This window comes from Hippocampus guttulatus, chromosome 19, assembly GCF_054856545.1.
Source record: "Hippocampus guttulatus isolate MCC_2025c chromosome 19, RoL_Hgut_1.0, whole genome shotgun sequence".
NCBI lineage: Eukaryota > Metazoa > Chordata > Actinopteri > Syngnathiformes > Syngnathidae > Hippocampus > Hippocampus guttulatus.
The window spans coordinates 4,466,591-4,744,563 of NC_141279.1; the positions used below are offsets into that span (position 1 = coordinate 4,466,591).

The 277,973-nt window shown below is 45.0% G+C and overlaps 5 protein-coding genes and 12 long non-coding RNA genes across 53 annotated transcripts; 9 read left to right on the top strand and 8 right to left on the bottom strand.

The window, feature by feature from the left end:
* Window positions 1-2,610: 2,610 nt before the first annotated feature.
* sdk2b (sidekick cell adhesion molecule 2b) lies at window positions 2,611-149,848 on the top strand. 6 transcript variants are annotated; one of them, XM_086138873.1, is made up of 46 exons: window positions 2,611-3,239; window positions 105,743-105,902; window positions 112,292-112,398; window positions 113,533-113,680; window positions 122,331-122,464; window positions 123,137-123,248; window positions 123,333-123,523; window positions 124,377-124,460; window positions 124,778-124,972; window positions 126,159-126,275; window positions 126,767-126,934; window positions 127,011-127,113; window positions 128,033-128,209; window positions 128,321-128,457; window positions 129,345-129,492; window positions 130,071-130,211; window positions 131,091-131,272; window positions 131,396-131,511; window positions 131,766-131,961; window positions 132,032-132,130; window positions 132,428-132,619; window positions 132,982-133,103; window positions 133,338-133,447; window positions 133,705-133,855; window positions 135,335-135,572; window positions 135,993-136,108; window positions 136,188-136,377; window positions 136,517-136,615; window positions 136,683-136,877; window positions 137,096-137,297; window positions 137,419-137,522; window positions 137,605-137,675; window positions 137,763-137,895; window positions 138,341-138,397; window positions 138,475-138,576; window positions 138,768-138,883; window positions 139,399-139,585; window positions 139,709-139,846; window positions 140,132-140,344; window positions 140,420-140,545; window positions 141,746-141,910; window positions 142,020-142,160; window positions 143,375-143,537; window positions 144,334-144,463; window positions 146,709-146,765; window positions 147,691-149,848. In XM_086138873.1, the coding sequence occupies exons 1-46, from the start codon at window positions 3,152-3,154 to the stop codon at window positions 148,138-148,140; spliced, it is 6,771 nt and encodes a 2,256-aa protein (XP_085994999.1). In that variant the 5' UTR covers window positions 2,611-3,151; the 3' UTR covers window positions 148,141-149,848. The 6 variants fall into 6 exon arrangements, with proteins under 6 accessions (XP_085994999.1, XP_085995000.1, XP_085995001.1 ...); XM_086138874.1 differs by having other exon boundaries at window positions 143,399-143,537; XM_086138875.1 differs by having other exon boundaries at window positions 140,183-140,344.
* A 1,431-nt stretch (window positions 149,849-151,279) lies between these two features.
* Window positions 151,280-161,225, top strand: cdc42ep4b (CDC42 effector protein (Rho GTPase binding) 4b). 3 transcript variants are annotated; one of them, XM_086099205.1, is made up of 3 exons: window positions 155,466-156,442; window positions 157,672-157,775; window positions 158,242-161,225. In XM_086099205.1, the coding sequence occupies exon 3, from the start codon at window positions 158,406-158,408 to the stop codon at window positions 159,375-159,377; it is 972 nt and encodes a 323-aa protein (XP_085955331.1). In that variant the 5' UTR covers window positions 155,466-156,442; window positions 157,672-157,775; window positions 158,242-158,405; the 3' UTR covers window positions 159,378-161,225. The 3 variants fall into 3 exon arrangements, with proteins under 3 accessions (XP_085955328.1, XP_085955331.1, XP_085955330.1); XM_086099202.1 differs by lacking the exons at window positions 155,466-156,442; window positions 157,672-157,775 and adding an exon at window positions 151,280-151,444; XM_086099204.1 differs by lacking the exon at window positions 155,466-156,442 and having other exon boundaries at window positions 157,338-157,775.
* A 1,945-nt stretch (window positions 161,226-163,170) lies between these two features.
* On the top strand, window positions 163,171-165,636 carry LOC147189650 (uncharacterized). Of its 9 annotated transcripts, XR_015103997.1 has the most exons (8): window positions 163,172-163,389; window positions 163,578-163,603; window positions 163,682-163,721; window positions 163,798-163,843; window positions 163,981-164,043; window positions 164,130-164,171; window positions 164,513-165,123; window positions 165,496-165,636. It is a non-coding gene; the product is annotated as an uncharacterized LOC147189650 (long non-coding RNA). The 9 variants fall into 9 exon arrangements; XR_015103995.1 differs by adding an exon at window positions 165,172-165,285 and having other exon boundaries at window positions 163,171-163,389; window positions 163,981-165,035; XR_015103998.1 differs by having other exon boundaries at window positions 163,171-163,389; window positions 163,981-164,981; window positions 165,077-165,123.
* Window positions 163,714-174,607, bottom strand: LOC147189651 (uncharacterized). 3 transcript variants are annotated; one of them, XR_015104015.1, is made up of 5 exons: window positions 174,404-174,607; window positions 173,614-173,696; window positions 165,506-165,606; window positions 165,059-165,117; window positions 163,714-164,965 (listed from the first exon to the last, which is right to left on the bottom strand). It is a non-coding gene; the product is annotated as an uncharacterized LOC147189651 (long non-coding RNA). The 3 variants fall into 3 exon arrangements; XR_015104014.1 differs by lacking the exons at window positions 173,614-173,696; window positions 174,404-174,607 and adding an exon at window positions 166,863-167,175 and having other exon boundaries at window positions 163,714-164,648; window positions 164,728-164,965; XR_015104013.1 differs by lacking the exons at window positions 173,614-173,696; window positions 174,404-174,607 and adding an exon at window positions 166,863-167,175.
* LOC147189652 (uncharacterized) lies at window positions 169,785-172,260 on the top strand. Its single transcript, XR_015104027.1, has 9 exons — window positions 169,785-169,821; window positions 170,151-170,284; window positions 170,466-170,487; window positions 170,572-170,611; window positions 170,688-170,729; window positions 170,798-171,645; window positions 171,853-171,901; window positions 171,997-172,056; window positions 172,135-172,260. It is a non-coding gene; the product is annotated as an uncharacterized LOC147189652 (long non-coding RNA).
* A 110-nt stretch (window positions 174,608-174,717) lies between the features above and the next one.
* LOC147189653 (uncharacterized) lies at window positions 174,718-175,651 on the top strand. The gene is made up of 2 exons (XR_015104018.1): window positions 174,718-175,385; window positions 175,520-175,651. It is a non-coding gene; the product is annotated as an uncharacterized LOC147189653 (long non-coding RNA).
* A 6-nt stretch (window positions 175,652-175,657) lies between these two features.
* On the bottom strand, window positions 175,658-181,812 carry LOC147189654 (uncharacterized). Of its 4 annotated transcripts, none has more exons than XR_015104010.1 (6): window positions 181,690-181,774; window positions 180,609-180,688; window positions 180,428-180,510; window positions 178,939-179,039; window positions 178,642-178,817; window positions 175,658-178,342 (listed from the first exon to the last, which is right to left on the bottom strand). It is a non-coding gene; the product is annotated as an uncharacterized LOC147189654 (long non-coding RNA). The 4 variants fall into 4 exon arrangements; XR_015104009.1 differs by having other exon boundaries at window positions 175,658-178,345; XR_015104012.1 differs by having other exon boundaries at window positions 175,658-178,345; window positions 178,642-178,700; window positions 181,690-181,771.
* LOC147189655 (uncharacterized) lies at window positions 177,015-179,073 on the top strand. 2 transcript variants are annotated; one of them, XR_015104001.1, is made up of 6 exons: window positions 177,015-177,125; window positions 177,307-177,328; window positions 177,413-178,597; window positions 178,660-178,706; window positions 178,794-178,853; window positions 178,929-179,073. It is a non-coding gene; the product is annotated as an uncharacterized LOC147189655 (long non-coding RNA). The 2 variants fall into 2 exon arrangements; XR_015104000.1 differs by having other exon boundaries at window positions 177,017-177,125; window positions 177,307-178,597.
* A 22-nt stretch (window positions 181,813-181,834) lies between the features above and the next one.
* Window positions 181,835-188,492, top strand: LOC147189656 (uncharacterized). 7 transcript variants are annotated; one of them, XR_015104003.1, is made up of 7 exons: window positions 181,835-181,903; window positions 182,364-182,486; window positions 183,468-183,547; window positions 183,646-183,728; window positions 185,088-185,188; window positions 185,310-185,484; window positions 185,781-188,492. It is a non-coding gene; the product is annotated as an uncharacterized LOC147189656 (long non-coding RNA). The 7 variants fall into 7 exon arrangements; XR_015104007.1 differs by having other exon boundaries at window positions 181,857-182,027; window positions 185,088-185,213; XR_015104002.1 differs by having other exon boundaries at window positions 181,857-182,027.
* LOC147189657 (uncharacterized) lies at window positions 185,054-187,251 on the bottom strand. Of its 8 annotated transcripts, XM_086138269.1 has the most exons (10): window positions 187,045-187,251; window positions 186,841-186,862; window positions 186,717-186,756; window positions 186,615-186,656; window positions 186,478-186,546; window positions 185,745-186,408; window positions 185,529-185,660; window positions 185,420-185,466; window positions 185,274-185,333; window positions 185,054-185,198 (listed from the first exon to the last, which is right to left on the bottom strand). In XM_086138269.1, the coding sequence occupies exons 1-5, from the start codon at window positions 187,249-187,251 to the stop codon at window positions 186,528-186,530; spliced, it is 330 nt and encodes a 109-aa protein (XP_085994395.1). In that variant the 3' UTR covers window positions 185,054-185,198; window positions 185,274-185,333; window positions 185,420-185,466; window positions 185,529-185,660; window positions 185,745-186,408; window positions 186,478-186,527. The 8 variants fall into 8 exon arrangements, 2 of the variants coding, with proteins under 2 accessions (XP_085994395.1, XP_085994394.1); XR_015103989.1 differs by lacking the exon at window positions 186,717-186,756 and having other exon boundaries at window positions 187,045-187,153; XR_015103987.1 differs by having other exon boundaries at window positions 185,745-186,033; window positions 186,343-186,408; window positions 186,615-186,862; window positions 187,045-187,135.
* A 6-nt stretch (window positions 188,493-188,498) lies between the features above and the next one.
* Window positions 188,499-189,634, bottom strand: LOC147189658 (uncharacterized). Its single transcript, XR_015104020.1, has 2 exons — window positions 189,537-189,634; window positions 188,499-188,630 (listed from the first exon to the last, which is right to left on the bottom strand). It is a non-coding gene; the product is annotated as an uncharacterized LOC147189658 (long non-coding RNA).
* Window positions 189,635-191,890: 2,256 nt separating this feature from the next.
* On the bottom strand, window positions 191,891-194,581 carry LOC147189659 (uncharacterized). The gene is made up of 9 exons (XR_015097451.1): window positions 194,570-194,581; window positions 193,882-194,007; window positions 193,679-193,700; window positions 193,555-193,594; window positions 193,437-193,478; window positions 192,508-193,368; window positions 192,252-192,300; window positions 192,095-192,154; window positions 191,891-192,016 (listed from the first exon to the last, which is right to left on the bottom strand). It is a non-coding gene; the product is annotated as an uncharacterized LOC147189659 (long non-coding RNA).
* A 504-nt stretch (window positions 194,582-195,085) lies between these two features.
* LOC147189660 (uncharacterized) lies at window positions 195,086-197,059 on the bottom strand. Its single transcript, XR_015104019.1, has 2 exons — window positions 196,764-197,059; window positions 195,086-195,340 (listed from the first exon to the last, which is right to left on the bottom strand). It is a non-coding gene; the product is annotated as an uncharacterized LOC147189660 (long non-coding RNA).
* A 1,472-nt stretch (window positions 197,060-198,531) lies between these two features.
* LOC147189661 (uncharacterized) lies at window positions 198,532-200,860 on the bottom strand. The gene is made up of 6 exons (XR_015103999.1): window positions 200,777-200,860; window positions 200,564-200,589; window positions 200,446-200,485; window positions 200,324-200,369; window positions 199,045-200,186; window positions 198,532-198,672 (listed from the first exon to the last, which is right to left on the bottom strand). It is a non-coding gene; the product is annotated as an uncharacterized LOC147189661 (long non-coding RNA).
* Window positions 200,861-201,880: 1,020 nt separating this feature from the next.
* Window positions 201,881-202,567, bottom strand: LOC147189662 (uncharacterized). 2 transcript variants are annotated; one of them, XR_015104017.1, is made up of 2 exons: window positions 202,263-202,567; window positions 201,881-202,098 (listed from the first exon to the last, which is right to left on the bottom strand). It is a non-coding gene; the product is annotated as an uncharacterized LOC147189662 (long non-coding RNA). The 2 variants fall into 2 exon arrangements; XR_015104016.1 differs by having other exon boundaries at window positions 202,258-202,567.
* Window positions 202,568-211,755: 9,188 nt separating this feature from the next.
* Window positions 211,756-215,496, top strand: tekt3 (tektin 3). 2 transcript variants are annotated; one of them, XM_086138865.1, is made up of 8 exons: window positions 211,756-211,985; window positions 212,044-212,582; window positions 213,430-213,513; window positions 213,576-213,646; window positions 213,738-213,881; window positions 213,955-214,177; window positions 214,893-215,047; window positions 215,124-215,496. In XM_086138865.1, the coding sequence occupies exons 2-8, from the start codon at window positions 212,046-212,048 to the stop codon at window positions 215,338-215,340; spliced, it is 1,431 nt and encodes a 476-aa protein (XP_085994991.1). In that variant the 5' UTR covers window positions 211,756-211,985; window positions 212,044-212,045; the 3' UTR covers window positions 215,341-215,496. The 2 variants fall into 2 exon arrangements, with proteins under 2 accessions (XP_085994991.1, XP_085994990.1); XM_086138864.1 differs by having other exon boundaries at window positions 211,756-212,582.
* A 5,344-nt stretch (window positions 215,497-220,840) lies between these two features.
* On the top strand, window positions 220,841-227,890 carry pmp22b (peripheral myelin protein 22b). The gene is made up of 5 exons (XM_086099284.1): window positions 220,841-220,973; window positions 221,350-221,444; window positions 221,609-221,702; window positions 225,371-225,511; window positions 226,644-227,890. The coding sequence occupies exons 2-5, from the start codon at window positions 221,367-221,369 to the stop codon at window positions 226,802-226,804; spliced, it is 474 nt and encodes a 157-aa protein (XP_085955410.1). The 5' UTR covers window positions 220,841-220,973; window positions 221,350-221,366; the 3' UTR covers window positions 226,805-227,890.
* The last annotated feature ends 50,083 nt before the right edge of the window (window positions 227,891-277,973 follow it).

A 277,973-nucleotide genomic window follows, 5' to 3' on the forward strand; every position in this document is an offset into this window, starting at 1 on the left:
GCATTGGCCCGAATATAAGACGGTGTTTTTTGCATTGAAATAAGACTGAAAAAATGGGGGTCGTCTTATATTCGGGGTCTAGACATTATACCCACTCACGACGCTAGATGGGGCCAGATATCATTGAAGCGAATGCTGAACTTGACTCCCCAGACCAAAGTGAACCTCTGTCTTGAAGAATAAAAATAAAAATAGCCATAGCACGAAGAAGAAAATTAAAAATAGCAGTAAGAAAGAGAAGAGAAGGAAATAATAGAAGAGATAACAGAAAATGGAGAAACGTAGCGACAATCTGGAGAAAAGTGGGTCGAAGATCGGCCAGGTTAACTGGCAGCTGAGGAGAAGTTATGATGTAATTTACATTTCAAAAACCAGAAGTCATTCATTTACGAATGTGATTGCACTTTAGTTTACATATTTAGATGTTCAGATATTAAGATTTGAATGAGGCAAAATAACATGCTTTTTCTCTCAAATATATTGTTATAATCATCTGTTTCAGATGTAGTGTAATTATTTTCTGTATAAAAAATGATTTGGTCTTCAAAAAGTCTTTTCTCAAACTTGAGTTTTGAAAAATAGGGGGTCGACTTATAATCAGGGCCGTCTTATATTCGGGCCAATCCGGTAATTTGGCTTTCAGGCTGGCCAACGTTCCAGCGCGGAAGAAGCGGAACAACATTAGCTTTTGAAATGCAGCACTTACAGTACATGGCTTGATGGCTTTTGTGAGGTTGTGTGTGGGGGGGTTGTGTTTATCGATGAGTCCATGCGGCATGAAAATGCTTTCCTTGTCTTGGGTGCTTGTTGTCATTTTAATGAAGCAAAGTTCGCTAGTAGCCCACCAGGATTTGAGGTTGACGGCAGCCGCTGTTTTTGTCATTTGTGCAACTTCTCTCTCCGGTGTTCAGGCAAGAGTTGCATTTGACATTCGAGGTAATTCCTCATCAAAGAGGATTTTCATGACATGCCAACCATCTTGTCACTCACTCGACTCACCCCGAAACAGAAGCGGCGGAATACGTTTGCTCAACTTTGAGAGAGAATTTATACAGGATTGACGATATGAGGACGAGTTGAGTCAGTCACCACAAGCGAATGAGTTATTTAGAATGGTTTTAAATATCAGTCAAAGCAAGAAACCGAGTGATTCCAAATCATATCGAACGCAGTTCGGAGCAAGAAATCTAGCGATTATGAATGGCATTCAATCCCAGTCGTGGCAAGGGCTCGACTGATCAGCCAAGTGCAGTAGGGTGGGGGTGTGAATGCAAGAAAAAGAGGATTTGTCATTTCAGCCTGATACAAGTACAGTAGTGCAATGAGTTCTACTGGATATTATATTTCTGGAAGATGTTTCAAACTCGTTCCATGCGTAACAATTTTTGGAATCTGTGAGATTGTTTGTAAAACCTCACTCCTCCGAACTTACAGAGGGGGCTCCGTCCCCCTCCAAAATTCACTGCAACGCCCCTGCTCCTGATTATGAAAAATGTACAGTTAGCATTTGCTCCTTGTCAGCACTTGTGATAAAAATAACGTGGATTTTTCCACATCCCTTCAAGTCTTTTATAAAGGGGCTTGACAGCTCCACTCTGCATATTTATTCAGCTTTTTTCCATTTATTTATTTCTTCTATTTGGCTATTGCGGCCATCTGTCTCTCGCGTGCTGTTTCCTCTCGCTGCTTTTGAATCCACCAGTTTTTAACGGCACACCGCCATCTGCCAAAAGTCATGTTTTGAAAAGTGACTGCATACAATGTACAGTATCGTTTGACTAGAGCAGTCATACATATAGATTTATGGAGATTATTGCCCGGGATGGGCAACGAATTGATGTTATCAATTCATTCAAGTTCATTTGTTATTTTCATCTTAAATTGTTCACAGCACATCCCCGCTGACGTGTAATGCTTACACGAACAGCATGGCTGCTGACCTCTTGACCAAATACATTTCAAAAAGGCCATTTTAATTCCTGCTAAGAAATAAACGACATGAGCGCAATCATTATCAAGAAATAAGCTCTGGGGAAAGGCAATCATGGGATCAATTGCGCTGAACGTTTGCAGTGACATGGTGCTTATTTGTATCTTGAAAAGCAGGGATTTATCAATTTGTCACAAACTTGTGCTTCCCAGATGCAAATAGTTTGCGGTTTAGAAGCGTGCACCGTCATTTCCTGTACAACTGCCATGTGAGAAAAGATCAGGAGATAGTTGAAGGGCGATTTTACGTTTATGCAAAAGGTTTCAGGTTTATTGTGGAACTTCGAAATGATTGGTAGAGAAATATGATAGGGTTGGTGAATGATAATTTGCTCCATTATAGCATGGACGTATGTGAGAGAAATGCTCCATATTTACCTGCGCGTTTCATTTCACCCATATTGGAATTGGCAGAAACTCCAGAGAGCAATTTCTAGACAAACATTGAAAAATCCCTTTTTGCATCATATCTCCGCATCGGGGATTCCAGTCGAATGCGTTTCCACTCTCGGCCTCTAAGTGTCAGCATGCCCCGCATTGCTGCACTCTCTGTGTGTCGTGTGTGCGCTCATAAAGAAGCGAAGCTCGCACTCAGTGGACGCACACGAGCGGCGCCGTGCAGCCACACAGCCAGCCGGGCTCTCCTCCTTCTCCTCCTCCTTCTCTCCTGGCACGCTCCGAGAGAACTCTTGTGACCTACTCCTCCTCCTCCCTCTTCTCCCTCCTCTTCTCCCTCCGAACTTAACTCTCCGCTTGCATCAAAGATCTGTTGCCGAGTGTGACAACGCGCCGTGGGTGAGCTTTGAAGTTTTTAGTCCGGGGATGCGCGTGGCATTCTAGCCGACTCCCGAGGCTTTGTCTGCGGGCTACTGCTCCCGGTAGTAACCCCTTGGAGGACGGTCCAAGTTAGGAGCGGCGCGCACAGGTGTTCCTCGATTGAAATGGACCTCACGCGGACTCAAACCGGAATCGTCTATTAATTAGAAATCTCTTTTGGGAGCCGCACGCGCCGAAATAACCCAGTTCACAGACATTGTCGGACCGCTCAGCGAGCGCTCATCAACAGCGCGGTTTCCAGCGCATCCGGCACCATCAGCATCCAGCGGGGACTCCGCACACGCTCCCTCGACACCTGTACTCTGCGTGGCTATCTTTTGGGACCATGTTGCCTGGCTCCTGGAGCTCTTCTATGTGGCACGCCACGTGGATTTTATCTCTCCTCGTCGTCACCCACTCGGCGCTTGGGCAAGGTAAGCAGCAAGAGGGCAAACGTACGTTATCGAAGCACGGAAAGCTTTGGAGCGTATCTCTATGAATCTATGTCTATGAATTGGCCCTAATATAAGATAAGAAAAGATAAGAAAACCTTTATTAGTCTCGCAATGGAGAAATTCCCAATTCACAGCAGCAAAGTTATGAAAGGAAGAAGTAGAACAACAAAATACAGGAGCTGCTGGAAAGGCAGCCACTCGCGGCGCCATTTTGAAGTCAAAATAACACAACACAACACATAGGACACAGACAGTCGTGCAATCTTCACCAATTTTCTGCATACACTTTGTTGTCTGAAGCAGTTATAGATGAAAGAGGAGAGGATCAAAGTGTCCTTTCTCCAGTGGATCAGAGACGTCATGCTGAAAATGTGCGCACGTCTGCTACAAGCTAAGTTTTGAAAGCAAACACGAAGCTGTAGCGTCCATTGACGAAAAGAGATTAGTTCACTTCTCCTGTCCCACGTAATCCGCTTCAAACTCCAAGCCGCGACTCCCAGCTCCAAATCCGCATCGGCGCTCCGCGCTAGCGCTCCTTTCTTCTCATCGTCGGCTCCTCAAGACTTACATCCATCCAGCCGCAGACCGTTCAACAGCACCGATCTCTCCGCTGAACAAAGCGGGGCTGTGAAAAACGCTGCCCATTACAGGCGCAAGACACAAGCGCCCCGGGACTGTCCAGCAACGACAGTCATATGGCGCCGACATTCCTCCAGTCAAAAACAGTGCTGGTATACCCATGCTGCCGAGAAGGCGCAACCACCAAGCACAGAGTCTCCTCCTTGATGAATGTCGCGGCCAAAAAATGCTGAAAAAAGTCCAGATCAGGTCCACACGACGTAACAACAAACACGCTGTAAAATCGACACGCTCTATGTAGTTTCTATCAAGGACACAAACCTCTGCCGTTACACAATGGTAGTTGTCAACCATCATCTGATTGACAGGTGCACTTCACATAGTTTGACCTTGAAATGTGAAAACATCTCTGCTCTTTATATTTGCTCTGAATATCATATTTGTTTTATGATCTCTTGTTTGTTTGTGGGAGCGCCAAAAACTTTAGAACCGATTTCTTTAGAAAGGATTAGTCCAGGGTGCGTTGTTGGGTGCCGTTTTGACGGCGATCCACCTCTGTCACTGTTGCAAAAAATAAAAATAAAACATCTGTTTTTCGACTCTTTGATTGGAGTTGGCACCGGCGTGAGGTTTGATGATGTTCAATTTGGTGTTAGAACCGAATGGTGCTTGTTGGCAGTTTTCAATTTGATGCTGATCCGAAGTTGGTGGTCGGAGTCCTCTCAGATCCAAGTACAAAACGGATGAAAATGAAAATGATAAAAATAATAACTCCCTGAAACAACCCATAGATGATGCATCTCTAGTAGTCCTGAGAACAATTCTGCATGTCATGACGTTTCCATCAGTTTCTCAGTTCCTTGCCAAATACCTGGTCTGATCATTCTGCGTTCTTCAGACCAGGATCCTCCATCCACAATTTCAGAAAAGGGCCTTGACTCATCCTCGGACATTCCGTTTGGGATTCAAAGCCGCATACAATGGAGTATTACCTCTCGAAATAGACTCCGAGCCCTCAGTGGCGCTCACTCAATAGCAGTATGTTGAAATGATGGTCCAAACAAACAAGGCGATATCCATCATTCATGAGGGCACATCCGAGTGGCTGACTTTTACAGGAACCCTGGTAATTGCGTCTGCTTATAAGTCATGACATTGCCTTGATTCCTTACCTTCCCGCTCTGTCGCTCTTTTAACCAAGCCCCCAGGAGCTGTTTTATTTTGGCGCAGATCTGCCTAGTAGTTGAATGTGACCCTGTGTGGGAGAGAATGCTCGGCCCAATTTTTTTCTTCTTCAAACATGTAAATACGACAATAACCTGACATTTGTTCAACTTCTGAACTTGCGACATTTATTTAGTTAGCTTTTTATTTATGATCGCCCAACTTTACCACCATGCTATGCCCTCACACATTTTTCGCAATTCAGCATCCAGCCATCATTCCATTTTTTTTTTTTGGTAATGTTCTCATGACAGACAGCCCTACCAAATTTCCTGTTGCTATGTGAAACCAGCTTCAGAAGGCTGACTTTTTAAAGAAATCAAGGGGGAGTTAGAGTCTCCATGACTTCAGTTGAATTCAGATTTTTTTCCTCTGACTTGGTCTGAAACATTTGAAGCAGTCAGGTCTCTTTGGCTATCTTTCAGTTTGTCACCATTGGTGCGGTGGTCCCTGTCAGGTTTATTTCGGGACTTTTAATCTTGTTTGACATACATACCTATGCATCAGTGCCAGTAGATAAGTCCTCCAGGCTCCAGGCCACTTTGGGAAAAGTACTCAGGCCTTGATTGAAACCCTTACTTGGACTTTAAACCCTAGCTCTGATTTGAAACATAAAACCCTAATCCACTCTTCAAATCCCAACCTTAAAACCTAGACCCTAACTTCAAATCCCCAACCTATCACATCTTCATCATAATCGAAAAAAGACATTTTTTTGTGACGCAAATAACTGTGACCTGAGGATGATGGCGCAATTGAAGTTAGTCTTCACGAGCTTTTAAAATTAACGTCACTGAGTTCTTCATCATTTTTGAGCGTGATATAAATGTCTTCTATTTGTCCGATAATAAAAGTGACGAGCGGAAAAAGCATGAAAAGAAAGGCACCTCAAGACTGGCGTGCAACTGATCAGACGTTGCCGGCAGATGAGACGTCTTCAATTTGTTATTCCTTGTAATTGACAGCAGGATGATGTCTGCTTTGTCGAAGCACCTGTGTCCTGTTTGGTGTGGGGGGGGGGGGGGGGGGGGGATCTTGCTGCCAGCACTTTTCACGCTTCAGGTGGGAGTCCAGTGGTGGATTCCTCTTGAGAATGAGTTTTCTCTCAAATCTCAGGGAGGGGCCAAAACAAAACCTCCCACTCAAAGTTCATTACAATCCGGCGGAGAAGTGCTTGTGGAAAAGCTTGCTTTTGTTTTTTTTTTCCCTTTGGATAGCAGCAAAGTTGTAAAATCAAAGTACGATCATGTGACGGGGGAATTCTGACAAATGGATTTTGCTCCATCAAATGTATAATGCGGAGATCATTTTTGTCAGACGTCCAGAACGCAAATGAGAGCCGACGTGTGATTAACGACATTTAATAGGTGAGTCGCAGTGTAATTAACAGATGTTTGTTTTGAGAAAAAAAACAAAAAACCGTTGCCAACAATGAGGAGAGGGGTGTGCAAAAACCAAGAAATGTGAATGTAAATTAAATGTATAGTCAATACACTACGCCCAATTTGATACTATATGTAATGTTCAAACTGATAAACGTTATTGTTTTTAGCAAGTAAAAGACTGAGAAAGTTGAGGAATGGTCACCAAACACGTGCTTGGTACGTCCCACAGGCGAAGTGGGGACAGGACGTCCCATGATTGTGTATAAAAGGAGCTTTGCTGAATCGCTCAGTCATTCACAAGCAAAGACGGGGCGAGGTTCACATCTTTGTGACAACAGTGTGAGAAAATAGTTGAACGGTTTCAAGCACAATGTTCTTCAGTGTACATTTGCGAGGAATTTAGGGATTTCAACATCAAAAGCTTCAGGAAGCTGGAGAAATAACTGCGTGTAAGCGGCAAAGCCAAAACCCAACATTGAGTGCCCCGTGACCTTCAACCCCTCAAGCGGCACTGCACTGCAAAAGCCCTAAAAGTTTTAATAAATACTACGACTTCTCGTATTTTAGCAGACCATGTTAACTTACTTGTACCCTCAGGTAAGAGCGCACGTATAAGTTTGACATTCAACCATTGCTAGCTCAGCCATTTTTTTTTTTGTCCGTTGGAACTGATTCAAAATCAATAGTTCTCCACTGCTTTTGCCTGTGTTTAAAAAAAAATGCTAATCCTTGGAGGGATGCTCTGTGGAGAATTGAGAGTGACAAACTTATATGATCGAAATCAGGCCAGAGGCGAAGAATACTGGAAGTTGTTTTTGGAATGAGCAACGAGATTATGTATGTAGAGTACATGTTGTCCTGTATTGTATGTATTGCCCCATGTATGTTTTGTATTGTATACTGTATGTATTGTCCAATGTAAGGTGTTCGAGTAGTGAGCACGTCGACCTCACAGTGCAGAGGTCATGGGTTTGATCCCGTGCGGAGTTTGCATGTTCTCCTCATGCCTGCGCGGGTTTTCTCCGGGTACTCCGGTTTCCTCCCACATTCCAAAAACATGCATGGTGGAACATTTCTAGTAAATGTCTTCAAAATATTGGGAACGACTCCTAATATTCCTCCGTTGGAATAATGCTCCTTGAGTCAGTTATCAGTGATAACCACCGCCTTGCGCACCCATAAATGAACAGAACGACTAGGTGTGGTATCCAGAACTGAGACCCCCCAAACTCGTTTTCATAATTGAACACAACAGGTGCAGATAAGGTCAGACAAAAAGTGGCACCCCTGGCGGCAACATCTTGCTCATCGGAGGGTTCACCGAAGTGACAGTGGCGCAGAATAATCAATGTCATTTCCACCCAAACGATACACCCAGCGTCTTACTAATTTCCTCATTGCATGGCGAGCCGCTTCTCATTTGTCGGGCTGACATGCGGAGAAGCTTCCTTCCCGCTCGTCGTCTCTGTAACTCGCAGGAAATGACCAGCCGATTGGATTGAACGATTTAGAAACTTTTCAATTTTCTCTTGTCAACTTATCTGAAAATTCACCAAACTTTGTTTCAATGATTTTTTCCCAACGCAACTACAGTTTTGATTTGGTAGGGTTGGAAAAAAAAATCCTGTATGCTCAAAAGTAGACTTTGTCGAATTGTTGTTAGTTCAATAGCAGGAACCCAATTGGTTTCATATATTTGTGAGGTCCAAAACTAAAATTGAATTCTTCACGACTGCTCCTTTTGACGCTTATTATTGCTAAAAAACACCTTGCTCAGTAGAAATAAACACACAGGCTCAAAATATTTAATAGAGGGGGGGAAAAAAAGTTCATAGTACTTGGGTGCGCATGTGTCATAAAATTAATGCTATCAATTCTCTTGCCGGTTTTGATCGTTAACACCTTGCACAGTGGAAATATAAACATAATGACAAAACATCGTAAACGCGCACATGGCATGCTGTGTCGCACACGGGCGCAACGTAGTCATAAACTGTCATTGATGGCTCACTGCCTCATTGTGCAATAGAAATAAATAAAAGTTAAAAAAATAGTAATAATAATAATAAAAAACCGTCCACGTAAATACATGTCCATGGACATTTCATGATTAATACAATCTGTCCTTTCGGATTTTCACGATACTTGACAATTGACCAAAGTCTGTGATAGTTGCTTGGCGTTAGCGCGCCGCTAGGACACGCGAGCTCTTCATGTTTTGCACGTCCTCCAGAGTTGTGTTTTTATTTACTGGCCGCGACCTTTGAAGGATCCGACAAATGTGCAATTGTGGCTCGCGTTTCATGCTATACAGTAGATTCTGGAGGTGGCGGAGGTTGAAAGCGCCTTTTGTAGTGAAACCTTGTGTATTTCCAGCTGCGGGCTTTTTATTTATTCATTTATTTTTAAACGCTTTGATATGCTGAAAATAGACTACTAATAGCTTACATGTGTATCGTGCTCTGCTTTTGAAGCCGCCGATACTTTATTGTGATTTTTTTTTTTGTAGTCCACTAGCGCTAGCAAAGCATTGTTCACAGTCTTGTGAATGGAGATTTTTCAGGAGGGCTCACCACGCTGTTTTAATATCTTAAAGCAATTTGCTTTAAGATGTGACTCAAATCTAACCAAGATGAATATCTCAAGTCAAGGCCAAATACTGTATGCTTGCTTTATGATTATACGATTGTTTTTTTGTTTTCTTTTAGATCATTTCCATGGCTCACACATTTTTACCTTAAAATCTTAAATCGTTTTTCCTGATGACTAAATTACAATGATTTTACCACTGGTTGTATGTAATTTATCTTGACCTAAGAAATACCATAATTCTCTTGCTTTAGGTATGATAAATACACTTATTTGCAGGAATCTCTTCCATTGAAAGATGATTTTGCTGAAATTAAGTAATGCATTCTGTATTTCATTACTTTCCCCTCTCGTTGTTTTCTCGAGTTGTTTTTCTTAAGCCTCAACCCCCGACAAGCTTCCACATTAGCATCTGGAAGCCTTCAGCAGAGACGTAATCACTCGCCTTTCAAGAAAAAAATAAAAAAATAAAATAACAGACCTCTTAAAATAATGCTGGACTTGAACTTTCAGGCTTGGTCTTTATTGCGGGCTGCAACCAGCAGGGTGGTGGACGGCCTCACCCTTGGTTAAATGAACCATAAAGTGACTGAAGCCTCAGGGGTCCTTGACTCCACTCATTCATGCACATCATGCCTGTCTGTAATGTAAATACATTTCAGGGCAATCTTGGGAGGTCACGTCGTGAACCTTGTAATTGCACTTTCCCTCCCCCGGGAGGTGTTTGACGGCAGCATACTGGGATAAAATGTCAACGTGCGTCCAAAGCATTGACGATAGAGATTCACTCGCGACGACATTTCCGCTTTTCTATTAGGGATGGATGTTTTCTTAATCAATCATGTGGAACATTTTTAGGTTCATCGTAATTTGTTATATTTATTTCGTAGTTGCTGTGTTACCCTGTTGGAGGGCCGTCCGTGTTTTATTGAGCGGAGCAAGTATCGCGGTATCGTTCAATGTGTACTATCAAACATAAACCAAGCTTGGATTCGCGCTAGCCGTCTAATGGTAGCGTTAAAACATTGTGCGCAAAGCGTCTGACCAGATTGCGAAGCGCAATTTAATGTTTCCCAACATTTTTGAGAGCTAAGGTACATTGGAAAAACACAGGGAATGAAGCCGTGTTCCAATTTGGTGCGCTTTGATGACGTCCTGCGAGTTACGGAGCTGACGGCGATGTCACTGTCATGCACTTTTCTACTTACGGTGATATCTATGCATCGCTTACAACGCTCTTCAAAGGCGACCGATCACACGGCAGCGCAACACACGAATCTGCTACTTGTTTACACACATTGCATGGGGAATAAACAAGCGCTTTCTCCCGCCCCCCCTATGATGGTTGGATTCATCAGATCTAGCCATATGCTAGCATGTTGCAACGACGCCGCAATCTGACCAGGCAACCAGCTGTCGTCATGTTGCCAAACGACCGCGGACAGTCTTAATTGCCTCTGTTTTGATTCGTACGGTGCTTTGATATGATGAGAGACTGTGTTTTCCCCCACTTTACGCTGTCCTAATGATAACTGTAAAGCCTTCCTTTTATTGCTTCCCGGTGGTTCCAGATTGCGACTGTGCAATGAGGGCAGGATTTCTTTTTGTCACACCTAGGGCTGGACAATATGACTGAAAAGTGTATCACGGTATCAGTATTGCATTATTGGTCAATGTGTGTGTACACACATTTCTAAAACCTGCAACACTGTAAACCTTATTTAACCTCTGTCAAAAGGTTTGTGCCGCCAGGACCAGAACAAGTTTTACTGTCAATGTTCCGACACTTGCCTCTGAAATGAGAGTTGTGCTTTGACTTTTCACAAATGAGTCATTTTCAAGGTTTTCAATAAAGTGCTTGGAAGTGGTTACATTTTTTGTTAATCAAGGACAGAGGACGCAGGTGACACATTCTGACACTTTAGTGTTCTCCTTTTAATGTCTGTGTCGTTTTAAAATAACTCGTCAGTTTGCATACAGTGTATTCATTTGTCGCAACTGTAACAGTGCTTCAGTTGGAAACTTGTCAGAGGTCTGTACTCCTACGGGTGCTTTGAGCTCTTGAAAAGTGCTTGAATTTTACGGTGCTTGAAATTGCAATTATTTATCTTTTAATATCAACTTGCTCAAGGTGACAATGGGACCCGCAATTTTCCCGGCTTAATTGGCAGAACTGCGTTTGTGTCGAGTGGAATAGCAGTAAGTAGGACCCGCGGTGGATTCATTTTCAAAGACTTTTCCCCCCCAAGTCTCGAGATAAGAGTGAAAGGGTCCAACACAGAGTTGGGATGTTGGCGAAGGCAGCCGGCGAATTCCCTGCCCTCACGGGTCGAACAGCGACTGCGTGAGAGGGAATAACAGAAACCGGGGACTGCAGCTTATTCATTTTCAAAGCCGCCGTCTTTCTGAATTTGGCTGGACGGCGTCAAAGGGGCCAATACAAAATGAGGGCGCACAATGACAACCTGCAAATTTCCCTACTGTAGAAGTGGAACAGCGACTGTGTAAAAGGGAATAGCAGTATTCTGACACCAGAGTGTATTCATTTTGAAGGCGGTTAACTCATTCACTCCCAAAGACGTTCTTAAATGTCTTTTCAGACTTGGTCCAGAATTGCCTGGTACTGAATGAGTTAACTACGTCATAAGGCCAGTATGTACCTACTTATATTGAGACAGTGACTTCACTCCACCAGACAAAAATGTCACAAAAAGTTTCAACTGTATGTACTGTAAAAAAAAAAAATACAATCTTGTCACTAGAAAGGGGTTGACATACCGCAGAAGTGGGGTGATGGCAAAAGTGAATTGCAAATTTCCCAGTATAAGGGGCAGGTCGAGGGCTGCATGAAAGTGAAGCGCAAAAAATCCGGACCATTGTTTATTATTTACAAAAGCAAATTTATTTATTTATTTATTTGTTTTTGGAATTTCTTTCGTACAGTTGATTGTGTGAAACATACCGATATTAAATTTTGTCCACTAATTTCTCTGCTTCAATGGCTTAATGACAGCTGCAAGAAAAGGAATAGCAGAAATTAAGAACCAGGGTATATTATGCTCGGTATTATCCCGTGCTAATTTCTTTCGATTCGTCAAATTAGCGTCACACATGACCACTTGGCGCTCTTAGCGGTCCTCACTTAACGGGAGTGACCTCGCGATAATGGGAGGCGTCGACGTGAGAGGCGGTGTGATTAGATGCGTGACTTTACTCGACCTCAGCTTTAGCATGCTAACAGCTAGCTCGGAGGCAGTACCAACAGCGCAGAGGTGTACCTACCAGATGTTGGCAGTCACGCACCCAAAAGATAATCACTCTCTCAGGCCTGAGCGTAGCGGGCAGGAAGTGCTCCATCCATCTTTTCTCCCGTCAATACTTAGAATTTTAATTACACCTGAGTGCTGTCAGCCTGCCAAGCCGCCAGGCAGCAGCTATTGATTCACATGCTGGCTAATTGATTAATTGTGTTCAAGGGGACGATTTTCCCTTTAGCTCCATCCCTTGTTTTGTATCTTTGAATGTTATTCTTAATGTGCAAGGTGCAAAAAAACAACAAAAAAAAACAACTGTTTATTGCAGTGCTGGAAAAAAAGCATCTGAAATGACTTAATTTTTGAGCAAAGAAAATTATCCTGTTTGTCAGATTATTGTGCTCAAACGTACCTCAGATATCGATGTAGATTGAAATGATTATTTGTACTCCTAAATGCAATAATCACTGTAAGTTTGACGATCTGTTCATAACAGTTAGTTACAGTGCAGATAAATATCTACAAATGAATACTTTTTTCTACTGTTTTGTTCATTAAAAAAATATATATGTTTTTCTTTCCCCTCCATCAGTGTTACTCCTGAAAACGGGGAGGGGGGGGGGGAACAATACCCGCAACCACTCACAAAGCAGCCTGCATTAAAACGCTTTGCAAAGACACAAACACGAGTGCTATTTCTTTCCCCTGATTTGGGAATTGATTGTTATGAGCGCGAAATGGTCTACGGCGCTCATGGGGTCGAGGAAGCTGATAGGCAAAAAAAAAAAAAAAGCGTTTGTCAGAAATGTTGGCAAAGTGCTTTGAAGCGCCACTCCTGCGCCCAGAGCCTTTTATTTTAGCTTTATTCCCATCATAGATACTCGGCTCTTTTCTAAAAATATTTTTTATTTCAGCACTTTAGCTGCCGCCGCATTAGATACACATTTGAATGTTTTGGGGGACTTTCAAGGAACACCGTACAGAGAATGAGTATTTAAAAAAAAAAAAAAAAAAAAAGTCAAAATATGAACTCTCATTCCATCACTAGCAAAGCTCGTGAAAAGGCTCGTGGAACTATGTGGCGGTAATAGTGATGGTCGACGGTGATTTGACACCTCTTAAAAACGTTGAGAGTAGCCTTTTGATTGACAGCTGCCATAATACCATGGAGTCTGTTAAGCAGCAACTGGACACACCCTAGTCCAGAAGGGCACGATGAATCCTGAAATGTGGTTTGGAGGCAGAGACGGAGGACGTGGCTTGCTGTCCAAAAAGCCATTCGGCTCCTTTGGCCTTGATGCCGCTCCTCCCACTTGTTTACGCAAGCAATGTTGGCCATTCTTCCTCCCATTCAGCCGCCTTCATCCTCTTTTGGTGCAACTGCCTCTCAAAAGACGAGCTGGTGATCAAAATCCGCCAACATCGTTAAGTCTGTCTCAGTTTTTTTTTTTTTATTACACTATGTCAGTTGTTCTTTACCCCTCCCCTGCTATGATTAACCATTCTGACCACGTTCGCCTACGGCCCGAGGCCCTGTCTTGTGCGGCTTTGATCGCGAAACCAAGATTGCCTCCAGCATAGTGTGAGGAGGTGGTACCCTTGCTTTTGCCTAAAAATGCTGAAGACCTGACATCAATTTTTTCGCATGGGGTGGAAAAAGTGTTCGCTTTCGTTGTCTTGTCTATCTTTGGTCCAACACGTACCTGTATTGTTTTTGGACAAGCGATCTCGATATCCTTTTGAAACTTGCCAAAGAGGTCAGAACCTGAACAAGACAACCTTTACAAGGGACCAATCCGCTTTTTGATGGATTTAAAAACGCCAGGGAACCAATACAAATAGACTTTTTTTGGGGGGGGGGGGGGTGGGGGGACTACATCATGTGTGTGGTTGCGTCTTGAATTTGATTGAAATGAAAAGCCTAAGAAAGTCAAATGTATCCAGTGCTCCAAGTCAAAAAGTCAAATATATCCAATAAAAGCTGTCTTTTGATGCTTTAAAAAGTTTATTCAGGGTCATCAGAGTGGCCTTAAAAGTCTTTTTAAAAAAAGTCTTCAATTTACCTTCTTTCAACATGACGACAGCCTGTTAATAGTGAGTGTGCTACTCTCTTTTCTGTCGATTATTGAGTTGAATACTCAACAATGAAAGCCCGCCCGGCGTCTTTGCCTCACGTTTCAACTGGTGCCGTTTGGAATGCATCGGTACAAAGAAAGAGATTCGAGGCGGTGAAAGATTGAGCGAGACGGGCAACTGAAGGGGAGGAGCGCGCCCAGGGGTCCGTAAAGGATGAAAAGGGGTCTTGGCAGGAGTCTTAAGGGGCTAATAAAGTGAAGTTCTCTCAGATTAGTTAGCTAATAGAGCTGGAACGTCTTGCCGCCAGGCCTGCTGCCGTATGCCGCCTGTGATATGGAACGTGAGGCCCCGATGCATTACGTGCTGTGAAGAAGCCCCCCCCCCTCAGCCCTCCCTCTCATATCCAACATCACTAATTTGCATTTGTGCCTTTCCCATATGATTTCTACAAGTACAGAGACAAGTAAAAGAAGAATAGCAGATCCTGCATTTTTTTTTTTCTGATGACATGACATCATAATCGATCATTGAACTGCGGCTTAGCATGTCCTGAACACCAACACCAACACCACTCAGGTTCAAATCCGGAGGTTGTTGATTCCAGTGACCCCCTTGCAGGCCCAAAGTGCACTTCACACTCGCATCATTGCGCTCCAGGCCACCTTTTTTCCAACTCCCGACTCCCTCATCTTCCTCTGTGATCAGCTTTTATTTTCTCCTGAGAATTTCCTTTCAAAGCGATGCATTTCTTCAACCTTCGTTTTTCTCCATACGTGCATTTTTCGTCAAAGAAGAGCGACAATCTTTTCCTGGTCCAAATAGATCAAAGGATGACTCGACACAAAATCCATCTACAAGGGAGATTAACTTTTTACACTCCACTCTTCATCTGTGAAGTGACTGAATGTTAACTAAATGATCCTTTTATTGCTATTTTTGCACTTTTTGTGAGGAAATAAATGCAAAACGGTGCGCAATATCACTGGGAAAAAAAAACTATTAATCATTCAGCAGCTTGCAAATGCATTAGAAGATACTATAAAATAAGCGATTGGAGCATAATAGCGGAATGAAATGGGGGGGGGGGGGATCAGACTTTTCAGAATCTCAGAAAGGACTTGCACTGCAGTTCCCACAACGACAAGTCCCCCCTCTTCCATCCTCCTGATATCTGTGTCAATGACATCTTTCCCCGCATAATGAATTCACTGTGCAAAAACGCGCCTTTCTTTCCTCCCTATATTTAGCTCATCCTTTATCTGTACGCGCCACCGATAGTCTTATTAGCTGGGATTACGTCTGATCGGGGAGCTCTTAAGCTGTTTTGTGCTTTATCAAAGTGACATTAATTGAGAGAGTTTGTAGACGCCCGGCGGTCTGAAACGGTCGCGCCGCCGGACCCCTCTGCCGAGATTCCCGTCTTTGCGGCGGCGCGGGCCGGCACGGCGGGAGTTGAGCCGCAGCCGCTGATGCCGCAATGATTCATGAAGGAGGCTGCGATTACACCTGATTGTCTCGCACATGACTAATGGCTTCAAATCTCGCTTGAATTTCATTCTACTCGCGTGTGTTTACATGAAGTCCCGCAAAACAAATATTTCCCCGCCCGGCCGACTGGCTTGCACCTTCAGGGATCGCCACTCGCCCTTAATGAGGGTATCGGAGTCTATGTGTAGGACTACTACTTAAACCAAACACATTTCCGCTTCCCTAAGGGCTGTTATTTCCATTAGGACCTCATGAAATGGCTTTTTGTTTACTCATTAATATGTGCTTTCGGTAGCCGTCTCATAATTTGTTAGCTCGAGTGGGAGGGCCGAGGCGAGGGGTGTTGTCGGCGCGGAGCTGCGTGGGAGATTATTTCAGTGGCCTCTGCCCTCCAAAGAAATGTCTGCGGAATTGATTTATAGAGAAGAAAATAATGCACAGGAACTCATCGCGGGGACTTATCTGCGGCGTGATGGCGTACAAGCGGCGATGATGGCGCTTCCTCCCGATCGGCTGATTAATAGAAATAACTCACCCGCAGAGGTTTTTTTTTTTTTTTCAGCACAGTGTGTACCAAAATGGTTGAGTTCCTGTTTCATTTCAGGGCTCGGGTTGAGATTTCTTTTTTTTTTCTTTTTCGCGCCCGATCATGAAAGATGAGCTGACCGAATTGCACATTGATCGGTGCTGCTGGTGGCAGTGGGCAATTTCTTTTTAGAATGGAAACTTGGAGATTGTAAAGAAATGACCACTTTTAAGCAAAAACAATTTTAGGGCACAGGTCTTTGAGACGTTTTCATACATCCTGTTAGTACGCCAAATTCAGGGTTGATTGGAGCTGGCCGGGGTGTGTGTGTTTTTTTTTTTTACAATAATGTAAGGATGGGGGTAAAAAAAAAATCACGATTAAACAAAATGGTTGATTCTTTTCAGGAATCGGTGCCTGAGAATTTTTACTTGCCTCATCTCATCTTAGATGAGCCCAACACATTTCACATTGCTGGATGAAGCTTTAGGCAGGGTGTCATTTTTCGGTATTGCAATTTGAGGATTGGATACAAATTGCTACTCTCAAACCAAATGGCGGACTTCCTGTTCATTTCAGGGGTACAGGTCCTTGAGATCTGCCTCACGCCTCAGAACATGTGGTGGGATCAATCCGACAGCCTGACTGTTGCTAAGGCAAGCATTGACCAGTTAGTCCAAATTTTACATGCGTTGAAAGCCTCGTTTCCATTCTGGCCTCCCATCCAGAAAGAAAGAATATTACCATTTCATTAACTCATTCAGTACCAGCCAATTCTAGACCAAGTCTGAAAAGACGTTTAAAAACGTCTTTGGGAGTGAATGAGTTAACTGCCAATCGCCTGCTCCGAGGCCCGTTGTTGACTTGACATTTTTGGCTTGGCTTGCCACCCTTGTGCTCAATCGCCTGAGCTGTTATTACATCGTCAGGATGCGAGATGGCGTTAAGTTGCAGCTCGCTGAATACACGCGGCGGAGGACGCCTGCAATTGGGTCCTATCTCTGTGTTCCACCCTACACACCCCAATGGCCTTGTATTTTATTGCCCCCCCCCCACACCCCCCGCCTCCCCACCAACCTCTGCTTATTAAGTTCTTCCAAGGACGGCGAAGATAAAGTCGAGGAAGTGTGTGTTTGAAAAGCAACTCAAGAGTTGGCTTATTTTTGTCCAGCGCTCATTAGAGCATCCCTGCCAACTGTCCTCCATGCGCTCAACTGACCCGCCGACCGCCTCCGTGACGCCTCACTCCAAAATATGCTGCTGTCACCCTCTGATGAAATCGCCCTAACGATATCAACCCTAAAATACAACTGGCGCATCTTTTATCATTGCTCCATCTTTTCTTCTCCGCCATCCTCGTATGCAATGTGTGTTTTATTTTCCACATCCCCCAATCCCCCTCTCTCTCATATCTTTGGGTCAGTAATGAGCTGCTCTGATTTCTCCTTCCTGCCACAGGCATATTTTCTTTATACACACGCACTACATCATCATCCTCCATGTTTTCTTTTGGTTTCTCTTCTCGCACTTTTAAGAATGAGCTCCCCTCCATGCGTCCTCATCTGTCTTAGCTGTATAAAATATGGATGAGCGCTAGTACAGTTGCCCTCTGGCAAGACACTGGCGGCAACACCCGTGGCCTCCGAGGCCAGAATGTTAAATTGAGAGGCTTTCCCTTTCCACGAATTGTTGTGAACCAAACGAGAATTATCATCGATTATGCGTCTTAACAGAACGCCCTGCAGTGATCGATTGTGTCACAACACCTGTAAGCTATGAAGTTTTTCAAGACTAGTCTGTGTCAATTGTTGCCCAAACTTAGTTCCCGGTGAGTTTAAGACCCCGCTCGAGTGCTCTCAAAAGTTTCACAAACCTTTGGGGTGCCGTCTGATATACGGGACTGCTTTGGTTTTATTTCAGCAGTCACGTCCAGCCACTTTTATAAGGTAGCATCGTTGGCGTAAAACAGTTGCTGGAAGACAGCTGGGAAAGGCTCTAGCGCGCTCGCGACCAAAGTGTGGATAAGCGGTTCAAAAAAATGGATGGATGGATGGATGGATTTTCCTTACTGACCACCTTCTCTGAGATTAGCTTTTTGTTTTTGCATCCATAGTTCCTCTGCCGAAATATGGTTTTCTTACTTCATGTGTCTACCTTTCTTCCCTGAGACCCAATTTTCTTCCACCAACACCTTTTCATCCTTTCTTCCGACCAACATACACTTTACATAGCTTTCTTTGTCACGTGAACGGCTTTTCGGCCTGCCTTCCTGACCTACTTCCTTTTTATTTTCCCTCATTCATTTCTGGAACTGACTTTTTTTTTGCCTTCTAAAGGAACAAAGGAACATGTCTGCCTTCTTTCCTGACCTCTTTCCCTGCCTTTCTTTCCCCCCTTTCTGCCTTCCTTCTCATGGACCCGTTTTCCCCCCCTTCTTTTCTTCCTTCTTGCATTGCTTCCTTCCATGTTATTGCTTCACCATATTTGCCATTATTCATGGTTCGTGCAAAAATAATTTGCTCCTAATTTTTGGCCCACACCATATGTAAACAGTTTCACCTTTTGCTTCCATCTGCCGCGAATTGAACCATGACGGCTGATGAAAATGACCAAAAAATGAGGAATGAATGAAAGAGGGAGGGATATTTTCCTCACATCGTAGTGTACTCTTGCGGTTTGGATGGCGACCCTTTAATTGAAACAAGAGGCTGCAACGTTGGCTCAACAGCAGCTGTTGTAACTCTTTAGCCCAAGCTCGCGCACTCAAGCATTCTCCACTCGTATCCCCAGCTGCTTTGTTTTGGACCGCCCATGTTCAGAAGGGTTATGGTGATTAAAAACCTTTGGTTTGTAATTTTGTCCGCGCAGCACCACCGTAGGGGTGGACAGGTGTGCTGTCGCGAGGGCATTGTATCGGCTCGCTGAAGGCATCAGGTGAGCTGCGCCGCTGTACCCGTACAAAGCCAGTGCTGATTAACATTGTTATTCATTCATGAGCGCAGAGGCCCGGCGAGGCAGAACCATTTATATGAGACTGCTTTTAACGAATGCACTCGAGCGTCAAAAAAGGATCAAGAATAAATACAGTCGGCATGCGTTCTCAGTTCAAAGTGAGATAGTTGGGAATTCGAATGCCAACAGCTCATCTTCTTTTTAAGGTGGTGCTTTGCAGAGTTGGAAGAATTTTAATTAACCCCGCCGCTTTCTAGCTGTCATGTGTTGCAACATCCTATGGTGCAATGAAAATATCTTAACTCTGTTTGGTTCTTTTGTTTGCTTGCCTTGAATGTTTAATCCAGAATCCCCCCCCTCACGAGGCATAAACTATACATACTATTAAAACAATGGTAGGGAGTAATTAGAATACTACGTGATACTTTTTTGACACGGTGTCCAAACCCGAGCATCAAATACACCGAAACATGATGAAGACAAGCATTGCTGAAGCGTTGACTAGCTAACAGCGTTTCCAGCATTGGGATAGATGGATGCATGATTGACAGACAGAAAGATGGATGCGGTAGTATTAACTATATTCATGCGGTGCGCTTAAATTTTTTTGTTTGTTTGTTTTGTTAATCTATGCGTTCTTCAGGAAGGTGTTTAACTCATTCAGTACCAGCCAATTCTGGACCAAGTCTGAAAAGACGTTTAAAAACGTCTTTGGGAGTGACTGAGTTAATGTGGCAGCTCGGTGATTAAGTACTATTTCCGCAAGTGGAAATAACATCTTTTTGTTCTCTTTGGTGAATTGGGGCAGTGAAGAAAGCACGGTTCATTTGCAGTTTTGATGACCACGGGTGATGTGTGTCCAGGCTGGTTCACAAACAGATACGCCCCAAAGACTCTGTTGCTGGACACATTTATGACATTTTAAATAATCATCCCACATATTCTCAAATGTAAACATGCTCCATCCAAAGCGAGTGACCTTGAAGACATCCTGTTTGGTCTGGCCCCTGTAGTGTTAACTAAACACGCGCCGCTAGACGCCCGCTAGACCGCAAGTGAGGAATGTAACGCGCCTTGTCTTTTTAGCTGCGTTGAATTTGGACAACGCCTCCGTAGCGGCTAATTCGGTCAATGAATGGAGAACACTGGTGTCCGTTGGAGCTTTAGTGTTTGAGAGGTTTTTGGTTTGCTGGAAATTGCCTTAAAAAATAGTCCATTCATTGTCAGAAAAATGATCATGTAATTTCTACATACATATCAGTCATCGTATCATAGTTGAGTATGTTTGTAATCTGCATTTTTAGCTGAAAAGAGATTGTAATGAGCCACCAGCAATGAAAACTAGTATTTTGAAAAAGCTGCAACAGTTCTTCACGATGATGTGACATAGCCCATATCAGATACGCCTTGTGGTCATATTGATTCAATTAAAGGGTGTAAGTTGTGTCAAAGTGGCCTTTTAAAAAAAGTCTTTAATTTGATGATTTAAATGGAATGCCTTAATTATTCTAAAAAAAAAAAAAAAAAAAGATACGGTCATTAAATATGCCCTTTAAAGGTCTTACTAGCAACCTTCTTTTTTGCATAATGTAAATTTTAATAAGTGATACCACCGACAATCATACTAAAAATCCCCTTGCTACATTTCTCAAAAATAAAACAATGTTGTGAAAAATATTCCATGTCACTCTCTTTGCGGCTGTTATAGTTGTGTTTGGTGAATACGAATGTCTTAAATGTCATTAAAGTGTGAAAATGTCCTGTAATGCAGGTGCGTCTTAGAATCGGACACACCAAGTGAGGAATGCGTTTGGGTGCGAACGGTAGCCTCAAAATACCATCCTAAGGCATATTTGACCCCCGTGGTTCATTTGTACTTGGCACCTCTGCTGTCTGGTGTGTTTTGACGGAGTCTTTTGCTCACCGACTGCTAACGGGGTTTGAGGATGAGCAACGCCAGATGAAATGCCCTGCGGGATTGCGGCAAGTCCGGGATGGGCCGGTACCATGTGGTGTCGCGCCCGCACTGCCCCTTCGGCCGTCCTAGCGTGGTGGTGGTGGTCATCCAGGCGTACGTTGGCCTGCCAATTAAAGACATGCCTTTGGTTCAGCCAGAAGCTTCCTCCCCGCCCACATCTTGTTCTCGTCGTCGTCTTCTTCTTCACAAGACAAGCCATCTTTCTTTGTAAATTTTCATCTCATTTTCACCCTATCCCATATTTGTGTTTTTCAGCCAACAGTTCTGAAATTTTCATGTAATATATTGACAATGCTCCTTTCTTCTCCCAATACCTTTTCAAATATTTAATTTCCAGTTATATGTTTTCCCTATTGCGTGTCCCCTTAGCAAATCCTTGACACATCTCTTTTGGCAGTGTTTGCGATCGTACCAATACGCGTGATCATTTTGCTCTCACAATCGTGACGTTAAAATGTTCTTCACATTTCGCCTCCCGTGCGGATAATCTGATGAGAAATTCCAATGTCACCAGCCAATATGATTTTCATGAGAGTGTTATGACCTGATAAACTTTTATCTCAAGGCCAATTTAATGGATAGAGTCATTCTTTTCAAATTGAAGGCAAAAGGAGCTCTGATCAAATCCCAATGCAATTTTCTGAAATAATAGCTCGTTTCACAAAGTGACATTCATTAGCAAAGGAACCTTGGATCATCCTCATCCTCCCTGAGCCTCCTTTCGGGTTATTTGCAGCGAGAGACATTTTGAATGCACGCCGCTCCGTACCCCCCCTCCCTGCTTTGCCGATGTGTTATACATTAAAGAACCCGCGTTCGTTTTCCAATTACGCTCACTTTCATGCCATCAAACGTCAGAGGCAGCCTTGAAACGAAATCGCATGCTGTGTAGATCTGGTGACAAATCTTACGTCCTCAGAAGGCACGTTTAATCACGAACTACCTTGATGTTCCCACAACACAAAATGGGAGCTTGCTCAACCCTGCAATTTCATATACACCATGCTTGAATTTATCTCCTCCAAATGACCCTGGATCCTCACCTTTGTGCCGAACCGGCCCACCTGAGACCAAGCGGCATCTCTCCCCATTTATTGATTTATTATTTATATTAACCGTCTCCACACTCCAGATTGCAGCAGTAGTCCATTTCAGACCAAAATGAACACAATTGTTGCGGATTCATGCATTGAGACAGTTCAATGTATGGATGATGTCACTGTCTGACACACAGAAAAGCTAGCCAGGTAAAACTGGTCTTCAGTAGCCTGCAAGTACTGAACATCCCTGTCTTTGTCAGCCTGCTGTAATATTTTGCAACAGAGAGCGGCATCAAATTAAGCGCTAAAGGCTTGCTTTTCAAGCTCCTTTGGGTGCGACGCGTGGGAGCATCAGACACTTTTTTTATTTTTAAGAGAGCGCCATGTTTTTTTGAAGATGACGCATCTTGTGATGTGATCCGTTCCCATTGTGCCTCTTCACTCCCGCAAGTTCCCCGCCCCGCCTTCCCTAAGGCAAAACTCCTAAAGTGGAGCACATATTTGTTTATGGATGAGGGACAACGTCATGCAGTCGCCTCCCTCCGCTCCTCCTGCTCCGCTCGTCAGTCACACAATCATCATGGTGTTCTAAGAGCGGGAAAAGCCGCTTGATTGATGGACACATTAAACGCGGCAGGACATCTGCTGTGATGACAATTCATCACATCAAAGCATGAAAAACGGACATTAATGGGCTCGTCACTGATGTTTCCTTCATGCGGCAATGAATTGATTGACATCATTCTACTTTAAAATCGAACCGTTCTTGAATCGTATTGCACACCGTGTTTTGCGATGCATATTGAATTGTCTTTTATCTGTGATATGCACCTCCCTAACAAATGCTTACATTTAGTGAGTGAGAGCTCACATTTGCTGTCCTTAATCTTGCAGGTACCCTGAGAAAATTTGGGCAAGGAAATGGTTACATTCCTCACAATTCTCTGATTATTGTTAACTCATTCACTCCCAAAGACGTTTTTAAACGTCTTTTCAGACTTGGTCTAGAATTGGCTGGTACTGAATGAGTTTTAAGGTGAATCCATCCACGCGATCATCAGCAGCACGTCATAATCTTTTCCACACTGCTCTTTCTGAAGGTTGCAGTACGTGAGCTACTTCTCTAAATAAGTGATTTAAAGAGCATTCGTACCATGTGCAGTATCAAAACATTTCCCATAATGCACATAACACATTTGTTTTATGTATGGGTGAATGAATACCTGTAGACCTAAGGGGAAAAAAATACCCTGGAGAATGAATACGGGTCATATAAATATTTATAGCCTCTGTTTTGATCCACCTCACTGCAGCATTGAGCACAAAGGCGGATCGATAGTTAAGTTGTCGGAGCGCCGCGGTGGGTTGCGCCCTGGTGTATTACAGAGCTGTCCTGATGGGCAGGTGAGATTTGTGCACTCACGAAAGGAAGACTGCAGGCGTGGGTGCAGGTCAGCCCACAGCCGGCCTGGAATTTTAATGGTCAGCACTTTACTTTTTGACTTTCATCTCTCTGGGTTTTTAATGAAAATCCATTGAGAAATATCTGGCTGGTTGATAAACATTTTAGAAACTATTAGCCCAAGGTTTGGGGTTAGGCTTAGGCTACAGTTTCAGACTTTGACGCAACTCTAATCCAGATTTATTGTCAATTCTCGCCCACGTTTTGGTAAAACACAGAAAATGCTCAAGCACAACAAAGCACCGATGTGCTTCATGCGGAGTAATGAGCTGTCGCAGGAAGTCATGCTCCGCTTCCTTCGATGACCCATTGCGAGATATTTCCGGCTCTTGAGTGCCAAACGGTGCGCTAGCGTTCAATTAGCGCCTCCGATGCTGAGGTGACGGCATGGGGTGTGGGGGGGGCTTTACGCCACAACGGAATCAGTGAAGCGCTGAGCTGTAATAGCAACTAGCAGACCTTGTAACTTGTGAAACAATGTCAACTGGGCTGTTTGATCGTTCTTCAACACGGTTATTTGCAGCCGAAGGAGACAAATTATGAAAACCGGACAGTTAGATTTTTTTTTCCCCCCATAAAAAGTTGGGTCTTTAGAGTGCCTGCCCATCATCAGGTGTGACATGACACAACCACGTAACCAAGTTGTCATCTGCCTATTTCTGAAAACGTGCGATGCCACACTTTCGACAAGTTAAGCAGAGCTGCAACGTTCACACAAATTTGCACTTGTCAGCTGTGTCACGTGTTTACATCTGATAATTGGATGTTGGGCTACGTTTTTGACGTGATGGGTCACATATTTGTGTTTGGCACGCACCGCAGGCACTGCTTGACACCTTCATTCACAATTTGGAATTAATTGATTGTGTCAATACAATTCGGATCTCTTTTTATCCTTTGCATGTTTTTGACAGAATGTCAGACTGTTTTCATTTAGACACCTGCATTTTTTTGTTGTTTTTAAATATGTGGGGAAAAAGTATTGCATCGTATGTCTCCTTGAAGAGTTAGAAGCTTAACTCATTCAGTACCAGGTAATTCTAGACCAAGTCTGAAAAGACTTTTAAAGACGTCTTTGGGAGTGAATGAGTTACTGGGTCCAGGTTGTGGTGTAATCATAGCTTCTCGCCACTGTTGACTTTTTACAGACGCAGCGAGCAGGGACATTTGGCTTTTTGTGCCCGAATCGCTTTTGGTTTCGGTGGCAAGTTAAAAGGGATTTAGCCCGTCGGCTCGCTCGGGTCTTCGGCTCCGCCGTGGACCGCATCCCACAGAGCCATCCCTATGCCCAAGAGGCCATTATTCAAATTGGACGCTCTGAAAGAGCCGCCGCACAGTGTCCAACGGCTTTCATGAACACGTGACAAATGAATCCTCGTGTGGTGGCTTCTCAGACCGAAGACCACAAACGTGGTAACAAAAAAAAAAAAAAATGCTCTTTTCAACACATTCTTTTCTGCTTTTGCCAGACCACCTCTGGATTTCCTCAGGGGCTACAGGTGGGCTGTTGGCTCCACGAGGTCCAAACAGGGGCTGGAACATATTGAGTTACGTGCTGCTTGCCTGTAGCCTTTTGGCCACATCACTCTTCCTCTCTTTCCCAGCAGCATCCGGGGGTGGGGTGGGGGGTGGGGGGGGGTAATAATATTCTAGCATTTTGACGGCAACCGTGAGTTTCAGAAAGCAACGGGCGGCTGGAGCGCCAATTGAGGCCTGTTCATCACCCTAAACCGATTTGAAGTGATTTTATGCATATGCTGATGCATCTTGCAGCTCAGTAACACTTAGCTATCAATGCTTTAGCATTTTATAGTTTGACTTTTTTTTTTCATAATACTCAGGATCTTTTGTTAGATATCCCACAAACACACAGACATGTTCCTTTTTATCTTGTTGAGTATTTCTGGGCTAAGACTGAATCTATTGTGAGATATTTCAAAGACCACAAAGAATTTCACTTCCTCACCAAAAGATGTATTCCTGGTACCTTGAGGGGTTTTTTTAAAAGGGATTTTTTTGTCAGATTTCTCAAGACAAAGAACAATGTTGGCTCCTCGCCAACATACGTCTTCCTGAACCCGTGTGTGTGTGTGTGTTTTGTTAGATATTCCTAAAACGAAGCGGAATTTTAGCTCCTCACCGACGGATTTGCTTTTGTTACCTTTTTCTTTTTTGTGCGTGTGTGTGTGATAAATCCTGGGATCTTATGTCAAGACAAAGCACAATTTAAGCTTCTCCCAAAAGACGTGTACTTCGTTTCCTGAAGAGGGCCCCCCCCCCCCGCCAGGATAAAACTAGGGATCCTTTGTTTGATTTCCCAACGATGATGAATTTCAACCTCTTGCCATCAGACACGTTATTTGGGGATCTATTTTTTTTTATAGATATCCTGAGACAAAGCGGAATTTTAAGCTACTTGCCAACCACCGAGTTCCTGTTATTTTTCTGAATGTTTTTGGGGATAGCGCTCATCAACTTATATGGGCTATTCCAAAGACAAAGCAGAATTTCAACTCCTTGTCTTTTTTCAGCATTCTTACATTGTTCTGCACTGCAATCAACTCCACACTGAGGTTTTGTCTTTGCTGTTTTAAGGTTTTGCTTGGTTTTGAGGTCTCCGTCTCCGAAGCTCTTACAAGGGGGAGGTGTAGGCCAACCCTGCTATTTCAACTCCATATATAGTCACATAGCTTCACCGCAACGATCGGGCCAGACTGGCTGTCTGGCGCTGGACCGGGGTGTGGCTCACTCACGAGCGGGAGGAAGACAGGATGGGTCAATTCCCCCTCGCTCTCTCCTCCCGCCGAGCGTGATCTTAACGTGGAAAGACGAGCCGTTTAAAAGTCGCTCCCACCGCAGCGTTGCAACTATATCAGGCGCAGGATGTTGTGGCGTTAAACGTCAGCCTGCTGAATATCAAGCAGGCTTGAGTCACCAACCTCCCTGCTCCTGCTTTGGACCGTAGCAAGGAGTCTCGTTTGTCTTCACTTTTGTGCAAAGTGTACAAAAATCAAAAGACTGAAAAAGTTATAAGTGAAATTTTGAGCCATTATGGGGAAATGATGTCATGATTACAATCATTGCTCGAATTAATTAGTTGCTCATGTAGAATAAAAAAACAATTAAAAAGTGTTGATTGTAACCTGTAACTAATTAAAATGACCTTCCACTGATACAAAAGTTATAGTTAATTTAAAATGCTTTTGCTTATTTAATTAGCTTATGCTAATGTCAAGTCTTTAAATTTGCACTGGCCACGCACGATATGCTATTTTTTTGGACAGTTCCCCTTTCAAGGTCCATATTGTCCAAGAGACTATTTTTAATTGTTAGCAAATGTGAACTTCATATTCAAGATCACAGGTGTCAAACTGAAGGCCTAAGGGCCAAGTTTGGCCCGACACCTCATTTTATATGGCTCGCAAAAGCAAATTATCTACATCGACTCCATGTTTCCTGTTAAAATTCAGAAAAATTCCAATTGCTTAATTTTCCGTCATCCGTTACAGGGACTCATCCCGAGTTTACTGTCGGGAAGGTTTTATCGAATCTTTTCAAACATGTTCAGCTACGGATGAGGAGCAACAATCCTCTTTGGCACAGGTAGATCGGGAGTGACAAGCGGAGAGCCTCCCCGAAGACGGGAGGCTCTCCGACATTTAGACACGGATGAGCTCATGCCAACATGTAAACCTTCGCCCTTGTCCCTTGCCGATATCTTGCTTACATACTGCATCTGCTCACGTGCGAGCCACTCGCGAGCTGTACCAGCTGTTTAGCCAGGCGTGGACATTCGGGTAGGAACAAGAGGGAGGAAAATAGTGACGGCAGATATGAAATTGACAGTGAAAAGAATGAAAATAAAGCAAACCAAGACGCGAAAAGAGAATTAGGTAGGCTTCCTAGATGCGGATTAATCCAAGTTTGGTACCCATCAAATTTGGTACCCATCGGTCCAGATCTCTTCAAATTGGTTTTAGGCCAGTAATTAGCCTAAAACGGCTGCAACAGACCGAAATGACTTTTTTATGGCTCTACTTATGGCGCGTACTTCCAGCAAAATAGGCTGGATTTCAAATGAATTCTCTTGCTAACCCCTAAGCCAAATTCGGAGCTCTTGCCCACAAAGCCCAATATGTACACTGTCCCCAAGATGAACACGCCTTGAGTTGAGCTGAGTTTTTGAATATGGGGAAGCCTTCGCACTGCACTCTCAGTCCCTTATAATAAATTGAATGCGCATAATTTACGGCATTTCTTTAAAGCGAAGAGTAAGATGAGTACGATAGCAGAGACTATTCTCACTGATCCTGAAATTCTTGATGTGTACAGCGGCCCGTGCGTATGATATTACGAATTCATAGCGTCTGGGGAACCAAACGAGCGCCCGTCACCTGGAATTTGCACTGCTTCTAGATGTAATATTTTTATCAAGAGATGCCTCGTCACCTGCAACAATTCCTCAGTAGCGACAGTCACGATTGCTCTCGACGGTTTATTCGAAAAAAAATTTCATTTTGACTTTTTTTATCCAGGAGCTGCCGCCCTAAGTAGGTCGCCTGACGCCGTGTAAACCCTTCACTGTTTACATGGTACAATCCAGCACGATTGTCTGTTATAAACAATCTCAGAGGGGGTCTCGCTGGCTACTTGACAACATCAGGCCTCCTGTGGCATCAAGTGCCAACTGGGTATTAAGACATGATGCGCCGTTGGGGGCGGGCACAGTTGACTTAGTACGTCCACTTTTGGGCGCAGAGCAGCTCGTGTTGATCAGTCACATCACAACAGCTGTGGCCTTTTTGTGGTTCTTACACGTCTGGAGCCCCCCACCCCCCCCTCTGCAGTTCCTCTAACATATGCTGCCACAATCGCCGTCACAAAGGCCTTCTCCGTTTACATTGCGTGCGTGACTTTATTTTATGAACCAGGCATTCCAAAAACTCTTTAGTGTTGCAAGTCCTGCTCGCAACGTCCTGCCAAATCGTTTGTTTCACCCCACGGACGACAGGCATCCAACCCAAATCCCATCATTCTTGGGGTCACCTGGTGTTTGCATGAAAGAGGTCTAGTCATAATACTCAGCCCAGGCAGACCACCCGGGAGGGGGTTGCCACAGATCAACCTCTGACACGGGCGTTTTCTCCAAGTACATTTTGGATTCTGTCTTGAAAATGTAGCAGGGAATAACACACACCCGTTGAGGAACCTCTCCTGCAACTTGAAGACAAGACTCATGTTCCCAAATTTAGTCCTCTACTTTAATCCTGCCTTGAAGATGATTTCATGTGGAAGTCGTTTATTTATTTATTTTTTTCTCTCAAAAAAATTCAGTCATGGCCTAAATGTTTTACAAACCTCCTGGAAATATCTGTAATGAAATTAAACGTGCTTCAGTCGACCTCATTTCAACCGGCATAAAAAGTATAGTTACATTTGTATTTGTTGACTTTCTATAGCTTTTTTTATTTTTTTTTTTTGATAGAGGGAAGTTACCAACCAGTAGCAAAGTACTTTTTGTGAGCATTTTACGGTGTCATGTTACGGTTTCTACGTCCTCTTCTTGTTCCCTCTTGTCACCATCAACTCGGAAAAAATGCCTTGAATTTGCATCGAAGAACGAAGCGGACACTGTTAGCTTCCAGCGCGTGCTTGTACCTGGTGAGCCACCTCATGTGATTGAATTGTTTTACCGTTTTACGTGAATGGTGGTTTCAACTCTTATGGGTTCAATTTGACACAAACACGAGGTCAATAAATCACTGACCACAGTGCCGTGCTTGTACAAACACCCTCATGAAATATTGCAACACGCGCGCCGTTGTTGTGATTAACGGAAACACTGGAAAGCTGCTACTAATTACTCATGAGCGCGCATGAAACGTTACATCCAGAAATAAACATATTTATTTCTACGGCATCTGATTTAATTACTCGCCGCTTAAAATGTATTGTTAGCTGGTTTGTTTTTGTACCTCGTGCCTCTACTTTTAATTATAATTCTCACCAGCATTTCATTAAGGCTTTAAAAAAAAAAAATCAGCTTTACACGGGTTACAGGACGTTCATAAATGGCGCACTTAAGACCGAATGATGAATCTATTAATATCTAAATGATTTCATGTATTCATCTGCTAATGAGCAGGGTTCAATTCAAGCATTTTATCACAGGCAAAAATGAGGACGACTCAGTTGAGTTGCACTGCAACCGCTTGATCATCTTTGTAAACACAGTTTTCAAAGAAGGAAGACATTTAAAAAAAAAAAAAAGAATTCTGCTGTTTAATCATTTAAAAGCTGCGACAGGAATGAAATGAAATATCTAGGACGGATAAAAAAAAATCTATCAAAAAACTGTCGTGGGTGGGCAAGAGGGGCGGCGGGCGGCAGGCGTCGGTAGCGGTTTGGAGGCTTTGTTATTCACTTCCAAACGCCCGCTCTGATCCTCCATAACACAAATCTGACTAATATGAAGTCGAGAAAGTTTTTAAGCTTCCAAATACAAACTGTCCCTTCGCTCTGTGATGAGCTGGAACAAAGCCGACACAGCCTAATAAAATGCGAAATATCAATGTACCTACTTCGCACCCACAAAAAAAAAAAAAAAAATTGAGCAGTCACAGTAGTTTTTGTTTTCAAGGTTTTGTCAATATTTTATATATTGAAACAAAATATTGCTTCATCCTGCAGCAACATTTTAGTTAACGACAATATTTATGATATGGCATATTCCACATGGCATATGCCATATCATAAATATACTCCCATAACAGAAGTCCTAATTTTACAGCTGTCCCGCCATACATGATTTTGAGGTTGGTTGTTTTATATTGAAGTGTTTTTCATCCAAATAACTACTCTTATTATGACTTGACTGCCGTGTAAGCATGTGCAACAGAATGGAATCTTAGCATACAATGGAAGCACGCAAGGTAGAAATTGCTGCCTAGGAATATCAAGCAGTGATTTGCAACCCGTGTGAATTGGTGCCTTGAATCACTTTGAGCGAGAGGTGGAGTACACCAAAGAGTAGTTGCAAATCCATCCTGTTTGCCGTCCATCAAAGCTACCTCTGAAAAACCCGCTTCAGAAGCCATAGCTACAAAGTACAAATGTCCGTCTGCAAATAATGCACTTAATCCCACAATTTTGTTTGCAACCTGCTATGTATATGATCGGTTTTAGTCAGTATTAACACAATATTGCTTGCCAAAAAAAAAATTACACCCGCCAGCGGCATAGTAGAGAGTGTTAGCAATCTAGCTAGCCCCTTTGATGGGACCCCTGAAAATATTTACAAATTAAGATACGTGGATTGTTTTGCGTCGGGTTAAAATGGGGGGGGGGGGGCATTAATTCCCCAGAAAAGATGCAAGGGGGGCACTTTTTGAAGCAAAGCAGAACTTTTCACTGGTGATTACTACACTTCAATCATGGCCTTAAACAACACCATTGCAGTGTTAATGATGAAGATGGCACACATTTTATTTTATTTTTTCCTGGCATGATTTTTCTGATTTGCATCACTCGCCAGTCTGCCTGGCAAGGCATGAAAGCGCCGCGGCGGGTGTAAAGAACAGGGGAAGCTTGATTGGAGAACAGAATTTGCCGCCAATGCCTAATCATCTCCCCAGGTAGCCGCTAAACTTTCGACTAGCTGATTGAATTACCGGGTCGGGTAGAAAGGTTGTCCGGCAGCGGGGACCAATCGGCCTCCCGCATGGCTTTAATGTGTCATCGTCAGACTGATGCAAATGTCATCATTAGTAGCCATTGTCCGTGTTTCCACAAACCAACTGTTAAAGAAGAGTTGTTTTTTGGGCAGACCATAAAAAAGATGAGGTAACAAAATAAGCCAAAGAACTCATGTCGCTAAGCCGCGAGAGCAACAAATGTGCTCTAAATTAGGCTGACGCAAGGAATGCGGCCTGCCAGAGAGATCGGTAGCTGCCGACCTTTGTCCTTGCAATTCAATCCCAATACACACCACACAAATCAGCCCACAATTGGTGTATCGGGGCGAAGTCTCAATGCATTCATCCATTTCTAAAAATCAAATAACGTATGTCTTCCCACGAAGCATATCAGATATTAGTCTAACTTCTTTGAGGGTTTTTCCAATAAATCATTTCCAGTTCTCGATTAAATCATCTGATAACTCCACAAAAAGGATAAGTCTCATTTTCATTGTTCATTTACTGGAAGTCAAGCGGCCCATTCCTTGAACATACAGTACGTTCAGAAATTACTGAAAAAAACTAAATGAGAGGGAATATGTGCCCATAGAAATTGGATGATATGGATTCTAGAATGCATGTAAACGTGGTAGTTATCCGCTTAAACCACTCAGAAATGTTCTTGCAGAGAATCAAGCTACCTTAGCCTTTTATGCCAACTTTGTTCCTGTTGTCACATCTCAGACATATAATCATCACCGCTAGAATTACACCCTGACTTCTCGAGTGAGGTTGGGAGCATTTATTTTTCTAACGCCCTCAACCACCTTTTCTTCTCTTTCTTCAGTTTGCCCTCCCGTAATTATGTTGATACCTCTGCTTTGCCGGCATTCTTTCTCGGATCTCATTCTCGGTCGGTCACACTCCGGCAGCTGGCCTTCCATCTTTGCCCGGTGCACCTGTTCGCCGTCTCGTGGGTGCCGCTAGCTGGCCGCTGTGATCTCATCTCACGACAGCTCGGCTGCTTCGGCTCATTTTTTTTCTTTTAGTTTAATCAGCTACTACCGAAGCCGCCGGTGACGTATGTGTTGTTGCGTAGCATTAGCATAATGCTCATTTACCTTGCGCTGAATCATTCCAGGTAATTCAATCTATATGTAAAACACCCGTGCTACTCGGTGACAGCCTGGCTCAGCCATTTCGCCCCAGATAGCTCTTAGGTGCCATAATTAGAATCCGCAATTGGGACAAAACTGTGCCAGCTCAGCAAGGGCATGCACTTCCCCAAGTCACCAATAGGCGCTGAACGTTTTTTGTAGATGGCACGGCTGCGCTCGAGCGTAATATGGTATGAAGCGTATAATGACAAAAAAATTGTTGAAACCTTATGACTACTGGAATGACATCAAAATTTTGAATTAATGTGATGGGGTCGGGGGGGGGGGGCACAGGCAGACAGATTATCAGCTCCATGGACATGTGTGGGCGTTGCCATTGTAATGAATTCATTGAATTGACAACGGCATGCGTTTAACCCATTGATTGAACACATTATTATTCACACTCTCATCGCTATTATTTACATATCGGTAATATCATTCCATTGGCTCCGACACCACTATCGAGGGCGGATGGGCGTGGGCGGAGCAGGGCATCACACACGGACTCGGGTTCGGAAGGTGATCCCACTTCACAACACCGTGATGTCCCTCGCACACTTTCCATCATTGCCCGCGTAGGTCGACTTGCGGTTCCAAGTTCCTTGTTCGCCTCAAGCTGAAAATCGAACAAATCTGTTTCTTCTTCTGCCCAAGGACTCTGACTGTGTACCTCTTACTCTGCATTTAAAGGGAATGAGAGGAGCCACTTCGGTTGGCGCCAAATCAAGTCGGTTGCGTTCAAGCTCACAATGGTGCAAAACACCTTTTTTTTTTTTTTTTTTTTTACATCCGCCACACAGCTTTAGAACGCACTTCACGCTGCACTGAATAGAGCAAAATAGAGCCCATTTGATCATTTCCTTCACAATTTATCTGCAATTCCCAACTCGAACTGACAGATATACACACCTCGTACAGTTGACGGACTGCATTAAAAAAATACAGCCGAAAAGACAGGACCGAGCAACAAAAACCTTTCAATAGGAAATGTACAAAAAAATAATATTAATAATTAGAATTTGCAGATGGCCGATCCATCTCTGGATGCATCACCAGCGGTTTGTCCACGTGGAAATGACGGCTAGTGACGGCTTTGAATGGGACCGATTATTTTTGAAGACCGGCTAGCGACTGCCAGCTTATTTATACCCCCTTGCTATTCCATGTAAAGTCCATTGTTTATTTTCAACTTCTGCCCCCCCCCCCCCCCCGATGAATAATTGACAGCGTTCATCCATAATTTAAAGAAGCAGGCGGAGATTTACACGGCTATTTGTGTCGCTGACTTTTGTTTGGTGACATATTCAATAATTGTTTCATATATCAAATTGACTGCAAGTGGCGAGCGACGCGCCGCTTGATGCAACTTCTGCTTTTCCGACTCGTCGAGGCCTCACTGCGCCTGCCAGGGGAGCCTCCTCTTGCTTCTCATCATGCGCTTCCTCTTCTTTTTCCTCCTCCTTCAACACCGCACCAGTCAGTTTGTTGACATTGCGCGCGGGTCTGGCGCTCGAGCTGCTTCACATTAGCGCCACTGTGTATCTTTTATTTTCCCCCCAGACTTCCTCGTGTGCGAGAGCATTCAAAGATTGCCAACATTAATAATTCCACAGAAGACTCAGCATGTTATTTAAGAGGTATGTTCCCAATAAAATATGGGCTTCTGTCATGCCGAAGGAATCTATCAAATGTGATTTAAAAAAAAAAGAAAAACTATTTTACCCGTGCCTCCATTTGGCTAGATGTATTATTAACTGGTGTGTGACTTTGGGAGAAACTTTACACGTATTTTGACAGGATGATGATAATTCTCACAGCCGCTACATTGCGAGGCTGTTCAGGGAATTGCGCTAACCAAACGACCGTAGTTATTGATGTTCTGACAGTATCTTTGGACATTTTGTTCCTAGCCTGAATGTCATTGCTCATTTTTACACCGCAGTCAAGTTTTTATTTATTTATTTCATTTATCTTGTTATTGTTTTTCTCAATACACCACCATTTTTTCTTCAACAACCCCTCTGGATTTTAGGTTCGCATCTGGGTTTGCATATATGCTGTAGAACACGGTTAATTTTGCCATACGCTAGACTTTTCAGTGTAGAAGAATTACTCTTCCATATTTCTGTACTTTTTGCACAACTCGGTGTTGTCTGGTGTATGTCACACAACGTCATCAGCATGTTACAACAATCGAAGATTAATGGCCAGTTCCCTCTGAGCCCATCCGACTCAATGCCTCGCAATGGCGAGGTACTTTTGATCAGTTATCTTGGTCTAATGGTGTCATGAAATGTACAGGTTGTTTCATCGATCAAACAGTGGTGAATTTTGCCATTCGGCTCCTTTTTGAAGGACAGCGAGTTGTGCAAAAAGTTCTGAAACACAGTTGGACATGTCGTGCATTCTAAAGTCTATGGAAGGTGAAATTAAGGACACTTGTGGAGATTATAATACATTTTCGGTTCATCATGACATTTCACCGCAAACCAGGAGTGTGTGTCTGATGTGTGGCCCCTCTCTAAATCCAAGCAGGCCTGGGCTCTTTGCTTTGGTTTTTCCCCTTAGCTTGAAGGGCAACCATGTGGAAGAAAGACAAAAAAAAAAAAAACATACTAAAATTGAATAGAACCAGACTTTGAGAGGGTCTGGGGAAGCATATGTCTCCAATGTGAGCCCCATTTTGGGTGGGCGATAATCTCAGGATGCCTAAACGGGACTCACCCCTTCGTGTTTTCATGTAAGGCATTTAGCTGGTTGTTTTCACAATCAGGTGTGGAAAGTTATTTCCCTCTCAAAGTCAGAACTTGGCTGGAGGTGGGTCTGTCTGGTCAAGTTTGATAACAAATCGAATTGATCATTGTACATTGGGTGTCAAATTGCGGGACGGATCCACTTGGCCACATACTCAACATACACAAATGCTTTAAGTGCCTCATCCTCAAATATGATTTACACCGATGCTCCTCGAGTGGCAAATTTATGAGCCGGCGCCCATTTAAACGTCTGCTTTGTCAGCAGTGAGTCACCGTCATGTTTTGTGAGTCAGAGGAAATAAGCTCGTAATGCCTTCCAGCTATTCATCTTTGGCTGTCTTCAAATCTGAACTGAGGAAAGAAGATTCTTTTTTTTCCTTTGTTCATGTCAAATGTTTGAGTTGACGGGCAGACCTGATTTGCTTCAGGCAATTTTGTCAACTCCGCCTGCGAAGAAGAAGAACAACAACAACAACAAAAAAAACGCAGCTCGTGTCCTACCTCTGACAGTGGTATGCGTTGACTCTCGTGCTTTACGTTTGAGGACTGTTTGACAGCCTTGAAATTGATTTGACTTGTTGTTCAAACAGGAAATGTCACTTCCTGACGACATGGCGTGCGTGACATGTTGCGATAACGAGGAGATAAATGGATGGGTTACGGTATCTCAACCAAACCAATACCTTGCAAATTGTCCCTCAGTTTTAGTTGTGGGCAGAATAGGGAAAACGTCAGACCAGTTTGATTGGATGTTTTTCCAATTTGATGTCATGCCACCAGTCCGTTTCTATCTCGGAACTCCCAAATTAATATGCAGGTTTTGTCGGGAGCTATTGCGACAAAGAAAAAAAAAATGATGCCGGTTGCTTATGAATCTCTTTCATCGCACACAAGACAAGTGTGACCTTGCGGAGTTGAATTATTCGAGTGTTGTGTTTTATAGCGAGTCATCAAACTTGCAATGACGCGCACATTCGAATTCCATTTGGTAACAATCAAACTCATCTTTGAAGACAAGTTCGTCTTTCAAGAACCCTTGGAACAAAATGTCCAAAATGACCCAGAGTGGCAGCTTTGAACAAATATACAAGACTTTCGGACTATTTTGTGAATCTACTCATGATTGCATGTCTACCATATGTCGTGTTGCAAGTGAAACTGGCTTCGGGCTGAATGAAAAAAAATGGTTTCGTAGTTCTTGGAGTTTTGGTGTTTCAGGAAAGTCAGAGTTTTCCATTTTCAATACCGCTTGTCCTTATTAGCTCATTCACTCCCAAAGACGTTTTTAAACGTCTTTTCAGACTTGGTCCAGAATTAGCTGGTACTGAATGAGTAAGGGTCACAGCTGATCTGGAGCTTATCCCAGCTGACTTTGAACGAGAGGCGGGTTACGCAATAGACTGGTCGTCAGCCAAAAGGATGCATGATGAACATGTCTTCTCAATATCACGTTGCCAAGGGAAGCAACACATCCCGTTTCCACAAGAATGAACAAGACTTTTCATGGCAATTTCATGGGAATTCTTTGCCGCGATGGCTCAAAAGTAATGACTGGTGATGCGAAGCCAGATTCTGCGTCATCTGTCACTTGCGTGCTGCCAAATACTGTTATGTTAATGTTATCTCATCTGGCCGTCTTCCCTGTCGGTGTCGCTGGACGCCTGCCGCAACCCCCGCTTCTTGGTCGGAAACTGCTGCAGTGGTGCAAAGTGCGGGGCTGTGAGACAGTGTGGGATATATATATATTTTTTTTTCATAAACACGAGGTGTGAAGACAGGTGGAAGGATTAGGACGCAGATGTGTCAACATATCAGGAACAGAAAGCACCTCTTCAGACAGTGTTGCACGATAACATTGTAGTCTGGCGATTTAGAGCAGAGGCACTTTTTTTTGTAATGGTGCAGGGCGTTGAAGCTTACCTGGAGGTTTCTTCTACAACCAGCTATGTCAAGATAAATGAGAGAGACTTTGAAAAGTGAAGGAGGCAAGCAGGGAGATAGGTCCGTGAGGGGGATCAAAGGAGCGTGGAAGAATTGTCGGAAAAGAGCCTTGGAGGGTGAGGAGTGATGAGTCGAAGACAGCTGCTGCATCATTAGTGTATTAGGATCCATCCTTGGAGGAACGGGTCCACTTCCCACGGACACGGTCAGGCAGCTGCCTGTGCGCCTCATACTTGGAGTCATTTCGCATTCATCACCTCTGGAGGTTTTTCTCACCACTTTTTGTCTGAACTGTGCTCGCATGTACATCCTCAGCCAGAGGCCTCCCATGAATAATGTGTCAGCACAATTTCCCCCCCTCCCCCCTCCTGCCACTGCAGAGGCAAAGAATTCTAGGTTATCTTTTTGAAAAAAAAAATGTATTGACACTTTCCTGCCACTCAAACGAGTTGGGCGTACCGCATATTGACTGCAAGTACAGTGGAAACGCCAAAGATGGTCAAGGATGCTTGATTTCGAGACTGAGAAATGGCTGTGTAACTTTTTTTCCAGGCTGAAAGATTTCAAGAGCTTTTTTTCCAATGTTTTTCTTGAATTTCTTCGGATCGTGGCATGAGATCTTGAGATCTCGTAGCCTGTTTCACTTAGTCTGATAGATTCTATTGATGTGATCTCATGGTTCAAAAAATATCGTGTGATTGACAGGTAGCTTTGGATTACTATTATTTTTTTGTACCTTAATAAATTCAATTGTTATTTAGAAACTGCATTTTGTATTTCCTTGGATAGTCTCTGTGTGATGTTAAAATTGGTTTGATGAACTGAAATATGTGAGAAATATGCAAAGAACGCGGGATTTTTTTTACATCACAAAAACATGTGCACTTTATGTGCTCATAGGATTTTATTTATTTTTTTTTTACATCACAAAAACATGTACACTTTATGTGCTCTTAGCACAATACTGCCAAAGGTGGCTGCTGCAGGAAGCCAAGGCATTTATCACAAGTGTGTTTGTGTGCGTGCGTGAGTGCGTAAGTGGAGAGACGGCTAATTCCCATTCCAGCGGAGCTGAATTGTTGTAATGTTTAATAGGTGCCTCGCAAAATCTTTCTTTGCTCCTTCCGTCGCCTGTCATCCATCTCTAATTGCCGCCGACCTCGCGCATCATTTGCATGTCGGTCGTAACAAAAAAATAATAATAAATAAATACAGAAAAACAGCTGTGGAATTTAACACAAGGGAGCCATAACCGTTTTCCGGCCTATATGCGTTTTTTTTTTTGTTTTTATTACAGCCGTGTTTGGAAGCTTCATAAATACACGGCAAAGCATTAGGGAGTGCAGAACGGCTGCCAAATCACCAGCACGACACCTGCTTACTTCTGCTCCGTAGATCATTGTGTGGCGAGCACAGGAAGGCAGTAAGATGCTTTCATCCACTGCTGCTGCGTCACTCTTTCATTATCCGATATTTATATTTACACAGGCGAGGGGTTCAAGACTGTCGGTAGGGTTTAAAACGGCCGCTGTTATGGTTCTATATTCGGGTTTCAGGAGCTGGTTCGTGTTTCAAAGCCAGAGTTATGGATGCATGATTTTCAACAAGGGTCAGAGTTTGAAATGAAGTTTTTCAGATGGTTTTGTATTGACGTTTCGAGTTGAAAGGAAGGTTCCAATCTTGCGTTAAGGTCTCAAGCAAGGCTTTGGGTTTCAGTTTCACCTGCGATTGGCTGCCAATCGGTGTCAGGGTGTCCCCACGCCTACTGCCTGAAGACAGCTGGGATAGGCACCAGCACGCCCCGCGACCCTTGTGAGGATAAGGCGGTTTAGAAAATGGATGGATGGTTAATGTTTCAAGCCTCCGTTTGGATTTCAAGCCAAGGTTACAATATCAAATCAGGGTTCCAAGGCAGAGGGCAGGTTTCCAACTGCGTCTCAAGCCTGGATGAAGATTTCTGAATCGGTGTAGGGTTTGAAAGTAGAGTGCCAAGATTCAAACATGTTTTCAAAGTGTTGTTTTGAGAAAAGAGAGCTCACTCCCAGTGGTTTGAAAGCACAAAGTGCATCCCCATCGACTACATAATGGGAAATAACAAAGCACCCCACCGAAAAAATTGTGTTGCACTTTGAACTCGCACACGTTTACACCCCCCCTCCCCCCCGTCCACTCAATTTGCCCTGCCGAAACACGTCATTGTTTTGCATAGCGCACACAATTGTTTAGCAAGTACATTATGTTATGCGCGCACCGCAAGGTCAAACGCTTCCCCTCCCTTCGAGAGGCCGCACAGCAAAGACGGAGGCAGATTCCCAAAGTCTCTGCAGCCCTTTTTTTCTTTTGCAAATAATAACAAAGTGGGTGTTTAGCCACAATGTTCTCCGACCTCATGAACAAGTTAACCCATAAAAGATGCATGCCACACAAAGTGTTGGCGTGCACTTAACTGCCAACACGATTGCGTTCGAATTGACCAAATTGTCTTGAATTATCCGGCATCTTTTTTTTTTCTTCTTTTTTATCTGTAGTTACCACTTTTTCAGTACGGGAACGTTCTAAGTGACAAGAGCTGAGAACAAGACAATTGGGGGAGGAAAAATACTGAGATTGTTCGACCGTGTCGGCGAGTTCAAAGTTCCAGGCCCAATCAGGCGGCGATGGCGTCAGATGATGGTCGACCTTCCCGCTGGCGCTGGCTTTCAGCTGATTATGAGTATCTCTCCCGCTTGCAGCTCACCGGGATGTCTTCACTTATCCCCGCGTGGCCGGACAGCGCGCTGAATATTAAGCGCTGGATATATTCGGGTGGCTTTTATCCTGATTAGCGTAAACACAGGTGTTAAACTCCAGGCCTGAGGGCCAGATCCGGGCCAGAATTTGGGTTTCAAATTCTGGTTTTATGGTTTTGGACAAGGGTTAGGCTAAGTAGAGTTTAAAACCTAAATTAGGGTTTCAAACGAGGATTACGGTGTCAAAGTAGTTTGGTTTCATGCCATAGTTCGGGTTTCAAAATATTGTTTTGAGTCACGGTTGGTTTTCAAACTAGGTTTGTACGGTGTCAAGTCAACAGCTTCATTCCAAAGTCCAAATTCAAGCCAGGTTAAGAAAGGTTTCAAGTTATTGTTTCATATTATCATTCGTGTTTAAGATTAGTTAATGTTTCAAGTTAATGCTTAAGAAATCAGGATTTTTAATCTGCGTTTCAAAGTTAATTTTCAAGCATGGTTATGGGTTTGCAAATAGTGTTTCAAGACAAGGTAAGAGATTCAAATGAGGGCTTCAAACCAGGGATTGAGTTCCAAAATAGAATTACAAGATATTGTTAGGGGAAATTAGGTTAAAAAAAGTTTCTTTTTTTTCGGGAAGGTAGTCCAAAATAGTTAACCTGAGGTTCTTCATGAATAATTCAAGTTGAAGAAATCTAACAGAACAAATGTTTTTCCTTGGAAGCCTAAAATCCAATGTACGCCTTCAGGTGCCAATCCATGAATAGAATACAATCGTTGACCTGCTATTGCTTTTTACTCCATCCTTTGGGCCAAATCCTTTAAAAGAAGCAACTGTTGTTTTTTTGTTGTTGTTTTTTTTTAATGGTAACATTTAGACATTCTAGAGGAATTCGCCAAAGAGTTAAAGGCACCCGTTTTTGTAACAAAATTATCCTGCAATGCTCCCAGAAGTGTCCCTCAGTCACCTGGCATTATCAAAAGTCTAATCTTCCACAAATAGAGATAAGAATCATAATAAAGTAAGAGAATATCTTCCTGTTTTTACAAGCAGGCGGTAGGTAGGAGGCTGCGGGAACACTGCGGCAGTCTCATTACTCCAGCAGGGCCTCAGAGAAGACAGTGACATCGTGCCTGCGCGTGTGATTCATAGAGCATGTTCCGCACCTCGCTTTTTATCCAGTCCTCGAGATTATAGGCCAGACTAATGCTTTGTCACTCCCACTTGCACTGCCGCCATTGTCCCGCGGGCACAATGTGATTGAACATCCGACGCTCCCTTGTCCCTCCTAGGTGCGCTCTTGCATTACCTTTCAGCTCCACTTCTTATTTTCACAGTCTCACAGGACGTGAATAATGGGACGTGTCATCTTCTTCTGGTCACTGGATGGATGGATGGATGGATGGGTGAATAGATTGGTGGATGGAGGGATGGAGGAATGAATGCCTTCCTTAGCAGAAGGCCCGAGTAAGAGGTGACATGGTGTCGTGATCTGATAGATGGGTACTTCTTTCAAAGGACGACATCAAGACGGGATTGGATTTTCAAATTGCAATTTTAAACCAGGGTACTAGTACTGCACATAAGATAAGACAAGATAAGATAAGAAACCCGTTTATGAGTCTCGCAATGGAGAAATTCCCAATTCGCAGCAGCAAAGTTATGAAAGGAAAAAGTGGGTGGCGCTTTCTTCCTTTTGGTATTTTGCTAAACAATGTGTAACGGTGTGTTTGTGCCATTGTGGGATGGAAAGCAGTCTTTTCCCAACCAGTCCTTGTGGCCTCCCTCATTTGCATAAAAGCGAAACTCCGTGGTTTCTGATTCGGGGTTAAAAAGCCTGATTTTACATTTCGAATAATGATAGGGGTTTAAAATCAGGGGCTCTAGCTAGTGTCTGGGTTTCAAACAAGGGTTAGAGTTTCAAAATGTGGTATGAAACCTGGTTTTGGGGTTTCGTATGAGGTTTTGTGTTTCAATTTGAGTTCAAACAAAATTATATTTCGGATTTCAAATTAGTTTTAAGGCAGGGTTAAGGTTTGAAACAAAGCTTAGCATCTCATATGAGGGGTTTCCAATCATGGTTTGAGATGAAAATAACGGTGGGGTTTCAAATCTAGTAATAATGTTGGGGGCTTCACAGATAGGTTTGAAAGCAGTAGTCACTGATTTTTTTTATTTATTTTTTAAATTAACGTCAGCTCTCATCATGAATTGCATTCCAGTAATTGCATGCCCCGACTGTGTTGATTCATTCTTCCAAGTGCAACCGAACTTGAATAAGCATTCACGCATTCGCACTCGCATTTCTTTCCATTAGCCTTGTAGCATCGGAGGGTAAAACAGTTCGATTGCCATGAAGAGTTTGTCTCAAAGATTTGATGTCTTCAGCTTGTTCCCATGGTGTCGTCCTTCCTTCACATCCAAACCCCCCGAGGTTACGTTTGATGTGCCGCTATCTCATTTGGCACTTCCTCATAAACTCTTCGCTCGGAGGCCGAAAACACATTTTACCGCGTATCCGTTTTGTCTCTTCCCCTCGCGGGGCCGCAGTTGCGGCGGATGCCCGTCCGTCACCGCGCCGGAGCGGACGACAGAGGACACTCAGTTTCACGCCCCCACCCCCCGCCCAGCCAAATGCCGCTTGTCACTGTCGTAATCATGCCATTTTTATCATTCCTCCGACGTTTCTCCTCTGTCGCAGTCGTTTGATGTATGACGCTTGTTATAATTTGTGGCGATGTGACCAGATATCTTCCGTTTGCCATATTCGAACCACGGAGATAATAGACCGCTGGCCCAACTCCATTCCTGTATGATCGCAATCTGTCAATCTTAACAGGTTGTCGCGCAAAAACAGGATGATACATGGACTTTGAAAACAAAAGAGACGCTGTAAGTGGTCCTCAGCTGTCTGGACGGTCTTAAAGGGTGCCGAACAAAGCAGTTTGCGCTGCCGTGTAATATAGTCAACATTTCGCAACTGAAGAGAAGGCAGAGCCAGATAAAATTGGACGTAGTGACATTCGTGCATGCTCATGATACTCTAGACTGCGACATGTTTACACTCATGCGAATTTGGGGTCGGTTTACGATGCCGCTTTAAAAAAAAAAAAATCCTAATGTTAGTCGCCATGCGCCCGTCTCACATCGATTCCAAGACGCTTTGATTGACAACCATCAATAACGATCTCAATATGAAGCTCTTCTGTATGTGTTGCACAGCGACATCCCAGTCCCACTTGTCAATAGTCCATCAGTCTCTTTATTCGAGTATTCCGCAGTTTGGGAATAAATGAATGCAATCACTTGACGTGGGTGATCAGTCAAGCAGCCGGCACGAAACTGATAAAACGGCCCGAGTCGCCGTTTTAAAATGGTGTCGCGCTGTGAGATGAATGGCGTGCAGGCGAGGCATTGTTTTTTTTTCTCCTAAAAACAGGCACAATGGAGTTGTTTCCTACAGACAAGAAAAGTCATGAAGTCATAAATAAAGCAGACGTTTTATGCAAATGGTCATTAGAATGTGACAGTAATTAATTTCCATACCGCATGGAAATAATCACAAGTTGATTCGTCTTCTTGAAAGAATTGATGGATGCACAGGTGACGTCATCGACGTGATGAATTTTTGACAGAGGAAGACAGATTTTGAGATGCACGGATGGATAAGACGGAGAGATCGTTGAAAAGGACGGAAGCACGGATGAACGTCGGTGCACGCGGATGGATGAACGCGGATGAAGGAGTGATGAATGCCTGATAGGGGAAGACCGACGGAAACTGGGGGTAAAAGCGTGGCTGAGACGGAAGGCGGGGAGATGAATCGAGGACGACAAGGCAGATGGACTCGATGGGTGATGATGAAATACGCTATGGAAGGACTTTTAGGAATGTTAAGGAATGGAAGGAATGGAAGAATGTCAAGATGAATGTATGGCGAGGAAGGTCACGTGACTCTGGATAAAGCGAGGGTCACAAGGAAAGGGAAGTGCCGGTAATTGACGGACAAGATGGGCGATGTAGGGTATGGAAGGACAGATGGAAAAGGGGACAGAGGGAGGGCCACAACTAATGGATGATTGATGGAATGCGATGGGTGGGCTTATAGGTCTCTGGATGAAGGACTGGACATGATGGATGGATGAATATGATGTGTCAAATAAGCAACAGTCATTGGATAATTGGGCCAATGGATGTTGGTATAAATGACAGATAAGCTGGATGAAGGAGGGATGACTGAAGGACCGATGGATGCTAGGCAAAAGGGAAAAACCGCATGATCACTAATGGATGAATGAAGGAACGTTAGAGGCACAGAGGCCTGCGTGGGTTTTCTCCGGGTAGTCCGGTTTCCTCCCACATTCCAAGTATGTGATGAATAAAATTTTATAAAAAAAACAAGAAAATACCGATAAAGACTTAAGTTGAGGCACACAAACGCGTTTGTTTGATCGGTAGCCGGAGGGGAGAGCGCTACTTTGTTTTTCGTTTTCTTCATCCTCGTCGGTCATCCCAGTCAGAATTTTGACTCGTTCAAAGCCGCGTTGGACTTGCACGTTGAACTTTTCAGCTTCATCTCCCGGGGTGTTTTATTTATTTATTTATTTTTTTCAGAAACTTAACTCCGTTTCGTACTCTTCATCTTTGCAGTTGTTAGTACTTTTCACCTCGGTCAAACTGCGACAGAGGCAGGATTCACTCTGGGAAAGGGAAGCGCACCCCGCATTTCATCTTCTTGTTTGTCGCCGGCAAATGGAGGAAGATGATGAAACGGGTTGCGTCGTATGGATGGTGTACTTTGTTGTGCGAACACAAGATACATGAAAGAGCCGCTCTGACCCGCACCGCCGCAAGTGTTTGTTTTCCATGCATTGATCGCGCCGCACGCGGCTGCTCCCGGCGCTTTCATCCCAGTGATAGGCTGCAGGGGTGGAACAAACAGACGATCGGCTCGGCAAACAAGCCTCCGCAGAAGTACGCGGCCCCGCTACGAGGTGTTCTCCTTAATGGCGGAAGGCTCTCGCGCAGGAAGTTCTTTTGAAGAAACTTTTTGTAGGCAAACAGAAGCGTTGACCTCATTGCGATGCATGACGGCCGCTCTCGTGCCATGTGTTCCTTTTCTCCGCGACAACGCCGCCGCACGTGGGGAGAGGGTCGATAAAATGGGGGAATGGTCATGAAATAAAATGACTCAAACGCCAATTGAGATTGTATCAGAATGCTCTTACAACCTGCAATCATCTTTTTTTTTTTGTAGCCTTTTTTTTTTTTTGGTCATTTTTATAGCGCTTTACTCGAACAGCTTTCCTCATTCACCTACTGCTCATTCACAAGGAGCAACTCGGCGTTCAGTATCTGGCTCGAGGACACTTAGACATGTTGCAATGGCCAGGGAATCGAACCACCAAACTCCAGGCTGGGAAACTACCATTCCACCACCAAGCCGTGCCGCCCCATTTGTGTGTCATTGTTCTGAATAAACATTGTGTGGTGGTGCAAATTAAATTTGAAATTCATCTTTTTTTTCTTCTGATGTTAGCATCGGGAAATAAATTCAAGTCACAACTATTTTACAATACGGCTGGCTTTTTTCTTTTTTTCTTTTTTTTTTTTAACCCAATGCCATTGCGAAAATGTAAACAAGACCTCCAATTAACGTTCATACAAAGCCTATCTGCTTTTTTTTTTTTTTAACGCTTTTTGAGCCTTCAACGATTCATAATCTTTGGTCTTGACACGCAGAGATTGACACCACATGCCGGCTCTTCTGGGATTCGTCAGTTTCTCCACCGCGATGCGACTAGCGGGGATGCGCAAATAATACCGCCGTAAATACCGTAAATCGGCTATTTATGAGCAATTGTGAGACTTCGGTGGCTGAAAGCTACAAGGCGGGAAGAAAAAAAAAAAAAAAGACCGAAAGGAAGGAGAGGCGAGGCAGCAACATTAATTAAACATCAACTCCAACCACGAGCAGTTTCGGTCTTGTTTGTAATTGTGAATATTTAATGAGGCCAAAGAAGAATTCGCTTAGCACGCGGCCGTATGCTAATGGCAGCGGACTGCTTCACAGAGAACTCCTGCAACAAAATGAAACGCACAAAGAAAAACAAAAGGTACGAGAGTGAATGTTTGATGAATGGATTCCATTCGGTTGCATTCAACTTTAATCTTGTTTGCATTTTGCACCACATTAGGGGTGAACGTTTGACGATGCGGAAAAAAGACAACGATCGATTCATCGTACGTTTTAAAGGGACGGGAACAATTTTTGAAAGCTCGTCTTTGCCTGCTGTCGTTTCCGTGACGTCCTTTTTCTGACAGCAAACTACTGTAACTGCTACTCAATTTCTCCTTTTTCTTGCATTACGACAATTCCAGAAGATGTTTTAATAATCCCATTTCAATTTCTTGAACGTTTGAGGATTTTTTTTTTTTAAATTCTTCTCCCTCGCCGCCTTTTCCTGCTAATTACTTTGGGATTGAACGACAGAAAAAGGAGATTCTCCACCCCTCCGCCACAGCAGTGACATTGTCTGACATTAAGCCTCCCTTCTCATCCTCCTCGACCGCCCATGAGTTGTCACTTCATTGAAGCGGAGTTGGCTGAGGAAGCTCGTGGCCTCCCGCCGCTGCTCCCGTTTGACTCCCTCAAAAGCGTCGCAACTGGGTGACATTGTGTTTTTTTTTTTTTTTGCTATTCTTCCTGATGATGATTGTTTTTGCTCCTCGCTCGCCTCGGGAGCTTTGTTTTCTTAGGCCCATGCATGAATATTGCATGCGTGCGTCTCCCGCCACATTGGATCACAACACCGAAGAAGAAGAAGAAGAAGAGGATATGGCAACGGGAGGGGAGTCGAGCGCAAGTCGACTGGGTGGGAATTGCATTATGAAAAAAAAACCAACCGTTGTAAATGGGGGAACCCCTCAAACAATTGTGTTTTTGTCGTAATATGTAAACAGTTAAAAAAACTGTTTTGCGCCTTCACAGTTACTTTGTGGATCAGAAAAAACATCACACAGACACCTAATAGGGGTACAACATCGACAGATGATAGCCATTATTTTGTTGAGGAAAAGTTGACCCTGGCGCCCCGGTAGTCCAGTGGTTAGCACGTCGACCTCACAGTGCAGAGGTGCCGGGTTCAATTCCAGCTCCGGCCTCCCTGTGTGGAGTTTGGATGTTCTCCCCCGGGCCTGCGTGGGTTTTCTCCGGGTACTCCGGTTTCCTCCCACATTCCAAAAACATGCATGGCAGGATAATTGAACACTCCAAATTGTCCTTCGATGTGAGTGTGAGCGCGGATGGTTGTTCGTCTCTATGTGCCCTGCGATTGGCTGGCGACCGGTTCAGGGTGTCCCCCGCCTACTGCCCGAAGACGGCTGGGATAGGCTCCAGCACCCCCCCCCCCCCCCCCGCGGCCCTTGTGAGGATAAAGCGGATCGGAAAATGAATGGATGAAAAGTTAAGCCGCGTCGTCTATGTCAACCTGTGTATTTCCTGGCTTCGCACGTAGTTTTCGAAGCGTCACAGGCGCTGGAACAAAAGCAATTTTTTCACACATCTTTTCCGTGTCGCTGGAAATGTGCTTGGTTGAAGTCGAAGCTCAAATTTCAGCTTTGGCAGTAGTACAAGAGGGAGATGCTGGGGGACAAAAAAACTGTCCCCTTTCCGTATTACTGTTCTGTCTGAATAAATGGCACCAAACTAGAATGGCGATCCAAAACGGACCCAAGCGGAAGCCCCTTTTTTGCTGCTTGCTCAAGCTGGAACTTTTCCAGTTTTCGTTGTTGTTTTATTCAGTCCAGTGGCATTAATTGCAATTAAACATTTGGAACCCTCCCTTTTACACTGCCTACAAAACCTGCTTTTTATCTGTGCTAGTGTTCTGAAGATCCAACACTGACATGGAATTGGGGGGGCGGGGCGCACAAGACGGGAATGAAGCTGCGTGAAAGACTCGGCTTAGCATGGATGCCGGGTGAATGTTGATCAGGCGATTTTGCCGGGCCGTCGGTAGCCACGTGTGGAGCCACGCCGCAGCCGCACTGAGAGCGCCTTGTTTGCGGAGGGCGAGACGACTGACTTCACTTGTAATTTCTGCCAGCGTTTGTAGCTTTGGTGTCGGTGAGTTGGTCATCCTATCAGGTTCAAACTTTGATTGCCGCTATAGTGTAATCGCCAAGCATTAGACATGTCCTCGTTCTTTTACACGTAACGGTAAACAACAACACTTCCATTTACTCGGTCGTGCCGCTCGGGCCGCCCGCGTTCAGAATGTTAATTAAAAAAAAAAAAAAAAAAACTCAGAGCCGTTAACTTATCGGGATCGTTGCATATTCCCACCCACTCAAATCGAGCCGTCGCCGTGCCGTTAGTGTGAAATCTAATTAAAAGCGCTTCATTTGTGCGAGCTGCGTATCACCTCGCAAACGCATGCAAATGTAATACTGTGCAAATTGTCATGATAGGCATACTTTTCACTATTCTTTTTCTTTTTTATTGTTTTTTTTTTTTCATTAATTGGCAGTTAATTTAACTTTCTTGCAGGAAAGAAGCGCATCATTGTCGGTCTATTTTACGTTCAGTCAAAACATAGCCATGCATGGCGGATGTAGCAAAAGCCCCGTTTTAAGCTGCCGTCCTTGAAAGGTAGCATCGCATGTTAAGCAGCAGCCCCCTTCCCTCTTTTTTTTTTTCTTCATGCGGTTGCTGTCAATATGTGGCATCAAAATGTCGCATTTGACCCACAAATTTGCTAGCTTCCCAGGAGGTATCAAAGGTGGAACAGAACTAGGGGAAAAAAATGCCCCTTTTATGAAGTTACGAATTTCTGATGTACTCAAAATGTGCATTTATGCTTTATCGGGTGCTGTTTACTTAAATCTACCCGCCATTTGAGGTATTTTCACTCTTGCAAGAGAATGTGATGTATGTTGATACATCAGATAAAGACATTTTAAAAAGGGGCGAGGGGCATCCCCTTTAGCTGACTCCAGGCAAAAAACTTTTTTGTCCATCCTCTTAATAAACTTTGCCAAGATAGAATGGAGGTAGAAAGTGGACCGAGAAATGTTACCACCTTTGAAAGGTATGATAGGAATGCCCTTTTATACTGTCTGTGAAAACTTTTTTTTTTTCTCCAAGAATTTTTTTTCCCCATGACTATGTTCTTAAAAAAAATGGCACCGACAGCATATGGGGGTCAAAGACGACTCGCGAATTTCCTGGCTTTGGAAGTAGAATCAAAGGTGTAATGGGAATTTTTTTTCTTCTTTTTTTAAATTTTTTTAAATCTGTCCCTTTTCTGACTAAACGGAAACTGAAGGAGACGTCGCTGCCAGACGAGGGTTCACTCTGGGTTTTCATGCTTTGCTGCTCGTGCAAAGCTTGCTGGGAGAGTTGGAGTGGTTTGGGATGATAGCTGGCTTAGACGCTACTTTTTTTTTTTCAGGAATTGGATTGATTTTCTTTCAAGCGCTTGCCTTTTTCACATTTTGTTGAGGGTAAAATGCTATATTGGAGATATACTTGTGTTTGTGGTTAAAAGTTAACTCATGTTTTTTTTCATAGGATTTGGTGGTGATGTTATTCAAAATAGTTTTTTTTCTTTTTTAACTCATTCAGTACCAGCCAATTCTGGACCAAGTCTGAAAAGACGTATAAAAACGTCTTTGGGAGTGAATGAGTTAAAGAGTGACTAGATTTTACACACTTCATACAGTATATGGAACACTAACCGTGTATCGATCACAATCAATGATATGCTAACTTATGCTTGTGACAAGCTCAAGAACAATAGACCTCCAAATGTGGCGTAAAGCTCCACGTGTATCATCGTCAAGGAAGAGCATCCAATATGACTGGTCGATAACAATCTCCTCACAAATGTCAGCTGGTTTATGTAACAATCCATAAAGTTTTTTTTTTTCCCATCGAAAAAAAATCCGTGGCGGACACCTCCAGATCAGTCACGTCAGGAGCTCAGATGAATCCTCTTACATCTTTTATGGGACATTAGACCGAGCGGGGAGTTGACCCAATTTGAATGCATATGTCTCTCACACACACGAGGCTAATCTCAGTGCCCATAAAGGAGCTGCCAGCTGTAGCTACGTATCTATGGCTAAATCTTGTGTTTTCACATGAATAAGCTGCAGCTTGATTACAGCACACTTCTATTAGCGAGGCTCTTTCACTCTTGATGAAATCTGCCTTCGTATCGCCGCTCACGCTCCGTCCCGGCAGATGTAATTGTTTTAATTTGCTCGCCGTCGATGTGCTCTCTCAATTAGGACACATATGCCGAATCGAGAAAGGAGAGGCCAACCGACCGCGGTGAGACGTGTCGAATTGAGACACTTTTTTTTTTTTTTTCCTGCTTATCCTACATTCAAGGCACTGTTCTTGCCCTCCTCGGCGTGGCTCCTCTGCGGACGCTGCCTTTTAATTAGCGCTTCGCCAACGGCCATTGGCAGATGACCGCCTGTTAATGGGCCTCACGTGTTTGCGCTTGTTTGCGTGTGGACCTCTACCATGCACAAACATATCTTTACTATGATGGTCTCATGCACAAAATTCCGATTTTATGAAGGAAATAAGTGTTAAAATAAGCAGTATTGACTGCCTATGATGACTTAAAATGTTTGCATGGAGCCAAATAGAGGAAAAATATGAATGACATTAACTCATTCAGTACCAGCCAATTCTGGACCAAGTCTGAAAAGACGTTTAAAGACGTCTTTGGGAGTGCATGAGTTAAGAATCAAAGGCAGAATGTTTTATATTAACCCCAATCAAAAACAAATATGGAAATCCTGCCACTGTCTTAGAGGCAGTTTGTTAGAATTGTTTTGTTAGCATTTTACAAAATGCTATTATTTCGATTATGCATTCTTATTCAAAGCAATTGAGTATTTTGTATGCAAAAGTTTTTTTTTTGCAACTTTCCTTATTTTTTTCCTTTAAGGCATTTGTCAGAATTTAACAAAAAAAAGTCAAAAGTCACAATGTTTTTTCAACCTCAAATGTTGGCGTTTTCCTTAAAAAAAAAAAGTTTTTTAATAATTTTTGTTCGGCTTGTTTTGTCCAGATTATTTGGAAGAATTTTGCGAGCGGTTGACAAAATACTCTTAATGTTGTTTTCAAAACAAGTTCATGTCAAAATTTACCAGTGTCATTCTAATGTCTGCTCAATTCCCATTTGTTTGATTTGCTTATTATTTTTGAATGGTTTGTGGTTTTGGAAATAAAAAACACTAACGGTCAGCATTTTCCTCATAATTCTGTGTCATTTCATCATGTTTGAGTTTTTGAAGCTTTTTTTTTGCAATTGACACGGCACTCTAAGTCGCCTTAAACCATTTTTTTTTCAACCTCAAAGGTTAGCTTTTGACTTTGACAATTTAATCGAAATAATTTGCGAGCATTTTTTTTTTGTGTAATTGTTAATATTTAATGAGGCCTTTTAAGTTGCTAAATCACACCCGAGTCTCGTTCGTGTCAGACGCTGCGAGCCGTGAATCTCGCGGCCACGAGAGGTGTTAACGTGAAATTCAAGTAACGCCGTTAGGGCGCATCGGAGTACGCGCAGTGTTTGCCCTTGGACAAGTGCATTCTAATTGTAAATGAGTTAGTTGCTCAACAACACATGGCGACGGCAACACCAATACGCGGCCAGCATCCGCTTCTCGCACACGGCGCGCGTCGACAGATGTTCTCTCGCATAATTGTCTTTGTACACACTCGTCAGAATACAGGAGACGTTAAACATGAATAATCGATGACGTGCTTTTTGGATGCCGACGACCTGAACTTCATGCGGCTGTTGATGTTTGTTTTGGAGTGTGTGTGTGTGTGGGGGGGGGGGGGGGGGGGGGGGGGTCAGATTCAATTAAGTCAGATGATGTGCTTTTCTTCTCGTTAAGTTCTTAAATGAAAGCAAAATGCTACCACGACACCGACAATTAAATGTGTTAGGCAAGCCAGACAAAGAAAGAAAATGGCGAAAAACGCAGTACGCCAGGATCTTCTGGCTAATATGGCAGCTGCTGTCAGGATATAATGATCTGATCACTTGTAGGAGCCTGCTGGCGCACAAGCTGGCTCGTGTTCAAAAAAACGGACAATTGTTGCAGTGTGAAGAAAAAAAATAAATAACCTTGGGGAATGAGCCACCTGCCAGAAGGCTCACGTCTCAAAGACGAATACTTTAATATTTGTACATCATCAACAATTGTACTCATGAGGCCGCTCAACGCTGAGGTGCAAAATCACCCTCTGACTGTAAATGCTCACTTCAGCTCCTCCGTTTGAATTCTCAACGCCAACCAAAATTCAGGTCAAACCACTTTTTCCTTTTTAGTTTGCGCGTCGAAAAGTACATAATGATGTTTTCCGTGCGAGGAGAGGAGGTGTGCGCTGCTGCGTGTTGTGTTCACCCCCCCCCCCGACCCCCGTTCCAAACTTAGCATCTTTGCCCTCAAGCGGATCTCTTTTAATTTGACGCACGTCTGCTGTTTTAGGTAAAAGCTACCGAGACGTACTTCACTTTCTGAGCTCCACTTAAAAGTACAGCGCCTCTCATTTATCGCTGCAACTCAGCATGGGGGGGTAGCCTTTTACTCCACGGGTTATTTCCAGTGTGTCTGCTTTTCCTTATATGCAAGATGGCTGCTATCATAACAAACTGGCAAGACGAGCATCATCGAATGACTGGCGGTGTGCAATGTGAGCATATGTGATCGAGCCTGACGTGACCTTTGTTTCGAATTGTCTTGTTTATTTTCATTGTAGAGGGTGCTTGTTATCATAAATAACTGGCAAGAGGAGCCATCACGTTAACTCATTCAGTACCAGCCAATTCTGGACCAAGTCTGAAAAGACGTTTAAAAACGTCTTTGGGAGTGAATGAGTTAAAGAGCGTGCCTTTTGCTAGGTGATGCCAGATTGTGCCTTTTAATATAGAAATTGTTTGTGAGAGCAACATGAAATGAGAAGCGAATTGATTTATCGCAGTGCCAATTCTAATCTTTTTCTTTTTTTTCTTTTTTCCTTTCCCCTCCGGTGCTGCTCGCTTTGCCTGCAAAATAAAGGTAAGAAGCCTTTTTTTTTTTTTTTTTTTTTATGGGGCTGATTATTCCTCCCCATGCCTTTTGTGTATTGTGATTCCAGAGAAGAAAATTCCACATAGCTTTAGGGCAGTCTTTACAAGATCCTTTGGATAATTGCTTTAAGAAAGCAATTAGCCCAAATAGGAAAAGAAGCAAACAAGCTTGTGGCGTATGTGAGAAAAGGCAAAATATTGCTTGACTAGTGTTGGGAAAATAAGACATTTAAGAGCCTTTTCGCGTCTCGCCCGCTGCGTTTTGTCACGTTCTTGATATTTCACATCTTGTTGGAAAAACCTGCAGCGCACATTTATTTATTTATTTGTTTGTTCCGTGAACTGCCGTACAACCTTGGCCTTTCGCCATTTGCACAGTACAACACAAGAGGAGAAAAGTAGCTTATCTGTCCAGAAACCAGGTCGGGTTGCACAGCTGCTGACCCCACCGCCCTCCTTTACCCGTTAACATTTGGTAGAGAATCTCATCCTGTGTTCTGTAAATCTTTTAACTTCGGGGAAATATTTCGTTTCCAATCATGAAAGAAATGCTAGCCGAGCGCGCCGGCGCAGCGGAATGCAAACGTGAGGTGTACCGGAGCAATTCCGGAAGGTGTGCGTGGCCTTCAAATCGCCGTCATCTTCATCAACCTTTCCAAAGGTCTCTCAAGGGTTACCTGCCGGAGTGGCCGATTTGTGGTAAATAATGAGTGAGAGCCTCGGAGTCTGATTTGTGAATGTTGCTTTGCTCGCAATCACAAAACACTCTCCTCGAGGTTGCAGGACATAGCTGACATTTGGCTTTGAAGCACTTGTCAAGAAAAATCACAAGCATTGAGCGCAACTTCAACGTAAGGGTCTGCCGTTTTCCCTCCAGTGCGTTTCGACCCAAAGTGCTGCTACCATCTGAGCGTCTTACAAGTCTCGCCCCCCCCCCCCCTCCACCCCTCACTTGGTCTGCTCATTAAACGGCCTAATTGATTGCTGGGCTAGACCGCAGCCAGTGTATTAATTATTAAATCGCATGAATAGATTAATCTGGAAGATTGTGTACAGCGTTTAACTTGTGGAAGCAATTAGGGAGCTTCTGTCTGACCGATCGGTGAAGCTGCACTACAGGCTGACCAATTCCCCGCCACTATTTTCCCACCCAAAACGACGACCTCCCTCTCACCCTCCTTGTAAATGGAAGTTCGGATTTTGTCTGCCTTTCAGGGTTTCGCTGTGTTGAGAAAAAAAAAAAAAAAGGAAAAACATTCAATGAATGCGACTGAATTCAAATGCTAACCTCACAGGAGCTAGTTGATGAGTCGCATGTATTTTGAGTGCGCCAATGAATTCATTTTATGTCGCGCTTGTCCTCATTTGGGTCACAGGTGAGCCAGAACCGATCCAAATTGACCTTTGGTGAGAGAAGCGCACCGGTTACATTCTGGACTTGTTGCCAATCACACTGCACATTCAAAAAAAGTCTGCATCACATTCACAACAAAGGACAATTTAGAGTCTTGAACTAAACCGGCACATGCAAGGAGAGCGCACGAACGCCACAAAAGGCCGTATTCAAACCCACGACCTCGCAAGCGTGAGGCAGATAGCCACTGTTCTACCATGCTGCCGCCAAATCCATAACACCTCCGCGACTTCAAGAAAGACAACCGCGTGGCATAATTGTGTCGGTATGAACATTAGTGATTAAAAACCCGTCCTGGTGTGATACAGAATCCTAATGAGGACCTTTTTGACAAACCACATGTCACTCGGATGCGCCTATTGATCGGTTGGTCCCAGGCTTACGATTGATGTCTGCTACTCCTCTTGCATTCCAACAACAGGCATGTGCTGGGAAATAACGAGAATTCCACCGGAGTTCTGAACGTGATTGGTGGGCCGGCATGCAGGCTCTTGGGCTACCTGGCCGACGGTGACAGTTGACGCGATGCTAACGAGGCCACCCGGCGTCCGCCTCCTATCGAACGTCTGTCAGAGACGCTTAACCGCCGCGTATAAATCACAGACGCTTCCTTCCCATTCGCGTAATCGGTACGCTTGCGGTTGGAAAGTCAGTAAATACGCTTTTCTGCCGCTCTCTTCTGTCTAATTTGTTTGGGCTAATGTCCGGAGGATCGGCCGAGTTTGGCACACGCTGGCTTTTATAAAGTGTCTGGCAGAAGCCGTGAGCGATGCCGGTGTTGTAAAGCCCGCACAAAGTATTGTGCGGCTCGCGGGGCGTCGCTAAGAAATTGAGACGAGATGAAAAGAGAACATATCTGGTTTGGCCTAATAGTGCAGGGCAAAGGAGTGGGAGGAGGGGGGGGGGGGGCATAAAGACTAATCAAGAATATGGAAATAAAATATAAAATTGGCCGTTTGGCATGCCAGCCCAGGCTTCTTCTATCATACACGGAGCAGAAGTAAAGTACAATGTGTCCCATATTTGGTTCAGGGCTTAAGGAAACAGACGAGGCTTTGAACTTCACACTTTTTAATCCACACTCGCTGAACTCGGTTGAGGTCAGTGGGAAGGTACCCGATTGTATAGTTGCCTCAACTGCGAACGGACATTCCAAATGTGTTTATAAGATTCAACGAAAATGATTCCGGGGCCTTTGTCACTGAAAAACTGATAAACGCATTTTTTTTGGTTGTTTTTTTTTTTTCCCCCTCAGTCTTAAACGGCTAGCTTTATTAGTAAGATTTATGCCGCAAACATGATATAACGATGCAACGATTAATCGATCAATCCAAAACCAATCTAAAATAATGAACAGGTAAATCAGTTATTGAAATAATCATGATTTGCAGCCCTGTACGACTGGATATGTCTATTATTTTCGGTGCGTTTATCGTCTTTTGGATTGGTTATCCTTGGCGGTGATCTCCACATGTCACAAGAACGTCATTAAATTGCGGCTCTCAAGATGAGTTACGGTTATTATACTCGTCGCCACAGTGTGTTTGCAGCCTGAGCGCAATATTAAAAAAAAAAAAAAAATTATGGACTGGCATGAGCGTCTTCACCGTGTTGTCTTTTTTTTTTTTTATAGTTTATGTTGCCACTTGATGCCGCTTTTCACTTAAAGTGCTCCGAGATGAGCACGTAGCCGCTCTGCTAATTGCCTTCGCTGTTGCGCCGGCCATGACTAAAGCCTCGCTATCGCTCGCTGCATCTTCATCTACACACACACACACACACACACACACCAATCAGGCTTGTCCACTTCACACGCTAAGCCAATTAGCAGGACTGCAATGTTGCCTTCACCTCCTTGTCATTAGTTTCAGTCAAAGTCGAGGCAAAGACACTTGATCTGTGTGTTCGCGTGTGTGTGTGTGTGTGTGTGTGGCACAAATAATTCCGGCCATTGATTAAAAAAGCCTCCCGCCCTCTCTCCCTCCCTCTGGGGGGACTTGTTGAGCTTTCACCACCGCAGGAAGAAAAGAAACAAGGCCGTACTCGAAAGCGGAACACACACACACCTTCATTACGGAAGCTCGCTCTTAATGAGAAGAATCCAATCATAAGAGTCAAAACTAGGTTGCCTCTTTCCATTTTCTCCCACTTTTTCCTCTCATCTTTTCCGCCCCCTTTTAACTGCTGTAATTTATGTAAAAAAAAAAAGAAATGATAAATAGCGTGTCAATGCCAGCGCAGTCCTCCGGGCCGGGCATGCGACGCCACCCCCGGCTGTGGGAGGGGGTAAGTAGGTCACACTAGTGTGTGTTTGTGGAGATTTAAGTGTGCTCGGGGGTCAAATGCAAAGCGGGCTAGGACAGAAGGGAAGGTAGCGAGTCGCTTTAATCACAAGCCAAGCACTTCCCTTCAATAAGCTTCCAGTTCTGCGGAAAAGTGGCGCTGCTATCTTGAGTTCCCCCCCCCCCCCAAAAAAAACTTTTTGGATGTGCTCCTTCCCCCCCCCCCCCCCTTTTTCATCCCGCGGTTGTTTCTGCAACTCTTCAAAGCGTTCTTCTGATTGAGACAGTTAGCTTTGAGCATTGTTGCCTTCTGCGCGACCTCAAGAAAAGCGGGGCTGGCGTATCGAGGAAAGCGGACCATCCGCCGCCAATTAGCGCTTCGATTAACTTCCTCCCCGGCTTTTTTTTTGTTATTGCTAATGACTGCGCGCAGCCTCGATGCGACCTGTGGTTAACGTCTGCCGAGGCGAACGATACGAGCCCATTCCACACAATGCTCACCGTGGACACGACAACATTCCGTCTGAAAAGTAGAGGACAATTATTACCAGGCCTACTGTTGGGGCGCCAATGGGTCAAATTGCCAGAAAAGCCCGTATGAAAGGGGCAATTGTCTTCCCTACTTTAGCTTTGGCCTGAATTTAATACCCGCATGAATATTAATGGCCATACAGCTGTTGTTTACTAGAACTCACCGCCGCCGCTGCTGTTGGCGTGTAATTAATCGTGTAGAACACTGAGAACGACTTAACATGAGATGCGTCAGTGAAAGTGTGGCAGAAGGGTTAAGGGGCCCAGTGTGGGGGGGGGGGCATACAAATAAGTGTACTGTAATAAGAATAAGAAAACTTTTATTCGTTTTACAAAGCATCCTTGGAAATGACCACAAAACTGACACTTCAAAGCTAAACGGTAGCCTGAAGGTGATTTGGGCGTGGCTTATTTTTTGTGGGTGTCCTTCTGATCAACGTTTCGCCCAAATTTCATACAGGTATGAGAAACTGACTCTTCTTAGGAGTCTACTTGTGATAGACATGCCTCCCAAATTTCATGCGCAGTAGCGATGTGGCACTGACTGTGGGAGCTGAAGTTTCAAAACAATCAAAAGACCTTTGGCAATAACTGAACTAAGAATGACCACTTCAATGCAAAATGACAGTCTGCCAGCTTTGTTTTGGACATGGCCTTTTGAGACTTTTTTTGCGGGTCAAATTATGAGAATTTTTTTGATGGACAACGGCGTCAACACCATGCTGTGCATTCCTACAATAAACCGCATGAAGTTCAGTCGAATTATAAATGTGTGATTTGCTCCACTGAATTCCAATAAATCCTGTGGCTGAATCCTTTCTTCCCAAAGTGCTTTTTAGTGGTGCGCTGAAGATGCCGCCTCCTCCAAAAATGAACAAAATGACCAGTTGCTAAGAATACATGCGGATTCTTGGTTTTTTTTTTTTTTGTCTTTGTTTTCACGGCTGGCGCATACAGTGTGAAGGCACTCTTGAAATTACTTCTGAGGTCAAATGAAAACTCATCACATATTTTATTTTGTTCATCCTGGGTTAAATGTACACATCACCTTAGAATTTGTGGTTGTTTTTTTTAAACTCAGTCCCCGAGAGCCAGTTCATGCAGGAACATATTAGCCATCTCCATGATAAGTAGATGCATAGAAAAGTCTGCCATTTTGTTTTGAAGTGGCCAGTTTAGAGTTTGGGTCTACCAACTTCTCATTGAGATTTTGATTGTTACTACACCTGAATCCTGTATACTAGGTCGACAGCCAAAACTAGATTGCAAATTTTCTGAGTTTTCGTCTTGGTAAAGCCTAGTGGTTAAATTTGATTACACCGTCGCACTTCCTGAAAGATTTTTGAAAATGGAAAACGTTACCCTTGCAGCCATTACTTTTTAGACAGAGGCCTATCTATCACAGGTAGATCCACAAAAAAAGTGGCAATAAATAGACCCGAGAGATTTACGAAATCTGCCATTTTCACGCTTTTTTTGGTTCTTTTTCTTATAAAGGCATACTTTTTTCCACAGATTTTAAAACCAAATTTGAATCACATACTGTATATCAGACAGATAGGTAATAGTGAAATAATATTTTTTTTTTCTTGTTGGATATGAGCAAAGCATGACAGCTACATTTAAAAACTGTACTGCTCTCTGGAATCTTTTTAAAGTTCAGCTCCCAAAATCCAATTTTACTTCTGAATATGAACTTTAGTAGACATGTCTTTTCATAAGTTTGTTTGTTTGTTTATTGAACATAAAACATATATACAGTAATAATTTGACAGAAAATAAGGTAGATAAAAAAAGAAAGAAATCAATCTTCATACAACACAGTTATTATGTTCAAGGGAGTAGGAAGAAGTAAAAAACTTATCTAGTCCTACCCCGTATCTAGTCCTACCCCTTTTTAAGTAGCAACCTAAAAAAGAAATCTGTATTCCATATATGAAATAATGCAGTAAATCTGTCAATTTGGATTAAAATAGGCTTTCTACCAATTTTAAAGCACGTACAAGTTTTAGATTTGAAACGTCTAAATTGGAAGTGAGTTGGGTTTCTGCCTTTGTGTGTGGGCTGAGCATGGTGGTGCAATTTGATGACTTGCCATTTCAGGGTCAATTTGGCCACTGACAGATTATGAGGGCAATGAGATAATAAGGTGCTGAATGACGGCCATTAAGTATGACTGTAATATCATAACGCAGATATCATTGCTGCCTTGGCTAATCCCCCTGCAACCCCCTTGCCGGGATTAAGAGGAGAAAACGCAGCGGCAGGCTGTGGGAATGCGGCGGCTCATTTAGACTGGAAAGTGCATTGTTATCCAGGAATCTCAGAGCTGTCTTTTTTTTGTGCAGTGATTTAGACATATGAGACTGACAAACTGGATCATACCTTTGGGACTTGTTTTTTTTTGGAGTTGTGACATCTGCCCGCTTTTGGTGAAATACCTCCTCAGGGGAGGGGGGGGGGGGGACAAACAAAAAAAACGTTTCACATTTTCATTGAAGTGAATACAAACTGGGGTTTTCGTGACATCATGCCCCTCTTAATTAATTCCACTTTGCCACTGCCGAGACAGCAATATGAACTGCAGACAGAGAGATGCACTCCATCACTTTAGCTAGCGCGCGGTTAAAACAGCAGATCATATTTTTCCCCCATATACTTTGTTAGCTCGGCATATTCATTATTTATGATCTATTCCAAATTACATTATCTTTCACCGGGCTTCAATTACGCCGCGCCCGGCGGCAGCGAGGAGTGTGACTCGCCATTCTAAGAGCAGGAGAAAGAAAGATCAGGCCGAACGGCGAAGTGGAATCTCATTTTCATCTCCCCCTTTCTATCTTTCGTCCATTTTTAGACGTCCAAACCTGAACAAGTTAATTGATCGAACGTATGGAATCAAATATTCATGCGAGCGTGCAAAAATATATTCTGCAAATTGTATGCTGTGATTGATAATAGCTCAGGCGCGCGCAAGACTAACACGCGCTAATCAAGCGCGCTGGCTCAGTGTTCAGCGTTCATTTGATTAAATATTGAGATGAAGTTTGCCCCAACTTAATTATTTTGAGGTTTTCTCATTGATACATGCCCAAAAATTTAATAAATAAATCAAAGGGCTTCCTTCAGTGAGCGTCAAGTGAAGTCTGAACTCTCCTTAAAAAATTACCATAATCTTCTTCGGCCGCAGTGACAAATTGGACTTAGCCATCCATGGTGCTGTCAAAACTTGTCCCTTTAACGGTGCAAAAAGGGACTCGCGGGGTATAGTCTACGCAAACTGATTGGCGGAGTCTGCCGTGTCCTTAAAGTGGCATTTCCCAAAAGACTGGAAAATGCTACGAGCATGTAAAACTGGGCGATATAGATAAACTCTTCTATCACTAATATAAAACGTTTTATATCACGCTAAATGTATAAAACAATCTATTTTGAGTCATTTTATGAAAATGGAGATTGCTTACCTTTTCAGGTTTTGGAGTAACTCCACTAATGTAATTTTTGAGAAGATTTATTATGCATATATCAAAAGTCAGGACTTTATTGTGAAAAAAAAAAAACACATCACATGAGTGAGATATGTCTTCAATTTATGTGGAACAAGCATTGACCCAGTCTATCGAAAGTGGCTTTTGACCCCACTTCTCTCTCTGTTCAAGGCACTGATGCAGAACTCGGGGGGGGGGGGGGGGGGGGTTGTAGTCAAGCGAATATCCAGACTCCTGAGATCGTATCTCCACAAGCCCCTTCCACACTGCCTTTCTCCCAATTTAAATGTCATCAGACAGGCATGCCTTTTGTCTCAGGCTTGGTGTTTGTTGGTTTTTTTCTGCACTCGGTGCTTGAGTAACTGTAAACAACTGACCGTGTGTTATCACGTGTCAAATGTTTTTGCCCTCATTTTAAGTTCGAGCTTTATTCCAAGATTACATTTTTTCCCCTCCAAATTCTATACACAACACCCCCGTATGCGTCAATGTGAAAAGTGAAATTTTGTTTTAGCTGTTTGCAAATTTATTGAAAAAAACAAACCCCAAACTGTCTTCCCGGTGCACTCGCTCCTCTTCCTTGCAAGTTATAAACGAGAAGGACAACTCTCGATGTTTCCTGGAGTTTATTACAGTAATATAGAAAATGTTTGCCGCAACAATATGACTGACACCCATGGTTTCTGCTCCCCGCGCTTATAAATATTTGACATCCATTTCATCTTTTTTTTTCTTCTTCTTTCTTTCCGAGTAATAAGTGACGAGCGGTAAGCTGGCGCAGGAGCCGTGCGTCTGTAGAATTCCACAAAAGGGAATCATTAATACACGGCTGACAACGTTATAGATGTGCAGGCTGATGTCTCCTCATATAGTCGTGCATTATTTAATGCACCCTCTTTAAGTTTTTATGAAGTTGAACGCGCATGGCATATTGTCCGTTGTCGTCAACTTTTTTTTTTATAAGTCTTTTCTCGTTTTTCTTTCTGAAATCGCCCAAGGCAATTCTCTTTTTTTTTTTTTTTCCTCTTGTCCCAGACATATTTTTAGTTCCTTCCCCACAGGCCTTCGTTCCGTCTGTCAGGTGAGACGGGAGAAAAGGTGTTAAAGCGTCTTGACCTTTTGCTCTGTTTTTCCACCCACCTTTCGGAACCCCCTTAAGAGCGGACGGCAAATATCACAGCCTATCCGAGGTGTGATCCTTTCCGCTTTGCAGTTTGTCCCTCTCTTGTTTATTTTTTGAGAGGAAAAAGTTCCAAACGACATGGAAGGATTCTTCTTATTGTCCTTGTCAAATGAACTTTATTTCCCCGCATTTATTTGGACTTAGCCATTTCCCCGCTGGTGGGAATCAAGGATGATTTCTGCTGAATTTTGCACCTCTCTGGCAGCATGGCGACTATGTGATATGTTGCACCTGAAACCGGCCTGCCATGACCATTAACATAATTTCCAAAGGCCTTATAGACAGTGGAAAGGGCATTTATTTCGCATTTTCTCTTGACTTACAATGTTCTGCGATGATGTTGGCAGGGTAGCAAGACGAGCTTTAGCCCAGAAAAAAAAAGCAACCGGGCCTTGTTCTATATTTTACATCGCAACATAGACGTGTCATATAATTATGGATATACCATCAGTCCTTGCCAATTATTTATGCTCATAAACAGACGGTTCCTCCCGTCCATTTACGACAACATAGAAAGCAAGAATCAGAAAAAAAGATCCCAAAGTTGCAGTCATGCAGGGTGCGTTGCATAATGAGCGAGCCTGATTGCTCCCTCTGAGTGAGTCTTAAGGAGGACTAAATGAAACATTCTTGTCATCATCTGTCCATGAAAGGAAAAACGCTGCGTCTTCACTTTTTTATTTTCAGGCTTTACATCAACAGGCTTTTTTTTTTCTCCCACCTCCCTCTTCCACCAATAATTACTCTCCGCGTCCCTCGAACTGGCGTGTCTCTCTTATCGTGTGAAAGTGAGCCAGTCGCTCCCGTCTGTGAGAAAATGCATAATGTGTGCTTTTCTTCCCTGCTCACAAGGCCCCTTTATGCTAATTATACACGTCTATTTGTTGGCTGGCTTCAGGGGGAGCCGTTACATACCCCCCCCCCCCCCCACTCCCCCTCTAATCCCACCGTTCACTCTTTAATACCGTGCACACTCAAAATTACACCTTTTGGTTCCTCTTGGTGTAAAAGCCATTTCATGTTACCAAGGTGGCAGAGTGAAAATGAAATGCGACACTGGAAGCACGCTCTAAATTGACGCTACGCGTGCCAGTGGGATCAGATCAATCGGGATGTCCCGATCACCGCTCACGTGATTTTCATCGCATCCGGTACGGGATGAAAAAGATGACGCATGCACTAACGTCGCGCAGCTGTCGCCCAAGGCAGAGACAAACAGAGCGGTGCGTTTGTCTTCATAGCTTGTTTGGAGGGAGAAGCAAGCCGAAAGATGCTCCTCAATAAAGTCTGCCTTGCCCGATATCAAGTAGCCTCCTCGCTAAACGGCGTCGTCAAAGACTTGAGAAAGCCGAGAGTGCGACAGACAGGTTAGCGATTGTGAAGGAAGTTTAACGAGTGTAAATTTCTTTTGGTGACAAGCAAGCTTGTTCCCCAACGGTTGCGTTTAACGAGATCATAAATCCAAAGTCGTGTCGTTTCTCGATGAGAGAAGTCACGCACGTGCTCAACGACTATGTAGTTGCGTGGACTTGTCAATTTTAGCCCGCGCTAGCTTATAAATGATGATGTAAATGTACCGTTTACCATTCGATAAAATCTTGCCATAAAGACTAATAATTACCTCGGCTCCTGGACATCCATTCATGGGGGGAAAAAAAAAAAAAGGATTTCACTGCCAATTGTGCTTTCACATTCCCGGCCGCCCAGTAACTAAAAGAAATTGCATGAAAGCGCCTCTTTAATTGGAGTCTAATTAAAAGCAGTGTGCTCCCGAGAGTGTGCGGCCTAAGACTATTTTTGAAGGGAGGGGGGGGGGGGTATAAAAAAAAAAGAAAGAAAGAAAATTACAGTCAGCTAACACCTACAAGACAAGCTAGAAGATTGTTAATTATGAATCCAGCTTCTCTCGTCTTTTAATCAAGTCGGTAAAGGCTAATCACGAACTGGAGACAAAAGAGGGCTGAGAGGTGGGCCAGTGGAGTAGAAATGAAAACCGACCCTTGCGGTTGGTCTTTTACAAGGTGGTTTGGGAATTAAAAAGGGGTGCTGTGGGGTTGGTGGCGGGAGTATTCGTTCTACGTCGTTTTGAATCATGTCATTAACATTGTTGACTTTTATATTAGCAGAGAGGAAAAAACATGATGCAAGCGGAAATCGGATTTTTGTGGGGGGGAAAGCAAGTCAGATAAAAAGCCATCGTTTCATTGTCAGCTTATGTTTTGAAGTTTTAGCTGCGTTTCACAGTCTGATTTTTTTATTTTTTATTTTTTGGATGACAAGTGAACTAATTAGCTAACCTTTCTTTTCGTTGTATTTGTAAACGTTGGTCTTTGTCTTCAAATGAAAATATTTTTGACACGATGGCCACTTCAAACCAACATGTCTGACAATTTTGTGGTATTTTGGCTTTTCGGACCTCAGGGTGGACTCATCAATGACATGCCTTCCAAACTTCAGGTTGCCAAGTGAAACTTTGGGGCTGAATTTCTTTTCTTCCGCACAGCACTGTCACCTACTTCCTGAATGTCCAATTTCCTGTTGATTTTATTTTATTTTTTTCTTCTTGTCACCACCTTCTTTCTAATTTCCTGTGTACCTGTACCCGCTCGGATCACTTCCTGCCTGTGATTGATTTACACTCATAATGCCATGTGATAATAGGATGAGGCAACTTATCAAAGGTGGCGTTATTGCAGAGAGAGAGGCACGTACGTAATGGCTTCCTATCAGGTCAGCGTTGGCCTGACGAGACGGGTAGTTGTGCTCTAATTGGCTTCATTAGTCTTGCTTTCATGAAAAAAATCCTCAAAGTGCTGAAAACCATGTTTCACCCCCGTGAGATGCCCAACGTTCTTCCTGGTTTTTGGAGTGGGGAAACTTGTCCCAGCGGTCTTATACGCATTACGTCATCACCCCCCCCCCCCCCCCCATCTCCTCCCGTCCTGCCACCAGGACTCCATGTGACCTCTCGACATAGCTTGCTGCCATCCATCCCGTCTTCCCAGCTCCTTATCCTGACGTGCTGACATAGCTCAATCTGTCTGGGCTGATGGATGGCCCCCTGCTCAAGTGGGACTTGCAGGAAGGGGTCCGGTCTACTTCCCAGAACCTCGAACAGCAGACGAAGAGATGCCTGTGGAAAATAGTGAGGACATTACAAAAAAAATGGTCCCTTGTCCTGTTATTTATATAATTTTTTCTGGCAGTGACATCTTCTCCAACCCAGGATTTCACAAATTTTTGAGTCAAAGGACCACTTCGAGGGGTAACTTTTCCTTGGCCAAATTCATACCCCTAAAAATTTAACTACCATGTGCATGGTGCATCCCTAATTCCCATAGAAATCATTCTTCTTTTTCTTCCTGTTATTAATTTCACCCGAATCATTCATTATGTTTCATAGAAAGCAAGCCGCCTCAAATAGATTGAATATTTCTCCATCCTAGCCAGCTGTCATGCACAGTTGACACAAATAGCACGGCTTGAATTTCATATGTGCAGTCGGTGAGCACTTTTTAAAACCGATACAATGCAATTCATTAAAATTATTTTGCGGACCTCCAAGTTAAAGCTCGTGGACCACTATGGGCCTTGGGAACCCCAGTTTGAACACCACTGAAGTCGAGCTATATTGACATTGGATTCAGGTGTGTGTTTTTTTTTTCTGGTGTGCTGTTGTTGAATATGTACAAGTATCACCTCCTCTACTTCCTCCCCCTGCGCTGAGAGCTCCCTCCTCACCTCCACTGCTCTCCTTCCTATTTATCTCTTAATCCCTGTCATCGCTTTCTCTCGTCACTTGCTTGTGACGTCAAGGCCTCGCTTGTGCCTCAGAATTATCACTACGTTATCGGTAATTCCCAGGCTGCTTCTGATGGGAGGAGGTGTTGCACCTGGCCCAAGAAAAAGAAAATAGAAAGTCCTTGGAGAGAGAGAAACATTGTCACTTCCCATGAAATAGGTTCACACAGGAAGGACGATAGGAGAAGGTACACAACAAAATGAATACATTATTTAACCCCTTCGTGAAGTGACTGAAACAAGTCACAGTAGCAAACATGACCTCGTAAAACTCACGTACTTGCGACCCGGTAAAGAAATTAAGTCGGTGCATACATCAATTGCACTAGAATTCGTCGTACTTGTCCATCACTAGTTGTTTTGTCCCTTCATGGGCAACATGTTTGCAACCGCCCCGATTTTGTTCCTTAAAGAATGTCCGTGCTGTTGAACTAAATGTTAGATTAAAAAAAAAAAAAAAAAAGAAGAAATGATTACAAATCCCGTGTTTTTTTTTGTTTGTTTTTTCTGGCCTGATTGCCTCCGTCATTCAAAAGCTTCTGAAACATGACGAGGCGAGGTCATCGTCATGGCTAAAGCGATCGCGGTAGAACGGTCACGTGAATTTTGCGGCGCGACACAAAGCTCACCGCGGAGGCGTCTGCTGCTAACGGCATCCAGATGACGGGGGGGGGGGGGGGGGTGTTGGTAGCACATTTCCGCGCAAAATGGTTTCAAGATGGATGCGGCATAACGCTAGCAGACACATGAAAGGATTTCGAAGAGGAGCTAAGCCGACCCACGTTTACACATTCAACCCCCCCCCCCAAAAAAAAACAAACCTATCCCCACTGCTTAAAATAGCAAATGTATACGTACTGTTTGCACGGCGGTCGTTGACAGACGAGGCGATGGAGGAGGCCATGTGTTGAGCAGACACTGCGTCAGAGGCTATTTGAGTCTGTGACTGTTGACCGCAAGAATGTCTCTCAGCATAGACAAAAGTAAATCGACGCATTCCGACAAACAGGAAGTGGAGGGATTGTGGTGCGGTTCGAGCCTTTGCCACTGATTTTCTACCATCTCGACTTTTGATCCTCCGAAAGGCTTGCTCTTTTTACACCAAACTCATCCAAGCGCACCTTTTCACAAAGGTCTGCCACCCACTCCACAGAACTTGTTTAAGATGCTAACAGGAATTAACTGTGAACAGCTGGACGCTTAGCATAGCTGTTGCTGCAGATACAGTAATGCATATTTATAAACTCAAATGAAAATAAACCAACTCTGCCTTTGGGAGTTACTGTAAGAGCGGGGTTTCAAGCAACACAAAACGCCGCGTGTGATAAAAGACTGGTGAAGCAGCATGTGGCTCAAGGCTTTTTATTTTTTGGACCCGAGTAATTTTTTTTGTAATTGCATCCATGTCGTTTCAAAGCGCATAACAGGAATTGATACGTTTTTACAAACTTCTTCACTTTGAAGAGTGTAACTGTAACTATAAGATAAGATACGAAAACCTTTATTCGTCTCACAATGGAGAAATTCCCAATTCACAGCAGCAAAGTTAAGAAAGGAAGATGTAGAAGAACAAAATATAGGAGCTGCTGTAAAGGCAGCCACTCTCAGGCAATGTTTTATGTACCAGTTGAAAAAAAGTCTTACCGTGAAAACAATTGTATTGGGAATTTTCCAGAGCAGCCTGTTATGTATATTACCTTTGGACTTGGCGCTGATTGCCGAAGGTATTTCAATGGCCTTGCTTGGAATGATTAGCTTTGGAAACTAAAATTAAGTAAAAGTACTTGACCTCGAATGAGTCACAGCGCATCAATGCAGATAGATAATCATGTCTTTATTCTCAATATTATTCTCAAATGACTTGTTCCTGAGTAGCTGTGATCAATTGTAGCCTATACATCTTTGGTCTGTAGCCTCCACATCTTTCCCTGCATTGTGTCCAAACTAAAAGCAACTCTTGGTGTTTTCCACGCCCTTTTAAGTCCATTTTGGAGCATGATAAAGTCTTTGAAATGTCTATTGACTGTATTTTGTCCTGAGTGACATTTTTAACCATCACACCATGTCATTAGCTGTCCACTGTCGTAATCGCTCGCCCCTGAGAGAGTTCAAATACCTCGGAGGCGAGATTCTGGGTCACCGTAGAGGAACAATGGGCTTGTGTTGTTTGAACAAGAGACCGGATGGCATTCTGAACCTTGTGTGTGTGTCCGAGGAGGGACGGACGGCTCTTTATATATGGACACGGCGGACTTTTTGTACATGAGTGTAGCGAGTTTGCTTTCAATAAGCCCAAACATGGCCATGAAGGATGCTTGTCCCAGATAACATGCATACATTACGGGAAGGAATGTGAACACACACACACACATAGAGGTGCCCGCCCGTGATGTGATCTTGAAACTCTTGAGTCCATGTCATTGGAAAATCAATATGCCGCTTGCTTTTTCATCCAATTAATTACAGACTGCTGGACTGGCTGTTTGTGTGCTTGTGTGTGAATGTGTATGTGCGTATGCCACCTTATCAATCTGTTTATCCGCCGTGTATCCGTCTGCCTATTTCATTAAAATTCATTTTTGCCTTTGACTCATGCGCACGTTTAATCCCGCCAGGGAAAAATAAACAATTGTAATCCGGTTGAACACTGGGCGGTTTACTATGATGTCACACCCCCCAAAAAAAGGCTCACACTTAAAGAAGTGAACAATGGGTGCTGTTGTGTAACCAGATTATCCCAAAAGCGTGTCACGTCCCATGGGTCCACGCTGCTGGCGCATCTTCTGAGGGACTGGCGTAAATCCATCAGGTCCCGCTTTACACCTGCACAATGCAGCCATGCAGAAACGTGGTCACGCCGCTCCTGAAAGCATAATAATACCCCAGCAGGGGTCACGGTGCCAACGTGTGGCGTGAGAATCATAAACTTGAGAAGCTGTCCGAAAATCTTCTCTTTGTTAGGGCAAATATTTTCAACATTAACTTTACTGTCAAACTAAAATAAACCAAAGCCAATTACGCCTTGGGAATTTAAAACAACCCCATAACTTGCCTTAAAGTCCACAAGCATAATGCATAGTGAAAAAAACGCCAAGAACAGGCTAATGAATCACAACAGTGTTGCCAGGTTATATGCCTCAACAAAGGATATTTGAACAGAAATAGTGGTGCAACACATGTAGACAGGAACTACTATACTCGCATGTGCGAATGACTAATCCATACAGTACATATCTGTTTGTCTATATGATACTGCCCCCAGGTGGCTAAAGTACACACAACGGACGGAGCAGCACAATGTCCACTCAGCTGATGCAAAAATGTGGCAACATCGTTTTTCTTAGTGTGCTTGTGGAACTGACTGTTGCATGACCTGATCTGCAAAGAGTTCATCGGTCACATGTAAATTGGAAATCAATGCAAAGTCCTCGATCATGGCATCATTAATTACTTGCTAGCATCCCGTGGTTGGAATGTCAGCGGAGAGACTGAGGGAGCGGATGGCTAGGGAAGGTCATCGATAAGACAGTGCCAGCGATAAAGTGAAAGACAGCGGCGGTCACGGGATACACGGTCATTGCTCTAACATGGGTAGTTCCGTTGTTGCTGCCACAACTATGCAAAAAAATTCACAAACAAACACTTGTTTAGTTCTTTGCAGCTGGGAGTACCAAAACAACCTTCATTCAAGCCGCCGATCTTAAAATAAAATCTTCCAAAGCAGGATGTGCAGGATGCGCATGCACTTAGAGAACAAAACAAATGTTTTAAAAAGGCAGATTTACCGGTTTACTAAAGATCAAGCAGCTTTGCAGTTGTAGGAACTGGGGGGGGGGCTCAAAATAACCTCGCACAATGAGCCATATGCTGCATCACCATGTGTAAAGACAAATATATTACTAGCCGGTGTCATGCAGTATGCTCCTCTGATCTTTTGCAGTCAAGGTCAGGGGAACCAATCAGTTCCACTACAAACTGCGACGAGACGAAAACCATTCCTATCAGTCTCACACATTAGATCTAAGCATGCAGAACGCCACCTAAATATGTTTCCTCCATAAGCTGTGATGGCTAAAATAAAAAATAAAAAATGTTCACGGGGATGTAATCACCAGAAGCATTTCAAGCGAGGAATTAATTGTGTTGCGTTTTTGGTACTTCCAGGCATAGTTTCTTTATCCTGTTGGGGGGGGGGGGGGGGGGGGACTCCAGTTTTAGTTTTTGTGAAAGTCTGTGTTCGCAATGAATTAATCATCGCGCTAGAATTATTCACTGCATTCGTATTTATATTGGGACTGCGTTTTATGAAGTAAATATAGAGTGCTATTTTGCTTATTAAAAAAACATGGAGGGGTTGCAGGGAGCTGATTAATGGCCTTTTCTGTTCATTGAATTTCAACACATATATGTTTTAGTACACTGGCCTGAGCACAAACACGAACAAAAGTTGAGTTTTTCAGCTAATGAGGCGAGGTCCCAAAATAATATCGACAAATCGGAAGATACCACGTAGAATAACTGCACTGTTTGCGTTTGCATCCACTTGCGCACGAGAACCCATCAAACGCTCAAGAGGGATCCATTGTGGTCGTCGTCGATTGCGATGCAAAGTCAAAGCGTTTCCTTTGTCGCGGTTCTCAGATGATCTCCTTTTGAAGTTTCCTGTCTAACAGCTTCCAGTCGCTCTTCAGTCGTTGCGACAATCGCCGCCAATCGGCCTCTAATATTTCAAGCGTGTTTGACGGTCGGGCTTTATTTGGCTTTTACGCTTCCATTGTTCGCGCTCTTTCATCTTGTCAGGATTCCCACTGGGATTCAAACGTTGGCATTTTCGTCCCAGCCGTTCGTCAACGATCATCTCCCTACTTCCCTCGAGTTCCCGCGGCGGGGAAAAGCGCTCGGATTCAGGCAGATGTTCGCCCGTTTCCCCAGAGAGTGACAGAATGGGAATGGATATTCCCATCTGAGACGAATGTCGATTTCGTCTGCGCTCATGTTTCTTAGCGAGCGCGAGGGATGACGACGTCTCTCCAGTCGTCCTGTCCAAATGTTCTGATTTTAAGTCTTCTAATTTTCCAGCAGCTTTTTGGAGCGATCTTTTGTCAGTCTGGCAGAAAGCCTTTCCTTCTGAGTCCCGCCGTTACACTTGGGAATATCGTATGCTGATGGACGGCTCTCCTGGGATTTGCCGTTTCGTTGCTTCATACATACTGCCTGTTTTTTTTGTTTTGTTTTTTCAAAGTCTGAATGTGGGGCAGGTCACCCTCTATCACTTTCCCCATATTAGTGCTTTTCTCATCAGGGAACTGCTTTGTCCAAAATGGTATCTTGTACTTATTTGCAATGGAACGTTTGGTCATGTGGTTCAGAATGAATATTGTTTGTGCTCCTTTTTTTTCTCGAAAATGTGCCATTATATACGTTTTAGTGTACGTTTTGTCGTCAAATTTATGACTAAACCATTCTTTTTTTTTTTCTTTCTTCAAAACATGCAACTTTTACCTTCACATCAACTGTGCTATGTTTACGCTGGGATATGTCGACCCATAGCCTCCTGAAGCCTCCGTTTAGGTTGTGGGTCAGATTGACACATTTTAAAATGAAAGAACCCCCCCCCCCCCCAAAAAAAAGGATCCCCCCCACCACCTTCCCGAAAAATGAAAATAGTCTTTCGACATGCATCCGAACGTCCCTTCCACTAACGGTGACACGTTGGAATACAATTTGTGCATGAAACTGCTCTAATTGGGTTCAATGTTTCATTGCTTTCTCCAAGGTTCCTCGTTTATTCTCCTCCCCAGCGAAGGATGTGGGCCAGGCCATCCCACGATCCTCCCCCCCCCCCCCCTCTTTTAAGTGCTTCAGGGAGCCACTTTGCCCGCGGGGTAGACATGATCAGACCGTGACCAATAGCTGCAATAGTCAGGACACTTTCCCACTGAGTCCCAGCCCATAAAAGTGTAGTTGATTGCAAATACATAATTCTTTATAGGCATAAGTCACTTAGTGACGGAAATATCGCCGTATTTCTTCATGAAAGCTAACGTTTGCCTCCATTACGGCTGCCCGAAGGGGGAAGGCTCTCCAGGAGAGAAATACTCGGTGAAGCCTTGTCGCTGAGATATGCTGCGACAGGCCACAACGTTAAGACCTCGGCTCTTTCCTCGAGGCCTTCAATTGTCGCCCTGGGTGATGGTTTTTTTTTCTTTTCTCTCAATGTTATTCTAGTCAAAGGAATGTTGTTGAAAAGGAAGGAACACTAAGAGGTTGGGAATTCTATCCTGATTACCTTCTGTCGAGACATCAGTGAAAAAAATCTGCTTACCAGCTGCGTCAGGGTGGCGAATATAGTGGAGCAAACTATTTCAAGACGCTTACAGTCCCCAATGCCGCCTCCCACTAGACTGGAACAATAACATGCAATACAATTATCTTTATTCTTCCATTTTTATCCTTTTATGAATTGCTTAAATATCCATTCCATTTTCAACACCGCCGATCCCGAAGAGGGTTGCGTTTGTTTGAATATTTTAAGTCACGGGTGTCAAACTCAAGGCCCGGGGGCCAGATCTGGCCCACCAGACCATTTTATGTGGCCCGCGAAAGCAAATCATGCGTGTCGACTTGCTAAAATCTGTGTCAAATTGTCATGTGTAATAAATAACGTTGCGATTTTGCGAGTTTACACTCGCTTGAACAATAATTGAACAAACTGTTATGATTGACTTGACTGATTTCAAAACTAGTCATCTATTCATTTGTTGTGCGCAAGTAATCATTTTGTGGTTTCGCCGTCATAATAATCCCTGGCTTGTTAAGGAAAGATTTTGTTGGGGAAAACCACATTCTTGATATAATTCCCAGACGCTCCACTTGGAGTTAGTGTTGATTATACCGTGGTAGCCTCCTGTGGCTTTGTCTCAGGTAGAGCGTGTTAATTGAAACTCCCCCGTCTTCACCAGAGAGAACAATTAACCTCAACCGGCAACCTGTAATGGCTCAATTATACCACCTTTACTCCAGTCAGGTGATCCTTGATGCCGTTTTCAAATGTTAGTCCACGCCGCTTGTTTCCGAGCCAGCAAATATGAGGGCAGTCGACTCCGGCGGGACTTGTGCTGCTTCCGCGACACATTGTAACGCTGATCGTCTCTGTCATCCTGACATTGAGCACCAGTCGATTTCAATTTCTCGAGCGGCAACACTTGCCCGACCGCTCCTCCTTCACTCCAATCCCTCCCGATGCACCTGCTAATGCCATCGTTTCATTTGCTTCCAGCCAGCCTATTGAACGAGAGTCCTTCAAAAAAAAAAAAAAAGAGGAACAAGGAAGGTTATCAAGAGAGGCTGAAAGAAGATTGTCGAGAGGCGGGCTAATCAGACAAGAGCCACGTGACCGCTTGTTTTCCTTGAGGGTGTTTTGTTTCTTTTTCTGACACCTCTCGCTGAAGCATTCGCCAGGAGTTGGTCTGGGAATGCTGGGGTTGCAGGTGATTCTGGTAAAGGCTGTCCACACGATCGACCCGCTTCATCCGGCTTGAAACGTTTTCACCTAACCACAAAAATCCAAAGCATAGTTTATGGTTCGAAAACAAGAGTCAGGATTTCAAATGCGCGGGGCTCCATACCAGGGTTTGGATTTCAAGCCCCGGGGTTAGAGTTTGAAGTGAAGGTTTTAGGCTTAAATAAGCTTTTCGAGATATGGTTGATTCTCCCAAGCGTGGGTATGATTTCCAAATAAGGTTTCAAAGGCAGGGATAGGGCTTCAAACAAGCGCTTTAAATTTTATTTGGGTGTTATTCATGGAGGTTCATGAAACGGCACCGATGCTGCTTTACATATACAAAGTTTATGGCACTGTTAGAGCAGCGTGGATGTCAACACCATTGTACTTTCCACTGCATTGTTGTTGTTTTTTTAACTGGAGAAAAGCTCAGTCAAAATTGTATTTAATTTCATGTAATTTTAAGGAAAATTGGCATAGGTCTTGTTCTCTACGCATAACATTTTGTCCACGTTGCACATGATGTAAACAAATGGTAGAAAATCTGCTTTCCTGCGCTGGACCATCCCTTTCATCCATCATTAAGATGTCCTCCAGATAACCGGCCCCCGCATGCACGGGTGAACCAGCAAATAACTCTTACTGATAGCTTCCTTTCTATATACCGCCAAGATAATTTCAGATTGGAGTCCTCGTAAGATGGCGGCAGGCGACGCCACACCGGAAATATCATCTAAACGTGCAAAGATAAAACATCTTAACATACTAAGATGTAACATTTTAACGTGCAAAGATGGACCATCGTAACGGATAAAGATGACATATCTAACTATGAAGATGGCATATTTGAATTTACCACGATGACGTCATCTTAAATTATGAAGGTTTTAATGTGCAAAGATTAGATCTTTATGAAGTGAAATTGAAAGCAACACAGACTCTCAAATGAAATATTAGACATTCTTTTTTAATCACAAAACGTTTGTTGATGCCTTCCATTTTTTTTTAGCAATCAGTAGTAGAACGTGGCTTGGTTTCACTCAAATCACCAAATTTTGACCCTCAAATGCAGGAAACAAGCTTGTTGTGTATGTACATATTATTATAATACTTTTAATAACCAGTCAGAACATGACTATTTTGCCGAAAGGTTTGGATCTAGTGATGCTTCAAACATCTGAATAGTCCTTTTATTCTGTGAAATACCTACAACAATGAAAATGTGCTTTTGATGGCAAAATAATGTCATTGCAAGTCATCACTAGTCACAATTTTACATTTGGCAAACTTTACAAACTATTTGCATGCTATTTCCTATCAGAAGTAGTAGTATTTAGTCGCGTGTGCGCATGCGTACGTGCCATCCGTGTGTGCGTGTATGCTGTATATTATTAATCATCGCCTCTTCTAAATGTAAATCTCTGCCAATATTTTCTCTTTTGTGACACTCTTTGTTTTAGATTTAACGTGACAATCCCGAGCAGTTTGTAACATTTGAATTTCCATTGATACTCACTTATCACTCTCTACGTGGTAGAAGGGTGATTGTGCCATACCTTGTCTGACTCCAAAAAAAAGAACAAATGTGAAAAGGCACGAGATAAATAAGATCTCGTGAACGGCTTTAACACCTTGGCCTTGGACCTCAGAAGCGTCTGGGGAAATGACCCACACGTGCCGTCACTGAGTGGAACGACGCCCGCTTTCGGCAACTCATTGTGCGAAAAGTAGCAAGCGCCTCAAGGCCGCCGAGCCTGCCTAAAAGCATCCTCATCAACTCATCGTTTATAATAGATGCCGACGTATTTCTCCGCGGCGAGCGCCCCACGCTTTATTGCCGTGCTTTATTGTCCGCGCCCGTTTAGCGCATCCCCGCCGGTTGCCGTCCACGAATGTGCTCTGGCTTTACACACTGTACGCCGTTAATCGTCTTTCCAAATAAAAGAATGCCGCCTAACGGAATATCGCGTTGGGTTTTATTCCCTGTACTAGAACACAAGCACTCTGTTGTCTGCTTTACAGTCGGTACACGCTGTAAAGCACAGCAACTCTATTGATTCGGTCCCCTGGGGTTTCAATTCAAATTAAAGATTCATCTACCGGGTTTCAAGCCTTCGCTAGTGTTTCAGTTCAGAATTCAAAGCTGAGTTTATTGTGCTGTTTCAAAGAAGGTTGGCAACAAAAGATGAGGCGTTCATGTTGTAATTCCAAGGGTAGGGTTTCAAGCCGAGGTTTTGTTTTGAAATCAGCCGTTGATCGGATTTCAAAGCCAAGTTACAGTTTCAGGCCAAAGTTAGGCGTCTAAACCAAAAGATGAATGTTTTAAGCATTGCTCAGTGTCCCAAATAAGGTTTTAAAGTTTTGGTTATTTTTCAAATTAAGGTTGAAGAAAAGGTTTGGGTTTGAAATGAGAGTTTCAAGAAAGTTAGGGTTTTAAGACGGGTTCAGATTTTCAAATTAGGGTTTAAAGATCAGACTGATGTTTAATTTTAAGGGTCAGTTTCACATGACTTTGCAGCCAGAATTGGGGTTTCAATTTAGGATTTGGAACCCAACCCCCCCCCCAAAAAAGAAGCCTAATTTAGGGTTTCAAAATCGGGCGTTGAGAATGGGTTAGGGTTTCAAATTAGGATTTTCAAATGAGGATTTTTAGGGTTCATAGCATGGGTTATTATTTCAAATTTGGCTCTTTATGGCTCAGGTTTGAAATGATGGTTTCAAGCCAAAGTTGGGTGAGAGAATATTTTTTTGGTGGAATTAGGGATTTTCAACAGTGTTCTGGTTTTGAGACAGGGTTAGACTTGTTGTGTAATGAGGTCTTAAATGCAAGGTTAAAGGTTCCACATTAGGATTTCAAGCCACGTTGAGGATGTCAAACTGGCATTTCAAGCAAAGATTATGGTCTATCTTTGAATAAATCTCACAAATATTCTAATTGTCCTTTTTCTGTCTTTTCTCTCCCGCTGTCTCCTCTGGCGTATGCGACTCCAAACAGGTGAAGTGCAATTTTTTTATTTTTTATTTTTTTGCATGATGTCCTGTAGCCCCTGTCCTGCTCTCCCTCTTCTGTACGAACGCTACCGTGAATTTCCCGCCGTCCTTCCGTTTCCCCGAGTGCGTCTTATCGAGTCTGTCAAATTGTCATTAGCGCACGAATGAACTTTACTTGGTGTCCTCTGGCTCCCGGCCCTTGTTTGCGCTCGCCCGCCAAAGAGTATACTCCGAAACTGTACATGTACCCTCCACGTCCTCTGTTGGTCAAATATTAGTACGAGCGAGAACGCGGCTTGACGGCTTCAATGGAAACGACGGGTGGAAGAAAAATAAATCAGGATTGGAACTCGAGCGCTGAGTCAACGCACAAATGGACATGTTGAACCAATGGTTATTAGTCATCACAATGGTCTGACTCATAGAGGGCTCATAACGAGGGGTAGGGTTTCAAATTAGTGTCGTGACCAGGATAAGATTTTAAAATTTGCTTTTCAAATGAGGCCGAAGGTCAAAGTTTTGGTTTTGAAATGAGGGTTTTAACAATTTCTCTTTTCAAGCAAATCTTGTGGGTTAAATTTAGTGTTTCAAGCAAAGGTTATGCTTTCAAAATAAGGTTTCAAGCCCTTCATGGGTTTTTAATGGGGGCTTCACTGATTGAGGTTTGGAATTATTGCTTTAAATTGGTATTCAAAGCAAGGGTAAGAGCTTCTAATTGGGGTTTCAAGCATGGATTTGGCTTTCAAACTAAGGTTAGGGTTTTAAATTTGGGTTAGGGTTTCAAATGAGGGATTTAAGCATGTGTCTGTCTTGTTGAATGAAGGTTAGGGTTTCAAGTCTAGTAAGAGTTTAAAAATGAGGGTTTCAAACCAGGGTTCATGCTCCAAGCAGCTTCACCTTTGAAATTAGGGTTTCAAGCACGGGTAACGATTTTGAAATTGATTGAAAGCACGAGATAGGGTTTCAAAGTAAGGTTAGACTTTCAAATTAGGGTTTCAGACAAGGTAAGTTTCGAGAAAAAAAAAAACAAAAAACAATTTGAGGTTCTAAAGTAGGATTACAAGCAAGGGTTAGGCTTTCAAATTGAGGTTTAAAGTGTGGGTCTGCATTTTATTCTCAGGTCAGCCTTTCAAATTAGGAGTTCAAACAGGGGTGAGGTTTTCAAATTAGGGTTTGAAGCCATGTTGAAGCCTTCAAAACAAGTATTGACCATCCCAAATGGAAAGAGTCATTATTCAAATGGGGGGATTATTAGTCCAAAAAAACAACCTGCTGCCCCCCACCCTGCCTTTTGTCATGCTCTTGTTTTTGCCGTCATGAACACCCGCCCTCTCCCTACTCGTCCGAGCGCCCGCCCATCAATTGGATTACGATAAGGCTTGATGAGAAGACATATGGCTCCTCCCGCCGAGACTTAATAAAAGTGAAAGTAGACTAATCTGGCAACCCTGCCGGGATTTAAAGCCCCCCCCCCCCTCCCCTCCTTCCCGCTTTCATCAGCCCAATGGATTCGGAGCTGACAGACATGTCCACCAACTGGGAGGAGCACAACCCCAATTTATCGCTTTTAACGCTCCCCGTGTACCTGCTTCAAATTTCGCTACAGTAATTGTAAATAGGGCTTCAACATTGCTCTCTGTTGTAGAGTCTGACATGATGTGACCAGTCGTCCCAATCAAAGTAGAAGTGCGTACATTTTTTGTAGGCCTTCCCATGAAAGCGTGCGTAAATCACACCGCCGCCATATTTGCTCATCTTTAACTCATTCAGTACCAGCCAATTCTGGACCAAGTCTGAAAAGACGTTTAAAAACGTCTTTGGGAGTGAATGAGTTAAATATCCGACTCCTGTCTTCCCCGTTTGAACGCGCCGCGTCATCATCCTCATCTGCAGTCTTACCGATGCAACCCCTGCGTCGCCACGACGACGGCCAGCCTACAATAAACATTTCCGCTGACAAGGACGGTCGTCTGTTTACTGAGCAAGCACAACCCTCGCTGGCAGGCCTGCCGCAGGAATGCGGTCGCGTTGTCACCCGGTGGTTCCTCCCCCACCGGTTCCTCCCCCACCTCCCTTTTGCTCCCCCCCGTTTAATGGTCACGTCAACCTTGGACTCCACGCCGTGCCTCTGTTCGTCAAAGTGGAGCGAAAAAAGCCATTTTGTGTCCCTTTTAGTGCAACCGTAATTCGGAAAATGACACTGATGCTTCAAAGAGGACTTTTTAGAAAAGAGCAGACCTCGGATAAGATGTCAGCGTGTGACTGAAAACTTTATGACTGTAGTTTCATATGAGTGAGACTCTTACAGTTAAGCAGCAAGTCCAAACCTGAATGGAAGTATAGTCTGTAGTTCTAGTTTGGAGTTCCGCCTCCAATTACACACCCTTATTGATATCATTTGTCATCCTTGGACTTTTGAAAGGTCATTTGAAACCCCAACGACTCCCTGTGGCGACCCTTCGCGCCCCCCCCCCCCCCCCGCCCCGGACCTCTGTGGCGCGTAAGCGAGACCCCCAAGGGACCAATCAGTCACCGATGGCTTGATGTAATATACAAGTTGAACAATAAAGTTAGCGGCCCTTTTTTTTTTTTTTTATCTCGGAGCTATGCAGCACGCGGGGTTGTACAAAATCATTTCTGCAGCGTTCGCTGAGTTCAAATGAAATTGGGTTATCCGTGCATTAAATTGCGGCTTTAAAAACTTCAAAAAGGCTCCGTCACGCCTGCGGTGGAACGCCATGAAATTACCTGCTCAGTTACCCCGCTCTGCCTTCCCCCCTCCCCCAATCCGGCACCCTTTACTTTGATTGAATGCAGAGGAGAAAAAGATGCCGAGGATTCAGAATTGTCCATTTTTACAATTTTTTTTTCTCTTTGTAAAACATTTGCTGTTTTTGTGATCATGAGGAGGCTCATTATTTGCTAGAAAGGGACCGCAACTGCCGTTCCTACTCCAGCACCTGTACACAACTGTGTTATGGTGTTTGGAATAGTCAGAAGACCTGTCTGCACTTTCTCCTCTTAATTTATCAGAGTCTTGATATTTTCTGCATAATTTGGGGGGTCGGGTGGGGGGGGGGGGGTGTGGATCACACTTGTATACGCCAGGCAGCCATTTGTGACACTTTTAATTTGGGAATGCCTGTACTACACAACTGTGTGATTGATTGCGTGCGTGTGTCTGTGTGTGTTTGTGAGTAAGTCAAACATTTGGAAAAGAACCTCCAGGCCATGCCAACTAATGTGCCATTTTACGAGTTCTCACCAGATGGATTCGTGGGCATATCGTAAGCGCACAACATAACGGTGCCGGCTGCCCCAGCAAACCTTGCTCGTAAAAAAAAAAACCTCTTGTGAGCCATCCAACATGGACGCCAGGGTGACGTGAGCAGCTGTTGGGGCTTGTGATGACGCCCGTCACCTGACGTGCATGTCAGAGTTCGGACATACGGCCGACAGCGGCGACCCTCGGGGGTTGTACAATAGATGGAATCGAGTGCTAATCTGGCAAGCGAGGCAGGAGCTAAATCCACCCTTCGACCCTGCGCACAAACTCACGCATACACCGCTTTCAAAGGTCGCCCGCAGCAGCGACACGTTGACCCCCGGTGCGGCCGCTCTGCCACTATTGATGGATGACGGCGTAGCACGGTATGAGTCATGCTACACAAAGTGCGTGTGCGCGCGGGTGTATTTGCTGCACTTGAGTCGCTGCACATGTTCCCTTGCTACAAGCACAAGAACAATATACTACCCTCCCAAAAAAAAAAAAAAGTGCATTTGTCAACATCAGACTGCTGCTGATTTGTAATAAGTCTCAAACAAAACACACCTTGTTTTTTTTGTTTTGTTTTTTAAATCAGAGCAGCTCGCTCCATCTGATTGCATCGTAACGCCTTGGTGAAGCAGCATGCGGGCCGTTAGCCAAGGTTAGATTTGCATGGCCTGGTCGGAGTAATAATTATGTGCTTGTGAGTGCCAAATCACTTCTGATTTCTTGTCTCCAACCCCTAAAAATATTTTTTTTTTTACCAGAGCATTTTGCTACTTGGCCCATGTGACAATTCATTGCACTCTGGTGAAATCCTTGTATGGGATGGATGGCTTGATGTTGAGTGTGGCAGCAGCTGCCGTCGTGTTCGTTAGAAGATTGGTGGTTTGCAGTTTCATTACGGTAGGATAGAAATTATTGCATCACAGAAGCTACTTTGATTTTTTTTGTGATTACTGTAGTAATTTTTTTTTGTGACATATACCATATTTTTCGAATGACAAATAATTAGTTTAGAATTTTGGGGGAACCCCTCACTCAAGATCTCACGAATTGTCCCCGTCTGAAGTAAGAAAAGGAAAAAAAAAAACTCCAAAACGTACGACAAACGAACTGTCTTTTATGCTCCCCTTTTGATGGTTTCCGTTTTTAGATTTTTGCAAGGTGGTGCAGGTGCTTTAATGTTTTGTTCCCCCTTCTCTTACCCCTTTTTCTTTCATTCTTTTATTTTTTGCCGCCTCTGTTTGATCCCAACGGTGCTTTTAATCGCCAGAATGTTATGTCAGCTCCGCTATTCTCTTTCTTGAATCATAAAAAAAAAAAAAAGACGGTGTCTAATGATGGGTTTTTTTCTGAATACACGATGAGGAAGAAAAAAAAAAAAGAGCCTTGCAAAAACGCATCGTCTTGAGCTTTTTTGGGGGGTGGTTAGTATGCGTGCCTCACTGTGTTCAAATCTGCGTTCTTGGTGACTTTGTAAAAAGGATGCCACGCGGTCAGATAAACAGTCTTATGGCTTGATGTAGCAGCATGTGGCTCATCGCCCAATGCTATTTTGTGTGCACAATTTTCCAACCGACTGTAATTAATGACATTGGGCAGGATGTGGCTCATATCATCCGGTGTTATTCCTGTACGCCATGTATGTTTGAAGTAACCATACACACGTTCTGTGTGAGCATCATGGCATCTGTTATGTCAGTCAGGAGACCTTGCGCTCGGTGTTCTTCTGCTCTGTTCGTCTCCTTTTTTCCTCGCAAGGTTTATTTTGACACGAAAGCTGCCCTTTTGCCTCGGGAATTCGCCCGTCCGTAACTACATTGCGGCGCGTCAACACACACATTCGTCTGTGTGTATTGTAAGAGGTGGGAGTTGCATTGGAGATGTTGTTTGTGGTTTTTTTTGTTTTTTTTTAAAGCCAAAGCACAGTATACCGTTGGCTCCCTGCTGAGGGAAGTGGTTCAGAGTCCATTCTCTAGAATTAAGAATAGACCAAGTCTATCATTTCACTTTATTTACCAGTTGCGTCCTCCGGTTTCTCGAAACAACTTTGCCACGCCCTGCCTGGTTACACTTTTGGGCTTGACCGTGTGTGTGTGTGTGTGTGTGTGTGTGTGTGTGTGTGTGTGTGTGTGTGTGTGTGTGTGTGTGTGTGTGTGTGTGTCTGCCGCCGCTTCATTTGAAGTTATCGCTCAGCCACAGAGCTCAACACGGTGGTCAAATTGCTTTGCGTCGCTTGTTGGGAAGCAAGAGGAAAAGAAAGGAATGGGGATATTGAAAGCTTCTGAGTAAATTATTTTATGTTTCGCAATTAATCAGTATAACCGTTCAAAGGAACTTTTGTTTTAGTCTAAAGAGCTTGTATACTGCATTTTGTGATTTCGCAATGCAACTTGTTTTTTGGTTTTTTTAGCGAGAAATATCCTAGCTAGAAAGCTCTTGGTAACGGCACCAACATACAGTCGATGAACATCGTGATGTTGTGTTATACACTCTCGTTCAAGTCTTATTTTAGAGTCGCACGCTGCTTTCCCACTGGGACTTGGTGAATAATTATTATTCTATTTCCTCCCGCCTCACTTGCCGTCAATTTTCACCCTCGTCCCTCGGACGCTCCCGGCGATGGTTAGATTGATCCAGACTTTCTCGTCTCTGCCCACTGCTGAGTTATCGATCATCGGGCTGGTGAGGCATGATGGGTAGAGGGGAAGGAGGATGAAGATGGGGGGGGGGGGGGGGGGGGGGGGCTTTGACTTGGTAGCTTGAGGCTCACACAACGTTGCGAGTGCTGTATGAGGCAGAACGAGTTCGTCAAGTAAAACATGACGGGAAGCAAAGCAACATGCTTGAAATCTTTCGGCTTGGTGAAGCATGATTTGGCTCAAGGTTATTCTTTCCCGGAGTATATTTGAGCAACTGAAAGCTTGTAATCATGCTGTCCAAACGATCAGTGCCGGTGATAATACTAAGAATAAATACAAGCGGTATATTATTGAAGTCACGTGCAGTTAGCTCCAGCTCACTATAGATTTCATGGGGGTACCTTCCTAGCCACAACAGCTAAAAACAGCGACAACAATGTGCAGGTCATGTCCTCTGCGTAGATGTCTCCATGTGAGATGTTCGTGCACCACGTTTAAAGGGAATGAGAAGAGCCACTTTAATTGGCGGTGAATGATGTGCTCGTACCCACAGTGGTGCAAACCCTCCCGTTCCATATTTCAGCAATACTCCACCGCCGACGAGGGTCTCAAAGTGAAGACAGTGATAGGTCGATGTGGAATAAATTAGTCGAGGTATCGGCGGAAACGGCAAAGCAACGCACGGTGAATAATGAGCTCCTCTGGAGTTTTAAACGACGCGGTGATAGCAAAATGATCGTTGCCCTTAAAAAGAGTGAAGGGAAATGTTTAGCTTAGATTGCTTTCAGCAAGCTCACTATTTGTTCGACGATTCTAAGCTTTGATGGGAGCAGGAGATATCCGTCGGGGTGGGTTATCAAATTCTCTTTTGGGCTTGGTTGTTTGCTCATTGTTGAAACTCCTAAAGGTCGCAAACGCACAATTGTTTCCAATTATCTGGAACATGGAGTAAAAAAAAAAACAAATGCTGCTTCATCAAGGCTTCAGATGAATTCATTCTGACCTGATCTGAATACAAGAAATCACAAAGACCATTGTTTTGGGTTACTTGCAGCAGAGCCTTTAATCCTGCAAAAGTCCTCCACCCTTGGTCTCCGATTTATGCCTAACATACCGGATTGCAGCTCAGCACAGTTGTTTTTTCTGTGTGGGTTTTTTTTTTTTGGTGTGAAATTTTATATTTATTTAATTTCGGGAGGCTGGCAGCGCCCGTCGACAAGCCGCTGATCGATTCACTCGGCTGTGCTAAGTGTTAAGCTGAACGGCGGTGCCACCAAGAACAATCGCCTCATTCGAAACACCCCCACCCCAAAACACCCAACGTGATCTAATACCCACATAAAAATATAGGTAAACTCGAGAAAAAAAAAAACTCCCTCGGTAGTGCATTTGTTATATTTTACCTGCTGCTACTGATCTTCTCCCTCAACTCCCACTCACTTTGCTCTGCCTTTGGTATTAGCCTTTCTGTCGACGTTATGACTAAAAGCATCGGGAGAACACAATCCACTTCAGAAAGATGATAAAAGCGATAGCGAGTGAATCACACTCCCCTCTCCGAGCGCCGTCTCCGGAGACCGACGGCCCGCAGCGCGCAGGCAAGACGCGATACGCCACCGTGCGTGCATTAAAACAAATATTAATCAAAAAGCACATGAAAGTATCCTCTCATAACCCCCCCGCCCCCCCCCCCTTCCCCGTTCACTTGCCGAGCCACTCTTTTTCCTGACAGCAAAGGACACATCTGCCTTTGAGATGAGCCTGAAAGCCGAGACGGGGACCAACTATGAAAGACGGCGACGCAGGTGCGCTTGATTTTACGTTCGGCGTAAAACTTGACTTTGGGAAATGAAAGCGCTCGAGAGGCTAAGAAAGACAAGCTCTGGTTTCATGCTTTGGACCTGAGGGCGTTGGCCGCTAAACAATTGCACAGATTTGCTGAACACTACTCGAAACAGTAGAAATTGTATCAAGCGTTGCCGGAGAATGCTCTATGCTAGGTGTTGAACCAGTTAGCCAATGAGTCGATTTTACAATTCCGCATCAACGTTTAACACTTGAAATCACATTTTTGGCTTTTCATTTTCCAATCAGCCATTTTCTACCCGCTGTTGCCAAACGATACCGCACTGTGGAGCAGCATAATGTCCGGCTGACAAGTCAACCCAGTCTGCACAGATAGTGTGTCTAAAAAATATCAACGATGTCAAGGATTAATTGACCAAGAATATTTTGATCCTAAACTCTTAAGTATGGCCCGCTGCTTTCTCACTTGTGATCAACGTCAAGTTGTTTCATGACAACAAAAACAACACACTACATTTCCAGGGTGCGCTACTTGGGCCACATCCATTTTTTATATCAACTTCAAATTGATGGCGGCCATTTCGGCTCCCTCTTTTTGGGAACGCTCGTATTAGCTGTGTCGCGCTACTCCCGGTTAATGGCGTCCTAGCATTGGCGGCTCTCAGTGTTCCTCTCGAATACCGCCTCAGGTGTGCTAAAATGATGTCAAGAGCCCTCCAGTCTCGCACAAAATAAGCCTTCACGAGGAATATATATTCGCGTATTGATTTTACAGGGCTCAGCGCTCCTCGCTGTATGTTCGCCGTATGTCAGCAGGAATTCTGAAGTCCGCCCGGGGTTGTCCGGTCCACCTATCCCAACAAACTAGCTCGGTCAAGGGACCAATGTCTCGTTAGATGAATCGGGGCGAGAAGATCGGGGGGCTTTTAGGGGCCTCTCGACCTGCCGCTAGCAGGATAATGGCCCTCTCCCCGGAGTTCACCATCGGCAAGCATTAGGCCGTCACACAACTCCCCACCCCCCTTCCCCTCCCTCTGCCTCCGTCACTCTAGCTGCGGATGTCACCATGGAGCCATTAGCTTTTTGCCGCGCCTTCAGAGGCGAGGCTTCATTGTCAGCTTCTCGCTGTCGCCATTAATAACTCACCCCGTACCATCTCTGGCTTCTTAACTCGGCTTTTTCTCCCTTTCCACTCGCTTCCAGCTGGTAGGAAAGAGAGAAGCTGAGTCAAGGGCGTGGAATGATGCCCACATTGATACAAAATGAGACGGCTAAAAACAAAAAAAATCTTTCCCAACCAATATCCTAAAAAAAGAAATACCAATAACCCCTCCGCCCCCCAAAATGTCAAACAATCCTAAAACAAGATGGGTATCCCCCCCCCCCCCAAAAAAAACTATTTGAAAAAAAAGATTCAATCCCAAAAAGAAAAGACTTTGAATCACTACAGTTCGAGGTTTTTCAAGGACCAAACCCGAACCTCATATTGGGAAAAGAGCCCTTTTATTCTTGGAATTATTTCCATCCCTTTGTACTCATTGTGGAAACTGGCGGCGTCCCCAGCGGGAAACGTCTTGGCATTCAACCGACCACTTCCGAGAGCCACTAACCCTAACCTAAGTGGTGCTGCGGACTCACTGGGGAGGCTCCGCACACCGCAAAATACGAATGTGGAGAAAACAAAGCACTATGAGGCAACAAAGGCCACGTCGAGTGATCCACTGCGGAGCGGCGAGAGAGGAGAGAAGTGGGACGGAAATTGAAACCATTAGAGAGCCCTTATTACTTTTTTATCAGAAACTCGTGCGATGTTGTGTGGGAAGGGGGGGGGGGGGGGGAGAACAAGCGAAGAGAAGGGAGTTGTTACAAGATATTCGCGAGGAATGGACGGAGTAGTGGCTGCAAAGGAGGAAATAACACAGAGGGACAATTTAAGAAATCTGCCAATTAAATACAACAGCTCTATCAGAAGAAGTGACTGGCTGGGTAACCGTTAGCGACACACAGCACTGTAATTGTAAGGATTGTGGGTGTGAATGATGCCCCTGTTATTATTTTTCCCTCTCAAATAGGTGTGTGGTGTTGAGAGCAAATATTGATGAATGAAGGTACCGGCGGATGACTCGTGGGGAGAAGCGGGTCAATAGCAGTCAGCCGTGTGTTTGTTTGTGCACTCTTTATAAAGCGGAGTTTGGTGGAAGAAATGTGCTCATTACACCATGAAAGTAAATCACACTGATGAAGCTTTCTTCAACATCTTTGATTTGAAATGTGCCTTGATGTGGGCTTTTTCCAATTACATTTTGTTGGCGTCGGTGTTGCTGTTGCTGCTAGGCTGGATGCTGAATTGATTGTATTCGTTAATTTGAGTTTTTTTGCATGTGGGAGGAAACCAGAGTACCCGCGGAAAACCCACGCAGGCACAGGGAGAACAGGCAAACTCCACACAGGAAGGCCGGCGCAGGGATCGAACCCGCGACCTCTGCACTGTGAGGCCGACGCGCTAACCACTGACCCACCAAGCCGCCATATATAATATATATATATACTGTATATATACAGTATATATATGTTCAATGGACGTTCTTCCGTTGAATGCTCGGAAATTACAGTTGCTGAAATCAGAAAGCTTTGTTTTGCATTCGGATTGCCTGTGCCACTTGTTAGCTTTGTTTTTAGCACTAGCGTTCCTCGTACCGTTTCACGATGTCTCACTGAACTTTGCAGTGAATACTTGTGAAGAGGAGGTGGATGTAGCTGGCGCCGCCATTCGTACTTCTCGGCTCGCTTGACCTCCTCCTCACTCCGACTCCAGCGTAAGAGCTGGAGGGGATGCGTCATCGTCAAGCAAGACGAGAAGCCTATTGGAATACTAATTTTTATACCAATCATTGAAATACGCCTGTAGAGAGGGCCGGCAAATATGGACTTCAACATTCTTTTTTTTTTTCCCCACAAACACTCTTTGAGTTCTTTTCTTTCCCAGCATTATCTTGCATCATCCTCCGAAGAAATTGTTTGCTTTCTCTGTCATGTCAAACTACGTGCTTCCTCCTGCGGAAAAAAATAAGCGACTTTGTCAAAACGTATGCAAACATTCTACTTATTCAGAAACTAGCATGTTAAATGCTAAACAAAACAACGTCAAATGAGCCATCAAACCGCACGGTTCGGCTGGGAAAGAGTTATGCTACACTCCCTAAACTTCGCTTCACTCCCTAAAGTTATGCTACACTCCCCAAACTTCGTTCCTAAACGTCTTTTCTAATTTTCTGATGTACAGGTCAAATATGGCAACTTCTGAAAAAATGTTTTGTTTCATAGCATATACAAATGCATCGGTGTTGAAATTATTCCGCTCACGGTGTCCGTATCCTCGTGTGTTGTAGTTGCTCGTCGATTTAAAAAATAAAAATAAAATTGCCATCAGAGGCCTCGGATAAGTCGCTTATTTGAGATGAATTCCTCACTGTGCTCGGCAGACAAACTTTACCGATGCCTGCGCTGCTACGACAGTTGGACAACCGTCCTCATTCATCAAGTTTCTCTCCATTTATGTCTGTCTAGTTCAGAACTGTGAGGGGAAACGTGCTACCCACTGACCTGACAAAATCAACCTCACTATAGTTCGGGGGGAAAAAAGGAAAAGCCTGCACTGTGTACTAATGCACCTCACCGTCACGTTAGGACGTCTAATAGAAGCATTTTAGATAAGGCTACAGTCCAAACCATTATTTCCCCCAAACCCCCCGAAAAATCCTTTTTTATTTTATTTTTTTTAAATGTGTGTGTGTGTGAGAGAGGCAGCGAAGAGCAAGCTCGCCTTGTAGAGCCGCGGGCGGGATTAAAGCCACACGGCGGCGGCGGCGGCGGCTCCTTGAAATGTAAAATAGCCACCTTGATGAGGCTATTTGCGTCCATCAGGCGACGGCACGTGTGATAAAAGGGCGGGAGCCGGGGGGGCGCACACACCTCACAGTTGTGATATATCCCCCCGCACCCCCACGTTTGCAACAGATATATTTTCACAGTTAATCCATTAGAAATATTGCAGGACTCTTGAACGCTATATACTGCATTTAAACGTATTGTTTTGCGTATCAAAGCGAGCGACGGTTTAGCTGCCGTGCGAGTCTGGCAACCGCGTCTACATTTTGTGCTTCTTGGTGCAATTTCTTCTCTCCCGTTGCAAGGAATACACACATAGTTTATACGCACGCAGTTTCGAGGCACTCTCTTCCAAAGAACTGTTTGTTTGTCGTTATTAGCGGCCCCGCGAATAGCAATGTGTGCGTAAGCACCCGCCGTGCATGGCGGGCAACCTTGCGGACTGCATTCCTTGCAACTTCAATTTGATTTCTTGTCTTTCTTTTAAAGTACAAACACACGCATCCGAGCGGTTGTTTTTGAACACTCCTCTGTGTGCTCGCTAAGTCAACAAAATGTTGTGTTTGCCATCACGAGGTCGCACTTGTTCAATATAATTATGTGGCAGTTAGTTACCGTGCTAGTCTGATGTCCTTTTCATATCGCGCTTTGTCCATCTGGTCAATACAATTTTACAGTCTGGTTTATTATTCACAAGTTCATGCCGGGTGACTATTTCCTGCATCTTGTGTCTGTTTGCAAATTCTTTTTTCCTTGCAAGAACTATGACATATATTCTCAGAACTTCTGTTCAGGATAACTAAACAATTTTGTTTCTCATCACGAGGCTTGAGTGTGTGGGTGACAGCTGCCGATGACCTCGTAAGAAAGAGCATTTTGACCGCGAGATGTGCTTCTTCCCTTCATGCGGTTTTATGCTCTGTGGTCTACAACATCCGCACACAAGTTTGCTGTGTTTTTATGAAAGAAAAATCTTGCCAAGGCAGCTAATAGCTTTTTTTTTTTTTTTTTTTTTTTTTTTTTTTTTTAAGGCAGTGCAAAGCTCTCCCTCTGCCTTCCTTGTGTTCTCATTTAACCTCGTGCTATTATGAATGTGACACCCGGGGGTGAAGGGGGGGGGGGGGGGGGGCGGTGCTCCTCTGGCTCCGGGAGAAGAGATCAGCTGGCATATTAGCGTCAAAGATGACTGCCGTGTAGATGCAAGATGCACGCTTGAGATCAGTTGCAGTTGTTGCGGCAACGTGGGCTGGAGCGACCCCTCGGCCGACGTTTTTTATTAAATATTCCCAAATGGCACCGGAACGTCTGACAACCAAAGGGCAAAGGAGCGTCGGGGTATGTGGTTTTTTTTTTTTGTTTGTTTTTTGACGCCGCTCCCCTCCACCAGGTTGTTGGCCTCCTTTATATCACTCAAGTGCAAAACAGCTCCAGCACACGGTTTTTTTTTTTTGCTTGCCAAAATATTTCTCAAATTGCCAGTAGGAAAGATTTCTGTGTTGTGCTGCCAATCGATGAAGAAGAAGAGTCTGGAGCTTTTGCTACACCAGCCTAGACTGCATTCTGTGCATCTGCTCTGTATAATTACTCCCCTCTGCACTCACCTGCAAAGTATTAACGATCTTTCTCTTCCAAGTGGTTCTCATCAATTGCAATTTTGTGATCATGAGGCATTCTTTTTGTCACCGCCGTGCTAGTCGGAAGAACCCTGTACGCTGCATTCTGTGCGTCTGCTCTGTACCATTGGTCTTTCTTGCACGAATGAAATGATAATATCCCAGCTAGTTTTAGTAGCCGTCAACAGCATTTCCAAAAAAAAAAAAAGGGCGCTTTGCGCCGTTGTGGTTGTGAAAACAGCCAACTTGATTCGCAGCCAATTAAAACGGCTGTTCGTCATGGGATGGCGGGGAATAAACAAATTTGTTTGTGTTCCGCAGCCGGTTGTGGCTTTGCGGTTTTGATATTTATATTATTCTTACGAGCAACTATAAACATTTGTAAATTTTAGACCACGGTGCGGCGGCTGGTTACCATAAACTCACTTGTTTATCAGAACATCTTGTGTACTGTTCTTTGAGAGAAAAACACCCCTCCGCTTGCCAAAGTAGTCCTCAAATTCGGACTCGTCCAATCATCCCAAATTCCACGCCCAACTCTCAACATTCCCACTTCCAATTGGCAAAACCACCTGAAGAAGATCTCTGACCAAAGCCAGAAATGACATTTTGGATTTATTTCTTTTTCTCGAAGCCGCTGTAGGTTCGTTGTTATCTCCTGCAGCAGGTGCAGCCGTGAAGAGGGGGCAGGGGGGTGGGTGGGGGTGGGGGGGGGGGAGGCGAAGCTCATTCATCACAATTGGCTTTATTGTCAAAAAGCCGCCGCGACAAATGGGGGTTATATATCGCAAGAGTGGTATAGGGTTTTACAGCCAATAGTCTTTTTTTTTTTAACCCTCTGCTCCAAGGAACTGTAAACAATTCTGCGTTTGTGCTCACAAGGCAGTTTAGTGTAAATGTTCAAACGAGCATTTGCATAGTGCACACTGACAAGAAATGCAAACGCAAGTGGCACGAGTCAAAACATGAGGTCCACTTGATAAGTTGATCAAGAGCCAAATCGATAATGCTCAAAAAAAAACATTTCAAATATTCCAATAAAATCCAGAATAATTAGAATAATTGGAGGGGGGGGGGGATACTGAGCGTATTAGACAGAAAAAGTCACATTTATATGAAGGATAAAGAGTGTTGGGATAAATTTGTTAGTAAAATGATTTATGAGAGTGGGAGGCGCGGGGGGGGATACAAAACCTGGGGGGAAAACCCCCCAAAACATTCGAAAAAAAAAAATGTAACTGCATGTGTCTACTGCATTCCATGCATTTACGCACATCTTTGCTGCCTCTATGTCCACAGAGAGAGTTGTCGCTTTGTTTATCGTGCCGCGTAAAAGCAGAATTAGCTCGGCCACGGAGGTTAATGAATTAACGGTCCGAGTGAGGATGAGGCTAGCGAGCGCGCTCATAAAGTAGATGCGGATCGAGCACATCTGGATCAATGAAAGGGGTTCGATGTTCTCCTCAAGGTCGCTTGCGACGCGTACGGATGATCACCGCGCATGTCAACAGCCACCTGGCAAGAAACGGGAGAACCAGTGCGACGGCACCCGACTCCTCTAAGACGTGATGGAGTCGGAAATCTATCCGTCACACCCCCCCCGTGATCTATAGAAAGAGTAGAATCACAGTGCAGCTTTAGCTTGTGTTATGTGTTCAGGTTTGTCACCCAACATAAATGGGGCAGCAGCACAGGGAGATGCACATTAAAAAAAAGTGTTTATGTGTGTGTGTGTTGGAGGGGTGCAAGGGAGGGGGGGTGGTGCATTTTGGCCTGCCCGCACGCATCTGTTTGAGTGTTTTGTGTGACTGTGGTAATATTTAGACAACCTCCACATCCCCTGGTCCAACTCCAAACGGAGCGTTTCCAGATGGGGAGGCAACTCGTAAACCGCCTCCCCGTCCGTCTCATTCGGCCCCACATGCACGCGCACGCGCGCACTAACACACACACGCTCGAACGCGCAGTTTGTCACACGAGTGACGTGCAGATGGTCAATGGTTGGATGGTGGAGCGCTGTTCTTTGCTCTTAAAATAGAAGCAGAATAATACGTGGAGATAAGAGCCAGGAAAAGTGAGCGGTTTGAGGCTTTTCAACGAGACAAAGCACGATTGTAACCAAGAAGTTCAGAAGGTTGGTGTCAAAGTCACGCAACTTTCCAGAAGTGATTCATATTCTTCTCCATGCGTCGTGCGGCAAAAATGAGGGCGGATCCAAGCCACATTAACGCAAGTTTGCCTGTTGAACATTACGTTCATCATTAGTGAATGCTTCCCCCCCCCCCTTTCTTCTTCTTCATCTCGATTAAACATCAGCACATTTTTTTCCTATCGCATCTTGAAGACCAGCAATGTGAATGAAATGAATTAGCTTGTAAAAATGGCTTTCATGTTTGTTGTGATTTTACAAGTTGTGGCGTTGCTAAGCAGTGACCTCAGCTCTATTTGTACTTTTGCATTAAGGGCAGTGTGCACTGCTAACAAAAGTGTCCTGCAGCATTTGAAGACATCTCTCTCTCTCTCTCTCCCTCTATATAGATTTTTTTTTTTAGGTTTTTAGATTTAGGTTTCATCACGCTATGTGTTTAAAAGTATTGAAAAAAAACAAATGAGACCCCGAAAGTACGTTGAGCTTCAAAAATCCACTTTTCCCTCAATATGGAATCAGGACCACTGCCATCCAATTGTCTCCCATAAAAGCTTCTTATTGGGATAGAAAGAAGATGAATTACTTGCGACCATCTGCCAACCATTGCCTTTAAAGTCCATTGCACTCAACGAGGCTCGTCCCTGTCTGCGCTGTTCACACTTGTTTACAATACCCCATTCGCTAACTAGCTAATATGTGGATATTTAAAAAAATAAATGTGTTATGTGTTCAGGAACAGAATTGGACAATAAAGTAGATATTGAATGTTTTGATTATTTTTGTTTTGAATATGTCTAATATACATAAAATAAAATACTTGGGCAAAAAGAAAAAAATTGTTTGGAAAGGCCGCCTGCTTGCAGTTATCGACATGTGGTAAGCAGCGCTTAGTCATAAGAATGTGGCGGGGGGTAAAAAGAAAATGGGGAAGCATGCAATTAGGTTCTGGTCTGTTTTCCGCTCCGGAATTGGTTTTATAACCCCCCCCCCCCCCCCATTTTCTTATGAAACAATTGATTTAGGTATTATGACGTCAACCACAGCCACTGAAATGAAACAAACACGGCATCCGGCATCCTTGCGGACCGAACGCGGCGCCCCGTTGGATTAATGCGACATCTGTTGCGGCTGTAAAGTCTGGCGGAATTAAAGTGTCACAAACACACGGGCACATGATGTAATCTCATCAAGTGATTACAATCTGTGTAACGCAAATATTGTGAGAGGCTGGAAAAAAACGGTTGTGGAGAGGGAATAATCTTGGGATTATTTTTCTGGTGGATTTGAGGAGCGGACGTTTATTTGTCGTCATACTCCGTTCTTCCACAAGGGGCATGGTTGCGAAAAAGGAATCCCGGTCACTTGTTGAAGAAAGAGAAAACACAAGCTCTCATTTTGATATCATCATAAATTCATCAGCCCATCATTTCTGACACTCTCAACCTTTTGAAAAGCGGCATTTGGAATTTGTAAATTGCAACATTACGCAGGGCAAGAGTTAAAACACGAATTAACTGACGAGAATAAAATACACGAGAGAGTGAACCAGCAGGAAAAAAACAAATAAATATGAGTGTCGGGCTGTCTTCCAATAAAACGAGAGCGGTAAAGGTCCTGAAAAATGTGCTAAATCAATTCATGAAAAACACGGCAATTAAATAGTCAGAGAAAAGTAGTAGTGGCGCACAGCGTTGACTAATATGAACATTTGACATGGCCGCTTGTTTACCTGCACCCCACTGCATCACTTACTTTCTTCAGTGCACTGGGTCGCCAGGCCGGAGATCTCATCCCACACGTTCGTGTTTTTATCCAATCATTCAGTCGGGCCACTGCTAACCCCCCCCCCCCCCCCCAAAAAAAAAATCCCCAGTTTTTACCATACAGCAAATTACAAAAATAAATAAAATTCTTACTGTTCCATTATTTTTTTTGTGTTTTTTACCAACTCTGAGCTGGTTAAAAAAAAAAAAAGGGGGGGGGGGGGCCTGTCAGCCATTTTCACACTGAGACAGATGCAATCATCAACAAGCTTTATCACCCCTCCCCTAACCCTAAACCCCATACCCTTACTCAAACCCCGCCAACCCAAAAATAACACCTCTGCCTCACCTTCCAACATGTTTTCGACACACGCAAATATGTTTCATAAATACCCGCTGCTAATTACCTGCTAATTATTCACGCCAGTGTAAACAATGTCGGCAGATGGCAAAAAAATGTCCCATTAGTGCTAATGACCTTGAACAGCATGAGCCTCCCTCATGATGCCACAATGGTGTTAAATCGCACACGCTCGCTAACATAAGTGCGGTCCATTTCGTATTTACGCGTACATGTATGGGGTGGATGATTAGCATTGTGCTTCTGATGTTTGAGAATGTTGCACTCGCCTTACCCGGTGAGGTTAAAACACAGTCAAAGGGGATGAGGAAAATAGTTCTAATTGGTCGGTGAAACGAGTCAAGGAGTCTGCCCACTCTCTGGACACAGCTCGACTCCGGGCAGTGTTGGAGTGCAGCGCCAACACGCCGCCCACTCCCGGGCAACCACTTGTTCACCTCGCTGGCCATGTTTACCCACGCACGAACTAAATGTCCTTCCTTTTTGCTCCCGGAGCTCTGGCTGCGAGCGACTCCTTTTTTCTTTGACTTTTTCCTTAGTTCTTGACTTACCCTGTTTTTCACACTGCGCCCCCCCCCCTCCCGCCCCCAATTCCAAAATGTTGCTGTAGTGTATGTAGCTCTCTGATGAGCATGAGTGAAATTTCAAGTTTAATGGCAATTCTGGCGTAATCTTTTTTTTTTTTTGGTCAACATAGGGTTTAAACTTCGGGTTCCTCGTTTGAAACGAGGGTGTTGTTGGCATTAAACTTGTTTTTTGCTTTTGCTCGGGTGATTAAGAGACCAGCTGCCCGGTCCCCTTTTGCTAATACTAATTGCTACACATTCCCTGCACTAATTAGTCCGCTCTTTATTGTTTATTCGCCTTATTAGAACATAATGTTAGCATGTTTTTCTAATCGCGCTCGGCACAGCAAGTTCCCTCTCGCCGGGTGTAAAACTAAAGAATGCGCCGGAATTGAAACGCTGGTGCACAGTAATTGGGTCTTTCTTTTTTTTTTCTCTCTCTCTCTCTCTCTGTCTGAGGTTCCCCGGAGACCAATGAACACATTCCAAATTTCCTCAACAAGTGCTTTTCCTCTTGGGTGTATCAGAGGAAGTATGTTCAGCCCAGCGGCAAGTCATCGCGGCTACGCTCTTCTCGCTAAGAAATTGATTCAAAGAACACACACACACACGTATAGTATATAAGCAGATTCGACCAGTCCAGGCAGGCTGTAGCCCTCCTACTGCCCAAAGACAGCTGGGATAGGCCCCAGTACGCCCGCGACTCTCTTGAGGATAAGTGCATTCGAAAATGGATGAATGTATATCTGACGTTAACTAGAGAGGCACCTGAGGAAGAGCCATCAAAAGGCAAGGGAAGTACGTCGAGCGCACAAAGGAGACGGAAGCGCTTTGTTCGAGCTCACATGTGAAAACTTGAATGGCAAAGGCCAAGCAGCTCGTGGGTTCTTTTCTTTTGAAGGAACTTAGCCCTTCATCTCATGCCCACCTTGCCCGGTAAAGGCCATTGTGCCCTTTCTCGTACAATGGCCGCGCTCGTTTAGCCGAGATATTGTATCCTGGGCCACATGATGAAAATGGAACCGTATGACGGTTTCATTGAACGAAATGCAAGAGAATTCAAATCATTCTTAAAATTGAGATTTCAACATTTCTTCTGAGGTCGCGGCTCTTGTTTCCACGGGTAGGCCATTCCAGAGCCCTGGAGCCAAAATACCAAACACCTCAAGAACACAGGTGTCAAAGTCAAGGCCCGGGGGCCAGATTTGGCCCGCCGCATCATTTTATGTGGCCCGCGAAAGCAAATGAAGCATGTCAAGTTCCATGATGCTCGCTAAAGTCTGAACCAAAATTTCAAATTGTCACATGTAATCCACAATAACAGTCATTATTCTTGACTTCTGATTTTAAAAGTAACTATCCATCCATTTGTTGTGCGCTGTGTATGTAATATGTGGAGGTGATTAAACATTTATAATGGTTTCCCAAAATTCAGAACGGCCCTCCAAGTCAAACCGTAACGACAATGTGTCACGCGACAAAAATGAGTTTGACACCCCTGCTCTAGAACCTGCAGACTTCTTTTAAGATTAAGATATCCGGAAGAGCAAAACCTGACGAGCGCTTTCCTATTTTCACAAATGACTGAATTTGCTAAGGTTTCACTGCATGTCACTTAACAGTAGGGTTTTTTTTCCCTCGGATACCTCGCAGATTCACACTAAGGTCAAATAGAGGTCACGTTTGAAGGACAGCATTCGAAATGTTCCATTGCATGCTTGCCTCGTGACGTAAATATCACATGGCCGTGTCATTGAAAACGTGGGGAGAATTCACATTGGCAATCATTCTTACCCACAAAAAGAAATGGTGCGTCTTTGGCCTTCAATCTGAAAAAGTCCACCGGACCAAATGTTCATGAATAGTCAGCAAGCAAGTCAGTCAGTTTCTGAATATTTTAGTGGACTCTGCTTGTGATGTGAAGACTTAGTTGGGTACTTTTAGGTCACTGGCTGGCTCTGAGCAGATCGTCCAGTATGACGGAAGGCACACTGTGGATATTAAAAAAAAAAAAAATTCAATGTTTTAAAAATATCACAAAAGCAAACGTAAAATGATAACAATGTTTTGATATTACTCGTTCTAGTCAAATGAGCTACCAGCGTTCCGAAACAAGCTTTTGTGACATGATGTAAGCGGTACAAAAACAGTCCCAGCGTCACTGTCAAATCCGTTGTGGGAATAGACGGGCCCGCGATGTAAACAGCGGCGACCATTCAGGGCACGTGTTTTCGCACACAAAGACGACCCGATTGGCCTGTCAATCACCCGCGGATCACCTGTCGCCACCGGTGACGCGGCGACGGCAAATGCTGACCTTCAGCAATGACGATAAAGAACGCTCAAACTCGGGGGGCCACTGGATTGATACTGCAGGTGTGGGGGGACGAATTCCAAACAAAATGTCATTTTTGTTCAACATCATGTTTACTAAACTGCATATGCACATATGCCGCAAGTGATTTTTTTTGCTCATGTCTCACTTTGGAGTGCAGACTAGACGGGCAGCAAAAACAACGCGGGAATCGTTTTCTTCCCATCCAGACCCGCGAGACAAAAACAGTATGGCGTCTTGTTTTTTTTTCCTTCTTCGTCTTCTCCTGCTTGCTGTCCTCTCGGCGGGCTCATTAGAATAAGTCACATGTATGACTGCCATGCGGCAATTTCATTGAAGTCGTGGCAGCTGATTGGCAAGCCTCCTTCAGGGCTCCTGCGACGATAGACGCGGCGTGATGGAATACGTAGTGCCTTATCGAAATCCAAATAAAAAGGAAAAAATATATATTCAGTAAAATGATGGAAGGGAGTAGTTGGCGGTCATGGCTAAGGGGGAGTCGGGAGTGTCCAGTTTTAGTTGGACTGGTGTGTGTGTGTGTGTGTGTGTGTGTGTGTGTGTGTAGTGGCCGCCTCGCAGGTGGTGGTTAGGAGGGGGCTGTCATTGCCATTGCAGCTGTCAGTCAAGGAGGCGGCAAACAATGGATGGAGATTCTGTGCCAAGGTAAATGAGCTGACACCCATCTTGATGGCTGCCACGTATTTTTGCAGGACGCTTCTTTGGGAACACCTGCCACCCATGTTTTGAAGAAGTCGTCCACCAGCCCCCCCCCCCCAAAAAAAAAAGAATCGTTATTCAGTACCAGCCAATTCTGGACCAAGTCTGAAAAGACGTTAAAAAACGTCTTTGGGAGTGACTGAGTTAACGGGGAGTTTGTACAGAGCAGATGCGCTGAACAGCCAGCCTCATGACGACAAACGAACCATTGTTGACTCGGAGCAGAGTACACACGCAATATTGTTTTGGTTGCTTAGCGTAAAAGCTCAAAGGCAAGATTTGCGCATCCGCTTACAAAATCAACAAATGAGAAATGTCGAGTTACTTTGTGATCACAAACACTCAGCCTTGTGATGACAAATATTCAATTTTTTGAGGAAGGAGGACAAAAATCAAGCCTTGTTTTTTTGCCACGTCGTTCAAAACTTGAAAGGCAAGATTGCAGTCATATGAACAAAAACATCCTCGGTTTAAGATGCTTATCTTAAACTTCAGATTTTTTTTTTTCTTCTCAAAATATATTGCTGTGTAGACGCTGTGTGATATTATTGGCATTGTTTGGCAAGTGCTGCGATGCTGTATCACGACTTACAGCGCCATTCTGATATTAAACAAGTCAAAAACCAAACCGGAGCTTGCAGAGGCAAATTTGAAAGATCCCCAAAACGGCCAAAAATGACCCTCAAATTATCGCCTGAAAGCACACGTCACTTCCTGTGTGTTGGGGCTTGGGTTTTCGAGACATTTTTGTGAGTCAGCTCATGATTGACATGCCTGCCAACATTGTATGAAGGAAAATTGGTTTCCAACACATTGTGCCTATGCAATGTGAAAACATGATGCTCATGTTAAATGAAATATATTTGTCACTTTTTTTTTTGTGGGAGAAGGTAAGAGCTAACTAATTCGCTTGCAGAGCGGCAAGCACACTCCCATCCGTCGTTTTTTTAAAAGACGTGTCCTTCCTTAATTGGGCTACGGGGGGGGTTGATGCAGCCAAGATTCATTCACAATGGGGGGGGGGGGGGCGGCCTGCTGATTGTAGCCTTGAGATTCTTGCTGCCTTGGTAAAGATTGCATGCTGCGTGTACGGCGACTACGTAACCGCCGGGAACCAACTGAACGCACAACTGATTGAAGTGAGACACTTACGCGTTTATGAAAATAAGACTTCCCCCCCCGTGATGGGGTCCAATTGGAACACAGCCCAAGTGAAAACGCGTCATCAATGCCGGGGAAAGTGTTTTTATTGAGTCGCCCGCTTTAAAGTTGATTCCAACTTGACTCGGCCTTCGATTGGGTTCTGCTTCTTTGCCTCGCTCCGTCGGACCGATCGTTTCAGTCGGTTTTGTAACTCTTAAAAAGTCGGAGGAGGTGAATGAAAATGGCACAAAGTTTCCAAGGAAACGACATCATCCTGTTGTCTGCGTTCGGCCCGAAATGTTCATACAGATGCTAACTTTGTTCTCGTCTACGCTTCGCTTATCGACCCGCGCCAATCATTCCCCGCTAATTTGCACAAGTCCTTTCCAGATTCCTCTTTGGCAGCCAATCATTATCCAACTGACTTGTATTTCACCTCATTTTTAAAACGGCTAAGGGTGCTTATTGAGTTTTTTTTTAATCTTTGCCTTTTCTTTCCTTTTTCAAACTGGAGCCAAGATTGCGAGATGGCACAAGCAGTCTTAATGGAATCCCAATGATGGAATTCGAATGATTGCAGCTTGTTTGCGTTGCATCTGGGCGTGAGGATGAAACAACTCCACCGCTAATTATCTCCATACTTGGACCTAAATGTTTGTTTTTGGGCTTGAAATGAGCTGCGATGGAGGAATAATCAACAGCATTGCTCCGAGGCTGTATTGTATATCAATGCTTGTTAGTTTGGGGGATTTTTTTGCAGGGGGGGGGGGGGGGGGGGGGTCAGGATTGCAACTACCTAGGCTGTTGTTTACCCAACGGAAAAACATACCGTGCTTATCAGAACAGGAATCTGACATGTTTGAAGGTTATCCAGCCCAATATAAAAGAGATTAAAGGTAAGATGTGTGGGTTCTTCTTTGTCAACACTCGACCACACACATTTTTTGTTATTTCAATTTATTTATTTTTGCCCGCCTCAAACTGTTTGATTTCCAAAGAGTCCGAGACAGCAAGACCCTCGTGATTGTGTTCTGACTTTTGACCCCTGTGTGCTGACGGCAACTTGGAAGTCGCGACCTGTCTTTTGAAAAGTCGGTCATAGAGAACATCCTCGTTCGCAGCGAGCGGCTTTTCGGGGTTGGTGTTGCATGTCAGAGGATAGCCCCCCCCCGTGTTGATTTTGGTGGAAGTCGTGCCAACGTGGATAAAAGGCTTGAGACAGGAAGTCGCGACTGGTCTGCCAAAGTCGTACATTTGAAAATTTAATGTCAATCTTGAGTGACATTAAAAAAAGACTCGCTTGAAAAGACAGTCAGTCCGCTGCAGTGCTTTGAGGTGAACTTATTGAAACAAAGTTGTTGTCTTTTTTTGTCCGACTGCTGCCAAATTTGCACCACTTGGAACTAGAAATGGTGACTTTTTCTTAAAGTGCTTTGTTGTTTTGATGTCCTCGTTATCTTACAACTTGGGTGTGCGTTTGTGTAGCATTCCGCACGAGTCATTGTGATGGTTTTAGCGGAAGATTTGTTGTTGATCCCACTCGCGCAGGCTTCATTGTATCCTACAATGCAAGAATTCAGGGGAAGAAAAAAAAAAGCAGCGGCTTATTATGTTCAATATGCTGCGCTCGGCACTCCATCACGAAGGTTTTTTTTACTTTTTTTTTTTTTTTACCCGCCTTTATGGGTCGTTTGGGAAATTAAATGAGCTTGAATACTGAATCACACAAGAAAAAGTGGAAAAAGAAGACAATTATGGCAAAGTGAATGGAGGATGGATTGCCTTACTTTGCTACACAATCACTTTTATTTTCTTTCACTTTTCACTGTCTCTTTTATAGCCTTGGCGGTTGAGCTCAGTGTGTTTACGCGCGCGCGTTTGAGTGCATCGGGAAAAAAAGGCGAGTGTATCGTATCATTGCCAAAGGTTAGCACACAGATTTATGCGTTGACCTTCAGCGTTTTAAAATTGTGTATTTCTTTTTTTTATGTTTGAGTTACAAAGATTGAATGTCACTGATAGCGGTCATTTTGTAGCCCGCAAAGATGGCGGAACGGCGGTCAACTGGTGAGCACGTCGGCCTCGCAGTGCAGGGGTGCAGGGTTCGATTCCGGCTCCCGCTTTTTCTGTGTGGAGTTTGCATGTTCTCCCAGTGCCTGGGTGGCTTTTCTCCGGGTACTTCGCTTTCCTCCCACATTCCAGAAACACGCGTGGCAGCTTAGTGGAACACTTGAAATTGTCCCGAGGTGTGATTGTGAGTGCCCTGCGATTGGCTGGCAACCAGTTCAGGCTGTTAAAACCTCCTTGATTTGCCTTGTGTTAGCATGACAACTGCTTGCATGCTAGCATTGGTTTACTTTCAGCATGCTGATAGTTCATCAATTATTCGAACAAGGAGTTGACTATAGGATATGATGCAAAATGCTCGTCAATCTGCCTGAGTGCTTTTTGGCAACGAGTGCCATATTGCGCATGTTTGTGTCTGCACATTTGAGCATCAAACTTTCACTTTGTGCGTTTGCTGTTGATGCGTTCTGACTGCTGGCCAATCATTTCACATGGCGGCTTGCCACCAGTTTGTCTTTATCTTTTATGCATGACTTCAGATTTTTTTTTTCTCTACTTGTGCCCTCACCTGCACTCAAGATGGCCACTGGATATATTTTCTTTTTTTATATCATAATTTTTTTTTTTAATTGAAAATGTTTTCTTTTAAAGAAGCGTGAACACATTAAATAGTTGGTGAGGCAGACAGGGCAAGGTGTACTCAAAATTTTAAGCATTTATTTGCTTGAGCCTACCATACGTGACAGCCTTTTTAAACATCAAAAAGTGCCTTTCTCGGCTGCGTTATCTTTTTACGCGTCACCACGCGCATAAACGGCAGCTTTTCAGCAGTTCCCCAAAGGCGAACGGTGGCCCTCCCGAGGCCCAGTGCTCCCGGACAATGCATTCATTTTTTAGAAGCAGCCTGGGGGGTGATGTGGGGCGGGGCCGGGCTGTCGGGTTGAAGGGGGCGGGGGGGGCACACACACTTAAACGGGAATTGCTAAAAAACGTTAGCATCCTAACAGCCGGTTAGCAACCTCTGTACCCAGGTTGCTTTATGTTAGCCTAAGTTCTGCTTCCCGAGTTGGGCCACTCTTTTACAGCCAATTTAGAGAGAAAAAAAACTTGTACAAATAGACTCATTATTTTCATAAATTAATTATTGATGAATTAATTCTTGAGGAATTCTCACCAGAGGGCAAACATTTGTACCTGCCGCTGTTCTCGATAATGAGCTTTAATTGACTGAGGCCACACACACACACACACACAGTTGCCCCCAGGAGTGTCCTCTGGCTCGAGCGATGCCCTGTATGCAAATGAGTAGCCTCATTATTCACTAATTCCTTATTGCCACTGTATGGGTAAGCTGGCAAACGGCCTCACGTTGGGCAAAGGCGTGTTGAGTCGTGTCAGCGAGTCCAGGGTCTTTCTTTGGGGGCCGGCACCTCAGTGGGTAACTCGGGCGTCCTCGTGGAACCTTCAAGTACTGTTACTGTGACTGCAGACAAAATGTGCATTAATTATACGCTCACCAGCTTAAACCTGTTAATTAAATGAGATGCGAGGCCGGCGCCACGTTAGTTGCCACAACGCCCCCACCACATATGCTCCATCTGGTGGCATGCCTGCCTGTGGCTCGTCTGTTGCCTCAAGGCCCGCCGCTCTGTCCTCAGGTGCCACATCTGGTTCCCAAATGCCCGTGCGGCAACCACGAGTACATTTGTGGCCACAACATCCGCTGCCACCTCCGGTAATTCTTCATTTGACGCTACAACATGCGAAGTCAAATCCGCCCGCGTCACGTCCGCCGCCATCTTTCCTGGCGGCTCCGTTTTCGTTGCCATGACAAACGCCGTCATGTCTTCCAGCACCGTGTATAAAACCGTCACATCTGCTCCCTAATTCTAAGCATGTAAAAAAATGGTACAGAGACTCGATAGGACGTACATTTTTGCGCTGTTTTGTGGGAATGACGGCAGCTTAGCAGTGGACCTCCTCTGCCTCAACTCGCGATTACGCCCCAAGTACATCCAGTCGAGCCGGCATGTTGTGGTGCAGCGTGTTCTAATTTGGACTTGCTGGTTAGTAAAGACGCATCAAGTAAACGACATAGCAGGGAGATGAAAAATGAACCCTCACCCCAAAAGGGCGGCTGCCTTTTCAGCAGCTCCTATACGTTTTGCTCTTCTGCTTTCTTCCTTTCATAACTTTGCTGCTGTAAATTGGGATTTTTTTTCCATTGTGAGACGAATCAAGGTTTTCTTATTCTTATAAAATACCTTTGGTTACAATACAGTCAAATGTCTGCCCTCGAATCCACATCCACACGCACACATTACAACAACCCGCTGCTCTTATGTAGTATCCCTTCCGGTGTATCACTTGTAATGGACTTCTTAATGAGCGCGCCCAGTGCAGATACTCATCAGTGATCAATGATGTCGTTGGCCTCTTGACTTCCTCGCAGCCTGCCGGGCGTCTGTTGGAGGGTGACGCCTTCGCCTCGCGTCCCCTTTTTTTTTTTTTTCCCGGATCGTTATGAATATGTATCCACTCGCCACAAGTCAGACCTAGAGTGAAGTGCGGGGCCGGTAAATATGTATGCTGGTTATGAATATTTATTGTTGACTTATTGAGATGTGTCATGCACTCTTGAAGGGCAACATATGCCTTCACTTCCAATGTGCCTCGTTGTTTATCTCAAGACAGTTTATTCGTTCTGTATGTATTCTGTATTGTAAACCCGGTGGCAACTTGAGAGTTTCACGGTGACGCGTTCAAACAATGTCAATTTGTAAAAAGAAAGTAATCAGAAACAGGCTCCTGTGTGCATTCAGATATGACTCGATGAAGGAGTTTGTGGTTCTTTATCCGACGTCATCGGCGTTCTGGTTATAGTGACTGGAAACAATTGTACGTTTGTGACCATACAGTGGTTCATGTTTCATGTTAGACGAGAGATCCTTGCATACTGCATTTCGGTCCATTATTCAGTGCCAGTGTTTGTAATGTATAAGGTCTATTATGTGAGCTTGTACTGTTGACTGTATATCATCACAACAATGACATACGGTATAATGCACAGCTTTGCCTCACCACACTCAGCGCGACATTAATAAATACACTTCTTCGCTTTCATTTTAAATTGGAGTAAAAAGACATCAATGATTGCTTTGTCTCGCTTATATTCTCTTGACTGTGATTTCTTTTTTTTTTTTTTTTTTTACCCCAACTCGCTCGCGGCGTGCCGTCTCGGCTTCTATCGGGGCCCTTCTCTTCCCCCCCCCCCCCTCCTCCTCCGAGCTTGTCACACCAAAGTGCCGCAGCAAAATATAAGCACAATAGATCATCCTGACAGTTTAATTTCGCCGCTTGATTATCAGTCAATTTGATAATTATATCATGCAGCCATCCAATTAATGGCTTCTATATTTACAATGATCATCAAGCGAGCTCTCTGCGGCGTTGGCGTCGTTCATCATTGCTGAGATATGAGCATCTCCGGGGAGCTTGACAGCGCGGGCGCCTTCTTGATTGAGATGTGGAGGGGGGGGGGGGGGCATGTGTTAGTTCCGCTCCGATCTTGGACACTGTACGGCATATTTCGTGCCTCATCCCTTTCTCTCCGCTGCAAAGTGGACCCAATGCAAGCAATATGACTTTTCCTGGGGATCAGCTGGATTCAGTCGGGACACTTTCATATCACGCTTCCCATCTGGAGCGTGTTTACATGACGGCCCTCATCACCGGACAGCGGACACGCCATTTAATTCATCCAGTACCAGCCAATTCTAGACCAAGTCTGAAAAGACGTTTGAAAACGTCTTTGGGAGTGAATGAGTTAAAAAAAATAATTGCCTTTGCTCTAACATCGCAAGTCGCACGAGCTGAGATTCCGCACTTGTAGCCTTTACAAAGATAATTATTTCCACCTAATCTTTACTTCACATACTTGACAATTTAACATTATCCAGAGCCAATAAATCCTCAATGAAAAGAAGGTTCGCTTGATCATTTCATGTCGCCCACTCGCAGTGACGGTCATGGAAGGTGTCGTATGGATCCTTATCAGGATGCGACTCTCTTCCCACTGAGCACTTTGGTCAAGATTGGAGCTTGGGAAGCTGTATTATAATAGTTTTGTGTTTCGTGGTGAATTGAAACTTTTGCCATATTCATGGCGATAAAGTCAATTTCTTAGCAGAAGGTCAAGGTCATCTTTATTATCAAATATGCTTTATGTATGACATGCAGCAAAGATGAAATTTCTTCCTCTCAATCCTCAGTGTGCGTTAAACACACACAGCTAAAACAAGATAGCAGCTAATGTAATGTAATGTGAACAGTATAAACAGTATAGACAATATAAACAATATAAACAATGGCACCTGTGGCTATTGTGGGTAAAGTGAGGTAGTGCATTGTGCATTTTAAAAGTTGGTTAAAAAATGGCCTTAATGGCCAAAATATCAAACTATCTGTGCATTTCACAGCGCGAGGTCTCATTCATTTCCGATTGTGTATTCATTGGATGAACTGGTGATGGCAGCCACTCATTTTTTTTCGAACACCCTTGGGGGTGCCCCTCATCTTTCATGGTTTTCTCATCAAACTTTACCGCTAGAATCCGCTCACATCCTGCGATGGAATTCACAATTTTCGCAATTAAGTGTCATCCGTTTGTCGAATAAACCAGTTGCAATTTTGGTGGTGATGGTTTCACCATATCGGTTGTTCATTGACTTCAGGTTGAATACGATGGGTGTTGGGTTTGATTCCCGACGGAGTTTGTTCAGGTACGACCACGGGAAATCTCTGAAAATTGACACTTTGAAACCAGAATATCCCTCTTCCTTTGCATTTCACAGCCTCGGTAATCCTAGGATTTGTGTGCATCCTCTTATGATGGTTGATGATTGGATGATTATTTTCTTCTTGCTTCAGAATGAATCGTCGAACTTTGATGCCAAGCTGCGACTGCACCCTATGATGAAACCTCGCATGCTTTGCATTTAAAAAAAAAATGTGTCCATCTGTCTAGCTATCTTTCTTCTTCATCGCAGACGATGTGCCTCCTTACTTTAAAACGGAGCCGGTGCGGAGTCAGCTGCATTTGGAGCGCAACCGGCTGGTGCTGACCTGCATGGCCGAGGGCAGCTGGCCTCTGGAGTTCAAGTGGATCCACAACAGTACCGAGCTGACCCGCTTCTCTCTGGAGTACAGGTGAGCAATTAAGAGGGTCTTTTAGAAAAGGATGGGGGGTGGGGAGGGGGGTGCCCTAAAGGTCTCACAGATCTGTGAAGGCTAGTTTCACTGGAAGACGCTAAAATGGCATTTTTTGTCATTGCATGTGGGCGGAGCATGGCGGCCATGACTCAAATCTCTAATGCTAGTTTTCCACGATGTCCACAACAGTCACGTTTCAGACCCCTGTGAACAAAAAAATAAAAGCACTGGATATGAGACAAAGCAGGGGGGAAGGTATAGGCAAATGATTACCTCGGGCCAATTATTTAGTGGAATAAAAAAATTGGCAGGGCAATTACGGTGCTTATGAGAAACCTAGTCTTCCGTAGTAAAATAGAATGAACTCAACAAAATGTGACCGTACACGGGAGGCCATGAAAATTCAGCTCCCAGTTTGAATTAGCAAAATAACATTTGGTGGGCATGCCTTTAACTCATTCACTCCCAAAGACGTTTTTAAACGTCTTTTCAGACTTGGTCCAGAATTGGCTGGAACTGAATGAGATAATGAGTAGACCCACAAAAAAATAAGTTTTAACAAGCCATGCTTCCAGGCATTGTAGGTTTGTTTGGTCATGTTAGCGAAATTTTAAAGACTTTAGTGCACTGTGATGCGTTTTTCCACTGATACATATTTCAAGGAAGATGAAGCTTACACATTTATCAATCTCCTCATTAACACTTTGTTCTGGATCGTCTACCCACCACAATAAGAGCCACGGTTGCTTCTTGCTGTTGCCCGTGTTCCCCTTTTCCTTCTCTGCTTTGCCCTTCTGACACTTCTATCATGCTCTCGCGCAGCATGCTAAACGTGTGTGTGTCGTTTCTGTGTGTGTGCGCGTGTGTGAGGTGGTAGGGGTTGGCAGATAAAGCGTCTTTAACGGTAACTGGAAGATTGTTATCATGCAGCCAACACGGCCTTATCTTTCTCAGCTGTGTGTGCGTGTGTGTGTGTTCCTCACAAAAACATACGCACACACACTGCTGATCATACAGTGTATGCGAAGGGAAAAAAAAAAAAAAAGAAGGATGCCATGCTTGGCGAGTTGATGATGTCTCACAGATCTCCAGAGGCCGATAAGAGCAGAGTGACACGCGAGTGTGAGAAGTGGTCAGAGTGTACTCGAGAGGGGAGCGCACAACACGGTCACGGCACTGTCTTGTGAGGATGAGTCACACAGCAGCATGTCCACAAGGAGAAACAGAGAATAATGTAACGGCGAAGCTGCATATGGCACTTTATTTATTTTTTTGTCGTCTCCATCCAACTGTAAGCAATCGTCTGTTTGTGCTGACGAGGACACTCCTTTTATTTTGTCAGTAGGCTGTGTATACTGCTTTCCAAGTGAAGCGTCAGGCGGCTATTTAGCCAAGGTTACCTTTTATGCTCTTTTTCCAAGTAGCAATTGTATGTTTGTATTTTTATTATACGTGTGACAGGGGGTGTCGTGTCGTAAGAAGATCTTGTGTATGCTTGTATGGGAGAAACAGCCTTCGCGGAGGTTACTCTTGTACACTCTGTTCCAAGGCAAAAGTACAGATTTTTATCACTTTTAAGAATTAGATCAGGTGCGGAATGCCAAAAGTTTCAGCCGGTGAGCGCTGGCGTCAGTAGTCAGGTATCGCGACAGGAACTGAGTGTGGTCTGTCGGTAGTGTACTTGTTATGCAGCAGATGAAAGTCAGATGATCGAACTTTTTTCTTTTTTTGTTGTTTTTTTGGGCATTTTTGGGCTGGTTTTTTTTTTGTCACCATCCTTGCTGACAGAGTTTCTTTTGATCCATATTTCAAACTGCTCCTTTCCAAATTCATGCAACGCAGCCTTTTTCAGGCAAGGGGAGAGCAATCGGGGAGGGGGGGGGAGACAGCACTTTTTTTCTTTCTTTTTTTTTGCCTAAAATTTGAGTGCTGCCGTGGAGAGAGCCGCTCTAAATACTGACATCATGTGGACATGACTTTTTGTCTGAGTCAATCAGCTCATCAATAAAACCAGGTGGCAAATATTTGCTATGCAGAAGGTGGCGTGGAATTGTTTCGGTCATAATTTTGCAATGGTTTTTTTTTTCTGTAATAAACACAAACAAACCTTAAAAAAACGCGCGTATTGCCAATGTCCATGGAACCATATTCAAAAATTTCTATTTCCTCATTCATTTATATATTTTTTCATTTATTCTACAGTCTATCGTGGTATCAGTGAAAGGGCTTGGGGTGAAAAACGCACATATTACAAATATACAATCATTACTTGGAACTAAGGAATACAGTAACCCTGAGTGATGAAGCCAATGCAGCTTCACATAGAAAACAGATCACAAGGTCTTCTGACACCAACAGCTGTCACACTTTTCTACCAGATAAGATTTTCCTTGAGATCACAAACATCCAATTGCTACTTGGAACTTAACGTACAAAAATAACCTCGGTGACGCTCCTTCTCGCTGCTACCCGAACACGTGTAGCACAACGAGCAAGTCGGCGAAAGGTGGTTTGATGTCGGCAAATCTATTCATTGCGGCAAAATTAAATTGCGTGACATCAAAGATAGAACGGCTCCTCAGACTTGACTTTTTATCGGAACAATGTCCCTTCCTGCCACTGCTGTCTACTTTTTGAAAAGTGTAAATTAGTTTTGGTTGGCAGTACAATCACAACAATAGGGGGAAACTTTGCTTCCTGCCCCCCCCCCCCCACCCGAGCCAATTGAGTGGGAACAAGCGTGACAATGCGACTGCCACCTTGACCGTGCTCGTAATAGAGCGTCGCAGGCGTCGCTTGCTGTTTGATTGAGGCGCGCCGAATAAATCAAACTGTGCAGCAATAGATTTGTCATCGACATCTCACAACACGTCAATTCACACAAGAAATCAACTGACATCCGTTGCGAATATTTTGACAATGTTGTAATTTCATGGCTGATCTGAGCAAATGAAAGTGAGCACAAATATCTAGCTAGCAGGCTAGCCACACTGGTACCTCTACTTATGAAATTAATTGGTTCCTGAATAAATTTCTTAACTAGAAAATTTTGTAAGTCAAAACGTGTTTTCCATGCAAATGCCCTAATTCGTTCCAAGCCCCCCCCCCAAAAAAAAATTCAGTCATAAATGTTTCCTAAAGCATAAAAATGCATCAAAATATGTAACAAATATATGTTACAATTAGATTATTGCACAATAAAGGAGAGTTGTGCATCATGTAAAAAAAACAAAGAATTGAGTAAAGAATAAAGATGGTCATTTCACTTTTAACTGCGTCAATGTGTATGATCAGACCCCATGAACAAGAGAGCTTTGTGGCAAATGGGTGCTCTTAGTTGCTGGCAATCCATTCAGGTCACCTGGCCAAAGAGATCCTTGCTGGTCCAAAAGCTCCACCCCCTCACGAGACCACCCGCATAACCCCGTATATGTCATGAAGTGATTCAAGTGCACCATCATGTGAGTAGCGGGCAAGTTTTTTTCCGCTCCTAATTGGATGTTGCCGGCCGTTCTTTGCCCTCCTGATAGTGAGGTCAGCGCTCATCTTACTTCACCAGCCACAATAACAACACAATCACTGTCACTTCACTGGGAAAAATAGAAAGAAAGAAGCTGACTTTTTCAAATGAGATACTTTTACGCAGATATTGGTTGGTTTTCTTTCATATTTAGAGAGCACACAAGGAGATAAAATTGTTTTTTTAGTGCAGTGAAGACTTTGTGCAAGTACTTTTGAGTCCCTGAAAATTGAGGCGAACACTGCGTTTTTGTCAAACTGTCAGATTCACAGCTGCCATTTAGCCTCAGAAGATGGGAAATTTGGCAGCTCACCGTTGTGGGTCCCTTTCCCACATACCATTAACCTGGGGGGGGAAACAATGATTGGGGAGTGTCAAAGCGACCAAAGTTCTCAAGTTACACTTTATTTTTTGCAGTTTTCTTTCTGCGAGGTGCTTTTAAAATATTGTCAAGATGATAATGAAAATAATTTTCTTCTTGAATTGACTTCCACAATGATTTAGAGGGATTGTCCCGCAGAGCCACCAAAATAGCAATCCACCACCTGTGCCGCCACTGTTTTTTGCCAGTCTAAAATCTGGTCTCCTTTTGTCAGCAAATTGCCAGATGCGCCGGGGGTTACGGCAGCTTTGCCCGCCGCTGGAACGCCCAGCGAGGGGCGAAATTCACAAACGTGCTCAACTAGACTTGACGCACCCCATTTCACGCTGAGCGCACAGGCGCTTGTCTACGAAAATAAGACCCCATTTTACAAGTCAGGATTCAGTTACAAGTCGCATTCTTCACTGACAGCCATGTGTAAAATTGGTTTCAATGGAATGTACGTTTATGGACATTTGTGATCAAGATGCGGCTGAATGTTTGAGATTCATCAGATTTGTGAATACAAAGGAAAGGAAATTAGAACAAAAAAAATATTATCCACAAGCATACAAGTCAATTCAATGAAATGTAATTGCAGGCTCTCGAGCAGCGTTCGCAAAATTGTCTACCTCCATCCTTCCATCTGTCATCTTTCTACCACTTCCACACCTCTGTCCTCCACACATCCTTCTCAACACAGCTCCGGAGTGGGGACTAATTAGCGAGGATGTGACGGAGTGTGCCGAGCGCCGGAACATCGATCAATCTCTGTCTCACGCCGTCATCTCCCGTTGACTTGGCCACATCACCTCCCCTTCCCCTCCTTTCTCTCTTCCCGCCTCCCGCCATCCCTCCTGCCGATACCGCCACCTGCCGCTGCTCACCAAAGGTTAATTGTATTCATTATGAGGAAAGTGAGTAAGAGCTTCTGAAGTCACCCTGAAGCTCAGCCTCAACGAGGTTAAACTCGAACCTCTTGATGACGTGGCTCGTCATCTAAATTCCGGTCAAAATGGCCGACGACATATGTTTAATTTGTAGCCAAAATGATGCTAACCTAACCAGGCTTCGATGGCCGCGTTTAAAAAAAATAAATAAAAAATAAATGCAGGTTCTTCGAACGTAGCTAAACATGATCCTAAAATCTTACCCTAGAATGGCAGACTTCCCCTACCTTTGTTTCCTGTTATTGTGTCAGTGCTTGTTTATCACTCCATGTTTATGGCATGTGGCCCGGCTGCGACACCAACTTTCTTATCTGTCGGGTAACTTTAAATTGCTGCAAATGCAAAACAATCACTTTTATTTGCCAGCATTTTCCTCGGGCAGACGCCCCGCCACCATCATCATCACCACCACGCTCGAAGGTGGGAAGACGGCGGGCACAGTGCATAGTGGCAACTTTTTCACCTCCCACACCAACTTTTTTTTTTCTCTCTCAACAAAACGCTAGACTAACTCCCAATTAAAACACGTACGAAGGACTCGGTCGCTGATAATTCGGCTGCAGACTGTTTGCGTGATCTCCATACCAGCCTACTTTTATCCAACTCGAGCCACACTCCATTAACAATTTACAAGGTTTTGACGCTTGCCTCCCTCCAATTAAGGGCTTAAATGAGAGAAATTCTGCAACCTCTACGCGGCTCAGCTCCTCTCCGGGCTGCAATGCATTCGGGTACATTAGACTTCATTGATTACCGGCGTTAATGTGCATGAAAGGGTGGAACTTGCACTGTATGCACGGTCAAGGTCAACTACTGTACACTCAGATGCGTGTGTGTTTGCATAAATGACATTTTAAAAAAGGCGAGTGTGTGTGCGTGTGTGTGCGTGTGTGTGTGTGTGTGTGTGTTTAAGAAGGAGGGGGTCTCCCCTCACTGTGGTATCCTCCAGAGAGTCATTATCATTGGAGTAAACAGCAGCAGCTAAGCTCTGCTGTCCTCTGCGCCCTTGCTCATCCATTAGATGGTCTTAACTGTGTGTGTGCACTTGTTTTTTTGTATGCTTACGCGTGTGCATGCAATACATACAATGCACATCCATTTCATTTTACAAAGAGCCTGAAATGACATCAGACTTTGTAAAAGTGTAAAAAAAAAAAGCATTGTCACGCTAACTCAGGTGTGAATGTGCAAAAGAAACAAATTTGCACATCTGGGCTGTAATCACGCTGTCGAATCAATATTTTGTCCGTGCCACACTTTTGAGGTGAATTGTGGACAATAATGAAGAAATAGATGTGAAACATGTCTTTGATTTCAGCTCATGATACATGGGGGGGGGGGGGGCTAATACTGTTGCCGTTATATTTTTGTTCAGTTGAGTTGTTGCATAATCAAGCTAACTAGCATACAACGTGTCAATGTGTCAAGCAATAAACGAGTTTAGTGATTCGCTGCTAACAGTTTGGCTGAATTTAGCATAAAAAAAGGCAAAATATCTGCCGATCCGTGTAAAATGGAGTGTTTCACGTTGTGTATGCTTGTGTGTTGGCGGCAGGTATCTGATCCCATCGTTGGACCGCTCCCATGCCGGCTTCTACCGTTGCATTGTGCGGAATCGCGTGGGAGCGCTGCTGCAGCGTCGCACTGAAGTGCAGGTGGCTTGTAAGTATCACTGTGAGAGAGTTTGTCTCTGTGCCTGCGTGTGTATGCTCACAAAAACACACACGCGCACGCGCACACACACGCGCTGGCTTTGATTGGCAGTGCATTAAGGAGCGACTAGGTGGGCAGATGTTGTCGCTGAAGGATGCTACCTGCTGGACAGCTGCTCCCCTCATTATTATTATGACGATTATGATGATTACGAGACTAATATTGTTGTTTTGTTTTTTTTGTTGTTGTTTGTGTCATTGCGTAAGACCCGCCCCGCAACATCTGTCGTCTCCCCCTGGCGAAAATGGGCCTGTGAATTCAGCTCCCTCGGCTTGTTAGTGAGATGTAACAGAACGCAATGTGTGTTTGCCGTTTTTTTTTTTTTTTGAGTGCACCACCGGAACTTTGTCTTCGTTCTGCTTGTTTACACTCGATCATTGTTAGGACAATTCGACCGAAAATTTCAACACTGGGTTTCAAAGCCAGTTCGCAATTTAGGGGTCCTCGCGAATGTGTAAGGTTTCAAATGAACTCATTCAGTACCGGTCAATTGTGGACCAAGTCTGAAAAGACGTTTAAAAACGTCTTTGGGAGTGAATGAGTTTAGGTTGGGTTTCAAAGTAGGGTTTCAAATAAATATTTAAAAGGAAGGTTTCAAGGCAGGGATTTGGTCTGAAACAAGTGTTGAGAGAATTACGGCAAGTCTGGCGAAACATTTCAAGGTGAAGTTTCAAGTTGTTGCGAATGACGTTAAACCTTTCAAATGAGCAAGTCAGGATCGGGGCTCAACGTAGGTTTTTCCAAACGGAGGTTAGGGTTTCGAGTTTTTTGATTTGGGTTTTTCAAGACGAGGTTTTACAACGGTTGAGAAAGAGGATCGAAATGAGGATTTCATCCTGGCGGTTTTCGGCCACGCTGTGGAATAACGAGCACTGCGGCTTTGACAAATGCGCTCATTTGATGTGCGATGGAGACGGATGATGGTCCGACATGAACGCACCTCAATCCGGCATCGCCGAGGAGCGGTAACCATGGCGACGACACAGTGCGCCGTCCATCAAAGCCGAGCCGTCCGGGCGAGGGTAGTGGAGTCCAATGCTGAATGACCTTTGATTTCTGCACGTGTCTGATTTCTCTCCGCAGTCATGGGCAGCTTCGAGGAAGGTGAGCGCGAGCAGTCCATCTCGCAGGGAGAGGGCGCCGTCATCCCGGCGCCTCGCATCCGCAGCTTCCCGCAGCCGCAGGTCACGTGGTACCGGGACGGACGCAAGATCCCGCCCAGCAGTCGCATGTAAGCTAATCGTCTTCGCCTCTGGTCCTTGACTTGCTCATACCGGAATTAATCGACAATCGTTATGACAAATATGAAAAGAGCTCAGGCAGCAGGACAAGTTTGATTGAAGTTATTGCTGCCAAATGAGGTTTGACTAGTGTGATGTCGGTGTATTCGGTAATCGTAATATGCGGCTTGGAAAGGTCACCAATCTCCAATGTTTGCCTTTTGTTTATTTAACTTTCATATTTTGTGATGAACCATCTGATCCTGTGAAAGTTTGTGGTCTCTCACATCCTGGGATTTCACTTTCTTCTTTTTTTTTTTTGTCTGCATTCGGTTTCCGCCTCAACACAAGCGCAAAAAGCCTCTTTGGCTCCAGGAGAAATGAAATTGCCCGCTTTGTTCCTCATCTTGGGTCTTGAAAGAGAACCTGAGCCAGCTACTTTCATCCCACCTCCTTGTCTGTCTTCATTTTTGCCTCCCAATTTGGAGGATGGTGTTTCTCGGGCGAGGCGGCGTCAGTACTCGCTGGTCAGATCCCAGGGCGCTCTCTGATGGGATTATTTTTCCCTTTCTGCTCCCTTCAAACGGGAAGGGACAACAAGAGCAGAAGCGCCTGATAAAAAAAATAAAAAAAAATCAATTGTACACGTAGTTTGCAACCCACTGCATCATACTGGCGAGTTGCACATATAGTGTAAATTTCCCCAGTGTGGGACTAATAAAGGATATCTTATCTTAGATTTGATATTATCTGTGTTCCTTTTTTAGATGTTTTTAATTTAATCAATATTATGAATATATCATCTGGGTGAGCATTTTCATTTTTAATTAGTGTTATGCCATTTTTCATTTGTGAATTAATTCATAGCAAATTTATGATTTATGAAAATAGTCATTTATGTTGTGACATTAAAGAAATCATTTTTTTTTAATTACGTTTTAAATATACATTAGTATACGCTGTACATTAAAATCTTCTAATCTGTTGAAGTATGCGAGCGTCGGGGTGTTTTACAGACACACCTGTGCAGATGTGTGTTGGTGTGTGTGTGTGTGTGTGTGTGTGTGCGGGTATGTGGGTGGGTGTGTGTGTGTGCGCCATTAAAGGCCGCTCACCCTCCTCGCAATCTCCTCATCGCATCTGCATTTGTCGGGAGTGGGAGATGACCTTGCCCTGGGGTGAAGTGAATCCTCTTTATCGGCTCTTCGTCGTCATCTCATCATCCTCCTCATCCTCATCAGCATCATGAGGAATGATTGGCCGGATAGGAATGACAATGAGGCTCAGAACCTTCTTTTTAAAATAATGCATTGCAATTTAGACAAGAGCTTTTTTGGATTCACTGGTAGTGTATCATCAGACGTAATGTGCTGTCCGATAAATTTGCGTTGATAATTTTTCATATGCGATAAATAAAAATGGTGGTATTGATATTTTGTTCCACTCATAAATTATTAATAAAAGCTTGTCCAAAAAAAACTGTACATGCAAATTTGAATATAATGCTAATTATAAAATGATGAGTAGTAATATTTATCATGCAATATCTGAATGCAATGAATTCTTATTGGCCATATTTAACTAATACTGTATAAAAGAAATGTGGGGAGTAATGATAAATTCTACATACCTGTACATATAATATTCTGTTATCTAAAACTGTGACAAGATTAAAATAAATCTACCATATAATTATTGGTTATAAGAAGAAAAAAAATGTATTTTTTTCCTTTCTCAATGACACTCTCCACCCGGCACCTTCTTTCCCTCCTCAGGTGTCATAACTTTAATTTTCAGACTCCCTGGGGGTCCGCCTGACTGCTCTTCATCACACCTCCATGCGCCACCAAACAAATATTAATTATATAATTCCAGACATGGAAGAAGCCCAGTTTTAAGGGTACAATTCATTTTAGCATCTGAAAAAATGTCACGGCTTGCCTCCAGGCTGTTGTCATGCCATCTTTTTTTTTTCTTCTTTAAACCCAGCGTCCGTCTTGTTTTTCACACAATCACACACGTCTTGTACGCACATGCAAATGTGCTACCGTACGAAGGATAATTTTTGTGTCAACCTAGTTTCTGCGTAAGCATGCCAACCGATGTACTCCCCCATTCATTTTTGCACTCCAATTGATGATACTCAAATTGCAATCATAAACTCTGATCCAACTCACTCCAATTTTGATGTGATACAATTCTCTCCGATTACAATACGCTTCCCTGCAATCATGATGAAATACAATGGAAAACACAGGATGAGAGCGGGGAGAAAAAGCAACTCCGAAACTATGTTCCTACAGTGGGGTCTGGAAAAGAAACACGAAGAACACCATTGAAAATTTTACAACAGATCTCAAATATTTACTCGTGGGGAGGCATGTGAACTCATACCAGGTATCATTTGGGCAAAATGTGCCAGCAGGATCATGCAAGTTGGCAGTCATTTCCCTCACGGTTTGACTCTAACTAGATGCACTCCGCCTGTGACACACGAGGTCTTCTGCCGCGCTCATATTTTCCCTCCGTGGAGGTCCAAGTCATACCTCACCGGCTTGATTGACGGTCGCCATGCTTTACAAAGGAGGTCAAGGAAGGGCTTCGAGCCGGCCTCGCCGTCTTTGTTTTGATGTATGGTGCAACAACACGAAGGAGGGGGGGGGGGGGGGGGACGGACAATAAGGTATTTGCCAGTCATCCCCATCGCTCTTCTCTGAGCCCAGCGACTTTGGCAGGATCCTTTGCGTTCACTCTGCCTGATTTGTTGTGCAATTTGGGAGCGACTTAATGTACTGTATAATAAGAAGCTCCTTCGGCGAGCGCATTTGCTCAGAATTGTTGGGCTTTTGCGGGAAAAGCGAGTACATAACTGACCTATCAACAACCAGGCATGGATTTCACCCCCCACCCCTCTTAGACCACACACACTCATCTCACAAAGATGGACCACCAGGAGCAACTGGGACCTTTGACTAATCTGCTGCAGCATCTATTCAATTAACTCATTCAGTACCAGCCAATTCTGGACCAAGTCTGAAAAGACGTTTAAAAACGTCTTTGGGAGTGAATGAGTTAACGATCCACCTCGGCACCCGTCACATGGCTATAGATCGGCCGTTAGTGAGTAGCCTGGACCGTTCCTCTGAACATAAGTTCATGAGTGGGCAGTCCGTGGGCCCTGCGAGTTACAGCAGACCACCGCGCCATTTGTTGACGCTTGTGACCAGCGCTACTCCATTATTGTTGTTTTTTAGCGCATATCTCAAGCCACTGAAAGCGTGGAAGAGACGTCGCCAAGGCTGAAGAAAGCAAAATGGTCCAAGTTAGGAAAGACATTGTCCACTGCGAGTTGCCACTTTGGAGGACCGGACAACCGGCCAGCATGTTCACAAAGAGATCATTCGGTGCTTTGCGTAAGCCGGGAGGCAAGAGTTGGGGCGGGGTAACGCAAGCCTGCTTCATCATGACGGCACGCCTGCTCACATGGCCTCTGAGCGTTACGCACTTCCTGGCTGAGAAGAACATCACCTCCTTGGTCAACTCGCCTGGCTCCGGTTTTTGTCCTCATTCCGAAGCTCAAGAAAATCATCAAGTGGACCCATCGGATGACATTGAAATGACAATATCATTTAGAAGTACAAATACATTCACTCCAATTCGAGCACAGTAGCACTAAATGTTTGTGCAGAGGAAACGGCGCTTCTGTAGCCTGTTTTCCTTCCAGTGTGCATATTTTGCAGTATTTTTTGGCATTTCCTTTCCTGTCAGCTGCGAGGGTCGTGACCTCATTCCTCCACCCTCATGCCTCCATTACCAGCCGACAAATGGCAGCGGTCAGCCGCCGACCTCCCTGCGGCGGTGAGCGAAGGGGTCGTTCAATCTGCGGGTTCAAGTGACTCACGCGTCCGCATGAAGGCACACCGCAGTCTCAAGAAAGAAAGGAAGCAAAAGTGCAAACTACCCAGCAAACGAGCGATGGGAGAAAAAAAAAAAGCTCAATGACGGTGAAAGGGAAGAGGAGGCAGGGGGGAATGAATGCGGTTTGCGTAAATCCTCAGGGCGAGGGCGCCGAACTTTGATTTGTGCCTCAATGTTCTCTTGTTGTACTCGTACCGAAAGCAATCTTGGTGATGAAGAAGAAGAAGAAGAAAACGAGGCCAAGAATGAACTCACACATTCAGAACAGAAGAAAGCTGTGATGTCATGATACGCAGGCTATTCCGATATTTTTTTCGGGGCCATCATTGCGGCCTTTAAGAGCACGCAACTTGGTCAGCCTGCGAATTGTAATTGGAGTGGTTTAGGATAGTAATTAGAACGTATCGTCCGACATCTTGATTAGGATGAATCATATTAGCGTTGACTTGACTTCATTTGACTGAATCGCGTATTAACTGGAGTGAATTGTATCATAATTGGGTGGAATCTCATCAAATTGTCAATGGAGTGAATTCTATTTGATTGTATCAAGCATAGCATGTCCTTGTATTGAGACTCGGTGAAGCAGCATGTGGCTGATCGCATCAGGTTATTTACAAGAGAGGCTTTTCTTTATTTTCCCCAACCCATTCCGTTTGCGTCATCATTTCTGCCCCGAAGGAGCGGATTCCGCTGGAGAGCCTCTCCTTGGCACTGCTGCTCGCAAAGCAACTTGGCCGACTCAGCTGCTCCCCCCCCCCCCACCACCTCCCCTCCTTTTTTTTTTGGGGGGTGCAAATGCCAGTTGTGCCAGAAGCGAGAAACAAAGCATTAGCGCCGTCACATGTAATCAGCTTCACTAAGTTTTAGTTGGAGTCGTTTCATTTCACTTGTGCTCTCTCCATCGTTGTCAGACGCACACTCAATCGGTTATTTCGTTTCGAACTGGAAAAAGGTGGACATCAGAGCATCATCAAGCGTGCAGAATGCAATCTATATTTCCCGTATATGTAGACATTTGACTCACATAGTTAATGTTGCCACAAATACAGTAAATAAAAGCATCCTCATGTTCACAAATGCCTAATTTTTTTGCGCATTTACTTGGAATAGAGCACAGGTGTCAAAGTCAAGGCCCGGGGGCCAGATCTGGCCCTCCACAGCATTTTAAGTGGCCCGCAAAAGCAAATCAAGCAAGTTACGTGCTGCTTGCTAAAGTCTGAACCAACATTTCAAATTGTCATATGTAATCCATCATAACAGTCATTATGCTTGACTTCTGATTTTCAAACTGGTTATTCATCAATTTGTTGTGCGCTGCGTATGTAAAATGTGGAGGTGATTAAACATGTATACGGCCCTGCAAGGCAAACCGTAACTACAACGTGGCCCGCGACAGAAATGAGTTTGAGGCCCCGGGAATAGAGTCTAGGAAAATAATTTTGGGTGATGAGCCACATTCTTTTTGACATGGAAGTCAGTACACAGTCTTCAGAAAAAAAGCCCGGCAGCCGCTCCCACACATTTACCCGTCTCGTGATCACAAGCGCACTCTTGTTTGCAAATTACTTCAAAAGGGTCATTCCAAAACACGTGGAAGCCAAACTGTACTGGAATCACATCTTGATCGTTTTGCACGAGGTGATCATCTCAGCTGTTTCGATCAATCTTTTCCGAGTCTTGCCCGTTGGCGACCAGTTCAGGGCGTGTCCTCTCTCTCGCCCACAGACAGCCGGAATAGGCCCCGGCACACCCGCGACTATAGCGAGGATAAAACTGGCGAATTCATTTTAGCAGTAGCCACAGTATGTCAAAAGACGTCCCCCTCGGCGGAATTATTGAGTGATCTCTTGCGGGACCTGTCCCATCGCGCCGCTCCGCCTGGACGTGCCGTCCTCCTGTCCTTAACTGTCAGGTAAAGAAGTCAAGTGCCAAATTGAGTCTCTCCGTTTTGCAAAAGGTCCTCGGAGGTCACCCGGGACTCGCTCTTGGACACTTTCTTTCGACTCACATCCCCGAAGAGATCAATAATTCATCGACGTGTTCTGTATGTCGCCGTCGCGCCAGCGAGCCGGCATTAAATATTTACCACGGATCATAAGCGGCCAGTCCCACCTTGGGGAAAGTCCCCAGATAGGCGGTCGGTGATTCTTAACTGGTGGGCTGGTACCCAAAAGTTGGTGGCGGACCCGCTTTTGATGGCTTGTGGACAGTTCGTCATAAAACGTTCTCACATGGAACATATTCCAGTGGTCAAGGACAAGAGTTGAACTACATGATGGTCGAGCTATCGCCGTAAACAAATACTTTGCATCCCAGCCTCTGGCTAGCAGACAACAAGACTAATTATGTTTTATGTTGGATTTTTTTTATTATTTTATTTTTTTATGTGAAGCACTTTGTTTCAGGTATTTTTTTAAGCGTGCTATAAATAAAATTAATTTCGATAAGGGCATAAAAAAAAAAGTAGTGCATTTAAACAGCCTCTAACAAACGCCCTTGAGATTTTTATGACGTAGTTATTTTGACAGTTCAAACTGTTGCATCAAAAGGGAAGACAATCTATTGACCTTTCCTTCAAAATAAAAGAGCCCGGTGTCATAAGTGAAGTTTTGTGTCTGTCGTTTGTGCAATTGCCATAATTTATCTACTGTCATGTGAACTCTGCCTATCTGTCCTTTTTCTTTACTTGGCATTTAAATGTCTTCCATTATGATGTTTTTACATGCTTTTAAATATCGGACTTTTTTCAAAATGATGTGACGCACATTGAGTTACCTTGTGTACGAAATGTGCTCTATAAATAAAGCTGCCTTTCATTGCCGATTTGTAGCGCTCATTCATAATTTACCTTTTCATGGGTTCTTTTTTTTTTTTTCCTGTAGGACCTTTTGAGCGATTCACTGAAACCCTCCTGGCATCAATGCCGTTTGCTGAAGCGATACATATTGAATGTTCGAAGATCATTACATATGTCAAGGAGGAGTTTAAGTTAGGCTGGGTTGTTTGTCGAACTTATGGAGGATCTTCTTTCCAGAGGGTGTAGATTTGATTTCTGTCAGCTAACACTAGACACGGTCTTATAAATGGTTGACAAGTTTCTCGTTTTACGGCATTTAAAGGCTCGGCAGCACCGCTCTAGTCCACATATCGGACTGCCTTAGCTGTAAATGCTCGTAGCAACAAGCGGCTTGTTCGCTTAGCGCGCAGTACTACCCCAATGCGCCCTCCCCATACACTTCTCACATCCTCCCCCCCTTCTCTGTTGACATACTGATGATGAGACGGTGGTCAGGGTGGAGGAACGAGTGGAAATATGAAGATACGGGGGGGGGGGGCTGCTTTTTACACCAGTATGCGACAAGCAGCGATAATTGCGGCACTTGCGAAGAACAAGCTGTCTTGTTTTGTTCCTGGTGATAATGAGTTTTAGCCGCCCAAATAGCTCCCCTGCGTTAAAATAAACAGACTTCATACGGCCCGATGCTCGGTGGCAGCCATTCGAATGCTGTCCAGCCATCTGCAAATGCTGATTGAGGATCGTCGGTGGAGGAATTAATTGTTCGTTGAGTGAAATTTTCGATTGAACTTCAGAGCATTTAATTAACTGATTCAGTACCAGCCAATTCTGGACCAAGTCTGAAAAGACGTTTAAAAACGTCTTTGGGAGTGAATGAGTTAAGAGTGTCAGTGGACCAGAAGATGACAGAAAAAAAAAACCCCTTCAGAACCCGACTGATTTTGAGTGTCGTCTGATCAACAGATGGGAGAAGCACAAGGTTAGCGGATGAAACGCGGTAGTCGCCACGTGCAATGTCAGTATTTCATTTTTTTGTTGTTTGTTGTTGTTTTCGCTCTCGTCGTTTTGAAATTTCCCACTGGGCTTCTTCAGTTTCAGGGATTGTTTTCGAATGTTAAATGAAGAACCCTTTTGATCTTATGTCATCTGACCAGAAGGTGCCATACTCGCGTAGAAACTTGACTGAATAGTTTTCCAGTATTCGTTTCATTTGCAAAGAATTTCATATTTGGAACCAGATTGATTTATTTATGAATCCGTGTTGATCTCGTCACGCGTCCCCCCCCCCTTGTTCTTCTGCCAAAAAGTGGCCATTTACAGGAAGTCCGGAAGACCCACCGATGGCCAATTAACTTGTGTGCCGCACGATCATGTTGCATATCGCTTCTGCGAGGAGGAGGAGAATGTCAATATTTACGCCTTGTTCTGTTCGCAGCGACACATTATTTACACGCTCTTGATCAATAGGGCTAATGCGGCTTGAAGAGTGTAATTATGGCACCTTGAATGCACTCTCTATCCATTGGCCGAAAACATTAAAAAAATGTGATTTAACTCGAATCGCGCAAATCATTGTTGCTCCTTTTTTTGGGCAAAATAAATTAGTTTGGTAGACAAATTTGTCCTTGAGATTTTGTCTGGTTGTTATTAAATTTGATGGGTGAGTCATTCGCTGCATGTGCGTGTGGGCGGTGCATGACGGCAAATTTGATGACTTGCCATTTTGGGGTCATTTTGACCATTTTCAGGGGTTCTTCAAAGACGACCTTATCTTTGAGATTTTCATTTTCATTTTCGTCATTATGTGTGACCATTGCATGACACACCAAGTTTGATAACGAACACAAAATTTCAGATTGTGAATGTAGATTTTTCCCCTGTTGGCTGCAATGTTAGCGATCTGTTTTTTTTTCATGTGTGTTCTATGATTTTTTTTTTTTTAGTGCCATCACACTTGACAACACACTGGTCATCTTGTCCACCGTGGCGCCAGATGCCGGCCGCTACTACGTCCAGGCGGTCAACGATAAGAATGGCGAGAACAAGACCAGCCAGCCCATCACGCTCTCGGTGGAGAGTAAGTGGCAACACGCGTGGAATCGCATGCAAGCACGCACGCAGGCAGGCAGCCCATAATGCCCTAAAAGCGCGACAGCTCGGGTTTCGCTTCTTTACCCGCGAGGCAGTCGGGCGAAGGCCAGTTTGAAACGGCTGCCAAGTCTCAAACTCTCCCGACAGGAATGCCGGCTCCCGGAGCTCAGCTGACAATTTGTCACTTTCCCAGAAGAAAGCTCATGTCAGGAGGTTGCAGGCGGCATGATTGGGCACAATTCCCCATTTTTTTTCCCAACTCTCTCTTTTAATTCCCTCCACATGACGGGACTCCCTAGTTTGTGATACATGAAGGATTCTAGTCCGTTGCTTGAGGAGACTTGAAACTCAAGTCAAGTCAAGTACAACTTTATTGTCAATGTACTCAGCACAGATGAAATTTCCTCCTTCTTAAACAGATAACATACAACAAGAGGAGCCGCTGCAGGTGCTGAAATCATTTCTCCGTCCGTTCCTGAATTTGAACGTAGCTTTTTCCGATTTTTATTTGATTTTAGTTTGATTGATTGAATCTATTATTTTTAGTTTGATTGATTGAATCTATTCATTTAGTATCCCAATTCCGAAAATGGTCGCTTATGCTAAGATCAAATTCGTACAAGAGTTACACATAAAGGCGTGCGTTGTTTGCCTGTAGATGTCGGAGGCCCGGCGGACCCCATCGCACCCACCATCATCATCCCGCCAAGGAACACCAGCGTCGTCACGGGAACGTCGGAAGTCACCATGGAGTGTGTGGCCAACGCCAGGTGAAAACACTCAAAAAAAAATAAAATAAACGAACTCCTGAATGTAGACTGGCAAAAAGACAACATCTGCTCGTCACTCTGTAGGCCTCTCATCAAGCTGAGCATCACCTGGCGGAAGAACGGCGTCGTGATCCGAAGCGGGCTGAGCGACTTCAACCGTCGCCTGACCATCCTGAGCCCCCTGGTGGCCGACGCCGGCTACTACGAGTGCGAGGCCGTGCTTCGCAGTAGCAGTGTGCCATCCGTCAGCGCCAGCGCATACCTGCACGTGCTCGGTGAGCCACACCTTTTTAAATCCTTTTTTTGTCGAGAACCAGACTGTCTTTAAAATGACTTTGAAGAAGATTTTGAAGAATATTTTGGGGTCATGGTCAAATCCGTGGCTTAATTAAATCTCTGTACCGTCAGATTGAAGGTGTTTTGAAATCCAAACGATCAAAGGCAACAGCAACATCCTTGCGTATTTTCAAGGCTCCCTTTGAATTGGTATTTAAGTGGTTGACATCAAAACGATCGAGGTAACTGTAGTTTATGACCAAACTTCTTGCAACGGTTTTGGAGGATTGTCAAAACTCAAATCCCATCCCGTATCGCAGCCCTGTAGTCCAAAAGTTTCACTATTCCACCCCAAATGGATTTATTTTATTTTATTTTTTGCCGCCCATTGCCCTTTCTTCAGCCAACCGTCCTCAGCGTCACGGCCCTGTAGCCAGTCCGTAACACGAACAAAAGGTGTCGCGCGTGAAGCCGCCATTAAGTCGGCTGCCCCTGGCGAAAGCCAAATGAATGCCCGAGTCACTTTCGAATGCTTTGATGGCGTCAAGGTTGCGATGGCATTCAAAGAGCAAGGTGCGCTTAACTTTTTTCCCTTTGAATGCCGTCTACTGACGCCAGCCTCCCCTGCTGCCCGTTTGAAGGTTATGGCCTAAAACTGAGTCGGAATACCAAATGTCTCTCCATCTGACTTCTAGCGTCGTCTTTTTTTTTTTTTATTATTTTGTTTTTGCGAACCCCACTGCCCCTCCAATTAAATCTGTCAGTTCTCGTTTGAAATTTTGCGGATTGCTGCCGCGGGATTTCGGATTACATCACCGTGGCGTTTCTTCCATTCTCCTGTCTTCTTCCCAGAACCGCCGCAGTTTATCAAGGAGCCCGAGAAGCACATCACGGCTGAGATGGAGAAGGTGGTGGACATCCCCTGTCAAGCGCGAGGTGAATACTTATTTTCTCCGTTTGCGCGGCATGAATAGGATTGCAACATTGTGGTCATTTTTTCAATGTTGGAAACGTTCCAGGTGTATTAATTCAATGATTAAAAATGAAATGAACGCTAAACAGGAAGATAGAAAAATGAAGGTTGGCTCTTAACTCATTCACTCCCAAAGACGTTTTTAAACGTCTTTTCAGACTTGGTCTAGAATTGGCTGGTACTGAATTAGTTAATAGGAAATTTAAATATACAGTAGTTGGGTAAAAAAAATAATAAATTACTCGATGACATTTACAGAAATTTTCCACCCCGCCCACAGGTGTGCCCCCACCAGACATCGTGTGGTACAAGGACGCCACGCCCATCGACCCGGTCAAAACGCCGCGGTATCGGGTGTTGACCGGCGGCAGCCTGCAGGTCAACGGCCTCCTGCCCGACGACACCGGCATGTTCCAGTGCTTTGCCAGGAACGCGGCGGGCGAGGTTCAGACCAACACGTATCTCGCCGTCACCAGTGAGTGCTCCGAAGAATGACATCCAAGACTGAATTGTGCGTTTCGGGTCCATCAGTCTTCAGCAGCGGGGCGCTTTAAAATTGTTTGACTTGAATTTATTAAGGACGCTGAAGTCAATCAAGCAAGCAATTGTTGATTTTCTAATTATTTTTGAAAAACGGCTGCACAACAGCTTTGTGTTCAAGGTGATAACACAATTAGTTGAGGATTTTCATGATTTGGGGATGTTTTTTTAAATTATCTTTTTTCACCACATTTCATTTTTTGAAATGAAATTGCATTATTACTGTATTGCATTAAATATTTTGATTAAAATAGATTAAATTAGGCGGCACGTGGTGGACTGCTGAGCACATCTGCCTCGCTGTGCAGAGGTCAGGGCTTCAAATCCAACCAATCCATCCAATTTGCATGTTCTCTGTGTGGGTTTTCTGTGGGTACACATTCCAAAAACATGCACTGGAGCTTGATTGGACGCTTTGAATTTTCCCTAGATGTGGTTGTGAGCGCAATTGGTTGTCTCTATTTGCCCCGCGATTGGCTGGCAATCAGTTCAGGGTGTGCACGGCCTCCTGCCCGGAGACAACTGGGATAGCCCTCAGGACGCAAAATGATGGCGTTTACTGCAGCATCTCCAAGTGCATCGGAAAAAATGCTTGCACCTGTCTCTTGTCACTACTGTATTTTTTTCCTCAATTTGATTAAGTATACCTTTGGTGTAGTTGATCAAAATAAAATGAAAATGGTGCCCTGACTGCCATCATCTCAAAGCATTTCCAGCATCCAATCACATTGCCTGGATGCCATTGCACGATACTTACACCCACTAAGGGGCTCATTGATTTCTTTTTTGGGGATGGAGTTGTTCGATGATTCTCTTTTCCGCTTCTCACTTCAATTCATCTATTTAGTTGGCTCGCTGATAGCGTCTCTGCATTCCCACAGAAGACATGACTTCTAGAAATGCAAGCTTTTTTTTTTTTTTTTTTAAGTTTGTTTGGCATGGCATGAAGGTGAAGGACGTGTCATAGGAATCACGAACGACACTTGAGGGCAGACTCAAAAATTCAAGAGGCTTGGCTTACAGTACACTGAGTGGGATTACTCCCTTGCCTCTTACTTACCTTCTCCTGTTGCAATATTTTACTTATTCCTCGTGTGTGTGTGTGTGCGCGCCCATCACAGGTATCGCTCCCAACATCACAGCCGGACCCTCCGACAGCACCGTGATTGACGGGATGTCCGTCATCCTGCACTGTGAGACTTCCGGTGCTCCGAGACCAGCTATCACCTGGCAAAAAGGTTTGCATTGCGCACACACACACACACACACACACACACACACACACACACACACACACACACACACACACACACACAGAGTCACGTGCGCACCTAGGGATTATAACATATGTTATCTATTACACACGGGGGGATAGTTTGTGGCGGCTTACTGGCTAAAGCCGGCTTGGATCCCAAAGGTTTATCCTGCACCGGGCTTTTCTTCTTTTGCATCACAATGGGAAAAACATTGTCCCGGTTTCTCCTCGTGATCCACTTCGAGCTCCTATTCCGCTCAAGCGTTACATTTAGCCATGGCGGCCCGTTCAGGCAGCCAACTCACCGGGCGTACTGAATATGATACTCCGATTTTTTTACATTTTTTGGGGGATTTTTTTTATTTTTATTTTTTTACACAACATAACATTGCTAATATGTGTAGCGAGATCAACTTGGACACGATGGACAAACTTGACAAATTCTAGACGCCCTCGTTGCCTCATATCCATCAGGCGAGCGTGTCCTGGCGAGCGGTTCGGTGCAGCTGCCCCGCTTCACCCTGCTGGAGTCGGGCAGCCTGCTCATCTCGCCCTCGCACATCTCAGACGCCGGCACGTATACCTGCATGGCCAGCAACTCGCGCGGCATCGACGAGGCGTCAGCCGACCTCATTGTCTGGGGTAAGTAGAAGAGCGTTATCGCTTCTCGTGGTTCCGGAACATTCTGTCATCCCACCCCTCCCCTCCGCCTCCTCAGCTCGAACCCGGATCACGACGCCCCCGCAGGACCAGAGCATCATCAAAGGCACCAAGGCCACGCTGACCTGCGGTGTCACGCACGATCCCAGCGTGAATGTCAGGTAGGCCAACGCATTCAAGCAGCTTGATTCACTGGGCAACCTTCTGGGGCGGATGGTATAAAGCCCTCCGGAATAAAGTAACTCCACAGTTCAGGGCTGAATAAAAGTGAACAAACTTAAGACCCATGGTGCTTGCTGCTGCTGCTTCTTTGCAATGCGCGATGCAAACTAATTATCATTCCGAGCATGTTCTCCCGTAATGTCATAAAATGTAAGAAGAAAGCCAATAAAATAGGATATGTGTTTTTGAAATATTTTCCAAACAGAAATTGCAGTGTACTTTTGACTGTGTAAAGTGTTGAATTATTTCTTCTATATTTAACAAAAATTGTGACATTTTCAAATATCAACATTTTGGCCTGATCAGTAACTGAATCATAATCGATTTATGTTTGTGTGTTGTCTGCACTGTCATTGCGAAATACACACACACACACACACACACACACATGCATGCACGGATGAGCGCTAGCATGCATGGCGTAATTAACTCATTCAGTACCAGCCAATTCTAGACCAAGTCTGAAAAGACGTTTAAAAACGTCTTTGGGAGGGAATGAGTTAAATACAATTTTATGAAATACAGTAATCCCTTGTTTATCGCGGTTAATGGGGACTAAAACCACCCGCGATAAACGAAAATCCGCGAAGTAGCGACCAATCCATTTTTTTTTTAAAGTCCGCAAAAAGTCCGCAAATGATCCGCGAGAAGCTGCAAAACAACAGCGAGTCACATAGAGCAACATATACAGTACAGTACTCCATGCATATGAATTTTTATTTTTATTTATTAATTTTTAAAAAAAATTATGAATATGTTTGAAAAAATCCGCGATACACTGAAGCCGCGATAAACGAACCGCAAAATAGCGAGGGATCACTGTCGTCCTGTCGTGAGCTCTTGGGTGCCCCGCCACAGGCACGTGTGGGAGAAAGAGGGCGTGGTCATCAACGTGCACGCCATCCCGCGCGTGCAGCAGGACGCCGATGGCACCCTACACATCTCGCAGACGTGGTCCGGCGACATTGGCACCTACACCTGCCGGGTCACCTCGGTCGGTGGCAACGATTCCCGCAGCGCCCACCTCCGCGTTAGGTGAATGTACACACACACACACACATTTACAGATGAAGGTGCCATGTTTTGTGTTTTTGCTGTTTAGTTCCCCTTAAAGTCAGTAATTGTTGTCTGTGTTGTTGGCCGCAGGCAGCTGCCTCATGCGCCCGAGAACCCTGCGGCTGTGCTGAGCAGGTCTGAGCGGCGCGCCATTGACCTGACCTGGGCCAAGGCCTTCGACGGCAACAGCCCGCTGATGCGCTACATCCTGGAGGTGTCGGAGAACAGTAGGTTACCCTTGCCCTATTTTGTCGTGTGCGCTCAAGGAAGCGTAACAGGGCAGGCTGAAGCTAAGCCACTTTCATTTCAAACAAGTTGCAGTCGGTGCAAACACCACAACACAGCCGTCTGCAGTTTCGTATGAGCACAGAGTCCATTGTCCAAAGTTAAACTTTTTTTGTTGTTGTTTTGAATTTATATATTTTTTGAACTCCCTGTATGTGGTACTGTGCTCTTTTCGATTTCAAGCCGTCACACTCATGTGTCGTCACTCCTACGGGCCTGTTAGCGCATCATGTGCCCCGCCAGGAAGTTGAAAAAGAATTTAAGATCAGTACCGGTCATTAAGGGTGTCTATCACTTTTCATATTTGGTGGGGGGGAACAAAGTGCCTTGACACAAAAGCGGCGTTGTTGCGTGAGAGCTGTTGAATATTCTCGCTGATGTGCACACAGCAGGCCCATCGGTTAACTTGCTAAGAGGCGTTCGACTTTGCATCAGAAAAATAACTTTATTCTCGAAAGAATGCAACTCTATTCTGAAAAATATGAAAAGATTTGACTTTATTTTGATACAAAAAAAATTTTAACTTGAAAAAGACAACATTATTCTGAAAGTATGACAATCTTTTTGCTTAAGAATTCCAACTTTATTCTGGTAAAGATAAAAATGTGAGGCTTTAAAACTACAACTTTCTTTTCATTGAAAAATACACATTTATCCTGTAACATTTTAACTTTGTTTCTATCGATATATCTATATCAGGGGTCTCCATGCCCAGTCCCCATGAGGCGTAATAAGGTGTCCCCGTTTTGGACTTTGCATGAATGTAAAATGTATAAAATGACAAAAATGCACACGACGAGTGTTGCTGATGTGATGTGGTCATTTGCAGACGCTCCCTGGGCCATCCTGCTGGCCAGCATCGAACCCGAGTCGTCTGCGGTAACTGTCAGTGGCCTGATCCCGGCGCGCTCCTACCAGTTCCGCCTGTGCGCCGTCAACGACGTGGGCAAGGGCCAGTTCAGCAAGGAGACGGAGCGGTGAGCTGCTAGCTCACGCCGCAACCCCGCGATCGGCATTTCTGGTCATAAAGGTTGACAGCCGGTCTTTTGAGTTGAAAAACTTGTCGGTAAATAGGGAAGCCTGTTTCCACGGCAACGGCTTTGAGTGATCCTTTCAGTCAAGAGTCGGCAAGGAGGGATGGGAGCCCGTATAGCCCAACAGAGCGCACGCACGCACAAACAAACAAAACACGTTGTCACTTGTAAACACACTGCGGTGAGCCTGCCATGTCGCCTCGGAGAAAAACGATTTAGTCTGATGTAGTTGTCATCCCATGCGATACATTGGGAACCTGCAATGTATACACTGTGTAGACTTATTTATAGAACTGGCTGTTAAAGTCCCGAAAGAATTTGGGGTGGGATTTTTAAAAACTTGGAGTGTTTTTTTTGTGCCAGGGGAGCTATTGGAAGGCCACAAATGTCGACACCAAATTTGAAGACTCATACCTGGGGCTATTTTATTCCAGGGCCGCCGCTGCCTTCTCAATTACTCATCCATCACTTTCTGAAGAAGCCTGAAATGAACTTGTGTTTGCATTTGCTGTGTGTTTTAGCGTGTCGTTGCCAGAGGAGCCTCCCAGCGGTCCTCCTCAGAACGTCATCGCAAGCGGTCGCACCAACCAGTCCATCATGATCCAGTGGCAGCCGCCGCCCGAGAGCCACCAAAACGGCATCCTGCGGGGCTACACAGTACGGTAAGACCGAGCCGGAAATTGACTCATGAAGCACCGCTTTCATTTGTTTAGCAATTGACTGTTTTGTTGTTGTTGGTGTTGTATAATATCGAACTGGATATTTTTTTTTTTTTTTTTTTTAATAGAAAAGATACAATTGTCCTCCTCTTAAATGGTTGCCATCCACTCGACACAGGAAAATGCTTCTCTTTTTTTGGAGGGTGAATAAAAAACACCCAATGCATTTATATTAAAAATGTCTTTACGAGTTTACAATTATTTTTTTTACTCAACTATTTGACGATCCTATTCGAATTACTACATTTCTCTTAAAAATATGAATATATATTTTTAATGACTTTACTATTGGAAAAATACAACTTTCATCGCAGTAAAATGTGACTTCATTCTAAAATTGGGAACATTTATTTAGAAAAATACACCGTAATTCGTAAACTATTTTATTTTTTCCCCCAAAAACTTATGACGTGACTTTTGTCACTCGAAAATGTTTCTTCATTAATATGATAGGTCGAGAGACAGATAGATGTTTTCCTTTAATACAACAGTAGTTGTTGTTGCTTACATGATTTTTTGGGGGGCAATTTTTATGCAGGATGCCCTTCCTGAAAGAACTCACCCTTGTTTTCTTTGTAATCAAAACCACTAACATACAAGTATGTGATTTGTTTTGTCGGGCCTCTGTCTCCCTCTAGCGGAGAGCCGATTGCTCTGCATAGTTTCACTCATTCATACCGCTGTTTGTCTGCGTGTGTGTGTGTGTGTGTGTGTGTGTGTGTGTGTGTGTGTGTGTGTGTGTGTGTGTGTGTGTGTGTGTGTGTGTGTGTGTGTGTGTGTGTGTGTGTGTGTGTGTGTGTGTGTGTGTGTGTTTTGCGTCAGATACCGTCTGACGGGGCTGCCGGTGGACTACCAGATCAAGAACATCTCCAGCCCGGACGTGACCACGCTACTGCTGGAGGACCTCATCATCTGGACCAACTACGAAATTGAGGTGGCTGCCTACAATGTGGCGGGCCTGGGCACCTTCAGCCACAAGGTCACAGAGTGGACCCTGCAGGGGGGTAATTTATTCATGTTAAATTTATCATTTTCTTTCTGTCTATCTATCTATCATCCATAAATCGATCTGGAGTTGATCTGTTTTTTTTATTTTCCTGTGTCCCTTCACCCCCCCCCCACCCCAGTGCCGACCATCGCCCCAGGCAACGTGCAAGCCGAGGCCGTCAACTCCACGGCGATCCGCTTTACGTGGACCGCGCCCAACCCGCAGTTCATCAACGGCATCAACCAGGGCTACAAGGTGGGCGGGGCGTACGGGCGCCACCAATTACAGCCGCTCGCAGCGTCGTTCAAGCATCGCGTGTTAACACCGTCAAAGGACATGTTTCTCATTCTTGTGGCCAAAATGAGATAAGGCTGGGAGAGAAGCATGCTTAATTTGTGGGATGGAAATTATGTTCTTGGCCAGGACTCCTGGCATGGCTTGAAGAAGCAAGCATTCATACTTAAAAATGTATACAAATGCTGAGAGGGTTGGTCTTAAATCCCGCCCAGCTGCTGGCATGGGAGCCCGGCAAGGAGCGCGAGGCGGCGGCCGTGACGGTGCGGCCCAACTTCCAGGACGCCGTGCATGTGGGCTACGTGACGGGCCTGAAGAAGTTCAGCAACTACTACACCTCGGCACTGTGCTTCACCACGCCGGGCGACGGACCCCGCAGCCCTCCCAAACTTGTCATGACGCACGAGGACAGTAAGTGGGCGGCGAGGAGAAATTAAAGGGGATGATGCCCTTCTTATGCTTTTTTTTTTTTGGCATTTAGCACCGGGTGCCGTTGGCCACCTGAGCTTCACCGAGATTCTCGACACATCGCTCAAAGTCAGCTGGAGCGAACCTAGCGAGAAGAACGGCATCCTCACAGGTGTGCGCACACATACACAGACATCATCCTCTCCTCTTATGTATTGAGTAAGTCATTAACTCATTCACTCCCAAAGACGTTTTTAAACGTCTTTTCAGACTTGGTCTAGAATTGGGTGGTACTGAATGAGTTAATATTCATGATCTCCCTGATGTTATTTATTTTGATTTTTTTTTTGTGTGTGTGTGTGTCGTCTTATTTCATGTACTCTACATAATTATTTTAAACACATTTTTTTCCCCCTACTGATGTCATATTTGTTTCTTGACATGCTATCGTGTCTGTTGCTGTCGTCAGGCTACCGCATCTCGTGGGAGGAGTTCAACCGCACCAACACGCGGGTCACCCACTACCTGCCGAGCGTCACCCTGGAGTACCGCGTCACTGGACTCACCGCGCTCACCACGTATACCATTGAGGTGGCCGCCATGACATCCAAGGGACAAGGCTTGCTGTCATCCTCCACCATCTCGTCGGGTGTCCCGCCAGGTCAGTTCGGGAATGTGGTTTGACTGTAGTACCCGGGGATGACCTCCATCTGTCTTTCATTTTTACAAAAGATTTTTGAAGAGCCAACAAAAGATGACAATGCCTAAGGCTTATCATATCATATTTATAAAAATGTTGTACATGTGTCTAACTTTTGTCCAAAGACGGCAGCAGATTCAAACCATCCAGTGAGCACCTTATTATGCTAAGAATAATTTTTTTTTAATCGATGGATGGACGCCCTTGTTGGGGGTTTTTTTCCACTTAAATTTCATCCTCCCCATCTTTCGATACAAAATATTGTCCACCGTCTATTTCTAATTTCCCGTATGTCATTTTGTCAACCTCCCGTTTCCTTCCAGAGCTTCCTGGCCCGCCCACCAACATCGCCATCTCCAACATCGGCCCGCGCTCCGTCAGCCTGCTCTTCAAGCCGGGTTACGACGGCAAGACTTCCATCTCCCGCTGGCAGGTGGAAGCCCAGGTGAGCTCGGAGGACCTCATCGCACATCGTCTGATTGTACTTGTTATGTTAACCCATTTAATCCCACCGGAATTATTTGTGAAGGACAACAATGTTTTAATTTACAGGGCTATCAAAATTTTTATTACTGATTACTTAAAAGGGCTACCAATGACACCTTACTTTGACTTTTAAATGTCTGGGAAAATTTTGGGATTAACTGGGTTAATACCGATCCCTGATCGGTGGTCTTAGGTGGGTGCTGTGGGAGACAATGAAGACTGGGTGATGGTCCACCAAGTGTCCAATCTACCCGACGCTCGCTCCCTGGAGGTTCCTGGCCTCAATCCGTACACCTTCTACAGGTAGGAAAACATCACGCGGGCAAAGTGGAGTTCACGTTTGAAGCTAATTTTAATGTTTCAAGTTTGGGTTTCATGCTAGGGGTTTGAAGCTAAGGTTTTGAGTTAGTGCTTCGAAGAATAGCGAGGGTTTCAGATCAGGGTTTCTAGCCACGGTGAGGATTTGAAATGATGGTGTCTAAGCAGGTGTAGGGTTTCAAGCACCTAGATGCTGGTGAAAAAGACATCAATGTGGTGGTTCATTGGAATTCAATCTCCAGGTTCCGTATGCGTCAGGTGAACATTGTGGGCAGCAGCCCCCCCAGTCAACCTTCCAGGAAGATCCAAACGCTTCCTGCCCCTCCGGATGTTGCCCCGGCCAACGTCACGCTGCGCACCGCCAGTGAGACGAGCCTGTGGTTAAGATGGATGGTAAGCAGAGCCGGACGGGTGCGACCTTTGACATTTCTGAACGCCTCATTGAGCGACTTCCGGATGCTGCTTTTATCCAAATGAAGCTGCGCAATTCACTTCAAATAGGTTCTCAACTCTTAAGATGCGCGGAAGCAAAGCATTGTTTTTGAGTAAATGAAAACTGGTCAACTCATCTCGACGTTGTTGACGCCAAGATGGCAGCAAAGCACTACTTTTGTCAAAATAAAGCTCCGGAATTTATTGGTTTTTGGCAACAAAATGACACCAAAGTAACACTTTGAATGCTGTGAGTTCCTCAGCAAATAATCTAATCACTTCGCTGTGATAAAGTAGAAAACTTTATATTATCAATCTCAATCTGCGTATGTAATTGGTGGTCAACACGTTTTTACTTTTTTCTTTAATCAGCGTTGCAAGTCCTGTAAACTTTTTGAGATCTTTTTTTTGTTGTATTGATTCCGAATCTGCCCTCATTTTTCTCGAGCACATCAGGTTTTCGTAATGATAATAATAATAATAACAACAACAATAATAATAATAATAGATTTAAAAAGTAATGTAATATGGTAGGGCGGCCCGGTAGTCCAGTGGTTAGCACGTCGGCTTCACAGTGCGGAGGTACCGGGTTCGATTCCAGCTCCAGCCTCCCTGTGTGGAGTTTGCATGTTCTCCCCGGGCCTGCGTGGGTTTTCTCCGGGTGCTCCGGTTTCCTCCCACATTCCAAAAACATGCATGGCAGGCTGATTGGACGCTCTAAATTGTCCCTAGGTGTGAGTGTGGGCGTGAATGGTTGTTCGTCTCTGTGTGCCCTGCGATTGGCTGGCAACTGATTCAGGGTGTCCCCGCCTACTGCCCGAAGACGGCTGGGATAGGCTCCAGCACCCCCCGCGACCCTAGTGAGGATCAAGCGGTTCGGAAAATGGATGGATGGATGGATGTAATATGGTAAACAGCAGAGCTGGAAAAAAATGGCTGGTGGAGATTCTTATTGGCTGTTAACTTCAGAGAGTCACCAGCATAAAAGGCTGGTGAGCAAAAAAGTTCATTTCAAACCCTGCCTACATCGTAATAGAAAAGCTCGCTGAGCAACATTGAAAAATCTGAGTCATTACTTCAGGCCAATTTAATTAAATTGGAAAGATGTCATTGTTTGGAGGCTGCTTTCGCCGCGGGAATTCACAGTATTATTCGCCGCAAAGTCTATTTGCAAAATGATGTTATAATGGCCAAATACAATCAATAGCCATTATGCTGCTTTAATCTCATGAGGTCTGGCTCTGGGTGTTAAACGCCGAGTACATTCGCAATAGTAGATGGATGACGCGGCAGTCGCGCTACATTACCAGATCCAATATGGTGTCAACGTCTCAGTGCGATTCATGGTCGAAGTATGAACAGGATGCATCCAGGCGCGGCCGTCAATCAGATTTCGCACCCTCCACACACTCTCAATTTCGTCTCTCACTCCCTCTGCAGCCTCTGCCTGAGTGGGAGTATAACGGTAATGCCGAACAGGTAGGCTACAGGGTGGAGTACTCCAAGGCGGGTTCATCGGGTCGCCCGCTCACCCAAGCCATCGCCGACCGCTTGGAGAGGGAGTTTACGATCGAGGACCTGGAGGAATGGACCGAGTACGAGGTGAGGGTGCAGGCCCTCAATGGCATCGGACTTGGACCCTGGAGCCAGCCAATCAGAGGCCGGACACGGGAGTCGGGTGAGATTATTTTCTATTTGTTAGCTTTGACCTGCCCGTTAGCCATTAAGGCTCACCGCTACATGCTGAAGTGCTTTTAATTCTTTTCTTTTTTTTTTTTTCAAAATTTAACATCACAATTACTCCGCATAATTTGATAAAGGCTAATAAGTAAATGCTAGAGACAAAAAAAAACCCCATCAGATAATAAAGATGTATAAAGAGGCTAGCAGCGAAATAATAGCATCTCATGTCGTTTTATTGATCCTTAACTCATTCAGTACCAGCCAATTCTGGGCCTAGTCTGAAAAGACGTTTAAAAACGTCTTTGGGAGTGAATGAGTTAATATGTTTTGAACATTGTTTGACATGTAATGCATGCATTAAATACTATTTGCTGACATTTTTGTGAATGAAAAAAAATATACATTTGTTGTTCAGTGCCATCCTGCGGGCCCACCAACGTGTCGGCCTTCGCCACCACCTCCAGCAGCGTCTTGGTGCGCTGGTCCGAAGTACCCGAGCCGGACCGAAATGGACTCATTTTAGGCTACAAGGTCTGGGTGACAACTTTTGACGTGTACTGCATGGCATGTCGCTCTATGCAATTTCTTTTCATTCTCTGCCATTTGGCAGGTGGTGTACAAAGAGAAGGACTCAGACAGCGGCGCTCGGTTCTGGATGGTGGAGGGCAACGTCACGCACAGCGTCCAGCTGACGGGTCTGGGCAAATACGTCCTCTACGAGATCCAGGTGCTGGCGTTCACCCGCGTAGGAGACGGACGGCCCAGTTCCCCGGCCATCTTTCAGAGGACCCTGGACGACGGTAGACATTTTGGATGATTCTCTTAGACGCGTTCACCACGGACGGGGCTTTGCAAGATTAAGTGGGGGTCTGCAAGGATATTGAAAGCGTTGCATGGCTTGAAACATGTTGTCATCATGACATCATCTCCCTCCTGCAGTGCCAGGACCACCGATGGGCATCCTGTTCCCGGAGGTGCGCACCACTTGGGTTCGTCTGATTTGGCAGTCGCCCTCCCAACCCAACGGGCTCATCCTGGGTAAGCAAAGATTTGTCATCTTTCGTCCTCGGCAGCGTACTTGAGTCGCCCTCTTCCCGTGTACCAGCGTACCAGATCACGTACCACCTCAACTCCACCAACGGCAACACCGCCACCGTGGACGTGCTCAACCCCAGCGCCCGCCAGTACACCGTCACCGGCCTCAAATCTGAGTGCGTCTACGTGTTCCGCATCACGGCGCAGACGCGCAAGGGCTGGGGCAAGGCTGCTGAGGCGCTGGTGGTCACCACGGAGAAACGAGGTAACGTGAGGTCAAGTTGAATCGCGTTTTCACGCGCTTTGTTAAGAAAAGAAAAAAAAAAAACACAAAGCACTATTTTATTGTTAAAATATGTTTTTCCATCTACAAATGATCAATCTGTGTCCATTTCAGCAAAAAATAAATATCTTGAATATATTTTTAGGGATGTTGTCTGTTAATATTATGAGGTCTTAACTCTGCTGCCTCTCCCCCGCCAGCTCGCCCGCAGCCCACCAGCCGCCCCGCCGTGCCTCAGAAGGACGTGCGCGCCCGCCGCGTTCTCCTGTCGTGGGAGCCCGGCAGCGACGGCCTCTCGCCTGTGCGCTACTATACCGTGCAAGTCCGCCAGCTCCCCGACAGCAACTGGACCGTGCATTCGGCTTCCGTCAACCATGACGCCACCTCCTACGTTGTCTCCAGGTAGCCGTTTCATCATAGCATTTTTTTTTCTGTTTGCAAAAGGGAAAAATTGGTACTCAGCACATATGTAGTCATAATAATCATGATAATCAGACACTTTGCTGCGCTTTGTGTTGCCAAGGCTGAAGCCCTTCACGTCCTATCAGTTCCGAGTGAAAGCGACCAACGACATCGGGGACAGCGAATACAGCGAGGAGAGCGATGCCATCACCACTCTGCAGGATGGTAGGCAATGCGCCAAATGTAACCCAAGTGAGTCAAATGCAGCTCATTCCACTCGATCCTTTGCCGTGCTTGACCACACCAGCGCCGGACGAAGCACCCGTCATCTTTTCCGTCACACCTCACACCACCACGTCAGTGCTGATTCGCTGGAAGGTAAAAAGAAGACGTGTTACTTTAATTTTTTCTCTTTTTGAAAATAATACGAATGGCGTAAATGATACTTGTGTACTCCACTCTCAGCCGCCCCCCGAGGAGAGGATCAACGGCATCCTGCTGGGCTTCCGCATCCGCTATCGGGAGCTGCTGTACGACCGTCTCCGAGGTTACTCCCTCCACGCCATCAACAGCATGTCTGCGTGGGCTGACCTCACGGGTGAGCCCAAATAAAATTAAATAAAATAAATAGCAGCATTTAAAAAATGAACCACTAGGTGGCGGAAACAATTTCCTTATCATAGTTACTGTAAGCATTTCTGTACTGCACTGTGTGCTTTTGTCAACAGAGCCACCAAAATGTCAATGTAGTATTTTATTTTACTGAATGATACATGAATGATTGGTGAGCACAGCCGCTTCAAAATTCCGAGGTCCTGGGTTCAAATCCGGGCTCCTGCCTGCGATGTGGAGTTTGCATGTTTCTCCCCTGTGCCTGCGTCGGTTTCCCTCCAACATGCCCCAAAAAGAGTTCTCATAATTATTCACTTATTTCATATTGATGGTACGCATTTCATCCTTGAATAATTTGAAAATGATGCATTTTAAATGTAATGTTAACATCTTATTCCGAACATTTCAATGACTTCACCTCCCGTACACAGCACCATACAGCATCCGCAATCTGAGCGACGCCTCTCTGACGCAGTTCGAGCTGGACAGTAAGTTTCACAACAACCACAATGGTAACACAAAGTATGATTTGATTGGTTTAATTTGCTGCGCAACACTGTCACAGAGCTGAGCAAGCACAAGCGGTACGAGATCCGCATGAGCGTGTACAACGCCGTGGGCGAGGGGCCCACCAGCCCGCCCCAGGAAGTGTTTGTCGGGGAAGCAGGTGTGTACATGCTCTTGATAAGCATCGTATAGATAGTAGGCAAACTTTGGTGAAGTTTAGATAAAAGAACAGTTATGTGTGTGTGTATATGTGGCCTGTCAGCCATACTATCTGCAACATATCATTTGCTGCTCTATTAAGCATATAATGTCTCTTATGAGTTCCTAATAATGGGATGTGGTGGTGTTTAGTTCCCACGGCGCCTCCGCAGAACGTAGCCGTTCAGTCCGCCAGTGCCACCCAACTGGACGTCACATGGGACCCGCCGCCAATCAGCGCTCAAAATGGCGACATCCAAGGTTACAAGGTAAAAAACAAAAAGTGGTCCTCAAGAAGAGGAATTCAACTTGATGTTACTAATTCATCCATAGGGTACTAGTTTAACCAAATGTAACGACAAATAAATGTAACTCATAACATCAAATGTATTTAAAACATCCAAACCAAAACTACTATTAAAAACAACTGTTTTGACCAAGTTTATCTCATTTATCTAAATCAAGATGTCAAACATACGGCCCGCGGGCCAGAACCGGCCCCCAAGGAGGTTCGATCCGGCCCGCGGGATCGTTTAAAAGTGAAACAAAAAATGCATTGAAGACACAGAAGGAATATTTTCAATAAAATTCAATTTGTGGATTATCCGCTAGGGGGCACACTGTTTTGATCACAGGAGAAGACAACATTGTTTTGATCGGGGAAGAAAACAGCAGTCTCAGTCTGTCACCGAGATAGACCCAACGCAGCAAATGACATGAAAGCGCCAATCAATGCTTCTTGAGACCAAAACAAATCTTCCAAATGTAACTCCTCCCACCAAAGGTCTACTTTTGGGAGTCCCAACGCAAGAACGAGACGGAGCGTCTGCGGACCCTGTTCATGCCTGAGGGAAGCGTTAAGCTGAAAAACCTGACCGGCTACACCAGCTACATGATCAGCGTGGCCCCCTTCAACGCCGCCGGGGATGGACCACGCAGCCCCGCCATCAGGGCGCGCACTCAACAAGCAGGTAGCTAAGCTCATTTGGGCATATATTGGGGCACACGGTGAGCGTGTGGTGTGCCGAGAGCGACCACAATGTCATTTTTTGTTTTCCGCAACCGTATGCACCATACTGCCCTCTGTGTTTCAGCCCCCAGCGCCCCCAGCTTCATCCACTTCAGCGAGCTCACCACCTCCTCAGTTAACGTGTCGTGGGGCGAGCCCGCCTTGCCTAACGGCATCATCGAGGGCTACCGTCTGGTCTACGAACCCTGCACGCCCATAGACGGTATAACTCTCCTCCTCCCTCTCCGCTCAGTTGCTTGGCTTAGCAAATAATAACAGCTTTAAAAGCGGTTGAGTATGAATTTAAATGTATGTTTGATTAAAGGCGTCGTTGCCCAGCACAGTTTATCCAACCGCTGCAATTTATGGCTAGTTGAGGTATCCTGTTTAATCATGCCAACAAGAGAATACCATTAGGATTTTTTTTAATTTACCGCAACGACCGACTAACTGCATTGCATCGTCTGTCCTGTGTAAGAAGTGCTTTAAATGTGATATGTTTGCGCAGAGTCTTCCGCGACCTGTGCCGACTGTCTCCACTCCCCCTCCTCCCCCCCAGGCGTCAGTCGGACCGTCATGATGGACGTGAAGGGCAGCGGCCCGCTCTGGCTCAAGCTCAAGGACTTGGCTGACGGCGCCACGTACAACTTCCGCATTCGCGCTCGGACCTTTGTGTACGGGCCTGAGGTGGAGGCCAACATCACCACCGGTCCTGGAGAAGGTAGCTGCTGACGCCATGGATTTTTTTTTCTATCCAAACTTGAAATGCTTAAATAGTTCTGGGATTGCTTCGCAGGATCCCCGGGACCTCCCGGAGACCCCTTTATCACTCGCTATGGCTCAGCGCTGACCATCCACTGGACCAGCGGTGACCCGGGACGCGCTCCGATTACACGCTACGTCATCGAAGCCAGGCCTTCTGGTGAGTGTGGCGAGATTTTGGCGGAGTCTTTCAAGGGAGGAAAAGCAGTTTCAAGTGTCACCATCTGCCGCCCGCTCGCCATCCGGGGGCCCTTTTAAGAGCTTATTGATCAATTCGGACAATATTATGACAAGCAAGCTTTGTTATAGAGGGCTCCGTCCTTTTAGCAATTACCCACAATGCACTACAATAACAGCCCTCCAATATGGCCGCCGGTAGTGCATTGTGGGTAACTGCTAAAATGACGGAGCCCTCTATTGAATTGCAGTTTGACTTAATATCTTGCATACGAAATTGCATATCACAAAAACATGGCAGCTGCTCATACAAAATAACGAGACTTCTCTGGATCGCACATATGCAGTTGTTTCCAGCTACAATAAAAATAAAAATAAAAATAATAATGTCTGTGCTCATGTTTGGCGTGGCAGCAGCCGCCATGCTGGTTCGAAGACCTTGACTGCTGCGTTCTGCCCATTCGATACAATGCCTCGTCTCCATGCAGGACAACTTTTTGGATGTTTTCCAGTGTTTATTGCATTGTGACTAATGAGTTGCGTTGTGTTTGTTTTGAGTGCGTGTGTGGCCCATTAAGAGTTAGCGTGGTGTTTACAACCGGCAGTGGAGGCATGTAATTAAAGCTCTTTGGCAGCATTGAAATACTGAAATATTACCCACACTTTTTTTTTTTTTTTTAATGCCTGCCGGAGCTGCGAAACTGATGGATTGCTCACGGTTTATCTTAAAAAGAGGGCACATTCTGGAAAACTGACTTTTTTATGTTTATACAAACAAATACAGCAGTCGGATCACTGGAGTTTCTGCCCACCCATCAAGTGTGAAGTTGAACAAGTAAATCGTTGGTTCTGCCTATTTTTGACGCGCTGTTCCCAAATCATGAGAATAAATTTACATTATAACTACTTACCTGAAGTAGGAGAGAGAGATCATGAGGAGCAGAGGGCAGAAACCCACACCTGGACTTACCCCTCTCACTCTGGTTGAACCCTTGATTTGATACCCTAACTGCAAACCCTCCACCGGACCAGAAACTTTATTTTGAATCCCTACTTTGAATTTACAAGAGGAAACTCTATTTGATAACTGCTGTGGTAGTAAAGAAGTGAAAATATGAAATATCAATCGAACGATACGTTTGGCCCCACGTTAACAAGGACACGGTTTCTATTGGCTTTGCAGACGACGGCCTGTGGGACATCTTGATCAAGGACATCCCCAAGGAAGTGACGTCGCACACGTTCAACATGGATATTCTGAAGCAGGGCGTCAGCTACGACTTCCGAGTGATCGGCGTGAACGACTACGGTTACGGCGCGCCGAGCCTTCCCACTCCTTCCATATCAGGTACTCCTGTCTGCCATAAACGTGCATCTTGACGTCATTTGTTACTCATCAATCCACTGTAGTACAACTTTGACTCCTCCTCTTTTATTTTTTTTAATAACACCACCAGCCCAAAAAGTGTCCCCCTTCTACGAGGAGTGGTGGTTCTTGGTGGTGGTTGCCCTCGTAGGGCTAATCTTCATCCTCCTGCTGGTCTTCATCCTCATCATCCGAGGGCAGAGCAAGAAGTATGCAAAGAAGTCGGAATCAGGTGAGGCCCACCCACACGGTAACCACGTTGCTTTATAACTTTTTTTTTTAACTCCCCCGCCGGAGAAGAATCCAACATTTTGGTCCTCGTAAATCATGTTTTGGTTTAACGAGCAGATAACTCTTCCATAAATCCGTCCCGAAACAGATGTTGGTGAAGCGATGTCGCCGGGCAAGGTCAGAACTTGTCCTTTGACATTGTTTTGCCTCGCTCGGCACTTTTAAGGCGGCTTGGCTATCCGTAGGGGGGCGTGTTGCCCCAACAGGGTCACTTACTGCCCGTCTATCTATTTGACTGACAGTCGAAAAACAAGAGCCCTCCCCGTCTCTCTCCTGACACAAACCTCCGTGGCAAGCTTTGGTGTGGTTTTTTTTTCTTCACTCACATACTTGTGTGTAGCCGCCAGTTGACCTTAAGTCACCCCAGAGCAACCGTGGAGGCCCCGCTCGCAAAGAATGTTTTCAACCTCTAACGCAGGGGTGGGCAAACTTTTGTGCACCGGGGCCACATTTTATTTTTAAGACGGACAGGCTGGCCTGGTCATTCGCTCTTTTTCTTGACTCAAATTGTATGTTGAATTTTGCTTACAGTAAAACAATTAACCGATTGTTTCATTAGATCGCGGATGTAAAAAAAATAAAACAATACATACCGTATTGGCCCGAATATAAGACGGTGTTTTTTGCATTGAAATAAGACTGAAAACGTGGAGGTCGTCTTATATTCGGGGTCTAGACATTATACCCATTGACGACGCTAGATGGCGCCAGATATCAATGAAGTGAATGCTGAACTTGACTCTCCAGGCCAAAGTGAACCCCTGCCACGAAGAATAAAAATAAAAATAGCGGTAATTTACATTTCAAAAACCAGAAGCCATTCATTGACGAATGTGATTGCACTTTAGATTTGAATGAGGCAAAATAACATGCTTTTTCTCTCAAATATATTGTTATAAAAAAAAAAATTCTGACGTACTGTAATTATCTTCTGTATAAAAATTCATTTGTGTTGAAAAAGTATTTTTTCAAACTAGAGTCTTGAAAAAGAGGGGATCGTCTTATAATCAGGGCCGTCTTATATTCGGCCCAATACGGTACATTTTAAATATAGCAACTTTAAGAAGAACAAAAATGTTCCACTAATGCAACATATGAAAGAATGGAGACAAGAATTCTAACGGTCTCGTCCCGCTCGGGCCTGTGGTCACACAGTGTCTCTGTACGTGTGCGCCGCAGGTAACAACGCCAACTGCAACGCGCTGACGCACGGCGACATGGTGAGCCTGGACGAGGGTCGCTTCCCCACCCTGGAGTTGAACAACCGCAGGCTGTCCGTCAAGAACTCCTTCTGCCGGAAGAACGGCGTCTACACCAGGTCTGCCCTATGCAACGGCGCTTCCGAATCCCCGATGATTCTGGATTAATACCGCGTCTTGATCTCGGCTCTCGGAATAGCAAAGAATCCTCGCGCCCGGCCTGCTGCCTCATCCGCCAGATCCCAATTCAAACAAGCTTCTTAATCCTACCGCAGTCCGGCTAATTCCGAGCCGTGTCGGACAGGCGGCGGTGTTTACGGCTGATTTTCTTCCGCTTAGTGCGGGTTCAAGCGCAGAGTTAAATTCACTTTTTTTTTTTTTTTTTTAACTTGGCATCTCATTGCTTTGTCAATGTTTGCCCACAGCTTAGTTTCATAGTCGAGCTTTCTCGGATAAGTACAATACACAAAGATGGACATTACACATGAAGATGGATGGATGAGTTTTTCAAATAAATGGTTTAAGAGCTGGAATGGGAATCTTCAAAGATGGAGGGGGCCACATTTTTTTCATCAGCGCGCCGACGGAGTAGAGACTCAAATCACTGGTCGCAAGGGGCCAGGAAAACAACAATGCGTGAAACCAAAAATGCTTGCAAAGAACACAGAGAATATGCATATGAAATATCGCAAGTCCAATCACGCGAAACCAAAGATCAAGATCGATAAAAAGGAATAATGAATAATTCATGTTGTTTGTTTTTTTAAATGACTTGTTTTCTCATGAAACAATCATATTTTTGAACCCCCCCATCAAGGACCTGCTTTGCGGTATCTAAAATCTGCAAATCCTGTTTATGATGCGTCAAGTATTAAATTGATCACGTACAAATCTGATTTTTTTTTTTTTATGCAGGTCTCCTCCCAGGCCAAGTCCAGGCAGTCTCAACTACTCGGATGAAGACGTGAGCACAAAGTACAACGACTTAATCCCTGTTGAGAGCAGCAGCCTGACCGAGAAACCGTCCGAAATCTCCGACTCGCAGGTACTCGAGCAACACACGATCCATTTTTTTGAAAACTGGATTTATGTTAGTCGGGGGGGGGGGGGGTCTTCATCATGTCCGTGTGCGCACTCCACTCTGCATCGTCGGCTCTGCAGTATTTTTTTGTTGTTTTTGTTGGGGGGGTCCCCCCCCCCCCTATTTATTTCAATTCAAACTGCCCGCCTTCATGTGGACATTGTCTCGGGGTGTCGGCTGTTCTTCCTCAACAGCGGTTGTAGTTTTCCGCCTTTTTCCGTCTGCTGAGCCAGAGTGGCCATCATTTCCAGAGTCAACCTCCCTCTCCTTTCTCTGTCTCCCTCTCTCTCTTGATTCCCATTTCCCACTGCCATGTGCGTCTCTGGTGTTGTTTGGGAACATTTTATTCCCGGATGTCTTCCATGCATATATGTTCTTTATTATGTCAGCCCCGGCTGCCCTCTCTCTTTCTTTTTGGGGCGAATTATCTCACGGTCTGGGCTTTATGCCAGCCGAGCAAGAAAGGGGTCAAGGTGGAAGAATTACTCTTGTTTTAGAAAGCCTTGAATATTGCCTTTCGTGTATTCTGTGTCATTCCCAAAATTGTCAACTAAACATTCCTGTTATGAACCCCCCCCCCCCCCCAAAATCCTCTCTGGTCGCCTTTAAACACCACCTCCTACCCCTCAATAGGCCTCTTACCCCCCCCCCCCCCCCCAATGAATCGGCTCAGAAAGGAACTTTCACCACTTGATAACGTTCCCTCAATGTTTCCTCATTTTCCCACCTGGCCGACATTCCTGCTTTTATTTTATTTATTTTTTTGCGTTCTCTGCATCCCAAATCTCCGGAATGGTCACGGAGAGTTTCTCCAGCTGCGTTCTCTGTGGGAAGGAAGTGTTGTCTTTTAAATCCTGCTTCTCCCTATGTGTTTGGCACCCCCCCCCAACCCCCACCCCCCTTTTTTTTTTAAGACGTGGGTTTTTGCCTTCGCCGCCGAGCAAATAGCGATGATCTCACTTCTGAGTCACACACAGTAGATCATGCAAAGATTCACTTTAATGGGAATTATGTCACGTTTGTGCCGAGATCAAGTAAATGGTTCTGCCCCCCCCCCCGCTCCATTTCAAATAATCAGTCATTATACTCCATCTCAGGGTGAAATGAAAAAAAAAAAATTCACACTGCTTTGGCTTCTGGTGGAACCCCTGCCGTGTTCACTAAGCACGTATGATGACGACCCCCGACTTAGTCTTGTATAATCCATAACTCGGCAAAACAAAGGGATGAGATGGGATGGGGGAGGTGCTGGTTGCCAGACCAGGCTGCCCCGACTGCAATTGTCGATTGCTGAGAAAGTTAGAATCCGTACTCGGGTTTCTAATCTGCCCCATCACCCCCCACAATGGCAAAAAATCAATAAATCTGACACAAGATTTCGAGCACAAGTTTGTTTTTAAAAGACACCCGGATTTCCAAGATTTCACGCAAAGATTTCTTGTGTTTGGTTGGATATCTCGACGTCTCTCCCTTTCATTTAACACTGTCACAATTTAAAACGTGTCGCCACTTGACACTGGCAATGGCAATTGATCCCTCTGAGTTGTTTTCTTGTGCGCCTGCAATTACCCGCTAACAAGCTCAGCGAGGAGGCGTTTCACGGTCAGCGCTACACCGCAGGATGTCGAATCTACATCAGAGACTCCGGTTGCCCCCCTCGCACCCCCCCCCCCCCACACACACACACACATGCTGAGAAGTTGTGCGGAGCCCCACGTTAATTTTCTTCAAGTGGCTTTCGTGCGGTTTGCGCCGTGAGCGTTGAGCTGCTATCGATAATCACATTGGACACGGCTACGACTGGGATAAACATAGTTTGAGGAGTTTCAGAACGATGGCAACAGCGAGTTGCCCCCCGATAATCACAAAAAGAACGGTTTACTAGCAACAGGCCGTGCGAGAATAACCTTGCGTCAGGAGCCACGTGCTGCTTCACCAAGTCCGAAAGCCACCGACAGAAATGGTCTTTGATTAAATACTGCAGATTGACGTTTAAAATAAGGGCTAGTTGTCGGTTAACAAACAAGAGAAGTTAGTCGATATCTGTGTCCCTTCTCTTAACTCATTCACTCCCAAAGACGGTTTTAAACGTCTTTTCAGACTTGGTCCAGAATTGGCTGGTACTGAATGACTTAATATGGTGATGTGCTGTTTTAAAAAAAAAAAAGAGAGAGAGAGGAAAAAAAACCACTGTTCTGTTCACCCGTAGGAGGCGCTGGTGTTTTCATACGGAACAGGTGGTCTACATACACTTCCACTGCATTTGGTGAGGTTCCTATCGGCTGCCTGCTTTTGTTTGTTTTCAACTGTTTGTAGCCAGACCGGTTCCTCTTGCCATCCAATTCCAGACTTCTTCTTTTGTGTACAGGCCTGTTTTGGGTACAAAGATCCCGGACGGCAATTCTGTCGCTTAGCGTGTCGAAAGTCATCCTGTGTTTTGCTTTTTTTGGATCCGTTTGCACGCTTCAGCCATCATAATCAATCATGCTTTGACCATTTCTGATCGTTCCTTGGTGTCCATCGTGATGTGTTTGGAAGGTGCTTTCACGTCTGTGGAAAATGTCCTTGGTTCAGTTCAGGTTTGCGCTGTAAAAATTCCAAGCATGCCAGGGAGGCGTCGAAACGAACCACGTGACATCGCTCTCTTTTTTTCATTCGCCCTAACGATGTCAACAGGGAGACTGTTCGCTGTGCGCATTGGTGCGTGAGAAGCAAATATAGCTGTGGTAAAAAAAAAAAAAAAGTGCACAATTTTTTTTAAGTCCTGCGGGGGCAGGGCGGGGGGGGGGGATCAGATTATTTCTGAGTTGAAATCTGACAATTCGGAACGTTTTCACATGCAGCCTGTCGTATGCTACAGGAAACAAGCATATCAGTAACACATTGCTGTGAGCCGACAAGGCTATCGCTAATTTTGTTGCATCCCAGAATACCAAAAAGTAGTCATTTAGGATGGAAATGTGAACGCACTGACAGGCAGGTTGCACCAAAAACCACGTCCGAGCTGTTCCGTCGCTAGTGTGAAAGCACCCCCTGCGCGTGTGCATGTTTGTCTTATTTTGTTGTGCTTCAAACGAGGGCTAATAATTCATCTTTCGCTATCGTGTCGCTAATCACTCCAACGTGGCGCCATCGCCTCCCGGTGGTGTATAAATCCATAAAAGTCGCCTTTTTTTTTTTCTGTCCGGCAGGGCAGCGACAGTGAGTACGAGGTGGACGCCAACCGCCAGAAGACGCATTCCTTCGTCAACCACTACATCAGTGACCCCACCTACTACAACTCGTGGCGCCGCCAGCAGAAGGGCATCTCCCGGGCGCAGGCCTACAGCTACGCCGAGTCGGAGCCGGGCGAGCCGGACCACTGTGCCTCCCCGCCCCAGCTGCCCTCTCTGCCGCCCTTGCCGCCCCAGCTCAGCTCGCCCAGCCCCCAACCCCAACCCCAATCCCAGCCTCAGCAGCAGCAGGCGCAGGGACAGCCACCCGGCCAGGGCAGCCTGTTCAGGCCCAAGGGCAGCCGGACTCCCACCCCGTGCCAGCAGAGCGCCAACCCCCCCGGCCAGCACGCCGCCCTCTACAGGCCCCCTAGCAGTCTGGCTCCCGGCTCGCGGGCCCCAATCGCGGGCTTCTCATCTTTTGTGTGAGAATTGCAGAAAAAGAACAAAGGAAATTCCTGGAAGTTTCCACGCCGCTTATTTCCTGATGGTATTCCAACACTTTTAGCAACAGCTTCAACTTGAGGCTTTCTAAGTGCAAGACACGTGATGAAGATACACACTTTTGGTCAGCGTTGTGTTTGCATGACTTCTTATTATTTCTTTCTTTGTTTTGTTTCCACACACTCAATTGGTACAGGCCCCGAACCTCGCGGGACCCCGTTACTCTTTTTAAATGAGAATTTCCAGAAATGGACAATGGAGATTTCCGAAAGTGTCCACGTGGATGTTCGTGTGATTTGCACTTGTTTGGGGTTTTTTTTTCATATTTCTGACACGCCTTCAACTTGTGACTTTATGCACCACTTTTTGACACACGGTTGTGATATATCTGCTACACTTCTTGCTAGCGCTTATTAGCCTGAGCATTTTTTTTTAAGATCGCCTTTAACTTGAGACTTTTTTTTGGACCCATGGCCTTTTCCACATTTTGTTGGATTTTTTATTTCACTCGACTTATCAGTTTTTCATCTACCGACACTTTCACAAAAACGCCTTCAATTTGTGACCTTTTGAGACACTTTTTGAAACCGCTAAACCTTTCATTAGCGCTATTTTAGCCACACTTATCTTTTTTTTCTAAATTTACGACACTTCAACGTCAGACTTTTTGCAACAGTTTTTGTTCGTGTTTTGTTTGCATAACATCCTTTTTTTTATTACCAATACTCCTTCAACTTAAGACTTTTTGCCACATGACTATCATACACTACAACTTTGTGTTAGCATTTTATTTGCATGACTTATCAGGTTTTTTTTCTTGTTTGCACACGCTGAAATGGTACTACCTTTCTATGTCGTACAAAGTCACAAGAATCCTTGAATACACATATTGTATACATAGAGACATACTTATGTATATATATAATATGATGCTATATATATTATATATATGTACCTAGAGGACTAGTCGGTGCTCACTCGGTATTTATGGCGACTGGAATAGTTTCGGGGGGCGGGGGGGGAGTGCTGTTCATTGTATAAAAATTGCAAAAAGAATTTTGTGTGTATGTGTGTAAAGAAACAATCACGTAGCACGTCAAAGATCAGCTGGACTCATACTTGTGAGTGATTAATGAGTTTGTACCTTGAGTCCACATTTCAACAGATGCCTTTCATGCACACGGATGACATCTGGCAGGAAACTGCGGACATTTCCTGGATGCTTTTGTGGATATTCCTACTTGAAAGAGCTTTGGAATCACTGGCGGTCACTCTAAACCAAACCAAGGATTTTCTCTTTTTTTGGACCTTCTCGCTTCCCTTCCCAATTGAAGATGTCATCGAACCGCCTCGCCAACAATTAAGCCGCTGTCCTGTCTCCATTGCTTTGTTCATGTGTAAGTGTGTGTGTATGCGTGTGTGTTAATACACGTCCCGAGCTTTACAGATCATTCACTGTGTCTGCGTGTGTGTGAGCGCAACAAACTGTAAACCTGCCGAGACACTTGTAATGCCACAGTGAAAAAAAATCAAAAGGTTAGTTTGTTCGAACAAAGTCATCGAATTGTCATTATCTTTGCTTAGAGTTTTTTCTTGTGGGGTAATTGTTTTCTTATGCGATAAAAGTTTACCATGCAGAAGAATGAATATATGATCACAGTACATTTCAAAAATAAATTATTTTTCAATGTTTGGTTGGTCTGGTTTCAATGTACAAAGTAAAAAAAATAAATAAAATCCTGTTATTTTTGTCAATAATGTTACAGTCTGGAATATACTCGAATGGTGCGAGGAGACCAAATGAATGATGGAGGGGATGATTCCCAATATGCACATTTCATCAAATTATTTTGTGCTTCAAAATAAAAAAAATCAATAAAAATTGTCCAAGCATCAGATGGCATCCAAAGTTAATTGGATGACAGTCAAGTCAAGCCATGGCTAACCTTGTAAAATGCAGTGCAAGCACAGGGAGATTAGGGAAATGGAATGAACTCATCCAGATGACTAATCCTTTTTTCAAACACATGGGATAATTTCTTTCTAATGTAACAGAGTCTGTTTTTCGGTTATTAATGATAAAAGTCAACTTCACTTTTTATGTATTCATATATACCGTACGTGGGGTACATGTACACCACGGGGGACACATGAGCATCCATATTGAACTGCTAGCTTCCCCAAGCCAAGTTGAAGTGCGGGCCGTGTACTGCGGGGGTCCCCGACCTTTTTTGCCCCACGGACCGGTTTATATCAAACAATATTTTCACGGACCGGCATTTAAGATGTGGCGGATAAATACTACAAAATAATATGGTAAGAGCTGCATGAACACTGTGGTGTTTTCGAAAGATAATAATAAACACGAGGAGCGTCTAATCTGGCCGCAACACTCCAATCGCTATGGTATTGTTTAATGCCTTCAAAATACGATACAACGCAAATTCAAAGTGCATGAAAATGTCAACTCACCACAATGCTGAATCAGTGCGAGCTACGAGCTTGATTTTCTGCAACCGGGCGGTCCCATCTCAGGGTAATCTGAGAAAATGACACCTGAAGTGTGTGCTTTATGTCGAGTCTACTTCGTAATTTTGTTTTAGTCGCCGTTGCTGCACAAAACCCCCGCCTCACACAGGTAGCATGTCAGAAATAGCAACAGTGCTATTGTGGCGATCTCAAAAGTTTCAGCCATAACTTGAATCCAAAACACCGGCAGAGTTGTTGTCCCGAACATACTTTTAAGGCCGCCGTCATTTGCGATCTCCAGCAGTTTATTTTACTCATTTAGCAAGCTCCGGCATTTTGTTTTTAGCGTAATCAGTCACGTGACGGAGAAGCGTGGTTTGACGTGCGTCAAGAGTGACACAGACGGATATAACGGATAATCGGGTAATTTTTCAAAATAAAATATCCTTCGTATTCCAAAATATATGCAACGGAATTAATGTAAGTTCTTATTGTGCGGCCTGGTACCAAATGCCCCTCGGCCCGGTACCAGGCCGCGGACCGGTGGTTGGGGACCACTGGTGTACTGTACCTTTAAAAACCGCGGGGGCGGGGCTGGGTGTACTCTGACGGGAGGCCGGCGGGGGGGGGGGGGGGGGACGCCCACACAAGCTAACGCGGACGCTGAGCGACACATTCAAGGTACTCCCACCGAAGAACTGCGCCGATCGAACGGACGCTCCTTCATCTCTTCGGCCTACTTCCCCTCACTCTTCTGCGGTTACAAGTTTTGGACATAGATCGTGGAAGTTTCTCAACCTCCCGGAACACCATCTTGAAGGTAAGAAGTTTGACTTGTTTAATGTGTGTGTGTGCTGGTTCTTTGTCGAACTTTTATAGCGGCAGGCGACCTCGTCGCGTGTGGCAATCGAGTTGTGGGTTTGGTTTTTAGCTAGCTCAACGTCAGATCTATTCGAGCGTCATCCTCGGTAAGTCTCGTCGCTCCCACGGCTGTATGAAGACAACAATGAGCCCGTCCATAAGCCGATAGCCCCCCACCCCACCCCCACTGTGACCCCCTCCTCTTTTATTATTTTTTTCCATGAGTCCCGGCCACGTCTTGTTGCATTGAAACACAACAAAAACAAACTTGCTACACTTCTCCGATGACGTCACAAACAGTGCAGTCGACGAGCGCATTGAGCGAATGAAAAGACCCTCTAAAAGTCTATAATTTAAATGCGGTAATAAATTTTTGTGGCACGAATGAGTGTTCCTGCCATTCATGTTGGATTTATGGCATGATTTATCTCGCAGGTTTCTCCAAAGTAGAGCGCAACTTTCCCTTTAAGAGCAGAATCTAATCGGAGGCAGATGCACTTCAAGGCTCATTTTTCCCCCCAAATTATGTAACATTTAACGCTCTGCAAAACGAATAGATGGCACAGTTTGTGCTGCAAGATCATGTTTCGAAGGAGATGTCGTTTTTTCTTGGGGTAAAACTATTTCGCCCAGGATAATTGATTCAGCAAAAGATGAAATATCAGGTCATTTGGCATAAAGTGAACAATCATCCCAAAAAGAAGCTTTAATTTATTTCTCCTCCCAGTTGAAGTTTACTCTCAACTCTCAACATAACATTAAAAAAAAATTTGACATTGCATCTTTAAAACAACCCCCTAACTTTGCCTGAGGAAAGTCTGCTGGCTTAATGGTAACCCACAAAGCAAAACAGCAAAGATGAGCTGAAGAAAAGCTTTGATGTTGCAATATAACCAAATCTTTGAACACTAAAGCGGCAACAACTCGTACTCTCAGTCTTAGTTTTTGCTTTTTTTTTTCTTCAGCAGAACATTTCTTTTTCTATACTTGAGCTTGTTAAACTGAAAGCTTGTACACTTGTAGGCAGACAGTTTCAACCTTGTCCTCCATCCACCTGCAATTTTTTTGGTAGGCATCATCATCGGTAGAACTGCAAAAGAACATCAACCATTTTGTTTTGTCGTTCAGGTGTCCCGCAAAGACAATTTTATTCCCAAGATTGCAAGCCTTCCACTTTTTCCTGCTCTGACTGTGCCTTTCGTTTACAGATCTGATTATTTTCACAGATCTGATTATTTTGAGGAAACCGGCTCCCGGCCCGTATGAGCTCACCGCTCCAGTTTGAAAAGAGAGCGTACGATCGGATTGGTTTAGAAAGACTGCGCAGCAACCTCTTCAATTATTACAAATTTTTTATTCATTAAAAATATATATTTTTAAAATAAATATAAATATAATCTTAAAATAAATATTAAAAATATAATAAAACAAAAATAAATATTAAAAATCAATTAATAAAAAAATTAATTAATTAAAAAAATTGCATCCTTCTTAAAACTAATTTAATCTGCACAAAAAAATAAAGGAAATGCAAGCGCTATTCATCCTATGCCAAGTTAACAATTACTCGGCGGCATTTCTGCCTGGTTGCATATTTGCGGTGTTCTTCGTGTACACAAATGTCAAAAGATTGGATCATTCGTCGGTGATGAAGTCCCGTCAGTCAAACCAAAACAAATTGATGTTAAGTCTGCGCGAATATCTTAATTTCTACTGAAAACTGTAAAAAAAAAATATATATATTTTTTTTTAGTCATCGGAAAATTGTTGACATTCTATCCTATCAGCTTTTTTTTCGCCAATGTTTATCTCACCTGCTGCGCCCGTTGTCATCGATACCTATTTTCCCCAAAGCTGCCGAACCAGTTTGGATGATTCTTTGCACTATCGTACATTGAGTGGATAGTTGCGTCTGGGCACATGAAAAGTCTGCATTCGACACATCTGCCCAGCGCGCATCCACCGAAATGGTTTGTTTTGCTCGCTTTATGGATGTTCTTGTCAAAACTTCCTCGCTTTGTTTTGTTGATCTAGTTTTGAAGCCGTTGTTGTTTTCCTTCCCTGGCACGAAGCTTTGGCCTGTGAAGTTGTTGTTGACTGTTTTGAGCGTGTTCCGTGACGACGGGCGTGACGGGGCCTTGGCAGTCCGGGCCCATGAGTTGACATTTACGCCTTGGAACTCGCGCGGAGTTAGTTAATTAGGCGCTCTTGGTAACTGGCGTACCTAATAAAGGTGTCAAATTTAATTTGGCGTATTTTTAGACGAGTGCTGGGTTAGTCAACGGGCTTTCTTGATTGATAAGCATCATGTCCCTTTTTTATTTTTATTTTTTTTTTTTTTTTTGCTCTTGTGCTTTTGGGCGTACCCGAAAAGGGCTTTGTTACTGTTAGCCTATTGTACGATTATTGCGTCGCTCGGCTACTCTTTCGTCTTCCCGGTGACCCTTGAGCCCGCTTACTCCTTGTCTCTGACAGACTTTGAACTTCCCGCCGCCTCCGTTTGTCAACTCCTTGCGAATGGGTTGAAATGGTGGGATATATGTTGACAAGGCCTCCTAGTCTGGGATCTTTGTATCAAGTGAAAACCACAGGGGGGGGTTGTTAACTGGTCTTGTCGGTCTGGTGGCTTCGGAAAGCGGTTTTTGCCACTGATTTAAAAACAAAAAACAAAAAAACGCCGGAATCTGTTAAGACACTGATTTATCTTCAAGAACTCTCTAGCTGTTTGACCACCCCCCCGCCCCCTCAAGACCTCCCCTCTAATTTCATTTTAAAGACCAAACAAACCGAAAGGCGACCGCGCTTGGCTCTGTCTTTTTGAAGTCCGACTAACTACACCCGCCAACCCCTCCATCGAAATCCAGTCTGCTTTGTTTTGTCGTTCCAGCCGCTCGGACAGTTAATTCAATGACTTGGCCCCCACGGGGGCCCTCGCATGAACGCGCTCCATTTGTCTGGGAAAAAAAAAAAAGTGTGCCTGCGCGCTCGCTACAATCCCTCCGTGGAAGCCCTAATGAGGGCTCACCACTTGCCCCCCGCCCCCCCTCACTCTGTGCTGTTCTTGATCATTGCTCTTGTCCCTTTTTGTCCATGCCGAGATCCCAAGGGTGGGCCGAATGACAGTTGGGGCCTCGCAAAAATCCAGAAGTAAAAGCAAGAACTTTGACCCTCATTCATTTTTTTTTCATTTGTCATGCGTGACGGCGCTTTGAACTCTGATTTTGTCGATCCATATCACCCCCCACCCTAGCCTAACCTCGACCAAATTTATACTGTAATTTGAATTTTGAAGGGTGTTCCGTGCTGCAGTTACATTTCAGTGTCATGCAAGTGTGAAAAGAAGTTAACCACCGCGAGACCGATCTGAGAGCAAAACACAACCGTCCTGATGTAAAACCTTCAATGTCTTTAATTCGAGGTTTTGTGCAATTTCAGAGGTGTAATTTCACCCTCACAATACTTTAAATATAAATGACTAATTTTGAGCCGACTGAATAGTCCGTTTTGTGTATGCCAATCAGAACTTAAGCGGAAGACTTTTTCCGACCCTGCAAATCGAGGTTTTTCTGATCCCCGAAACGCTGACCGTCCGTGGGTCTCTCCGGGTTTGTTTGGTTTTTTTTGCCTCGGACAACAACATGGCCCCGCCCACCCGGCAGCACGGCCCCGCCGCCAAACACTTTGTCCAGTCATGCAGGAATAAACGCTTGATAAAAGGCCAGCTTGGCTGGAAACACAGAGAGAAATCATTTTCAAGCCTATCGGGTGCTGATTGTGTTCCGCCGAGCGTTCGGGAAACTGGCCAGGACAGCATTTGGGGAGTCGGATGGAGGACAGTGGGACGTTCGGTTTGCAACGGGGGCGGGGCGGCGTGTTGACTTTATTTGCTAACCCCCGTGGCTCAAACACGGCAAATGATGACCTGATGAAATGATCCCCCCCCCCCCCCCCCGCTAATCTTGTTTGAATTTGTCTGACAAAGACACGGCAGTCTTCAAAATTGCGGCGTTTCAAGCCGGCGTTTGAGAAGCGTTTTTTTTTGCATGTCACCGAATCACGAGGCCGCCGCGGTGCTTCCGTGTCTTCTCACGTTAGGCGCGTTCACCTTTCTCAAAAGTCACACCCGTCTGAGCGGTTTCTGCGCCGTCGAATTATTTTTACACTTCCTTTTGTCTGCTCCATTCGCCCACATGCTTTTTGCGTCACCGAGGTTGCCCAACCGAGCTTGCGGACCGGACGTGAAGGCCGACTGGATGAACGGGTTCTCCGCAGTCTCGTAAATCAATCACCCGTGGTGTCGTTTCATCGAGGAGTCACGCGCGCCGTTCAGCAAAAGGACGTCGGTGTAACGAGACAGCAGTTTGCTTTCGTTGATCCGTTCGGCAAAATCCCCCACCCTGAAAAAAAAAACCTCGACATGTTTTGCTTTGCGAATTTTTTTGCATGACGTAAAACAAATTGATTGTCCATCCATTTAAAACATTACGATGGCCGTTGTGTGTTTTGGAGGCCTTAACCCCGCCCCCGTTTTACTCCCGCCCCGACCACTCTTACTCCCACTAATGAGTTTTTCCAACCCAATGTCCCGTCCGTTGTGGGAATGCGATCTGTGCTTGACCTTGGCCCAACCGGAGACAAATAAATTGCTCTTTGTCCGACCGCAGGCCCCCGCCGACGAAGCCGCCATTGTTGTACTTTGGGGCCGCAGAAGTCAATTTGCATGTCAATGTTCCCGACCGAAGCGCCGGAGAATGGGCACGACTGTGGCTTGTTTGTAGGGGGGGGTTAAATAAAGTCTGCGTAGTATCAATAAATGAGTAACTTGTTGGAAAATGTCGACGCCCCCTCAAGTAAACGGCGCTGAACATCCAGTTGGCTGGAAGAAGGGGAAAGCGGTGCCACGAGATTACGCAAGCGTGGCGGATGAGAGTCATGATGTCATCGGGCGCGAGCCGAGGTGACATGACGATGATGCCCTTAATCATTCATGGCCCACCCCCCCCCCCCCCCCCCCACCCCTGTCGCCGCTCGCCTCTGCTCGAGTTGGTGTCATGTGGCGCTACGGGTGCTCGGTTACGTAAAGGCCTTTCTCCCCGCCGGCGACAAAAGAGGGTCTATGAAACCGGTCTGCGATGAAAATGTCATGATCATCGTGACCAAAATGATCGCTTTGGCTACGTACTGTTGAAATTGTCAACAGCAGCAAGCAAAATCAATTTCTTGGAGAATAGTCACAATATTCTACGGCTCACACGGCGTCGGCGTCCTCCGCTTGCGGTTGGAGCGATTTGGATCGGATCATTTCCATTTGTGCCGTCTGTAATTTGATCACGAGTGTCATCGTTGTCGTAACCGTCAAAGAATGAGAGTGACTGTTCGCCGTAGCCCTCCTGATAAAACCTGAAATGAGTGCGCAATTGATGAATATTGCTAAAATGTGATTTTTTTTGTTTTGTTTTGTTTTTTGTCATCGTGTCGTGAGAAGACTATTTTGTCTTGACTTTTTGTGCACCGAATACTTTTGTTGGCTAGCAATGAGACATTGATTTGGACCACACCGGCACATCATTGACATTAGCCTGAAGTTGCTTGGGGGATATGCTAACAGCGTTAGCTTTTATCCAGTCTTTTACCATCTGGTTCTGCCAGCACTCGTGCTAATGTTTTCTTCAGATATTATCACCCCATTGATTCGCAGCGGAGTTAGGCATTCGGGGGGTGGCTGCGCTTTTAAAAACACAAAGCGGTGGGGGGGGGGGGGGGGGGGGGTTTCACATCAGTAACATTAGCGCAATGGTAGCCACACACGAGTGGGCCTTAAAATCTCTCATGAGGGCTTTAAGAGCCAGGAGTCACTGGCCAGCTCATACCGCCGAAGCGCATACATGCTAGCTGATTTAATTTTTCTTTGAAATCTTAAATGGGAAGTCAACGGCAAAAGATGTTGACAGGAATACGTTCCACGGGGCGGCCATTTTGTCCGTTGCCGACAATTGCAAATGACGTCAGAGTTGCTCAGGGATCAGGTAACGCTCCATCGTGGCTCAGCTTCAGAAAACGGGCCCTTGGAGCTGTCTTGAAATCCCAACGCTGGCTTTAAAAGCGCCAGTTTGAATCACAGCTCATCGCCGCCTGCAAAGCTTTCATTCGTAAGCGCTGCCCTGTTGAGTTTTGATGTTTTCACAGCAGAGCGGATACCGAAACGAGTCGAAGCGCTGCAGGCTAAACAGACAGACGGCAGTCAGGAGGAGAATGTAACAAATCTCGACCAAGCGACGCGAGCAAGCTCTGTAAGATGATCCCAAGAAATGCCGCTGCGCTTTTTTTTTTCCTTTTCTCCCCTACCAGCATTCTCGCTTCATGCTTCTTGCCGCTTACGCAACAATCAAGGGGGCCCAAAATGGGAGCTTGCGAGCGCCGGCCACCTGCGAACGTTTTTTTAGAACGAAATAGAGAAATCCAAGAAGGGGCATTTGACAGAAGACGTGGAGTGATTCTCACAAGTGTTACGCAACATCCTGACGGACTCACTAACCAGTGAAAGGTTTTGTTTTGGTCTAACAGATGTTTCCATTTTGGAACAAAAGATGACATTTTGCTCCTTGTAAATACATATGGATGTGATTTATTCTTTTTTTTTTTTTTTTGATAAATTGGCAAACAATTCAAAAACGTATGTGTGTTCTGAGTTGGAATGAAACTAACATAAAATGTGTAAAAGGATGCACATAATAATGTCGTTTTTTTTCCTCACAGGCCGATTTGCCGCAAATGACGTTTTGAGTACGAGAACCAAAATGGCCGCCCACATTCCCGAACACGTGAAGTGTCTTTGACGAAGCCAACGAAAAAGTTGCCGCAGGAGATTCATCGATTCTGCAAAGAAAATCGCCCGCCTTCCTCCCCAAAAGCATCCCATCATGCCGATCCTCAAGCAGCTGGTCCACTCCAATCAGTCAAAGCGGCGATCACGCGCCGACCTGACGGCGGAGATGATCAGCGCTCCTTTGGGAGACTTCCGGCACACCATGCATGTGGGGCGCGGCGGCGACGCCTTCGGGGACACGTCCTTCCTCAGCACGCGTTCGGGCGAGGCCCCCGACGCCACGCGCGACTCTCCGGGCTCCAAGCCGTCGCTGCTGGTTCGCACTTTCCGCAGCAGCAAGCGCTCGCACTCCGTCAACCGCGGGGACCGCTACGAGTACCACCACGCCGCCGCCGCGCCGCCCGCCTCCTCGGCTAACTTTGTGAAGAACGCCATCTCCCTGCCGTACCTCAACGACCACGAGGGTGCCGGCAGAAGCCAGGGGATGGGCGTGTCGTCGGCCAGCAGGCCGGCGGCCATCGCCACTTTCGGCGCCGAGTTTGACGAGCGCAACTTCGGCGACCTCGCCGAGCTGCCGCCGTCGCAGCCCAAGTCCGGCGGCGGGCTTAAGCACGCCGAATCCATGATGTCCTTCCACGTGGACCTCGGACCATCCATGCTGGGCGACATCCTGAGCGTGATGGAGAAGAAAGACTTTGAGGACGACGACCTGGGCTACGAGGAAGGCAAGGGCAGCGAGGGCCACGGCTCGCCCGCGCACATCCCGCTCATCGACGACCCCGCTCCCGTCGAGGAGCGGCAGCCCCCCGCCAGGCCGCCCCGCATGATGATCTACCAGCAGAAGGTCATGGTGGCGCCCTACAGCCCCGAGCTTCACCCCAAGAACAACAACAACCACCACCAGCACCTGGACAGCTGCTCCGTGTCCAGCTCCGGTTCCACCACCGAGGAAAAAACGGCGTACGCACACCACAACGACACGGACAGCGCCAAGTACAGCTCGCCGCGCGGCGACGACGACTTCTCTTACATGGACGATGACGACGACGACGAGATCAGAGTTTAAGATCGGACGCCATTGCCGCCTGATCCTCGGGTCTAAATTCATCCTTCTGCGGCGCAATGGGGCCGCGGTTACGGCATCCGGGACTGCCACTCGTCACCTCACCTTGTCCGTCGATTTTGGGGAAGCCGGTGGCCATCTTTGAATGATCGCAGCAACGCGGTGTTGAAACAGAAAGTGAAAGTTGTGGCCCGGGAATGTGTTAAAAAAAAAAATCTGAAGGCGGGATGCTTGGATCCTGTGTGGACTTTTCCAGTTTCTTCCTCCCACATCCCCAAAACGTGAAGGTTCCCTTCATTGAAGACTCAAAAATTGTCCTTTGGTGTGAAAGTGAACATGAGTGGCTATTTGTTGAAATGTGCTGACGACCAGGGTGCGCGGTGCACCCAACCTTTGCCTAAAGCCGGCCCACCCCCCGACCCCACCGAGGACTGACTCCTAAAACATATCTGCAGGCCATTCCATGTTTTGTTTTCGTCTTAAAATAAAAAAGTCGGGCGTCCAATTGCACTTAAAATGGCGGGTCGCATTGAAAGTACTTTACAGAATGTAAAAAAGTTTGGGTATGCATTTCGGTTTCTGGTCAAGTAGATGTTGTTAGCTAACGCAAGGAGAATTGGCCTAAGTTCCTTCCTCGAATGGATGCGGTCGTGACGGTATTCGGTTCCTGTCAGCACAGGATTATAAGGACGGAGTGAGAAAAGAAAACGTCTCGGGGTAGTTGCCTCGCTGCGATCATTCTGTTACTCGCAGATCATAATTTTAGGTACACCTGCGTCATCGTGACAATAACATGAATAAAAAAAAAATCGAGACATTTTGGTCAAAATATGATCCGTTCTCCTAGTTGTGGTTGTAGTTTGCATTTGACTAAATAAAACAGAAAACACTATGATATCACAAATGTTAAATTAATATTCTAAGTGAAAATATTTTTGGAAACAAAATATATTGCCTAATTTATTGACGTTGTACATTGCACGATCCTAATCTATTTAGTCTTATGCATCCTACGGCCGCTGTCTTATTCTAAACTATGAGTTAGTATTTTTGCATTAATGATGACAGTTTGGCATTTATTAGATTGAAAAAATATATATACATATGGAACATGAAATGTCATAGCTCCTATAAAAAAAATGGAATTCAAAAAAATACAATTGCTATTTTATCCAACATATGAACTACCAGTTCACGAGTTGTATTTTTCTCGATGTAGTTTGCATATTTGAGAATAGAAATAAAATACGGTTATTTGCTAATGTACATGCTATAACCAGTAATTATTTTATTTTTTTAAAAATGCTACGTATTTTTTATTTTTTACAGTTAGAAAGAGCTTTTCTCTGAATCCAGAGTATGGTGCAGGTGTACCTAATGGTGTCCAGTGTGTTGTACGTTAAGCCAAGTATAGTTTAATAATCACTTTGTCGCGAAAATTAGCAAGTTATTTTCCTTGCGTTTATAGAATTGCTGTTTCATATCAGTCTTTTGTATGCATATACTTTTCTGAGGTAAAAGGGCCAAATTTGAAACATGATCATCATCCACCGAGCAGTTGTTGTGCCGTCAACGCTGATGAACAATTTGATGCGTGATCCAGCAGTCTGCTTGTGGAACTGCTGCAAGAAGAAAACAATGATGGAATATTCCACCACATTGCTGTGAAATGCCGTCTGAGCTGCGTGGACTTGATTTTTTTTCCTTTGCAAATAAGCTGGGGTCTGTTAAATAGAAATAGCTGTAAAAGAAAGTTTTATTGCCAAGTTTGTGCCATCTATTTACTTCTTTGCAGCACAATAACACTATTCAACCTTTGTTTTTTCAATAAAAAATACAAAGCTGGTGAAACGGCGTCATCTTTGTCGTTGGACAGAACAATATTAAAGGAGTACATTTATGAGAGGTTATCAAGAAGGCATGACCGAAAACATACATGCTTTAAAAAAAATCGGAACCACTGATTGTCTTGAGTCAAACACAACGGGTGCTAACCATCAAAATGAAGTAACCCCCCCGCAGGCAAGCAAAAGCAGATGGTTCGCGTGGCTGCGACGTCAGGCCTGCCGAGAACAATTGTGCACGAAGGGAGTGATCGATTACCTCTCAGCGACGGTGGGTATGGTTGCTCGCCTTTCCATAACAATTGATTTTAGTCTGACGATACATACGGCATGCCATTTCTTGTCTTGTGATGCAGCATGCCATTTTTTTAGTCTAACGAGACATGTCAGTTTTTAATCTTACTACACATCATGCCATTTTTTGGGGTCTTGCAAAACAAGTTTTTTGTCATTTTTTAGTCCGAGACCACACCCCCCCTTAACTTTCCTCGGATTCTCTCTTCCTCATTTCACAGCCCGATTTTATAATAAGCTGTTTTTGTTTCAGCCAAAAAGGACTACTATGTGTCGTTTTAGCCCCCCCCCAAAAAAACGACCATGTATAGTAAGGCGTTTTTAACCCCCCCCCCCCCAAAAAAAATTACCACGTAATTTACAGCCAAAAAGGAAGACAATGTATATAGTAAGGCATTTTTGTCGAAAAAAACATTCCTTTACATTTTGAGCTCTTACTGATTGATATACATTCCCGAAGACGGTGAATACTTCGAGGGGGAAAAGTTACTGGGGCCCGACAGAAAGTTTTCTGCCCAATAATATTAAATGAAGTTTGTGATTTCACTGAGATCCTTTGGGTACAGGATTGCAGGTTCTTAAACCCCCGGCCCCGTCGGGACCAGCAGAGACCACCCCGCAAGCATCCAGACGAGACTTGCGTCTACTATTCCAACGGAGTTGCCCTGATCAACGAAGCATCTTGAAACAATGAATAAAATTGGCTTGCACGTTTGGAAGTTTGCGTATGGATGTTTTATTTGCACTTTATTTCCGATCGCCAATAAAGCAAAATGACACTATCTCTTTGTGATACTCGTCTTCAATCTAAACCGACGCAGGCTTTGCAAAGTCTCTCTCTTGATCTCAGGATGGCATTCTGAAGGCAGGCAGCGGTCGGAAATACTGGCGTGGTTGAGGGTGATGGGTGAGGTTGGAGTGCCGTCACGTCGCCCAAAGGCGAAGCTCGTCCCATCAGTGACCACTCCACGAGAAACGCCGGCTCACCAATTCGATTCTTTGTTTACCTTCAAAAAGGGACTCGTGTGGTCATCCGCCTGTGACTACATTTTTTGTGCCGGAACTGCCTGACAGGAAAAGACATCGCTGGGGAGGCAGCCGGACCGAGTTCGAACCCTGTCCCATCTGCTTTCCATTTATAAATTTAGCAAGGGTGAAACCCGGGTTTCCCGTCACCTCGTCCGGGGGCGAAATTAGTACCAGAAGCAAACACCCCACGAGTTGCCAAAGCGTCTCACCAAACATGTTCCCTTTTTAACTTCCGAACGCGTGTGGCTGACTGATGCCCGATTAGTACAGGTAAAAATTTCGAAAATTTCCGTGGAGAATGACCTAATGGGAAAACACGTTGAATGGGAGTCAGGCGAACTGAGTTCGAGCCCCACCATGTGCTCCATTTATAAATTTTGCAATAATCAATCCCGGGTTTTACGGGGGCACGCCAGGCCTTAATCCATTCGACTACGCTCGATTATGAGTGAAAAATGTCGGGTGCTCATATTTATTTCTATATTACTCCATCAAATTTTCAACGGTACTCTTTGATGACAAGAAAAATACCTAGTGGTGAGTACAACCAACGTGGAAATATAGTCCAGTGGTATATGACTGTCATTCCCACCTGGTGAACTCAAGTTCGAGACCCGGCGCTGCCGTTTTCATTTCGCTCCGTTTTTTACACACAATATCTTCACATTCACTTCCTGTTTCAAATTAAACGTTTTTTATTTTTTCCGGAAGTGGCGTCATCAACGGATACCTATTTAAGGACGGCCAACAAGCCAATCGTTCTGTCGAACCTTCGACAGCCTGCGCTCGTCCAGGTCTCCACGCTGCTCCTGCTCCGCACGTCTGTCCACACGGAAAACTTCAAAAAGGTGACTTTTTATTCTTTAATAGCCTCTTAAAACACACCGCTTTCGCTCACTTTGAATGGAAAGCGGCACTTTCGACGTGCTCGTCCCTGGCTAACGCGCTCAGCATAAACGTTTGTTCGAGCGTTAGCAATCAATGTCTCCTGCGACCTAACTTTGCAACAAAGCCTTTTTTTCCCCCAACATACTAGGGCGAAAGCGACGTTTCGCCGAATGGGTAAGTAGACAAAACTAATTTTCTAAATTCACAATTAAAGCAAAGTATTGTGCATAATTGTGTCATTTCTGTTCACAGGTACAAATCTTCAAATGGAATCAAACACGGGCCACTCGCTGTGCGTTTTAATGTGGAATGCAAGTCCTGAATTGTTTGGAGCAAGCCCATCTAATTTGTTTCTTTTCTATCCACAGGCTTTGCATCTTCTACGGAATGGCCAACCAAATTGACTGCAACACGGTAGAACTGCCGCATTTTAAGATGCCACCTGACGGACTAAATCCCTAAATGTGTCAATTTAGAACTGCCACATTTTAAAATGCCACCTGACGAGACTAAATCCCTAAATGTGTCAATTCTCCTTTCTGTCTACACAGGCTCACATCGACGGAATGACCCATAAAATGGCTGCCATCCTGGCTTCACGAGGCTTTGGGCAGGTCTTTTACATGTGTACCAAATGTCTGGGTGCTAAGCCACGCGCTTGCAAGGTTGAAACTCAAAAGTTTGTTACCGTGTCTTTCAGGCCACCGCGCTGTCGAAGAGGCGTCCAACTCTGCTCTAACAAGTGAAGCAAACGCTTTCATACATCTGACGACTCGTTATTAAATCGGCATGTGATTGACCAAAGATTGGGTGTTAAATCCAAAAACAAAAAGTTTGGCTTGAACCACAGGTGCTTTTCCTCAACCAACGAAGCTCGTTGACCTGCTGGTTGAGTAGGTGCACCTGTGGCAGGGCTCTTAATTCCTGGCCCCCTCACACTTATCCAAATGGTCAGGATCGTTGTCCGGCTTCCACAGACCTTGCTGATGATCATTTGAATCGGGTGTGTTGCACATGAGAGAAAACGGCAGCTGAGTGGCACCTGCTCAACATGCGCATGTTTGTCCTGCTTCTGTCCACCAGGTGATGCTGAAGGACCTGATACACGTTGTGAAGTCGAGTCGTCCCTCAACGTTTGGACGAGTTGCAAAATTCCATGCCAAGTCCTTGAACTGTTGCTTGTAGGCAGGCCATCAGCAAACATGGCGTCACGATCCACCTGATGTCACACGCGCGCTGACTGGTGACTGAAGCAACAGCCAAAAAGCACTGCACATTTAATTTTCAAGCACACTCGCCTGCTTTTTTTTGACTCGGCGCGCAGCTTGCAGCAAGAGTGCTTCCAGAGATCCTCCAACTGCTGGGCCAAGAGACAAATGCAACAGGCTTGTAGCTGATCTTCAACGTTGCCGTTGAAAGGTTCAAATTCAGAGCTTGATGAGTCCCTCGTTTGCGGTGTTGGCAGGTTTGACCACCTTGGATGAGTTGCTGGACCAGTAGCAGCTTGGACTGTTGGTGCTGATCACGCTAGACCAACTGTTGGTAGCAAAAGGTTCCAGTGTCCAGTTGCTGCGGCAGCGTAGAGTAAAACGGAACTGCGTTTCAGGTTAGTAATTGGTGTCTACTCACCTGTGCCTTGTCATTCAGATGGAGCCTGTGCGATGAGGTGAAACGTGACTCTGAGCCATCTGCTGGTAAGAAGTCTAGTTTCATTTCAACAAGCGTGTGTTCATTTTCCACAGAGTTGAAGGAAGACAGTTTTTGGGTCCTCTGTGCCGCAAGAGGGAGGAGCCTGCTCACTGCCAGAGTCCACAGACGAGCAGGAAACGCTTTTTGCTGTTACTGTTATTTGCAAGGTGCTGAAGCCAAACTGCCTGAAAGGCAGGGAGACATTTCCACTCGTTCAATGCAGCATGCCTACTTTTAACTGTCTCCTTCTCGAAGCGGCAATCAACACGATCAGCTTGCTGCTCACAAAAGACCCAACAACTTGTCTCATGCCGAAAACATCTTTGTCTGCACAAGACATTGACTTGCGTGTAACTCACGGATGTCTTTCCTCTCAGGTCAACGCACCTGTCCGACGTTCTTCTCACGAGCCGACCACTTCGCCACCCAGCGACAAGCAGACTGCCATCCAACTTGCAACTTTTTCCTCTGCTTTGTGATTGTCTGTTCTGCAAAATAAAGCTTGATTACTAAGAACACTTCAACTCTCAACTTCATTCCTAAACACATCACAAAAATATTACTTAAAAAAAATGTTTTAATTCTTTTTCAAAAATTCCATTTTCAAATTTTTTTCTAAAATTTTTTTCTGGATTTTTTTTCCCCCGGGCAGAAATTTTGAGGAAAGTGGGTGTGGCAGAGCTGGAATGGCGGCTCATGATTGGCTGATGGCCGTGGAAGTGGGTGGAGCATGGCAATAACATGCTGTGATTGGTGGAAACGAGGGTGCGGTTATGCAAATGAGGTCCGCCCTGATTGGCTGGGGCTTTATGGGGCGTGGATATGCAAATTTGTAGCAATCTGATTGGTCGGATATTGGAAGGCGAGTGTGGTTATGCAAATCAGAGCACTCTGATTGGCTATGCAAATGTGTGCAAATGAGGGCCACGTCGTGATTGGTGGATGCCAAATTGGGTGTGGTTTGGGCCAGCTTTGCAGAAAACTTTCTAAGTCCCACTTGAGTTTTGAGGTGAGAGCTGCACTTCGGTCACACCAGACAGCCTTTATACTGTTCCCGTCGGTTTCACATGACCCAAAAGCTCAATTCTTGGAGTTTCGAGTCATGTGGAGACTAACGGGACAGCAGTGTTACACTTGTGACTGATGTGCCACTCTCACCTCAAGACCTCAGTCTTTGAAAAGTCTTCCGTTGGAGTGATCATGAGGCATGAAAGGCTTCGAGAGAGTGGAGGATGGATTTAGTCATAAAAGACAAAGACTCAAACTCAAGTTGTTCACACAATTTATTGGACAGAAAAGCCAACATGACATTGTGAAAGCATTTCGCCAGTCAATGTTTGTGTGGGCCTGTTCAAGTTGCACGCACACAAACACTGACGTCAGGCCATGTGCTTGACCAGCTCATGCGTGAGGTCACTGACATCTCATGACACACCAAGGGGGGCATGAGCACGTCCGACTTCTCTCACTCTGACAAAAACTGAGTGCCGTGTCCTCCACAACAACATGATCACACTCGTCTGGTCAAGTTTTTAAATGAGATTGAAGTTGGCCAAGTTAGTCATATGTATGTAGATATTACATTTATGCATACATAGACACATCTTTAAACGAACTTGGTCCACCTCAAGGTTTAAAAACATATTCCACGAGTGCTTGATGATGCTCGGGTTGTCTTTGTGCAGTTGACACTTTTGTGCAGGACACGAAGCAGAAGTTTAAGTTGAGTGAGAGCTTGTTTTACCTTGACACGGAGAACCTTCGCATTGTGCTGCTCCCTCATCATCTTCTACGGCGCCGCAGGAGCGGACCAACGGGAGAAAAGGGACGTCTCCTCGTCGAAGCAAAACAAGCTCGAGGGAAACAAACTCCTCTCGAGTTGTGTTAAATGGTAATAGTAAACAAATTAGAGGAGCAACGTATAGTAAGTGTGCTCCAAAATTGTCGACATAAACACATTCACAGATAAATGTCAAAAAATCAGTTTAAAATGTTAAAATTACTCACAAAGAGCATAGCATGTAGACAGCGGAAATACTTGCTCGTTGAACCGAATGTGTTACCGTTCTTGTGCTTGTTCTTATTCTTCCTCTTGGTAGATTGGATCTCCTTAGTCGATATCGCCCCCTACTGTCCGGGAAACCACAAAGGCGTTTGGTGTTGGCAAGCAATCTGAATCTAATTCACAGGATGAGTCAAGCATGCGAAAACACAAAAGGAATTGACTTTCCCAGTTCCAAGTCGTCCAGAGGATCATTAACGCAACAAAAAAGACCAACATGGTGAGACAGCACTTGATAAAGGTACCCAGCGAGTTGTACTTTTTCGCTGCGACTGTTCTTGAAAAGATGAGAACCACTTCAATCGATGGTGCGTCATTCCTATTGGGCACCAGTAGACGGGGCCCTGACGTTCCGTTCACATCTTTTGTTGTATTGTTTTGTTTGTTTTTAAGCGTCAACACCGTCGACGACGGGCCCGAGCCTGCGGTCGAATTTTGTAATGAATCTTGATGTATCGTTTTGTGCCATTTTGCATTATTGCTCACACCATCCAATAAGAAGGAATAACCTGGCAAAACATCAAAATGTGTTCACAAGACGTTTGCTCGCACATTGTGGAATGAGGACTGCTTCATCAGAAGACCACAGTCGAGACGGAGGCTTCGTTGAAAGCTTTCCTCAAACCACGTATACATTTTTGAGCACTTAATGATTGGCACATATTCCCGAAGACAGTGAATACTTTGAGGGGGGCGGGGTTATTGGGGCCCAATAGAAAGTTTCCTTCCCAATATAAAACGAAGCATGATTTCACCGTTGTATTTTTTCGGTGGGACTGTTCTTGTAAAGTTGAGCGCCACTTCAGTCGAAGGTTTGTCATTCCTATTGGACACCAGTAGACGGCGCGCTTACTTTTCGTTCAGACCTTTTGTTGTGTTGTTGTTTTATTTGTTTTGAACCGTCAACACCGTCGACGACGGACGCGAGCCTCTTGCGAGTTCGTGATCGAATTTTACAATGATTCTTACTGCTGTTAGCTGACATTGTAAAATCGAAATCGGGTTGATTGTTTCCTCTTGCCAATGGCGAGCCCTCTGCTGGAGTTTGAGACTGAAATGTTTGTGAGACTGTCCGGCTGTGACGGGCTGCTGCTGGTGGCGCAGGGGCTGGGAATTGACCGCATTCTGCTGCAGTTCATGCGGGTGTACACGGAGCAAGGAGGCTACGACATGACCAGCTCCGAACAGCTTACCTCCCCTCCAGCAGCTCAACACCACAACGACATTTTGATTATATTCAGAAAAAGATAGCCTGCGGTCATTTTATACAATACATCAGCGCTTTCATAACAGTTGTCATCAAGCGGTTGACAGAATTTTGGCAAATTATCCTGTGCCGGACGGTCAGGACGTCGCCCCCCACCCGCCGACACACAAGCCTCCTGTTAACGCATTGTCGTCGTTGGGTAAAGTTTGTTTTTGAAGTGGTGGTGGTGTATTGATTTTCGTCGTTCGGTCAACTTTGCTTCGGAGGCGGTGGTTGGGGGGGGGGGGGGCGTATTGATTGGCGTATACTGTATTCCCGAAGACAGCGAATACTTGGAGGGGGGTGGGGGTGATTTGGGCCCTGCAGAAAGTTTTCTGCCCAATATGAAATGAAGTTTGATTTCACCGTGATTCCTTTAGTGTTGTAGGTTCTTCAGCCTCCGGACCCGTTTGGACCAGCACAGACCAAAACCACCCCGACGAGACGTGGGTCTCAGCTATTCCAACGGAGTTGCCCTTCTCAACAAAGCATCTTGAAACAAACAAAGCATCTTGAAACAATGAACAAAATTGGCTTCCATGTTTGGAAGTGTGTGTTTACGAATGTTTTATTTGTGACTGAAGCAGACAAGAAACGTGTGTTTTATTCAAGCACTTTATTCACGATCACCAATAAAGCAAAGTAACAAAACGACACTGTCTATCTCTTTGTGATGCTCGTCTTCAATTTCAAAGCAAGTTGGCTTTGCAAACTCCCTCTCCTGATCTCAGGATGGCATTATGAAGGGAGCGGAGGGGAGAAACTGGTGAGGTTGAGGGCTTACGGGTTAGGTTCGAGTGCCGTCACGAAGTTGAGGGCCGAAGTTTGGAACACAAGAGGCCACTCACCAACTCACTCCACGAGAGATGCCAACCATCTCCTAAGCTCACGTGTCGGTTTTGTCCTATGATTAAATATATTTTTTCGGAATTTTCGCGCCAGAATGGCCTAATGGTAAAAGACGACGCATAGTAGCCAGACGACCCGGGTTCGAGCCCTACTGTCTGCTACATTTATAAATAGAGCAAGAATCGAACCCGGGTTACCCGGAGGCCACGTCATGTCTTTGTCCATTCGACCACCCAGATAGCTGTGGTTGCAATTTGGTTGGTCGTATTTAGATGATCTTACACTTAAAACGGTTCAGTATCTGGTAACAATGATTAGAGAGGTAAAATCAACAAATCCCACTGTCAGTCTATAGCCAAGTGGTAAACGACTGTGATTCCCGCCTGATGAGCTCAAGTTCGAATCTGGGTGTTGGCACTAAACACTCCGATTTTTTCTGTACCTTCACATTCACCTTTTCTCTTATAAACTTGTAAAAGCAAAGCTTGCCACTGTCAGTCTATAGCCCAATGGTATACGACCGGGAGTCCCGCCTGATGAACTCAAGTTCGAGCCTAGGTCTTGGCCTTATGTACACTTTTATTTCGCCTTCACATTCTTCTGCTTTCTTGATAGACATATAAAAGCGGTCGATGTAACTGTCACACAATGGCCCAATGATATAAGAATGCGAGTCCCGACGGGTGGACTCAGGTTCGAGACCCGTTATTAGCTTTTTGCAGTTTCTTCACATTCTTCTTTCTTATTATAATTGTAAAAGCCGTTTATGTACCTGTAAGACAATGGCCAAATGATGTACGAATGCGCGTCCCCACTGGTCAGCTCCGGTTCGAGCCCGGGTCTTCGCTAATTATTTTTTTTCATATCCCCGGAAGTGACGTCATCGCCGGAAACCTATTTAAACGGCGACAACGAGGTAATCATTCTTTCTCTCTTTCGACAGGCGTGCGAGCAGGAGCAGCGTGTGGCTGAGCGGAGGCTGTCGAAGATCACGCAGAACCCCAACAAGGTGACTTTTTACTCTTTCATAGCCTCTTAAAACACTCACATTTCCTCACTTTGAATGGAAAGCAGCACGTTCAACGTGCTCGCACCTGGCAAACATGCAAAGCAAAAATGTTTGCTCGAGCATTGCAATGAACGTCTCCTGCCACCTTGCAACAAACGCTTTTCTTTCTCCAACTTCCTAGGAAAGCTACGTTCACAGAGGAGGTAAGTAGACAAAACTCATTTCTTAATTCACAATTAAACCTAATATGCAAGTGTGCATACTAATTGTGCCATTTCTGTTCACAGGCACAAATCTCCAAATCGCGTCTAAAATGGGACACTTGCTGTGCGTTCCAATGTGCAATTTGAATTGTGAACCATTTGGAGCAAGCCCAACTAATTTGTCTCTTTTCTATCCACAGGCTTTGCATCTTCTACAAAATGGACCAATTGACTGCTACAAGGTGAAACTGCCGCATTTAAATATCGGACTAAATCCCAAATGTGTCTATTCTCATTTCTGTCTCCCCAGGCGCACCTCGACAGAATGACCCTTAAAATGGCCGCCATCCTGTGACGTTTGGGTCTTCCAAATATCGGGGTGCCCAGCCACACGCTTGGAAGGTTTGAATATTTAAGAGTCAAGAACTAACGTTACCGTGTCTTTCAGGCCACCGTGCTTTCGAAGAGGCGTCCAGCTCTGCTCTTCACAAGTGAAGCCAACTCTTTTATACATGTGCGAGTACTCGTAATTACTTGAGCACAGGTGTCAAATCCAGAAATTTGAAAAAAAGTTTGGTTTAACCACAGGCCCTCCTACTCGACCAGCTTGAGTAGGCGCACCTGTGGCTAAAATCAAACGGTGGCGGGGCTCTTTTCTGGCTCTCTCGCACACCGACAAAAGATCAGATTCGGTGTCTGGCTTCCGCCGACCTTGCTGATGATCTGATCATTTGAATCGGGTGTTGCACCAGGGGGGGAAACGGGCGGGAGAGTGACCCCAAGACATTTACTCGGCATTGCGTTTGTCCCGCTTTCATCCACCAGGTGGTGCTGAAGAACCAGATAACACGTTGTGAAGTCGAGTCGTCCTCGAGGTTTGGGCCTGTCGCAAAATTCCAATCAAAGTCCTGGAACTGTTGGTTGGAGGCGGCACTGGTGCAGGCCCTCGGGAAACGTGGCGTCACGATCCACCTGATGTCATGCACGCTGTCAGGTGACTGAAGCTACACCCAAAAAGCACGGCACATGCTTTTTCTTTCCTTCTGCATGCAGTGCAGCTTCCAGTCAGACCCTCCGCCTGCTGGGCAAAGAGACAAATGTGACAAGCTTGTAGCAGGTCCTCACTGCTGCCTCCATTTTCAACGTTGCCGTTCAAAGGTACGAAAAAGGAGTTGACGGGTCTCGTTTGTGACATTGGCAGGTTTGACCACCTTGGATGAGTCACTGGACCAAGTGTTGCAGCAAAAGGTTCCAGTGACTCAATTGGTTGAAAAATGAAGAGCTCGTGCGGCAGCAGCTTCGGGTAAAATGGAACTGCATTTTGGTTCGTAATTGGTGTCTACTCACCTGTACTTTGTCATCCAGATGAAGCTGGAGGAGTCTGAGGCGAAATGTGACTCTGAGCCATCTGCTGGTAAGAAGGCTCATTTCACTTCAACAAGCATGTTCTCGGCAGAGTTGAAGACTACTTTTTTTTTTTTTTTTTTTTTTTTTAAATCCCCTCTTCAGGCAGCAGTGAACATGATTGGCTTCCTGCACAAAAGACCCAACAACTTGTCTCTCTCGCTGGTAAGTTTCATGCCGAAAACATCTTTGTCTGCACAAGACATTGACTTGCGTGTAACTCACTGATGTTTTTCCTCTTAGATCAACGCACCTGTCTGACGTTCTTCTCACGAGCCGACAAGCAGACTGCCATCCAACTTGCAACTTTTTCCTCTGCTTTGTGATTGTCTGTTCTGCAAAAGAAATAAAGCTTGATTACAAAGAACACTTCAACTCTCAACTTCATTCCTAAACACATCACAAAAATATAACTTAAAAAAAATGTTTTAATTCTTTTTCAAAAATTCTTTTTTTCAATTTTTTTCTAAAATTTTTTTTCTGGATTTTTTTTTTTCCAGGGATTTTTTTTCCGGGGCAGAAATTTTGAGGAAAGTGGGTGTGGCATAGCTGGAATGGCGGCTCATGATTGGCTGATGGCCGTGGAGCTGGGTGGAGCATGGCAATAACATGCTGTGATTGGTGGAAACGAGGGCGCGGTTATGCAAATGAGACGCGCTCTGATTGGCTGGGGAGTTATGGGGCGTGGATATGCAAATTTGTAGCAATATGATTGGTCGAATATTGGAAAGTGAGCGTGTTTATGCAAATCAGAGCATTCTGATTGGCTATGCAAATTTATGCAAATGAGGGCCGCGTCGTGATTGGTGGATGCCAAAATTGGGTGTGGTTTGGGCCAGCTTTGCAGAAAACTTTCTAAGTCCCACTTGAGTTTTGAGGTGAGAGCTGCACTTCGGTCACACCAGACAGCCTTTACACTGTTCCCGTCGGTTTCACATGACCCAAAAGCTCAATTCTTGGAGTTTCGAGTCATGTGGAGACCAACGTAACAAGTAGTGGTACACTTGTGGCCATACGAGTGACTGATGCGCAACTCTCTCCTCAAGACTTAAGTCTTTGAGAAGTCTTCCGCTGCAGTGACCACTCAGCATGAAAGGCTTTGAGTGAGTTGAGGATGGACTTAGTCATGGAAGGCAAAGACTCGAATTCAAGTTCAACAATTTATTACACAGAAAGGCAAACGGGACAATGTGAAAGCATTTTACCAGTCAATGTTTGCATGGGCCAGTTCAAGTTGCACACACACAAACATTGACGACAGGCCCGAGGTGGGAGCAGCTTAAGTCTTGCATGTGCTTGACCAGCTCATGTGTGATGTCACATCTCATGACACACCAAGGGGGACATGAGCACGTCCGACTTCTCTCACTCAGACAAAAACTAAGTGCCGGGGTCCTGCACAACAACATGATCACACTCTTCTGGTCGAGTTTCTAAATGACATTGAAGTGGGCCAAGTTAGTCATATGTATGTAGATATTATATATATGCATACATAGACACATTTTTAAACTAACTTGGTCCACCTCAAGGTTTAAGAACATATTCCAGAAGTGCTTGATGATGTTCGGGTTGTCAATGTGTAGCTGACACTGTTGTGCAGTACACGAAGCATAAGTTTAAGTTGAATGAGAGACAGGCGGGCGTACTCACCTCCACCTTGTGGTGCGACGTGACATCAGACATCAGCTCTCCAAGCACACAAGAAGGCTCAATACTCACATGTGTTCAAATGCAGGTTGGGCTCACTTCAGCATGTCCTCCGAGTCTGTCGGCTGCACCTTTGGCCCAGTCGACTCTTCGATCTAGTCAGGCAGAAAGAAAAACAAAAGTGGGAAGTCATACTCTTCTGTTCCCCCCCACCCACAAATATTTTTTTTGTCGGTTTTTGTTCTGATTTGTGTAATTCTTCACAGGATAAGTGGCAGACCTTCACTTCTAACACGTCCATTTCCAAATCTGCCCGCTCGCGGCTCTCTCTCCACACCTCATGTACATTGAGCAACCTCCTTTCAATCAAGTGCTCAACTATTGAAAAGACTCAACGTCGTTCAACCGTCCACTAAAGTTCCCGTAAATTGGAGACAGCAACACTGCCTCCTCCTCGCGGACGAAAACGGGATCTCAAATTCATGAGAAATGCTCACACCACATAGAGAAACACGTGAAAATCCTGAATGGATTTGGGGACCCGAAAACACCTGTGAAAATGACGAGTATATTTGTGGACATTATCAACACGTATTTTATGTAATTGAGTATTTATTTTATGAAAACCACAAATCGATATCGAAAAACAATTGCAAAAAAGTCACGGATGCATTTGTGGGAATAGTTTGCAGACAAATCTGCCTTCATTTGTGAACTGGCCACCGTAGTGGTGTTTTTACGATAACTTCCATGACTTACTAACAATCAACAAATTAGAGGAGCGACGTGTGGTCATGATGCTCCGAAATTGTCTGCATCAATACATTTGCATATAGTTCGTTAAAAGGTTAAAACTACTCACTGTGAGTCCGGCTTGTTGTCCGCGGAAAAACTTGATCGCTGAACCGGATGTGGTACGCTTCTTGTTATTGTCCCTGTTCTTATTCTTGGTAGATTGGATCTCCATGGTCCATATCGCCCTCTGCTGTCCAGGAAGCCACAAGGGCATTTGGCAATAAATCAGACTCGGAATCAAATTCACCGTATTGGTCAAGAATGCAAAACCACAAAAGGTATTTACCCCCCACCCCCTTCCAGTTACGACTCGTCCAGAGGAACATAAACAGAACAACAAAGACCGATATATTAACCCCCCCCCCCCGCCCCCCTCCCGACGAGGATACCCAGAGAGTTGTATTTTTGGTGGGACGACACTTGTAAAGTTGAGGGCCACTTCAGTCGCAGGTTTGTCGTTCCTATTGTGCACCAGTGGACGGCGCCCTTACGTTTCGTGAATACTTTTTGTTGTTTGGTTTGTTTTGTAGCGTAAACACTTTCGACGACGGGCGCGAGCCTCCCCGCGAGTTTGCGGTCGAATTTTACAATGATTCTTCCTGCTGTTAGCTGACATTGGGAAATCGGGTTGATTGTTTCCTCTTGCCAGTGGCGAGCCCTCTGCTGGAGTTTGAGACTGAAATGTTTGTGAGACTGTCCGGCTGTGACGGGCTGCTCCTGGTGGTGCAGGGGCTGGGAATTGGCCGCATTGTGCTGCTACATGCGGGTGTACTCGGAGCAAGGAGGCTACGACACGACCAGCGAGGCTACGACATGACCAGCTCCGAACAGCTTACCTCCCCTCCAGCAGCTCAACACCACAACGACATTTTGAGTATATTCAGAAAAAGATAGCCTGCGGTCATTTTATACAATACATCAGCGCTTTCATAACAGCTGTCATCAAGCGGTTGGCAGAATTTTGGCAAATGATCCTGTGCCGGACGGTCAGGACGTCGCCACCCGCCCGCCGACATAGAAGCCTCCTGTTGACTCATTGTCGTCGTTGGGTAAACTGTTTTGAAAGTGGTGGAAGCGTTATTGATTGGAATATATTCCGCAAGACAATGAGAGGTGTATCGGGGCCCTCAGAAAGTCATCTGAAACGAAGTTTGATTTCACCGTGATCCTTTGGGTGTTGCAGGTACTTCAGTCCCGTTGGGACCAGCAGTGACCACCCCGCAACCATCCAGACGAGACTTGCGTCTCGACTGTTCCAGCGGAGTTGCCCTTGTCAACAAAGCTTGAAACAATGAATAAAGTTGTCTTACACGTTTGGAAGTGTGCGGATGGATGTTTTATTTGCACTTTATTCACGATCACCAACAATGCAAAATGATCTCTTTGTGATAATCGTCTTCAATCAAAAACGAAGTTGGCTTTGTAAATCTCAGGATGGCATGATGAAGGCATGCGGTGGTTGAGAATACTGGCGGGGTCCATGGTGAGGTTTGAGTGCCTCACGTTGCCTCAAGGCAAGGCAAAGCCCATCTCATAAGTGACCACTCCACGAGAGACGCCAACGGTCTGGCCAAAAGTTAATTCTTGTGATCAACCCCCTGTGATTACAAATTTTAAAAAAAACGAAATTGCCGTTCCCGAATGGCCTCATGGTCAAAGTCAGTGCGTGGAACTACGTTCTGCTCCGTTTATAAATTTAGCAAGAATCGAACCCGGGTTTCCCGTCACGTCGTCCAAGGGCGAAGTTCGGACCAGAAGCAGATACTCCACGAGATGCATCCGCTCATCGCTCCAAATGAGGTCATGTGCCTATCATTGGATATATATTTTTTTGAAAATTTCGTGGCAGAATGGCCTAATGGTAAAAGAGGACACGTAGTCGTCAGGCGACTCGGGTTCGAGCCCCACTGTCTGCTACATTTATTAATTGAGCAAGAATCGAATCTGGCTTCCCGGGGGCCACGTCAGGTCTTTATCCATTCGACCACGCGGATGGCTTTGGTCAGAATTTGGTTGGTCGTATTTAGATGATCTTACAAATACTTAAACGGTTCAGTAGCTCATGATAATAGTTATATAAGTAAAAGTGAACAGTAGTACTGTCAGTCTATAGCCTAATGGTATACGACAGGGAGTCCCGACAGGTAACCTCAGGTTCAAAACCCGGTGTTCGCCCTAGGTAAATGCGCCCCCCCCCCCCCACATTCACCTTCTTTCTTACTATACATGTAAAAGCGGCTGAGGTAATTGTCCATCAATGGCCCAATGGTATATGAATGGTAGTCCCACCTGGTAAACTCGGGTTCGAGATCCGGTATTGGCGCTATGCACATAGATTTATTTCCCTCCCTTCACACTCTCCTGCTTTTATTAATATATATGGAAAAGCGGGTGGTGTACTCGCAGGACACGGCCTAATGGTATACGAATGCGAGTCCCCACTGGTGAACGCAGGTTCGAGACCCGGTGTTGGCGCTATGCGCATAGTTTTATTTCCCTCCCTTCACGTTCTCCTTCTCTCTTACATGTAAAAGCGGTTGGCGTACCTGCCAGACAATGACCCAATGGTATACGAATGCGAGTCCCGACCGGTGAACGCAAGTTCGAGCCGTGTCTTTTATCACTCTTTTAATTTTTTCTTCTTCCCGGAAGTGACGTCATCACCGGATACCTATTTAAACGGCGACAAGGAGGCAATCATTCTTTCTCGCTTTCGACAGCCTCCGCTCAGCCACACGCTGCTCCTGCTCCGCACGCCTGTCCACAAGATCACGCAGAACCCCAACAAGGTGACTTTTTACTCTTTCATAGCCTCTTAAAACACTCACATTTCCTCACTTTGAATGGAAAGCAGCACGTTCAACGTGCTCGCACCTGGCAAACATGCAAAGCAACAATGTTTGCTCGAGCATTGCAATTAACGTCTCCTGCCACCTTGCAACAAACGTTTTTTTTTCTCCAACTTCCTAGGAAAGCTACGTTCACCGAGGAGGTAAGTAGACAAAACTCATTTCTTAATTCACAATTAAACCTAATATGCATGTGTGCATACTAATTCTGCCATTTCTGTTCACAGGTACAAATCTTCAAATCGCGTCTAAAATGGGACACTTGCTGTGCGTTCCAATGTGCAATTTGAAGCAAGCCCAACTAATTTGTCTCTTTTCTATCCACGGGCTTTGCATCTTCTACAAAATGGACAAATTGACTGCTACAAGGTGAAACTGCCGCATTTAAATATCGGACTAAATCCCAAATGTGTCTATTCTCATTTCTGTCTCCGCAGGCGCACCTCGACAGAATGACCCTTAAAATGGCCGCCATCCTGTGACGTTTGGGTCTTCCAAATATCGGGGTGCCCAGCCACACGCTTGGAAGGTTTGAATATTTAAGAGTCAAGAGCTAACGTTACCGTGTCTTTCAGGCCACCGTGCTTTCGAAGAGGCGTCCAGCTCTGCTCTTCACAAGTGAAGCCAACTCTTTTATACATGTGCGAGTACTCGTAATTACTTGAGCACAGGTGTCAAATCCAGAAATTTGAAAAAAAGTTTGGTTTAACCACAGGCCCTCCTACTCTACCAGCTTGAGTAGGCGCACCTGTGGCTAAAATCAAACGGTGGCGGGGCTCTTTTCTGGCTCTCTCGCACACCGACAAAAGATCAGATTCGGTGTCTGGCTTCCGCCGACCTTGCTGATGATCTGATCATTTGAATCGGGTGTTGCACCAGGGGGGAAACGGGCGGGAGAGTGACCCCAAGACATTTACTCAGCATTGCGTTTGTCCCGCTTTCATCCACCAGGTGGTGCTGAAGAACCAGAGAACACGTTGTGAAGTCGAGTCGTCCTCGAGGTTTGGGCCTGTCGCAAAATTCCAATCAAAGTCCTGGAACTGTTGGTTGGAGGCGGCACGATCCACCTGATGTCAGGTGACTGAAGCTACACCCAAAAAGCACGGCACATTTTCTTTCCTTCTGCATGCAGTGCAGCTTCCAGTCGCACCCTCCGCCTGCTGGGCAAAGAGATGAATGTGACAAGCTTGTAGCAGGTCCTCACTGCTGCCTCCATTTTCAACGTTGCCGTTCAAAGGTACGAAAAAGGAGTTGACGGGTCTCGTTTGTGACATTAGCAGGTTTGACCACCTTGGATGAGTCACTGGACCAGGAGCAGCTTGGCCCGTTGGTGCTGGACCAAGTGTTGCAGCAAAAGGTTCCAGTGAATCAATTGGTTGAAAAATGAAGAGCTCGTGCGGCAGCAGCTTCGGGTAAAATGGAACTGCATTTTGGTTCGTAATTGGTGTCTACTCACCTGTACTTGGTCATCCAGATGAAGCCGGAGGAGTCTGAGGCGAAATGTGACTGAGCCATCTGCTGGTAAGAAGGCTCATTTCACTTCAACAAGCATGTTCTCGGCAGAGTTGAAGACTACTTTTTTTTTTTTTTTTTTAATCCCCTCTTCAGGCAGCAGTGAACATGATTGGCTTCCTGCACAAAAGACCCAACAACTTGTCTCTCTCGCTGGTAAGTTTCATGCCGAAAACATCTTTGTCTGCACAAGACATTGACTTGCGTGTAACTCACTGTTTTTCCTCTTAGATCAACGCACCTGTCCGACGTTCTTCTCACGAGCGGACGACTTCGCCACCCAGCGACAAGCAGACTGCCATCCAACTTGCAACTTTTTCCTCTGCTTTGTGATTGTCTGTTCTGCAAAAGAAATAAAGCTTGATTACAAAGAACACTTCAACTCAACTTCATTCCTAAACACATCACAAAAATATAACTTTAAAAAAAAATGTTTTAATTCTTTTTCAAAAATTCTTTTTTTCAAATTTTTTTCTAAAATTTTTTTTCTGGATTTTTTTTTTTCCAGGGATTTTTTTTCTGGGGCAGAAATTTTGAGGAAAGTGGGTGGCATAGCTGGAATGGCGGCTCATGATTGGCTGATGGCCGTGGAAGTGGGTGGGGCATGGCAATAACATGCTGTGATTGGTGGAAACGAGGGTGCGGTTATGCAAATGAGACGCGCTCTGATTGGCTGGGGAGTTATGGGGCGTGGATATGCAAATTTGTAGCAATCTGATTGGTCGAATATTGGAAAGTGAGTGTGTTTATGCAAATCAGAGCATGCTGATTGGCTATGCAAATTTATGCAAATGAGGGCCACGTCGTGATTGGTGGATGCCAAATTGGGTGTGGTTTGGGCCAGCTTTGCAGAAAACTTTCTAAGTCCCACTTGAGTTTTGAGGTGAGAGCTGCACTTCGGTCACACCAGACAGCCTTTACACTGTTCCCGTCGGTTGGTTTCACATGACCCAAAAGCTCAATTCTTGGAGTTTCGAGTCATGTGGAGACCAACGTAACAAGTAGTGGTACACTTGTGGCCATACGAGTGACTGATGCGCAACCCTCTCCTCAAGACTTAAGTCTTTGAGAAGTCTTCCGCTGCAGTGACCACTCAGCATGAAAGGCTTTGAGTGAGTTGAGGATGGACTTAGTCATGGAAGGCAAAGACTCGAATTCAAGTACAACAATTTATTACACAGAAAGGCAAACGGGACAATGTGAAGGCATTTTACCAGTCAATGTTTGCATGGGCCAGTTCAAGTTGCACACACACAAACATTGACGACAGGCCCGAGGTGGGAGCAGCTTAAGTCTTGCATGTGCTTGACCAGCTCATGTGTGATGTCACATCTCATGACACACCAAGGGGGACATGAGCACGTCCGACTTCTCTCACTCAGACAAAAACTAAGTGCCGGGTCCTCCACAACAACATGATCACACTCTTCTGGTCGAGTTTCTAAATGACATTGAAGTGGGCCAAGTTAGTCATATGTATGTAGATATTATATATATGCATACATAGACACATTTTTAAACTAACTTGGTCCACCTCAAGGTTTAAGAACATATTCCAGAAGTGCTTGATGATGTTCGGGTTGTCAATGTGTAGCTGACAATGTTGTGCAGTACACGAAGCATAAGTTTAAGTTGAATGAGAGACAGGCGGGCGCACTCACCTCCACCTTGTGGTGCAACGTGACATCAGACATCAGCTCTTCAAGCACACCACACAGCTCAGTACTCACACGTGTCCAAACCCAGGTTGGCGTCCCTTCCGCATGTCCTCAGAGTCTGGCGGCTGCGCATTTGGCCCAGGAATCTGACTAATCTGGTCAAGCAGAAAAAAAAAGTGGAAAGTCACGCACTTTAGTCTATTAAAAAGTTGTTTCTTTTTGAGTCATTATTCGTAAAGTGGCAGACTTTTACTTTGAATACGTCCATTTCCAAACGTGCCGCCACTCGCAATGCATCCGTTTGAGCAATCCACTCGTGGCTCACTCCCACACCTAAAGTACAATGAGCAACCTCCCTTCAATCGACTGCTCAACTCTTGAAAAGACTCAATATCGTTCAACCAACCACAAAAGAAAAGCATTTGCGATATGCCTACTTTGTTGCATCGAAGTCGGGAAACACAATTCGGCTGTAGTTTGTTTCCCTCGAGCTTATTTAGCCTTGACACTGAGAACCTTCACATTGTGCTGCTCCCTCATCATCTTCTACGGCGTCGCAGCAGCGGACCAACGGGAGAAAAAGTACATCTTCGTGTCAAAGCAAAACAAGCTCGAGGGAAACAATTTACGGTCGTGTTTTGTTTCCAGAGTTGTGTTAAATCAACAAATTATTAAAAGTTCGTTTTGCTTTAATCAATTTCCAAGTTTGAAACGAAATCGGAGGTCGAGGTCGTTCCCGTGAATTGGAGACAGCAACACTGCTGTCTAGCGGACGAAGATAGGATCTCAAAATCATGAGAAATGAACACGGCACATCGAAAAAAAACCCCACTTGAAAATCGTGAATGGATTTGAGGACCCCAAAACACGTGTGAAAATTACGAGCATATCTGTGGATATTATCAACACACATTCTTTGAAATTTAGGATTTAGTTTTTGAAAATCACAAATGTATTTTGAAAAACAAGTCAACAAAGTCACGGATGCATTTGCGTGAATGGTTTTGGAACAAATCTGTCCCCTGAAACTAAGCCATCACACTTCCACTGTTCGTCAGCAGCTTTGGTCTGGAAAACATACACAATAGAATTCAAGTCAAACGCTCTTATCGATTGCCTTTTGATCGATTGTCAGCTGAGGTCTACTTGTCGGCGGCGTGCTCGCCCGCTGCACCCTTTGCTGACGTTGTTTTTTACGATAACTTCCAGTGACATAGTGAGTCACAACAACTAAATTAGAGGAGCAACGTGTCTTAGTGACGCTCCCAAATTGTCTACAGCTATACACTCAGAGATTAACGGCAAAGTCAGTTTAAAATGTTAAAATTACTCACTGAGAACAAGGCTTGTGGACAGCGGAAAAACTTGCTTGTTGAACCGGATGTGCTACCGTTCTTGTGCTTGTTGTTGTTCTTCTTCTTGGTAAATAGGATCTCCTAGGTCCATATCTCCCCCTACTGTCCGGGAAACCACAAAGGCGTTGCTTTTGCCCAGAACGGTGCTCGTCGACTCGAATGCTTTCATTTCCGGAATACAACTCTGAACACAGTAATGCCACTTTTCTGTGCCGTTATTTTGACATAAAATGATTTGGTATGTTATAAGGATTTTTTGCTCTTTATAAGGATTGTTTTGGTAGTTTATACAGGTTGGCGCTCCGAAAAGTTGACAGGTATGAAAACTACAAAAGAAACTGAACATAAACACATAAACACAACCGCCGAGCTTCCCTTGCAGTATTTGAGCAATCGCCTCTGCCAAAGATTTATATTTTTTCGGTGGGACTGTACTTGTAAAGTTGAGAGCCACTTCAGTTGAACATTTGTCATTCCAATTGGGCACCAGTAGACGGGGCCCTCCACCTTTCGTCCAGACCTTTTTATGGTCCTCTGGACGAGTTGCAACTGGGAAAGTCAATTCCTTTTATGTTTTTGCCGACCTGGCTCCGACTGTGAATTAGATTCAGATTGCTTGCCAATACCAAACGCCTTTGTGGTTTCCCGGACAGTAGGGGGAGATATGGACCTAGGAGATCCTATTTACCAAGAAGAAGAACAACAACAAGCACAAGAACGGTAGCACATCCGGTTCAACAAGCAAGTTTTTCCGCTGTCCACAAGCCTTGTTCTCAGTGAGTAATTTTAACATTTTAAACTGACTTTGCCGTTAATCTCTGAGTGTATAGCTGTAGACAATTTGGGAGCGTCACTAAGACACGTTGTGACTCACTATGTCACTGGAAGTTATCGTAAAAAACAACGTCAGCAAAGGGTGCAGCGGGCGAGCACGCCGCCGACAAGTAGACCTCAGCTGACAATCGATCAAAAGGCAATCGATAAGAGCGTTTGACTTGAATTCTATTGTGTATGTTTTCCAGACCACAGCTGCTGACGAACAGTGGAAGTGTGATGGCTTAGTTTCAGGGGACAGATTTGTTCCAAAACCATTCACGCAAATGCATCCGTGACTTTGTTGATTTGTTTTTCGAAATACATTTGTGATTTTCAAAAACTAAATCCTAAATTTCAAAGAATGTGTGTTGATAATATCCACAGATATGCTTGTAATTTTCACACGTGTTTTGGGGTCCTCAAATCCATTCACGATTTTCAAGAGTTTTTTTTTTTCTATGTGCCGTGTTCATTTCTCATGATTTTGAGATCCTATCTTCGTCCGCTAGACAGCAGTGTTGCTGTCTCCAATTCACGGGAACGACCTCGACCTCCGATTTCGTTTCAAACTTGGAAATTGATTAAAGCAAAACGAACTTTTAATAATTTGTTGATTTAACACAACTCTGGAAACAAAACACGACCGTAAATTGTTTCCCTCGAGCTTGTTTTGCTTTGACACGAAGATGTACTTTTTCTCCCGTTGGTCCGCTGCTGCGACGCCGTAGAAGATGATGAGGGAGCAGCACAATGTGAAGGTTCTCAGTGTCAAGGCTAAATAAGCTCGAGGGAAACAAACTACAGCCGAATTGTGTTTCCCGACTTCGATGCAACAAAGTAGGCATATCGCAAATGCTTTTCTTTTGTGGTTGGTTGAACGATATTGAGTCTTTTCAAGAGTTGAGCAGTCGATTGAAGGGAGGTTGCTCATTGTACTTTAGGTGTGGGAGTGAGCCACGAGTGGATTGCTCAAACGGATGCATTGCGAGTGGCGGCACGTTTGGAAATGGACGTATTCAAAGTAAAAGTCTGCCACTTTACGAATAATGACTCAAAAAGAAACAACTTTTTAATAGACTAAAGTGCGTGACTTTCCACTTTTTTTTTCTGCTTGACCAGATTAGTCAGATTCCTGGGCCAAATGCGCAGCCGCCAGACTCTGAGGACATGCGGAAGGGACGCCAACCTGGGTTTGGACACGTGTGAGTACTGAGCTGTGTGGTGTGCTTGAAGAGCTGATGTCTGATGTCACGTTGCACCACAAGGTGGAGGTGAGTGCGCCCGCCTGTCTCTCATTCAACTTAAACTTATGCTTCGTGTACTGCACAACATTGTCAGCTACACATTGACAACCCGAACATCATCAAGCACTTCTGGAATATGTTTTTAAACCTTGAGGTGGACCAAGTTAGTTTAAAAATGTGTCTATGTATGCATATATATAATATCTACATACATATGACTAACTTGGCCCACTTCAATGTCATTTAGAAACTCGACCAGAAGAGTGTGATCATGTTGTTGTGGAGGACCCGGCACTTAGTTTTTGTCTGAGTGAGAGAAGTCGGACGTGCTCATGTCCCCCTTGGTGTGTCATGAGATGTGACATCACACATGAGCTGGTCAAGCACATGCAAGACTTAAGCTGCTCCCACCTCGGGCCTGTCGTCAATGTTTGTGTGTGTGCAACTTGAACTGGCCCATGCAAACATTGACTGGTAAAATGCCTTCACATTGTCCCGTTTGCCTTTCTGTGTAATAAATTGTTGTACTTGAATTCGAGTCTTTGCCTTCCATGACTAAGTCCATCCTCAACTCACTCAAAGCCTTTCATGCTGAGTGGTCACTGCAGCGGAAGACTTCTCAAAGACTTAAGTCTTGAGGAGAGGGTTGCGCATCAGTCACTCGTATGGCCACAAGTGTACCACTACTTGTTACGTTGGTCTCCACATGACTCGAAACTCCAAGAATTGAGCTTTTGGGTCATGTGAAACCAACCGACGGGAACAGTGTAAAGGCTGTCTGGTGTGACCGAAGTGCAGCTCTCACCTCAAAACTCAAGTGGGACTTAGAAAGTTTTCTGCAAAGCTGGCCCAAACCACACCCAATTTGGCATCCACCAATCACGACGTGGCCCTCATTTGCATAAATTTGCATAGCCAATCAGCATGCTCTGATTTGCATAAACACACTCACTTTCCAATATTCGACCAATCAGATTGCTACAAATTTGCATATCCACGCCCCATAACTCCCCAGCCAATCAGAGCGCGTCTCATTTGCATAACCGCACCCTCGTTTCCACCAATCACAGCATGTTATTGCCATGCCCCACCCACTTCCACGGCCATCAGCCAATCATGAGCCGCCATTCCAGCTATGCCACCCACTTTCCTCAAAATTTCTGCCCCAGAAAAAAAATCCCTGGAAAAAAAAAATTTGAAAAAAAGAATTTTTGAAAAAGAATTAAAACTTTTTTTTAAAGTTATATTTTTGTGATGTGTTTAGGAATGAAGTTGAGTTGAAGTGTTCTTTGTAATCAAGCTTTATTTCTTTTGCAGAACAGACAATCACAAAGCAGAGGAAAAAGTTGCAAGTTGGATGGCAGTCTGCTTGTCGCTGGGTGGCGAAGTGGTCCGCTCGTGAGAAGAACGTCGGACAGGTGCGTTGATCTAAGAGGAAAAACAGTGAGTTACACGCAAGTCAATGTCTTGTGCAGACAAAGATGTTTTCGGCATGAAACTTACCAGCGAGAGAGACAAGTTGTTGGGTCTTTTGTGCAGGAAGCCAATCATGTTCACTGCTGCCTGAAGAGGGGATTAAAAAAAAAAAAAAAAAGTAGTCTTCAACTCTGCCGAGAACATGCTTGTTGAAGTGAAATGAGCCTTCTTACCAGCAGATGGCTCAGTCACATTTCGCCTCAGACTCCTCCGGCTTCATCTGGATGACCAAGTACAGGTGAGTAGACACCAATTACGAACCAAAATGCAGTTCCATTTTACCCGAAGCTGCTGCCGCACGAGCTCTTCATTTTTCAACCAATTGATTCACTGGAACCTTTTGCTGCAACACTTGGTCCAGCACCAACGGGCCAAGCTGCTCCTGGTCCAGTGACTCATCCAAGGTGGTCAAACCTTCTAATGTCACAAACGAGACCCGTCAACTCCTTTTTCGTACCTTTGAACGGCAACGTTGAAAATGGAGGCAGCAGTGAGGACCTGCTACAAGCTTGTCACATTCATCTCTTTGCCCAGCAGGCGGAGGGTGCGACTGGAAGCTGCACTGCATGCAGAAGGAAAGAAAATGTGCCGTGCTTTTTGGGTGTAGCTTCAGTCACCTGACAGCGTGCATGACATCAGGTGGATCGTGACGCCACGTTTCCCCGAGGGCCTGCACCAGTGCCGCCTCCAACCAACAGTTCCAGGACTTTGATTGGAATTTTGCGACAGGCCCAAACCTCGAGGACGACTTGACTTCACAACGTGTTCTCTGGTTCTTCAGCACCACCTGGTGGATGAAAGCGGGACAAACGCAATGCTGAGTAAATGTCTTGGGGTCACTCTCCCGCCCGTTTCCCCCCTGGTGCAACACCCGATTCAAATGATCAGATCATCAGCAAGGTCGGCGGAAGCCAGACACCGAATCTGATCTTTTGTCGGTGTGCGAGAGAGCCAGAAAAGAGCCCCGCCACCGTTTGATTTTAGCCACAGGTGCGCCTACTCAAGCTGGTCGAGTAGGAGGGCCTGTGGTTAAACCAAACCTTTTTCAAATTTCTGGATTTGACACCTGTGCTCAAGTAATTACGAGTACTCGCACATGTATAAAAGAGTTGGCTTCACTTGTGAAGAGCAGAGCTGGACGCCTCTCCGAAAGCACGGTGGCCTGAAAGACACGGTAACGTTAGCTCTTGACTCTTAAATATTCAAACCTTCCAAGCGTGTGGCTGGGCACCCCGATATTTGGAAGACCCAAACGTCACAGGATGGCGGCCATTTTAAGGGTCATTCTGTCGAGGTGCGCCTGCGGAGACAGAAATGAGAATAGACACATTTGGGATTTAGTCCGATATTTAAATGCGGCAGTTTCACCTTGTAGCAGTCAATTTGTCCATTTTGTAGAAGATGCAAAGCCTGTGGATAGAAAAGAGACAAATTAGTTGGGCTTGCTTCAAATTGCACATTGGAACGCACAGCAAGTGTCCCATTTTAGACGCGATTTGAAGATTTGTACCTGTGAACAGAAATGGCAGAATTAGTATGCACACATGCATATTAGGTTTAATTGTGAATTAAGAAATGAGTTTTGTCTACTTACCTCCTCGGTGAACGTAGCTTTCCTAGGAAGTTGGAGGGAAAAAAAACGTTTGTTGCAAGGTCGCAGGAGACGTTAATTGCAATGCTCGAGCAAACATTGTTGCTTTGCATGTTTGCCAGGTGCGAGCACGTTGAACGTGATGCTTTCCATTCAAAGTGAGGAAATGTGAGTGTTTTAAGAGGCTATGAAAGAGTAAAAAGTCACCTTGTTGGGGTTCTGCGTGATCTTGTGGACAGGCGTGCGGCTGAGCGGAGGCTGTCGAAAGCGAGAAAGAATGATTGCCTCGTTGTCGCCGTTTAAATAGGTATCCGGTGATGACGTCACTTCCGGGAAGAAGAAAAAATTAAAAGAGTGATAAAAGACACGGCTCGAACTTGCGTTCACCGGTCGGGACTCGCATTCGTATACCATTGGGTCATTGTCTGGCAGGTACGCCAACCGCTTTTACATGTATAGTAAGAGAGAAGGAGAACGTGGAGGGAAATAAAACTATGCGCATAGCGCCAACACCGGGTCTCGAACCTGCGTTCACCAGTGGGGACCCGCATTCGTATACCATTAGGCCGTGTCCTGCGAGTACACCACCCGCTTTTCCATATATATTAATAAAAGCAGGAGAGTGTGAAGGGAGGGAAATAAATCTATGTGCATAGCGCCAATACCGGATCTCGAACCCGAGTTTACCAGGTGGGACTACCATTCATATACCATTGGGCCATTGATGGACAATTACCTCAGCCGCTTTTACATGTATAGTAAGAAAGAAGGTGAATGGGGGAGGGGGGCGCATTTACCTAGGGCAAACACCGGGTTTTGAACCTGAGGTTACCTGTCGGGACTCCCTGTCGTATACCATTAGGCTATAGACTGACAGTACTATTGTTCACTTTTACTTATATAACTATTATCATGAGCTACTGAACCGTTTAAGTATTTGTAAGATCATCTAAATACGACCAACCAAATTCTGACCAAAGCCATCCGCGTGGTCGAATGGATAAAGACCTGACGTGGCCCCCGGGAAGCCAGATTCGATTCTTGCTCAATTAATAAATGTAGCAGACAGTGGGGCTCGAACCCGAGTCGCCTGACGACTACGTGTCCTCTTTTACCATTAGGCCATTCTGCCACGAAATTTTCAAAAAAATATATATCCAATGATAGGCACATGACCTCATTTGGAGCGATGAGCGGATGCATCTCGTGGAGTATCTGCTTCTGGTCCGAACTTCGCCCTTGGACGACGTGACGGGAAACCCGGGTTCGATTCTTGCTAAATTTATAAACGGAGCAGAACGTAGTTCCACGCACTGACTTTGACCATGAGGCCATTCGGGAACGGCAATTTCGTTTTTTTTAAAATTTGTAATCACAGGGGGTTGATCACAAGAATTAACTTTTGGCCAGACCGTTGGCGTCTCTCGTGGAGTGGTCACTTATGAGATGGGCTTTGCCTTGCCTTGAGGCAACGTGAGGCACTCAAACCTCACCATGGACCCCGCCAGTATTCTCAACCACCGCATGCCTTCATCATGCCATCCTGAGATTTACAAAGCCAACTTCGTTTTTGATTGAAGACGATTATCACAAAGAGATCATTTTGCATTGTTGGTGATCGTGAATAAAGTGCAAATAAAACATCCATCCGCACACTTCCAAACGTGTAAGACAACTTTATTCATTGTTTCAAGCTTTGTTGACAAGGGCAACTCCGCTGGAACAGTCGAGACGCAAGTCTCGTCTGGATGGTTGCGGGGTGGTCACTGCTGGTCCCAACGGGACTGAAGTACCTGCAACACCCAAAGGATCACGGTGAAATCAAACTTCGTTTCAGATGACTTTCTGAGGGCCCCGATACACCTCTCATTGTCTTGCGGAATATATTCCAATCAATAACGCTTCCACCACTTTCAAAACAGTTTACCCAACGACGACAATGAGTCAACAGGAGGCTTCTGTGTCGGCGGGCGGGTGGCGACGTCCTGACCGTCCGGCACAGGATCATTTGCCAAAATTCTGCCAACCGCTTGATGACAGCTGTTATGAAAGCGCTGATGTATTGTATAAAATGACCGCAGGCTATCTTTTTCTGAATATACTCAAAATGTCGTTGTGGTGTTGAGCTGCTGGAGGGGAGGTAAGCTGTTCGGAGCTGGTCATGTCGTAGCCTCGCTGGTCGTGTCGTAGCCTCCTTGCTCCGAGTACACCCGCATGTAGCAGCACAATGCGGCCAATTCCCAGCCCCTGCACCACCAGGAGCAGCCCGTCACAGCCGGACAGTCTCACAAACATTTCAGTCTCAAACTCCAGCAGAGGGCTCGCCACTGGCAAGAGGAAACAATCAACCCGATTTCCCAATGTCAGCTAACAGCAGGAAGAATCATTGTAAAATTCGACCGCAAACTCGCGGGGAGGCTCGCGCCCGTCGTCGAAAGTGTTTACGCTACAAAACAAACCAAACAACAAAAAGTATTCACGAAACGTAAGGGCGCCGTCCACTGGTGCACAATAGGAACGACAAACCTGCGACTGAAGTGGCCCTCAACTTTACAAGTGTCGTCCCACCAAAAATACAACTCTCTGGGTATCTTTGTCGGGAGGGGGGCGGGGGGGGGGGGGTTAATATATCGGTCTTTGTTGTTCTGTTTATGTTCCTCTGGACGAGTCGTAACTGGAAGGGGGTGGGGGGTAAATACCTTTTGTGGTTTTGCATTCTTGACCAATACGGTGAATTTGATTCCGAGTCTGATTTATTGCCAAATGCCCTTGTGGCTTCCTGGACAGCAGAGGGCGATATGGACCATGGAGATCCAATCTACCAAGAATAAGAACAGGGACAATAACAAGAAGCGTACCACATCCGGTTCAGCGATCAAGTTTTTCCGCGGACAACAAGCCGGACTCACAGTGAGTAGTTTTAACCTTTTAACGAACTATATGCAAATGTATTGATGCAGACAATTTCGGAGCATCATGACCACACGTCGCTCCTCTAATTTGTTGATTGTTAGTAAGTCATGGAAGTTATCGTAAAAACACCACTACGGTGGCCAGTTCACAAATGAAGGCAGATTTGTCTGCAAACTATTCCCACAAATGCATCCGTGACTTTTTTGCAATTGTTTTTCGATATCGATTTGTGGTTTTCATAAAATAAATACTCAATTACATAAAATACGTGTTGATAATGTCCACAAATATACTCGTCATTTTCACAGGTGTTTTCGGGTCCCCAAATCCATTCAGGATTTTCACGTGTTTCTCTATGTGGTGTGAGCATTTCTCATGAATTTGAGATCCCGTTTTCGTCCGCGAGGAGGAGGCAGTGTTGCTGTCTCCAATTTACGGGAACTTTAGTGGACGGTTGAACGACGTTGAGTCTTTTCAATAGTTGAGCAGTTGATTGAAAGGAGGTTGCTCAATGTACATGAGGTGTGGAGAGACAGCCGCGAGCGGGCAGATTTGGAAATGGACGTGTTAGAAGTGAAGGTCTGCCACTTATCCTGTGAAGAATTACACAAATCAGAACAAAAACCGACAAAAAAAATATTTGTGGGTGGGGGGGAACAGAAGAGTATGACTTCCCACTTTTGTTTTTCTTTCTGCCTGACTAGATCGAAGAGTCGACTGGGCCAAAGGTGCAGCCGACAGACTCGGAGGACATGCTGAAGTGAGCCCAACCTGCATTTGAACACATGTGAGTATTGAGCCTTCTTGTGTGCTTGGAGAGCTGATGTCTGATGTCACGTCGCACCACAAGGTGGAGGTGAGTACGCCCGCCTGTCTCTCATTCAACTTAAACTTATGCTTCGTGTACTGCACAACAGTGTCAGCTACACATTGACAACCCGAACATCATCAAGCACTTCTGGAATATGTTCTTAAACCTTGAGGTGGACCAAGTTAGTTTAAAAATGTGTCTATGTATGCATATATATAATATCTACATACATATGACTAACTTGGCCCACTTCAATGTCATTTAGAAACTCGACCAGAAGAGTGTGATCATGTTGTTGTGCAGGACCCCGGCACTTAGTTTTTGTCTGAGTGAGAGAAGTCGGACGTGCTCATGTCCCCCTTGGTGTGTCATGAGATGTGACATCACACATGAGCTGGTCAAGCACATGCAAGACTTAAGCTGCTCCCACCTCGGGCCTGTCGTCAATGTTTGTGTGTGTGCAACTTGAACTGGCCCATGCAAACATTGACTGGTAAAATGCTTTCACATTGTCCCGTTTGCCTTTCTGTGTAATAAATTGTTGAACTTGAATTCGAGTCTTTGCCTTCCATGACTAAGTCCATCCTCAACTCACTCAAAGCCTTTCATGCTGAGTGGTCACTGCAGCGGAAGACTTCTCAAAGACTTAAGTCTTGAGGAGAGAGTTGCGCATCAGTCACTCGTATGGCCACAAGTGTACCACTACTTGTTACGTTGGTCTCCACATGACTCGAAACTCCAAGAATTGAGCTTTTGGGTCATGTGAAACCGACGGGAACAGTGTAAAGGCTGTCTGGTGTGACCGAAGTGCAGCTCTCACCTCAAAACTCAAGTGGGACTTAGAAAGTTTTCTGCAAAGCTGGCCCAAACCACACCCAATTTTGGCATCCACCAATCACGACGTGGCCCTCATTTGCATAAATTTGCATAGCCAATCAGAATGCTCTGATTTGCATAAACACGCTCACTTTCCAATATTCGACCAATCATATTGCTACAAATTTGCATATCCACGCCCCATAACTCCCCAGCCAATCAGAGCGCGTCTCATTTGCATAACCGCGCCCTCGTTTCCACCAATCACAGCATGTTATTGCCATGCTCCACCCAGCTCCACGGCCATCAGCCAATCATGAGCCGCCATTCCAGCTATGCCACACCCACTTTCCTCAAAATTTCTGCCCCGGAAAAAAAATCCCTGGAAAAAAAAAAATCCAGAAAAAAAATTTTAGAAAAAAATTGAAAAAAAGAATTTTTGAAAAAGAATTAAAACATTTTTTTTAAGTTATATTTTTGTGATGTGTTTAGGAATGAAGTTGAGAGTTGAAGTGTTCTTTGTAATCAAGCTTTATTTCTTTTGCAGAACAGACAATCACAAAGCAGAGGAAAAAGTTGCAAGTTGGATGGCAGTCTGCTTGTCGGCTCGTGAGAAGAACGTCAGACAGGTGCGTTGATCTAAGAGGAAAAACATCAGTGAGTTACACGCAAGTCAATGTCTTGTGCAGACAAAGATGTTTTCGGCATGAAACTTACCAGCGAGAGAGACAAGTTGTTGGGTCTTTTGTGCAGGAAGCCAATCATGTTCACTGCTGCCTGAAGAGGGGATTTAAAAAAAAAAAAAAAAAAAAAAAAAAAGTAGTCTTCAACTCTGCCGAGAACATGCTTGTTGAAGTGAAATGAGCCTTCTTACCAGCAGATGGCTCAGAGTCACATTTCGCCTCAGACTCCTCCAGCTTCATCTGGATGACAAAGTACAGGTGAGTCGACACCAATTACGAACCAAAATGCAGTTCCATTTTACCCGAAGCTGCTGCCGCACGAGCTCTTCATTTTTCAACCAATTGAGTCACTGGAACCTTTTGCTGCAACACTTGGTCCAGTGACTCATCCAAGGTGGTCAAACCTGCCAATGTCACAAACGAGACCCGTCAACTCCTTTTTCGTACCTTTGAACGGCAACGTTGAAAATGGAGGCAGCAGTGAGGACCTGCTACAAGCTTGTCACATTTGTCTCTTTGCCCAGCAGGCGGAGGGTCTGACTGGAAGCTGCACTGCATGCAGAAGGAAAGAAAAAGCATGTGCCGTGCTTTTTGGGTGTAGCTTCAGTCACCTGACAGCGTGCATGACATCAGGTGGATCGTGACGCCACGTTTCCCGAGGGCCTGCACCAGTGCCGCCTCCAACCAACAGTTCCAGGACTTTGATTGGAATTTTGCGACAGGCCCAAACCTCGAGGACGACTCGACTTCACAACGTGTTATCTGGTTCTTCAGCACCACCTGGTGGATGAAAGCGGGACAAACGCAATGCCGAGTAAATGTCTTGGGGTCACTCTCCCGCCCGTTTCCCCCCCTGGTGCAACACCCGATTCAAATGATCAGATCATCAGCAAGGTCGGCGGAAGCCAGACACCGAATCTGATCTTTTGTCGGTGTGCGAGAGAGCCAGAAAAGAGCCCCGCCACCGTTTGATTTTAGCCACAGGTGCACCTACTCAACCAGCTCACCGGAGCTGGTTGAGTAGGAGGGCCTGTGGTTAAACCAAACTTTTTTTCAAATTTCTGGATTTGACACCTGTGCTCAAGTAATTACGAGTACTCGCACATGTATAAAAGAGTTGGCTTCACTTGTGAAGAGCAGAGCTGGACGCCTCTTCGAAAGCACGGTGGCCTGAAAGACACGGTAACGTTAGTTCTTGACTCTTAAATATTCAAACCTTCCAAGCGTGTGGCTGGGCACCCCGATATTTGGAAGACCCAAACGTCACAGAATGGCGGCCATTTTAAGGGTCATTCTGTCGAGGTGCGCCTGCGGAGACAGAAATGAGAATAGACACATTTGGGATTTAGTCCGATATTTAAATGCGGCAGTTTCACCTTGTAGCAGTCAATTGGTCCATTTTGTAGAAGATGCAAAGCCTGTGGATAGAAAAGAGACAAATTAGTTGGGCTTGCTCCAAATGGTTCACAATTCAAATTGCACATTGGAACGCACAGCAAGTGTCCCATTTTAGACGCGATTTGGAGATTTGTGCCTGTGAACAGAAATGGCACAATTAGTATGCACACTTGCATATTAGGTTTAATTGTGAATTAAGAAATGAGTTTTGTCTACTTACCTCCTCTGTGAACGTAGCTTTCCTAGGAAGTTGGAGAAAGAAAAGCGTTTGTTGCAAGGTGGCAGGAGACGTTAATTGCAATGCTCGAGCAAACATTTTTGCTTTGCATGTTTGCCAGGTGCGAGCACGTTGAACGTGCTGCTTTCCATTCAAAGTGAGGAAATGTGAGTGTTTTAAGAGGCTATGAAAGAGTAAAAAGTCACCTTGTTGGGGTTCTGCGTGATCTTGTGGACAGGCGTGCGGAGCAGGAGCAGCGTGTGGCTGAGCGGAGGCTGTCGAAAGAGAGAAAGAATGATTACCTCGTTGTCGCCGTTTAAATAGGTTTCCGGCTATGACGTCACTTCCGGGATATGAAAAAAATAATTAGCGAAGACCCGGGCTCGAACCGGAGCTGACCAGTGGGGACGCGCATTCGTACATCATTTGGCCATTGTCTTACAGGTACATAAACGGCTTTTACAATTATAATAAGAAAGAAGAATGTGAAGAAACTGCAAAAAGCTAATAACGGGTCTCGAACCTGAGTCCAGTCGTCGGGACTCGCATTCTTATATCATTGGGCCATTGTATGACAGTTACATCGAACGCTTTTATATGTCTATCAAGAAAGCAGAAGAATGTGAAGGGGAAATAAAAGTGTACATAAGGCCAAGACCTAGGCTCGAACTTGAGTTCATCAGGCGGGACTCCCGGTCGTATACCATTGGGCTATAGACTGACAGTGGCAAGCTTTGCTTTTACAAGTTTATAAGAGAAACGGTGAATGTGAAGGTACAGAAAAAATCTGAGTGTTTAGTGCCAACACCCAGATTCGAACTTGAGCTCATCAGGCGGGAATCACAGTCGTTTACCACTTGGCTATAGACTGACAGTGGGATTTGTTGATTTTACCTCTCTAATCATTGTTACCAGATACTGAACCGTTTTAAGTGTAAGATCATCTAAATACGACCAACCAAATTGCAACCACAGCTATCTGGGTGGTCGAATGGACAAAGACATGACATGGCCTCCGGGTAACCCGGGTTCGATTCTTGCTCTATTTATAAATGTAGCAGACAGTAGGGCTCGAACCCGGGTCGTCTGGCTACTATGCGTCGTCTTTTACCATTAGGCCATTCTGGCGCGAAAATTCCGAAAAATATATTTAATCATAGGACAAAACCGACACGTGAGCTTAGGAGATGGTTGGCATCTCTCGTGGAGTGAGTTGGTGAGTGGCCTCTTGTGTTCCAAACTTCGGCCCTCAACTTCGTGACGGCACTCGAACCTAACCCGTAAGCCCTCAACCTCACCAGTTTCTCCCCTCCGCTCCCTTCATAATGCCATCCTGAGATCAGGAGAGGGAGTTTGCAAAGCCAACTTGCTTTGAAATTGAAGACGAGCATCACAAAGAGATAGACAGTGTCGTTTTGTTACTTTGCTTTATTGGTGATCGTGAATAAAGTGCTTGAATAAAACACACGTTTCTTGTCTGCTTCAGTCACAAATAAAACATTCGTAAACACACACTTCCAAACATGGAAGCCAATTTTGTTCATTGTTTCAAGATGCTTTGTTGAGAAGGGCAACTCCGTTGGAATAGCTGAGACCCACGTCTCGTCGGGGTGGTTTTGGTCTGTGCTGGTCCAAACGGGTCCGGAGGCTGAAGAACCTGCAACACTAAAGGAATCACGGTGAAATCAAACTTCATTTCATATTGGGCAGAAAACTTTCTGCAGGGCCCAAATCACCCCCACCCCCCTCCAAGTATTCGCTGTCTTCGGGAATACAGTATACGCCAATCAATACGCCCCCCCCCCCAACCACCGCCTCCGAAGCAAAGTTGACCGAACGACGAAAATCAATACACCACCACCACTTCAAAAACAAACTTTACCCAACGACGACAATGCGTTAACAGGAGGCTTGTGTGTCGGCGGGTGGGGGGCGACGTCCTGACCGTCCGGCACAGGATAATTTGCCAAAATTCTGTCAACCGCTTGATGACAACTGTTATGAAAGCGCTGATGTATTGTATAAAATGACCGCAGGCTATCTTTTTCTGAATATAATCAAAATGTCGTTGTGGTGTTGAGCTGCTGGAGGGGAGGTAAGCTGTTCGGAGCTGGTCATGTCGTAGCCTCGCTGGTCGTGTCGTAGCCTCCTTGCTCCGAGTACACCCGCATGAACTGCAGCAGAATGCGGTCAATTCCCAGCCCCTGCGCCACCAGCAGCAGCCCGTCACAGCCGGACAGTCTCACAAACATTTCAGTCTCAAACTCCAGCAGAGGGCTCGCCATTGGCAAGAGGAAACAATCAACCCGATTTCGATTTTACAATGTCAGCTAACAGCAGTAAGAATCATTGTAAAATTCGATCACGAACTCGCAAGAGGCTCGCGTCCGTCGTCGACGGTGTTGACGGTTCAAAACAAATAAAACAACAACACAACAAAAGGTCTGAACGAAAAGTAAGCGCGCCGTCTACTGGTGTCCAATAGGAATGACAAACCTTCGACTGAAGTGGCGCTCAACTTTACAAGAACAGTCCCACCGAAAAAATACAACGGTGAAATCATGCTTCGTTTTATATTGGGAAGGAAACTTTCTATTGGGCCCCAATAACCCCGCCCCCCTCAAAGTATTCACTGTCTTCGGGAATATGTGCCAATCATTAAGTGCTCAAAAATGTATACGTGGTTTGAGGAAACCTTTCAACGAAGCCTCCGTCTCGACTGTGGTCTTCTGATGAAGCAGTCCTCATTCCACAATGTGCGAGCAAACGTCTTGTGAACACATTTTGATGTTTTGCCAGGTTATTCCTTCTTATTGGATGGTGTGAGCAATAATGCAAAATGGCACAAAACGATACATCAAGATTCATTACAAAATTCGACCGCAGGCTCGGGCCCGTCGTCGACGGTGTTGACGCTTAAAAACAAACAAAACAATACAACAAAAGATGTGAACGGAACGTCAGGGCCCCGTCTACTGGTGCCCAATAGGAATGACGCACCATCGATTGAAGTGGTTCTCATCTTTTCAAGAACAGTCGCAGCGAAAAAGTACAACTCGCTGGGTACCTTTATCAAGTGCTGTCTCACCATGTTGGTCTTTTTTGTTGCGTTAATGATCCTCTGGACGACTTGGAACTGGGAAAGTCAATTCCTTTTGTGTTTTCGCATGCTTGACTCATCCTGTGAATTCGATTCAGATTGCTTGCCAACACCAAACGCCTTTGTGGTTTCCCGGACAGTAGGGGGCGATATCGACTAAGGAGATCCAATCTACCAAGAGGAAGAATAAGAACAAGCACAAGAACGGTAGCACATTCGGTTCAACGAGCAAGTATTTCCGCTGTCCACATGCTATGCTCTTTGTGAGTAATTTTAACATTTTAAACTGATTTTTTGACATTTATCTGTGAATGTGTTTATGTCGACAATTTTGGAGCACACTTACTATACGTTGCTCCTCTAATTTGTTTACTATTACCATTTAACACAACTCGAGAGGAGTTTGTTTCCCTCGAGCTTGTTTTGCTTCGACGAGGAGACGTCCCTTTTCTCCCGTTGGTCCGCTCCTGCGGCGCCGTAGAAGATGATGAGGGAGCAGCACAATGCGAAGGTTCTCCGTGTCAAGGTAAAACAAGCTCTCACTCAACTTAAACTTCTGCTTCGTGTCCTGCACAAAAGTGTCAACTGCACAAAGACAACCCGAGCATCATCAAGCCCTCGTGGAATATGTTTTTAAACCTTGAGGTGGACCAAGTTCGTTTAAAGATGTGTCTATGTATGCATATATGTAATATCTACATACATATGACTAACTTGGCCAACTTCAATCTCATTTAAAAACTTGACCAGACGAGTGTGATCATGTTGTTGTGGAGGACACGGCACTCAGTTTTTGTCAGAGTGAGAGAAGTCGGACGTGCTCATGCCCCCCTTGGTGTGTCATGAGATGTCAGTGACCTCACGCATGAGCTGGTCAAGCACATGGCCTGACGTCAGTGTTTGTGTGCGTGCAACTTGAACAGGCCCACACAAACATTGACTGGCGAAATGCTTTCACAATGTCATGTTGGCTTTTCTGTCCAATAAATTGTGTGAACAACTTGAGTTTGAGTCTTTGTCTTTTATGACTAAATCCATCCTCCACTCTCTCGAAGCCTTTCATGCCTCATGATCACTCCAACGGAAGACTTTTCAAAGACTGAGGTCTTGAGGTGAGAGTGGCGCATCAGTCACAAGTGTAACACTGCTGTCCCGTTAGTCTCCACATGACTCGAAACTCCAAGAATTGAGCTTTTGGGTCATGTGAAACCGACGGGAACAGTATAAAGGCTGTCTGGTGTGACCGAAGTGCAGCTCTCACCTCAAAACTCAAGTGGGACTTAGAAAGTTTTTTGCAAAGCTGGCCCAAACCACACCCAATTTTGGCATCCACCAATCAGGATAGCGGCCCTCATTTGCATAAATTTGCATAGCCAATCAGAGCGCTCTGATTTGCATAACCACACTCGCTTTCCAATATCCGACCAATCAGATTGCTACAAATTTGCATATCCACGCCCCATAACTCCCCAGCCAATCAGAGCGCGTTATATTTGCATAACCGCGCCCTCGTTTCCACCAATCACAGCATGTTATTGCCATGCTCCACCCACTTCCACGGACATCAACCAATCATGAGCCGCCATTCCAGCTCTGCCACACCCACTTTCCTCAAAATTTCTGCCCGGGGAAAAAAAAAATCCAGAAAAAAAATTTAGAAAAAAATTTTACAAAATAATTTTGAAAAAAGAATTAAAACATTTTTTTTAAAGTAATATTTTTGTGATGCGTTTAGGAATGAAGTTGAGAGTTGAAGTGTTCTTAGTAATCAAGCTTTATTTTGCAGAACAGACAATCACAAAGCAGAGGAAAAAGTTGCAAGTTGGATGGCAGTCTGCTTGTCGCTGGGTGGCGAAGTGGTCGGCTCGTGAGAAGAACGTCGGACAGGTGCGTTGACCTGAGAGGAAAGACATCCGTGAGTTACACGCAAGTCAATGTCTTGTGCAGACAAAGATGTTTTCGGCATGAGACAAGTTGTTGGGTCTTTTGTGAGCAGCAAGCTGATCGTGTTGATTGCCGCTTCGAGAAGGAGACAGTTAAAAGTAGGCATGCTGCATTGAACGAGTGGAAATGTCTCCCTGCCTTTCAGGCAGTTTGGCTTCAGCACCTTGCAAATAACAGTAACAGCAAAAAGCGTTTCCTGCTCGTCTGTGGACTCTGGCAGTGAGCAGGCTCCTCCCTCTTGCGGCACAGAGGACCCAAAAACTGTCTTCCTTCAACTCTGTGGAAAATGAACACACGCTTGTTGAAATGAAACTAGACTTCTTACCAGCAGATGGCTCAGAGTCACGTTTCACCTCATCGCACAGGCTCCATCTGAATGACAAGGCACAGGTGAGTAGACACCAATTACTAACCTGAAACGCAGTTCCGTTTTACTCTACGCTGCCGCAGCAACTGGACACTGGAACCTTTTGCTGCAACAGTTGGTCTAGCGTGATCAGCACCAACAGTCCAAGCTGCTACTGGTCCAGCAACTCATCCAAGGTGGTCAAACCTGCCAACACCGCAAACGAGGGACTCATCAAGCTCTGAATTTGAACCTTTCAACGGCAACGTTGAAGATCAGCTACAAGCCTGTTGCATTTGTCTCTTGGCCCAGCAGTTGGAGGATCTCTGGAAGCACTCTTGCTGCAAGCTGCGCGCCGAGTCAAAAAAAAGCAGGCGAGTGTGCTTGAAAATTAAATGTGCAGTGCTTTTTGGCTGTTGCTTCAGTCACCAGTCAGCGCGCGTGTGACATCAGGTGGATCGTGACGCCATGTTTGCTGATGGCCTGCCTACAAGCAACAGTTCAAGGACTTGGCATGGAATTTTGCAACTCGTCCAAACGTTGAGGGACGACTCGACTTCACAACGTGTATCAGGTCCTTCAGCATCACCTGGTGGACAGAAGCAGGACAAACATGCGCATGTTGAGCAGGTGCCACTCAGCTGCCGTTTTCTCTCATGTGCAACACACCCGATTCAAATGATCATCAGCAAGGTCTGTGGAAGCCGGACAACGATCCTGACCATTTGGATAAGTGTGAGGGGGCCAGGAATTAAGAGCCCTGCCACAGGTGCACCTACTCAACCAGCAGGTCAACGAGCTTCGTTGGTTGAGGAAAAGCACCTGTGGTTCAAGCCAAACTTTTTGTTTTTGGATTTAACACCCAATCTTTGGTCAATCACATGCCGATTTAATAACGAGTCGTCAGATGTATGAAAGCGTTTGCTTCACTTGTTAGAGCAGAGTTGGACGCCTCTTCGACAGCGCGGTGGCCTGAAAGACACGGTAACAAACTTTTGAGTTTCAACCTTGCAAGCGCGTGGCTTAGCACCCAGACATTTGGTACACATGTAAAAGACCTGCCCAAAGCCTCGTGAAGCCAGGATGGCAGCCATTTTATGGGTCATTCCGTCGATGTGAGCCTGTGTAGACAGAAAGGAGAATTGACACATTTAGGGATTTAGTCTCGTCAGGTGGCATTTTAAAATGTGGCAGTTCTAAATTGACACATTTAGGGATTTAGTCCATCAGGTGGCATCTTAAAATGCGGCAGTTCTACCGTGTTGCAGTCAATTTGGTTGGCCATTCCGTAGAAGATGCAAAGCCTGTGGATAGAAAAGAAACAAATTAGATGGGCTTGCTCCAAACAATTCAGGACTTGCATTCCACATTAAAACGCACAGCGAGTGGCCCGTGTTTGATTCCATTTGAAGATTTGTACCTGTGAACAGAAATGACACAATTATGCACAATACTTTGCTTTAATTGTGAATTTAGAAAATTAGTTTTGTCTACTTACCCATTCGGCGAAACGTCGCTTTCGCCCTAGTATGTTGGGGGAAAAAAGGCTTTGTTGCAGAGTTAGGTCGCAGGAGACATTGATTGCTAACGCTCGAACAAACGTTTTTGCTGAGCGCGTTAGCCAGGGACGAGCACGTCGAAAGTGCCGCTTTCCATTCAAAGTGAGCGAAAGCGGTGTGTTTTAAGAGGCTATTAAAGAATAAAAAGTCACCTTTTTGAAGTTTTCCGTGTGGACAGACGTGCGGAGTAGGAGCAGCGTGGAGACCTGGACGAGCGGAGGCTGTCGAAGGTTCGACAGAACGATTGGCTTGTTGGCCGTCTTTAAATAGGTATCTGTTGATGACGCCACTTCCGGAAAAAATAAAAAACGTTTAATTTGAAACAGGAAGTGAATGTGAAGATATTGTGTGTAAAAACGGAGTGAAATGAAAACGGCAGCGCCGGGGCTCGAACTTGATTTCACCAAGTGGGAATGACAGTCATATACCACTGGACTATATTTCCACATTGGTTGTACTCACCACTAGGTATTTTTCTTGTCATCAAAGAGTACCGTTGAAAAATTGATGGAGTAATATAGAGATAAATATGAGCACCCGACATTTTTCACTCATAATCGAGCGTAGTCGAATGGATTAAGGCCTGGCGTGCCCCCGTAAAACCCGGGTTTGATTATTGCAAAATTTATAAATGGAGCACATGGTGGGGCTCGAACTAGGTTCGCCTGACTCCCATTCAACGTGTTTTCCCATTAGGCCATTCTCCACGGAAATTTTCGAAATTTTTACCTGTACTAATCGGGCATCTGCCAGCCACAGGTTCGAAAATTAAAAAGAACATGTTTGGTGAGACGCTTTGGCAACTCGTGCGGTGTTTGCTTCTGGTCCTAATTTCGCCCCCGGACGAGGTGACGGGAAACCCGGGTTTCACCCTTGCTAAATTTATAAAAGGAAAGCAGATGGGACAGGGTTCGAACTCAGTCCGGCTGCTTCCCCAGCGATGTCTTTTCCCATCAGGCAGTTCCGGCACAAAAAAATCGAACTTTTCATATGTAGTCACAGGCGAATGACCACACCAGTCCCTTTTGAAGGTAAACAAAGAATCGAATTGGTGAGCCGGCGTTTCTCGTGGAGTGGTCACTGATGGGACGAGCTTCGCCTTTGGGCGACGTGACGGCACTCCAACCTCACCCATCACCCTCAACCACGCCAGTATTTCCGACCGCTGCCTGCCTTCAGAATGCCATCCTGAGATCAAGAGAGAGACTTTGCAAAGCCTGCGTCGGTTTAGATTGAAGACGAGTATCACAAAGAGATAGTGTCATTTTGCTTTATTGGCGATCGGAAATAAAGTGCAAATAAAACATCCATACGCAAACTTCCAAACGTGCAAGCCAACTTTATTCATTGTTTCAAGATGCTTCGTTGATCAGGGCAACTCCGTTGGAATAGTTGAGACGCAAGTCTCGTCTGGATGGCTGCTGGGTGGTCTCTGCTGGTCCCAATGGGGCAGGGGGCTGAAGAACCTCCAATCCTGTACCCAAAGGATCTCAGTGAAATCACAAACTTCATTTAATATTGGGCAGAAAACTTTCTGTAGGGCCCGATAACTTTTCACCCTCAAAGTATTCACCGTACATCGATCAACATCCCCCCCCCCCCCCCCCCCTACTTCTTCCAAAACAAAGTTTACCCAACTACGACAATGCGTCAATGGGAGGCTTGTGTGTCGGCGGGCGGGGCTGGTGTCCCGACTGAACAGCACAGGATCACTGGCCACCTTTGTGGATGTTGTTTTGAAGATAACTGCCAGTTACTTCGTGAGCAATAGTCAACAAATTAGAGGAGCAACGTTTCGTAATTATGCTCCTAAATTGTCTCCATAAACACATTCGCAGATCAATGGCAAACAGTCAGTTTAAAATGTTAAAATTGCTCACTGAGTACATTGGTTGTTGACAGCGGAAAAAAACTTGCTCATTGTGGTTCCGTTCTTGCACTTCTTCTTCTTCTTCTCCTTGGTGGATTGGATCTCCTTGGTCCATATCGCCCCCTACTGTTCGGGAAACCACAAAGGCGTTTGGCAAGCAATCTGAATCTAATTTACAGTGTCAGCCAAGCATGCAGAGCCACAACAGGATTTGACTTTCCCATTTGCAACTCGTCCAGAGGATCAGAAACACAACAACAAAGACCAACATGGTGAGACAGCACCCGATAAAGGTACCCAAAGAGTTGTATGTTTCCAATGACCATGGATGGGAAGGCCCTCAGAAAGTCAACCGATGTTTCCTCTCCAATATTAAACGAAGTTTGATTTCATCGTGAGCCTTTGGGTATTGCAGGTGCTTCAGGTCTCGGGCCCCGTTGGGACCAGCAGAGACCACCGCGCAACCATCAAGACGAGACTTGCGTCTCAACTATTCCAGCGGAGTTGCCCTTATCAACATAGCATCTCGAAACGATGAATAAAGTTGGCTTGCACGTTTGGATGTTTTATTTGCACTTTATTCAAGATCGCCAATAAAGCAAATAAAGCAAAATGACACGATCTTTGTGCTACTCGTCTTCAATCTAAAACGAAGTTGGCTTTGCAAACACTCTCTCCTGATCTCAGGATGGCATCCTGAAGGCAGGCAGCGGTCGGAAACACTGGCAGGGTGGAGTTTCAAATCCAGGTCTCGGCCATCCTTTGCATGTTAAGCCTTTTTTGAGCGACTGGGTTTGTAAAAGGCCTTTTTGGGTTGGTACTTGTGAGTTTGGTATGGCAAGGCCACCGTGGACTACTGGTTCGTGCGCCGTCTTACCAGTGCAGAGGTGCAGGCTTCAAATCCAGGCCTTGGCCTTCCGCTTCAAGGTTTCCATGCTCAACTATGTATTCGAATACCTTTTTAGGTTGTTCCTTACAAACAAAACAGAGCAGTGCTACTGTGGTCGACTGGTTTGTGCGTTGGATTACCAGCACAGAGTTACAGTGTTTAAAACCAGGTCTGAGCCACTGTCTACAGAGATATCATTTTATTTATTATTTTCTTTAAACCACCACGTATGTAAAGGTCTTTTTGGATTATTTGTGGGCCTGGTATTGGAATGCCACCGTGGTCCACTGGTTAGGGCATCAGCTGAACAGCAGTAGATGCAGGGTTTCAAATCTAGGTCTCGGCCTTTGTCTCCAAGGTTTGCATATGTCGTGTGGCTTTTTCTAATGACCATGGATGGTAAGGCTTTTTTTTTGAACGACCATGTACAGTTCGGTGTTTTGAACGAAAATCATGTAAATAAGGACTAAAATAGACCATGTATAAGAAGGCATTTTTTGCCGGAAAAAAACCCCGACCTTGTTTATGTCTTATGATACATCAAGCCACATTTTAGTCTTACTAGACATGCCATTTTTTTCGTCTTATGATATGTCATGCCATTTTTTAAGTCTTACTATGCCTGTCAGTTATTCGTCATTTTCTTTGTCTTACTCTACATCATGCCATTTGTAGTCTTTGTGTACATCATGCCATTTTTTTAGTCTTGTGATTTTTTATTTTTTTTTAGTTTTACAATCACGTTTTTTCTGTACTTTAAGGTGCCTCAAATTATAAGATGCACTTCCAATAAATGGCCAATTTTAAAACTGTTTTCATACTCGGGGCGCACTGAATTGGAAGGGGCAGACAATAGTGGCTGCGGTTTCGCTATGTATCCGCTAGATGGTGCTACGGCACATGAAATTTAATCACAACGTCGCTTTAATTATTTCGACTATTGTGAAGGCTCTATATTCTAGATATTATATCTGATATAATAATGTTGGCGAATGGACATGTCCATTGGTGTCGAGCAGAACTCTTTTAGGTCACAATTGGTTCCTCCTAATAATCACCACTTGATGGCATCGGAACAGTAACGGGGAACAACTCAGTGGGGAATATTTAGGGAGTTACAGGCTCTTTACATGAGGCGCATAAAAAGATGCCATTTTATAGTCTTACGATACGTCATGCCAATGTTTTAGTCTTACTATACATCGTCATTTTTTTAGTCTCACTATACATCATTCCATTTTTTTAGTCTTACTCCACATCATGCCATTTTTTAACCTGACTATACATCTTGCCATTTTTTTATGTCTGACGTTGCTGTTTGTCGTCTTGCTCAAGGAAAAATAAATAAAAGAAGCCTTCTAAAAATGTATGGTCGTTTGTTGAAAAACACCCTGTACGAGTCTCAAAAGTGGCGCAAGACATTGAATTGAATACAACTTTATTGTCAAATGTGCTGTACGTATGTGTAACATACAGCATAGATGAAATTCACGAATGACAGAGTACATTGACACATCCGTCCGTCCCCGTGACGATATCCAACCCCACCCGAAGGTGTTCATTCACTGGCCGTTCAGAGGAAGGAAGAGGGTCCTCGTCCGCTGACAGCAGGAAGTGCTGGCTGACGGACGGGATGTGCCGTGTCACAAGTCCATGACCTCACGTTGGGTGGAAACAGTCATGACACGGTCACCTCATAACCCCCCGCCCACCAGGAGGAATTCACCATTCATCCAGAAAGACACCTAAAACACATTCCCATTTTGTCCAACATAATTCACCCACTGCCACTGATTAAAATTTTAGGAGTCTCCTCGCGAAAAGTCTGAAACCTTAAGTCCAATTATTGTACCAGTAGTTCAAACGACTGCTCATGTCAGATATGGTTCATATGGTCAAATGTTGGCATTAGAAGGGTTAAACTTATGGTTGGAACACTCAGGCCACTGGAAAGCAAATATTTGTTGCTGAATAGACGGCCAAAAAAAAAAAAAAAAAAGCAAATGAGACATGCAGATTCATGGATCGGATATTTTTAGAGCAGCCGTGGTGATTTGTGATTCGTGCACATATCACAGCTGGAATGCAATGGTTGTTCAAAAAAAAACAAAAAAAACCAACACACAGTCATGCACGTATGCACGCACATACAAACACACACTGAATGTCAGACATGTTTAAAGGGAGTTAGGGGGGGGTATTTATAAAGTGCAAGCCCATCCGAGCCGACGTGCTTGGGATGCTTCGGGTCTTGTCACAAGTGAGCGAGTGAAAAGAGCCGCGGCATTCCTTTGCTAATGCTAACGCCTATGCTAATATCACTTTCACACAATTGTCCCAACGAGTGACAAGACCTTTGACCTGCGGGGCCCTCAAAGGCCAGGCTGTGCATTCAGAGTGTTACCGAAGCGTCACAGAGGCTTCAGAGCAATACTGTGTACTCAAACTGAAGCACTTGGGTCCGCCGCACATCGGGCAACAGAACCGTATGCAATAGAAGCGGACCAAAAAAAACAAACACAAACAACAACAAAAAAAAAACGACTGAGCACTATACATCGCCTGACACGCTGCAAAAGCAAAACCTCAATCTGGTTTGAAACCTTGAAACCACACCCCTTGTTTGAAATCCGAATTTTGAACCCAAAAATTTTCAACAAGACGTGAAACTGATTTATTATTATTATTTTTTAAATTAAACCTTAAACCTTGCTTGCTCCCATAAGTTGAGTACCCAAAGCGGCATCTACTTAGTAATACCTTGAGGCCAAAGAGTACAAACATCGCCGAAAGTGGGTCGACCTCGTAACATGGCCCTACGACAGACGTCAGCCTCGTAAAATTTTGTATTTCCAAACCTCCTCAAACCGGAAGGCAAACGATCGTCTCATAAAAAGTCTTCCCACCGGTGATTGTCTCGATTGCAAACGTAGTAAAAAAAAAATAATGGCGCCCCCTTGAAATCATTTACAGCGACATCACGTGACCCGGGACAATGTCGGCCTTTGTCGCACAGCAGCAAACGCATCGCTACAAGTTCCACCTGCGAACCACAGGGGGCGTCGTAGTGCTCCCATTTCTTCTCATCCTTGAATGAGTTCTTCGCTCATCCTTGGCGGATTTTCTACCAACGCCCTCCCGTGCGCCCCTCCCGACAGGCGTCCCCGTCTGCAACGCTGACGTCACTCCAATGATCCATCCCGCCCGCGCCTCGGAGAATGCGAGGCGGACGAGTGCACAGAGGCAGCTCTTGTGGCACTGGCGGGACAATAAGTGCAAAGATGGCGGCGGCTCCCCTGAAGCAGTGGAATAAATGAGGTCGTAAAATCTGTGTCTGGCTTGATGTATGAGCTATAAAATGACTGGTGATTACAAGGGCTATACTTTCCCCTCCTGGTGACACCAAACTGGAGAGGGTACACTATGTGCAACTGCACTATGTTTATATTATTATTATCATTGTGCATTGTGGCGTTAGTTTCTAGTGATGCATTTTTTTTTCTTCCCATGAACCAGATTCAGATTAGGCCAGCAGAGAGTCAGCTGAGATCTGCTCCCGGTTGCTCTTTGCTTCGAGTACCTAATGTTGTTTTGGCTGGTGAGTTTACACGATCCTGCGTGGCTGCCGGGGCACGCCTGTGGTCGGCGGGTTGGCGCTGAAGAGGCACAACGCTTCCAAGTCGGGCTCGGATCGGCCACGTGACTGCGGGTCTTTGGGTGGTCGCCCTGTGAAACGAGCGCAGCAGGGCAGACGACGGACAAGGCTCATCCCCCCCCCAGAGTGGCGGCGGTTTGGGATCTGTAACATTTCTTGACATTTAGCTGCAGAACTTACCCGGAAGTCGATGACATCATGCTTGGGTCGCGTCGCGGATTTCTGATGGTTTGGCAGCGGCCGCGGTGATTGTTGCCATTTTCGAGTTTGAGATTTCCTCGCTGACCTTGGCAGAGTCGCTTTGAGGTCAACGGGCATTCCCAGCTGCTGTGGGCCATCTCCACACACACACACACACACACACACACACACACACACACACACACACACGTGGCTTATGCACCTGACACAATGCCTGGCAGACTAAATACAACCCTTCATTTTGAGAAATGCTTGTCCTCATTAGGGCTGCCGGTGACTGTTGGACTGCTCGCCAGCTAATGTCAGGGCACATAACCAATCCCACTCGCATTCACAATTATTCAGAGGCGTCACAGATTTTTATTTTTTTTTGCAACATGCAAACCTCACAAGTCAAAATTCAAACACCTCAAAATTGTGAGGTAGATGTGCTAACTACTAGTCCACTTAGTTGTAGACTCGAAGGGTTTGGTGTTGGGTAATCAACTGTACAGATCAAGAGCAGCCATCATCTGGCAAACAGACCATGGACAGGGCCGGGTCAAAATTTGACAAAGACCTCGTTCTACTCGGGCCCCGAATTTGGGAAGCAAGAGGACAATTTGAGCGCTTGTGCGGGGCGGCCGGCATGCTCTCAGTGGGGGAGGTTCAGGCGCAGGGGTTGGAAAATGCCCGGAGAAACAAAAAGGCCTTGGTTTTAAAAATGCCTCTCCTCCGCCTCATGCAGAAGCGCCGCATCTGAATCTCCCGCCCCTCTCGCTTTTGTTCGGGGGGAAGGAATTTAGCCAGCGCGGCTGATATTGGCACTCAAACGTGTCTATTTGAGTGTAGGATCAGAAGCCGCGAAATGGCATCGGGGGCGTGTCTCGCGTGCCTGGCGACGCATCCGACACCTTCCAGCGTGCACTTTGGCCTTTGGCATCGCACGCGCGTAAGATTGCGCACAAGGCGGGCGAGAATGCGTCGAGAGCAGCTGTTTGTATCGGGAGCTCGCAGCGCTCAGGTTGCACTCTTTTCGAAAAGCATCCCAGTGGACAAGTGAGCTGCATTAGAGATACGCATTCCTTGATCGACACGTATCAACAAATCTTTTTTTTTAATGATTAAGTGAAGATAGCAGAAGATGCTGACGGGATAGATACATTTTCATGTAGCTATCATGTTTTGCTGCGGAATAAGATTACGTGGATACACTGCAAGTGAAACTCCGCCTTTCCACGCTTCTTTTACGCTTTTGGGTTACCGTCCTCACTTATAAGCATGAATAAAATAGTTCAACCATGTTCGGTATTTGCAATAAATGTAGACGAGGGATTAGAAGATTACCGATTTGATGGTTCGGAAAAGTCACGGCCATGAGCTCTTCTTTTCTTTTTGGGCGGACGACTTAGCAGGAAACAACACGATTGGTTGCTTGGAGAGTTGAATAACCAAGTTGCCACTTTGAAGTCAATTGCCTCAAACGAACTTTCGTTTCCCCGTCTCGGCGAGCAGAGACGGGAGGGCCGAGCAGTTCGTACGGAGAAGGTGAAGAGAGGGAGCGAGACGAAGGAGACGCTGCAAACACAGATGCCTTTTTTTTTTTTTTTTTTTTTTTTGCGGTATTAATGTGCATTGACCTAAAACAAACAAACAAATAAACGAACAAACAAAAATGGTTCCAGCGGGTACTAGTTAGCTGCAAGGGCTACATCAAGAGCCCACAGATCTACATAAAATATATCACATGGTTTGGGCATTTTAAACAAATTGTACGAATATATTTACTGGCTCGTCAAATTATTTAATGAGATAAATGAATACAAATAAAAATCTAACAATTTCAGGTGGGAAAAACAAACAGGCTAAATGAATACAACACATTTACAGAACTCCGGATAATGTAAATGAGCAGGATTAAAAAAAAAAAAATCTTAGAGGTGGTCCACGGGCCAGCCCCGCACTCAGAAAAGTGTAAAGAAGAGCAATGAATCGAGTTCGAGGGATGGCGTTCTCATAGAGACCCCGAGCGCAGTTTGCGCTTGTCCGGTTAGGGCCAGTGGTTGCCCGGCGACTGGCCATGCTGGGACGAGAATCTCCTCCGTACTAAATCTTTCACTGTGCTTTTATTTATTTATTATTTTTTTTCCGCCGCTATCAATCGCCTGCTGGTGCAGTCTATTGGCTAGCGCTTGAGGCCAAATGTCCTTTCCGCACACAAAGAGGTGTCTTGCACAGCAGAGGCTGCACAGCGGGACTTGCGCTATTTTCAGGATTGAATCATCTATTTTGTAGCTTCACCATTGCCCCAAACTCACTTCTCGTTTGACTACTTAATCAGCAACTGGATAGGCACACCTTAACATGACAGGACACCCAAAGAAGTCAGAGGGATCCTCGATTTTGTAACGCACAAAAAAAGGCCAAGGGGCCCACATCGTCAAACAAAGCGGAGGTCGGCCATTTTAGTTTGAAGCAACTAATTGGAGTTGATTTATTTCAAAGTGGTCGTTTGGGTCTACCGATTTTGAATCAACCAATCAACTGATGGTTGATACTTCGCTGTGAAAAATTAGGCTCGAAGAACAATTTTTGCCCATGACATGGACATCATATGTAACAACATGACTTCAGTAAAGGCACGGCTATATTTTCCACGACGACGATGAAGCATACTCATTGTGTTGTATCTGTGTGTACTGCATTAACGACACCCAATGGAGCAGTCACTAAGATGCTTCGAACCGGTCGCATGGCAACAGCACAGACTCTATTATGTTTCCGCACTGGATACTCTTGACAGGAAGTAGATGGACAACCAGCGTTGTTTAAAAAGTCCTTCCAATTGCCTGAAACAATTTCACCCGTGTATTTGATGCTTCAGAATGAGTTACATCGGGGCGGACACAAGCCTCCCCCTGTCCCGCATGCCCCCCCCACCCTCCCCCCCGGGGGCATGAAATCAAGGCTCCCAGTTGCGGGCATCCAGAGTGGGCCGAGGGGCCATGAATGGTGGGCTTTGTCCGCTCCGTGGTCATCACATTCCATCAGAGGCACTGTGTCGAGCGCAGCAGAGCGGAGGAGAGGCCGCAAACCATGCAGGGTGACGGGGAGGGGAGTCGGGGGGTGGGGGGGGGGGGGTCTGCGGGCACTGTCCAGACTCTAACATATGACTCTCTGACATGTATTTATTTAATTATTTAACCACTTGCTATGCCAGTGCGCCGGCAATCGTGAGCTGCAAGACCCACGACGTGGTTAGCGTGCTAGCGCTAATTGCTAAGGAGTATCTTTTTCTCACGGGGCACATTTTAGGGCTACAAATTCAAATTTCTTTCGCTCCTATGATAAGCTTCAGTAGTCGTAAAGAACTTTTTGCTTTTGATGCCATTTGAGAATGCCCCCCCGCATCACACCCATCTACCAGGAACCACGTAGCAGGTTTGATTTGCTGTGATCGGCATCGGTTGCAGAATGCACACGGCTGTAACACTTCTCTTACGTTCTCCAACGACTGTTGCACTCACAGGAGGAATTTCATGGAGGGCTGGCTTACTCATAACTTTCTTTGGATGCTGTTATATTTATAGCCAGCAAGGGCACGGTGGGACAGGCGTGTCTCTATGTGCGTGTTGGGGCTTCTTTCACCTTGCCATGTTAAGCGATGCTGAGACTTTTCATTCCATTCTAAAAACAAGCCGCAATGTTTATGAAAACGGGGGCTTGACCAAGGGCCCAAAAATGAGCTCAGAACGTCTGCCTCAAAACAAAACGGCCAATTTCCGATTTTTATTTCACGTCACGCCTAGCCCACCGCCGACAAAATAAAAAAAATAAACGTGCCTCGATCCAAAACAAGCTATCCCTGCAAAACTAATGACACCCAATGACAGAAAGAAGAAAGGAGAGTCAATGGGAACAGGAAGAAAATCACAACTATATATGGTCAAAATATGAACGAACGAAGCTTTAAGGCGTAAAATCTTCTAGAGCATGTGTTGCAAAAGCTCCCGAGAAGACGTTGGTGTAAATGATCCTCATTTCCAACATTGATGTGTAACTCAACACAGATTATAATTGCGTGTCCTTTTCCTGCCGCATCAATTATTCAACTGGTAAGTGTAACCCAAACGGACAGCTCAGCGCTTTGCTTGCCAGCTCAGATTGCTTGTCGTCCCATTTACCATAAAAACGATATTATCATTATTATTATTATTATATGTTGGGGCTTTTTTCAGTTTTATTCAGTGTACATTTAATTTGATCATTTTCTAGAAAATACCACATCATATCAGAATCAATCATCATCGTGCTGATGGTCGCCATTTTTATTAAATGTACCGGTATGCATTTTCTCGATAACATTTAGCGTAATTTCAACTCCAAACTGATAAAAGTATGCGGGACATTCTGCACATTGTGTACATGAGTACACGCGGAGTGCATGTTGCACAAACTGCATTCTAATGTGTTACATTGTACTGTAGCTTTTTCAAGTGCAAGGTTGCGTCATTTTATACTTGGGGGGTGGGGGGGCTTCTGCTTCTTGTATTGACAAAGTAAAAGCACCTGCTCAGCATGAACGCGGCCCGCCGGGGAGGGCGGCGGTAACCCGCGGCAACCAGCATTGTGTCAACAGAAATCTTGGACCGGCCACTTGACGCTGCCATTGGCTGGCCTGGCCAATGAATGACTTGGACACTTCGAATACCTCAATGTATTATGCATGTGCCATCACCTTGCGGACGACTTGAGCTCATTTTGCAGGTGAGTGACACAGAGAAAGGGAAGCTCCAAGTTCTGTCGCTAAAAGGAAGATTTTTAGGCATGGAGATGACAGAGTCATACGTTCGACCCAAGACGGGCCACTTCCTGCCCGCCATCTCCACCATGGCGTCCAGCTCCCGAAACACACAGCCCGCAAGCCACAACACCAACCAGTTGAGAAACAGCAGCTACTACAAGAACGATGGCACCATCCCCACTTTGCAACGAGGCATTCCGGATCTCCTCAGCACAGTCACCATGTCCTACCCAGCTAACCGGAGCACACTGAGCACCCGTTACACACCCGACGATTGGTTCAAGTCCAACCAGGGCAACTACCGCCAGTCAGAGGCGTCTCGCCACAGCGCAGAGCGGCTCCGGCGTGACACGATGCGCCTGATCCAGGACAAGGAGCAGCTGACGCGGCGCATGCAGGAGAACACCAGCAAGGACATCGGCGAGCGGCTCAACGACATCGCCTTCTGGCGCTCGGAGCTGAGCCACGAGGTGGACAACGTGGCGGGAGAGACCGTGGCGCTGGCCGAGGTCAAGCGGCGGCTGGACAGGGCCTTGGCCGAGACCGAGCGGCCCCTTCAGGTGAGGGTCGACAACCGATGACGTCGGAGATTCAATCACGTCTTTGGGATGAGATAAAATGACGAAGGTTGTTGATTGAAATTTCTTGGTAAATAAAAATCTTGAATGCGGGTTACCTAAGCCCTGCTATTCCACTGTCAGCTCTACTAAAACAACAGGGGGCGACGTTGCACAGGCAAGTTGTGCCGTTCATCTTAATTAGAGAGGAGTAAGCATACGAAATTGTCCGTCAATATTGGGGCAATGCCAAATCCTCTACCTCAACATCAATATTTCTATACCTACCAAATAAAATACCGATTTACTAACACAGGACAGAACGCTAACTTTGAACATGAAGACACGCGAACTTGTCATCGGGTGTGTCCGCACGAGTTACTGGCAAAAACTGTCCATCAGTTTTGTGTTGTTTTTGAGACACCTGCTGATTTTACTGCATCAAAATTGTGTACTGGGTGCAATATTGACGTAGCAGCACTGCACAAGATGTTAGCCATTAGCATTAAGACACTAACTTGTCACCTGAACACTCTCAAGTATCCGCAATACTGATGACATGCTCTCTCAGCTTTGCTACGTTCATATATAAACAATTCTGATGCATTAGCGCTATATAGGCCGTTGGACGTTAGCAAGAAAATGTGCAAACTGGCCATCAGGTGTCAAACTGAAACAAACTAGCATCTTTCGCACATCTGGGGGGTCTTTTTAGCCTGTTTTGGACACACTTTAAAGTAAGCCAGACTACGTGAACAGTTTGCCTACCGTATACAATATCGAGGTATTGTTCCTGGAGACTGAGAAGTATGTTAGCCGTTAGCATCAAGGTGTGTTAACTTTTCACCAGGTGTCACAGGAATGTATGTACCACCGGGACAAGCGCATGGCCATCGACCTGGTCCACGACGACGTCGAGAAGGACCTGATCAAGGTGAAAAATGCAAATAGATCAAATAATAAAATGTAATGACCGAAGTGCACGGATTCAAACAGGAAGTGGAGGTCATAAAGTCCTGTCAGACCAGGATGAAGCAACATCTGGAGAGAGCCACGGCCCAGCTGGCGTGAGTCTTGTCGTGGCGGGTGCAACGGATGGGCAATCACGTCGATTCGTCTTGATATTTGTCGGTTTATTGCGCGTGAGCCACTAAACAGGTTGAACCGCGCGGCGCAGCACGAGCTGGAACGAGATCTGAGCAACAAAGTGACGGCGCAGAGGATAGACGACCGCTGCCATCACCTGAGGAACACGTCAGACGGCATCGGCTTCTTCCGCGGCGTTGAACGACTCGACCCCTCGTAAGCGGCGATCAACGAAAAACCACTGCGTTGCCAAGATTGTCAACGCGTCGTTTGTCCTATTTGGACGCAGGGTCTCACTGCCTGAGTCGTGGTCCAAGTTCACCGACAACAACGTGCTGCGCTCGCAGGGCCAGCGCGCCGCCTCCCGCAAACTGCGCGACGAGATCGAGGCGCTGCTCAACGGCACCTCCAGCGAAATGTGGAGCCAGTTCAACAACGTCAACGTGTCCTTCACCAGCCGCGTGGCACAGACGGCCGACGCCCGCAACAGCCTACAGGCGCACCTCGCCAAGGTCCACATCACAATCTCACTTGTTTTGTGTCATCAGTGATTGAGGAGGGTGCCGGTTCTACACTCAAATCATTGGCTCACTGGGGTCAAAGGTGAGCTGGAGATTATCGTCCCTGACATTGGGCGAGAGGCATCATAAACCTTGGGGTGGACAATCACAAGGCTAACAACCATTCACGCTGGCGTTCACACCTACGGACAATTTAGCCTTCAATCGACATCCACGTTTTAGAAAAAAAACCCCTCATGAAAACAGGAACTGTGAGGCGAATTTGCTGCCGCTTTAAAAAATGGATGGACTGTATGCTAAAAATACATGACTTTATACTACATAGAAAAATACTGTAAAGATAAAATAGATTTTTTTTTAAAATTGTGAAGTAGTTACATTTCAATTTCAAGTAAAAACAAACCCTTTTAAAAACAGTCAAAACTCAAAGACAATCAATTGGCAGTCAAATAACTAAATTAACTGTCAAAGAATTTGGGCGGTGGAGGTGAATGAAACCAACTGCGTTTAAAAAAAAAAAAAACGACAATATTGGCAAGACAAAAACGTCTTTATATTAGGAAAGCAGCCAAACAGGGTGCACCATGAAGCAGATTTCGACAATTACGAAATTAGAGCCCAAACTTCATCCGAACACATTCAAGAGCCAGCACATTGCAGCGCTTTGTTGTTGACCGTTTATCTCATTGATGTCGGCATCACGCAGACCCAGCAAGAGATTTTCCAGACGGAGATGCTCATCGAGTCCCTGAAGAAAGCTCTGCGGGACAAAGACAACCCACTCAAGGTGGCCCAGACCAGATTGGAGGAGCGCACCCGCCGGCCCAATGTGGAGCTCTGCAGGGATAACCCGCATCACAGGTATTGGGACCACTTCTTTTTTTCTTTTTTTTAACTTTAATCGGGCCATATTCTAACGCCCGCCCTACATGCCCAGGCTAGTGGAGGAGGTTCGGGAGATCGAAGACACCATCCGCAAGCTGCAGGAGAGGCTGCTGGACGCCGAGGGCAGCCTGCAGTCTCTGCTGAGGACTAAAGTGACGCTGGAGCACGACCTCTCCATCAAGGCCAACTCGCTTTTCCTGGACCAGGAGAAGTGCATGAGCATACGCAAGACCTTCCCCAGCGTACCGCGACTCACCGGATACACTTGAACAATATTTAGTGGGCACTCGAGCGACTTACAAGCCGTGCGGAAGGTGATTGCGTGACAACGAAACATGTGACTTGACATTCTGGTGTGTGTTTCATGAAAAAAAGAAAAAAGAATGCTCCAAAGGATGTTTTTCCATTCTTTTTTAAAATTTTCCTGTGGCAAACAAATCGTGTTCAGCTTCGATTGTCATGACGGAAAACGATTCTCACTCTACCGAGAGCAATAATCAGCGGCTTGATATGGCGACATTAAATACGTTATATTTACTTAACTCATTCAGTACCAGCCAATTCTAGACCAAGTCTGAAAAGACGTTTAAAAACGTCTTTGGGAGTGAATGAGTTAAGAAACTTTTTGGGCTACATTCTGCTCTCTACTTTCTGTTTTGATTGATCCACAGTGACTTCTGACAAAACAGAACCGATTTCATCATTTCCCCATTTTCAGCGTCTGTTGCCATGGCAACCAGCAGCCTGATGCTTCCAAGAAAGACAAAAGCAGAACAAATTCCCAACAAAACAACTCAACAAAAGATGAACGGTTCAGTTTTTCTCATGTTTCAATCGATGATGACAATGTGATTACACACTGTTGACATCCTTTTTAAGGCTTCTGCTGTCTCCGTGGAAACTAACGGCGTGAGAAAAACAATCGCAAAAATGACACGCATTTTAGCGTTTGTCACATTTGAATCCGTCACAGTGCGATGATGTGCCATTTGCGTTGCTTTTGCCAGCTGGATTTAGAATCACTTCACTTAATAATAATACAATTAGGTTGAATGTATCAGAAAAAAAATCTTTTAATAGCATCGTCATGTATATAAAAAAAAAAATCCTCTGCACTCACACACACACACACACACGCAGTGACAACTCTTTCATATTTGTCATCTTAATCTGACCTGAGCGTCACTACATGGTCAAGGCCGACGTGTATATAGACACACACACACACACACACACACACACACACACACACACACACACACACACACACACACACACACAACAACACACACACAACAACAACAACTTGCATCTTTATCAGCAGCTTTACGATGACTCAGCATTTAGCCTCCAAGGGAGACGCCGCAATCTGCCCCACCCGCACACCAATCCACGCCGCCCCGGCCGCCGGGGCCGGACCCACGCCGTGATCGAGTTGCCGCCACCGCCCCGAGCGCAAGGGGCCGGGATTGCGGATGGTGGCAGCATACTAATGCTTTTAAAATCAATAGATGAAGAGGCATAAATCTAAACGCTCGGGCGTGATTGCGGTGCAGTTTTCGCCGTTTGCGACACCGGAGGGAGCGACTGCACTGATAAAACTGATAACGCTGTGACTGCTTGTGCGTGTGTGTGGTTCCATTGTATTTGTGTGAGTGTGCCACTTGCACTTTGCTTTGGGTGTAATATTTTACAGCCCCGCTGTTCCCGTGCTGTGCAAACAGCACTGAGTTTGACTCTCAACAACGGGAGCTACATGGCGTCCTCAACGCGTGTGTGTTCAATCGAGGTGTGTGTGTGTACATGCACACCCGAGAACATTCCACAGCAAAGCAGATACAATGAGGTCTTTGGGGGAAGGCCTGTAGATGCTACAATGCTAACCAAGCAATGAGCATGATTCATTTCTGTCATAGATGCCGACAAGCAACTGAGGCTACCACGAAGACCTTGCATTGTTTGAAATTTCCAGAAAATGAAATCAGTTGTGGACAGAAGGAGGCTCGCAGCACAGCCTATCAATAGCAATCCAGAGATATCATGTGCAAGTATTTGCCCCACAACCCAGAGAGGGTACAAACAGTGTAATAACTTTCAAAACACTTGGGGGAAAAAAGGGACTGAAAGTGAGGTCAGTCAAGGCCTGCTCAGATGAAATTACTGCAGATGAACCTTATCCCGAGCTCACAAAATACAGAGAATTTTTCGAGAAGGTCTTCCCACAGGAGGCCCGGGAATGAAAACGTGTTTCTGTGCGTGTCCTTTTTGGTGGGACGCAAATAGGCACTCCTCTGACGCCCCCCGACCAGGGCCTCCCTTCTCCCGTACATGCGGAATGTACGCTGGAATCCTTGCGACGCTCTAAACATATTGGCGGGTTATTTTTAACAGCCGTGTGTTATTTTGCATCGTTACATTCCGATGGCAGAGACTTGAGAGGGAAAGCGAGTGACTTGCCTGGGTGCAGTTCTTCCTTCGGCTATTACAAACATAGCCAGTATAAAAAAATAATACGGAACAAACATTGATTAGTGTCAGATTCTGTTATTGTGACGGATTACTTGAGGTAATGGTTCCCAAAAAAAGCCATTGATATACCTCTGCAGAACCAAGGCATCCATTTTACAAAAAAACCTGGACGGTAATAGAAATCATTGTCATTTGTCATCAAGTGGTTCCACTGGTACATTCGCTGTTAGCATGCAACAGGGACCTCCCTTGCGGTCTCCCGTGGTGGTTCACGTCAGACTCCGGGGCAAGCGTTGGGAACGATCATGGGAACTTCCTGTGGCTGTTGGAGCGCGGCCACAGCGTGGAAGGAGCCTCTCGAGTGGCCGCTTGAGCGTTACTGAGAAAGCAGACGAGGCGAGGAAGCCTTAAGACGAAAAGATAAGCACGCTGCGGTTTCCCTTGCCAACGGCCTTACGATTTGGGACAAGACGACTTGACATGTTTCCTCACTCTTTGCGGGCTTACTTCTAAAATGCGAAACGACAATCGGCCTGCCATTTTGCTGCGACCGTTTGATGCAAATTTCGGCCATTTGCAATGAAGCTCGATAGCGATGACAAAGCTTGGCTATGAAACAAGACAGGGTGGTCATGTGATTCACGCATCCGCGCTCGTGTTTGGTCTGGTCTGATTAAAATGTGACGACAAGGTAAAAACAAACAAGTACGCATCTCTTGTCCGCCTCCCCATTTCAATTTCCTGTTCAAATGCAGCAGCGAAATAGCTTGGACCGCAACACCAACTCGATTTAAGCTCCATGCCAAAGCAAGAACTCTCCTGATGTCGAAGAGTTCTATCAATCAATCACTCCACTCATTTTGAAGCTGCTACCACTCAGTTGTCTCGGAGCGCAAAGACCTCGATTGATTTTCTACTTAGGACTGTCAAGATGGCTCGCAAAGTATGTCCAATATTTAGGTGCTAGCTTGTGAATTATTAACACAATGTGTGGTAAGAACGTGATATTGGTTGACTTAGCATCGGTGTTAAAAACGTAGCTACATTCTTGCTACATTTTCCGATTTTGTGGACTTAAGAGTTAATTATTTAACGTAATTGTTCTTGTGCTAACAGAAAGTGACAAAAGAATGGTTCACACTGTTGTTATGCTCCTGAGAGCATTAGCATACAATACAGTGTATGCTAATGCTTGTCAACGGAGAAAGTTCAAGTTGAGTTTGGTGTGCGTGGCGCCCAAAAGCGCCCCAGAGCCACTGGCCCCACCTTTTCCGGGCTACCTTTGCAAGCCTGAAACACAGAACGATTTATGCAACATGCCTCTAAAACAGCAATCCTGTCCGTGCTGGTGGGTGGATGAAGCTAGCACGACATTTGCACACCACCCCGAGTCTGCATCCCCGCTCAGTGGCGCCACCCTTCTGGGGTTGCCTATGACTACCACGGCAAGCCATACATGAATTGAAGGACATTCATCCCCCCCAAGCAATGCAGCCCCCCGCCCCCCTCGGGGGCTTCCCCGTAATCACCTTGGCCAGGCTTTAATGAAAAATCGAACAATTTTCCGATGCATCCCTGGAACATTTGAAGATCTCAAGCAGCAAGGACCGTGACTGTGCAAACATGGACATATAAGGCATGGAAAAGATTTAACGAGTGGCGTGCGTTTTACTGCCGAGGGGAAGCTCGCTCTCTCGCCACTCTTCCCCGCAGGCTCGCCGGGCTATCAGAGGAGTTGCACAGCACTCCGTCGGCGGCCACTTCAAGGCTGGCGCTCGGCTCAATCTTGACACAAGTGCAGCGAAGAGCGTTCATGTCGACGCGTCTTAGCGGCGAAACTAAGCGCGCTGTGTGTTTTTAGCTACTAGTAAGCGACAGGAAGCGCGCGCCACTTCCCGTCTTTATGAGGAACTCGGCCGACTGAGGATCCGCGACTGCAAATATTTGGGAATATTTACAAGTTTGACGGCTCCTTGCACATTTCCTGGAATTCCACTCGTTGCGTCGCGATGAGCAACACTGGTGGATATTTTTACACACATTCACACACAGAGCGGCGACAGAGGAATGAGTCATATCAAACAAAAGGGGAGGACCCTACACACATGCAAGTTAGCGTAGGAAGTACATTCACATGGGCGATGAATCACCTCGCTCATGATACAACCTTTAATGTTTATGTTTCTTATTTCCATGGAAACCACAAGTCAAGGGGAAGGAGACCCCCGGCTGGCCAGCATCATCAGAACATTACGTCCGGTTCATGGAAACGCGTTTGTACAGTACACCTGGGAGATGATAAACGTTGTGATGTTGTCTTCCGGTTCAGAAAATGACAAGAGCACACTACGGTATAGGTACCAGGTAGGAATTCAAAATTAACTCATTCAGTACCAGCCAATTCTAGACCAAGTCTGAAAAGACGTTTAAAAACGTCTTTGGGAGTGAATGAGTTAAAAGGGGGAGCAAGACTTGAATGAAGCCTCATTTCATCCCTCCTGTATTTTGCTCAAGGACGCTTCAACATGGCTACAGGATCAAACCCTCAACCTTGGACCACGACTCGACCTTGAGCCAGGTGTGATTTACTTCCAAATAAAATTGTGCCTTCAAAGAAATACTGTCGTCTGTTTTTACTAAATATATTTTTTTAAACTAAAGGAGTTAATTCAATCATATAACTCGAATAATGGATTATTCCATCCACCCATCCATCCATCCATTTTCTAATGCGCTTATCCTCACGAGGGTCGTAGGCATGCTGGAGCCTAATGTGATGGAGTTATTACCAAATAGGATAATAGTACACTACAGAACTAAAAAAACATCAACTGATCAAGCAGAGCTGGAAATTATAAAATTGCATTTCTTCTTTTTTTTTTTTAAATCTTGGAGAACACACGGGGTCAAATTTGACCCCTATAAATTCTGCTACTCAAATGCTACCCTTAAATCCCAAAGGGTCAAAATCGTCCCTAATCCAAAATTAGGATTAAAGCATTGAATATTTGAAAAAACATATATTTTGGTGTTCAGTGAACATATAGCAGTCATTTAATGTACAAAGATGAAAAGGGTTCTTTGGTTCTCCAGGGTTAAATTCCAAAAAAGTGTCCTGGAGACCATATGTCTACTATTACTACTACTACTACTAGCAAAACAGTGATTCCAAAAACACACAGGGCTTGTTACCAGGGCAACGACGCGCCTTTCCGCAGCGTGTGTCTATATGCGGAGGGGGCCGGGCCGCCGGGGCGGGATTTGTCTCTTCCATAATGAGACACTTTATAAGAGGCAGCCGGCTGTCAGCTCTCCGTCACACACACAGCCGCTTCAGGACACCACTCGCTCCTTCTACTCAGGCTCGTTGTTTGGACAAAAACTGATTACCGCTTTGTTTTTCCCTCCCCGCTGTGAATACTCTCTTCTCCAAGTAAGTACAATTTGCAATGGTTATAAAAAAAAAAAAAAAAAACTGCACTGGAAGTGGACTTTGTGCTTTAAGATGACTTTGGGTGACAGGATTAAGACGATAAAAATGGCTGCATGTGACATTGAGCGCGTAAAAGGTCGTTAAAGGTGACTCTGGATGCAACGTTAGTGCTTTCGGTGGGTGAAAAGCGGGAGCGCTTGTCCGGAGCCTGCTGCAGTGACACACCCATGTCCCGCTAGCGTGCGCGTACATGGACGCGCGCGCGCACACACGCACACACACACACACACACACACACACACACACACACACACACACACACACACACAAGCTCTGATTCCTTTTCTTCCTCTTCTTCTTCTTCATCTTGCTCCAGACTCTTCTCTCGCAAAGATGCTGCTGCTTCTCCTGGGCATCGTCCTCCTGCACATCGCCGCTCTGGTGCTCCTCTTCGTCTCCACCATAGTCAGCGTGAGTCCCGCTTCTGCCCATGTAGAAGGGGGGGGGGGGGGGTTTAATGGGGTGGTGGATAAGTGGCGTGGGGTGGGGGGGGGTGTAATGAATAAAAGCGTAAACAATAAATCTGTCACGTGTTTCTAATTTTTGCTTCTTTTTTTTTTTTTTTTCGTCCTCAGGCGTGGACCTCGAGTGACATCGGCACCTCGGACCTGTGGACCAATTGCTCCATCATCAATGGGGGCTACCGTTGCGACGGCGCCTCCACTGGAGGTCAGAGTCTTCTTCGTTTTACACGACGGATTATAATGAGGATTAACAATCATGAGTCGTTGGAGGGATTCGTAAAGCAGGCCGCGCGCAACGGGGGATCCCAGTGACATTGATATTATTATTGGCAAAATGATGATTGACATTATTGGTATGAGTATTGACAATGATTATCAGTCAGGTTATTACTCTCATCATTGATGAATGGTGGTAGCGTTTGGTGTGCGATGGAGGGACCGCGGTGACATTAACGTCATGACTGACACGGGCATTATTATTTACATTGTCAATCTTGTATTACTGACATTAATCCGATATGATGAATTACATTTACAGACATTGTTAGTATGGTTCCCGATCATTCCCAAAATATCAATGCAGTGGTACCCACCAGGAAGGATTTCATGTGCCATTATGATCAGTGACGTTAATATGATCATTATCATTGATGATCGATAAGGCAGTCGGAGTGCAACGGGGGGGGAGTCGCAATCACATGATCAGCACTGCAATGCCAAACACTAACCACACAAGAAAACATTGCCAGTGCTCTGAAGAATTTATGCAAAGGACTAACGCAATGACATGATGAGAACTGAGGACTGGTCAAGCATTGGCGTGGTCATGGAAGACCAACAGTTTTCTTAAAAGAAGGAAAAAAAAAAAGATGGAGGACGCAGCATGCAGAATGAAACGATTCGTACGAAGATCAGCAGTAATAAAGGCGTGGCAGGGCTTTGGACGACGACTTGATGTCTGACGGTGACATTTGTACGACGTTTGACACTTTTAAGGGATGATCATTACTATTATGGTTATCGATAATAAAAAAAAAAAGTGACAACGCTGCGGATGACTTAGAATTATTAATTTTGTGACAACAATATGATGGGCTTCTTGAAAGCTAACAATTAATTTGGTTCTTCTTACTACTGAGGCGCGTTATTCAGACTATTCTGCTTGCCGAGGTACCGAAGCAGCGCCTATGGAGGACAGTGCAGGATGACTTGCCAATTATGAGGGCGTGTCGGGGTTGCCCCTCTGGCGCCATCTAAGGGAGAGAATGCGCCAGTGGTCGTTGGAAAGGCCGCCGCCTGTATAAATAGTCAGTGGCGTGATGTCCATATTGAGGTCCCGTGTGCAGAAACAGCACAGTGACCGGCCATTTGTGATGCGTGGGCGTGTGGGTGGGGTTGCGGAGGAGTATTTAAAGCATGCCTGTGTGTGTGTGTGTTTGTGCCGCTCATGCTGACGACGGGTCACGCCCAGTGTTCTGACACTGCCGGTGTCCCGTCTTAGCTTCCAGCGTCCAGCAGGACAATTTAGGGAGGCGGCAGCTGGGCTCTTTGAGATTTATATAGCATGTGTGTGTGACAAGATTTGAGTGGAGGTTATTTTGTGCCAACTTTAGAAGTTTTTTTTTTTTTTCTCCCCGTGAGGGTTTTAATGCCAGTGATGTCATTAGTCCAGTGTGGGCCAAGCTGGCCCAGTCCAGGCTGTGTGTTTTGTCAGGTAGTTTGTTTGACTTGCTTTCACGAGGCCCCATGACGCACTGTGTTTATTTAAGCAGGCCCGCGTGTGTGTGTTTGCGTGTGTGTGTGTGTGCATGTGGCACATGATAGGAAGATAGCGGAGCAGCCAGGGTAGAGGTGTCAGGGGTGTAGGGCGTCACCATGAGGCAAGATTGCGCGCCGAGTAATCCAGTTTGATGCTTTGTTACCCCCCCCCCCCCCTCCATACTACAGTACTAACCAAATCGGTAATTTTTATGTTGGAGGTCGCCATGGAAACAAGCAGATTGAGACATAGGAAGTGGGTAAAGGGAGGACAGGGGTCACGTTCACATACTAATGCTTTTCAAGCACTCTAATCTTTCATCCAGGAAAAAATATTTCATTGATTTTCGCCTGGATGGAAAAATTCTGAGCCAGCTCACATTTGACGAAATAAGAAAATCTAGGACTGAATGCTAGACTGTCAAAAGAGGATGATGTTTGAATTGAAGGAAAAAAAAAAAAGATGTTACTAATGCTAACATGCAGCCACCTAGCGCGTCAAGCATTTAGATTGTAGCCGACAATTTGACAAGGCGACTTCAGTTAAGATGTTAAAGAATTTATTACACGGGATGTTAGTCATGCTAACATTTAACCCGCAAGCATCCATTCAGAATATGGAAATCGAATGCAAACGAATGTTTGACTGTATGATTTACAAAAGCAGTTGAAGGGGATGGTAGTTTTTCTGTTATTGTGAATCAAATTAGTAATGATCACAAATAGCCATTTACAGCATAAACGAGGAAATACTATTTTTGCAACAGGAAAAAGATGTTACAGCACACCAATCAAAAATGACACCTGTCACTATACATTGCTGACATAGGTTGCTACAGGATGTTAAAATATGCAACTTGCCAACACGTTGTCACCTCGCATCATGATGGACCGAGAAACTCTCCAATAGGTTCTACTGCAACCATTTCAACAAAACAACTTTCAGAGGGTGTTCATGTTTTTGTTATTAAATGCGGCGTTAGTCACGCTAACACACCACCACTTAACATAGTGACGAAAAAATATATGCAACACCAAGAACTCTGGACATCGTTGCTTATCAACTGCTATTTTCCTGTTTGGCATTGAAGTGATGCTGAGTGGCATGATTGATTTGTGTTTTTATGACACCGGGAGGGGAAACGTCCCATGTTGACAGCCGAGGAAGGAAAAAGGCTCGCCGGCGTAGCATCCGTGTTTAAAGGCCAACGGACGGAACATTCCGCCCAGCTATCATTTTATCAACCGACGGGATTATGTAACATTTGCAAAAACTAAATCCCGTGTCGGGGTGGCGATTGCATTTTGGCGAGATGGCCGACGCGCCTCTAATAGTCCAAGCGTGTCGGCTTTCCTCGCTTATCTCATCCATCTTGCTCAACGGGAAATGGTCCAACACACACACTCACACACACATGTGCGCACGCACAGACGCACACACACGCACGCACGCTTTGTTTAGAAAGCAAAAACACAACATTGTCATTGTATAGCTTAATTTGATTTGAATTTCTTTCAGGGTAGATGTTGTTATAACATTTGCCACCAAAGCCAGTTTCATGTAGCAACATGAAATTTGGTGGATATGTCTATCATGACTATAAGCACAAAAAGCCAGTTTCACTTTCAGGATTTGGGTATTAGATGTGGATAGAAAGCACTGTACTTTAAATGGTGGCCGGTCTGGAAATCTGGGAAATTCCGAGCATCCCAGGTGGTTAATGGGTTAACTCAGTCAGTACCAGCCAATTCTGGACCATGTCTGAAAAGACGTTTAAAAACGTCTTTGGGATTGAATGAGTTAATGGACTTCACTGTTTTTGGCCTTGGAGGTCTCTGGATCGATGTTTAGTTTTTGGTCCTGATGCAAGGGATGGATGGAGGAGAAAGGCTGGGCGTGGGGATTTGAAGAACAAGATCCCCCAGCTAGTAGCATCGTTATGGATCCATTACAAGCTCCCTGAAGTAAACATGCTCCGTACAGCGTCTGCGCCCTTCTTTGCTTGCTGCCCTCGTTACAGCTTTAATGACGGGCATTTATTCTGCTGCCGTCTCCGGTGACCGGCCTGTTATTGATTATGTCTCCTCTTGCTTTTTTTTTTTTTTTATATCCAGAGTGGATCCAGGCGGTCCAGGCCCTCATGATCCTGTCCATCATCTTCAGCTGCCTGGCGCTCTTCCTCTTCTTCTGCCAGCTTTTTACTCTGCAGAAGGGCGGACGCTTCTTCATCACCGGAACCTTCCAGATCATTGCCAGTGAGTAAACCGCCTCGACACAACCACTAAGGAAATACAAAGAACACCCAAGAACAACTTTTGCAGGATATTTGATGTTCACAGAGAACATGGAACTCTTCTGTCCAGTTCAACAAGGCAGTCTTCCATGAGATTTTAAAACGTGTTCAACAACCGACCTCAATACCCGACTACACCTACGGACTTTACATTAAGATCCTAGGTCCTGCGTTGTTTCCCAGGGGTTCTCCCAGGGTCTTGTCCCGGTTAGACATATCCAGAATCCCTCCCATGTGATTTCAAGGAGGTATCTAAGCGAGATCCTAGACCATCTGACTGCTTTTGGAAGCGCCAACAGAGTCTGCGACCTTGTAAACTACATAGCCTGGTTTAACATCCAGCTGTAGTGGGTTTAGGACTTTTGATCCAATTCCCACATAATTTCCATGGTCTGCCCCAGGGTCTCGGCCTAGTTGAACACCTACACCATCCATCTGCTTCCCTGGATGCTTACAAAATGGCAAACTGCATTGACTCTGTAGTGCGGGTTCAGACTTTTAATAGAGGTACTGTGACGTATTCTCAGTCTGGCCCGGGGTCTAGTCCCGGCTGGACATGCTCGGATGTCCAATCAGGAAGACGTAAGGGGAGCATAAGGGAGAGCCTAGACACTCCAACTGCTTTCTTAGGCGTCATACCCTTTCAGGTGGGTCCTCTGAAAGGTGTGGCCGGTCTAGAGGGGTTCTGACTTTTGACCAAGGTCCCATGTCTAGTCCTGGAACTGCCCCAGGGTCCATTCTCATTTGGACACGCCCAGGCTACCCTGTCAGGGAGTCGTCCAGGGACATCTATGAGAAGCCAAAACAGTCCAGTCTTACAGCTGGCGTAAATTGCACAAGCTGGACAGTGCCTGTGTTGCGTCCTAGAAATTCCTTAGAATTTCGGACATGCCTGTAACACCTTGTCAATATCCAGGAGCTAAGCGAGAGCCGAGACCACCCAATTGCTTTCACATGCGTTGACCAAGTTGTCCCAGTTGTTGCGAGTGATTTTGTCCCAGCTATCGTGCGTTTCTGGCATTAGAACTCGGTTTCGCTAGGTCTTATTTATTTCCTAATTTCTTTATTTTAATCGTTCTGCCTACCTACCCCAGGTTTGTTTGTGATGAGCGGCGCCATCATCTACACGGTGATGAGTCCAGAGTGGGTCCCTGACACGGACGAGTTTGGTTACTCCTACATCCTGGCGTGGGTGTCCTTCCCCATGGCACTGATCAGCGGCCTCATCTACGTCATCTTGAGGAAGCGAGAATGAGCGCCGCCGCCGCCATCCCCATCGTAGCACTGACGTCATCTACCCCACACCCCAACAACTACGCCGCCACTTGCCGACGCCCCCGAGCAAACCGACCGCGTCTCCGTTTCAAGATGTATATAGTATCTATGGTTTAAAACCTATTTATAATGTAACACTTTTACATACGTGTACATAGTTTTTGTGTTGCTCGGTCACGTGAGCTTGGTTCGCTTGATTAAGTGCCTCTGTGTTTGTTTTGTTTTGTTTGTTCATTTGCCAAAGGATTAACAGTACATTAACCAAAGTGCATGTTTAAAACAGACTAGGAGGATTAGCAAATTGTTTTGTGTGTGCGTGTTTAGTTTGAAAAGAAGAGTGGTAAGCAAGCCAGGATACAACAACATTAAGCGATAGATCTGGTCCTTTTTTTTTTCTACGTGTGAGCTTTTTATATTTCTTTTCAACAAAAAACAAAACAAAAACAAAAGATGGTGCTATTATTCTATTATAAATATTTATCATTCCTCTTCCATCACGCCACTCGTGGGTCGGTCGGTGGACGTCGGATTTCAATCCATTCAGTCATTTGGACTATCAGTATTAGCTAGAATATTACAGTACAATAACATGATGATATACTCTGCGGCTTCTGCTTCGTAGCTTTCGTCTCATTATTTGCCCGTTTTTGTTTTTCGTTCTTTTTCCATCGCGGCTTATACCACTTTGTATTTGTGACTGTTAACCACATATGCAAGTTAGATGCAAACAAAGGCCAAGTTGGCAAAGAAGAGCGCGTCGTGGCCGCACGCATACTTGAACTCCGCCGCACAACAACATTGTGTCGTAAACGTTGTGCCTAACGAAACCATGCACACGCCTTAACTCCACCGAAAATTGAAAAGTCATGATAAACTAGCTAGCGCTGATGTATTCTGCCGAGAAAAGGGACTGAAGTCGCATTAATTACTTGATGCATGTGGGAATAAACAGATGTCATACACACACACACACGCACACACACACGCACACACACACACACACACACACACACAACACTGCACTACCAGGGCTGCAAACGTGAAAATAAAAGCTAATTTTGAACCATTTGCCTTGTATTAATCTGTGAGCCGATCATATACTGTACAACAAAGCTGCCGGCACTATCAAGGCACTAAGCGGCAGCCATCTTGCATTGATACATCTATTGTATAATGTCCAGTGTGGGTCCAGTTAGAAGAGACTTGACGCTCTGATGACGACTGCCCGGCCATTTTGTCGCGGGTGCTTTGTGTGTGCGCGTGTATTGTCTCATGTTTACACTCATGTGTAGCGTTCGCCGTGTTACCAAAGCTAACTGTGATTTACAGCGTAACCAATAAAGAGGACCTCTCTGACCACCAAAAACATCTTGCTTTCATTTTTTCCTTTAAAATAAAATAATAATGGGCATGTTTTCTGACAAATTGCACATTTGAATAGATACCATCTTTGACATTCTGACGTCTTTAACGCAAACATGTTCAGCTTCTCATTATGCATACGTCGTGGCCATTTATATTAACATAAATGACATGAAAACAAAATACGATTTACTTGGATTTTTCAGTAAATACACGAGCAGTTATACACGAGCGGTTGTCCGGCACCCAAGTATGTGCATTTTATGACAAATTACATGAGAACAGACAACAAAGATTGACAGTGCAATTGACCTGATATGTTTTTCAAACAACATATTTGTTTTCTGCTGTCGTGCAGAATCAACAGAAGAACGCCATCATGGCACTACGTCACTGGAGGGATACAACTTTAAACCTTCTGCAACATTGCAATCTGGCGGCTGCAGCTGCTTCGTGCAACAAGGCGATATAGCTAGCGTGCACTGCCCCCTTGCGGAAAATTGCAATCATTACACCTCAATTCATATGACTCGGGAGTAAAAAGTCCCCATCATTTTTTTTCTCACGCCATTGTCCCCACATCATTAAGTTGACACATGATCAATTAGTCTGGTGCTAGATATGCGACTCGTCCACTTTTGCCGTCGTCTGCTACTCATGTCTCATTTGGCACCAGTGCTGTCATGGCTTGTCATGAATAATGATAGCAGTAAATGCCTTTAAAAGACGATTTGGCCTGATGACAAAGTGTGATGTCAAGTAAAATAGCTGAGATAAAAGATCGGAACACTGCCATTTGGACTTTTTTTTTTTTGCAAACTTTAAAAGTAGGGCTGGGTGATATGTCCTTAAAGCCAAATCCCAGATTTTTTTTTCACCACTAAAATCCAATTTCTGATTTAAATGATTTTCACCCCCTGTTCACTTTCTCCAGTGAGATTTGGGTTTGAGTGGGAATTATGGACTATTTTTGTTGAGTTATTTATTTTATTTTTATTTTTTTAGCACAATTCAAATTCATTTAGACAGCTTTAACCAATTACCTTCAAAATATTTATTATTGAAACATTTCTTTTAGCAGTACAGAAACAAAAGTTAGCAAAAAAAAAAGCTCAAAACGATACGATTCAGACAGTGTTTCAATTGATCAAAGATTTCACATTACGGTTATATTTTACACACACATTTTTTGGGGGAACGTGCTGAGCAAAAGTTGGCTCAGAAATGTACTAACTGTATGATTTTTAAATTGTCATCTTCTAAAGTTAGATTTTTGCATTTATATTTATTTATGAGGACGAATGATACAAATTTTTCTTTACCCAATTTCAGGGATTCTGTCAAATATTCAATTTGCAAACAACAGCCAAAAGTGCGCCATCATCTATCACTGCCTGGTGAAATGGTACGACGTGATGCCTAATTAGTTCAGCCGGTGCATGGGGGTCTTTGAGAGGAAGGGGGTGCGGTCAGAAGACTCAATTAAGGCTCATGAAATGCAAATGGCCCACGATATGAGAGGTTTGGGGGTTTTCGCCGCCATCTGCTTGCCATCGCCACTGTCGGAAGAGCCTCTGGGCGCAGCCCATTTGTGTATCGCAAGCTCATTTTGGCCTTTAGCACGTTAGCATTAGCGCAGTGGTAATTTGGAATCACTCCGCATGCCACAGAGGGTCAAAATTATTCCCTCCCTGATGACATAAATTAATTTCGCGCATGCAGCTGACACTTGGAGTGCCTTCCATGCGGGCGGCCCTTCCAAGGCCAGGACCCCAGCCATCAGGCTCATCGGGGCCGCACGCTCAGCCATCCATCAACGAAAGCGCATCAAAAGAACTTTTGACAGCTGTCGAGCTCGAGACGTCAATCTGAAAAATTGACATCTTTACACGATGAAATGATGGTGAAGCAACATGCAGTTCATCGCTCGGGGTCGTTTTTGCATTCCTGTTCCAAGTATGGGGAGTGTGCTTAACTGCTTTGATGAGCGTTTACGGTTTTAATTAGAAGAAAGAAAGTGGATTGTTTGTCATCTTGACGGCGGTCCTTCAGGGAAGACATTAGCCACTTAGCTCGACACATTAAAAACACTGTTGCGCTCACTGCAGTAAATCACATGCACACACTGAAAGGCCATATGGTCAACATATTCCTATACGGTTCAGGGACTTTTATGGCTGGTGTTTAAAGAAAGTGAGGGGGGGGGGGTTGCAGGGGGGGTTCCTGAGGCAACTTAATATAGTCGGCCCCAGTCCATTAGAGAGACGTTATTTCTATTAGCCGTGTCAGAGTGGACGCATTTGGAAGCCTCTGTTACTTTTTTTTTGGGGGGCGGGGGGCGTGAAGGCAATACAACTCTGCTGCTGTGTAAAACGTAAAATTGCCTTTTTTTTACTGCAGTGCCATCTGCTGGATCCTCACTGGCAGTGCAGGCTCCATGAAACGAGGAAGTGGACAGGACGTTTGGCGTAGGAAATTTGCCGCAGTTTTGCCGCTCTTGGCAGCTGGCAATAAGTCAAAGGCCTCGAGTGACCCCAAGCTGCCACTTTACGCTTGCGCTGATCCAGAACAGAACGCGTGGCGACACCCCGTATCTTGACCCCTCTCGCGCCAGTCTAATGTGTCAACTCCCTCTGCAACGAGCTGCCACAACATTAGTGCAACGCTGAAAGGAAGTCCATCTTATTGGACTCCTTCTGCGAGGTGTTTTTCTTCTTCCTCCGTTTTTTAAAAAAAATTTTAATGACGTGTCGTAAGTCACCCCGACTCGAGATGGCGGAACCCAGCATCTGCACGCCACCTGGAGTGGTGGAAAAGTGGACCTGACAAGTGCTAAAACATCTGGAAACGTCCTCGTCTTGAGCTACATTTTTTAAAGTGTTACTTTTGCATTCAAGGCTCGCGGTCCGAGTGAATCGTTGGCAAGGCAAAGACAGTGCTAAGAATTGAAGTGCTCACATTCAGTCGTTGCTGTTCAGCTAGCGAAACAAACCAGGAAGAAGACTTTGTCGCCATCTGTTGGAATGCTAACAACAACAAGGCTATCAACCTTTGTCACTGACTTTTTTGGGGGGGGGGGGAATTCAATTGTTCTATGTTAAACTGAATTGAGGAGCTTCATTTACACAAACGTAGTGCTTTACAGCCCATCTTGGGGCATTTATGTGCCAAGGAAGTATGTTGAGGTGAGCTGGGATACGAGCAGAAACCATAATAAAAGATGAAAAGACATGCAATTCATTTAAGGAGAGGAAATATAGAGTGCCGCATCCATAAACACGGCAAGTCAAAGTTGCGTCAGACAAAAGTGCACGGAGACTGCAACAGGTTGCGATCAATAACTGATTAGCGTCTTTAGCCTGGGGTGCAATCAACATGGACGCTGCCGGACGTCATATCCGCACCTCATTTGCAAGTCACCGTGGCTCTATTGTTCCGTCGTCTCCTAATTTAAAAAATCATTAGCGCCCTGAAGCTTGACAAAAGATGCCATCAGACAGTCAATAATGGCATAAATTAGTCAACGTCGGACGAGCAAATGAGATAGCGCTGTTGCCAAAGCACAGCGGCTGCGGAACGCTAACATTGTTTATTTTTGTTATTTCCCGCGCCCGCAATGACAAAGCGACTCGACCGTAAAGCGACCAGCGGGGGCTGACATCCGCCCGGCTGACCGGCCACTAGAACGAGTACCTCATCGTACCCATCTGACAAACTATTTTTGGCAACTAGCTTTTCATGATGTCTCCTTCCATTAACCAAACAGTGATCAGAATTGATCCATTGACTACCCACTGTTTGACCTCTGAACCTCCAGTGGCTGTGGTTGAATTATAAGCCTGGCAGGACCATGTACATCTGTCAGGCGGCAGGCGTAGGAGGGGGACACTGTTGGGAAGGGCGGAAGATTGGAAAGTGAGGTCAGAAGATGAAGATAAGAAGTTGACATTCCGGTAGGAGGAAGAGAATGGCGGGTTCTAAAAGAATCACAAAAGTCCTATCTCAGCTTCCTGTATTTCTATCTTGTCATCATCCTATGGCATCTGAAATCATTCCAAAGCTTCTGTCTGACTGACCCTGCGTGCAGTCGCACCCTCTCTGACAAATTAGAGATGGGGCGAGCACCTCGTTGCCGTCCGGAGACTCCAAGCAAGGTGCCCAAGAGTCATTTTGGAAGACCTCAGGGGTGCACTACGGTCCCAGATGCCACCGCCTCTCTTCTCTTTATATGCTAATGAAGCTGCCAAGATGTTCTGACATGTAACAGCTTGGCCCAAGTCGGCAAGGGAGTGCTTTAGGTTGCCGTGACGCCACCCGGCGGGAGCTCCCGGGCGCCCCCGGGGGCAGGTGGAGCAGAACAGCAGCAGATTGCTGCCCTGTTCCGTCATCATCTGGCACAAGATACCAGCTGGGCCTTCACTTCCACTAGTCATGACCCCGACGACGTGGCACAATGGGAAGGTCTCCGTACCCCGTTTGGACCGCAAAACCTGCCCACCTCAAAGAAAACCACAACTGTGCGGCCACAATCTCGACAAATGTGTCTGATGTGCACACAAAACCTGAGATGATAATTTGTTCCAAAATCGGGGGGGCGCTATTTGACATTTGAACAGCTTTGCAACAATATGGTCAACACACAAAACTGTATTTAAATAGCACAACAAGTACATTTTGCGTTGACAAATGGCGTATTTTTCCAGCTCAGTCAATGCTACAAAATATTTGATCAAATCATAGAATTCCAGAAGTAACAGTGGACGTCCATCTTACTTAAAATGTCAGCACTATTTAACTCACTCCCAAAGACGCTTTTTAACGTCTTTTCAGACTTATTCCAAAATTGGCTGGTACTGAATGAGTTAAAAGTCCGAACTGGATTCCTTTCAAACGATGATATGCAACTGAAACCAAAAAAAAAAAAAATCGATACGAACTTATTTATTAATTGATGTTTATAGACGGACTACTTAAACAGCCCAAACTTTTGGTTTCACTTAACATTTAAAGAGCAAAACAGATGTGTCCTTTCAAGCTTGGAGCTGCCTGCCCGCTGCATTTAAGAGCAAGTCAAATGCAAATTGCACTTTATTTCTCCCGTCAAGCTCTTTAAATCACTCGGGACATTTGGATGCAAATGACAGTAAGAAGAAGGAAAAAGAAGGAGAAAAAAAAAAAGGAGGAGGAGGTGTTGGTCTACAAAGGCCACAAGTGCCTTAATCCTCAGCAATCGCCTCCGAATGAAGCAACTTTCCAGCAAGAGGAGTTTTCTTTTCAAAGTGTCATCATGCTGTCATTAATGAGGTGCTGTAAAAAAAACACATTGTCTTGGCTGCGGAAGGGGGCGGCGGCGGGGGGGACGAAATCCCATTGACGGAGAACTTTCGCTCTCAAGTCGAAAGATCGAGCCACAATTAGAGCGTGTAACGGCGCCAGAATGGGAACCGCGGAGCTGTTTGCGTCTTAAAAGCAACCTGCTGGTGACACTGGAAGCCGAGAGACAATGGCATTGTCCCGGAAAGTGGCTCGAGGGCCAATGAAAGTGGACTGCCGGGGCATCGTCGCCACATACGATGCTGCTGTCCTATTCTGCTTATACAGATTTTTTTTTTTTTTTGTTATTCACGTCATTTCATTCTTAACTTCTTACACACCGACGGTTCCTTCATATGTGTTGTCACGTCTGCATCACATTCTGTTGATATATTGAGTCAGGTAGAGATGTCGTTCTTACGTGTCGTGTATATAGAAAATATTCTGAGATTTTTGGCGACACAACGCTGCTGACTAATCACGCTGCTTTGGATATTTTTTGGAAGTGTCACACGTTTACTTTTTTTTTTTTTTTTAATTCATGTAATTTCATTTTCAACCGCTTATGCATGGACTCTCTATTGACACACATTCTTCTGCTCTCTGCAATGTCTTGCTGTTCACACTCACAAAAAAATAAATAAATACAATTTAAAAAAACAACTTCATTTGGTCAGACGTTTATTTTATTTTTATTTTTTTTTAAATCTGCATTTTCTGTATTATTCTGTTTCAATATTTATAGTTTCGATCTTCCCTACTTATACTGTATATGCAGACAATTTGAGACATATGGTTATGCGAACAAATGTACAAACGGACCAACAACAAAACAAACATCTTTTCAAAGATTTCAGGGTAAAACTTACAAGACGGTGATTGGATTCTGAACGACTTACTTTAGCTACTTTTTCTTCGACGTAAATAGCTCCTGTGCTGTGTTTATCTTGTTTTCAGAAAAAAAACAAACAAACAAAACCAGCCAAACTCAGCACAGCCATAAAACGGCGGGGACAATTTGCACTTATTCGAAATTAAATGGCAGGACGGCAGACGCCGTGTCAGCAGGAAAGGCGGGCGGAGGGGGATTTTCTTCAGTCGTAAAAACGCAATGAGGCCACACAAGGCTACGTTTTTTTTTTCGTTTGTTTTTCTTGGGAATACTTTGTTTTATTCTCTCCCACTTTAAGGCTAAAACTGTGATGAAGACTTGAGACATTGAGAGCCCAATTACAATTAGCGACACTTTGTTTTTGGTCTTCCTCATTAGAGTGAAGAGTATTATTGTGCTCCCGTTGAGTGGTTAACTTATTGACCAGGACGATTGAGTAGGAGGCATTTTTAATCTCAGTCTAAACGCACCTAACTTGCATCTGATTAGTGATCCGCCGCTGACATATTTTTTTGTCGAAACCGTTTGCAGAGAAGTTCACCAAGTCACAGCTTTCTGTGTATTTTTGTGCTCTTTCTGTAACGCCCCAAGGTGCCGACCAAACGCTACTTCGAAGCCGCCATGTGAGTGGAGCATAGCTAATTGGCTTGACAGCAAGCGGCAGTGTGATGGAAGACTCCAACCGAGGTCAAGACGGGCTGCCGAGCGCCGTGGGTCGGAGAAATCAGGGTGGTAGGCTTCTCAAAAATGACGGCGAAAAAAAAAAAATCCGCATCGCTATTTGGCAGGGGTTGGAAGTTTAACGGGCGATTCGCTGGTCACCGTTTTTTGCAAAATTTGTATTTGGAGAACGAGAGTAGCAACATGTCACATGGTAAAAAAACAAACAAAAAAACATGTCTAAGTGTGCTATGGAAAAATAGTTTTTGGAATTTGTATGGTTTACAAAGCAGCGAGTTGGATGACCACAAAAAAAAAAATCTGACTATCTGCAAGCTTTTTATATTCAAGGGTAACGTTGTAAGGTGAGTTTGAAACGAGAGTGCTTTGGGATCAGTGTTCGGTTTAAATGCTGTTAATACGGGCACTTCTTAACCCCCATGAATAGTGAGGGTGCCCTGTCTCATTTTTTAACGCTGGCTTGACTTGTTTGCTGTTTTTGTTCACGCACAGGTTAAAGATGGATGCCCGGATGCACACTGCCCCCTCCCCCGCCCCTTTGTCCCGCCCAATCAAAGGGGGCTATTGAACAAACCTGAAGCCCTAGCACAGCCCACTGCACATGAAAAAAACAAAAAACAAAAAATAACAAGCCGATAGGTTCCTTTGTAGCTCTGAGAGGTAAAACCCAGAAGTTTTTAAAAGGTCCACCTCATTGTCTGGCTGCCACAATGGACCCTCTATCTGTCGCGGGACAATAGCAGCTCATTCACGCCGTCATTAACCCCTTCTGTGGAAAGCGGAGGAACGGGGGAGTTGCACCGTAACACCTCAGCCCGCCCCCAGAAGAGAGGCTCGCCTTTGGCGGTTACAGCCCCTCCCTTTGTCCCTTTGTGCGCCGAGTGATGGATCGCGTCGGGCGGAGGGCAAATGAGGACCGGAGAGAGTTGCGCAAGGGCTCGACTTACAACTTCAGTTCAGCGAGCGGAGAAATTAAAACACCCCCGGAGCCATGTGATCCCGGACGTAGCCTCGGGCCATCAATGAGGGACGGGAAACCAGGTGGTGACGTTCCCAATTGGGGCAGCGCAACTTTAGCTTTAGCGGGAAGGGGGACATCACTGGCTTTGATGATGCTCTTCGTACTAGTTTAATCCTGGCGATTTAAACTCGTCGTTTAATTCTGGCGGCGGCATCTAATTACATGTTATGTCATTAATTAGTCACTTCAGTCAGACACATACACACAGATACACACTCATGTATAAGAAATCGAACGGTTTGTCCATTTTATGTATGACAGGACTGAAAACAGCATGTGGAAGCGGATGTCGAAAATAAAATCTTTGCTTTCATGTGTTTTTAAATGTGCGTAAAAGTATGAGGAATGCCGCCGTTCCTCTTCACCGGACGACCGCTACATTCATTGTTTCACTCCGCGACTCGCCTTCGGTTTTAACTCATTCACTCCCAAAGACGTTTTTAAACGTCTTTTCAGACTTGGTCCAGAATTGGCTGGGACTGAATGAGTTAATTGCGCACACACAGTCATCTATAATTTGTAATTGAATCACAATTCACCCGTGTACTTCAATCGCCACGTTTTAGCCCTGAACTCTGTCGGATTAATCGTGTCTGAAATCCAACCCGAGCGCCGCCTCTTAATTACAGCGGGTTCAATAATGTAATTAATTAGCATCTTCTTATGAATAATAAAGGATCTGAGGTTGAGCATGAGGGGCTGCAGTGATAAAAACCACACACGGTTCAGTAGAAAATTTACGCGAAAAGACAAACTGTGTTGCAGGGGGACACATGCATTTCATTTTACATGCAAACTTATGCTCGTGACTGAAATATCGCGGTAATTATAGAGTCATGCTTGTAAAGCTGTAAATAGGCTGCCTCAAAAGAAAATGGACAACTTCCTAAGCAACTTCAGACAAGGTCCCTTGAGACTTCCGTCATAATGGACGCATCCGCCCAATTTCCTATTGATTGGTGGAACTGCTTAAATGGCCTGCTTGTTTTACATGGCAAAACCTCCAAATGATAGACATGGCCCTAATTTTTCCAAAAGTGACAGCGGGTGTTACTGAATGAGTTTTCTCATCAAGGTCCGCCCTCAATAGTGAGCCAATCGTTTTGTTGTGCTGCACATTGCATAAAGGCGGTGACGGCGCAAAAATGGAAGAATGAGATTTTGATTTTGCAACGCCAGCATTCCCTTGCTCTCGTGACTCACATCCCGGTGTGTGTTCCTTCCTTTAATCAACGCACACAGGCGCCGAGTAATAACCACTGGCCCTCAATGATAAGGTAAGTGTGTGTGTGTGTGGGGGGGGGGGGGGTGTAAAGTGTTCATTTGGCGGGAGTGGCAGACAGCCGCTAAGCTTCTTCAAGCTTAATGAGGAGCCACACAACTTCACTCGATTCTCCTCGCGACGGCTTTATTTTTTTTCCCCAAAATGTTTTTCGGCTCTGCTTTCATCCGTCGGAATTAAAACCCTCCCAGGGAGTGCATTTGTGTCATTAAACCCGTCATAACACGTGGCAGGAGAGGTTTCTGCAAGCGAGGAAAAAAACCAAACACTCACAAACTATAGCCTACCGACACACCAGGAAGTCAATAAAAAAAAGATGAGGTGTCATGTTTCATGGAGAATCTTTAAAATAATAAAACTTTGCAAGCAGCATCCGATATATTTGGCAGAATCCTTGAGTTCCCCTCAAAAATTGTTGGTTCATTCCAAAATGGCCGTCTTCCTGTTTAATAATGGCCCTTTAACACTTTTTTTGTGATTTTTTAAAAATTCCATGACCACACAATTTTGTGTTTATCTGTGCAATTAGTGTCAGATTTTTTTTCCCCCTCAAACGGGGAATTTTCCCGAAATAATTGCTTCAAAGAAAAGTCTTTATTCATTTATTATTATTATTTTTATCTTCTTGCACAAGTCCTTGAGATTTTTTTTGTATGTACTGTCATGATAGATGTCCAAATGATTTTGGAGTTGTTGTTTTTTTAATACACACCCACACCCACACACGCACTTCTTCATTTATTTGGCATGGAGAGGCCTCCCAAAAATCTATTAATAATAATAATAATGATAATAATAATAATAATAATAATAAGCACAGCTATTCCAAAAGGGCCCTAACAATAAGTAAGTAAATCAATCATACATGAAAGGCGTGGTTGTGCAAAGCAGCTGCTGTCACACTACCAAAGATGACCACAAACGTCCTTGTACAATGGTCGCAACAACACAGTGACAACTACGTGTTACAGGCCCTTGTGATGCGCTGGCAACCTTTCCAGGGTGTGTCCAAGCCAAGTGGAGGAGGTTCCAACTCACTCACGAATGAGGACAAGCGCCACATAAACTGGATGGACAAAAACAATTGAAAATGTGGCCGCCCTGCTAGGACCTGACGCCACATAAAGCCCCAAGAAATGTTAATTGTACAAACTCTCCAGCAAGAGCAGAACTTGTGGAGGGGGGAAAAAGTCAATCTGCATTGAAAATATACATTTCAAAACATAGTGGAAAGAGATATGAAACGATGTCTATAAAACAATTTTAAAGTGACGTCATTGTGCTATGACAATAACTAAAAACTGCGCCGTCCGCCCGGGCGCCTCGCTTGTTATCTTTTGTCGTTTCATTCGCTTGCGTTTGAAGGGATTTGACTGGGCCGGATTGCTAATCCCAATTTTGAACATGAATCAGCGTTCCAGGCTAATTCCCTGCCTCTTTCTCATGATAATGGGCCAAGTTGGAGACGCAGCCATCGCCATGAAAAATGCCAGACCGGCTTATCTCACCGCCACAGCTTGCCGGACGCCGTCAAGAGAAGACAACCGTATCCCCGTTTTGAAATGAGGCGCGCTCACTAATGCTGGTTGTTGCTATCCGTGTGATGTAGCGTGTGTAGCAGCGAGCATTTTGTATGTTGGGGTGTGTATGCAGAGTGAACTGACTCATCGGGCTTGGATTTCTTGATTCTTGGTATAAAATATTTTAGATTTAATATATGCGTGTCCGGAGCATAGTCGCCATCTTTTAAAACTCATTCAGTAGTAGCCGATTCTGGACCAAGTCTGAAAAGACGCTTAAAAACGTCTTTGGGAGTGAATGAGTTAAAATGGATGGACTGTTCCTCCATTAAATCACTGGTAATGTAGTGGTTAACATCGTTGGCTTTGAAGCAATCATGTGTAGCTTTTGCCCTAAGTTGTTGGAAGCCATCTAAGACATGCTGGATAGATGGACTGCCCTTCCTCTGAAGAGTGAAGTGATTCACATAGTTGATCAGGCGGTTGAGCGACGACTGGTTCAGTGTGTGGTTTGCCTTTGGCCCAAAGGCCACTGTGATAGGCTCCTGGAACAGATGTCAAAATAGAGGGCTAGATTGACACCTTCATTCCTGAGGAGTGTGGCGTTTCACATCGCGACCAGTCCAGTGTGCTATCTGCCTTTCATCCACCACAATATGCTTCAGGAACAGGATAAATGGGAATTTGGGTTTACAAAGATGGACCTCGTAGTCGACTTGAGACCAGTCCAGGGTGTCGCCTTCCTTTCACCCAAAGTCCATTCAGATCAGGTTGGGAAAGATGCACTCCTCTTTTTCTGGGTCATTGCTAGTGTAGTGGTTCACATAGTGCTCATTTGAATGCCTCAAAAAGGAAATCTCTCCACTGTTCTAGCCAAAGGCCGTTATCAACCAGGCTGCGTTGGAGATAAGCCTGGCGGTGTCCAATGTCTCGACCCCCCCACGTGACACGCACCTCCTCAAATTAAACCCGCAAAAGTTCCTTAAGGAGCCTCTGGATGGCCTTGAGCCATCACGGACGGGATAACGAGCAGGGATTGTGATTACGACGGCCCCAGCTGGGGTGTTAGTGGGTTAAGGTTAGCGTGCCAGTGGCGTTCCGGAACTATGAGCTCACAGTGTGTCGAAACGAGGACACGGTAACCCGTGTTTGTGACAGTGACCTTCGGACTTGGACGGGATGGAATGTGTGTGTGAAAGTTTTGGGTGTGACATCATGCACACGAGGCGGCAACTGGATATGGAATTACATGTGGTTTGGTAGAAAGTAAGCACATTTGGATCTATATGTGCAGGGGTTACGATACTGAATGAAGGGATTGAAATGAATTGTGAATTTTTACACAGTGCCAATACAAGCCAGACATATTTTTCACTCACGATTACATCTGATGGTCAAAAACTGTGCTGCACTCTAGTTGTTGGACTTGAATGTTCACTATCATTTTTTTGTTTTGTTTTTTTATACTTGAACCACCTTTTTATGAGTTTTATCAGGGCACCAATTCCTCAGCATTTTCCTGCAGTATTTGTAATTTTGTAAAGCAAAAATATTTATAAACAAAAGACAATAATAAGAATTGCAATGAAATATGATGCACAGCCCTCAGATTTAAATAAACATTACCGTACATCTTTCAAGACTATTTTAAAACTGGACCCACTTTTCATTTATAGCGTGCAATAGTCGCAGTCACCACTAGGGGTGGCATACTCCACATGATTGCGACCTGTGCTGCCTACATCAAGTAGCACACACCCATCTACATACATTATACAAGCGCACACACACACACACATACACGAGACTTCCGCAACTACTTGCACATTTGAAACAAAAAGAAAAAATGCATCCACGTTATTGATAAGCCTCAAGGGAGCTGCTGCAGTCTAAGGAGGAATAGATGACAATCATAATGTATGAAAATGATTCACTGGTGGACAAAAAAAATGACAATAAATAAATACATGGATATGTGAATAAATGCATAAAAGTAGAATTTTTGAAAGCCTAATAATGATTTGAAACCTGATATGAAAGCCGAACCCAAACTCTGATTTGAAACCCGGATTTGAATATGGATCGCCGGCTTGAAACCTTAATTTAAAATCATAACCTGAATTTTGAAGTCTTGAAACCCGAATGTGACGGCCCAACTCCCGTCTTGCTACGTTCGATATGTTCTTCCTGAGGTAATCAAAAGACAATAATTAAAATTTGACTGTTTTGTCCAGTCAAGGATTCTGACAAATGGGGGAAAAAAAAAAAAAAGAGACGATGTCGGCGTTATTACATGAGCGCGAGTCGCCATCAAAGCGGATTAGCGGAATGGGATTGCAATGCTGTCTTTGATCAAGCAGATTACTGTAAATCTTCCTGAATGAGAAGTTAGCCAGCGACAGGGCAAAAGGGAGGGGGGGGGGGGGCGGAGGGCATGACATCCGCGCGGGTTCCGACCTGAGCTGAATTCTTCCTGGCTCGCCTCTCGCTTCCAGGCGATTGGTCGCTTTGAGTTCGGCAGGAAGACGAAACAGATGACACAAGATAACTTTCATTGAGAATGCGTTTGGGGGATGAAAATAATCAAGAGGCGGCTCAATGGACAAACACTACTTTGTTTCTTGTTCATTTCGTTGAAGACTGACCCCTCCCCCAAAAGATAAAATAGAAATAATAATAATAGAGAGCAACTTAGTGATGGGTCGCCATCACCAATGAAACATTAATGACATTTTTTTTTAAATCAATGGCCCCTTGTGATTCCTTGTGAACCCTCATTTGAAACCCAAACCACGACTTGTAACCCCTAAATTGAAACCTTGACCCAGACTTCAAACTAACACTAGTATGAAATTCGAACCCAGATTGAGAGCCGCAATATGAAACCCCATCCTTGGTTTGGAAGTATAATTTGAAACCCAAACCCTGGCTTGAAACCGTAAACTCTGATCCTGGTTTGAAAATTCTAAAAAAAAAAAAAAAAAAATTGTGTGAAGATACTGAGAAGTCATTTTGAATTCAAAGTACCAACTCTGAGCTGCAGAACGGGACCAAAGACGGATGGTCGGAATTTGTCTGGAATAAAACACACAAGAATGTTCATCCGATGAGAGTGAGAGATACAAAAAAAAAAAAAAAAAGGACAGAGCCATACAGGAGCCTCTTAATCCGGCTGTGGACTAACAGCCAGGTCCTCATAAGGACTCCTTTCACACGAATCTGTGGGGTTTTGCTACTTTCTGGTGCCTGGGGTGCAGGGACAAACCGCCCCCCCCCCCCCCCCCCCCCCCCAGCGATCCTTCCCTAGTCTTCCTCCTGCAACCCATTGTGGGCCTTTTCCACTCGGATTTCATGTTTGCCCATCTCACGGCTTGGAGACGAGGCAGGCAGAAACACTCCACAAAAGACTCGGTGAGACGTCGAACACCCCCCGCCCCCCTTCCATCGCTCCCCACCCCCTGTCCGCCTCATCACTACACTGCGTAGTCATATAGACTTGTATAGGTAAAAGCATGCGCGCCAATTGTTTCCACCAGAGGAATTAAAAGCTTTGGTCGGCTTGCCACAAAGACGTTTCTGTTTCATTTTCCGCGTGGGTGGCGAGGAAAGGGGGGGGGGTGTCGACGTTTCATGAGGTGACCTCACTATACATACGTCCCGGGATGATCAACCTTGCAGACGACCAGAAAAACAGACAGAGGGTGAAGGTGGAGGGTGGGGGGGGGGGGGGCTGGGGGGGGTTCCTCAGCTGTTTCTCCAAAGCAGAGGGTCTTGGGGTGTTCCCCCGGGGAGCCCCCGGAGCTGCAAGTGTTAGTGTTGCCGCCGGGGGTTTATATGGACTCCCCGCTGAGAGCATCTCCTCACAAGAGACAATGCCAGGCATTTATGCTCCGGCTGACCGTACCGACCCCCTCAACTCATTCCCCCTTAAATCTTGCCGGGCCTGGACTGGCGGCTCCTTTTCAGGGAGCCCCTTTCACGAGGCCCCCCCTTTGGCGACCCGCCTGGGCGACACGTCACAGACGAGAAAGGAGGTTGCAGATCTAAGCGTATTTAGGACCCCATGGAGAAATATATTTTCATTTCGTTTGAAAATTGGTTTCGAAGGACCACCGGGAATCAGCCATCTTTAACGGGTGCTTTATCTTGATTCCATCTCGTTCCGCCAAAGTTTGAGGCAAATGGTGTAGGATCGCTTGCGGTGTTAAGGTGCAGTTCCGCAATGATGGACACTGCGCTACAAACATGTCTTTGTGCATGTGAAGGAGATGAGAGACCCCCGCCCCACCTCCAATAAAGAAGAGGCGTCCTTTCATTCTTTTTTTTTTTTTTTTTTCCCCTCTCAGCATTCCAACGTATCCCTTTAGAACCGATTTTAAGAGGCCGTGTTTAATGTGCAGAAACGGTTGTCGGGCGAGTTGATTGACGTCCCGGCAGTTTTGTCCGTCGCGGCCGCATTTCTCCCGCCGCCACCGCGACTGATTTATCGCCGTTTGCTTTTCTTAGTGTGACATGCCGTGAAATCATTCCGCTACAGTTTCCGACGGTTCACATGATGCAAACGTGTAAAATATTTTAAAAATCCAGATTTTTTTTTTTGTGGGAGTTGGGTTTTGTTGATGGGAAGGATTAGGCAAAAAAAATACACATATTTATATATATATATATATATATATATATATATATATATATATATATATATATATTATTATTTTATATTTTTTTGGACTGGACAATTGGTTCAGATCCAAGACCCATTCAGGCTGACTTCACCGTTTTATGACATTCCTCAGTAAACGCATGAATCTCAACGACTGCACTCTGGCACCGGCAAGTGGCCAGTATCCATCGAGGGGTTGGATTAGGGATGGTTGCACACTTGGGTGCAGCGAGTGTCTGCACACCACTTTGGTTAAACAACGTTCTAATTCAACAAGCCCCTATAAATAGCCTGCTGTAAATGCCCGCCCATGCCCTGGAATCTAGTCGCCAGAACAAAAATGTTGAACGTGAAACAAGTGAAATCGACCAGGATAACCAACGCGTTCGCCGAACGACTGACTGCACACGATCGCAGTCGACAACTTTATGCAGAAGAATGGAAATGGACCAGCAAATAGACAATTTCTTCAAACAACCAAATGCACCCAAACCTCGTCAACAACGTTCCTCCAAGCAGCCGACAACTTCACTCCGAGCAAATGAAATTGACAGCAAAATCTGAACATTTGCCGCACAATCAGACAATGGATTGTACCCATGTTCCAAACCCAATGGACAACTTTGCTCTGCACATTTAAAATGGACCAGAAACTCGATCCCTTCGTCCAACAATCAATCATTCTCCCTGCCAGGGACTTGACAATTGTTCTCCAAACAGTCACAAAAGGCTGAAAAAGTTCAAGCACAATCCCAACCAACCCAAACCCGCAAATTATGCTCGTCTAACATATTTTAGCCCAATTTAAAAAAAAAAAAGTCTTTCTCCATGAGTGCTTGCATTGGAAATGTAAAAAAAAATAAATAAACACTGCCATAAAGTTAGCATGAGCCTTTTTTTTTTTTAGAAATGACACAGCTGCTCTTTGATCCTCTTCAATGTGGAAACCTTCTTCACATGTCTACCTTCAGGTTTCACCCTCCCAAAAAGATTAGTCGAGATCGTCAAAGGTCTTATTGGGGGGCCGTGGGGGGCTCCGACCCGAGGGCGTTTGTTTATTGTTTGGCAACACGTGTTCCGCAGGTCAAGTATGTCTGGAGTGCAGAAAACATACCGAGCAGATTGCGGTGAGCAGGTGGCAAGTCAAAGGGTTAAATCGGAGCAGGTTGCATGGTACACTATGTGTGTGTGTGTGTGTGTGTGTGTGTGAAATCACAGTTGGTGGAGGTGTGTGGGGTTAGAGTTCAGACTTTAACTCTTTGAAATCAAGCACTTGGCCTTTTAGGTCTGGCACACACAAAAAATGCAAGGACGTTATTCAATATATTAGACATTTGATCAATACATGTTGTCCTTCCAGAGAGAGGAAAAGGACTTCCATTTGTGTTTCATGATACTTGGCCCCAAAAAAACCCTCCCGAAAAGATTTAGTCTCATAAATGGAGCCGTCAAACTGCATATTTTGGCTGGTCCACATGTCCATCTGGTTTTTTTGTGCATGTAAAGTTTTACAGGTGGGGCAAGACGACCTCTGCAAAATATTTGCAGCATGGGATCACATTTCTCGGGTGGATAAATCACTGCTTTTGAAACGCAAGAATGTCATTGGCAACGTTCGGCGCCATTGACTGCGATTGCCTTTCACCAGACTCAGTTCTTGTCACACGCAAAATAATGGGGAAATGATTCTGCTCATATTTTTCTATTTTTTTTTTGTTTTTTAAAGCAGGAATTAAGCACGCTCACTGCTTTTGTGGGAAAATCGTTGTTGGAGGGACTGGAAAAGATGGAGCGAAATTGGTAATCATGTGCTTTTCGAAACTAGCTCCTCTCTATCCGCAGCCATGTTGTGACTGTAAGCAGCGCACAGAAGCAGGGATCTACGTACAGATGAAGCTGTAAGAAAAAATATAAAATCTGACGAATTAACTCAAATTAAATGTATTCAATCGATTAATCGTCCAACCTTATCGACTATATAAAATGAAATGACGACTTGTTTCTTGCTTTTTCAACAGAACTTGCTTGTTGACATGACAAAATGATTGTCACCTCAATTGACCAGAGCAGGCTCACACATGTGATCAGATAATGACTTGGTGAAGCAGCATCAGGTTCATTGCCCACGATGATTTAATGCGCATAAACAATCGTGTCTTTTGAGATGGCAACATTTTGCATTCGTGTGAGAGTAGTCCGAAGACCTTGTACGCTACATTCCCGCCCAATGCAATTCTCCCCTCTCTTGCCAGAACACCCCCCCCCCCCATCACCCTCCAACAGTATTTATGGCATGAATATATCAAATATTGCCAGGACAATGTTTGTTGTGGCAGTGATGAATGGCCACTGGCCGCCTAATGAAAGCGCGTTGACATGCGCGAGCGCCACGAGGCAAACAAGCGCCGCGTTACCGCGTTGTTTGACTTGCAGTTACTCATTAGTCTTTATTTTCCGAGCGGGGCTTTTGTCGAAGCTGTTTGTTGTACTTGGGAGTCTCGTTGGCGGGCAAAAGCAAGACAAACGCACCTCTTTGCTGTTGCTGTAATGAAGCAGAGTGGGGGCACAGAATCACTGCTATTAGCTTGAGAGTATACTTGTCATGCTTTAGTTATAATAGGCGGCGTGCTTGTTTGATTATGACTAAACATCGGCTTCCTTCTGATGGCGCTTCGTATACAAGTTTCTCTCCCAACTGCCAGGGTGAGGTTCTGTCTGGCCATTGGCTTGCACGCGGGGGTAACACCCCTTCAAAATAGTGCTGCTTGAGGGCGTCTACATGGTTCTAGTTCTGGAACTAATATCAACCAGATTAGATTAGAGACCAATGCAAAGCAGCCAAAAAATACACCAATTAACCCATCGACCAAATCAACCAGCCAGCCGATGGATCAACGAAGTAACAAACCTAACACTTTATCGAGCGATTAAATGGACAAATTAACCACATAACCATATGAAAGTAACCAACCAAAGCCTCACAAAAGACCATCATTGAAAATCAGATGAACCAACCAACCAAACGAACCGATAAGTGAATCTACTAACCACCGAGTCAACCAACCAACACATCACGACCCACGTGCAGTGATTAACGGACAAAAATGAGTCCACCGAGCTCGAGAACGGGATGACCAATGGATGGACGATGGGGCAGGTGCAGCTGAGCTTCAGAAGCAGATTTGACATTTTGGAAAATGTGGGCATGACGATTAGGATGGCTTGTGTGCTTTGGCTGAAGCGCAGGGCAAGAAGGGGGGGGGGGGACATATGGTGTTCATCCAGAGGGGTCTTGGCCCACCTTTTAACAAGATGCGGATAATGGCCGGCATTTGGGGCCAACAGGTCGCCGTGGCCCCCCCCCCCCCCCCCCCCCCCCCCACCACCACCACCAACAAGCATTCATCTGCTTCATCCTTGGGGTGAGTAATTTCTTTCTGGAGGGCACAGATTGCCAAGTGGTCAGAAGTACAAGAATGTGGGTGAGGGAGGTGGGGGTTGGGACCTCACCCAGTGGCAGCAAATCGCATCTTCAATCTGTGCTACGGCGTCGGCAAAACCCAGAAACACCCACATCGTAACCCCTTTGGAATCCTTTTAACATATTGCGGTTTTCTCCTCATTCCCAAATCAAAATTTAGTTTTCCTCCAGCCGCTGACTCATCTGGCCGCCTTCAGCTTCTAAGTGTGCGAAATGACAGAAACCATGTCACAAAAGTGCACGACATCATTTGCTAACCTCAAACACGATATTGCGAGCCATCGTCGCATTTGTGGCATGGCGTTCGCGCCAGAAGGTCCTCTCATTTCGGTTCATTTCTTGCAAGAAAGAAGAGAAATTGCACAGAGGAATGCGGCGTACAATGGAAGATGACGAGCAAGGCAGCTGCCATCACACTTAGATGACACATCAAGCCGCCTCACCCAAACACCAAATTGTTATTCGTGAGAAGGAATTTAAGCCTTCTGCTTTGTCAAGTCTTTTTTAAAATATAAAAAATAAAAAAGGGCATGACAGGACCTGAAATGCTCCTTTTTCTCACTCTACATATGGCAAATCTTAAGCTAATGTGACAACTTGCATCATAAAAAAGTGGCACCAAAAAAAATAAAAAAGTCTAACAAAGTACTTTTTGGGGTTATGATTCGCTAATTTAGCTTTTTTTTTTTTTTGCATTGTTTTCATCAAAGCGAGCATTGTATGTCACTGACAGTAAAAATTACCTTCGTACATAAGTACACTTCATCATCTGTACTTTAATTTTACTTGAGTACAGGAGTTAATTGGTACTTTTAGGAGCCCCCCCCCCCCCACACACACACTATTTTCAAGTCCAGAACTTTAAAAAAAAAGATTTCCAGTTAGCTATCTAAAGAGATAGCTCGATAGACAAAATGTTATTCCCCCACGTAAAGTAAGCTTGTCTTTCCAACAGAGCTGATGACAGCAAATTAGATAATTTGAATCCTTCTTGGGCTTCAGTAGCATTTATAAAATGGAATCTGGCACTTTTCTATCTGGTTAACCAACAAATGTCGACTGTCTCATTCCCGGCTTTGGCTCACCGTGTAAACTAAATAGTGTAAATGGGGGTCAGGACGGTGGCGCGGAGGCACCATGGGATCCTTCGCCAAATATGATACTGATAAAACAAAGCCCCACGCCATGAAACATATTTCCACTGCACCGGTTCGCTTTCACAATTTTAACGCTGAGGAGCCAATGGTTTTGGCTGCCGCTTTAAAAAAAAAAAAAAAAAAGAATTCAATCCCTGTGCCCAAAAATCATGGCGCCTGGGGGCAGAACCAAGTCCCTGGCCCGGAGACACCAGGACTCGGGCGTGTAATTCCTCAAGGGAGGAGGAGTAAATTTCTCCCCGGACTCTTTGGCCCGACGTTTGGCTCTGTCATCGCTTTCCTCCTTGCTCATGTCATATTTCCAACTATTTCACATGCCCATTCGTGCTATGAGGGTGGAACTTGAACAAGAAACAAGGGTGGGATCTGCTTTGAAAATGCCAAAACAAATGTGACGCCGCAGCTCAATGAATGCACTTTGGTCGTGTCGGCGCGCATTGGGTCTGCTTCGCTGTAGCGTTCACACCAACATCCAAAATTGCCCATTAAAAACCTCTACAGCGCATTCAATAAAGCGACAACTTTTCAGACCCGGTTTGGGTCCACAGTGACAAGTTAGCATCGGGGTTGGAATTGGCGGTGAAGTAGAGAGAAGAGTAAAGGGTTTATCGCTCAAATGGGACACAAGTCGGGCTATCAACTCATTCAGTACCAGCCAATTCTAGACCAAGTCTGAAAAGACGTTTAAAAACGTCTTTGGGAGTGAATGAGTTAACAAGGATGCCAAAAAGAAAAGGATCTGCTTTCGACCTGAATGATCGAAGGTGTCAGGCTCGTGTGCGGTACACATTTAAAAGAAACCACTTACTCCAACCGTTGCTGTTTTGATGTTAACACACGTGTTGTACATGATCTACATCTGCTTTGGGTTTATTCTCCTGCCTCTGGCCGTCTGAGCATCCACCGTTCCCCCGTCCCCCCCATACCGATTCCTCTGACTTGTTGCATCCTGTTTGCCCGGGGGGGAGTATGCAGCCTGTGGGGCGATTAGCGGTTACTCATTTCGCCGTTCGTGCAGCACAAGACCATAGAAAATACACGTTTAATTTGGAGTTCGTTGGTTTGTTCAGGAAAGCTTTAAAAAAAAAAAAAAAAAAAAAGCTTCGAGCTTTATTTGAGCAATGTGAACATCAAGGATGGCTTGATGTATTTTGAACTTGGACGTTAAAACGTGATTACATTGCAACCTGCGAAGGCAAACACCCTTGACGTGCTACGGGGTTTAGGGAACGAAATCCGAAAAGAGAAAGAAAAGGATCAAGAAAGAAAAATGAAAAAAAAAAAAGCAAAAAGGGGATGAGAAAATGGACAAAAATCTAAAAGAAAAATTAAGAGAAGCAGTTAAAAAAAAAAGAAAGAAAATAGGAGATCCCCCCCCCCCCCTCCTTGCCGCGACTTCAGTGCTTTCACCTCCTTGACTCGTCCAACAAAAAGAAAACGAAACCTAATCCGTCTTTTGGTGATCCGCTCTTATTTTCACAGTTCTGGCCTCTCTCTCGCGATGAACAAACAACATCAGTGGAGCTCATCGCACTCCTCCTCCTACCCGCTCGGCCAAGGACACGCAGCGGCGACGACAACAACAGGACGTTAGCAACCGGTACTGATGTCCTCCGGTTCATAACCTTGGCTCATATCCGCCGCTGCTGATTCCGGCTAACCGAATTGGCAGCAACAACATTACAATCGGTCATTGGTGGAAAGCACACTAAGCGCAAATACTTCATTATTGTGCGGTGCATTTTTTTTAAATATCTGCTGTTGAGTATTTTTCAGCTTTACGCCCTTAAGGAGTGGAATCAGTACTTTGAGCGGAGTTTTGTATTTGGGTGAATTATCTGTAATGCCACTTTTTAAGCGAACGAGAGGAAAAGTGTGCGCGCACGTGTCGGCTTCCAAGTGAATGAACCAGACCGCATCCTGTCTTAATCACGCCGGTGTTGCTGACAAAGTGGTGACAAACGACGACGTCGCTTTCCTGGTCTGGTCAGAGTCACAAAAGGACTTTGATAATTCGCCGAGACAAATTGCGCTGTTATTTTTTGAGTTTAAGAGAATTGGAGAAAGGGGAAAAAGCAATGAAAGAAAATATCCAATTCATAAATTAAGGATAAAAATATAAATCAGACAATGGGGGGGGGGGAGGGGATATAAATCGAGTATATAAATTGAGTAAAAAGCTAAAACACAAAAATAACAATAAGAGAGAAAAGTGGAAAAGTGACTGAAAATGAGAAAAGGGGTGGGGGGGGGGAACAATGGTTGTTCAATTTCACACATGATGGGAGGGCAGGCTCTCCTGAGACACCGCGACTTGCGTCCCAGCATTTATTTTCGTTTTTTCTACCACGGAGGTCTAATTTTTGTTATTCCGACGTGTTCGTGGTTCCTGTTGCCTTCCATGAAGTACTGCTTCAGAACTTTCCTCATACTTTTACTTGCTTTGTATGTTATCGATTCCTTTTTTTTTGGGTGCCTTTTCTGAAGGTCTTGAAAAACGAGGTCTCCGATCCATCTAATTCTCTGGCTTTCGGCGGCACACTCATAAATAAGAGCATTAGTGCGATGATATGAAGTATGGAGTCGCGGGATCTTGGCTTTGAAGCACTGCCGAGGCAGGAGGAGCCATTAAGGGCCCCCCGATGAATCTTTGGTCTGAGCAAAGCGATCCCCCCGGAGGAGGTAAATCAATCCGAATATCCAGCGCCGTCATCGGACGGTTAATAGTTATGAAGGAGCTTCATAAGAACCGCAGTTGGACCCCGTATTCTTTTTCTACCGTCACATTTTCAGAACAAGGAAAGATTTGCTCAAAGAAGACCCTCAGAGAGTTTGTCCTTTGCTTCGACTCTCGTCCGGACAATATTGACCGTCCCAATGTCGTCTTGTCCTCGGCAATGATTTTCAGCCATTTTTTTTTTTTAATTGGAAATTACAACTCCAACTTACAGTGGAGGACCAGTCGGGTCCGTTCTATAGAGCAACAATTATTCAAGGCTGGGAATTTTTGAAGCATTGGAAAAAAAAAAACATTTTGTCATTTTGGTTGCAGGATTTAATGCAAAAAAAAAAAAAAAAAAAGATCAGATCAGATAAAATGGGTAGATTTCAAAGTAAAGCGCTTTGACGATTACAAAATTGGGTGATGGTGATTTAAAAATGAACTAGTAGTTTTACGAAAACGGACACATGAGGGCTTCTTACTACAACGCTGAAGCATGTTCAACTGTTTCCTCGCTCGAGCAGATTTGGAACCGTTTTTTATGGTTTGAGCTTCGGATGGAAAATATGCCCAAAGAACATCTTCGGTTGACGACGCCCTGTCCGTTTTTCTGCGGTCGCCATGGTTGCCACGGGTTTGTTGTGCGGACGTTCATAATCGCCTCCGTGACTTCAGCTTCTTCGTTGGACTGAAAGCATCTTGAAACATCTCGCCGACGCGTTCCAGGAAGGAGCAATAATTCATGTTTTACACTCGTGTTTTGGATCGACGTCAGGAGAAACAAAAAAAAGGGGGGGGGGTAGTCTATAGTGAGGCTTGAGGAGCGGCAAACGGGGGTTAGTTCCGAAGGCCACCGATAAGTCTTTGTGTCATCTCGAGCTTCCAAGTTTCGCCTCGTATCCTCCTCGTTGTCCCAGGCGGTCCCACGGGTCCTTCTGGACCCTCAACTTCCTCCATGGCTTTCCACCGCCTTGGCCCCTTTTTATGTCTCCTTAAGCCTCGGCGGCTTCCACGTCGGAGTCGTCATTACTCATTCCTTTTCAGAGCGGGTTAGGTTTTGATGCGTGTAGCGCACGCAGGATTATGTATGAACGTGTGCCTCAGATGTGCCGGTGCTTCAAAGTCTTCAATCTGAAGGCGCCAGTGTCAATCATCCGCAAAGACTCATTATCGGGTTGTAAAAAGGAATCGGCAGGTGTTTATCGCAGAGCGAGGCGCCCGTTCTGATCCGATGAAGTGCTCGGGCTTGTCTCGTTCGCTTACGTTTGACGTCGCCGCTCTTCGGATGTGGGAATTGGTGCCGAAAACGGAATCATTCCAAAGCTGTTTATCTCAATCTAAAAACGGATTGTTGGGTTTTTTGTTTTTTTTTGGGTTGTTGTTGTTTATGCCGGCCGGAGACTGAAAACGCGCACGAGCTTTGAACTAATTGATGAAGCATCTCATTTACATACGTTTTGTCAAAAGGCAATTTTTGTACGCACTTCGAATTAGAATATCTGTACAAATAAGAGAGATCTTCCATTATTTCTTCACAACATGCAAAAAGTCAGACCGCGTCGGCACGATGGACATGCTGCGCCTTTACCTTCAATTTGCAATGGCAACTTGCAGTTGAACGGAATAAAATATGCACAACGAAACTAAACTTATGGAACACATTATATTCTCCCGTTAACAAATACAAGGTGAACAAAGCCTAGCATACAAGAAGAGTTGTTCTTGTATGCCACACTTAGCATCATGAGCAATGACTTCAATTGACAAAAAAAAACGCAAAGGTGACCTCATCCATGTAACAAAAGCAAAAAAATGTGAGGTTTTTAATTGCTTCTATTCAGATAGCGGGGGGGGGGGGGGTCCCGAGGGTGCGTCCAATTTACATAATAAAACGCGGCAAGTTAGCTACGCCCCTGGTTGTCATGAGAACCGAAGCCTTCCGCCCGAGCAGAAGAAACAGACGAGGTTAAAATAATAGCGTGTCAAGTGTCCGGTAAGTTTTGATGGTTGGGATATCTTGAAGATAGCGTGTCACAGACGTGTGAAGAAATCTGGCAACTGTCGGGGTGCCCGCCCCGTTTTAAGTGTTGATAAAACCATCATCGGGGGGCTGTTTTTTTTTTTTTTAACCATTACTCCTGCTGTGTCGGCATGATAACGCTATATTTCATATATATTACGAGACAGCTTTTTTTTTTTTTTTTTTAACCCACATGCCAAGAGGCATACAGAGAACAAAATGAAATTCCATGAAGCGAGACCACTCCAATTGCATACGCGCCTGTAAAACCTCCCCTGGCTGTTATTGGCTGCGGGTCAAAGTTCAATTGTTGAGGGAAGCGCTAGTGTCCCCGTGGGGGATGCCGGCTAATGGAATGGGAGATTCGGGTCAAATGACATGATTTGGAGGGAACGCCGGGCGGCCACTGGGTGAGCTTCAAACCGCGACAAACATCTCATGTTCGATTTGGGCGCGCGCGGCAACTAGCGACGGCCGTTAAAATCCCATTGAGCGTCGAAGAGAGCAGTAAATCTCCATGGCCGTCAGTCCCGATTGCGTTCGCGCTAAATAACTCGACGTCTGCTTGCGTTCTCCCTGCAGTTGTCCAACAGTCATTACCTAAAAGTCGTTTTTAATAATGGATGCGCCTCAATGTTGTTTTCGGAATGCTATTGCAAACGGATTGTATGAGCCAAGGCATATGTGTCATTTGAAAAAAACCTCACTGCACACCCCCCATCAAAAATGTCCTACTCGCTACATATACAATGATCTCATTTCAATTTCATCCCAAATTGACTTGGTCGCTGTGAAATCTAAATTGAACACAATGCTGTTATTCTGTCACGAAAAAACCGACAAAAAGATACACAGGTCGAGGGTAGCTTCTGCCATTCAGGGGATGGAAGCGGATTTATCGTTCTCTCTCTCAATATACGTCACTGGCATAGATAGACAAACACAGATTTTTTTTTTTCTGGACCAAGGATCCAATTGGAATGTTGCGACACAGTCATTGGACTAGTTGAATGTAATAAAACAACAGGAAATGCCAAGAATGACCTTTTTCCTGCAGGAAGGAGAGATGGTACAGAGCGAAACAAACCGAGTTCAGGGTACAAAGGATTGCAACTTGGGCAAATAGCCACAGATTACTTCACTATACCAAACACAGTCTGCGCTGGTGTGTTTCCATGGCGACTGGATGGCTACAATATTGACCTTTGGATACGAGTGCGTCGATATTGAACAATATGACACACTGCCATATTTTGACTCGCCGCATCCTAACAAAGTACAAAAACTTCAGTCAAAACACAGGAGTACAGCCAGACGACGTTTATATTCTGCTCGGACAAGATTTTTTATTTTTTTTGCCACTGCGTGAAAAAGAACAACAGAAGTAAACAGACGGGGAAAATCCTCACATGGATCAATCCCAGCTGCTTCCACAACCCCTTGAGCACTAATTTAAGATGCCAAAACTGTCAGCGTATGCGTCGACCTATTTTTCTTTTTACTCCGTCTGGAGTGGTAGAAAAACGAACAAAAAGCAAAAGGCAGCTGTGCTTGCACAAATAACGGTAACGTCGTGACATTTATGACGAGGCGGTCACTCCGCCAGTCAGCCGTGTCAGCTTCCTTGACACCCGCAAGCCCTTAACTCCAAAACACCAAGCCCCCTTATTCCACCAAGTGCCAGTTTGGGGCTACGACAAGAGTGACAGGCAGTTTGGCAGGACGGCGATTCCCCGAGCAAGCGGAGTCTCTTTCACTCGCCAACAGGTTGACACACTAACACGTTGAAATGCCCGAGCTGTGTTTGAAAATGTTGTTTCTTTAAATTGGTGTCAGTAAGATGGCATTTTATGAATGTATTTGTGGCAGGTGTTTGGTCCGAATCTAATTGTGGGGATGGCAGTTCCATGTGGCGAGTCTGACTTGGCTGCCATACTGTGGCCACAGAAAGTGACGAAAACTCAAGTCCGTCGCAACGTAGCATTGGGCTGTCTGTCTGGTATACAGTACATGACTTTGGTAGCTATAGGACAACATCTCCCGGATGCTGCCGTCTTTAAATGATGCCTGAAAATGGCTGAAAAGGCTGTTTTGTAAATTATTAGACTTTTTTTTTTTTGTGGGTCTTCATGATTGCTACCAAATTTCATGTGGCCAAGTTTGGACGTCATCACAAAAAAATCTCTACAAAAAGCATTTTAAGCATTTTCGAACAGGAGTGTCAAACTCATTTCTGTCGCGAGCCAGATTATCGTTACCGCTTCCCTTGGAGGGCCGTTATGACTGTGAAACCATATCAGGAAGTCAAGAATAATGGTTTATTCAACTATAGTTTAAGTTATTGTCATGAGGGTTTTGGTAAAAAGAAAACTTACACGAGTTATCTTATATTACACGTGAGAATTTGAAATGTTGTTCAAAATTTTAGCAAGCATTATAGAAGTCAACATATTTGAGTTGCTTGCGCGGGCCACATCAAATGATGTGGCGGGCCAGATCTGGCCCCCGGGCCTTGAGTTTGACACCTGTGTTTTAGAAAATTCTAAAATGGCCAACAAATGTAAAATGGGCTCTTCGAAACAAAATGGCAGACTTCATGTGTGTGTGTCTACTCATAATAGAAACACCTCCCCAATTTCAAGCCTCGGCCTACCGTCAAAACCGAGAACCCTGCACCCCAGGCAACACAAGCAAAGCTATTTCACCCCAAATGCCGCCCCCCCAACCCCAAACTGCACCACCCGGAGAAGGGCAGCAAAATACACATGAAGGGCTTACCCGAAGGCGTGCGCATGTGTAACAAGAGTCGGCAGGGAAACCGATTACAACATCAGCACCAATATTTATTCTGCACAAAAAAAAAAGGACGATGAAGTGTTCACTTGCCGCCTGCCAGATGTTCAGCATCTCGTCACCTGCTTTAGTTCGTCTGCTCTTTCCTGATTTTTCATCACGTGTATGATACGGAGGAAAAGTCAACTCGTGCGTGTGTGGGTGCGTATGTCAGCAAGCAGCCAATTAAAAGATAAGTGCACAATTAAAACAGGGTGCTAAAGCTTCCAGAAGTTGTCCTTTATCAGTGTTTGTATTAATTGTGAGACCCACTCGCTGGATTAAAAGGTCAGGAGATATGCGCGGGTTGGGAGTGGGGGTGCTGATGAATGGCCGCGCTCGAGTACAGTCGGGTGTTAGCAGAGTGTCCTCCAGAGATCCGATTGCTGTGGAGATGCTCGGATGGAGGGGACGAGGAGGAAAGGGGGGGGGGGGCAGAGATAAGAATCTTGACTTGATCCAGATAATTAGTCTGTGTTTACTTCAGGAAGCTTGTAGTGATACATCAAAGACAGGAAAAACAAGGGGGGGGGGGTTGTGTTGATGCATCACACAAAATGACAAACTCAAACTGGTCACTATAAACAGTACCCGTCCTTGTTTAAAATTTGGCAGTGACGTGAAAAAAAATCTTTCGGACAAGTAAAATTTTTGGAGAGCCAATAGATAAGGCCGAAAACAGCCGAAAAAATGGTTCCTAGAGTTCCCTGTTGATGGTGTTAAGGAGTCATCAAACTTCCCTGCCATGATCTATCTGTCAAATTTGGTATCATTATCAGCCAAAATCTCTCGGATGCCGTCATTTCCGAACGACCCCCGGAAACTGGCTAAAATGATCCAAAAATGGCCGCTCCAAAGCAAAATGGCTTTTCTTCCCAGCCAAAAGTCTGCCAACACTGCATTTGAGGTCCACTCAGAGACAGAAATTTACTTCTTAACCCCCTGCCCCCCACCCCTGGGAATTGACACATTTAAAAAAAATTATTTATTTAAGCGCATGGTTCAGGCAAGCACGAATCCAGCCATGTGTCTGGTTGGTGAACAGCTCGGCTGGGGTGACATGAAAGGTCTGCAAAGGGTTATCAGCACGGGATGAGCTCTGAGATCAGAACTGAGGGCTGCTGCGGCTCTGGGTCTCTTATCTCGAGTCTCCCTGCTCCCAGAAGTCTGCTGAAAGACACCCACCACCCCGCCCACCAAATCCCCCAACCCCGCAACTGTGCATATTCCTGGATGTCTCCCAGGGACTACGCCATGTGACACAAGGCACTCTGTCGATAATTAAACTAATTAATCAGCGTAACTGTTAAGTAATTGACTCTTGATTGGTTCGTGGACCTCATTTGAATAATTCCCCATTAAATTAAACAACACACGCTCTCCCAAAAGCGGCGCCACCCCTGCCGCTCCCACCCTGAGCTGCATATGGTGGCCTATCAAGACCCCCCGCAACAGCCGGGAGACAAAAACGGCCGAGTAATACAAATCATCGAGGAAGATGCTCTTCTCCGTTCTGCTCTCCGTGTTGTCACTCTCCATCTCTACATGACAGCGATTCGTTGCGACGCCATTTTTTCTATGGTCAATCTACACTGTAGGCGCCAATTATATCGCAAGCGGCACTCGCGGTGATTCGCTGTTCAGGTCACTTCCCCTTCGTTTGTCAGTCAAAACAAATGTAGCACCTTGTTATTATTCAGTTAGCTTACTTAAAATATAACGTTCGGTTGACGCGTTTTTAGTAGGCAGCACCGGCGATCGGTTGGTGAATTAATTTGACACTCTTATTTGGCCAGTCGGCAGGTCACCCATAACACGAACAGAAAAGGGGCCCGCCCTAAATGGTTCCAACAAAGTTGAAAGCAGACGGCTGTCCAAAATGTCACGCTTAGCACAACAATTAAGATTCAGGGATAAACTAGTGACACAACTCCAACCTCTGATTGATTAATTGATCAAAGGGAGTTACTTTTCAACTTAGGTGTATGTTTAACCTTGCCGTCAGATCAGATGCATGACGCTGTCAAGTCTCATTCCGGATCGGAGCTCCAACCTTGAGTTTGAGTAAAAAAAATAATCAGGGTCAGGCTACGTTGTGGGACTGGAGTTCCTTTGAGGGCGTCGGCCCGAGGTTGATCGAGTGACCTCGTCTTGATGACCCCTTAAGCAAACGCAGCTCAGGGGTCAATGCGGGGTGAGGGTCCCGTAGTGCCAGGGGTTATAGGGGGGGCAAAGGAGTTGACTCGGTTCAAGCCGAACACCTTTTAGGCAAGCAAAAGTATCAAGCTTCAAAGTGGCCGTCGACCTCCGGGTCTTTGGCTTGGTGGGCGTGGAACTTGATATTTTAAGTGATGGTCAATCTTTACGAGTCGCCGAAAAAGATTGATCGTGTTCAATGTTGACACGGGAGCACGAGGAGTGGGGCATGGGGAAGATGCTGCGCCCCCCCCCCCCCCCAAAATACAGATGCCGCTTCCAAATATGTGACAGTTGATGAGTAATGGCGCTCTCGTTCGGTGGCTGACCCGAGAGCAGCACCCTGCCCGCGTGCGTGCGTGCAGCTGGCGGCCAATTTGAGGGGGAGACGTATAGGGGCGGGGGTTGCGCTCTGAAGATTCCATTCCCTGATGAAGACTGGCAGTAATTAGCATGATGAGCGCCGTATGGGGCTCAAACAGTGAGTGCTCAAACACCAGCCGCCTCCTATATTGTCCCCCAAAACCCAAGCGCTGGGTCCGAAAGACACTGAGCCAATACTGGGTTATTTATACCCAGCGTGTTGGGTTGAGGATTTGACCCAGCACATTGAGGCTCAAGATGGGGTAGAAATACCCACACTGATGAGTTCAAGATACCAAGAAATGGCAAAGCCAATCCTGCTGAAAATCCACAGCTAGCTAGCGATCGTCGCAAGCTAGCTCAACGCTGGTCAGTCTCTTCAAGTAGCATTAGTGATCAGTTGGAAACAAGACTCACTCTTCATTGGTCGGTCAAATGTGCATGCACACAACCAGTGCTTGCCCCCCCTCCGCCCCTCATAATTTATTCTTGATTGATCACCCTACATGTCAAGCATAACACCATGCAACATTGGTGGGCTGACGTCGCTAACTCTTCATTGGTAAGGCCAGCCAAGATAAATATTTCGCAGAATGCTCATCTAAGGTTGAGCAGTGAAGTATTAAAAGTAAAAAATACAAATAAAAAAGCCAGTTTTGTGGCATGGATTTCCTTTTTTATTCACCTTTTGTCTCAACTGTCTTGACTAATTTCACCCCCACCACAACTACATTTGCTTGTCAGTGACTTTAAGGCTGTTTGCCTAATAAGTCTCATTTCACTTCATTAACTTCTGGCTCGGGGGGGCCCGTTCAAGCCCTGATGATAAATAACCAGACGACAATAACACACTACAACGCTGCCGGGTAGCCTGAGGTTCAGCGGTGCACCCGAACGGCTTCTAGAAGAGGCAACGGAGCGCACACATGAGAGCGTAGGTGATGCCGAGTGGCGCTGGTAATTGATGCCGCTACCCGGTGAGCTCTGACATGGACTCAAATGCAGCCCTCACACAAACAATTCGAGGAGAAATTGTGCGGAAAAATAAATGCACAGACTGTAGAGATCATAGTCATGCAGTGTAGCTTCTTTCAAGGACAATTCATGACTCATGAGAGTCATTACAAGGTTTTCTACGCGTCAATCATTCGACTGTTTGGAGCACCGGCGGTCAGTTGGTTACATCACTCATCATTGGTCCGGTTTACACTGTTCAATACGTGCAACACGCCAGGAAATGGTTGATGACATCATGACAATCTGAACAAATATGTAACTCAAAAAGGCCCTCTTGAAAAAAACAACCAAGCTTAAGCACGTGGCGTCAACATGGATGGACTTTTTATCCAAATAACCGGTATGTCATATCACCGCAGAGCACTCCGTTGCCAAGATTAAGCGACCGGCAAAGTTCCCCAAAGATGGCCGGGGCCCAAATTCCCGAGATGCTCCAATTGCACGCGTATAATTTTGCAGCGGAATAAGAAACCAAAGCGTGCGTCGATGACAGCTTTATTCCGGTGCGTTCGCTGAGTCGCGACTTTAGCGCTGGCCAAGGGCTGCTCCGCGAACGGTTCTCGCCAAGCATATCCTTTGCTTTTGGAGCAGAGTCGGCCCATTAGAAGAATATAATCCCTTACGCCAGCCAGTTAGTTAGTTAGTTTTGTCTCCAGTTAAATTAAAGCCATAAAGCACTCGCAGCAAAGCTTATAATGGGCTTGCTTGCGCCTGTGAAATGTTTGTCGGGTGCCATTATAGTCATCGTTTAATTTGGCCTGGAGTGACTTTCCCATGCATTCCACTCATTCAAATCAGGGATTACCAAACATTTCAAAAAAAAAAAAACCTTACCTGTGTAAAATATAACTCTTCAATCCAAGACGCTGGCCCGACACATTATTTCCTGTTAAGTTGTCAATTAAACTTTTATGACAGCGCTGCTATAGAGAGCATCTTTTATTCATCTGGCCTACTTTGAGAGCCACATCTCTCTGCTCATATTTTTTAACTGGCTGCAGTAATGTCCTACTATGTGCTGATTGGATGACATCTCTAAAGCACGCTTTAATTTTGCGGTCACCTTGCATATATATATATATAGATATATATATATATATCTATATATATATACACGTATATATATGCAAAGTGATACGTTGCTCGCAATAGCACACCAAATATGAAAAAAAAACTGGCCTCAAGTCCACAGAGTGCCAAAAAAAGCCTTGGTTTTGGCTAATGAGCCATATGAGAGAACAAAGAACTTTGTTTAAAAAATAAATAAATTAAAACAAATTGTGGAATATGCCTGGCAGTAGATCTTTCAAACCGAATCTGAGGGCTTCAAACAGGGATTGAACTTTGGAGGCCGTGTCGTGGCTTCGTCAAAAGTTCTCCGGCGGGACGCATCAGAAAGAAGCTCGAAAAATCACTGCAGGTCAACTTGAGTACACCACGCCGTAAATTACCCCCGCCGCATGCTCAGTGCTAGCATGCTTCCAAGTCGCGCGTTTATTGTGTACTGTCGCCATTCCGTTAACCGCGCTGTGTCTCGGCCACCCAGAAAAAAAAAATAAAAAAACATTTCGCGTGACGACAGGAGAAAGGCTTTGATACAGTCCAGTCTACTATGTCGTCCCCTGAAAGATCCCATTTGGTTTTAATGGAAACCAGTCGCTTCATCGCGGGAATAGAGGCGGGAACTGACATGTCATTCAGGCAATGGGGGAAGAACCGACTTCGGGGCGATGAGGCACCCGGACCAGGGTCAGAATCGGGGACTCGACTGTGATTGTGAGCAGACATAAATGCCGGATGTGAGATGTTTTTTTTTTCCTAGAAGCTTCCATTCAACTTTTTAATTAACCGGATGGCAAATGCGCATGTTCAGCATCAGAGGCAGTGAGTGGGTGTGCCCATATTTGGCTGCAGATATTTCCTTTCCTCCGCGGAGGCCACTCTAGTTTTTTTTATAGCAATCGTTCGAAAAATTTTACAATTATTTCTCAAGACTTTGGAAGTTTCAGAATTGTTCAAATTGCTCCATACTGGGAAGGCTTGTTGCTTTACTTCTGTTCGAATAATCTCAAAAGGAAACTTTTGGAAGCTCAATGTTTGTATTCCTTGATCCCTAAAACCATTCTGGGCTTCCACTGTTCTAAAGCAACAGTTCCTCAATGGATTTATTTTAACAATAAGCACAACTTCCAGGATATAAATATCCAAGCGAGAACCTTGCCAATGTTGGATGGCGAAAATGAAGACAAATATTTTTTCGTCGGAAATAAAATCTTCGGGATGGCGAATACAAAACACACAGTCGAGTAGATGGCCCGATATGTTGCTCTAATACTACGATGGAAAGACCTAATCGAGACATCAGGCTTTTGATGGAGGCTCGCGCGGGGAAGGCGGGAGATTGCGCTAAGTGCACTGCGGGAGACCCTCGGCGCAAAAGTTACAAATCCGGCAGTGGCTCCTGCAGACAAACCCAAACATGGAGATGAGCAGATAGCCTCTTAGCCCGGCTGAGGTTTCACATGCGGGGGAAAACTAAAGATTATTCCTATCGGCGCTGATCGGGAGATTACGCCGAGACGACGTCTGGATTTTGAAGCCCCTGGTGGAAGTATCTCCAAAATAAGACGCCATTCGGGTGATTTAGCATCTCCAAAGCCTCTCCATAGTTTTAGTTGAGAGTGGCTCTAAAAGCGCAGATGGAATTCTTAAGGACCCGGTGAGAAACTTAATAGTGCCACGGTGAGTCAAGGTTCACGTATAAGGTTAAAAACAAGATGTGACATGGCTGTAGGGCACTGGTGTCAAACTCAAGGCCCCGGGGCCAGATCTGGCCCGCCACCTCATTTTATGTGGCCCGCGAAAGCAAATCAAACATGTCCACTTCCATGATGCTTGCTCAAATCTCGACCAATATTTAAAATTCTCACATGTAATAAATAAGAGACCTATTGTAAGCCTTTTCTTGTCGAGTGAAGCTGAATCACAAGCGGGCCAATGGTGTGTTCTGGTGCCGTTTTAAAGTTTGGGAGGTCCGTGACATCTTTCGAGGTGGCGGCAGGCGGAGACAGCCGAATGCACTTAGTTGCTGCCACCGCGTTTAAGAATATCTCAAAGCCGCCATGGTAATAGATGCTCAACGCGGTGCGTCCATTTTCCAGTAGCTCTTTCCCTTCCGTCTGCTGCAAATCTAAATTACTTTTGGGGAAACTGATAATCTATTTTTGCCGGCGCCTTTCTATTCCTGTTCCAGCGGGACCCGAAGACACCTGTTCCTTCGCGAACTTATCAGGGCGTTAGAGAAGCTTCACGTCCACACGCTGGCAGTGGATCGCAAAAGATCCTGAAGGTTGCCGCCCCGCGAGGGAAAGGCTTATCTCAGATTTGTACCCATAGAGACTGGCAGACTTCCAAGAGAACATTTGTGAGCCCTCCGTCGGTTTTACCTCCCTCGTATCTCCTGCTGACAGACGTGGCCGAGCGAGTTTACTTTCACCTCGATTCCTTCCAACAATCAGGCTACATTGTGCTTGAGCTAATTAAATGGAGATTTTTTTCTCGGTAAGTTTCCGTTATCGATTTTCTTACTTTTTTTTTTTCGTTTTAAATTCAAAGTTTGTCCCCACTAACAATAAACAATATGGCTGCCAACATAGTGGGGCTAGTTTGCCAAAGCAGTCAGTGCTGCCAAATTACCGATTTGGTCGCTACATTTAGCATCTTTTCCATGCTCTCCTATTCCCCTACAGCACAGATGTCAAACCCAAGGCCCGGGGGCCGGATTTTATGTGGCCCGCGAAAGCAAATCATGTGTGGAAACTTGCATGATCCTTGCTAAGATTTAGACCAAAATGTCAAATTGTCATGTGGAATAAACAACGTTGAGATTTTGCAATTATTTTTGCTACCCTTAGATTAATTTAAAGTAATAAAGTAATAAGACGATGAAACATCTTTGTGGTCATAACGGCCCTCCGAGGGAAGACGCAACTCCAAAGAAGCCCGAGACAAAAATGAGTTTGACACCCCTGCCCTAGTTGTCTAACTCCGGTCCTCGAGGGCTGCTTTCCTGCACGTTTTTCATCTCTCCTTGCACATGTATAATGGCACGTATATTCATTGTTTTCCCCAAAAGGTTTTTCACATCATCTGTCAAGAAAAAAAAATATTATATTCAACAGAATACATCTTAGAAGAAATAATGCAATGTTTTGAATAATGTCATTGTCATTATATTTTTCTGTAGGTTTATTGGGGGGAAAAATAAACAATTGAAATCGGAAATGTGATTTTTGACCTCCTGCCACGTGCTGAATATTATTATATTTAATGTATATTACGATCCCAGAGGTCGCCTCCATGTCTGCAGGGATGACTCACGTTTGGGCTTCAAAGAGCTTCATTAGCGATGGTAAGCGACTGTTTTGTCTGCGGGGCCAAAGATGTTTATTATTTAGTCCATTTAGGCTGCCTCTGAGAGATGCGGAGGGTTGTTTTTGCTGGGGGGAAAAAAACATTTACAGGAAGAAAAACAGCGAAAGCCAAACTAAAATATTTTCCAAATGGTCGGGTCATTAAATTGGAAATTTGCGTGGGAAATCAAAATCAATCGGGTTCACAAAAGGGACATTATAGTCTAATGAGTATCGGGAAAATTTAAAAACTGCAACAAAACATTCCCGTTTTAAGGATGCAAAACAATAAAAAACATCCTGCATGTTTATATTTATACAGGGAGTGTGTTTAAAAGGCAACGTTGTCCTAAAATATCCCCCTCGAGATGTCTCAACTTTAGACCATCAGCAGAATTCTCCTGACATACGACAAAAAGCAATGCGACACATTCAAATTGACTGTCCCCAGATCCCGACAACTGCTTCACATCTCTGCCGCACGGTGTCTTTGTTGACGGTAAGAAGCGCGACCCGAGACTTGTCCCTGTGTGACCACGTTGGGAGGGGGCGGGGCGGCGACGTTTAGCGAGCAGCTAAGCAAATATGGCGGCGCGTCCTATGGCCCAACTAGGTGAGCCGACACCCACTTGACCCAGATGGAACTGCCACTCTGAGTGTGTGCGTGTGTGTCGATGTTTTGAAATGTGTGTGGTACAAGTGGAGGGGTGGGGGGGGGGGCTGAGTGGGAGAAGGGACAGGTGGTGAACACACCACATAAAAGTTCCCTGCTTCCCCTTAATGCGCTGCAGGAAATCGAGAAACAAAATCCTGCCTTTTCTTATTAAGATAGATGTGTTTTTTTTTTTTTTTGTAAAGGCCAGCGTAAACACTGGACGCAAACATTCCACGTCTAATCGAGATGCCGACCTTTATCCCCACCGCACTCCACCGTGTCACCAAGTGGGCTCAAATGACAAACGAGACCCGGGTTCAAGAAACCACTATTCAAACATGAGGTTGTGAGGACTACTACGACATTTTCTTTGGTTACCCAAAACATTTTGGAGCGGGATTTCCCCCGCGACACCAGAGTCAAGTTTAAGTCAAGAATTCCATTCCTGTGGTAGTGGCATAACCCCAATGCAAGTCGCAACACAATCAGCAACCTTTGGTAACGCTGTTGTAAAATCATGATGACCAGATAGCTCCTAAGACATGAACGTATAAAACAATAAACTAGCAAATAGCCTTGACACATCAAAAGCCGGGAACCTTGTAATTACACAGTAACGCCCATCGTCCATATAGTTTGTCTCTTCAAAATAAACCCAGAAATCACCATGTCAGTGTCTGAGCGGACTGATCTAGAGTATTGGAACACTACTTCCACCCGGGTAATGTTCACACTTTAGGGAGTTTTGGAATCAGTCACTTCATTTACTTGCAACTCCAATTCAACGCCGCATCGTCTCATCGCGTCATCTTTTGATGATTTATATTTGAAGATGGAGGCGTCCCATCTGTGGTGCTTCCGTAATATGATTCAGGGCAAAGCCACAGGAGAAGCTTCCGTGAGTGGCGTTCCGAAGACCTTTGGCCAAAAAGGGGGAGGTCAAGAGGTCAAGGCGAGAGCACAGAGGGCAGACGCCACGCATCCGTCACATCAATCGGGGGAGCCAGATTCTCGATGGAAGCCGACTGTTGGATCGCGCCGTCAAGAGACGTCCGTAAAGATAAAATTGGGGGGTGGGGGGGGGGCAATGTCAGTCAACCACTCCACATTAATTGTCCTCTTTGCGTCGGGATTGCAAAAACATATTTGCATCAAGTTGTGGATGGATCAAAATAGTCGCAAGCCGGGCTGTGAAAGTATAATTCTCGGACTCTGAATTCTGCTTGCGATGACGATCATCCATGCGTGAGATCGGATGATACCGATTCCGGTATCGATAAAAGAGCACTTCATTGAGCAATTCAATCAAATTGGATTTTTCATGTTAAATCTTTTTTTTTTTTTTTTTTTTTTTTTTAGAAGACATCCAGGGAGTGACCTTTCGATGCCATTTGGAAGTCATTTGTTACCGTCAGGCCCGCCGGGAAAAAAAAAAGAATCAGGATTTAGAGGGCAAGTCTGAGCTCTCGTTGCAGGGATATTACCAGAAGAATTACAACTCGGGATTCTGTGCAAAATGCCTTCTTTTTCAATCCAGTTTCGAGAACTATTGCGAGAATCGATGCGAATGAATCAAGACAAGCGCGTATGGAACTGGTTTCAATTAGACCGGACGCAAATGTGAGGATATCACCAATCAAATCCTTTGCTCGCTGCTTCAAAACACTCCACAGGGGTCCCCCCGACACACAACAATTCGAAGCGACCAAAAAGCTTTCCGTGACCTGCATTCTGCGACGACTACTTTTGACTTGTTCGCAAGCAAAACTCAGACGCTTCTTTTTCTAGATCCCGTGCCATTGCCGCTAACACAAACCATCCGGAGCATCCTCTGCGATTTGGAGTGGGGGGGAAGATACAATTACACCCCCCCCCCCCCACCCCCTTCCCAGGCGAGAGACCGATGGCAACTCTCTGGTTTATTTCTTGAAGCGTTTCCCAGATGTATGACAGGGTGTGAGAATGAGAAGATGCTGGAAGAAAGTCCCAGAGAGGGCATTCGGGGTTAGCCACGTCATCGACAGTCATTGTGAGAGGGTGTTATCGCTCTTAGAACAAGCCGAGAGCAGACGCCACCGTCTCCAGGGTGGAGTGGTGACACTACTCCGCGGGATGAGATAGGAAATGACAGGAGCGCTTCCTTTAAAAGGACTTCCTTGGAGTGGGAGGATAAGACCGAGGGGAAATCATAAAGAAGTTCGATTTCATCTCCCCACCAGCTCCCAACTGCTAAAAAAAAAATCCTTTTGACAAAAGCATTTCTTCGGAACACCGTGAGAGGTGGAAGCTGAGATGTTGACAAAAGGAAGGATAAAAGGATGATGGGGAAAAGATGGTGGATAACAAGCCATTAAAAGCCGGGAGCAGCCACGCCGAGGTGCCAGGTGCAACGATGCCAAAAAAGGTTCTCCCAAGACAACGACATGAATTCAAAAGCCTCTCAATTTATCTGTCATTTGTGTCTGCATTGGGGGCTAAAATTTGGGAGCAAATCAGGCACATTTCTGTCATTAATTTTGGTAGTTTTGTAATGTGTAATTTTTGTCTGGGTTTTTTTTTTGGAGGGGGGGGGGCGGGTTACGATTGTACTGTTGTAGTTTTGTAAATTAGCAGTTATTTTTTAATTTTGCCATTTTGGGGGTGGTTTGTTGCATTTTTTTTATATAGATTAATAACGACAACAAAACAAAAATCGGGCTTACTGGAACAATTGAGTTTGGTTACTTAAAGAAACATCTATCCATCCATCCATCCATCCAATTTCCGATCCGCTTTATCCTCTCACGGGTCGCGGGGGGTGCTGGAGCCTATCCCAGCCGCCTCCGGGCAGTAGGCGGGGGACACCCTGAACGGGTTGCCAGCCAATCACAGGGCACACATAGACAAGCAACCATCTGCGCTCACACTGAGGCACAATTTCGAGAGTTCCATGAACCTGCCATGCATGTTTTTGGAATATGGGAGGAAACCAGAGTACCCGGAGAAAACCCACGCAGGCCCGGGGAGAACATGCAAACTCCCCACAGGAAGGCCGGAGCCGGGATCTAACCCACGACCTCTGTACTGTGAGGTCGACGCGCTAACCACTGAACCACCGGGCCGCCCTACTTAAAGTAACAAATTCATGCTAATTGCATCCAGAGTCTCTGGGAGCCATCCAGTCCTGGAAGGGGGTCAGTCAGACCGGCATCAATCAATACGGCAGTGGGATGGCCACACAAACTACCCTCACAATGGGGTGGGCGCACAATAGGCTCCAGAGGACTGGGTGGTGGTGGCGGTGGCGGGGTGGGGGGGGGGGGGGTGGGGGGGGTGTCACTGTGTCCTGAATGGATCGTGACCAGCATTGACCCGTACTTTATTGCAAGTCAGGATCATGGACAGTAGCCGGCGGGGTGGGAACAGATTTAGCTAAAACTTTGATATGAGATCGAGTCGGACGAGCCCATCCGATTTTGATCTTGATACATACTTTATACTTCAACAGGTATTTTATTGTGCTCTCAGACAGTAAAGGAGACATGATTGAATGTATTCGCAATTAAAAAAAAAGCTCCCAGGTGTCCCAATAAAAAGCCTCTGACTTTCTTCGGTCAGAAAACAGAGAATAAAACATCACTGCAATTAAAGTCCCTTGTCTTTGATACGCCCCTTTCAAAGTGACATTATCAGCTAGCTCGAATGTCCCCGAACAAACATTGAAGCTTTTAAAAAAATCAAGCTTCTGGTTTTCCACCTCATTTGGCAACGCCGAGCCGACCGAGTAAGCGCTTCATCTTCAAGAGCGAGATTTATCTTTGCGACGATGGACAGACCCCAACTCTGATCTCTTCCCAAAGCTCGTGTGGCTTTCAAGTCATTTCCACCGAGGCTCCTTGCGGGGTTTGTTGATTTATTTATTTTTTTGCGCTCGTGGCGGCGTGTCTCTGGAGGAGTAACGTCAGATGTCTATTTGCATCATTTTCTCTCTTTAAAGTCGTCGAAACACGACACTCGCTATGATTGAGGCTTAATTTGACATTTGCAAATTTTTTAATCGCCTCTCTCTGGAGTGTCGGACACAAAGCGAAAAAGGCCGTTCTAAATCGTCACACCCGTGTAGCCACTTCGCCGTCATCGTCGGGACCGCCGTTGATTGGGACTAATGTAAAACACAGGCTGCCAGCACCCGGGGGCTCTTCCAAATAAGATTAGAGACCCTCACATATGGCTCGTAATCCGCTTGATTTCAAGGGGGGCCCCGGTTAAAGCATTTCCCATGTTCCCACTTCCTGTCACCATAAAACACTATTGCATGTGTGTTGATAAATCGAGTTAGTGATTCGTCTGGCAAAAATTGCTCTTGGAATTAAAACGCCACCTTGATTGCTTTTTTTTTTTTTTTTTTTTAAGCGGTGGGCTTTAGAAATAAGTTATGCCGTGATCGATTATAATTTGTATTTATCAAGCGTTATTTTACAAAGATAGGGCTGGCTTTTGATTTCCACCATGAGAGTGGGACACCCCCCACCCCCCATTCATGCTTCGCAAATTCACCAATAAGAGGAAACTCGATCCTTAGCCATTTGCAGAAAAAAAAATAGCTAATCGCAGAAACTGCACATTTTTGGGGCTGTTTGTGCAGAACGCAACGCCACAGAGATGTTGCCAAAGCCCCGGTTTAGCGGAAAGTAGTCATCTATGTCAAGGAAGTACAGCGAACCCCCCGCTAGCAACAAATCTTTGTTAACGCCACGACTAAATACAAATGACTTCAATCAAATAAAGAAAAATGAAAAAGTGGACATTTTATTGTCAAAAAGGTACTCAAAAACACTCTGGGCAACTAAAGCGTCATTTATTTTTGTAGTTTTGGATTCTCTGATCATGTACCTCCCGCTTTCCAAACATCCCCTCTCACAGTTCAGGTTTCCCTTGCCGTCGTCATTCCAGCTGTCTCCGGTCTGCGTTTATGCAGTCGGGCCTCGTCTCCACTACCCATGCGGTCCCCCAGACTCTGACCTCAGCTCTCCTGGCGGGCGTGATTAGACGCTATGCGGGGGGTTTATGACTTTATGGGCAGGGGTGGGCGTCCCGTCTCATCGCACATCAAAATGCTGGAATAACAAGTCATTGGGAATGACCCACCGGTGCTGGTAGAATAGCTGTTCTACTTTCGTGCACATGTCGCAAGGTGAGAGGAAGCTCCCGCTTGACTTTTGCCTGAGGGAGTGCGGATCGGAAGTGGAAGGGGTTATCTGTGGGAATGTGGGGGAATCCCAGACATGGCTTTTAGGAAGCAGGAAGGGCGTCCTCGAGCCTTGCAGGTGGGACGAATGAAACGACCGACATGAGAGAGGTTTGCTCGATTTGGTTCAAAACGGAAATTCTGGCTAAAATCGGGCCCACTTTTCTCCCGTCTTGTGAGAACGCCACTCCGCCTATTAAATCAAGACAACAAGGCGTCTTCCGTCTCCAGCAGGTGTAGCGGTGCTTCCTTTTGGAAATTCCCCAACACGCCCAGAGGTGAACACTGCATCATTCATGTATGGTTTGATTCCACTCTTTCCTGCAAGGCTTTGCCTGTATCTTTTGAAGCTCACGGAATATATGTCTGAACATGGTTTGCGTGACTTTAGAGGCATGTTTTCCCCATTCAAATTCCGAATTCTATTACAGATAACGCCATGTTAAAACTCATTCGGGACCAGCCAATTCTAGACCAAGTCCGAAAAGACGTTGAAAAACGTCTTTGGGAGTGAATGAGTTAAATAACCGGCTTCCCAACTAATCTTTAATCGGTAGGGCCCGAGCAGGCTGGTGTCAAGGCCTTTTTGAAATTGCTTTGTTTCTCTGTCGTTATGACTCCGAGTCGAAATAAATCATGGAATTTGGGGAAAATTTTGCCTCCCGAAGTCAGTGGCACAGAGTACATTTGTCAGGCGTGTGTATCATGGGTAGACGCCCCCAGAAAAGTACATTTCATGCTGCTTTGAAGCGGCGATTTTATTGTCATGTTGACCCCTTCGAGGGGTCTTTCCAAAACGAACCAGATTTTTATGCTGTGAAATTTGAACCGAGTACACTTTTGAGTTTTTCCATCAGTGTGTGTGGCGGAAGCGCTGCAACGATGTGTGGTGACTAACGAATTAAAAAATAAAAAAATAAAAATTTGGACATGTCTACCAAGATTAGACCCACTAAAAAGCGTCTCGAAGCCATGCCCGAAAAACGATATGATAATAACCCAAAAATGGATGCTTCAAAGCAAAATGGCAATTGCCATTTCAAGCAATCTTGTCCTTGAGATTTTGAATCAAATTTGAACCGTGCATACGAGACAGACAGAGAAGACCACACCACAAAGAGATTCATCGGCGCCCACTACCGCAACAACATTCCTTCTTAAAGCCGCCCGCCGCTTTAATTAAAGCTCGTGATCATAATCACGCAGAGACAACATTTGCAACACTTAACCAAACGTAACTGTCAATTTGCTAACGACGCCGTTAAACCGCCAGTCCTCCCTAAGTCCTTCCGGAAGCTTCAATGTGAAGTTCGTCCTTGCTCTTATGAGGCCGCCGCGCCCGCTCATCTCCATCTTGGCTCCAGCGGCGCCCATAACGGGCGACGCGCGCACGCTAGGAGTCAATGAGTAATAGAGTAATGAATCGGAGCACATCCGTGTCAAGTGGCTCTCCTCAAACGGACAGACCGACTGTTATCATCTGCTCCGAGATCCCGAGGCGAGAGACGCCAATTACACAGCACGCAATCCTCCAAACCAGTGGCCGGGAAGGAAAACTGACCGCGAGTGTGTGAAATTGACACAAAAACAATCCCAGCCTTATGTCAAATCAAACGGGAACACGCTCGCCATTTCACACAGTGTAGGCAGTGTTATTCGGCGCGCTTGCCGCGGGCAAGCGTTAAGATGTGGCGTCTCCGCATTGCCGCCGTTTGGAATCCGAGCCAAAAATCGACAAAAGTCACGCTTTCTCAGCTTTTTAGCTGGCTGTTGTTTTCATCATTTAAAACGGGCCGTGGCGTACCCCCGCCCTCTGTCAAAGTCACCTGGGAGATTCAAGCTCACCAGCAGCCCGAAGGATGGAAAGTGATCCAGAAGGTGGATTGGAACGATGATTTTAACAAAACTGCGGTTTGTAGGTTGCGCAACTCCACTTTGACCACTCAGAGTAAATTTGGACAAGCTGCCGCGAGGTTACGGCCGTGTGAATTCCGCATTTCTCTCTCTCATAGATCACGACCATTCCGAAGTCCAGTAACACCTCCATGCCACCTTTAAGTCTTTGAACCCCAACACCCTCTGATTCGTCACAGCCGTCATGCCCCCCCCCCCCACCCCGCCTCCCGTCTCTAATCATGGCCAAGTAACTCTAGTCCAATTGTTGCCGTCATCCCTGTCCGCACCCGTCAATCAAAATCCTGTTGAATTTCGCAGCACGTACCCCACCTCCCCCCACCCTCCCAGAAGTAATGCCCTTTTTATGCATCTCCGTCATGACCACGTACAGTGTATATGGTGAAAGCTTGAACAATTTACCATTCGTGAAACGAATCACGATTGACCGCGATTCTCCTGGGCTCCTTTTCTTGTCATACAGAAAACAGTGAGAAAAAAAAAAAACATTCCACAATGTGGGAACTAAAGGGGCTAGTCATCTATTTTTATGCAGTTTTTTAAAAAAATAATAATCACTAATGCGATGGGATAAGATGGCTAGCGTAGCAACAAGGCCATTGCTGTGATTTGGCAACACCAACTCAGCTTTTGTAAACTACTGTAGCTCCTCTCCGTTGGTAGCCATGTTAGTGTGAGCAGTGCACATCAGCGGGTAAGTGATTTGAACTGATTTGGAAAAAAAAAATCAATCAATCAATCAATGAAGTGAAAAAAAATACTTTCAGCAGGGGAAGCTGTGCCCTTTAAAAAAAATAAAAATAAAAACTCGAAATAATTGAGAAAAAGAATGAATCAAAAACATCACAACAACCAATTGTCTACACACAAAAATGGCGGCCTTGATTGACCAGGTGTTTTTGCTTTCACCTGATCCATTTATTCCTCCCTTCATGTGGCAGACGTCGGCGCGATCTCTCTCCTGCCTGAATCATTGATGAACGTTCAGGCCGCCGGCGTAATCCCGACCGACACTAAAAGTCTGTCTAGATTTAGCGTCATCAAATTTTCATCGGTAAAAGCGCGGCAGCAGAGCTCCGGCTCTTTCCTCTCGGAGGTGCACTCTGGCTTTTACCCAAATTCTGCTCTGCTCATCCATTGTATGGAGCTTCGCTAGTGAAGAGGGAAGCGAACAAAATATTGGAAACAGCTGTCATGATGATATTCTATTCTCATAAGAAAACAATATGACTGCAGTACGCGCACAAAGATTGTTGGTGACATTATATTCCCGTGATTTATTTATTTTTTTTGGTCAAAAGATTGAGTTTTTTTCTTGGAAACAATCAATAATAAAAATCACCTTTTGAAAGATTGATTTTATTTATTTATTTTGGGGAAATAAATCCTAGACTTTTGCTTGCGAGATAATTCGATTTTTTTTCCCTCAAATTCTGACTTCTCGTGATTTGGTGCCTTTTTCTTTTTTTTTTCCTATTTTCATGAGTATTTTGTTCTAAAGTATACGACTATTTCTTATTAAAAAAACATGACATTTTACTGTAACATTAGGATTTAACTCGAGGGAATATCCTACTTGTAAAATTATATTTTTCTCAAATTGAAATCTGTATGCAGTAGCCTTCCTCCACAAAAAAAATAAAAGTATGACTAAAAAAATTTTTTTTAAAAAGGAAAAAAACTATTTTCATGCAACTGCTTGGAACTTTACAATTTATGTATTTTTTTTTCATTGCGACATCATGTGACAGTTTTTTTTTTTTGGATGGGGTGGAGGGTAAACATTGTCTCTATTCTTGCGAGAGCTCTTTTTAAAATTCTGATTAATATTATTCATTTTAGGTTTTGTACATAAAAACTGGACGATTCTAAGTAGCATAGCTTTTTTTTTTTTGTCTTTTCAGGAGCTCGAGGAAACATTAGATGAAGGCGAACGGTAGCCAGCTCTAAGAGGCTAATAACACGAGGTCTCTTATCAGGCAGGCCTTTAATTGGCTGGCGGGGTGCAACTTGTCAGCATCAAAGGAATGGCGCGGCGGGAGCGACGGGCAGATAACCCCGCCGACATGGAGGTAATATTTCTAATTACCACCCACTTGCGCCGCTGTTACTTCCATTTTGTTCTCCACAATCCCCCCCCCCCACCCCCCCACCCCCCGGGCACTCAAGCTAATGGACAGAATACGGTCGAGTCGCGCTGCCGATCCCCCTCGTCCTCTTTCCAGCACTTTCTGCCTAAATTCTACTTCTTCCGTTTTTCCTTCTTCCGCCAGCCGCTCTCTTTGCTGAGAGGGATGTTGGGTGGCGGCCTCTTCTCGGCCAGTTACACCTTGTAAGAGCGCCATAAAATATGCATGACGCCACATTTTCATGCAACCCGCTGACTCCTAGTTAACGTGGAGGAAAAAGAAATAAATCAAATGGAAGCGCACTTTTCAACCTAGCAGGTGGTAACGGCAGGTTTAAGGAAATGGCAGAGGCACTTATTAAAATAAAATGAAATGAAAATTTGCACACCAACTATTAGCCCATTGGCACGAAATCAAATCTCATTAGAAAATGAACCTGAAGACAAGGCGTGATGCAAAATCCTCTTCTACCTGAGGACTTTTCCTACTCAGGTTGCTATCGTAGTGTTAGCATCTTGGGATTTATCAATTGACATTGTAAATACTGCACTATGGAACAGGCTATGAAGTGAAATTCTTGCAAATATGTCCCATTCAACCTCCTCGAGCACAGTCTTTATCCTCTTTCCCTCTTTGCAAAAATACCAAGCTGTTAGCATGTTAGCATTTTATCTCGAGTGAGAACATAAAAACGCATTCAACCTGCCTGAGCACTTTTCTCAACTGGGGCTGCCATGAAGCGATGTTTACGTACCAACTGTCAGCTAGATAGCATTTTATCAGTTCTCTTTGTAGTCCAGTCGCTTTCCCGCTATATGTTAGCATACCAACTTTCTAATTGGGTCGAACGTGAACATCAGCAGTAAACATGGGAGTAAAAATCAGACTTGGCGGATGCTAGCGTCAGACTCCACGACAATGCTCACACAGCACTCTACTAGGCCGGCAAGAGAGTTTTACTCCTCTTTCTCTTTCTGATCCAAGATGAAATTGCCGCCATCCATCTGCAGCTATGGCGGCCTGCGGCGGACCCTATGATTCCCCACGATGATAACAGTGGCCGGATGCTCTCGCCGTGTGCATTATTGATGGTCACACGCCGCCACCATTTTAAGGCCTCAGCGGGGGAGCGTTCCAGATATCGAGCGCCGCGTATCGAGTCCATCAAGGAACATTTAAAGCGGCACAAGCATGTAAACAAACACACCCGAGGATTGCGTGGGACCGATGGTTGACACACTTTTATGTAAGCGGGCGCGCTATTTCAAACGATACTCGGTTTTATCGTCACGTTGGACGCTTTTGTACAATCGATTTGTCAACAGCAGTGGCGGTTGTCAGCAGCTGTACTGCAACAAACATCTGTCATGCTTTTTGAGCGTATTCTCTTTCATCCAAGCAAGTGCACCTGTCGGCCACCTTGAGCATTAAACGGGGGGGGGGGGGGGGTTATGAAGATGAGGGGGGCGCGCATGTGTGAAATTAGTCACGTGTGTTAAGTAAGTAAGCATATGTGTCTTTTCTGGCTGCAAAAAGACACACCATTTTTGTTTCCCATCAAGGGTACAAAACTAGAGGCTTGGAGGGTACTCAAAGGTAGCTTGTACCTTTTCCAGGTCCATAATGGAGCAGGTATGTTTGCTGGTGTAAAACATTAGAGGATACTGTACCATTCAAGAACACTAAAAATGCCAAATGACTTCCAAGTTCCAAACCTGACGAAATAATGGACCCCAATGAACTCTTTTTTTTTTTTCAACCACACAAAAACAGGAGTCAACTTTTGTCCTTGCACGTGCAAACTACACTAGAGTACTACATAGTACTCCGACATAACCTTTCAGGTATTTTACCAGATTGTAAAAGGGTACAACAGCAAAAGACACGAATTGAGATTGAAACAGTTACCTTGATTTGAGATTCCGACGTATCTTTTCCCCGGTTGAAAGGGTTCAGGTCAGGGGCGGAGCTACGTGGCCACCCCTTGTCATTCTCTGGCCATTCCTGAACCGAGGAGAAGATTTTGATAGCTTTTATTTTTCTATTTTCACATGGAGGCAGTATTCATAGACGCCTTGATACTCTGCCACAATACAAAGCAACGGAGAAGAAAGGCATGATAGCTTGATGGGCATTGTTCTGGATGTTGACCATTTTGTAATCTAGCCAAGTTCGCGTGCGTAGCGTCGGCTGGCGCTGCTCGTCTTCAAGAAAAGTGAGCGCAGACGACTAAATTATTAAAGCCCCCTGCTATCCCACCCAACAACTGCCCCTCACCCTTCAGCCCTACTGCCATGTTTCCCCGCCACGACGACAAGTGGATGTTGTGCAATTTTGCGGGGCAGCAGCTTGAAGCTAATGCGATCAAACGCGCCACATAACGAGCCGCTCCGGAGGGACGTGAGGGTTGGTTGGGGGGGGGGGGGGGGGGTGACTCGTGAATCGGTGGGCTTGCGTGCCAAGCGCTGCCAGGTGTTCCTTTCCCGTTCCTAAAGCGGCTGTATCCATAACAGGCCTGGAGGCATGCCGGATGACGACGCGTCGTCACCTGCCGACGCTACACTTTGTCATTGTGCGCAGCCACCGTGATTTTTTTTTTTTGGTTCGTTTGTTTGTTTTGATTGTGAAAATCGTTTCCCGCCATCACTTGGCAGCGTGCCCGAGGCCCCGTCGTTGCCATATCAACTCGAATCAAAAAGCGGGTTGCTTGGGTTGGCTAGCGGTTAGCACAGGTGCAAGTCAAAGGCTTCCTGTTTGTCTTCCTCGTGTCTTTCAGCGCTGCAGCTGAGCAATTATCTGAACTTGTACACATCCATGATGGTTTCTGACAATAGGGTGACCACACCCCGGCACTCATTCGGTTTCAAGCCTGGGTTATCATTTCAAGGTTCATTTTTAAAATTGGGGTTTCAAAATAAAAAGGATTAAGGTTTCAGATCTGGGTTTTATGCTCAAATTACGAGTTCAAAGTGTCATGCCCATATTAGGCTTTAGTTTGTGTTTCAAGTGTGGGTTAGTGTTTCATGTCAGTGTTATGGTTTCAAACTGGGTTTTCTAGCCAGTAATCATTTTCCAAATTATCTGTAGTGTTTCGAGACAGGTTTATCCTTCAAAAGTCATGCTCCAAGACATTGTACGATTGAAAGTAAGTAGGGTTCGTATTTCAAGCACGGGATCCAGTTTAAAAAAAAAAAAACAGAGTTTCAAGACAAGGGTTTAAAGTTAGATTTAAAATTAGGGTTGCGAGATTGGATAAGAATTTCAAACAGTGAGAATGAGCTCCGTTTTAATGGTTATTCTCGTTCGTGTGCAGAGGCATTCGTGAAGCTTGTTAACAAAACAGGTGAGCTGCTGCTGCTGTTGCTATGTCTCATTATGGAAACATTGGCGACTTTTAAAAGAAAATAATTACCAAACAGTTGCGGGGCATCTGAAGCCATCTGCGCTGCTTCCGTCACGGCCCTGCCACACCAAACCAGAACAGGAAGTATCAATCCACCAATTCATTTTCTGTTCGTCTTATCCTCATTCGGGTCACGGTGAGCAAGTGCCCATCCCAGCTGACGTTGGGCGAGAGGCGGGGAACACCCTGAACAAGTTGCCAATTAATCCCAGGCACAGAAAGAAGCATTTAAACACATACAGTCACACCTAAGGTCAAATAAGAATCTTCACTACACCTCAACATGTATGTTTTTGGAATGTAGAAGGAAGCCAGATCGCCGGGATAAAGCCCACATAAGCACAGAGTGAATATGCAAAATACAGCCAGAATTGGAACCTTGAACCTAGTCGTGTGGGGAGTCATACATGCTAACCATATATGAATACATAAAATAAAATAAAAACAACCAGGAAGGGATTTGCATCACACTGAAAACCAAACATGTACTAAGGGTGGGCTAACGTTTGTGCTCAAAGTTTTATAAATGTTATCAATGCATGCAGTTATCACACCTTGCACAATTGCTTCAGATAATACATGCTGAACATGAATTGTAAGTAAAATATTTGACGTGTTTTTATTACAAGAAATAATTATTTCTCGGGATAAACTAAGGGAGAATAAGAACATTTTACCTTGGTTGCGCAAAGCTGACTTCATTTTGTGAAAGAAAACTAAAAGAAGTGGTCCTCAGCCGTCCCCGGTTGACGAGACGTCAAAACAAACAAAACGTCATCGACGGTGGTATTATTGCACGTTTCCCTCCAGTGACCGCCCTGCATTTCTCCTTATCGACATGCCTCCGCGGCGCGCATTAACGTTCATTTTTCAAAACAAAATAAACGAAA

What these genes read in the sequence shown, in the direction of transcription:
- tekt3 (XM_086138864.1), top strand. Translation starts at nt 211,908, where the DNA reads ATGACTTGGACACTTCGAATACCTCAATGTATTATGCATGTGCCATCA. An exon ending in TCGAGAAGGACCTGATCAAG is followed by an intron (nt 213,514 to 213,575) that starts GTGAAAAATGCA and finishes GGATTCAAACAG; the next exon opens with GAAGTGGAGGTCATAAAGTC. An exon ending in AGAGCCACGGCCCAGCTGGC is followed by an intron (nt 213,647 to 213,737) that starts GTGAGTCTTGTC and finishes GCCACTAAACAG; the next exon opens with GTTGAACCGCGCGGCGCAGC.
- cdc42ep4b (XM_086099202.1), top strand. Translation starts at nt 158,406, where the DNA reads ATGCCGATCCTCAAGCAGCTGGTCCACTCCAATCAGTCAAAGCGGCGA.
- pmp22b (XM_086099284.1), top strand. Translation starts at nt 221,367, where the DNA reads ATGCTGCTGCTTCTCCTGGGCATCGTCCTCCTGCACATCGCCGCTCTG. An exon ending in TCGTCTCCACCATAGTCAGC is followed by an intron (nt 221,445 to 221,608) that starts GTGAGTCCCGCT and finishes TTTCGTCCTCAG; the next exon opens with GCGTGGACCTCGAGTGACAT. An exon ending in AACCTTCCAGATCATTGCCA is followed by an intron (nt 225,512 to 226,643) that starts GTGAGTAAACCG and finishes TACCTACCCCAG; the next exon opens with GTTTGTTTGTGATGAGCGGC.
- sdk2b (XM_086138873.1), top strand. Translation starts at nt 3,152, where the DNA reads ATGTTGCCTGGCTCCTGGAGCTCTTCTATGTGGCACGCCACGTGGATT. An exon ending in TTCAGCAAGGAGACGGAGCG is followed by an intron (nt 129,493 to 130,070) that starts GTGAGCTGCTAG and finishes TGTGTGTTTTAG; the next exon opens with CGTGTCGTTGCCAGAGGAGC. An exon ending in CTGCGGGGCTACACAGTACG is followed by an intron (nt 130,212 to 131,090) that starts GTAAGACCGAGC and finishes GTTTTGCGTCAG; the next exon opens with ATACCGTCTGACGGGGCTGC.
- LOC147189657 (XM_086138269.1), bottom strand. Translation starts at nt 187,251, where the DNA reads ATGGTATACGAATGCGAGTCCCGACCGGTGAACGCAAGTTCGAGCCGT. An exon ending in TCACGCAGAACCCCAACAAG is followed by an intron (nt 186,863 to 187,044) that starts GTGACTTTTTAC and finishes CCAACTTCCTAG; the next exon opens with GAAAGCTACGTTCACCGAGG. An exon ending in AAGCTACGTTCACCGAGGAG is followed by an intron (nt 186,757 to 186,840) that starts GTAAGTAGACAA and finishes TTCTGTTCACAG; the next exon opens with GTACAAATCTTCAAATCGCG.